General features: G+C 50.2%; 6 protein-coding genes and 2 long non-coding RNA genes across 19 annotated transcripts; 4 read left to right on the top strand and 4 right to left on the bottom strand.

The window, feature by feature from the left end:
• Nucleotides 1-16470: 16470 nt before the first annotated feature.
• Nucleotides 16471-20416, bottom strand: LOC121136615. Its single transcript, XR_005873652.1, has 2 exons — nt 19948-20416; nt 16471-16748 (listed from the first exon to the last, which is right to left on the bottom strand). It is a non-coding gene; the product is annotated as an uncharacterized LOC121136615 (long non-coding RNA).
• An 8795-nt stretch (nt 20417-29211) lies between these two features.
• Tmem9 (transmembrane protein 9) lies at nt 29212-46350 on the top strand. Of its 4 annotated transcripts, none has more exons than XM_005073425.4 (6): nt 29212-29261; nt 29678-29779; nt 30733-30824; nt 35407-35515; nt 38565-38696; nt 45352-46350. In XM_005073425.4, exons 2-6 carry the CDS (start codon nt 29714-29716, stop codon nt 45502-45504), a joined length of 552 nt encoding a protein of 183 aa, XP_005073482.1. In that variant the 5' UTR covers nt 29212-29261; nt 29678-29713; the 3' UTR covers nt 45505-46350. The 4 variants fall into 4 exon arrangements, with proteins under 4 accessions (XP_005073482.1, XP_012971345.1, XP_012971346.1 ...); XM_013115891.3 differs by having other exon boundaries at nt 29678-29788; XM_013115892.3 differs by lacking the exon at nt 29212-29261 and adding an exon at nt 29297-29407 and having other exon boundaries at nt 29678-29788.
• Nucleotides 46351-60579: 14229 nt separating this feature from the next.
• Ascl5 (achaete-scute family bHLH transcription factor 5) lies at nt 60580-62039 on the top strand. The gene has a single exon (XM_005073426.2). It carries the CDS (start codon nt 61066-61068, stop codon nt 61633-61635), a length of 570 nt encoding a protein of 189 aa, XP_005073483.1. The 5' UTR covers nt 60580-61065; the 3' UTR covers nt 61636-62039.
• A 1085-nt stretch (nt 62040-63124) lies between these two features.
• Nucleotides 63125-126155, top strand: Cacna1s (calcium voltage-gated channel subunit alpha1 S). Of its 2 annotated transcripts, XM_005073428.4 has the most exons (44): nt 63126-63315; nt 64749-64854; nt 78688-78827; nt 80325-80467; nt 80594-80746; nt 82084-82289; nt 83527-83630; nt 85116-85261; nt 86005-86086; nt 87505-87665; nt 90294-90519; nt 91467-91674; nt 92716-92836; nt 94016-94130; nt 95183-95276; nt 95951-96020; nt 97982-98114; nt 98864-98993; nt 99611-99670; nt 101118-101224; nt 101590-101677; nt 101909-102016; nt 103541-103593; nt 103854-104000; nt 104407-104608; nt 105016-105174; nt 106918-107028; nt 107565-107648; nt 110636-110692; nt 112856-112984; nt 113193-113258; nt 113784-113875; nt 114357-114516; nt 115426-115553; nt 118033-118129; nt 118273-118375; nt 119148-119249; nt 119522-119646; nt 121373-121501; nt 122152-122402; nt 123523-123605; nt 124072-124163; nt 124415-124567; nt 124686-126155. In XM_005073428.4, the coding sequence occupies exons 1-44, from the start codon at nt 63164-63166 to the stop codon at nt 124857-124859; spliced, it is 5550 nt and encodes a 1849-aa protein (XP_005073485.1). In that variant the 5' UTR covers nt 63126-63163; the 3' UTR covers nt 124860-126155. The 2 variants fall into 2 exon arrangements, with proteins under 2 accessions (XP_005073486.1, XP_005073485.1); XM_005073429.4 differs by lacking the exon at nt 110636-110692 and having other exon boundaries at nt 63125-63315.
• A 10881-nt stretch (nt 126156-137036) lies between these two features.
• On the top strand, nt 137037-185599 carry Kif21b (kinesin family member 21B). Of its 4 annotated transcripts, XM_013115879.3 has the most exons (36): nt 137037-137395; nt 150757-150979; nt 151279-151461; nt 153432-153581; nt 153672-153806; nt 154140-154310; nt 154577-154692; nt 155188-155383; nt 157313-157502; nt 158233-158296; nt 158394-158612; nt 158964-159045; nt 159416-159533; nt 160279-160470; nt 162227-162426; nt 164729-164836; nt 165324-165392; nt 166296-166528; nt 166787-166934; nt 167131-167325; nt 167422-167523; nt 168591-168756; nt 168913-168964; nt 169176-169233; nt 170060-170265; nt 170345-170422; nt 172233-172346; nt 174443-174481; nt 176438-176574; nt 177463-177643; nt 178677-178841; nt 179108-179225; nt 179736-179906; nt 180383-180582; nt 181034-181225; nt 181692-185599. In XM_013115879.3, exons 1-35 carry the CDS (start codon nt 137355-137357, stop codon nt 181131-181133), a joined length of 4920 nt encoding a protein of 1639 aa, XP_012971333.3. In that variant the 5' UTR covers nt 137037-137354; the 3' UTR covers nt 181134-181225; nt 181692-185599. The 4 variants fall into 4 exon arrangements, with proteins under 4 accessions (XP_012971333.3, XP_040593279.1, XP_040593280.1 ...); XM_040737345.1 differs by lacking the exon at nt 174443-174481; XM_040737346.1 differs by lacking the exon at nt 181034-181225.
• A 3295-nt stretch (nt 185600-188894) lies between these two features.
• LOC101828187 (maestro heat-like repeat-containing protein family member 7) lies at nt 188895-225703 on the bottom strand. 2 transcript variants are annotated; one of them, XM_040739085.1, is made up of 22 exons: nt 225342-225703; nt 222560-222624; nt 222096-222218; nt 221904-221983; nt 221408-221537; nt 220651-220737; nt 213223-213330; nt 212580-212715; nt 211911-211999; nt 210494-210643; nt 206914-207068; nt 199617-199761; nt 199032-199204; nt 198475-198612; nt 198258-198372; nt 194259-194399; nt 193515-193691; nt 193013-193171; nt 191869-191970; nt 190786-190888; nt 190210-190269; nt 188895-189511 (listed from the first exon to the last, which is right to left on the bottom strand). In XM_040739085.1, the coding sequence occupies exons 1-22, from the start codon at nt 225424-225426 to the stop codon at nt 189360-189362; spliced, it is 2673 nt and encodes an 890-aa protein (XP_040595019.1). In that variant the 5' UTR covers nt 225427-225703; the 3' UTR covers nt 188895-189359. The 2 variants fall into 2 exon arrangements, with proteins under 2 accessions (XP_040595019.1, XP_040595020.1); XM_040739086.1 differs by having other exon boundaries at nt 193515-193598.
• A 1694-nt stretch (nt 225704-227397) lies between these two features.
• On the bottom strand, nt 227398-247998 carry Inava (innate immunity activator). 4 transcript variants are annotated; one of them, XM_040738312.1, is made up of 10 exons: nt 247727-247998; nt 241042-241190; nt 240286-240410; nt 239910-240026; nt 239051-239273; nt 235050-235103; nt 234051-234261; nt 233401-233574; nt 230402-231086; nt 227398-229116 (listed from the first exon to the last, which is right to left on the bottom strand). In XM_040738312.1, the coding sequence occupies exons 2-10, from the start codon at nt 241094-241096 to the stop codon at nt 229024-229026; spliced, it is 1737 nt and encodes a 578-aa protein (XP_040594246.1). In that variant the 5' UTR covers nt 241097-241190; nt 247727-247998; the 3' UTR covers nt 227398-229023. The 4 variants fall into 4 exon arrangements, with proteins under 4 accessions (XP_040594246.1, XP_040594245.1, XP_040594247.1 ...); XM_040738311.1 differs by lacking the exon at nt 247727-247998 and adding an exon at nt 247369-247586; XM_040738313.1 differs by lacking the exon at nt 247727-247998 and adding an exon at nt 246083-246616.
• A 126-nt stretch (nt 247999-248124) lies between these two features.
• On the bottom strand, nt 248125-257096 carry LOC121136860. Its single transcript, XR_005874024.1, has 3 exons — nt 256705-257096; nt 250126-250255; nt 248125-248303 (listed from the first exon to the last, which is right to left on the bottom strand). It is a non-coding gene; the product is annotated as an uncharacterized LOC121136860 (long non-coding RNA).
• Between the last annotated feature and the right edge of the window lie 2025 nt (nt 257097-259121).

Here is a 259121-nt window from a genome sequence, read left to right as displayed (position 1 = left end):
TTCTTTTTCGAGGCAGGGTTTCTCTGTATTGTTTTGGAGCTTGTCCTGGAACTTGCTCAGTAGACCAGGATGGTCTCGAACTCACAGAGATCCACCTGCCTCTGCCTCCTGAGTGCTGGGATTAAAGGCATGCACCACCAATGCCCGGCTCTCCCATGTTTTAAGGGGAGTCATGTGAAGAGTGTTTCTGCTCCATGTCCTGTGTCACACTGAGATTTATCTCATTGCAGTAAGAAGGGAAGTTTGGGTTTCCAAGAAATAACAGGAGTCATTTCCCTAACCTCACAGCCTATTCTCAAATATGATACTAAGTAATATTTAGTAAGCCATTTGAAAGTGAGAACCTCCAGCTGTCAGGAGGCCCTGTGCAAGACATTGATAGTTTTTCCTGTTGCTGGCAGCCAGGAAGGAAAGGATGTGGTACCCAGCCCCTCCAAGGACTCTCCCAGTTATCATTCAAGCCAACAGATCTAGTGTTATGACCTTCTCTTTCCCAGTGACTTTTCTATACACAGATGTATAGAAAACCTAACCCCTAACCCTAACCCTAACCTAACCCTAACCCTAACCCTAACATTGCCCCACTACCTTTGCTGGTGGCACACTGTCTGCTAGACTTTCCTTTTTTGTTTTTTGGTGTAAAACCCAGTCTTTGCCTTCATTGACTAGAGTAAGAGGCAGATGGGTTGTATGTGCTCTCCACTGGTCCTCCATGATAAAGCTCTCCTGTCTCCACAAGAGAGAAACTCATTATATAGCAAGTAGCAAGAGGCCCAGGCGCCATGAAGGCTCCCCTCTGGGTCTCTCTAACATCCACACAGCATAGAATTGATGATAGGGTCTCTCACATGCCAGTGGTAACACCCAATAGTCCAGTGATTTGTTGGGTGAATCCCACAGACTTGAAAAACAGGTAACTCCATGTAACTTGATTCATGGGTTACCGTTGCTCCATGCTGTGGGGTAAAATATGTTTGTTCAGCTGAATGAGCCAACCAAGGATGCTCCACATCTTCCTCTCAGTCCCATGGGTCCAAGGAGATGGGTTTTAAAAGCAAAGATCTAATTATAGGCCTGGATGCACATGCTGCATGTCCCAATCAGACACACACACACACACACACACCGAGGTAAGTGGGAGAGGCTGAGTTCTCATGAGAAGTAGAAAACCATGTGTGTTCCCTGTGCATATGACATCAGGAGATGGGTCCACTGTGGGGCCTGAGCTCATACACAAGACTCCACTGACCACAGTCTTCACCCAACAAGATATATAACACATAAACACATAAATGCACATAAAGTCTTAAAAATCATATTAACTAACTTAATCTTTCACAAAATAATTTCTAGCCCCATTTCACAGAAGGGGGAACTAAGACACAAAGATCACACAGCTAGTGAGTGGATCTAGACCTGAGCCAGTCTGCACTCTTGAGTGGTATTCTGCAGATCCAATGCAACTCCCTCCTTTCCTGAGGCAGGTACCAGGACCTGGCAGGGAGAAGTGCTAAACAGCCAGGTTCAAGTTCCTGGTTGGGGAGAAGCACCAAGCATCAAGTCACTCTGGAAACCTGCTCCCTCCATCTCCAGCAGGTTGACAAGGTAGCCAGTGCCCTCCTGGTGCTCAGGACACTAGCCAATTCTGCTGATATTATTGCTGATGTTGCATGGTTGGTCAGTTTATGAGACCCTGGCTTTCACTATAAAACCACATATACTGCAGTGCTTGCTATTACCTGAGCACATAGTGCTTACTATTACCTGAGCACATATGTGACATTCACTACATTGGTTACTTCATGTAGCTCACATGAAATAGAAATGTATTATCTCCAGTCTACAGAGAAGGGAGCATTGAGGGTGAGTGACTAAACAATGTCCCTACTGTCACACAGCTAGGAACATGAGTTAGGCAACTAGATTCCTCTACTTTTGAAAAGTTGATAAAAAGATAAAGGGCCTCCATTTTGTTGCCCCCGTGGGTGTATTTGTCTGTGGTAGTGAACCTGTCATGAAAGAAGCCTACTAAACTAGACTAGAAATGCAGATCCATGGTGAAGAGTTTGCCTACCATGTATAGGGCCCTGGGTTCCATCCTCAGGAACAAAGGTGTGGAGACTACACCATGAATTATCAGTACTCAGGAGGACCTGGTTACTGTGATTTCTAAGCCTTCTTTACAAGTGGACAGTAACCATAAGTATTTCTATTTAACCAACTGATACTTTTAACTCACAAGTGAAGAACACCTTACCGCGTAATTGTGCTATTTGTGGATTGTGACAGCATTTATCTGGTGGTTAATTCTTGGTTCCCATTTGGTGGGGTGACACAGGGATGCTGGTGACAGATGGAAGTGAACGGCCTCTCCTTCCACTTCTGTCGGCGGCTTCTCAGAAGCTATGGGAATAACTCACTGAAGTTGGTGTAGGGAGGGGGGTGTCCTGTGGGACACACCCACTCCAGAACCAAAAGAGGCTTCACCTGGACAGAAGGCAGGTGGGCAGGTCTCCAGGGGTCCTAGGCAGAAGGCATATTTCCTTTTCTATGCCCAAACTATCAGCATAGTCCAGTTCACTATGACCATCATGCAAGAGCAACAAGCCCATGGGGTAGATGCCCTTGAACCATCTTTCCCCAGAACTGTAACAAGGGTGGAACCCACTCTGACCTCATGGCAACCATACAATGTGCTCATGACTACTACATAACTGGCACTTGTGGCAGCATCCGCCCCCAGCAAGAGACTTTGGGGGACAAGAGATGGAGAAGGAGACTACCTAGAGACACAGGTAGAGAGGCTCCCAAAATCCTTGCCCAAGTTTTAACTAAATCACACCCTAACCAACACCAAAAACCCAAACCACTTTTCCTGGTGTGGAGACTATATCTCTCCAATGAACTTGGGATGCTGTGTAAGAAGCTGTGTAAGAAGAATGGGATGCTGAGCCCATTTGGAGGAACTGGGAGAACCTAAAGTGAACCCTGAGGCAGTGATGTGGATTTGAGAAGCTATCTACCCACACCCCTTCCCACTCTGTGCAGAGGACCTCCCTTTATGAAGAGAATCCTGGTCAAACGCTCGCTTAGCAGATACCGTAAAGGGGCCTCAAGTCCTGTGTTTTGACAAAGTGCCCAGCAAAGGCACCCATCCTGGACTCCATGAGTAAGGCTGTGAAGTGTCCTCTGCGCTTGGATGTGGCATTTGGTATTCACTTGAGAGTGCCTGGGGAGCCGTGGGAGGTGCATAACCGGAGAGATAAAAGATAAAAGATGCTGTCTTAGAAAGAGCTCCCAGGTGTTGTCCTGTCTCCATCCGTTAGCTTGACAACTCCTGAAGGCAGAGGCAGTGTCTTCCATATCAGACTGGAGGCACCAAGGGACAGGACAAGGACTCTCAACCCCTGTGCGAAAGCCTGGACACACACTGGGATGGTCTGAAGCTTGTGGCCTGATGGGCCCGATATGGAAGTTGAGGCTAGAGGGGAGAATGAGTTGTCCTTGGGATTCTTCACTCCTGCTGACCAGGTGGGACCCAGGATCATGGGGGAGAGACTCTGTGACTCAGTGTTCCTGCCTTTAGCATGGCTTCCTCCTTAGCGTCAGCTGTCCCCTCTCTGGCACCAACTTCCCAGATTCCCAGCCTGGTAGTAAAGATCAGGTTGAAACTCTATCCCTGATCAGTGGCTTGGCTCTGGCGCTCTGGCTAGTGTTGGGTACCAGAGACACAGCTAGGCTGAGGACTCAGCAGGGAGCTGGCTAGGAAAGACTGAGCCTCTTAAATTCTTGGGAAGCTTCACCATTGGGAGGGAAATCTTCAGGGATAAGACTCTCCCCCTAGAGCTGGAAGGCAGGGGGACCCTGCTCTGATAGGGGACATAGGCCCTAATTCCCACGTGTGATGGCAGAGGCAGACAGCTGCCCACTGAGGAGACTCAATCCCACTGTGAGGTCACCAGGGGACAGCATCTGTTACTGCTGTGGTCGACTCCAGCAGCTACTCTCTGAAGCCAAGACGGAAACTAGCATGCACAGTATGTAACTGGTATTGTGTTCTTTTGTTAGTGCCTCCTTTAACTGTTCTCTTTCACCATGGGTTAGAGGGATGATGCTTGCACAACGTTGACTCTGCTTAGCCCAGCCATTTTCAGATCTTCAGTGTGGACTAGATAGTCAATGGAAAGCAACAGTGCTCTTGCCATTCAAATGATCTTATCCAAGTAAGATAGTTACTTGAGGGCTCATGCTGATTGGTTCTCTCTCACTTTAAAGTAAAGCCTAGGAAAGGGGGATCTGCTCTTGTTGAGTTGAAAATAGTTCTTGGTATTCATTTTTTGTTTGTTTTTGGTTTTTTTTCGAATGATTGGTACCTAAGAACATTTCTGTCTTAGTTAGGTTTCTCTTGCTGTGTTAAAATTCCAATCAAAAACAACATGGAGAAACAATGGGTTTATTTGGTTTAAAGATCACAGTCTGTTATGAAGGGAAGCCAGGGCAGGAGTTCAATACAGGAACCAGGAGGCAGGAACTCAAACAGAAGCCATGAAGGGTGCTGCATACTGGCTTGTTCTCCATGGCCTGCTCAGCCTGCTTTATTACAGAACCCAGGACCACCAGCCCAAGAATGGCAACACCTTAGTGAATAAAGCACCCCACAGATATACCCACAGGCCAATCCAATGGAGACAATTCCTCTTACTAGATGACTTTGGCTTGTGTTGAGTTAGAAGAAGAAGAAAAAAAAGGAAACGAGTAAGTTCACAAACATAGTCTCCATGTGACATGCCTGATTCTGTCTTGGCATGAAAGAATAACCTCTGCATGGCAACTCTATGATTGTTATGTCTGGAAACACTTAGAAACTTGCCTGTAACTGCAATGTTCAAGGGAAGAAGGTGCCTGTTGTGCATAACAAGACTGCAGTGTGTGTGTGTGTATGTGTGTGTGTGTGAGAGAGAGAGAGAGAGAGAGAGAGAGAGAGAGAGAGAGAGAGAGAGAGAGAGAGAGAGAGAGAGAGAGAGACTAGGATCTATCAGGTATTGGGAAAGAATAGGATTCAATGAAATTACACCACTATTGGAAACAGTTTACAAACAGGGTTGGTCAAATCTTCAAAGTATTAACAGAGCTGCTCTTTCCTGACTCTACCCAAATGCAGTACTACCAAGTAGTCACAGGGTCTCCGAGTGGCTTGCCAAGCCACCCCTCCCAGTTCCTGAGTAGAATGAGAACTGACTGACAATGGGAGAATCAAAGAGAGGCACAGCACAGCACAGCAGAAGGCGAACTCTTCATTGGTGGTAGTTTAGAAAAAGAAAAGACTCAAAATGGGTGTTAGGTCTCTTTTACAAGAGTCAAACCCAACGTTCTAGAAAGTTTGCCCTGTTTTCAGATGGCTCAGGGGGTAAAGGAGCTTACTGCCACAATCCTGGTGTCTCAAGTTCAATCTATAGGACCCACATGATGAAAGGAGAGAAGCAACTCCTGCAGCACACCTCCCAAAGTAACAGATAAGTAAACGAATGTGTGATTTTAAGTGCCCTGAGTGCCCGTGTCACATGATTGTAGCACCCCACCCCATGAGGTGGGATTCTCATTCCCATTTTGCAGGTAAGAAATTGAGAATGAGGAGAGGTGAAGGTAGGGTGATCTCCAACTGGTGATGTAGGACCACTGGGAGTAGAGCCAAGCCACAACCCTCTGACCTTGACCAAGTACGAAACAAGACAGACAGACAGACAGACACACACACACACACACACACACACAGAGAGAGAAAGAGAGAGAGAGAGAGAGAGAGAGAGAGAGAGAGAGAGAGAGAGAGAGAGAGAGAGAGAGAGAGAGAGAGAGAGAGAGAGAGAGAATCTTTCATAAGCAGAGGGTTACTGCTAGTACCAGCTGTAAAGGCAGGGTCCTTATTTAGCCCTGACACCCCTCCCTCACTGCTGCACAGTCCAGCTGCCCAGGGCTGATTCAGACCCCACAGTGTGCTCCTCTCTCAGTTACTCTTTCCTGAAACTCTCCTGCCTCCTACTTCCTAGCATTTAATTCTTGAAAGTGTACAGGGAGTTCCCCAACTAACTTAGGGCGGGTCTCGGAGACCAACTGTCAGCCTTCTTTGTTAGATGCCTGTCCCTAGAGAACTGACAGGAGCCAGCTGAGTCTCATTAATGCCCACGGTGGTAAAGGACTTCGGTGCCTGGTGACTGATGTGTGCCCCTGATCAGGACTCACTTGACAATGTGCCAGCATGGGGGCTTCACAGAACTGAGAGTTTGAAGAACTGAAGAACATTCTTGAAGAACCAAGAATGTTTATTCTTGGTGCAGCCTTGTGTCCCTCCTGGGGTTGATATTCTGGTCTCATTTCCCATGCTAGAGAAAGTTCTCCAGGACCCTCATCCCCATTTCATCACGTTGCGCAGTGTGGCCTGACCCACAGGACTGAGGAATGGTTCCCTGAGTCTTGTGGCTCCCTCCAGGAGTTCTTTCATGTGGTGTCTCTTCCTCTGTCTCCTCATGGCGAGTCTACTGATGACAGGGTGAAGGCTTTCACCACTTCTCCTCATCCTGGCCCTGGTTCCTTCATTGTAAGAAGGAGGAATAGCTTGACCCTCAGCACAGAAAAAAGCAAAACTAACAAGGAAACCCATACATTTTCAAGTGTTTATTTCTGAATCAGGCCCACCTGCCAAGCCATATTCATGGAGATAGTGAATGTGAGGCCAAACTGAGCTACCTAGTGAGTTCCAGGCTAGCCCGAGCTACATAGTAAATAAGCTGGCCTTTGTATCACAGGTTAGATGAGAATTTAAAGAAAGGAATTTTGACTTCCTGGCAGACTTTCTGAGATCTAAGCCAACTTTTGGCTGAAACAGACCAAGACCACAAGTAAGTAGAAATTAAGACAACAGAGAGCTTGTTATGATGGAAGTGCCTTGAACCAGCAGCAGCAGGCTTCCTGACCTACACTGTGGCCATCCAGGATCCTCCAGAAGTGGCAAGGGGCTTACACTTGTGTGGATCTGGGATCAAGACTTGTCTCTGATCTTTCCCAGTCACGTGGGTTAAACACATGGATAAAGCCCCAAGTGAGAAAGAGACAATATCAGCGGAAGGACCATGGGTGTGGACTTGAGGACCAGACAGACCTCAGGTTCGAATTCCACTTTACTGCCTACAGGCTACAAATGGAGGAGTAGGAAGGAACTAAGCAGAGAGGGAATGAGCAGGCTTCTGGGCAAGCGATGGCAGTCATGCTGCTATAGGTGTGGTATGAAGTAACTTGGGCTTTGACCCTGAATGGGAAGCCACTGCGGTGTTTTGAGCAGGAAGCTGATGAGACACAACTCAGCACTGAAGGAGCGCTCTGGCTTCTGGATGGAAATCAGACTGAAGGGAAGTAAGGCAGAGGGAGACAGGGCAGGTGGGCGGAAGCGGTGAGCAGGCCAGTGCTAGCTGTGCATGTATGAGGGCCACAGGCTCTGCTGCCATGCCAAGCTTATTCTATAGCTAAGTGATCGTTGGTAAGGTTTGTCTAACCCATTGATTAAGAGGTCTCTGGGCCAAGGATCACATGCTTACATATCTGACAATGGATTTCCCACACAGCCTAACCCAGCCTAACCCCGCGCTGCGGCGATGGAAGGTGCATCTGAGTGTCTTGTCAAGCTGTGCCAATTGACTCACGCACACTGATGACTCCTCGCCACCCTCCCCTTCTGCCCAGTTGGCCTGACTCCACAGCAGGTACGGGCCAGTTATCGTCAGCTGGACGGGGCTGCAGCCACTGGACAAAAAGAACAGAGAATGAGATAAAAGTAGAGACAGAAGCAGAAGGAAAGGAGAGGTGAGAACCGTCTTGGTTAGGTTTCTATTGCTGCAATAAGCACCATGACCAAACAGGCTTGGGAAGGAGAGGGTTTATTTGGCTTACTCCCCAATCACAGTTCATCATGAAGAAGAGTAAGGCAAAAGCCCAAGCCATCAGCCTGGAAGGAAACACTAAAGCAGAACCCACGAAGGGGATGCTGCTTACTGCCTGCTCCACATGGCCTGCTCAGCCAGCTTTCCTCTGCAAGCCCGGAGCGCCTGCTCAGGGTAGCACCGCCCACAGTGGGCTGGGCCTTCCCACAACAAACGCTAATCAAGAGAATGCACCACAGACCTGCTTCTATTCCAGTTGGATGTAGGTATTTTCTCACTTGAAATGACCTCTTCCTAAACGCCCCTGTCCTGTGTTAAGCTGACATAAAACTTAGCCAGTGGCCTGAGAAATCATGCGCTAATGGCGGGGCAGTAAGTCACAAGGTTGAGGCCCAACAATGAGGAAAGCGGAGCCTGGGCTCTTCTGCCCGACGACCCACGGCTGGCGCTGGTGCCGGTGCTCTACTGAGATGAGCCGCGTGGGCTCACTGGCACAGTGGGGACACACTGCATCAGAGACCCTGAAAGTGGCGCGGCTGGGGTCCCGGGTCCTCCACAGGCATGAAACGTTCCACACCAGCTTTCCGTCTGTAGCCTGGTAGTTCTTGGACTGGGAAGAAAGGAATGTGTGAGGGTAGTGATACCAGGGCAGGAGGGGCGTGGGTGAGAGCGAAGGCGAAGGAAAGTGGTGTGGGCGAGACATCTTCAGAGAGAAGGGGAGGGGACTGCGGCTGGGGCCTGCGGGAGAAGTAAGAGAGTCACAGAAAAGGGGAAGGGGTGAAAGACATGCCATGAATTCCTTTCTAAACCAGCGATCCTCCAGCACTTAGCCCTAATCATCACTTTAAATCCCCAGGTGCTCAAGGTGTCACAGCTGTGGTCACTCGTGACACACCTATGACGTACGTTGCTACTAGTGGCACACTCGCATGATCCTGCTTCTTCTGCCCACGGCGGGGGGGGGGGGGAAGGGGGACACTTTGTTTAATATGTGTGGATGTGAACGCACACACACACACACACACCTGGGACCCTTTGGCTTCATGGAGATTTAGTTTTAAGTGTGTAAATCCTAGGCAGGCATGGTGGTATCCAAATACCATTCAAGCGCTTGTGAGGCAGAGGCAGTAGGGTCAGGAGCAGCCCCTACTACCACAGAGTTCAAGGCCAGTCTGTGCTACATGAGACACTATCTAAAATAGTAATAATAACAACAACCTCCTTTTATTTTTTATTGGGGGGGGGTTGAGACAGGGTTTCTCTGTATTGCTTTGGAGGTTATCCTGGAATTCACTTTGTAGAGCAGGCTGGCCTTGAACTCACAGAGATCCGCCTGCCTCTGCCTCCTGAGTGCTGGGATTAAAGGCGTGCGCCACCAACGCCCGGCCAAACCCTTTTTAAAAGGGGATTGTAAGTCCTTTCCTAGATCCTCCTTCCTCATCACTCTTTTTCAGTACCTGAGCTAAAGAGAAAAGATGTTGGGTTTTACTCCAACCTAACCACAGCCTCTCTGACAGACGACCCCTTGCTACCACGGATCTGTGTGTGAGCCCTGAATTTGTATCTCCCTTTCTGTCAGGCACCACTTTTCAAAGCCTGCTAAAGGTCCGTCTTTGTTAGAGACATTTGGGTCAGCTTCCCCTGGCTTTGTTCCCTCTCCAGCCATCTCCAGGCACCCTAGGGTCACGAGCACTGGCCAAGCACCAGGCTGCACATCTTACCACCCACATATAGTCATCGAAGTCCCTGTGAGAGCCTCAAGGAAAGGAGGGGGTCTCCTTCTCCCTATGTCCCCCACAGTGCCCCAGCCTGGGTGCTGCCCAGGGATTACCCTGCCTGGAGAATCGTGCCAGGGGTGGGATCCCTAGGGCAGAGATCAGAGCACACTAAGCATATGACGTGTTTAACCAATGACAGCACTGGGAAGTAGTGGGGGAGGGGAGGGCAGGGTAGTGGGCCTGGACACCTCAGGATTACTGGTGCTGGGGCTAAGTCCACTGCCCAGCACAGCTGATCTCAGAAGTTGAGGCAGACCTTGCCTACGGACCGGCCTGCAGCAGTTGCCATTGACCGGCTACAGATTTAGCACCTCTTGCTCTGCCATGAATGAGCCGTCTGGGTGCTGAGCTGATTGCTCAGCATTTCTGCTAGGGATAACCTGTAAGGAGAGGAGAAAGAAGAAGCTGGAATCATCAGGGACTGGGCATGTAGGGTGGTGGTGTCTTCCATGGCAGGGAGTTGTGGAGACTCTGGGGATAAAGGAAACCTGGGAAAATCAAAATCAAGATGCAGTCCCAAGGGCCTCTCAAAGGAGGCAGAGGTCTGGGGAGAAAGAAGATGATGTGCTTGTTTGTGATCTATTTTAATGCCTCATAAACATGCTTTGTCTGTGACGGAGACTGGCTTTGCTTATAACCATAGTCTGGCTGGGCTGCTGGGATGGTTCTGGCTGTCCCCAAGAATACCTCATACGTCATTTCATCAAAGGCCGTAACTCCTAACAACAAGCCTGGTGCTGCACAAGCACAGCACTTCTGGGCATTTATGGTGGGTCTCAAAAAAGGGGGTATAAAGAGATCAGAGCTGGTTTCCAAAGGGATGAGAGATGGACCTGGTGAGTCACTCTGGAGAAGTGACCAGAGAAGACTAGAGACATGTCTCTCCTTCTCGCCCCCCCCACTTCCCCTATAGGTGCCTCATCAAGCAGAGACTTGATGGGGCACCAAGCCCTCAATGTCACCTTCAACCTCTGTCCCCGGCATTACAATAGTCACCTCTGTCCCCCCTCATTCTGGGGGCACTGGAAAGTTCTGTATCTGGAAAGTTCTTCCTTCCCTATGGGAGGCAATTTTTATATCCCAGGGACATCGCCAGAACTTCTAGACCACAAGCTTGACCCATGTAGTGAGTGGTAAAGCTGAAGGCTTTTTTTTTAAAGTCACTGCAGCGTGAAACTTTAAACCCTAACTACTACCTGAAGGACACAGAAGTTCTAATCCACCTCATTCAGAGAAAACAATGCTTTCCAATGCTAAAAGGGAAAGTTTGGCTCCACAACAAGGAAGGACCTCTGTGCCTTCACACGTCTTAGAGAGGTTGTAGGGAACATAATGGATTCGTACATTGCTATGATAGTCATGGAGACAGGTATTCACCCAGTGTCATTGGTTTACCAAACATTTGCAGAGCAACTCCCATATGCTCTGTGTTGTGCTAAGTACTTATGTCCTTGTCTTCACATGGGTTTGGGGTCTAACTTACTCTTGTGAAGAGTATTTGGAGGACACAGTGACTCCAAGGGAGGGTAACAATGGCAGTGGTGGAGGACTAGGAAGATATGATGGGAGCAGATACAGTGACCCAAGTCAAGACTTCAGAAAGGGAGCAATCTGGGAAAGCTTCCTGGAGGAGCTGGAAGGTAAAGAGGGACGAGATGGGAGGTAGATGCTTTGCAGTAGAAGAGAGAAGACGTCCCAAAGGAATCAACGTAAGTCCAGCACATTTGAGATGATCCCTCAAAGCTCCTCTCCAGCAAGGACTTCCTAAATGCTACTGAGCACCAGGCTCCAGACAACAAGGCCCTCAGCAGCCTCTAACAACCTAGTGAGGCCTAACTTTGGTTTTTCTGAGTGGATCACAACAGGGTGTAGTGAGGCCATGGCTCCGACACGGAACATAAGGTGTTTGGCAGCTGTCTGAGCAGGTCAGGGTGAACATAGTAGCCTAAACACCTACAGGGATCCTTACTCTTAAGACAGAATCCAATCCATCAGTTTTTTGCCCATCATGGTCTCTGGTGGGTAGGAGAAGCAATGTCCCCTGTTGGCACAAGTCCAGGATGCACGTTATCCAATTAGCATCATGCACAGAAATTTCTGGCACACCACTTCTGTTGTTGGAGAGCCCACAATAGTCCCCAGCCCTAATTAGTTTCTTGCAGGGGCCAGCTAACTATGGCTCACAGACCAGCTGGGCCATTTTCATGTCATCCATATCATCTTGTGTGATGTGCATTATATTCATAAATGGTTGTTTTATCTCACTGAGAAGCTGATTCTGGAAGCAGAAACATCCTCATCCCCCCTACTTCAGACTCAAGTCTGGGGATGCCCCTCAAACTGTGACAGGGAGGGAAGAGGACAATGACACAGTCCAAGAAAACACGGTGCCCTTGGAGAGCAGCTGGAAGGTCAACTATTTCCAGCACAGTTTTCTATTGTTTATCCCGTAACATAAAAGTGCCTGCAGGCAGGAGAGAAGCGGGTGCAGCCCCATGAAGTTCATCTGTGGAGAGAAAGCTCAAACAGGAACTCCGGCTGACTACCTAGGCTTCCCCAGTCGGCTCTGCTGGATATCACAAGTGCGGAATTTGATGATGTTATCTCTATCTGCTACTATTTGTTCTTTTCTTTGGACACTTCATCCCAGAGGATGTGGTACTGGCTGGGAATTCCAGCCAGGTGCCTTAGAGGGATTTCCCCTGTTGATTTCAACTGGATGGTTTGAGTGTTGTTTTGATGAAGTTTTGTTATCTATCTACCTACCTATCTATCTATCTATCTACTTACCTATCATCCATCTATCATATATTCATACATTTATTCCATCTATCATTTATTCTTTTATTTTTGTTTGCTATACACTTACTAAACTTGCTCATTGAAAACTAGAAGCATAGCTATCAGAGCTCACTCTCCAATCATACAAAACACTCCACTACAATTGCACAACCCAGTGTACTCTGCATACAACATTCACTTCATGGGAGAAGTTTGCAGAACTCTGGGCTAGATAAACTGGGTACTTTAAATCCTTGTATGCACTCCCAACAAATCCCTGAAAACCTGCTTCAGAAACTCCATCCTACCAAATGTGCTGGCCTCATAAATTGTCCACCCTGCAATACACAGACAAGAAACCTGAGGATCCTTCTGTGGAGATTTACAATGTGTGCCCACGAATGTGCCAGAGGCTGGTGTTAGGCGTTTTCTTCAGTTGGTACCCACATCAGCTTTTGAAACAGGATCTCTCACTGAACCTGAAGCTCACCGATTCAGCTAGCCTGGGACCAACAAGCCCCAGCAGTCCTCTTGCCTCCCTGCTTCTCCATCACTGGGATTATAGGTGTGAGGGATATACTTGGGTCCTGTACACAGCTACTGGGGATCAAACTCACATGATCATAATAGCGCAGCAAGCACCTTACAGCCTGGGCCATATCCTCTTTATAGAGGAAAGCTGTCAACCAGCACGCAAGAGGACATTCTGAAGAGCAGTGAGAATTGGATTCCTAACTCCTGGGCTCTCTGTGAGCTGACACTGGATGATTCAAGGGTAAATGTAAAAGTCTGACAAAAGATTTTGAACTTGTAACAGCCAAGCAGGAAGAGTCAGGTGACAACAAGAAGGGCTGGGCTACAGGGAGGCCAGCAAAGGACTCCGCCTTCTGTGACCTGTGAAGCAGAGAGGCCCTGCCAAATGATGCTTTTATTTTTCCTGGTAGCTACCTTGTCAGCATCCCTAATTCTACAGGGTTGGTACAACAGCCAAATTCAATCAGGAAGCAAGGGCCAGACTGTTCGATGCTACAGAAAGAGAAACAAGTGGAGTCTGGGAAGGTGGAATCCTCTAAGAGACGGTGTGTGTGTGTGTGTGTGTGTGTGTGTGTGTGTGTGTGTGTGTGTGTGTGTGTGTGTGTGATCAATTGCAAGGGCCTCTCTCTGCAGGAGGGCTGAATGCACCTAGAGTACAAAGTTCCCGGCCCATTCTCTCTAGGTGGCTCAGGGAACAGACTCTGGGGTCTAGACTGGAATCTCAGCTATGACACCTGCTTGCTCTATGACTTTTGCCAAGTAGTTTTAACTTCTCAGCACATCTCTTTCCATATTTGTTTGTTAATACTGCTTATGAACTTGACAAGGGGTAGAACTGCCAAGGAGGCTGTCTCTAGGTGTGTCTGTGAGAACTGAGCTTGACTGGGCTAACTGAAGTGGGAAGGCATGAGAGGCACCATTCCCCAGGCTTGAGTCTTAGACTGCACAGAAAGGGGAATACTAGCTGAGAACTCATTGCTCTCTCCCTAACGACTACACAGGCACAACGTGACCACCTATGTCACACTGCTGTCGTGATTTCCCCACCATCATGGACTGAATCCTTGAAGTCTGAACCAAAATAAACCCTTCCTACCTTAAGCTGTTTTTGTTATTTTGTCACAGTGATGGGAAAAGTAACTAATACAGCACATATAAAATGGGGGATAAAAGTGTTTATCTCTTGGGGCTTGGGGGATTCTAAATGAGTGAATAATTTTATAATCCATAAAGGACTTACTGGGAGCTGGTAAGTTCTACACAGTGACTACTACACATCCAAGTGATTAGTCCTTTCTCCTGAGTTATACTTGCTCTTGCTCTAGGGCCAATGCTCAGTGACAGAATGCTTGTCTAGTGGGCCCAGGTTCAAGCCCCAGCACTACAAAACCAAACTGAAAAGAAAGATAACTGGTTATCAGAAACAATGCTATTCCCTGTGACTTCCAATAAGTGGGAGATCCTGATAGCTCAGTGTTCTGCAAAAGAGTCCAACCCAACTGTAGATGGTAGAATACCCTGGGATCATGGGGCTTCTTCTACCATCTCCTTAACACTAGGCTATTGTGTTACTTTTCTCCTTGCTGTGGCAGAGGAAATTTAAGGAAGGAAATGTTTACTTTTGTCTCATAGTATGAGGGTATAGTCTGTCATGGCAGGGAAATCGTGGCAGCTGAAGTGTGACACAGCTGGTCATATTACATGTGCAGTCAGAAAGCAGAGTGATGAACATTGACATTAAGCTTGCTTTTTCCTTTTTGTATAGTCAAGAATCCAAATTCATGAAATGAGTCACTGGCATCAAGTATGGCTCTGCAAACCTCATTTAACCCAATCTAGACACTCTCATAGTCATGCCCAAGGATGATTCTAGATCCTGTCAAGTTGGTAATCAATATTAATCACAGATTCACTCCTTGTCAACTTGACATCAAAATATCACTTTCCACCCCTTGTCTCCATAGGCTCATGGCCATCTTATCATGGAAAGTATACTCAGTCCAACTTAATAAACACTCACAGTCCTTTTGTGAGATTTATTTTTTAAATGTGCTTGTACATATCTGTGTGAATGTCTGCCATTCGTTTTAGATGCCTGCAGAGGCCAGAAGAGGGTGTTGGATCTCCAGAGTTAGAGTTACAGATAGTCATGAGCCACCCAGCATGGTTCTGGGACCCAAACTTAGATCCTCTGAAACAGCAGCAAGTGCTCTTACAGGCTACACCATCTCTCCAGCCCTATTCATCCCCAATGTCTTTAACAGTTCTAATATTGTTCAAATGAGTAAGTGAAGAATCTTTTGTAAAACTCAGGAAATCTCTTAATTATGATCCTCTATAAAATCAAAAACAAGTTACACACTTCTAACATATAATATATAATGACACACGTTATTCCTAAAGGGAGGAATGGACAATAACAAGAAATATCAGAGCCGGGCGTTGGTGGCACACGCCTTTAATCCCAGCACTCGGGAGGCAGAGTCAGGCGGATCTCTGTGAGTTCGAGACCAGCCTGGTCTACAGAGCGAGTTCCAGGACAGCCTCCAAAGCCACAGAGAAACCCTGTGTTGAAAAACCAAAAAAAAAAATCAGAACAAAGGATAAAACAAAACTCAGCAAGGTGAACATGAAATTCTGTCCATTATCTGGGACTCCTGGTGGAATACTTGTTGTGTGATATTTGATCACATTCTGACAACAAAGCTTAATTTGAATCAGAGGGCAGAGCTAATCACTAGCTGACCAAAATTAACCATAGAGGTTTTGGAGGACTGAGGAAATAGAGGATCCTTAGAGAGGATTTCAGCCCCTTTGGATAGAGGAACAGAAGAGATAGGAGGTCACTGGTCACTTCTCCACTGTTTCTCTGATCATTTAGGTTCTTACACAAACATTTGACTTCCGAATTTTTGATCAATAAAGAATAAATAGATAAACATATCAAAAAATCAAAAGGCATATTGGCACATGCCTTTAATCCCGGCACTCAGGAGGCAGAGGCAGGTGGAGCTCTGTGAGTTCAAGGCCAGCCTAGTCTCCATAGTAAGTTCTAGAACAGCCAGGGCTACAAAGTGAGACCTTGGATACCCCTACTCTTTCAACTCTCTTGCCTACACACACATATCCTCTTTCTTAGGCCTGCCCTGCTTCATGCCTACAGCTTTCTTTGGCAGACATCCCGAGGTTCTGTCATCTCCAACATGCCGGCATCTCCATTCCAACTTAAGCCTCATATAATGGCTCCTCAGAGCCTTCTATGGAACCTTGGCGTAAGCCTCCATGACCCCCTCACTCTTGTATCCCTCATCATGCTTACAAACCTAGCACCACATGGACACACCTAGCTTTGCTGCCAGCCCAGGGTGCAGCCTGACCCCTTAAACCTTAGTAGCATTGGCCTCTGTGTTCCTTCCAGACTGGCTGTGAGCAAAGAATCACCAGGAGGGTGTTTTTGAGTCAGTAGTATTCAGTTCAGGTTCTCTCCTTTCAAATAAATTTGGCTTTTCAAGAGTCTTCAACACATGGGGTTTTGCCTCTTGAGGGACACTTCCTGTTGTCTCCATGCAGCTCAGAAAGTGTCTCAGTACTGATGCTGGTCTCTTTCACAAGTACAGCTCCTTCCTCAGCATCAGCCCTCTCTGCAATGTTAAACTCCACCCTCTCACCTCCAAAGGGTGCATGCTTCATGTCCTCCTGCTGTCCTTACTGCTTTCTCACCGTGGACCTGTGTAAGCACAGTGAACAAAAACCATGGCATGGCTCGGATACTATCCTCTCTTGAGAGTTCCTCTGCCAAACAAACTGGCTGATTACCTTAAAACTCTGCCTCAGTCAAATTCTCAGGACACAGGCAGGGTGTAGCCAGATTCTTTCCCACACAGATGACCTGTGGCCCAGCTCTTAACAGTCCCATTCCCTTCTGAAACCCCATGAGCATAGCCCCCACATTTCTCCCAACCTTCTGCCTTTAAAACTCCCATCAGAATGACCGTTAAGTTCAGCTTGTGGCATCCTAGGGCTTTTCTAGCTCCAAGTTCCAAACGTTTTCACATTCTTCCCATAAACCTGTTCAAACATGGTCAGATTTATCCCAGCAACAACACTGATTCTTTTAGTAGCTACTTTTCTTGCTGCTCCAGCAGAACATCTGACAGAAGCAACTCAAGGGAGGAAGGGCTGGCTCACAGTTTGAGGGTACACATCCATCATGGCAGGGAGTTGGGGCATTAGGAGTGACACAACTAGTCACATTGCATCTACAGCCTGGAAGCAGAAAAGCTGAAGGCCCATGATCAGCTTGCCTTCTCCTGGACCCCACCCAGGCCACAGAATAGTGACACCCACAGTTACTATTGGTTTCCCTTCCTCAATTAATTTGAAAAATGCCTTACAGACATGTTGAAGGTCTATTTCCTGTGATTTCAGATCCTGTTAAATTAACAATCGGTATTAATCACCACAGCTCTTTAAAAGCCTTTGGAGTACTAGAAACCTAGTCCATCAGAGTCCTGGTCTGGACCCTAGTAGATCCAAGAGGGGCCTAGGATCTCCAGTGGCAGGTGTTATGAATGTGCAAGACTTGGAGAAATAAAGGCACCAACAGAAGCCACAGAAAGAGAAGCTTCATGCTCTTGGACATGAAACTGACATCCTGAGATCAGGGACCTGGATGTTTATCCCACTACTGTCCCTTCACCCAGAAAAACCTGAGTGCCCAGTGACAGCTTGTACTGATACGGGAGACTAATCATTAGGCTTCCTCCACGTACCTAGTAACTAAGACTAGTGAACTCTCCCCTTGATATTTAGGGTAGAGCCCTCCAAATTCCAGGCTCTATTTATTTATTTATTTATTTATTTATTTATTTATTTATTTATTTATTTATTTATTTTGGTTTTTCAAGACAGGGTTTCTCTGTGTAACTTTGGAGCCTGTTCTAGAACTAGCTCTTGTAGACCAGGTTGGCCTCAAACTCACAGGGATCTGCCTGCCTCTGCCTCCCGAGTGCTGGGATTAAAGGCGCATGACACCACTGCCCGGTTTATTTTATTTTTAGGAAGAATTCCATTCTTATTTTTTAACTATATATATAAGAAGGCATCTGTGCACACGAGACCAGAAGTGCTGGATGTCCTGGAGCTTAATTATAGATGGTTGTATGCAACCTGTTATGGATGCTGGAAACCAAACTTGAGTCCTCAGCAAGAGCAGTGTGCAATTTTAACTGTTGTGCCATCCCTCCAGCCCCCAGGCTCTATTTGTTTATTTGCAGTGATAGGGGCCAAGCCTAGGCCTCACTCATATAAATTAAGCTTTGTAAAGGATGCTGCCTTGTAGCCCAGTCTCTTCTTAGACGTATTCATTAATAAATAAATATCTTTTTAAAAACAAAGAAAAATAAAGGTATCCATTAAGCACCTGATGTCTACCAGGCTGTGTAGGTACCTCACTCATGTTGGGACATTTAGGGGAGGACTTTACTGGACTAAATGAGACACCAAGTGTAAGTCCATGTGTCATGTGTCTTCTAGGGCTGATTTTCATGTGTCAGGATAACTGTAGGAACCCTTCCCTCCATGTTCCCTCCTGTCTGTCCATCCCAGGCTGAGCCAGCTGCAGTTAGCTATGATTAATGGCCTCTATTAGTAGCAAGTTATAAACAGATCGGGTACACAGTGCCCATGAAAATCTCACCTCCCCAAATCCCTTACTACCTAGTGACTGCTTCTTAACTCCCGGGGCCCCTGCCTGTCCCGGCTTGAGAACATGGTCTAGGGAATGGCTTTACTAGAGGAATTCAAAATGTTTTGGAAGTAGGAAACAAATCTATTCAGGAAAGTCCAAAATTCTAAAATTGGTTTCAGTGGGGGTGGCACTTTAGGGAGCCAGGATGCAGGTCCAGGTCAGGGAAACCCACTTGTAAGACTCAAGGGAAAAAAAGTCAGGGTACTTGGGCAAATCACCTCCCATCTCTGGGCCTCATTTTCCCTGTTTAGTGAGTGATTGGCTCGAGACAGTTCCCAAGCTCCTGCTGTAATCAGCAGAGTCACCCTGCTCCTTATGAAAATTCCTATTCAGGCCTCAGTCCCTGCATTCGAGCAGGGACTCCACTCACTCACTCTACCCTCCCCAACCTGCCCCCAGCATCTGCCTGAACAATTCATTAGTCCGGCTTCCTTCTGGCCAATTATAAATGATTTTCAAACCTAATACAATTTCTTGAGGGTGCATCCAGAGGAGGGTGTGAGACCCTCAGTCCAGAGAAACCCATAATTTTCTAACACCCCCCCACACACACACATCCCACAGACTAAGGTGGGCATCACTTAACACATTTGAACAGACGAGAAAACAACCCCACAAAGACACCTTGGAGGGAGAGTGGCGGCTCGGAGAGATTAGAATCAGTGAGTCTGAATCTGCCTCTGGTCTCCCAATGCTTCCAGAAACGGCTGAAAGCCAGGAGACCTAGCCAGCTATGAATACAATCTGAAGTAGGTAATCTCTGAGTGTGATGTAACTATGTGTTAAAAACAGCGGATTAGTGTGTCCGTGCTGCTGTCTCCTGGGATTAGCAGGACCCAGCCTCCTACCCCGTCGTCCCAGAACACTGAGCAGTGACCTCCAGTGCAGTGCTAGGCCACCAGCTCAGGTGCCTGGAGCAAGCCAGTGCACCCGGCTGTGGGCCTCCAGCCGGCTTTCCGCTGCGACCACAGCCCTTTGCCTTCTGCGCTGGGACACTGTGGCTGAAGTCCTGACCTGGGGGCTCTCCCATCCCCACAGCAGGAAAACACAAAGGTTCTGCGCCAGGATCCCTTCTCAGAAATCCTTCCAGGCTCTGGGAAAGGCCAGGGCCAGTGGGCAGCCGGCTGCAGGGCAGCCGCCCCGGGAGATGTGTCACATTTTTCTCCGGGTTAATTACCTCAGCCTGGGAATCTGAGCTGTATCTGTCTCGGGCACCACAAGCCTTGTCGCCTGGTGGGAGAATCTTAATCTTTCTCAGGTGACAGCTGCTGGCCTGCAACAGAAATGTCCTTATTCTGGGGGCGCCACCTGTCCCACAAGGCTGCAAAAATCTAGATCTGAGGTGGGGCAACACGGAATATGGTGAGCGGGATTGGACAGATGGAATGTTAGGTCACCTGTAGGCGGGGCTAGGGTGGGACTTGGCCTAACCGGAATTACCCCCAGCAGAGCCCCACCCTCTGTAGCCCTGAAGCACACGCAGCTCTTGTCCTTTGCGTCTACATGGGCAAATATTTAACCTTTCCATTTTTGCAGTGGCTTGTGAATCTGGGTGTCTAGTAGAGTTTGACACATAAATAGGTACCCGATACCTGTTTGTTGAATGTGTAATTCTGTCAGCTTGTCTGTCTCCTAGGGAAGTGCTGTTCCCAGACTAGTAGATATTTCATCACAGTTATGACATGTCATGTGTGCGGCTAAGCAGCCAGCTGGGAGTGTTTATCACTTTTAAAGATAACTTTGAAGAGACCGACATTATTTCTAACCAACATAACAAGTTGAGCTGGTATAGTGGTGGAGTCTCTTTGGAATTTTGAGATAGTAAGATTGCTTGAACCCAGAATTTTGGAGCTAGCCTGGGCAACATAGTGAAACTCATCTCCTAAAAACAAACGCAAATACAACTGTCTTCCAAGTGGCAGAGAAAAGGAGGGAGACTGTGGGGGACACTGTTTTTTGTTTCTTCTTCCGCTAATAACAGTCTCTGATGTCAGCTTGGAAGATGACCTTGGACCTGTCAGGGTGCCCTGACCATTCTGCTAACCAACAGGCTTGAGACCAAGCCCACTGCATGCAAATGCCTCTCTTCTGGACTCTGCATTCTAACCAGGGGTGGGAGGAGGCAACCATCACTGGGGATAGATGCCTGTGGAATGCCACGAGAGTGTGCTTGAGTCTACGCTTTTCATGCCTAGCTCCTTGGCCATTTCTTAGATTATCTGAATCTCACACTTCTTTTCTGAGTAGTTACTATTGCATAGAACTGAAGCATCCTGATTGTGGGAGTCACAGCCCCTCATCCCTGCTTTGGACAGCCTGGTAAGCATTCTTCCTGGCACTGAAAGAATTCTGTGTCTCCTTTGGGCACCATGGACTACAAATGCTATCCCTCTTCCACAAGACATCCCTTCAAATGGCCCAAGATGGTTGTCATTCCCCCAGGTCTCATGTAGGATTCAAGGCTCTCATTACACTGGCCGTTTTGTCTAAGTGCATTCTTGTATGTGTTCTTCATGGCATGTGTCCCTAACTGGAGCACGGCACTCATCTATATGGGTGAATTACCTAATCCAGAGCAGTGGTTCTCCACCTGTGGGTTGAGACCCCTGTGCAGAGGGGGTCAAACAACTCTTTCACAGGGGTCGCACAAGGCCATCGGAAAACACAGATGTCTACATTGCAGCTCACAATAGTAGCAAAATTACATACAGTTAGGAAGTAGCAATGGAAATAATTTTGTGGTTGCATGTCACCACAATATGAGGACCTATATTAAGGGGTCACAGCATTAGGAAGGTTGAGAACCACTAATCTAGATAGAATTTACTTTAATTTAAAACAGAGTTATTAGGCTCTAAGCTTTGTTAAGTAACCCTGAGGTCAAATGAACTTGTTTGCTGTCCAAGTACATCATCAATTACTCATCCCGCATCGCTTATATTCGTATAAGTGAGAAACACACTCATTTCAATCACCAAAGAACTTTTTTGGATCCAGTGTTCCTTTTTCCTGTATTCTTATCTCTCCTTATTATGGTTTAGATCAGAAATGTCCCCTGCAGGCTTATGTGTTAAATGCTTCAGTTCCCAGCTGGTAGCAGGGAGGTGGTTTAAAATCAGGAGATGGGCAGGGTGGAGGTCAGTAGCAGCAGACCAGGGAAGTCATAGCTAGCCTCCAGCCCCCACTCCCCCACCCTTCTACACACCCCTCTGCTGTGACATTTCACTTCACCATGGGCCGCACTTGGTGGAACTCAGGATTGCGGCATTGAAACCTCTGAAATCATGGTCTAAAACTGACCTTTCCCACTGTCATGTGTTTATGTGGCATGTTCCTTGCAGCAATGTACAGTCTGGGTAGCACAGCATGCTGGTACGGTGGTCATTGCCGCGGCTTTGCTTGGGAATGTAGTTCACGAACCTTTTGAACTTGCTTGGGAAAGTTCAGAAATGCAGGCTAGAGAAGTCCTCGGATGCTCTTGAGCACAATTTCATTGGTGGTTCCAATGGAAGCCCAGAAGACAAAATTAAGCAAGATTGTGGACAGTGAAGGCTGTGCTCATGGGGCTGGAGAGATGGCTCAGCAGTCAAGAGCACTGGCTGCTCTTCCAGAGGACCTGGGTTCGACTCCCAGCACCTGAGAGAGGTTCACAGCCATCTGTAACTCCAGTTCCAAAGAACCCAGTGCCTCCAAGGGCACTACACACACATGGTGGTGCATAGGCATATGTGCAGGCAACACACACACATAAAATAAAAATGAATAAAATGTCTAGAAATGGGGCCTTTGGGATGGATTTACTTCACGAGGGTTTGAACCACATGAATTAATTAACCCAATTCATGTATTAATGAATCTGAAGCAGGGCTTTGTTAGAAGAGTTAGCTCATGTGTTCCCTCCCTCCCTCTCTCACTCTTTCCTGGCCAACTGTTTCGTTCATATATGTGCTGACATGGCTTTCAGTGTCATCACAGTTCCCAAAATGATGGAATCAAGTGTTCACACACTTAAACCTTTGAAACTGTGAGCCCGTCAATATCTCCTTAAGTTCTTCTCCTCTCTGAGGCTTCGTCACTGAAAAGGACATGTACTTCGTTGCACATTTGTTAGGTCTCCAGGAGGAAAGGTTAAAGAAAAATCGAAATATGTGGCGTGACTTAGTTTTCTGTGAAGTTTTCAAAGACTAAGGAGAAAAGAGTCAGGCTTGCATTACTCCCTAAGGTGTGTGGAGAATATGTACACTTGCATATCGATTCCACACCCATTTGAAATTTAAATCGGATGTTCACACACCTGAAGCTGGGCTCAGTGAGTGACCTCGGACAGCTTCTAATTACCTTCAAACCCCAGTTCCTCAGGGTTCCATCCAGATACCTGCCTTGTCCCACCATCTACTGGAAACCACTTCCGAATGGGGCACCTCCATATGGTCTCCTGGTTTACTCTGATGACCCTCAGACCCTACGTGGATTATGCAAACACACCGCAGTGACTGCCACCCAACCACTGGATGTCCTTTTAGAACTCCTGTCTGCCCCCACTGTTAAAACTCTGTGGGAAACATGTTTGGAGTATGGACTATAGGTGCTGAGCACGGCACACTTGTAACCACCCCCACACAGCCCTGCTTGCCTATGCTTCCCAGGTTCCATGTGTGTATAAGTTGTGTCTCTAGAAACATTATCTCCTATTCCCTTCATTCTTTAAGAAGTAAAAAGTCTGAAAACTGTGTCTGGCCTCTGACAGTGGGTAGCACTGAGGTCGACCCCTCCTGGGAATCTTTGTTTAAGCCTTTGGTGTTTGCTATCAGCTAAGTTAGAAAAATTCAAAGAATGTTGTTCAAAACAAGACATAGCTAATATAAGAGACATTAGTCATCTGCCCATACAAATTGTATTTTTATATGACATGCTGGTGGCCCACAGCTGTCCGAACAGCCAATCCCCCTATTAAATCATGCAGTAGTTGATCCCTGTTGACACTGTGCACCTGTGATTTCCCAACAGCAAGAATCCAGTTAGAGTTCACACGTAAACACACCAAGCCTAAGTTAAAATAAAAATAAAAATAGAAGCCAAGCATAGTGGCACACACCACAGGAGTAGGCGGATCTCTGCTAGTCCCAGAGCAGCCTAATTTACATATGGAGTTCCAGGAGACCCTGTCTCAAAAACAAAAACAAACAAAAAACTTGAAAATAAATATATGCATACATGCATACATACATACAGGTAATGAAAAAAACTGCAGGCAAACACTATTATGTAATAATACAGCCTTAAAAATTTATAATGTATTCATCACTCTGAAGTATCTAAAAAGTCTTAAAGCAAAATATGCGTATTAAGTTTACATTAAGGGTTCTCACACTAATTTATTCATAGGATGCACATTTCTCCACACAGGTTGCATCCAACCTACAGTAACTCCTTGATAACATCCCTAGGAACGTGTTTTCTAAAATGTAGTTTGAAAACTACTATCGTGTAGTAGTCTCAGCAAGGCCATAGGTCGTCATCTCCCATAGAAAACTGAACAGCCGTCTGAGCCAGCAGCCTGGGGACCTCTGTGAGTCTCCAGAGACCTTCAGGGAAATCACAGATAGAAAACGTTTTTCCCCTAGAAGCACTAAGAAGAGATTTGCCCTTTTCTGTCTGATTTTCCTCCAAGCACGCAATGGAGCTTTTCTAAGGATTGATGCTTCACACATTCAACCGGATGTTAAAAGGGTAACAACAACAGAAGAATGTAAATCAATCCTATTCTTGTCCCTCAGGTTATCAAAAGGTGTCTATATGTTCAATTTGAAGGAAATATTTATGGTTTTTCTGTTTTCATTTTGATAGTGAAAATATAGCTAGAACCCTCACAAACAGTCTTTGGAGTTCTAAATAATTCTCATAGTGCAAGAGAATGTGAGACTGAGATGTTTAAAAGCTGCCGTTCCAAACAACTCTCCACAGAGGGAAACCGAGGGCTTGTGGGTAGTGCTCCAGCCGGAGTCCCTTCAAGTAGAAACAGACCTTATGAATTTGACTCCATGGACTTAGCATAGCAGCAAAATATTTGACTTGGGTAAGAAACTTAGAACCCCAAAGTAAGCTGTTATCTCACACTTATGTACTGCATACCCAGAAGGAAATATGCAGAGAAAAGAGCTGAGTCAAGAAAAATAGGACAGTGGACAAAGAAATATTGACCTAAGGCCGTGAGTATCATGATGCCTGGTGAGTGATTGCTAGGAACGCCCACAGCTGAAATGTAAGTGTGTGTGTGTGTGTGTGTGTGTGTGTGTGTGTGTGTTATGTTTGACTCTCTGTATGCACACACAACAGACTGGAGGGTCCACATCATTTATTAAACTTTGGGCAGACTTTATTCAAGATTTGCATAATTAGGATGATTATTTCTTCGGTAAGATCACATTAGTGAGATGCTGTTGAGAGTGAAGTATGTCTGAGACACTGAGAGAGAATACCTGCATAACAGGTGTAGGCAGACCTTTCTGCCCCACCAGCCCGCTCCCAAATAACCACATGGAGACTTACTATTAAATATAAATGATTGGCCAATAGCTTGGGCTTGTTGCTAACAAGTTCTTACATCATAAATAAACCCATATTTCTCATCTATGTTTTACCATGTGGAAGTACCTTTTTTCAGCATGGCATATGCATCTCCTGCTTCCTCTGCATCTGGCTGGTGACTCCACCCTTCTCCCCTGTGCTCTCTTTTTGTCTGCTAGTCCTGCCTAATCTCTACCTGCCCAGCTATTGGCCATTTAACCCTTCATTAAGCCTATCTGTGTGACAAATCTTCACAATGTGCAAAAGGGTTATTCCACAGAATTTCTCCCTTTTGTGTCTAATTAAAAAGGAAGGTTTTAACATTAAACACAATATATCTATATACAACAAAAACAATTATTAAGTAAGAATTACAATATCCAGTCCATTTGTATTTAACAAAGTTGGAGAAAATAGTCTATTATCTATTTATCTTTATGAGTCTAAAGTTTTATACCTAATTTACCTTTTATCATAATTAAGGAAAACTTTAAATCTATCTAGTCTTTAACTCCATCAAAGGTCCCAGAAGGGTATATTATTACCTAATGACAGGAACATCTATAATGGTGCCCCATGTTGGGCAGCAGATGTTGTATTTACCTAATTATTCTTTATCAATAAAAAATTTGTAGTCATATATTGGTGTAAGAACCTGAATAATCAGAGAAGTGACCAGTGACTTCCTATCTCTTCCATTCTTCCATACAAAAGGACTGAGATCTTCTTTAAGCCCTGCCTTACTACTTCCTGTCTCACTATCTATCCTTAGTCCTCTAAAACCTCTATGGTTAATTTTGGTCAGCTAGTAAGTTCTGCCCTCTGATTCAAAGCAAATTTATTGTCAGAATGTGATCAAAGTATCACAGAAGCAGGACACTGTTATGGCTAAAGAACCTCCATTTATGCTAGGAATCCACTATGGTACCCACCAGCCATTTGTTTCTGGAAGATAAGTTCTCTGCAACCCTGACTCAGTGGTCCCCACCCAAAAATATATAGCCATGACATGACTACCTACTTGTTATGATATGACTAACTACTATTTTTGTTCTGTAACTTACTACTTAGTACCCAAAAATTATTTTAGTTTCCTTAACCACTAAACTTGGTAGAGCAGAAGAGTTTTTACTTGCTTACATCGATATTGAAGGTCTTCATGTGGTTTTCCCCTTCAAAAGTCCTTCCTCATATCCCTCTTGCAGACCAAATTCAAATTTGGGCCAGAGATTGTTCATCCTGCTAGCAGTAAATCAATATTTTTTAATTATAATTGGAATGAGTCTATGGTCTTTTCCCAGGGGTCACAAATTCCATAATAACACTTCTGCTCTTATGCCAGTACCCCAGTTTCTCTGATCTTGATAAATTCTGCTTTGGTTAAAAACAATATATTTGTTTAGAATGGTACATCATCCATTTCAAGGATGGCCCCTATACACTTGACCTGTGATCCGTGGACACAATGGCAACTTCATATAATAGGTGGATCAAAATAGGTGTCCCCAGTTATTGACCTTTTGCACATCACACAAATGACTGACATCCATTTGTTGGGCTTTATTTTCTATTTAGGTTGGATGACTTTGCAGTGGCTCGGGTATGGTTGTTAATGCCGTGTGAGGAAAGTCATCTCCTAGCAGCCAGAGGCTATGGGACTCTGGACAGATAAGCTTTGCTGAGTATTAGAGGGAAAGAAAGGGCATGTAGCTGATCCCTTTGAGGAATGTACAGTTTAGGGGTGATGACAGCCGTCAGGTTCCTACCTAGGAATACAATAGTAGGGACAGGGCTGAGGAGGAACACAGACCCTCAGCTCCAGCATGGATTCCAAACCTAGCTTATACAGGCAAACTCGTGATAAGATTGTTGGGATAAAATCAGGTACAAGTAAACCCATGCTAAGCCATTTACTCTTTTCCTACGAGCATTCCTGTGTGTTTGCATCACCCTGCACCTTATCTCCTCCGCCTTTATCTGCTGCTATTGTAACAAAATGCCATGAACTTTGTGACTTAAAACAATACAACTATATTTCATCTCTGTAGGTCTTAAGTCTGACATGAGTGACAGTGAACTAAAATCGAGGTATGGACCTAGGGGACTTCTAGATGGTCTAGAGAAGGCTACTTCTTTGATTTTTGTTAGTCACCAACATCCCTTTTCTCAAAACTCTTTCCTCTGCCTTCAAAGTCAGCAACAGACCACCAGACACATGACCACACTTTTCTCTACTACAGTCAGAAAAAAAATTCCCCCCTTAAGGCCTCACCTGATTAGATTGGACCTGCCTGAATAATCCAATATTCTCTCTCGACCCTAACGGCCTTAATAAAATGTGTCACTATCACATCTGCAAAGCCCTTTTGCTAGATAATGTTGCAGAATATTTTACAGTATGTGAAGATGTGTGGCTGTGATTGGTTTAATAAGGAGCTGGATGGCCAATAGCTAGGCAGGAAGAGGTTAGACAGAACTTCCGGGGACAGGGAGGACTCTGGGAAGAAGAAAAGTGGAGTTTCCAGCCAGATATGGAGGAAGCAGTGCAGACGGTACAGAGGTGAAGAGTCACGCCACAGAACACAGATGGAAATAGATGGGTCAATTTAAGTCATAAGAGCCAGGGGGACAAGCCTGAGCTAAGGCCAAGCTTTCCTAATTAACAGTAAGTCTCTGTGTTGTTATGCTTTTATGAGCTGGCGGCCAAAGAAAAGTCCGCTACAAGATAAGATAGCACAGTCAGGGTTCTGGCAGTAGCACAAGGGCCTTTGATAGCCATGCTGGTTTTCTTATCACTGTCTGCCAGCTCAGAGAGCCCCTTGCTACCTTACCATCAAAGCTCTGCCGCCAGCCTGGGCTCTCCTGGCTAGTGGTCTAAGTTTCCCACTAGCTTTTGCATTCCTTTTTTTTCCCCCCAAGAAAGCTCTTCCTATCCTAAATTGTAACAGCTGGTTGACCATTGTTTTCTTTGTGATATTTATCAGGTTCTACTAGAGGAGAGTCAAGGCTTTCCTCCCCCCTCCCCTAAACAACCTGTGTCTAGCATAGTACCTGACACAAATAATATACCAGGGGAGGAAAACTCTTCTGTGACTCTATCCTAAGTCACATTCTGGTCATACGACTATTCCTCCCTCTAGGAACCCCAATCCGTTAAAGCTGAAGGGACTCTTAGCTAAAGAAACTGGTACCCAGAGAGGGAAGGTGTGGTCTCTGGGGTAATACAGGTGCTTATTTCCTTGAAGGGCTGAAGCCAAAGCGATTGTTCTCACTGTAGAGGCCCTGGGCTCCGATGACTCCACTGTCCTTCACTGATGGTAAGAAGTTCACATCTGTCCCTCTGCAGCCTACAACCTACCCCTACTCTCAGGTCCGCCTTGTACACCTAGTCTCAATTTGCCAGATCGTTAGAGCCAGTGAGGCACAGCTCCCTCCAGACCCACACCTACTGCTAATCCGGTTTTATTCTCCTCAGATTGTGTCTTAGTGTGGGGGAACAGAAAGTGGGCCCTTTAGTTCCCTGTAAAACATGTGGCGCTTTAAATATTTTCAGACTTGAATAAGCACAATCATCCTTGATCTTGTTTTTAAATCGTTATTGTTGTTACTAGTTTCATTTCCAAATGCTTTCCCTGAAACAGGAAGATAGTGTAACGCGAGGAAGAACAAAGCACTCTGGGAGGAGTTGGCAGGACCCACCGAGATAGATCTTCGTTTCTTTGTAGGAAAGGCAGACATTCCCTTTTCTGGCTAGGTCCTTGGTGGAGAAATGCCTTCCTCTCCCTAGAGAGGGAGCCTCCCGGACCAGGCGAAGGTGGGTCTTGTTGTCTTGACGACTAGGGGACTGAGCGGCGGCTCTGGCAGCCAATAGAAACTGGAGGGGTGGGGCTTGCTGGTCTGTGGCGGCTGCGGAGGAGCTTGCAGGTTGGTGGACCGGGCATTGGGGGAGGGGTGCATGGGGTCGCAGCGACACTGGGGGTTCCCGGCCGCCCCAAATCTTTAGGCAGGGTGTGCAGTGCCCTTGGCAGTCGGAATCGGGGCTTTTCGTTGGTTCCGAGCGGCGCTACGGGGTCAGTGGAGGCAGAGAGGTGGAAGGAGAGGCGAGGGTCGGAGCGGGGCCTGGTGACAGGAACTGGGGGCTCCGGGAGGCTGTAACCCCAGAAGACTCCCGCTGCTAGTGCACGGGAAGAACCTGAGAGCTGGACTTGGGACAGAGAAAGGTTTAGAGGGCCCAGGAATCCTGGAACTCAGCCCTCTTGGTCGTTCGGCAAAGCTGTAATGGGGCCGAGCTGTGTTGTGACCACCACCTTCCGACTCCATGTTTCTTTTTATCCCCCCAGGCGTCTAGTCTTGCTGCCTCAGCAAGCCTGATAAGCATGAAGCTGCTGTGTTTGGTGGCTGTGGTAGGGAGCTTGCTGGTGCCCCCAGCTCAAGCCAACAAGGTGAGGGAGGTGAGCCAGCAGCACCTTGTTGCTCTAGCACCGGGCCCGCGGGGCTTCCACAGAGGCAGCGGCACCACCACCTCGCCCCTCACCCACCCGAGGACCACACTTGGAGGACCTGACCTGGGGCACGCTGCAGGCCCGCCCTAAGGGTGTGGGGAACACAGGGTTTGGAGCATACCGCATAGGTTTCAGGGCAGACTGGCCCTCGGCGGAATTCCCCACAAGCAAGAAAGTTTGTTTAGAGGAGTTACCCAAGTTCTCCATGTCTTCCTTTGCCCTAAGTAAAAACAGCTGTGTTCAGATCTGCTGCTCAGTTTGGTATAATCAGCTTGCAGAATGCTCTGAGTGTAAAGGCATGCACAAATGGGGCTTCTGCTCCCGGCTGACCCAGCTTCGTGGTGCACTCCTGAGATTGCTCCCATTCCTTAGGGCTGGGGGACCGGCAGCTGGGTTTGGATGCTGTGTGATGGAGGCCCTATGGCCTTTTTCTGAGGGTCACTAAGACAGAGAGTAGCAGGCCTTGCTTCTTTGCCCTTAAGGAATTCCTGGAGGGAGCCTGCCCTTGGTAACACCCACTTTTCTCTATTCATCCCTTCCTCCAGTCTAAGGTGGGGAGTTAAGACAGAATTGGGGGGAATTCTGGCCCACCCACCCCACCAGACAGAAAACACACAAGTGTGGGCCCGGGGCTGAGGCCTGTACTTTGCTTGCTGTATGTCCTGCCTCAGGCATCTTCTGTTTCTTTTGATACCAGAGAGGTTCCTGTCTTGAGGACCCTGTGATGTGACAGCCTTCCTATAGAGCAGTCCCTGGTGAATTGGGGATGGGAGAATTCAAAAGCATGCATTCATACCTCGCAGAGCAGGACACAAAGCTGAAATGTGCTAGCCTGCCTAGAATCTGAACCCAGGCAGGGCCTTCCCTGTATTTACTCTTTGTCTTTCTTCCAGAGCTCCGAAGATATCCGGTGCAAATGCATCTGTCCACCTTATAGAAACATCAGTGGGCACATTTACAACCAGAATGTGTCTCAGAAGGATTGGTAAGACAGTGTAAATGACTGGCCCTTGGCCACATTACCTGGTTGAAATGATCAGAGCTTCCTATTCTAGAGATAAATTACCCATTTCTGTGGATAGCCTACAAAAGAATATTTTGCCCTTAACCATTTGATAACAAAACCCAGGGATCTTGAATTATAGCTTGGGGGGGGGGCTTGGATTTTGTTTTGAATGTAAATTGATGTGAAGAATGGCGGTAGAGAGGAGGGAGGGCCAGGTGTATGTGGTAGACTCCATTTGGTACTTTTGCAAAGCTGTTACCTGTGGTCTGTGCTAGTTCATAGCAACCTTCTAATGTAAATGGCATAGATATTGTTCCCATTTTATAATTGCATAGACTCAGGTCCAAACAAAGATCTTACAGTGTGCTCCTTGTGTCTCTGGTATTGAATTCATTTCTTAGCCCCTTACTTAAAAAAAGCACAGATGACCGAGAATTCATTCAGGTAAAAAAAGACAGTGAAAGGAAGAATAGTTTAAGGAGCTACAATCTCCCTGAAAAGGGAGAGACCTGGGAACATTCTATGGATGTTCAAGATCGGGAAAACAGCTGCTGAGGGGAAGGGGCATTTGGGATTGGAACCAGGAAGACTTGGGATGTTCTCATAGTGTAGACTTAAGGCCACTGGAAGAGATGACAGCTTCAGGGAGATAGTCTCAGTGTGAGTGATGGAAACCTTGCCAGTACCGGTAGGATGGGAAGCTTCATCCTTGAAGATATCAGACACATGGGGTAAGGTCAAGGTGTATGCATTGAATGTGGGAGGGGGTGTCAAGGTTGATGCTACTTGTACATCAAGGATCACTAGGTGAGCTTTGAGAAAATGCACAGTCCCCACAGTCTTCTGCCAAGATTTTGATTCAGCAAGTATGGTAGTGTCTGTTGGAAGAGTAATCTTTGCTTGGAGTCCTTGGGGTGCTCATGATGCCATTGATCCAGAGACATTTGAGAGTTTTCAGATTAGTAGCAGTTGAATTTTCTGAAACCTGGTCTTTGTGCATGCATAGACTCTGGATCCAAGCTTTCTGGACCTGAGTCTAGCTTGTCATTTGTTAATCGTGGTTTAGATTACTTAATCTCCACTGCACTTTGATTTACTTTCTTAATTTTTATTTATACATTTTATGTATTGGTGAATATGTTTGCCTACTTGTCTGGTCACTGTGTGCACGCAGTACCTGTGGGGGCCAAAAGAGGGCATCAGACCCCTTGGAAGGGGAAGTTTTGAACAGTGGTGCTAGGATCAAACCCAGGTCCTCTGGGAGAGCCAGGACTCTCAACCACTGAGCCATCTCTCCAGGCCCACATTGATTTCCTTATGAGTAAAGTATGGTAATACTTTGAGTGTGAAGTGTGTGTGTGTGTTTATGTAAATTTATATAGCACTTAGAGTGTTACCTGTGCATGCTAAGTGCTATCTATATAAATGTTAGCTAATAATAATAATAATATATTATTATTCCTTCCTAGAGGTTATATAGTCAAATTTATGCTATAGCCCTGGAAAACATGGCCTTCTTCTAAAACACTAGTCTAATTCTTGTGCTTCTATTGACCTGATGATGCTAAAATAGTGGAGGTCTGGGAGGGACCCTAATGGCTTCCTGTCATCAGCAGGGACACTACACTGACTCCACTTCCTTCACACAGGCAGATTCTGCTACTGGCAAATTTTAGCAACAGTCTTGGGGGTTATAAGATGTTCTGGAAACCCAGTGCTTGCCTAGAGGATGGAGTTTAGCCTAAGCCTTTCAAGCTGTAGTTTGTCCCTTCCCTTTGGCGGCAGACTGGGGGCTGCTTGGTGAGCAGTCTTACATGGAGAATCTTATGTCACAGCAGTTCCATGACAGATGTTAGGTAGACACTGATGCTTGGAGGTGAGACCCCAGGATTTTAGGGCCCAACAGCACCGACCTGTGTGAGAGTCATCACACATTAACTAGGTACCCCTTGGTAGAGTGGGGATTGGCATTGTTCCTAACATCTTAGTGGTAGGGCTAGAGTTAGAGATCTCTGAGTCTTTAGGTCCTGTGTCCCATGGGTGCCCTCCTGGTGTTCAGACTGAGGCCAGCACCGGTGTCATAGCTATGTGTATTCCGGTGTTGCTGGCATTCTGCTGTCGAGTATTGAAAGTACATAGTCACAGGCACGTAAAAAGGTTCTCTTGGTATTTGTTAAATGTTGCACAGACAAGTCCCAAGGCTGACTTGTTAAAGTAGGATCCTTCTACAAACATAGTCTGTGAAATCAGAACTTTACTGCCTGAGTGGTCCTGCAAACCCTTCCTTACTCACTGCCTGCCTCCTACACAGCATTTCTAGTGCTACCCAAAAGGGCACAGTTTGAAAGACACCAGCCAAGCTTAGCTTTCATTTTCAATGAAGAAACTGAGGCCAAGGAGGTTAAGTAAGTCACCTGACGTCGCAGTTAAGTAGAAGGGTGGAGAACTGTACCCAGCTTGTCTTTCTCCTTCACTTTCCTACTGCAATGTTCCCTGCCTGGTCCCTGTCGTAGGAAGGAAGCCTCTCTTAGGAAAACAAGAAAGTATGTAGGGTTTCAGTGACTCCCTAGAGGACCAAAACGGACAGAAGTATTTCACATTACTGTTCCCCATGCCCCCTTGCTGCCTGTTTCCCTCAGTTCCAGGGTCCCAAATTGAAGAACTAAAGATGGCGTTCTAACACTACACATTGGACTTACAGCATCATTCACAGTGTCCATTGAAGCCATGGAATAGCCTATCTGATCCAGAGCCCCATGTGGCTCAGGAAAGGGAGTATTGTGCCCCCAAGAGGCTTACTGTGCTGGAGAAGGGAAGGTAGCATTCGCTCTGTGCAGGAAAGATGACAGATTAATGTTTGTTTTAGTTTCTAGAGACAGTCTCACATAACTCAGGACAGCCTTGAACTCAAGATCCCCTGGCCTTAGTTTCCTGAGCACTGGGATTACAGGTGTGCACCATGGTGTTTTGCTCATGATGAACAATGGAAACTAGCCTTGTCTGACTTCTGCAGAACTTTCATTAGTACTGGAAGAACGTTTTTTAAAGTAACTTGGGTCTTCATATGTCAACCACAGAATCTCATACTAGGGGACAGGGGACACACAGTGACAGGCAGGCTAGCTACCCACTGTAACAGGATGCCTGGGTCACCTTTTTGAACCTCTGAGGGGTTTATTTTCTTCCCAGTGAGAGTAGTTTTCCTTTGGGGTCTTTTGGTTAGAAACCTGCTGCTCCGAGGAAGTCCGGGAATGAGGCCCAACTGTACAGACAGGCCCAAGCCTGGCTGAGACTGAGTCAACCACAGGTGGTGGCCAAAGCCTCCCAAGAATGGTGGGGCTGCCACATTTGCTGTCCTGGACTTGTTTCCCTCATTTCAATGCAAAACCTGCCCACATTGCCTCGAGAGCTCTGCTGGTGACCGCGGGCAATGGGGACTCACTCACTGAGCCTTGGCCAGTACCGTGCTCAACACAAGGGATATGGAGACATGTAAGATATAACTTCTGTTTTCCTGGGACTTTACACCCACTGAGGGATTAGGAGCTGTGTGGTGGGGATGAGGCAGGAGAGCTGACAGCGTGGATGGAGGTCAGGGTTAGGGTTGAATCATCTGTGTGGAGGATGATATGCAGGGAGCCACGCGGTCCAAGCTTCATGTGACTCCTTTGAGAATAGCCCACAGGTCAGTCTGGCTCTAAGATGGGGTAGGGACATGGCAGTTTAGGCTGTGGATGGGGCCTGAGAGAGGCTGAGAAGACCTGATGGGACAGGTGGTTTGCCTGGGCCTTGGATGAGCTATGGAGGCACCAGTTGGTCTTAAGTTAAAGACTGATGCGACAGGAGTTTCACTTCGGTATGGTCACTCGGTACTGTCACTTGGCCACCATGGGAAGGCAGTTCTAGGCGGGGCCAAAGAGGGGACTTTGCCAGGGAAAGATCGTGAGAGCTTCAGCTGAGATGTGCCAGTGGGAGGGGACAGGGAAGGTGGACTTTAGACACGTTTAGGATGTAAAATCCTGGGTATTTGGTAGATTTGAGGTGAAGAAAAAGTATTGTTAAAGACAACTCCCGGGTTTGACTTGACTGACAGAAAAGGTACTGCAAGTTTCTTCTCTGCTACTCCCATCTCGGAAGTACAGATCCCACAGCCAGTGTGCAGGACTGAGGACCAGGGCCTGAGTGCACAGATGTGGCATTTATGGCTCCACGGGGCAGCCAGGTATGATTACAGTCGTCAGTGGACCGAAAGAGTCCAGTCATCATAGGACAGAAGGCCCGATGCGAGGTTCAGATTGGAGACCCGTGAGTTGGGTGCAGCCTTCTGGGACAGATGGAGCCACCGGGGAAACGGCGCGAAAGGAGAAGGCAGCTGAGGATGGCTTTAGGACCATCGATGAGTGTGGTGTTAGCACCAAGACACCGTGGACAGATGTCGGCTGGGACAGGGCTCTACCCTTCCTGGGAGTGCCTATCTGTGGCCTGTCCTGCCCCTTCAGCACCCTGCCTCCTGCTTGTGGGACCTCAAGGCCCTTGTCAGCCCTGTCTATTTGTGTTGCAGCAACTGCCTGCACGTGGTGGAGCCCATGCCTGTGCCTGGCCACGATGTGGAAGCCTACTGCCTGCTTTGCGAGTGCAGGTATGAGGAGCGGAGCACTACCACCATCAAGGTACTGCTGGCTTCGGAGGCCGCAAACATGTGCCCACCCCGCGAATTCTCTTTTTTTTTTAAAGATTTATTTATTACATATACAATAGTCTGCCTACATACCAGAAGAGGGCACCAGATTGAATTGTAGATGATTGTGAGCTACCGTGTGGTTTCTGGGAATTGAACCTGGGGCCTCTGGAAGAGCAGTCAGTGCTCTTAACCTCTGAGCCATCTCTCCAGCCCTGATTTTTGTTCTTTTGTTAACATTCCTAAGCCAATATGCAGAGATGGGACATGATTCCTACACCTTTGTGTGCTTGAGGGGGAAGTGAGGAGGTGGGGGGGGGAGATGGGAGGGGGTGAGCTCTCTGACATCTCTGCAGTGGCCCCTGTGCAGTGAGAATTAAGAACTTACAGCTGCTTGAGACCCCATATTCCTTCTAGAGAGATGGTACTGTACTGAGTATATCTCAGGGTTCTTTGAGTATGATACGCAGTGCTGGGTGCTGGGGGTGGAAATGGACTCCTAGGTTATCTAAGATCACGTCACCGTCTTGGAGAAAGTCTCATGACCATATGAGGTACTGGACATCAGACCCCAGGCTACTTTTTCCTGAACCTCGTCCTTGTTAACTCTCTGGGTGACCTGAAGACAGAAGTGAAAATATGGCCACCACACAGGGAATGAGGAAGGGCGCCACTAAGCCCTTGTCCGTCCTTCTGCCGCTAGGCAGGCAGGACTCATCAGACCTTGTCTAGGGGCCATGAAGCCAACCCTCCTAAGCTTGTTCTCTGACAAGTTGAGAAACCGCATCAGAAATAACTCACCTGAGTTCAAAGATACCAAACCCTCCCTTGGGCTCTTGCTTTGAGGTGTGTTTAAGAGGAAGGCAGTCTTCACACGGTGTCTCCTTCCTGCCTTTTCTGGACTGTAACTCCCTGTATCCCTCCCCCTTAGATAAAACAGCTGTCTGCCCTCCCTAGGCCTGTCAGCCTGTGCAGGCTGCATTCTGCCCACCCTCCTGCCTCAGGCAGCCTCTCCTGAGCCAGCGCCCTTCCTGGTTCTGAACTTCCTTTATAGGTCCCACCCTCTAGAGACCATCTAGATGCTCAAGTTCAGAGCCTGGTGTTGCTGCCTCCCTGTGTAGAAGAGAAGGCGCTTCCAGCACGGAGCATATGAGCACAAACTGGCAATCCCTCACGTTTTGTTCTGCCTAGGAGCCCCAAGCACATGTGTGGCCTACCTTCTCCTTGCCCCATTTTGGCTGTAGGCAACAGTTCTGAGTGTTCACCCTGTTAAAGGGGCCTGAACACTGTTACTGCTGCCTCAGTTCAGGAGGAAATGAATCCACCTGCCCTTGGCTTTTGATGAAGCTAGAGATCAAGCTAAAAGGTCTAAGGTTCTCTGTGTTCTGTGTGTCTCCATGTATGTGTGGAGGCGGGGGTAAGTTTCAGGTGTCTTCCTCAGTTGCTTTCTGCCTTGTCTTTTGAGACAGAACCTGGAGCTTACCAATTCAGCTGATGAGCTGGCCAGCAAGCCCTATCTCTACTCTCCAGGACTGAGTGTATAGACATATACCATCATGCTTGGGTTGTTGTTGTTTTAATGTGGGTGACTTGTGTCATCATGCTTGCACAGCAAGAACTTTACTGACCCAGCCATCTTCCCAGCCACCATAGTTAGTTGGTTTGTTTTTAAACCCCTTTTATACAGTCAGGGCTATCACTGGGATCAGAAACCAGCAATGACTAGGCATTTTCGGGGGTAGAAAAAGCATTTGAGGTGGACTCAGCAAAGTTGGGCCTAGTGTCCAGGCTTTGCGGTCCTGAGTGAATTCTTTGGCCTTGTGGTTCCCATATGGTGATCACAGCTACTTGGGCTGAGTGAAGGTGCTTCCATGGTCCTAACAATTGAGGGATTAGTGACAGGGTAGAGAGACTGTGAGTACTGAATGTCATGTAGGGGCCCCACTAAAAGTCATGGAGTGTCCATACTTCACACTGAATTATTAGTCTTACTGAATCTGCCTTTTAATTTTATCTATTTATTTATGTTTTTGAGACAGGGTTTCTCTGTGTAGCTTTGAAGCCTGTCTTGGAACTCACTCTGTAGACCAGGCTGGCCTCAGAGATCTGCCTGCCTCTGCCTCCAAAGTACTGGGATTAAAGGTGTGCTTAATTCAGTTTTCATGTCTTTAAGTCTGACGGTGATGGCACTCAGGAAGTAGAGACAGGCAGATATCTGTGAGTTTGGCACCAGCCTGGTCTACAGAGTGAGTTCCAGGACAGACAGTGCTATACAGAGAAACCTGTCTTAAAAAACAAAAATAAACAAAATTATGTCTTTATTTGATAGGTGTACATGTGTCATAGCACACATGTCGAGGTCATAGAGCAACTTACAAGAGTAGGTTCTCTACACCACATAGGTCCCAGAGATCAAACTCAGCCATCAAGCTTGGTGGCAGGTATCTTTATCAGCTGAGCCATCTTGCTGGCCTGGATCTGTCCTAGCTTAGGAGGCTCCATATGTGGGAGGTGGGCGAAGACGTCATCTTGACATGCCCTCCCTACCCTCAGCCCTCAGGGTATGACCTCTTGCTCGTCTCGCATCCCTGCATAGTGATGGAGTATGCATGGACCAGCACAGCCTCTCAGGACACGAGCTGACCCGCTCCCTCCTTGCACCCACAGTGAACCCAGCCTGAGACCCCAGGCTCACAGCTCTTGGTCTCCGCTCTGGCTTTCTGGGCTGGTCCTTGCTCCAATCTCTGCTCCTTGATACAGGCTCTTGTGTAGCCAGCTGACCCTTGCCTCTCACTCCACTTTAGAGCCTCTTGGGTGTCCAGCAGTAGGCTTCTTCTCCTGTCATCTTGGTGCCTGCGGGAATGTCCCTCGTCATAGATCTGTGGTGTGGGCCGTTTGTTTCCCCTTCCTTCCAGGCCCAGGCCACTTCCTGGTATCAGTGTCTAACTTGATGGCCACTCGCAGCCAACACGAATGTAAGACGAGAAACGGGGTCCTGGCCTGGATGCTGGATCACAGAATAAGGCTGATGTCTTCCTTAGGTCATCATTGTCATCTACCTGTCTGTGGTAGGGGCCCTCCTCCTCTACATGGCCTTCCTTATGCTGGTGGACCCCTTGATTCGAAAGCCGGATGCTTATACTGAGCAGCTGCACAATGAAGAGGAAAACGAGGTAACCATGGCCCTGGGCTCCCAGCACGTGGGTCTCTAGGCGAAGCCGTAGAGTAGGGGCGCCCCTCCTTCCTGCCCCTGTCATCTTCAGGTTGTTGCTTTCCGCTGTCCATTTTCCCATGCTTCACCAGGATACAGCAGCAAAATGCCCTTTGCCCCTCCAGGTACGGTCAGTGTTGGCCCTGAACTTCCCAGGCACCTGGTCAATATATGGTGTTACTACGCAAAGAAGGGGGTGGAGGGTGGTCCCCTCGGAGCCTTTTGCCTCTTGCATGTAGGTACGCATGATGCGATGCCTGCTGGATTTGATGACAAGCACATGGAAGACTTGGAGGCTGTGGGTTTATTCTTTTGTTCGGGGATTCTACAAACATCTGTCAAGTGCTTGCTCACTTCAAAGCTTGGCCCTGGGGGCTGAAGGCAGAGGCAGGATCTCAGAAACTAGAGGGGCCAGGTGGGTGGTGCACCACCATGTACAAATGCAGAATTTGGATTTCTTAGGATAGGATAGGTGCTGGAAGTGGTGGCCAGTAGAGCTGGCCCGGAAGTTCAGCCTGATTAATGAAGACGGTAGTAATAAGGAAAAGGGAACCACTGTACTAGGCTGCCTACATTCCTGTCCCAGGGACAAGGGCCCTGGGCTCTGTCCCTGGGGCCTCCTTCCTGGAAGATACTACTTGGTACAGGAACCTAGGCATGTCCAAATGAGCGCACAGTGGGAATGAGCCTCAGTCTTGTCAGCTGATACCTGGGAGAGTTCATTGAAGAACCCGAAGATGGCTAGCTAGCTTAAAGACAAAAGACAGAACATGCCTGCTCCCTTCAGTTTTTGGTAGAGAAGACCTTGACCCAGGGGACAGAAGGGCCTACAGGTTGGAGTAGGAGATATAAGAGGACAATGTCAGGCGTGTTCTTACACAGTTGAATGATAGAGAGGAGGCTCCCTTTTAATAGAGTGAGTTGTGGGTCACTGGCGGTGACCAGACCTAGGCAAAGCTGCGCTAGGCAATCACAGTTTTAGAGCTTTCAACATTCTGGATTGGAGACAAGAAAAGGCAAGTTCAAATCCAAAGCGAGGACACCGAGACTCAGGTCTGTGTGAAGCTTCCCGTGTGGTAGGATCTAGGCCAGCCCAGACGGCGAGGATAAGGGCAGTCCCACCAGCCTCCTGCTGGCATGGATTTGGCCAAAGGTGGAGCAGAGTTGAGGAGCTCACCCCCCTGGAGGTGGGGCTAGGGAGGTGGTGGCCCTGACAGTTGGGTGGTCTGTGCTTGAGAGGAAAGCTTGCTTGCCTACCCAGTTATTAATGTGGAGTAATAGCAGCTCTGATAGGAGAGAGCATCACTAATAAACATGGGGCGATTAGGGGTAATGTGGTAATTGCAGTCCCGGCCGGGGAATAATTGAGAGATGCAGCCGATGATTACACAGCTTGCGCCATGATTCCCTAGGAATGCATGGCTCTTGGGCATGGCCTTGCCGTGTCTCCTGTCATCCTAGATATGGAGCCAGGGGAAGAGGTGGTTTGCCGTCTCTGTGTCTGCACCTAGGCCTCTCTTCTCCTCACTTGGAGCCTATGTGTGGAGAGCCTTGAGGATATGGTCAGGTCCCAGGAACAGGACCTGAATCAGAGTAGCTTCTTCAGCCCGCACCTTTGGCCTGGTGGGAAGAGTTCTCTAAGAAAGATTGCTGTCTAGCTGTATAAGGGGCTGCAGCAGGCTGTCACTTAAGGCAGAGCTTATGAGCTCATGTTCTATCTGTAGAGGATAGGCAGGAGGATACCCCTCACCTCCTACCCAAGGCTACTAAGGGTCACAGAGCATTGTATTGAGTTTCTTGGAGGCTCTGACCTGAAGTCAGCTTGCTCTGGTTGGTCCCACACACGGGGGCTGGGGTGGGGATGGACAAGCACCCTCAAAGTGAGCCGGAAAATACGATGTTCTCATTACATGGCATCCCTGTTCCATCTGCTGACTTCCTGTTACTCTGCGAAGTGTCCCAGCATAGGTGCCTGTGGCTCAGCAGCTCCCACCCTCTCCCACTGAGTTCTGAAATCCCGCAGGCGGTACTGTGGGGAGATTTACTAAGACCTTTGGCGCTTCAGCCCCAAGACAGCCAGAACCAGTTGGCTGGGCCAGTGCCACACAGGCAGGCAGTTAAGATGACTTTGTGGGATGACAGTCTTTCTGAAGCTGGGTGCTTTGGGAACATCCTCTTTAAGGTTTGGTAAAAGAGGGCATCTTTAGTAAAAGAGGTCTCTGTGTTAGGAGGGCAGGCTTCCTAGCAGAGAGGGACTTTAAATGCAGCTCAGAGAGTTGGTGGGAGATGGAGTTCTGTACCTTGTCGGGGAGGATGAAGGCCCTGAGCTGGAAATGACTTAAGGGTACCTTCTTACGGGGGCCTTTGACAACTCTAGTCCGGGATGGTGAGACTCTCTTCTGCCCCCACAATCTGCACATGAAGGAGGTCCTCATGGCCTTGGCCGTGTCTCTGGGCTGACTAGTGACAGGAGGAGGCCTCCCCTGACCCAGAGGAACTTGTAACTTTCAACTCAAAAAAGAGAGAGTTGGAGTGAGCCCCCAGGTGGGGAGTCCATGAAAGGTCACGTGAGCTTTGCAGCCAATGACCTCAGAAAGAACAGTGTCCAGACCTCAGGGGTTCCTTTCTCCTCTCCCAGGAGCCTGGCGCCTAGGCAGAGGTGAGATTTGATAGCCAGAGTCTTTGTCAGGATTAGGGGCTCCTTGGCTCCCTCATCCCTATTCTCATCTACTAGGGGCTGGAAGCCTGGCAAAGAAAGGGAGGCAGCCCCCCCCACCCCAACACAGCCTGGTCCGCAGAGGAGATGAAAGCCCGCTGTGTTCCCTTTGAAAGCACTGGCAGAGCCTCAGTGGGCCTGGCTGCTGGGCGCTGCCTCCCCGGATTCCAGTGGCATTAAGCCTAATCCCTGGGCTCAGACGCCCTTTGAAAAGAGGAAGCCAGAATGTTTGTGGGGACAGAAACAGCAACAGAGCTGTTTTAGATGTACAGAGCTGGCCCCCTTTGAAGAGGGAGAAGTGAGGGTCTCTCTGTGGCTCTAGCTGTCTCCGCCGCTCGCCCCTGAGCTCTGACAGGGTCTTCAAAGTTCTCACCCCAGTGGGGGCCTTGGAGAGAGTTAGTTCTGAGATCTGTGGGAGGGGTGTGCTAGGAAATCGAAAACCAAGGATAAGGATGGTGAGAACTACGGACATGGAGGGCTGGGTGAAGAGGAAGCCAGGGCTTCTGAAGAAGGGCCTGTCTGTCTTCTGTTCACGGATGGTTGCATGGCGTGTGCTGAGAACCCTGGGCCCCCAGGGTCTGGAAAACATTGGTGCGAGCTGTTCTGATGGCCTGCACCCTGATGACAGAGTAGAATAGAAGGTGTGCCGTTCAAACAGATGCTTCTAGAACATCTTGGGGCTGCACTGCACAGCACTTGAGGGTAGCCCTAGTTGGGGTCCCAGGTCTGCCACTCACAGGGTGTCGTTTTCTAAACCTGGAGTAGACACAGTAGCTCTTACTCAGTGTCAGTGTTGGGATCAGGCTTTTGCAGGCACTGGAGTGTTCTTGCCTGGAGAGGTGGGCCTCTGGCCACAAGTTGCCTGCCGCCATTTATCTTTGATCTGACTGGAGTGAGTGCTCCTGCTCTTTTGTCTGTCCATAGACCTCCTCTTGGGAAAAACCAGCCAAAGACAGATGCTACTGAGTCCCAAGACAGGAAATAGGGTGTGTGCAAGTTTCAACATGGTCCCAGGCAGCCCTGTGACCTTGGGTTGCAAGATGATTCCTCCTTCAGAGCCTAAGCTGCTTTGTTTACAATGGAGGTGACATTAACTGTTTGCCAGTAGATGACCCCACAAGTAAAGCCCTGTGGCGTGCCTGGGAAAGAGCGTGGTATATGGTGGTGTATGCCTGCCAGGGTCACATTGGTCTGGTTACCTAGGAACCCTAGGGAATCATGCCTTGTGTGTGTGGGGGGTCCATCCATCCCCCCTCCTACCCTAACTGTCCCCTGCATTCCTCACACCCAGCCCTGCAGGGAGAAGGGTTAGAGATGATGACTTCCTTGTCCCACACCCACCCACCACAGTTACCTGTCAGCCCTACTGCTGAGCAGGCAGGAGTGAGGCCCTCCATGGGTCTTCTTGGTAACAGATATGGGTGCTCTGATACCTTCTAGTCAGACTGTTAGCCATGGGAACATGGAGCCTCTTGACAGTAGCTTTCCCCCATTTGGAAGCTGAGACTTCGTATGGGCACTCACAATTGGAAATGTGGTCATGTGGTGAGCTGTAACCCACTCCCTTAATGCCCTGCTCTGGCCCTGTCCTGGCTCCCATTTCCCAGACAACCCAAGAGTAGAGCTGCTGCCCTCCTACCCTCTCCGCTCTGTCCCAGGTGAGCCTGGTCCTGCCCTCCCGGCTTTACATCCAGAGCAACACTGGGGCTAGAATGGACAAGAGTAGAAGTGGGGAGGAGAGCAGCCCCTCAGACCCCACAGCTGGTTTGGGGTCCGGGTAGGCCAGCTGTTTCCTAGGCTGGTTGCCCTTGGTGCCCACCCCAACCCCACATCCGTGCTAAGACCTATTTGAGCCAAGTTGTGTTCTTATGGCCACAGGCAACCTGAGGAGGAGCAGAGTTAGGCGTTGGCCATGGTGACTCTTCAGAGGCAGCTGTTCTGACAGAAGTCTGCCTGCTGTAACCCCTTCCCCTGCCCCATTTGCTGGTGGGACCTTGACCAGTGTTTGAGAGTTCCTCGCGCTGAACTTGAATGTTTACTGTGTCCAGATGCTGACAGAGTTTCTGCATTGGTTGTGTCCTTGAGACTGCCTCAGTGTCCACCTTGTGTAGAGGCATTGGTTCCGAGAGGTGACTCACCTAAGGCCATGTATCTGGTAGGGTCAGAGCCAGATTTGTCTTGAGTCGGCAGCACTGTGCTGAACTCCCAGAGAGGCCGCTTGTGCCCCCGTTCTGTGCTTGCCAGTTGATTTGACATGGGGGTCTCCCTGTGACATGCACACCCCTAGTCGTGCTGTGGTGTCCAAGCACATTAGGTCACTAAAGGGATTTTGTGAGGCATGACTAGGATTTTTGTTTGGGTTTGCTTTCTGGTTGTGGCATGCTGCTACAACCTTACGCATGCTAGGCAAGTGCTTTATTTATTCCTCAGACCCATCCCCGGCTCTTTAAACATGGGTTATCCTGGGACAGCATCTCACTAAGTTGTCCCTGCCGGCCTTAAACTTGCTATCCTCCTGCTTCCACTCCCTAGGTAGCTGGGATTACAGGCCTGGGCCTCACCTGGCCTGACAGTGATGCCTCACTCAGGGTCTTGGGCAGGGGTTCCCAGGGGACTATCTCTGAGTCACCTTAGAAACAAAGAGCTCAAGACAAACTGCCCAGCACTGTGCTTCACGGATCAGACTACTCCATCCCTTTTCAGGCCAGCCACCTCTCCCTTGCACTGCCAGCTCTGCTGTACCTTCCTGCTCCACCCTGCTCTCCAGCCTGGCAGCCATGTGGCGACAGAAGCTATGCCAGCTCGGGGCATTAGAAGCAAAGTTGCATTTACTGGGCGGCTCTGGGCTTAGAGGGGTGCACTAATCCTTTAAGAGACGTGTGGCAGGAGATGAGAGGCAGAGAGAGCTGGAGAGGAAATCCCCATGGGCTGTGGGCCTGGCCCTCGGCTCTGATTCTCCCCCAAAGATCAGCTTTGGGTCCTGCAGGAAATGCATGGGCTCCGGGGCTTCAGAGGCAGCGGGTAATAATTAAGGGAGACTGACGACAGAAGTGAAGAGGATCCGAGAGCAAAGGGGAAGGGGGAACAGGGAGACAGGCTAAGGGGAGCAGAGTGGCCACCATGCCACGGTCACAGCAGTCCTGGAATGGGGATGCTGGCCTTGAGCCCCAGATCCACCCCTGCCAGACTAGATGGTGACCCATCTTCTCTTTTCCAGGAGGAGCAAGCTTGGGGGGTGGGGTGTGTGTGTGTGTGTGTGTGTGTGTGTGTGTGTGTGTGTGTGTGTGTGTGTGTGTCTGTGTCTGTGTCTGTGTGTGTGTGCCTGTGTATATGAGTGTGTCTGTCCATCCGCCCGCCTGTCCATCCAGCTGCCCTCTCCAAGAGATCCTGAAGCTCCTTAAAACAGGCCCCTCTCCCGCCTGAAAAAGAGGGAGCGATCTCAGGGTAGCCAGGCCCTGGTCCCTGACTTTCCTGTTGTCCCCTGGGCAGGAGGACAGGAAGGCGAGGTACACATCTAAGTACCAGCCCTGTGCATTGGGTACATAGCCTTGAAGCCTTGGCCTATGTAAGTGAGGTCTTGAGGCCAATACTGGTACTTCTCCTAAGACTTAGAAGTGAGCCTGTGGGGTTAGGATGGGACCTAGACCTGAGCCAGCTTTGCTGGAATAACTAGAGCCCCAGAAACTGCTCCCTCTGACTCTTGAAGATGCTAAAGCTTTTCTGTCCAGGCACACCGTTGAGGTCTGCGAATGACAAGGCAAGGCCCTCAAGAAGCCCACAACACTTGGGGAATTCAGACTTTAGAAGTGTTCATGGGACACTTGGTTCTACACCAGACTTTAAAGATCCTCTGACCCATCCATCCTCACGCCAGATCACTTCCTTTCTCTTTCCAACGCAGGACGCACGCTCCATGGCGGCGGCGGCTGCATCCATCGGAGGGCCCCGAGCAAACACTGTCCTGGAGCGCGTGGAAGGTGCTCAGCAGCGGTGGAAGCTGCAGGTGCAGGAGCAGCGGAAGACAGTCTTTGATCGACACAAGATGCTCAGCTAGATGGCTGGCACGGTTGCACCAGGGACCCAGGCCATGGCTGGCAGCTTCTGGGGCTGGACAGAGCCAGTGGCCGGTTCCCTTCCCTCATGGCAGTCTTCCCTCAAAAGCCCATGGCATCCATCCTCCCTCTCTAGAAGTGGACTCGACTGTTATGACTAGGGGGTGTGATTGGGTCTCTGGTCACTAGTATCTCTGTAGGTCTCTGGGGTGGTAGGGGAGGGAAGGCAAGGCAGAAGGGAACAGAGACATTTGAGGTGGCCACAAGGCTGGGTGCAAGCTATCCCTTCTTGTCCTTCTCCGCTCCTCCAAGCTCCAAATCTTGGGGAATCTTTCTGCCCCTTAGGAGATGGAGCTGTGTCATCCAGAACCCTGTGGGTACCCAGCACTGAACCTGTGCTCCAGGATGCTGTGGTCCTCATTCCCATTTCCTGCAGGGCCAGTACCTTAGCTCCTACTTGGCCTGGCCCCAGCCTCAGGAATTGTTCTGGTGCCACTGAGCCCAGGGTGGTCTCCAAAACCCACCTGGAAGCCTCCTTCCCCCTCCTCGGCTCCTGGTCCACCTATGCACGGCAGAGCCCAGTCACACCAGCATACTCAGTAGCTGTCAGCATACTCCCGTCTCAGGAGGTCACGCAGCCTCCCACCACTCCTCGGTGACTGCAACTGCTGAGCCATCAAGTTGGACCATAGGATAGGGAGCTGAGCAGCAGGGGACTTGAATTCCATGCCTCCTGTCCTTGGATGGCTGTTTGTCCCTGAATTTCATTGTACCATGCATGGAGAGAAATGTTTGTCTTTCTGTTGTCTGTAAATCAAGGAAGCCATTAAATTGTTTTATTTCTCAAATGTTCTAGATTTCAAGGGAGATGGAATCATAAGAAGGTGTATTGCAAGTGATCTGGTTAGGTGTGCTGTCCCATATAGGGGACAGAGCATTGTCCTAGGTGGATTCAGGCAGAGGCAGAGCTTTCAAAGCCAGGGTAGCGTCTGTCAGTCACCTGCTAGGTGCATGTACACACCACACGGAGACATACTGAACTGGCCTCTGGGAGATGTGTTTTCCTTTGAAACTTCACAGTGCCTGCCTGATGACACTCATACTGTACTGGCACATAAACTGTGTTCCTTGCTACATGTCTCCAGGCAAAACCCAGATAGGGGAAGGACCAAGAGGGTGGTCAAGAGAAGTGTGCCCTGGCAGGAAGAGTCCTTGGCTGCCAGGGTGGCCACTCAGCAGAGCCCAGCGCTGGGTCTGTTCAGCCCAGGATGCACGTGGTGGGAGGTGTCAACGGCTCAAGCACAGAGGCGGCACCTGAAAGTCACCTGAAAGGACAAGTCGGGTGGACTGGAGCCGCTGCCCTTCAGGGCTGTCCCTGTACATGGAAGACGCGGTGGAGCCTTTGGTTCTGGTGAAGGGCTGAGGTGGGAGTTTCAGTTTGCAGAGATTGCTGAAGTGGGATGGGAAGGGGTGTGGCTTGCAGATGGGACTTCTAGAAGGTACAGAGAGTGGATATGGAATTAATAAGCTGATCATGGGAACCTGGGCAGGCGTCCTTAACTGGCATGAAGTCCTAGGTTGGGCTAACAGGAGGCACGTGCTCATCAATGAACAACCAGCACAGACCCCATGCTGATTACATCCTCTGCTAGTTAGCCTAGTGTTTCCTCAGCCCCTCCTAGGACTCATCATTCATTGGGAATCTTGAGATTTTTGCATGCTCATTTCATAAAAGAAGCAATGAGTGCATTTATTTGCCAATAACTCATCTGGAGTCTGGAATTGCTAGACCTCCCCTTTGCAGCCCCTCTGCCAGGAAGAGACCTTGAGCACTGTTTACAGGTTCCCTGTAAGTCCTGCAGAGATCTGCCCCAACTCTGGTAGTTTTAAGGATTTGATGTGAAGCAAGCTTCTGATGCTAACTAGAAATCAGCTTAAGTCCAATATAGGAAAATTTATAAGATTAGCAATGTGTCCACTGCATTAGGTTTTAACGTAACCAAACATCTAATTGTGTCAGAATTTCACATTTCAAAACAAAGCTGATTCTCAGGCATGGATTCCAGAGTGCATGTCATTGGCAGCACGCTGTACCTCCAGAGGAGAGATTGTGTAGCCAAGAATGGAAAACACGGGAAGTAGCATTCTCCCTTGTATCTCATATGATGGGAAATGCACACAACTTTAATGTCCTGTGCAGAAATGAACTCACCAAGCCCACCAGCATGCTGCTGTGCAGTGCCTGGTCCCACCCGGAAGAACAGCTGAATGGGTTCCACCTTGCAAACTGGAGCCTTAACTGGCCATCCATGGGTAGAGGCCAGTCAAAGGCAAGGGAATAAAAGGGAGGCTAGTGCTTCCTATGGCCTGTCACTGCGGTCCTCCCGTGGCCAACAGCATCATCCTTGTGCTCCCGTTTCCTGGCATCCTCCCTCCCTCCTACACCTGCCAGCAAAACCAAAGTAGCCCGGCCCAATTGCTCTGATCCCTTCCTGAGTTACTCAGTGCTTTGCTGTGAGAGGTTGTTACACGGGAGCATTTCAGGCTCACCGTGTCCCCTGCTAACCCTTTCATCTTGTCTTGAGACCTGTATTTTCCCTCCACTCCACAACCAGGTCATCTGGTGTGATCTGCAAAACACCTTTTCCCCGTACTCCTCTTGGCCAGCTTAGCTGTGGTCAGCTCAAAGCCAGCCCTTCTTCCCACCGTGGTTCCTGGAGCCCTCACTGTTTATCATCACCCTCTTTCCCGCCCTCTCATTAGTGCATCAACCTTCATGGGACCCAGCCCAGCTATGGCCAAAGTGGAGTCTCCTCCCTGTAACTGTGCCTGCTGTCATCCCTTTCCAGTCACCCACTCTGCCTTCTGTAGGCTGACCTCACCCTCCCTGGAAACAGTTGCCCTTGCAGCGGACGTCCTGGTCATAGATAGCCTTTCTGCCCGTCTGCTCCATTTGACACCCTTGATCATCTCTGCCCCTCACAAAGTTCGCTGCCTGGCCTCAGCGACAGTGTCCCTAAGTGGTGCCCTCTCTCACTGTCCCTTCACGTCTCCCTGGGTACTGCTATCTCCCAGGTTTCTATCTTTGGCTCAATAAACAACTTAAGTCAGAAGTCCTCTGCTCAGAAGTTTCTTCTCTTGGGGTTTCCTCGTGTTTGTCACAGAATCTGGCCCTGAGACCTGCCAGACCCCAGTCTCCTGACTAGTCTTTCTGGCTATCAGATGGGGCAGTCCTCTGGGCATCCCAGTCTGTTCAAAACCAGCTTGCTTATGGTTAAACTTACCTTTACCCAAAATACTCCTTCACATTATCTTAACTGGCAGTGGGCGGTGCCACCATCCACCAAGTAGTAACCTGGGGGGTTGGCAATCTTTTTTGTTTTTGATTTTTTTCTTTGTTTTTTGTTTTCAAGACAGGGTTTCTCTGTGTAGCTTTGGAGCCTTTCCTGGAACTCACTCTGTAGACCACACTGGCCTTGAACTCACAGAGATCCACCTGCCTCTGCCTCCCAAGTGCTGGGATTAATGGTGTGTGCCACCACTGCCTGGCTGGGTTGTCAGTTCTTAATGAAACTCTGATATCTAAACAATTCAAACCAACTTTATCACCAAATTCTTCTAGTGTCTGTCCCTCCCCTCCATGCCTGCTGTCACTGGCCTAGTCCAAGCTTCTCATTCACTGGCCATTCTTGTTAGGAACCATCAATGAATTCACTCATAGTCCAATTATATTACTTCCCTGCTTCAAAACTTCCAGGGCAACAGGGTAGGTACATGAGTTCTTTATGGAGGTCACTGCTCTCCCTCTGGCCTATCATCCAGACAGTTGGCATGAGCTATTGGGTTGGGTCCATGCAAGCCTTTGGCAAAGGGAGCACTAGACAGGCCCTACAGAGAGACACCTATGGGTGTCAGGGTTAGGTCCCAGCAGGCCACTGATCCTGAACTGCTCTCTGGGATATAAGAACACCCAAGCCTGAGCTTGCTGCCTAAGCAAGCCTAAAACCATGCATCTGCTTCACACAGTACTTTAAAGTGCTGGAAGGCAGTAGGCAGAGAGGGCAACGGACCCCAGCTGAGCCCTTGGGCAGTCCCCAATCCCTGGAAGCCAGTCACCATGTCTGTGATAGTGCCACAGCCAGGGTCCAGCCTGGCTTATTAAAGGTTACCTGTCAGATGAGCCAGGCAGAAGTCTCCCTGTGAGATCATTCCTTCACTTGCAAAGCAAGAGGGGAGATTAGAGCATAAATACAACCCCCTCTGCCACTCACTAGCCAAGCAGCATTGAGCTGGGTTCAAGTCTACATGCTGGACCAGTAAGATGGCTCACTACTTTCTGCCAAGCCAGACAGCCTGAGTTCAATGCTCAGGTCCCATGTAGTGAAAGGAGAGAACTTGCTTCCACAGATTGTCTTCTGACCTCCACACATGTTCCATGGTACACATATATACAAACATGCATACACAGATGAAACTTTAAAAGCTCTACATCCACTGATCTATGGGTATATGCATGAAATTATTAAACAATAAAAAAATAGCATCACATTGTATCCCATGAATACCCATAAATATTATTTGATGTGGATAGTGAATAATAAAAATGCAGTATATATTAATATTTTTAGAACACACTGTTTCAGGGCTTTTTGTCCCAGAGCAAACACCTTTAAAAAAAATCAAAACTCTACCTGCCTCACTTTCTTCACTGGGGTGGACGTAGCAAGTGCCTCCACCCTGGTTGTAAGAACTCAGTTGCTGACACAAAGACAGTTAGACCAACCCTCCAACACCCCGTATAGGCTCACGGTGAGTGTGGGTGGCTCCTGTTCACATTACTGCATAGACTGCTCAGTATGACCGCCTGTCACTGTTACCAGAGACTCTCAGCCATAGGCCATCCCAACCAACCTTCAGCTACCTAGGCTACCCCGCCCCCACTGTGGCTTGATTCAGTTTCCCAAGGCTGGTGTCCTCTCCCAGACATTAAATCTGGGGGCGGGCAGGCCCAAGGATGCTAAGATCCTCTGATAACTAACTGCACATGGGGACTCAGAGGGTCAACTCTGGTCCTATCACTGTGTGACCTCAGGCAAGGCCAACCTCCTCACTGACCCCCACTTTTCTAGATTGCTCCAGAGCCTACTAAACTCTCCTGGGGCTTCCCAAAAGGTCAGTTCACATGAGGGAGGTGATTTGACACATGCCTGAAGTCCTGCATTTTCCTCAGTTCCTTACACATTTATGTCCCAAAGAAATACTTAGTACCCACACTTGATGGATCCATAGATGCTGATACAGAGAGAAGGGGGATGGGAGCATGGACGTGAGCACATGTTGTGTTGTGACACAAAGGATGCTGGGAATGAGTAGCAGACATGGTGGAAGCAGCCTTCGCTAGCAACTCAAGTCTGAAACTGCTGGTGTCCGGTCCCTTTGGAGCTGACACCTATCAGTGACTCGCTTTCTCTGGACCTCTGTCTCCTAATTAAGGAAATATGGGGTGAAAACCACCAACAGATGGCTTCCCGGTGTTGGGCTTCTGGTGTGGTACAAGGGCTGCTCAGGCTAGGCCTGGATGGACTTATATTGGACCCTAGACCTTCCCCGGCACCACTGGGCTCTGTGGAGTGAATGCTGTACCCATGGATGCAGAGCCAGGCTCCAAAGTCCAGTGTGGACTTTCCCAGCATGCAGTCTTGGGCTGCCTTCCTCTCTTCGACTGAGAACAGGTAGTGGCATTTCACTGGGTACTGTAAGAGGAAAATGAGTGTTGTGTGCACAGGCACACATGCACACATGAGCACACACATGCGACAGGCCTGGGGTGTGCTTGTCATGTATTATTCTCAGCGTGTGTCTATGCGGTGGGAAGCAGGGTTTCCATTACGGGTGGGAAGGGTCCTTGCTGGCTCTGCAGCCCCTGCCTAGGCTCTCATCTTAGAGAAGCAGCATGGAGTGAGGGTGAAGAGGCTACTACTAGAACATGGGTCCCCCAGATACCAACCTAAGTCTCCTCTCTGGTTCAGCCGCCTTCCTCAGACAGATCTGAGCAACATGAATGTCCACAGGCAATCCCCTTCACTCTCTTTGGGACACTTTGGGAGTCCTGAGCATAGTAGAGTAGGTAACCTTCATGGGCTCTGCTGCGCTGGCTTTGGGTAGTTCTACAAATGTGCCACCCACTCCGCGCTCTGCAGGCCTTGGCAGTTCCAGCTGTGCAAAGTCAAAGCCAACCCCAGTGCCACTTGGAACTGTCCTGGAGAGTCACTGCAGCTCTATAACCCTCCAATCACCAAACAGCCCGTCCCTAACAGGTACCATGGAAACCACTAGAGAATCATCTCTATTAAGCAAAGATACACCCCCTCCCTCCCCAAGACCCCAGGTGTTCCCTCTGCAGTGTTCTTCCTAAGACCTGACCTCTGGGCCACACATGCGGTGTCCCCTTGCCCCTCAGATGGGCAGTGCTTGGAAGACTACACAGGGTTCTCCCTAGTCTCTCCCCCAGGCTCAGGGCAGCCAATCGCAGCAGGCCAGGAGTGGCCCATCCCCTCCTCAGGAGCCCCCTCCTCTCCTCCCTCCCTTTCTGGGTGTGTCGCACACACTGAAGCTTAATCAGGTGAAGTGTACCTGGTTCCTAGTGCTGTAGCAGTCAGTGCAGCTGGGCCAGAGGCCAAGGGAGATGCAGAGAGGCACACACGCAGCTTGGAGATCCTGCAGCCACCTGGAGACCCAGGAGCCCCGGGCCAGGAACAGCAGTGTGCGAAGATCAAACCCCAGGCAAGTGGCTGATAACTGGGAGAAGGAGACTGAGGGATGTGTTTCATCCTGAAATAGAGTTGGAGGAGGGAAGCCGCTGTGTACTTAGGGCTTAGTCACCCCCTCACAGCTCGCCTACCCGAAGGAGAAGAAATAGAGCCAGGCCACCTACTGGTGGGGTTGCAGCACCCACCCCCTGGGGGGAAAGGTGAGACTAACTGTGCTGCCAGGGACAGTGTCATCAGCCGGTGTCTGTCCATGGACCTGCCCTCTAGAGAGCCTGCTGGCTTTGGTTCAATGTCTGGAGGTACCTAGAGATCATCATGGGACTTCTGGATAGAGAGGCTTTCCTGGACAGAAGTTAGAATGGGAAAGGATAAAATAGAGCCTTGACCTGGATCTGAACTTGAGAGCTGGCCCCACGAGGTGTGGGGCAGCAGGTGGGGGCAGGGCTTTTTGAGCAGATTTGTGAGAACTGCGATCCCCGCTCCATCCCTCAGCAGCTCTGCAGCCATGGGCCATTTGCATCTCCACATCTCTTGTAGCACCTGTCAACCGGGTCAGCAGCCGCTGTCTCCCACCGCTGCTGCGACATGAAATGAGTGTTTAGCACTCAGCATGGTGGGGGCATGGGTAGGGGAATCTTTGCATCTTCTAACCCTGAGGCTTACTAGACCTTTAGGGTCTCCGTGAAGCTCACTTCAGCTTTCAGACCCTTGGCACCCAATCTGCAAAGGGGAGTAAAAAGCTACTCATTAGGGAACTTGAGGGGATTAAATAAGTTGCTAGCACAAGGTAGGTGCCCAATAAGTAGCCACCCTTCTCTGTGGTTAGCATACAGGTTTCCTCCCCGGGCACCTGTGTCTTTATCCAGAGGCAGGGACTGCATGGTGAGCTGCATCTCTGCAGGGCCCTGAACATCTGCATCTCTGACCCACCGCAGACATTAGACACAGATGTGGCTCTCAAGCACGCCTGCTTGCCACAGCCACATTCACCTCAGTACCATGTACTCAGGAAGAACACATCGCCGTCTGTCTTTGGCCACTTTCTGGGCACCTGCAACCTGTGGTGGGCCCTGCAGGGTGGAGCAGTTCATGGGGCAGCATCCTGCCTTCTCTAGAGAGAGCAATATGCAAGAATGTGCAGCTAGGTCGGAGGACATGCAAGAGGTCCCCACCAGTGTCCCAAACAGATTGTGACTAAGGAGAGACCAATAGACAGGAAGAGAATAAGAACAGCAGAGGGCAGAGAAGGCTCTGTGGACAAAGAGATACTCAAACAGGTCCCAGCAGCAGGAGGAGGGGTGGGTAGAGAAGGGAGTGGCTGATGTCCCCGGAAGGGAGCGTCCCATGAACACAGGCTTGCAAGAGAGGACCCAAGGCTGATAGGGCAGCATGCAGTGTAGCTGATGGCGGCTGTGGTGAGGGCCAGGTGAGGGAGGAAAGTGATAGCAGCCCATGTGCCAAGTAAGGGAATCGGGACCACAGGAGGTATCAGCTGTCTCTCTGGGGGGGCACCATGACCAAAGCAGTATTTTAGACAGATGAATATGGGGCATCCAGAGCCTGGGCACCAGTTACTGCCCCCATCAACAGCAGCAGCTGTTTACTGAGCGTTCATCCGGGCAACTCTCAGAGGCCTGGTCCTAGCCAGTCCTGGAACTAACCCCATATGGAAGAAGAGGCAAGGAAGAGAACTGTTCACACTCCCAAAGCTGGGAACTGGCAGAATCAGGGTTCTCAGCCACATCCAGCTGGTTCCAGAATCCCCAGTCCTAAGTAAGGTAAAGAGAGATGAGAGAGTGAAGGAGGCAGGTTAGAGAATCCGGCGGCAGCCTGGATGAATCCTGGTAAGGACCTCAACCACCGTGAAGGGGCCAAAGTGGTGGCAGCTGGGAAAAAAGGATAGCAATCCAACCTGACTTCAGGTCCTGCTTTGACTGACCCATCTCCCTCCCGCAGAGGGCCTGGAGATGTCACCGGTCTACCCTGACACAAGGACAGACACCAGCAGGGAGTGTCCCAAGGGCTCAGTCACGTTTGTCTGGTCCCTCCTGTCAGGCACTATGCCCATTTAGGCCCGGGGCATGGAGTGACTTTCTACCTGTACGTTCTGAGTCTGTTAACTTCCCTGGGAATCCTCGAACATTTTCTCCATGGTTCCCAAAGGGGTTTCCCTGGTGAAACCTTACAGGGGAACCCTTTGTGGAAATGGACATGGGGACTCCTGTTTCCTCTGTCCCCTGGGTTGGCAATGAGGTGGACCCCACAGTACTTCTCTCTGTGTGAGCTCAGCCTGGGATCTGAGCAGGACTCTCAAGGAAGCAGACAGACGCGGTGGTGGACAGCTCCCCCAGGGAACGTTCGCTCTCATTGCCTCAGCCCGTGACTCCAGCCTGCAGGCCAGGCCTACTGTTCTAACCCAGGGTCACAGTGCATTTCCTCAGCAGAACTGCCTGCTTCACCCTGACTGACCTTCACTGCCCACAGAAAGGATTCCCCTCCGTGCGGCCTTCCTTTGAGATTGGTGTGATGGAGCCCAAAGCTTTCGTGAACACCAGGGGTGGCGGGGTCATAGCTACATAGCACCGGAACAGCAGTAGGTATCCCTGAAAGCCAGATCCCAGACTCCTGGCCACATTTTACCATCCCTACCCCACACCCATTCTTCAGTGCTCTGACACCCACCCCATTGGGCTCACTGGAGTCCTCAGAAGGGATTTCCATCTCCTACAGGAAAGAAGGAGACAGTTTTGTCTTAGAATAAGAGTTAGCTTTGGAACAGGAGTCCAGATATCCTGGTTCCTAAGTCATAGCCTCTTCCTCCCTGTTTGGGGTACAGCAGGAAGCAGCGGGCTGGGTTGGCAGGGTGAGTATTGTGTATGAAATACCCTCCAGTCTTCCAGATCACAGACTTTCTTGCTCTCCTGAACTGTAAAGATTCAGCCCTGGAGTGGCTAATGACTGGCTGTTCCAGTGCACACACCAGGATCCCTTGACTCAAGATGCAATCGTAACAATGACCTTGGGAGAGTCACTTCCTCTCTATGTCTGCTCTCCTACTTGATAAGGCTCTACCTGCTCTGTAGTGAGAATTAGCAGTGTTTACATACATTTGTGAATATGTGTTGTTTAGAATAGGTATTGGCATGGAACATCCTGGGCTCCCAGGCTTAGCTGTTATTGTCCGCTCTGGACATGCTCTAAATTCTAAGTTGCTGCTGGCTCCTGAGCCAGCAGGTCATGGCTTCTTTGGATCAGTCTATCAGGTCTCCTGATGATAAATCTAAACCCAAAGGTTTCCCAAAGCTCATTGCAGGCTTGAACGGACATTTGAAAAATGGTCCCAATCTAAAGATAGGATGCTGCCTGATTGACAGCTGCTGTGACAGTTGGCAATCATAAATGCTGACAATGGTCTCCCTTTGATATTAGTTCAGAACTTCAGTTCATAAAACGGCTTAGCTAACTTACTCGATGGATTGTCAGTTCCCGGGTACATCAGACACACAATACTGTCCCCATGCCCCAGAAGCTAGGAGCAGGGTTGGGATGTGTGTATAGGACACTTCCCTTTTTACCATGTGAGACAGTTCATTCTCATTTTACAGATGAGAACACTGAGGCTTGTAAAAATTAGGGCTAAGACTGCTTGACCAGAGACAGGAGCTGCCAAGTGGACACTCAACACCAGGCTGCCTTTCTCAAGAGCATCCTGGGTAACAGGCTCTCCTCCCCAGTCCTGTGGCTGAGAAGACAGGAGCCCAACACCCTTCCTGTAGAGTGGGAGATGCTCTCAGATCATCCTCCTGTGACTTCTCAACAATATGAATTCTGAGGGTTTAGGAACAACTAGGCTCCTCACCCAACTCCAGCTGCTAACAGTTCCCTTAATAAAACAGCTCTTATTAAAACTTAGGGACCCCTACCCAGTCAAGAAGACCCTTACACATTAACCAGTTAGACCCTGGTGTATTGCAACCAAGCTTTGGGACCACGAGCAAGGCTCTCAGCCTCAGTCAGTTCCCCTTCCTCAAGCAAATGATGCCCTAGGTCTTCTCAGATGCAGGCTGCTAGGCAAAGCAGCAGACACCAGAGGGCGCGTCTGTGATGAGTCCTCAGTGACCCAGGCTGAAGAAATGATGCTGGACAGCAGTCAGGGATCCCCAAGCCTGAGCAGGAGGAAGGAATGTGGGCGCTTGCAGGGGACTCACTTCTCCCTGGGCAAACCAAAGCAAGTGGGACTGATCCAGGCTGCTGAGTCACGTTAATCTAGAGGACACAGCACTGTTTTCCAGCCCAACTAAGGTACAAGTGAGCTCACAGTCACAGAACATGACTGCTGGTCTCCTAGGCTTGGTCCCATAGACGAGTTACCATACCTCATGGAGCATGAAGTGTTCCAACATGGCTGCTTGAGTTGATGCATATTTGGAGGCATTTAGTACATACATGTGAGAGTGGCCAGGTTATCTTTCTAAACTATTTATAGGCTATTAGACATACCCCTTAAGGGGAGCTGTGACATTTCCTCCTCTTCCTCCTCCTCCTCCTCCTCTTCTTCTTCTTTTTCCTTTTTCTGTGTGATAGTATGTATTTTGGATATTTTAGGCAGAATTCCCCAAAGTGTATTTAAGGCTTAAAAACTTCTTAAAGTGATTTGTAGTTCATTTTGAATTTCCAGGTTCAACACAAACAAGATTTTTTTTTTACTTTGAACCCTGTGGATCACCAAGGAGGAGAATGTGGGCTGTGTTTATCAAACTGATGGAGTGTAGAGCACCTTGGAGAAAGGCCTTAGTGACCACCTTCCAGGGACGGGGGATACAATGCGGAAAGCCAGTGCCTTCGTCCATCAAGTCCGCCTGGTTTAGGGCAGCTGAATGGAGGGGTGGCTCCGGAAGTAGTTTTTTTTGCTGCCGGGAAGCACCGTTGTTCACTGAGCACCATCCAGGGATCTCTCAGAGCCTTAGGAAAAGCAGCGGAGTTGTGAAGAGCTTGCATTCCTCAAACCCTCTTCCAGAGCGTGTCTTGCCTGTGGAAAGGGTTGTTCGGCCGTCTTCTGACCTCAGACCCTAACTCCAGCCCCAGTGAAGACAGTGAGAAAAGCAAGACAGCTGTGGGTGATATGTGCAGAGAAGGCTTATGCAGTGCTTCAGAACCACCCACTATCTAGCAAAGTGCCTAATATTAGCATCGTGCACTATTTATTTTTATTCAAATCAGATAACAAATCATAGATAACTGCACTTATATGTGCAATGAAAGTTTATGTGGTGTTTCTGCTGAACAGACTCAAGTAAAAATAGTAGAGTTAACAGAAATCCATACAGCTCTTCCTTGCTGGTCCTGGAACCCTCAGTCTCCAGGAGGAGCTGTGAGAGGAACAGAATCAGGATCTGAATTTTATTCATCTACCACTTGCATTTCTTCTCATCACCACACCGTGGCGCTGTTGACAGTCACTTCTACCGGGTCTGATCCTCATGAATCTTAGAGGGTTGGAAGGGGTGACTAACTAACTACTCCTGTTTGTGGGGGTTGTTATTGCTTTCTTTTTCTTTTTCTTTTCCCTAATCTCTGGCAAAGGGGTTTCTTATGTTCTTAGGGGTGAGCTCATGATGTTTGGCTCCAAGAATCCCACGCCCCACCCCTAGCAAAACATCTTCCTTAAGGTGACCAACGTGACCTTTCTCAGCAGAAGCTGAATACTAGCACTATAACTTTAATGTACAGTGGGGCACCCCTCCAACAGAAGATCTAACTTAATAATACCCTTTGTTAGGTCAGTTTGAACCCTGATGGGGTGTCAATCACCAAGAGAACTGCCACATTGGAGCAGGAAGCTGAGTTTGACTGATTAGCACGTATTAGTTCATGATTCTTTACCACAGGGCTTGGACAAGTGACTTAATCTTTATGCACCCTGTTTTCTCACCTGAGAAAATAGGTAATATTAACTTCCTCACAAGAATGGTGTGAGAACATGGAAACATTTAAGAATAGCACTTAGGACAGCGTCTTACACATCGTAAGTGATAACAGTAGAAACTGTCATTATTTCACAGCAAGTCTGCCGACTGGAGAGGGCCTTGTGCAGAGGCTCTTAGTAACATCGGTGACTATGCACAGGCCATGCTGGGTCTCAGTTTCTAAGATGGAGCAAGAATTGCTATTCGAGGATGCAGTCCACTCCAGGTATCTCCTCCCTTGCTCCTGGCAGCTTGTCATCTTTTCCCAACAGTGGAGAGAAAACTGGCCTAGAACTACACAGGCCCATGTGAGGCTTCTTATGTGAGCCATTTTTCTGAATAGTTTTATGAAAAACAAATGTTGATGCATGGACTGTTTATTTTAAAAATAACTTCTGAAATGCTAAATCAGCATGAGACATTGTCTTCTTAAAATTATCATTAATATAAAATAAACTTCTGGCCTCTAGCAGATCAAATGTAAACAATCAAGTCTAGATCCCAAATTTTTTAAAGAAACAGAACAATACTGGCAAGTATCTTCAACATGTACCCAGCACTGAGTGAGGGACTTTACTTTCAAAAGAAAAAGCCTAGCCTTGCCTGCTGAGGTTCACGACCTACTCGAGTAGTCTCAGATACTCAACCCTGACAGCCCAGGCTGGAATATGGAAAGCTCAGGCAGTGTGGGCAGAAGCGGTATTTGAACTCTCTCATGGGTGCAAGCTTAGCAAAGCAGAGAGGTGCTCAGGGCCCCCTGATTGCAGTGAGTCAGGAATGAGCAGAGGACACCAGGAGATTACCCTAAGGGAGCCAAGGGTCCATCAGAGCAGAAATGCTTTCTAGAGTGTGCCTCTACAATCAGTGGGGAGCTCTGGTCAGAGGGCTGTTCGTAAGAGTGGGGAGACATGAATTTTGGTCCTGATGTCTTATACACCAGCTTCCACTCCAGTGATGTCCCAGTCTCCGTGAGACTTCGGGTCCTGGTTGGTTTGTTCTTCTGGGTCAGCATGGAGGGAGACACTAACTGGGCACAGACCGGGGCCTGCAAAAAGGACAGAAGTGGGTGTCACAGAAGACACCAGGTAACCTGAGGTCGCCACCAGTTCTCAGGCAGGGAGAGGACGGGCTCTTTTCTGCCACGTAGAGAAGACTTGACCACTGCCAAGGCCTGGGGATGCCCCGTTACTCTCCATACTAGCTGCTTGCTCGCCCGTTCAGTAGACTCTGAGCAGCCTCCTCGAAAGGAGGATGAACAATAGAGGGACGAGTGCTACAAGGCCATCGGGAGCACTGTGGTCACACAGGAGGGTGGGGACAGGATCAGAGAGGCTTGCTTCGGGGGAGGGGGGCATACAACTTGAATCTGATAAGCATAGCTGATGAGACCCGGTGGAACTTAAACTCAACACACACCAATTATTTCCAAAATAACAGCTTTCTAAAACCTGGGAAGGGCTACGTGTAATTATGCCCCACCCTGACAAACCCAGTTTTTGGCCTAATCCTCTTTCTCGGTTATTCAGCCAGGATTTATGAAGCATCTATTACATGCCAGGGATGGGGCTCGGCGTGGGCAGACATAAAAGAAAGAAGACAGGCTCTTAAGTGCCGTAGAGGAGAAAGCCGAGAGGATGGGAGACGGTACAACCTGGACCCAGTGTGGCTTGGGACAGGGAAGGAGCAAGTGGCAGTGTGTCTGCCAAGCAACTTTGAAAGAGCTAACCACACTTGAGCGCTGGTAACCAGAGCTGTCTGTCATTCACCAGGGAGACTCTGTGAAAACTTGAGATGGCTCTGCAACTCCTCCTGCTAGTTCAATAGACTTCTTTAAAGTATGTTTTATTGTTAATCCTGTCTCCGTGCGTGGGTGTCTACACATGAGCACAGGTGCCCACAGAGGCAAAGGGTAGTGACTAGAGTTACAGACACGGGTGCGGGGGCGCTGATGTGGCCGCGGGAAACCCAGTCTTCTGCAGGAGCAATGCCTGCTCTTATCAAGCAAGCGTTGCCATCTCTCTAGCAAACCCCGCCCTCCTACCCCCCCCCCGCCTCCGTAGGCTTTTCATCTGCCATTTTTTAGATGCAAGGCCCTGGGAGGTATCAGTGATGAGATGATCCGCATTCTCAAAGGAAATGGCATCGATGGCCTCTGATAATCAGCCAGGCCAGATACAGGGTGCTCCGGGGTATGTTTTTTTTCTACGGAAATCTGACTCAAGGGTGTCACTTGACAAAATCTGAGCTCTGTATAGCACCTCCCCGAAGCCGCACTCTCTTCCCTCCTGATCATGTCTGGAGTAGGAGCGCCACAAGGGCCTTTCCTTAGTGATATGTCCACTCTTCTCTACTTTCAGCAAAATTCTGGGACCTCTTCGGCAGAGCTGGAGCACTGGCTGCCCTCACAGCTTCCCCGCAGCTTGGGGATCCTGCAACAAGAACCAATGAAGAACAAGAGCTAAGCCCTGGAGGATCTGGTCATGGAGGCTCGCAGCTAGCGCCAGCAGCAGGTGCCAGTGTTGGGCTGCAGGAAGAGGCAAGACTCGCCGAGGGCCAGGGAAGAAGACAACAGTGCTCAGTTTACTCAGCACATGGCAGCACAAACAAGATCGCAGGTGCCTGCTGAGCCTCTACAAGGCGCTGCACTTGTCCAGAGCTATGACTCACTTTAAGAAATCCAGGCCAATCCAAAAAAGCAAAATGAAGCCTTAGCCACTTGCTACGGGCTGCTAGCAATGTGACTTGTACTCGTGGTCAGGACCACACAGAACCCGAGCAGAGGCCATTCGGTGAGGGTCTCACTCTGGGTCCAGCTCCACGGGAGGCAATGAACAGTAACTTCTGCCGGGCCCTGGTGGACCGCGGGGCTCCCAGCGGCACGCAGTTGGGTGTCGTGGCCCCTGAAGGACAGACGTCGCTGTCAGCCACTGAGCCCCTGGGCAACATGCCCTTCCTGCTGTACCCGGGCCACGCCGAGCCGCCTTACTACGACGCCTACGCTGGGGTGTTCCCCTACGTGCGGTTTCCGGGCGCCTTCGGGGTCTACGACTACCCGTTCGAGCCCGCCTTCATCCAGAAGCGCAACGAGCGCGAGCGGCAACGCGTCAAGTGCGTGAACGAGGGCTACGCGCGCCTCCGCGGCCACCTTCCTGGAGCCCTGGCCGAGAAGCGGCTCAGCAAGGTGGAGACCCTGCGCGCTGCCATCCGCTACATCAAGTACCTGCAGGAGCTGCTGAGCGCCACCCCAGACGGCAAGCCACCCGCGGCCAGGTCCCAGTCGCCAGTCCGTGCGGGCCAAGGCAACGCGCCGCAGGCCCCCTTCCTGGTGCCCGAGTCCAGGGGGTCCTCCTCCTTCTCCTCCTCACCTTTCTTGGAGTCAGAGGAACCCAGCCTTTGATCGGTGTCCCTCTAGGGAACAGTAATGGGGGCGGCTGGATCTGGTGTCCTGTGCTGGGCAGGACAGTGATGTTCAAGGGCTGTGCTCCTACCTCCGCCCTTTGGGCCAAATGTGCGGACCTGGAGTAGAAAGGGCGAGATGGGGATCCCAGGAGGTGCTGAGGGCAGTGAGGAGCGGAGCTTTGGACAGCTCCTGAACCTGACTGCTGTTTGGCCACTGGGCGGCTCTGTTGTCCACCACAGCAACAGGTCCCCAGGAAGCAGCCGCACTTTGACTAAGTCAGTGTCATGCCTGGGTCTTCCACAAGATGGCCTCAAATACTAGCGGGGAGCTTGATTACTCTAGAGAGCAGGAATTCCAGACGGAGGAAGACCGTGCAGCTGCGTGAATTCAGCACCCTGGAACTGACAGACTTAAGAGAGGTGTGTGTGTGTGTGTGTGTGTGTGTGTGTGTGTGTGTGTGTGTGTGTGTGCGCGCGCGCGCGCTTCTGTCGCTGGTGCTGGTTGACTTCCTTGACAGCAAGTGATCACCTCCCTTTTCCTACCCTTTGAAATAGTCTTCTGGTCTTTTCCCAGGTTAAGGACTTTCATCCCTCCCCGGCCCCCAAGACTTGTAAGCTTCTAGGGCCTTTCGACACCGCGTTTACATCCAGGGCTAAATAAAAGGACTGTTGAATGTCGTGATTCCCGAACTCCGCCTATCACCTACCTTGTTCCGCTTCCTCATTCGCTTTCCCAGCCCGGAATACTTGCTGCAAAGGTGTGTGGGGGTGTTTGCTAGCTACTCCATCAACTATCATTTCCAGAGAGCTTAATGCATGCCAAGACTGCATGCCAGAGGGGTCTTGGTTCTAGAGAGAAAGCACGCAGACCTTGTATAACGAGGGATGTGAGGGGCGGGGACCCATTGGAAGCCATGCACATCCAAGGTGGCCTGGCAGGGTTTCACCTCAGTGGCTCCATTTCTGACAGGAGAAGGCATGGCAGTCCTGGGATGATCCTCACAGATACTGAGACTGGAGTTGGGGGGCATATGCTGAGCTAGGTCACCGCCCAGCACCTTCTCTGGACAGAGCCATGGAGCTAGGGTTGGGGGAAACTTAATCTCTGCGTGAGAGACCTGTCTGGTTTGTGGCTCCACTCGGCAGGCTCCTCTTCCTGAACCCCATTACCGGACTCTAAAGACTTCCTGTCTCCCACTGCCCCTGCTCCATCTCAGGCCTGGGTGTAACTCAGTCCTTTACATCCAGCCCTTGCCCTCCTTGGGGGCAGTTTGGGATGTCACTGGCTGGACTGGAAGGAATGACAGCTGCCTGGCCTCAGGCGCTTGGGCTGGGCAGCACGGGCTAATTTTACTCGCTGGGAGCAGAGAGAGTAATCCACCCACCCCCCACGCCTGCCCTATCTGATTGCCTCAGCAGGACAGGCTCAGTCAGGCCCAGTCCCCAAGGTGGGGGCATTGGGGACACAGGGAGGAGAGGGCCGTGGGCTGGGGGAGCAAGGGAAAGGAGGGGGTGTCAAGGAAGCCATGGAGCCGTCCTCACCCCAGGACGAGGGCCTGAGGAAGAAACAGCCCAAGAAACCTGTTCCTGAGATTCTGCCGAGACCTCCCCGAGCCTTGTTCTGCTTGACTCTTGAGAACCCCCTGAGAAAGGCCTGCATCAGCATCGTGGAGTGGAAGTATCCTTAGTACCTGAGCAAGAGGAAGTGGGAGGGTGTGGTAGGTGGGGGGGGGATGGGGTAGTCACAGAGCTTAGACGTTTAGCATCAAGGTGACTGGGCTCTTGGAAGGGGGTCAGCCTACTACCTCTGACCAGAGTAAGGAATCTTGGTGAAAGCAGGAAGGCAGGTCTCCACCACAATGGAAAGAGATCTTCCTGGGGCCTGAGGAGACCACTCTGGTCATAGGTGACAGCTAGAGATAGCAACTGGTCATCTTGGGAAGGGCCTGTGCTCACGGGAGCTGTTTCTAAGTGTGCCCAAGTCTCTGCCATCATGGGGAACCACTCTATGGTTTTTAATAAGATGAAAAAGTAGAAGCTCCGAGGAAATCCTCCATGGTGGGGGGGGGGTGGGAGAGGGTGACAGTCCAGGGACAACTTCCACTGGCTCAGGTCTCAGTTACAAATGGAGCTGGTGAAATGGATTTGAGGGAAGGCCTACTCTTAGTGGTTCCTGGATGCTGGCAAGCAAACTTGGGTATTTTAGCTCAGTTGTGCCCTGGGGACAGGGGTCTTGACATCTTTCTGGGTTTGCATGAGTCCTGGAAGAAGAATGAGGAAAATATCTGGGTTATTTGGGGGAAAGGAGGGCTGCAGACTGTGCAGAGTGGGTGCTGAGAGTCAGGAATATTTGAAATATTTTTGACATGCCCTGGAAGAGTGGGATTCCATCAGCTGTTCCTTGGGGGGGATAGGAGAACCGGGGATAACGGAAGGGTAAGAGAGAAACAGAGTCATGCAGAGACAGTGATTTCCATAGACTGATTGCCATAGCTGCACTGTGCCAGACCGCATCCCCTCCAGACCCCGCCCTCCTTGTCTGTGTCCTGTGAGAGCAGCTTCCTGTGTTCCATTCCTCCATTCTCTACTCCACTAAGCCCACTCCACCCACAGATCTATTCTGTGCCACCCCACCTCTCTCCTCAAACACTGAAATTGCTGGGAAGAGTCTGGGTTTTTTCCAAACCTATTTACATAGCACACCTTCTATTCCCTGTCCCAAATGGCACACCAAGGACCGAGCATTTCCCTTCCTCACATTAGCTTTCTAAATGACCAGTAAGTTCAGAAGGGTGGGTTTCAGAGCACCCTTTGGAAATGGTTGCTTGGGGGCAGGTGTATCTGGGAAGGGGATGTGTGAGCACCACCTTCTACACACGAGTGTGTGCACATAGCTCTGAAAGCCTGACTTTCTCCCCCATTTTCCAACTTTCCCAGTCCTATTGAACATATATCAAACCCCAGCCTTCCTGGCCAAGCCCCTCAGATCATTGTGTGGCCTGACTGTCTCTCAGCATTGTAGTGATTTCCAGACTGGCCTTTAGTAGTCTCTTTCCCTCAACCCCACACCTCCTGCAGATGACTCGGGGTTCTCCTTAACCCCGACACCAGACCCTTCGAGACCATCATCTTGCTCACCATCTTTGCCAACTGTGTGGCCTTGGCAGTGTACCTGCCCATGCCTGAAGATGACAACAACACTCTGAACCTTGGCCTGGTAAGAAAGTCTTCCCTCCTCTTGCATTCCTCAGCCCTTGCTGGGAGTCACCCTTGGGCTTTGCTCTGGTGGGAGAAGCAGGTGCCTTGGCTCCCTGACCACCCAGAGCGATGTCCTCACACCAGCGAGCTGCTCAGACTGAGCCTGTTCAGCTCAGTTCCATGATATCCATCAGTCAGCATTCGACATGCCAAGCACCCAACAGGCGCAAACTCATGGAGCTTTCCCAAGAACTCCCCACAGTAGTACAGTTGACAGATGTGGAAGCTGGGCCACAGCAGGGTGAACCAGGGAGCTGGACACTCACCTCCTCCCGTGGACAGAATCCAGAATGGGGCTCCCACCGAGCTCACCTACTAGAGGAATGTGATTTAGAAATCTCCAGAAAGAGCATTACAGAAAGAGCAGTATCTCTCTCTCCCACCCTGTCGCCAGCAACACAGCAAGTTCTCCTAAGTAGTTTTCATTATTGAATTATAGAATCTACACAGCAATCTCCACGGTATAATATTAGATTATCTGAAAGTAAATAACTGAATAAATAAAACAAAAACCTACTCTTCATAACCCCGACGATTGGCATTTAGCTACATCATGTAGGATAACTCCCATATAAGATTCTAACAGGCCTCATACCCTGGTCTTAGTGACTTTGGAACTTGCTCTTATATTTATTTTTAAAACATTTTTATTTTCAAATTATGTGTATGCATGTGTGACTCTGTATGGGCACTTACAGTGTCCTCGGAAACCAGAAGACGAAATTGGATTCCCCTGGAACTAGAGTTAATGTAGCTATAAGGTGACCAACATGGGTGCTGGGAACTGAACTCGGGTCCCCTGAAAAAGCAGTACTCATTCTTAACCACAGAGCTATCTCTCCAGCCCTTCTGTTGGCTGTATCCCCAAGGTGGTAAACAGAAGGAGGCCTCCTAGAGAAGTCAGCTTCCACTGAGAAACAAAGGGCTGAGGGGGATATGGCTCAATGATGAGACACTTGCTCAGCATCCAGAAGGCCTGGGGTTCCTCTCTAGTGACACAAAAAACAAACAAACAAACTAACTAACTAACTAACTGACTGACTAACTAACTAACTAACTAACTGACTAACAGGACAGGACTATGGAGTCCATTCTCTGGGACTTTCCCCTGTACTGAAACTACAGGGCTTGGAGACAGAAGGCCCATCTGCGTGCTTCCAGGGCCAAAAAGAAAGAAAATTGTGTGACGCTCCTCAGGCTGGTTTCCATGGTAATCTATTCTGAACTGGGGAGAAGCTGGATGCTAAATGTGTGTTTGCTGGGAGTGGAAATAACCGAGTTCCTAGAATGGAGAGAGAGGGGTACTAAATGAGGACAGGGCCAGTGCAGCCTCTGCTGTTAGGGAAGCTGCTGTGCGCAGCCTGGGCCTTCTACAAAAGAAGTTCAATTTTCCATGTCCATGCATTTAGGAAGAGTTACTTCGTGACTTTGGCATTCGGTGCCATGTGCACTTTTCGGAGTTGAATGCTTTTGGTGCTGTGTTCTTATGCTCCTACCACCGGGAAGGTGGAGAGGAAAGGATCCCTGGCACTCACTGGCCAGCTTTCCTAGCTGAATCAGTGAGCCCTAGTTCCTAGTGAGAGGCTCTGCCTCAAAAAACAAGGTGGCCAGCTCCTGGGAAATGATACCTTAGGTTGTCCTTTGGTCTCCAAATGCATGGACACACATGCACACACACACACACACACACACACACATACACACACACACACACACACACACAAGTTGACTCTTTTTGCAAGAAACTGCCTTCTTTTAAGGATATTAAACCATACCTTAGGGATTACACGATCTTCCATCTTGAAAACAAAATGGTTTGAGGAATAGTCCTGTGGTCTGTGGGCTACAGATGTAGCTCTTCAGTCAAGTCTGGAGCTCAGAGACTTTCCAGTGAGTGTGCTGGAAGAGGGCCATCTGGCCAGTGTCACCTGTGGGACAAGTTAGCATACCCTGGGATATTGACCACCTGGGAATAACTCCAATCTGAACCCTCTGTTGTGCAGTCCAAAGAGAACAGGCCACACCCAGTGTCAAAGGCAACTTCTGCCTGAGGTCTCCTCACCACTGCTTGTCCCCAACACCCAGCAGAGGACAGTGAGAGGGGACAGAGCAGATTAAGCATGTATCTCTCTCTTATCATTTTGGCTACCTGGGAGCCTACAGAAAGCTGACAATATTCCAATTGCCTACAATATTTAGCTTTTAAGAAGGGAGACTCTAGGATGAAATCTGAATTGATTTTTCTTGTTCATTTTATGACTGTATATTTAGTGCCCGTGATAGGCCTGGAAATACTCCAGAGATATCATTGTGAACCAAGAGGACATTCCCATCTTCACAGAGCTCAACTAATTTAGTCAATTAAGCAAATAATTACAATGTAACCCCTTAAACATGTGCTTAAAAATGAATCGAGGAACATGCGAGGCCTGAGGAAGAGAATATAAACTAGTCTTGGGGTCAGAGAGGCTGCCCAAAAGCTCGAATATCTAACCCAAGGCCTGGAGGATGTGGGCAGGGCCAGCCTTGTGGCTGTGATCGGTTCCGAGCTCCATCCCCCTTGGAATACATGCTCTTGGTCATGGCACTGAAGTTTTAATTTCACCTTTGAATTTAAGTTTTGTAAGTAGTGTTCACTGGACAGTGACCCGTACTCTGGGAGCTTGGAGACTCAGCTCCCACATACTCATTCAAATTCTGCCACCTTCTGGCTCCCAGCACAGGCTCTTAGAGTCTTCCCTCCCTGGGGCCCTAGAGTGGGGAAAGCCTGATTAGAATACAAATCCTTTGATGTCTCAGATATGGGCATTGGTTGTAGATGCCCCTACCTTGGGCTGGTCATGCCATAGCCCATGCAGTGGGCTGCTCTGCAGAGCTGAAGTCCAGGGCCCAGCCCCCACCTAGGGGCACAATGCCTCCTGGAGTGGAGGTCTAGATGCCCTTAGGTTTTGTCTGTTCCCCATGGACTGCAGTAGCAGGTTTATGTGATGGGGAGGGGCCTGGTTCCCCTTCTTCATGTCTGGTTGGGTCACAGGATAGCAACTGTTGGAAGGTGAGGATAGCAGAAGAGGGATTAGCAGGTGTTTGCAAAGGTCTGACCTTACTCATACAGTGGTCGGTTGGCAGTTAATACTGTGGCAATTTGAGAAAGATGACGTGGAAAAGGCAAATAGCTTTTTTGTTTGTTTGTGTGTTTTGGCACCTTTATGAGCAGGGATCTCCTACTTTCTGAATGAGAAATCTTCCATTTTCATATGAGCAGAGCCCCTCCCCTCCCCGGTGATACAGTGGTACTTGGTCAAGAGTGGGGTGGGGGTACGCCTTCATGTGCTACAGGAGGGGCTCAGCAGAAACAGAGTTTGGGTTGGAGCTACAAAGGCAAAGGGATAAATGCAAAGCTAGAGAGCCCAGGGTAGCATTTTAAAAAATTAGTTTATTTTTCCAGGTGGTGGTGGTGCACGCGTTTAATTGTCCAGGGTGGAGGCAGAGGCAGGCAGATCTCAGTGAGTTTGAGGCCAGCCTGGTCTACAGAGCTAGTTCCAGGACAGTCAGAGCTATTACACAGAGAAACCCTGACTCAGAAAAACCAGTTCCTCTTTATTTTATGCGCATTGGTATTTTGCCTGCATTTATGTGTGTGTGAGGGTGTGGGATCCCCTAGAACTGGAGTTACACAGTTGTGGGCTGCCATGTGGTGCTGAGGATTGAACCCGGGTCCTCTGGAAGAGCAGCCAGTGCTCTTAACCACAGAGTTACCTCTGCAACCCAACAGGTAGCATCTTTAAAAGCTTTACAGGCCACCACATGAGGCATGGACTGGGGTGAGGCAAGAGCTAGGGAAGGTACACAGAGCTGTCCCGGCAGAAACTAAAGCAGACACTGGAGATGGGGATGAAGACAGTAACCTCGAGAAAGATGTGTGAAGACAGGACTCGGTGACTGAAAAAGGGTTTAGAGACAGGGCTTGGAGAAACCGAGAATGGCACTGGGGTTTCGGAATGGGGACACCTTGGGGAGTAAGGTAAGTTCAGACTCAACCATGTGGGATACAAGTACCTCTGCCACACCCTGGACAATTGATTCTGCAAGCCTCTGTATTTGGTGACAGGGCTCTCCTGTGGTGGCATGTGCCAAACCAGCTAGGATGTGGAACAGGCAAAAATGGAATTGGAGCCATGATTACAGCTGGGTGCCCTGGCACTTGTCTGAGGGGATGGACTGTCCCTTACAAATCCCATTAGAATTCCATGAGAGTATCACACCTGCATTTGGGTCTGGGGTACCCTTCTGATTATGCCTGTTCTATATCAGTGAGGAAACCGCAGGTGTTCTCTGAACAGAAGAAGAAACTGAGGCCCATATAGGAACAGGAGTTATGACCATACACAGTAGTAGCAATACAAAGGGTATCAAGATAAGGATCAGGCTGTCAATACAGCCTCATGACCCGGAGGTGAATGGGGATGTGGGCTCTAAAATCAGCCCCATTGGAGGAGTGGTGTAGCATGGTGGTTAGGGCAATGGGTCTGGACCAGAATGGATGCTCTTGAGTCCTAGCCCATTCATGGAGATGTGCTCTTGGACATGTGTAATCTCCATGTTCCTTCAGCATCCTTGTTTGTGGTAGAATAACCTGGTATACTAGGGAGGAGCTTCTATGTGAATGAGGGTCCTCTAGACTGTACTGCCTTGTACATCAACCTTAGGAACTTCATGGTGAGGGTCCACCTAGTCTTCAGAGTGGGTGGCCCAGCCAGGCAGCCCCTGTTCACTAGATCCCAAGGTTGTTCCAGAATCCAAGGATATAATCCTCAAACTGTGCCAAATGATTGTGTCAGACAAAGGAAAGCCCTTCCTTCTGTTGGGGAAATGTAGTTCAGTGACAATATGCTTGACCAGCATGCCTAAGATTTAGGTTTGATCTCCAGTAGTGGGGGGGAAATCCCTCTTCACCCAACCTGCCCTCTGTCCTTGCTCTCTTTAGCCCCTCGTCTCTCTTTGAGGCCCCAGTGTGTCTGACCAGCCTTCCTAGTTCCCTATCATGGTCATGGGCAACAGCAACACTGAGTTTTTGCCAAGGACTCACACTCTGTCCAGCATGGTTCAGAGACAAATCACTGCCCGGCACAACTGACTCACGGACAGGCCTGTGTCCTTTGCAAACCACTCAGCACGAGAAGAGAGAAGTTGGGGAGGAAACAATCAGAGCTCTGGCTCCTCTGTGTATTCCTGCTTCTCCTGACTCCTGGAACTGCTGCCCAGGGTAGAAAAGATGCTCACAGTGTCCACTCTTCCCTCCGGGACTGACTTGCCCAGGAGAGACTGACTGTGACTTGGCCCAGGGTGGAGGTGGGGGTTCTGACTGATGCACCCCTGCTCAGCAGTCTCTCAGGACAATGGAGGCTGAGGGAGAGATCCCAAAGGGATGCCATTATCAGAGAAGTAAGCAGATGGGCAAACACATCCACACACAGCTGGGAAGCAAGACTGGAGCCCAGGGCCTGCATCCCAGCCCAGCCCCAGTGTCTCCTGTCCTGCCCAAACCCAAGCTTCAAAAGGGGTCGGCTCCTGCCCTGACTTCAATTGAGCTAAAAGGGACCTTTGGGGGGCCCTTAGGGGACCCATGAGAATCTCAATGATCATCTGAGTCCCTGATTACTGATTCTGGTTCACAGAGCACGGGAGGAAGGGGAGTTAGTGACAGTGGAGAGAGGGTACAGCAGGAATGATTAGTGGGGTGTACACAGCCTACAGGCAAGAAAACTCACCCCGGGGCTGTTTCTCCACTGGGAAGAGCCTGTCTCTACAGGACCCAGGAGTGAGAACACGCCTCAAGGCAGTGGTATTCAAAGGAGGGACAGGAGGAGACGTCTACCTATCACCGGACATTTGCAATGTCTAAAATCATGGAGGTAGGGGCGGGGACACATGGTGATCTGGCACAGGATAACCAGAATGTCTAACCCCAATGCTAGTTAGGGTTGAGGTTGGAGACCCTGTCTTAGACCATTAAATGACTTTTACAATATTCTGTTGTGGGGCTGGCCAGATGGCTCAGTGGGTAAGGATGTCTGCTGCCTAGCCTGATGACCTGAATAAGATTCGTCAGGACCCACATGGGGAAAGGAGAGAACCAATTCCCACCGGCTGTCCCCTGGCTTCTACACTCAGACAATGGCACACTCACCCTCCTCCAATAAACAAACAAATGTTTAAAAAATAATATAATTACATCTGGACATTCCAAGAGTCCTGGCAGCCTGCTTCCAAACTCTGGATGATTTTTCCTAACAGTCATAGGAGACATTGCCTACTGCGTGGGACACTGTGAGTTGTTCCCCAGACTGCCGCCGGTTCAGCCCCTCCTCGGCTCCAGAGCAGCCAGCCCTAAGCCATCATAGGACACTCTAGGCCTCTGCCACATTCCTGGGGTTCGGGTTGCCACCCAGCGTCCTCCGCAAGGCTGCAGACTAAGCCTCTGGCAGCCAGGGTATTTGTCTTTTTATAGGGTCCAGAATGTCCTGCTGATGCCTGCGGCCAGTGGCCCACTCTGCCTCACCATCTGGGGAAGCCGGGCCTTCGGCAGGGCCCCACTCTGGCCTTAGCTTTCAGAGCATAGAAACCAGGTTGTTCTAGAACTACCAGGGGTTTAGTGACCAGGGTATGCCTTGCTGGGTCACCCACTCTAAGGAATAGGGGGACTTTCAATAGGAAGCTCCTAATATTGATGTATAAGAGCCCTTCCTGTAAGGATCTGAGAAACTAAAACAGATTCCTGGCTTTTGCCCCACCCCAAAATTTACCCTCTCCCCACTGTACGTGCTCATCTCCCTTTCTGGCCACTCTGTTTCTTGCTCAATCTGCCTCCCTGACCGATGAACCAAATGGGGCTGAACAACAAAAGCCTTGGGAGAGTCTTTGGAATGTGGCATGCTCTGCAGCCCTTCGGGGACTCTAGGGGGAAAGCCAGGGGCATTCAAGTCAGACACGCCTACACCTTTGTCGGCATCTCCCTAAACTCAGTCTCCATTGCCCCGCCTGTGAGCAGGGGCCAGCAATTCCCCTTTCAGAACTGTTAGCTCTCTGTGAAGTGACCTTACACACAGCCTGGTACAAAGGCATTACACAACCAGAGTTCATTCCTTTTGTCCTCTGCCCTCCCAGAACCCAATGCCCACAGCCAAAGTCATAGTGTCCCAGGACTGCAGAGGCAGTGTGGGGTTATGGGCAGGATCCAACAAAGGCCTCTCCCTCTCCAGTGTGGACTGGTGGTGGTTCAGATCGTGGAGTTTTAGACTCTGGCCTTGGCTGTGTACTTGCAGAAAGATGCTCATCCCTCTCTGTGGGTCGGCTCACTTACCCATGAGTGGGTGTGAGAGTGCTTCGTGTGCAAGGGTTCCATTAATGTGCGTGGCTGAGCAGGCCCTGGCATGTAAGTGGCTGCTTAATAAGGCTTAGTTGTTATTCTTGTTATGAGCCAAGGCAGTTCCACACCCAGCCCTCCTAGGTTAGGCCCTCTGCTTTCCCCCAAACTTCTGTCATCCAGTCCCATCTCCAGAGCTAGACAGTCCCCGTACGTCTACCCACTTAAGACACTAGTGTGGAGGAGGAGCAGGGGGATAGAGATGCCCCCCCCAGAGATGTAGGATGGCATGAGTGATCCACCCAGACCACGCCCATCTGAGCAAGGTTTCATCGCACTAAATATAGCAACTTCGCTCACTCCTCAACTGGTCATTTTCCAAAGCCTCTGGTACGAGTGGTCAGGGAGATTCCAGGCCCAGAGAGTGGACAGAGGCTGAGCAGGGGCTCAGCAGGGTGGCTCACCAGAGAAGCGTTGACAAGGACTGGGGGTGGGGCCAGGGTTCCCATCAGGACCTCCCTCTTCTCCCTGGAATTCTTGCTTCTCTCATACAGGAAACATGGTGCCTGCATTAGGACTCAGCCCCGGCCACCTTGTCTTGGCTGCCTGTGAGCTTGTTTGAGAACCTTCACTTGAGTTCTGAACCCACGCCTTGCTTCTCTTGAGCCCGGCACACAGAAAGGTCTGGCTACAATTGTTCTTGGTGATTGCCGTTTCCTGGCCTCCTTCCTGTCTGTCCTGAGTTGCGCCTTGTCCTGTGCTAGTCACAGGGGCTACAGGGCCTTCTGTACTCTTATTCGGACAGGCACCTGAGCACAGATCAGTGGATCCCACTTTCAGGGGGCCATTATGAACCCCACCCTGTGGACTTCTCACCTTGGGGTGAATCTCCAGCCTTAAGAACCAAAAGCAGGGGTCATGCCACAGACTTATCCAGTAATAAGTGGCCAGTCCTGATGTCTCCTCCCAGAAACAAAAAGATGGTGAAGTCAGGAGGAGACAGGCAGCCACTACTACTACAAAGGGTCTTGTGTTGTGCCTGTCAGGTGACCCCCAAGCACCTGCTAGGAGGACCCAGGTGGGAGGGATGTGTGGGGACATCCAGCTGACCCCTGCTGCACCCAAGTTCACGTTCCCATCAAATTCACCATCAACTCTCTCCACCTCTTTGAAACAAACAGGCCCCAGCAAGTGAACCCCACAAGTCTAGCACCTCTGGCTCCTGTATGCTTCATGTCTATACAGATCACATGCCTGGACCCTAAGGAAGGAGCCCTCCTCTACCTCATCTTTGCTTCTCCCAGGAAGCTCCGCTGGAATTCTTCCAGAGAACTCTGTAGACTCTAGGGGACATGGAAGGCTCTCAGACAGGAGCACAGACCAGGCCACAGTGCTTGGGGCAGGGCAGAGGGAAGAGGGATGGGGACAGCTGGCCCTGTGGCCCAGACAGGGAGACTGTACTGGGCAAGTCCCTTTACAGACGAGTCTGGCTGACTGCCACCATCTTCTGTCAAAGCACGGCACGCCTGGGTGGGAGTCACCGGGAGATGGGGATAGAGGCCACGCAAGCGATGTGCATTGTGGGCCGGGTTCTTTTCAGCCTAGGACTGTGGGAATGCCTGGCTCCCATGTAACAGGGCACAGATGCGGGGCCTGTACTCAGACTTACACACCAGGTGCAGCCGTGAAGCTCCTTTAGAAGCCTGTGGGTGGGAGGACCTCTTGCATTGGATACCTTGTGATGAAGGCTTTTCTGAGTGGAGCTGTTGGAGCTTTTACCTCACAGGCAGGCAGCTTCCTAGCCTTCCCATGCGTTCGGGAGGGCAGGAGGTCCAGGGTCAAAGACTGTCTTCCCTAGTCTGGCATCAGGGTCTGCTTGTTGCTTATAACTTCCCGATCCGCTCTGCGTGGGTCACTTCGCTTGGGCCACATGGGCCTCACTAGGTGACTGACAAGCCCATGTTTGTCATCTGGTCACACTTAGAAGCTAAGCATTGCTGTGGGTTTTTCATAGAGCTTCGTTGATCTCATCTTGCCCCTGTGGTAGCAGCCGTCTGCAGGCCCATCCAAGCCCATAGTTTGTCCCTTCGGCAGAAGGGCCCGACACTGTCCACAAACACACACGGCAGCACCTATCCAGACGCAGGTGACACAGCAGGAAACTGAGCAAACAGCCCTATGTTCATATCAGGGGACAGTTAAGTGAATAAGCAGGTAGCTGGCAATTAAGTCTTGAAGTCTGCTAAAACAACCAACAAACAAAGTGATGTGTCAGCAGGAAGGAGCTAGAGGTAGGGAGGCTAGCACAGGAAGCTAGCACAGGAGGCTAGCAAACACAGAAGTGATTAGTCATAATCTGGGGCCAGAGAGAAAGAATACAGTAAGGGAATAGCACTCCAGGCAGAAGAGACAGCAAGTGTCCAAACCTGAGCCACAATTTTTTTCACCTGCGTATGAGGGAAAAACTAGCCCCCAGCAAGGGGTAGGAGTATGCAGTCTTCAAACCCTGCCTTTCCCTGTTTCTAGTACTTACCCTGAGATGACCTCTTATGAGGGATCCTAGCACCTTACCCAAATCCTGCTCCTAAGGGGGAATTTCCACTTCACTTGTTCTTGGGGCCAAAACTATTGGGACCCCTACAGTCGGTACACACAGGAAGATGACATTGGCTCTAAGAGGCTGCAGTCCAGCAGAGGCGATGGAGAACAAACGGGTTCCAGTCAATACAGAGGAAACGCAGGCAGATTCGCCTGGGAGACAGTCATAGAAGTCATATGAGCCTAGGTGAACAAGGCTCAGTGGCTGTGTCACCTGGAGAGTCTGAAAGTCATCCCACTGGACAGACCAGTGTCCTGTAGGACAATGGCGAGTCCAGCAGTCAAGGTCAGCAGGGGTCATTTCTTAAGAGGTCACCTACTCTACGGGTTTACCTGACAAACCACACGGCCATGGGAGACTAGACGTGATGAAGTAGCCAAAGTCGAAGGGGACTGGAGAGACGGGACCATCAAAGGCAGCAAGTGACTATAGAGAGCATGAGGCAGGCCAGGGGCAGGAGCAGTTCCAGCGGAGATAAAATGGATGAATCGAGCATTCTAATGTCTGGATCGGGTAGGATCCAAGCCCAGAAAGACCCAATGAACACTATTGGCCAAGGCAGGGCCTTGCAAGGAAAAACGGGTTCAAGGGGAAAAGGGTTCAGGCTCAATCGTGTTGAGTTCTGGCTGGATAGAGATGTGCCTTGGTTTGCCACTCACTGGTGTTTCTCCACCCAGCAGCTCTGTGAAGACCAAGAGAGCACCATGGATGCCATGGTACAAGTAGCAAAACCCCTCCACAAAGAGTCAGGTGTGTAGAAGACCTGTGACCCACTGAGCAGTGGGACACCACCTCTCACAGGATGCCATTTCATCCTCAGGGCAACTCTTTGGAGATGGGAGTCAATTATCTTAGTTTTAACAGAAAAATTATTTATTTTATTTTACATGTATGGGGGCTTAGCCTGCATGTATATATGTGTACTATGTGTGGACAGTGGCCATGGAGGCCAGAAGAGGGCATTCGATCCCCTGGAACTGGAACTATAGATGATTGTATGCCACCAAGTGAGTACTGGGTGTTAAACCGGGGTCCTCTGGAAGAGCAGCCAGTGCTCTTAACCATTGAATTAGCTCTTAGCCACCACAAGGAAACTGAGGTTCACAGAGGGGCCTGAGTGAAGACATAACCAGGGAGAATGTGAACCCTATGTCTCCTACCTCCCAACATTGACAGCAGAATCCCCACAATGGTGGAAATGTGGTAGGAAAGCATGATTATAGCACAGCAGTCAGGCTGGCCAAGCCTGGGGGTTAGTCTCAAGCTTAATAAATGCCTGGGGAGTGTATAGCACTTGCTCCTCTGTGGATGACACACAGGCTAGTGAGGCGTGGTGCCAGCACAGTGTAACACTGACAACCCTGTCCCTATAGTACAAAAATGGACACATCCCTGGTCCATGTCTACACAATAAGGGGCATGCTGTGTCCTCTCCAGCATTAGGCTGCAGAGTGGTAAACGGAGAGAGTTGGATCTTGGAGCTCGTGGTCTATGAACCCTAAGTGACCCCCACCTGAGGCCCACAGCCCTTACAAGCTTGCTCTGTGGCCAAGAGACAGACAGACAGCAGCAGGTGCAAGCTGCTCTCTGGTATACGTGGCCAGCCGCCCAGCTGTGAGCACGGCAACTATTTTGGGTCCTGTTTTCCTTTCCCTCAACAGAACTTCTGTTTGTCCCGTGGGAGTTGAGTCAACCTGAAAATTTACGTGCTGAGTTAATGTCCCTCTCCATACATGTGCCTTTCCCTGAGAGATAGGCCTGACTTTGGACACTTGCCACACAGAAAGAAGGTCATCCAGAGGATTTCCAGGAGACCCTCCAAGTGATTTCACCCCATTCCTCTCAGATATACCCAGATTGCCCCTGGCAGCTCTCTTGTATGGAGGCAAGATTTGTCCCACAAATCTTGTTGCTCAACCTGGGCCCATGATGCTGGACCCAGTAACAGCCCCGATAATGGGATAGTATGGAGGTGCCTTTCAATTGAGCACTCTATTTTTGGAGGGAGAAAGCTTTGAGATTACAAACTGAGGGGGAGTTGGAGGAAAGGTTAAAAAGAATAGGTCTAAGGAGATGGTGGCACACACCTTTAAACACAGCCCTTAGGAGGCAGAGACAGGCGAATCTCTGAGTTCAAACTCAGTCTGCTCTATAGAGCAAGTTCCAGGGCAGCCAGGGCTACACAGAAAAACCCTGCCTTGAAAAATCAGACAACAAAAACAAAACAAAGAAGAATAGATCTAGTTCTTACATGCCTCTGTTTCTCCTTCCACATCTTCCAAGTCATTTCTGGGGTGGCCAGTTTCCCTGTCTGTCTCTGTCCACAATAAAGGAACATGAGTTGTAATAAAAGAGAGCCTTGAAGGGTTCTTGGAGAGACCCTAGCACTGGGAGGCTTTGCTGGGAATGGGCACTACTCAGTGGTGGTAATAGGGGAACTGGGCTGTGGGCACAAACTCTGTCTTGCTAAAACAGCTTTGAATGCACCAGTGAAGTTACCTACATCCTTGATCCCCGACAGAAGGCTAGGGTTGTCAGGGAGCCTGGAGGAGCTGCTACTGGAAACCACGGAGCCACGGCTCAGATATCTGCAAGAGGAGCAGTTTCAGCCTGGAGTCAGGCCAGGAGGGAACTGATTCTCAGTTAGAAATAGCTCTTGCCTGGGTCCTGAGTAGAGAAAGGGTGACCTGGATAAGCTCAGGGTGACCCAGAGGATCGGGCTACAGGACAAGGTACGGAGGAGTCAGCAAGGCCATCTTCAGGGTGAGGCTGAGCTGAAACCCTGGCCACTCACCAACAGAGCATCCTCTTACAGAGGGCACTCCATTTTCTCATCCCCCGCCTGATGGAAGCCGCCTGTAGACAGCTGTAGTGGATGCCAGAAAATAAAAAAGAACAAGGGACCCTGGTCAGCATGAGACGGCCACTGGGGAACTAAGGCCACCCCACTTCCTACCTTTAGTCCACTGAGTGGTAGGAGAGGGAAAGCGCCCACACTGGAAGCCACTTGGGGATCTGTCGTGGGGTTTCTGTTGCCAGGACAAAACACACAACCACCAAAAGTAACTTGGAGAAGAAGGTGTGTCTTTCATCTTACAGGGGTCAGATCACCCTCCATCACCACGGGAAGCCAAATGAAGGCCCGTAGGGTGGGAACACGGAGGCAGGGACGGAAGGAGAAGTCCTGGGGGGACACTCTCTTGCCCCCCATGGCTCGCTCAGGCCCACCTGTGAGCAGGCGGCACACCCACGGTGGACCAGGTCCTCCCACACCAATCATTAGTCCAGACAAAGCCTGACAAGTTTGCCATAGGCCAAACCTATGAGGCATTTTCTCAACTGAGAGTCCTGGTCCTTTTCCCCAAGTGATTTCTAGTTTGTGTCACGTTGACAAAAACAAACACAAACAAACAAACAAAAAAACTAGGTAGTGTTGAGTCATTGCTTTATTCATCCAACTCTAGGTCCTGGAAGTAAGGTAGGAAATGGGCAGAAATTCTACCGTGTTGTGGAGTTTATTTCCGGGTGAGGAAAGAGCTAACGAATGCCTTAAAAGCACACACATGGCAGGCTCTTTAGGCAGTGTTAAGAAGGCAACGTGAAACTCGGAAGATCTGAAAAGTGGCAAGTGGCTTAAATTGCACCTGCTGAGGGGACAGCTTTTGAATGAAGAGTTGAAGGGGGTGGGGGCTGTGGCGGGTGGGGGGAGGGGAGCATCTAGGAGCTGCTGAAGCTGGTGGCTGGAGGACAGTTGGAGCTAGAGGGAGGGGGCACTGGGAGTGTGCAGCAGGAAGGTGTGAGCGTGTTTACCACCACCTCCTCCCTTCCAGGAGAAACTGGAATACTTCTTCCTCATTGTCTTCTCCATTGAGGCTGCCATGAAGATTATAGCCTACGGCTTCCTATTCCATCAGGATGCGTACCTACGCAGTGGCTGGAACGTGCTAGACTTCATCATTGTCTTTCTGGGGTAAGAGCCGGCTGCGGGCTGGGGGCTGGAGACTCTGCCTGACTACACTGCCAGCAGCCCAGAGGCAAGGTGGGACCCCAGCATTGTGCTGACCACTCCAGGGGCGAGGTCAGGGTTGGTGAGAAATGAACCAGTGACCCCAGCACCTGCCTGCAGGTCACAAACTACTTCACCAGCTCTAAGTTCCCTTCTCTTCCCTCAACCACATGCAAGAGGACACGTGAGTGGATCCAGTGGCCACCTTTGCCATTTGTACATTGGTTCACAAACCTACACTGTGATGTTATTGGGGTATACAAACATGGATGTCTGGCAGCCTGCATTAGTGTGCTCTGCAGCTCTGGTACAGTTGGTTCTGGAGAGAGAAGTCTAAAGTCCAGTGTGGGCAGATCTGGTGCCTCTGTCCTTAGCTATAAGTGGCCACCTTCTCACCATGTCTTTATGTGATCTGTCCTCGAGCATGCACCCTGGATGCCTTTTTGTATGTCCAGATTTTCCCTTTATAAGTATACCCATTAAACTGGATTACAGCCCACCCAGATGACCTCATTTTAATAGCCCTATTCCATAGTTACATTTTGAGTGACTGGACATCAGAATTTCAACAAATGTGCTTTTTGCTATGACATCACTTCTATTAACCATTGCCTAATTCTAACAGCTGCATTTACTGAGGACTTACCATGTCTTTTAACATGTAACATTCAGCAGCTTTTCCATTTCCTCCATGTCGTGGGTGAAGAGACTAAGATACAGAGAGCTGAGCAACTTGACCAAGGTCCCACTGTGAGCAGGACACCAGGGAGGCATCCTTGGCTCTGGAGGCTGCAGTTAGTCACTTGCTATCCCGTGGTCCGACATTATTAAGTTGGTTATCTGCTGGTCTCTCGGTGCTCCTCTCACCACAAGGAAGACTGAAGCATCCTCATAGCTCCTGAGAGGTGCTCTGATTGGAAGCCAAGTCAGATGAACAGAGAATCAGAGAGCATCCCGTTGTTCCACACAGAGCCGTTGTTTCAAGTGAACTCAGGGGCCCCTGTCAGACAGTGCCCTTAAGAGGAGAGCTGAATGGGCTTCAGAGCTCTGAAGCGAGAGGAGGGGAGAAGGAATGCCCAGCAGAGGCTGGAGGGCCATCCCAGGGAGATGAGGAGAGAACCCCCTCTGGGGCTTTTCCTATGCATCACCGATGAGTGAGGGGCGAATCTACAGCTCACTGTGGATGCTGTCAGCCTCAGGACCAGGGCTGTGCCCATGGTGCATTTGTATTTCCATCTGAAGCCTCCCTTTCTGTGCCAGCATCGTTCATCACCAATAGATCAAAGGTGAACTTGGCATCAGATTCCTTGAAAATAAATTCTCCAGTGCTTACAATTGAGACCTGCCCCCTAACATCCCCCCACTGAAGGTCCTTCACATGGCAGGATACGGGGTCCCAGGGCACTGGGACTCTGGCTCCTCTGATTGCTGACTGCCTTCTCTCCATCTTTCCCCCTCCAGTGTCTTCACTGCGATTCTGGAACAAGTTAACATTATTCAAACCAACACGGCCCCCATGAGCAACAAAGGAGCCGGCTTGGATGTGAAGGCCCTGCGAGCTTTCCGCGTGCTCAGACCCCTTCGGCTGGTGTCAGGGGTGCCCAGTGGGTGACAATATCTCTTCTCCCTAGCCCTCCTTTGCCCCTTCTGACCTGGGTAGCCCTCTGTTTCTAGGGGGAAAGGCATGAGACTATGAAGGGGGCGACTTACCCCCTTGTTGTTTGCGACAGGCCTTCAGGTAGTCCTCAACTCCATCTTCAAGGCCATGCTCCCCCTGTTCCACATTGCCCTGCTCGTCCTCTTCATGGTCATCATCTACGCCATCATTGGTCTGGAGCTCTTCAAGGGCAAGATGCACAAGACTTGCTACTTCATCGGGACGGGTGAGCGATGTAGGACTGTGGAGGGGTAGAGGCCCCGTTCAACTCTGAATGGGGCCATCACAGCTAGTAAAGAAGCTCTGTGTCCAAGCCAAGACCCCTCCCCACTTTCCACCTGGAAAGAGGCATCTCTTGCCTGGACTCATGGGAGTGGGAGTAAGGACAGCTCCACCAGGATCAGAGATCAGAGGCCGGCCTTGGCCACAGCTTGCTCTGCCCCACCATAGCAGGGACTGTCTAGAATGAGTTCTGAGACAAATTTGGAGGAGCCAAGTCTTTAATGAGTGTGCTGAGTAGCAATATTCAAATGCTCCTCTCAGATCAGAGCCACCAGCTTCATAGAGTCATCTGTGTCCTCCCGACCCAGCTACAGAGCTCTGAGCTTACATTGTAAGTGTGGTAAGGCAGGGCACTGTGTTCCAAGGATAACTTAATCTCAGAAGGCAGCAGGATGCTGTAAAACATCCTAAGACAAAAGTGTTCCAGCATATTACAAAATTGCTAGATTTCATTGGCTGAGGACATAGTCCAATGGGTAAAGTGTTTACTATGCAAGCATGTGGACCTAAGTTTGGGTCTCCAGAACTCATGTAAAAAGCCAGGAGGGTGGAGACAAACAGAGCCTAGAGGCTTGCTGGACAGCCAGCATAGACAGAACAGTGAACTCCATGTTCAGCCAGAGACCCTGTCTCAAGAAATAAAGTGGATAGCAACTGAAGAAGAAACCTGATGTTGACCTTTGGCCTTCACATGCACACGCAGTAGTGCACATGTACACACATGCTCACACACACACATGCTCTCATACATACACGTGCTCACACACAGGCACACACACACACATACAGAGAGAGAGAGAGTTAGAGAGAGAGAGAGAGAGAGGAAATAAAAGACTCTCTACAGAGGGTGTGATCTGAAGCCTGATAGCATCCTCCCTAGATGGACCTGGCCCTGTGTGTGCTGTGACTTGCACAGCTCAGCCCAGTGTCATTGGAACAGCTCTGCTTTGACTCCCCAGACTGAATCTCAGGTCAGAGCATTGAAACCCCTGCTCCCAGCCCATCCCAACTGGACAGTGGCCCCCTCTTTAAATCTCAGACGGTCCAAAGACCCCTCTGGCCACTCCTCAGCATGAGTTGAGCTTCAAGGGACAGTTCATCTTAGGCGTGGTCCTTCCAAAGTTCTTGTAGTTCGTCTAAAACGTAACTGCTGTAGGCACCAACTGTCAGTTTTTGGTCCTGCCCCTCCTCATCTCTGTTACTCTGTTCTTTCAAATGGTCCTTGAGCAGCCTGCCTCCAGCACTGCCCACTTGCCTAATGCTCCTGCCTTCTGCCTCCAGACATTGTGGCCACAGTGGAGAACGAGAAGCCATCACCCTGTGCTAGAACTGGCTCTGGGCGCCCCTGCACCATCAATGGCAGCGAGTGCCGAGGAGGCTGGCCAGGACCCAACCATGGCATCACCCACTTTGACAACTTTGGCTTCTCGATGCTCACCGTGTACCAATGCATCTCCATGGAAGGCTGGACCGATGTCTTATACTGGGTGGGTCTGAGCCTCCCAACCGTCCCTACCTTTTAAAGACTTACTAGATGAGCAAGAAGGAAGGGCAGCTACTGCTCGGTGCCACCCCTGGGCACCCATGCAGGTGTATGACCTCTTTCTCATGCCTCGAGATGGTCTAGTATCCCCAGGGCAGGTCTCACAGTGCAAGGTCTGCAAGACCAACGAAGGAGGTAAGGGACGGGTACTAGCAGCTCTGTGAGTTCTAGTTTCAGTGCTTGAATTTTCTCAGAATGTCAGTGACTCGTCCATGGTGTTCTGTGTCTTGGTCACTTGAGGGATGAGGGGCCCTTTGGGTCTTTCTCCTTGCCATTGGGTGAGATGGCTTTCTTATGTCAATATCACTATGTATCAGTCTTCTCATCTATAAAGATAATATACCACTCACATTGTAGAGCTGGGGAGAAAACTTACAGAATTGTTAACATTGCCTGGTATATAATCATCATTGCAGACTCTCACTAGGGAAAACTATTTGTTAGGTATTTTTTTAGCCCTGTTATATTTCTTATTTAATGTGCTGTAGCACAACAACAGGCAGCATCATTCCCATTTTACAGATATGGAAATTAAGGTTCAGGGAGGTTATGTAACTGTATCCATGAATCTAATGAGCAACTGAGCCAAAAATTGTGTTCTCACCCATCTGGCTGTAATCCAGAATTCTCAAGCGCAATGTAGTTCTGACTGTAGGGTTGGAATTGTAAAACTGTCAAATGCTTTGCAAATATAAAGGATTAGTATGAACATTTCTCGCAGGCTCACACTAGGGAAGCCGATGATTAAACATGTCAAAGGAATGTCACACATGCTATTTCACCTCCGCTACACGTCTAGGAGGAGAGCACGTACTATATATCCTTATGAGATAGATGAGAAAATGCTTAGAGATGTGGGGACACTTGGTTAAGGGTCACAGAGGATTGTCACTTTGAAAAGTTTTGTCTGTAAAGAAATGGAATGCACATGGAGTCTAAGAGGCAGGAGAGAGGCTCTCGTGACTAGGTGGATAACGGATCAGTCTAGCCTGGGCCAGGTGCACAGTCATCAAGGGCTCCTTGGGAAGACCTTTCGCCCGGGATCTTGTGTCCCCAGGCTGGAAAAGGTCTTCTCATCAGACACAGATGACTACTCCCTTATGGTGTCTGAGCAGACAAAATTGGAGACAGGGGTTATTCTTCAGGTTAGAGAACTGAACTCACACTTTTGTCTGGACCAGGTCAACGACGCCATCGGGAATGAGTGGCCCTGGATCTATTTTGTCACCCTCATTCTGCTGGGCTCCTTCTTCATCCTCAACCTCGTGCTGGGTGTCCTGAGTGGGTAAGAAAGTAATGGCAGCGGGTTGAGGGGAGAAAGGAGCAGACCCAGACCCTCAGCCACCTCAGCTCATCTCTGAGCCCTGGCGGGCCAGGCACACTTCTTCCTTCTGAGCTAGGAAGGCAGAAGACGCACCCTTCAAGCTTGCACATTTCTCCCATTTTTGCTGCCTCTTGTCCTCCCCCACCCTCCTCAGCGGCGACCTGTAAACAGAACTCAGCAGTCTGAGAAGCTGGGTAGAGAAAACCCATCTTGGCTTTCTGTTGCATTAACTGAAATGTGGGTTTCCTTTAATAATGAATGCAGGCAACTAACCGCAGTGGCATTAGCAGAGGCTGTGGATTTCCCTAATGGAAATCATGTCACGAGTCTGTCTCTGCACTCCCTTTTACATGCATTATCGCTTGTGAAATGGCGGTGGTCATTAGAACCGCAACAGGATCCTTGTAGCTAGTGAAGAAGCACCTGCACCCCTCTGTTGGCATTTGCTATATTTCTGTGATTATATTTCACTTTGATCTGTTCCTTTGTAATTCTATGCTCTTTATGTGCAGTTTGAGACATTGTTCTGAGGGCTGATCTGTGGGTGGGCTTCACTGGGTGGGCTACCCAAAGCTTCATGCATACAGTGGTCATGGATGCCCAGCTGGACACCACGCTGCCAGGGTGAGGTGACTGTCCTACAGGCAGACTCCTTCTGCCCCTGGGTTTAGATCAGAGCTAACTGAGCTGGTGTCTCTTCGGAAGCTCATTGAGTTCCCAGGGTGGCTAGTGCTGCCCTCTACTGGTCATAAGTGCCTTGCACTCCCTTCAGGTTCTTTGCTTCCTGGTGACTGCCAGTTCCTCCTTGTGTCCAAGGAGATTTTCTCAGGCCTTAAGTCTGTAAGCAGAAATCATTTTAGGATAGCTTAAAAGACAAGGAGTATGTCAAATTTGAGGCTTGCTGACTCGTTCTGTTGGAATAATGGAACCTCCCGTCAACCCCTGACATCCAAGAATAAACCGAAGGAGAAAATCAGATAGTCTGGGAAGGAATTGGAGGCCTGTAACAGTTTGGAAGTGTGCCTGGAGGTGGGGCTGGGCGAATGAGAGACAGGGTCCCTCGCTCACAGGCAGTGCCCCAGACCAGGGAGGACAGGTATAGCTCAGATATGCCCTGTGTTAAGGAAGCTCAGTGGGCACCGCCCCCTTTCCTCTGTCCCCGCCCCTTTCCCCTCCCCCCGCCCCCTTCCCTCTCTCTCCGCCCCCTTTCCTCTCTTCCCGCCCCCTTCCCTCTCTCCCCGCCCCCTTCCCTCTCTCCCCGCCCCCTTCCCTCTCTCTCCGCCCCCTTTCCTCTCTTCCCGCCCCCTTCCCTCTCTCTCCGCCCCCTTTCCTCTCTTCCCGCCCCCTTCCCTATCTCTCCGCCCCCTTTCCTCTCTTCCCGCCCCCTTCCCTCTCTCCCTGCCTCCTTGCCTCTTTCCCACTCCTATCTCCCTGGTTTTGTTTTAGGGAATTCACCAAGGAACGGGAGAAGGCCAAGTCCAGGGGAACCTTCCAAAAGCTCCGGGAGAAGCAGCAGCTGGAGGAGGACCTTCGTGGCTACATGAGCTGGATCACACAGGGCGAGGTCATGGACGTGGAGGACCTGAGAGAAGGTTCAGGCCCAGAGCCATGGCCAACATCCTCCTGCTTGCTACTGATCAGCACCCCTTACCCAGTCACTCCCTGGAGAGTGCAACCCTATGTAGGCCCCAAAAGCAGGGTGTCTGAGGTTATTATTGCTGTGATGAAACACCATGACCAAAAGCAACTTGGGGAGGAAAGGGTTAATTTCACTCACAGTTCCAAGATGCAGAGGCCATTGAGGGGTGCTGCTTACTGACTTGCTCAGACGCTTTCTTATAGAACCCAGGACCACCACCAGCCCAGGGATGGTCCCACCTACAAAGGGCTGGGCCCTCCCACATCAATCACTAATTAAGAAAGTGCTCTACAAGCTTGCCCACTGCCCCATCTTGTGGAGGCGCTTTCTCAGGTGGGGCTCCCTCCTCTCAGATGACTCTAGCTTGTGTCAAGTTTGTGTAAAATTAGCCAGCACACCCGGACACCCACTGAAAGGTACAGTGTTTGCTTTCAGAGGGTCATCAATGCCCTGTGTAAAGCCTTGCACCTCAAGATGATAGACTCCAAGTGCCCCCTGGGCTCTCCTCAAATCACCCTGGTGGCCTGCCTATGGTGGCCACATGCTCTGCAACAGGTCTCTCCAGTTCATAGGAAGTTACAGCAGTGGGCCCACTGAGAGTCCACCTCGTAGGTGTCCTATCCAACAACGCCTAATGAAGTGTAGCTGTTCCCAAGGCTCCCTGAAGGCTGCTAACTATATCTGTCCTGTCCTCAGGCAAGCTGTCTTTGGATGAGGGGGGTTCAGACACAGAGAGCTTGTATGAAATCGAAGGCTTGAACAAAATCATCCAGTTCATGTGAGTACCTGACAGGGGGCATGGGGCTAGAACCCAGCTACCTCTCCTCGTGGCACGTTCCTGAGCCCTTAGAAAGGTCTGTCTGAGAAAACAGGGCCAGTTCTTGCTCTGAGGACTCAGCAGTGGCTAGATGCCCGGGAATGAGCAGTCAGGGAGGACCCGGAGCCGATGACCTATCTATACACCGCTGAAGGTAAAACAGGAGCCCCTGGAGACAGCCAGCACGTTTGACCTTCTGAGCAGAGGATGCTGGGTGTTGGGAGCTTGCAAGAGAAAAGAGGGAAGGTGTGGGGGTGGCAAGCAGGAAGGAGATGGCCCTAGCTAAGAAGTCAGTGACAAAGGGACACTCAAAGCTCTAATCTTTGTTTTGAGAAGCTTGTGTCCTTTTCCAAATTCATACATAATTATTATAACCTTTGAAAATCCCAACAATAGAGAAAAACAGCAAAGAAAAAAAAAACCAAGATCCCTGCTGCCCTTCAAAGAAGTAACCATGGTAACAGATGTGTATTCTACTAAGATCCTTTCTGTGCTTTCATCTACACACACACACACACACATACACACACACACACACCAGGATATTTTGTTCTTGATTTGCTTTTTATATAATAAAGTTATTCTTGTTAATTATTGTCACCATAGAGACTAAAACAGTGACCAGTATATAGGAGATATTGGAGAATATTTGCTGAGTAAATGTATACACACTATCTTGTGGCACACTTTTTTTCCTTAAACTTTTCTGCTGAGGTCAATTTTCACACTTGTGTGTATGCATGCATATATGAAGACATACATTTTAAGTGTATTTATTTATCTATTTTATATGGAGAGGATTTGCCTGCATGCATGTCTGTGCACCGTGTGCACACCTAGTGTCCACAGAGGCCGGATCTTCTGGAACTGGAGTTACAGATGGCTGTGAGACACCACGTGGGTTCTGGGAATTAAACCAGAGGAGCAGCCAGATCTCTCAATTGCTGAGCCATTTCTCCAGCACCACACCCAACATACACACATGAGCATGCGCGTGCACACACACACACACCTTTATCAGTACACCTTTCCTCCATGCCCATCTGGAAATCCTCTTTGAGTTAGTAAAACTTCCTTTAAAAATGCATTGAATTGGCACCGCAGTATTCTTTAGTGGGAATTAAAATGCATGGTGCTCCTGGTCTATATCTGTGTCTGGTGCCAGGCATTTTGCTTGTGTTGTCTCACTTAATTCCCTGGGAGATCCTTGTTGTTATCATTCTCACTTGAAAGGCAAAACTTTGCTAATAAGAAGCCAGGTTTAAGTTGGCCCAGCTCTATGGCTCATGCCCTTCATTTCTCTTGCATACCCAGAGGAGAGTAAGCGTGGTTGGAGTGTGGCTAAAAATAATGGATCCCAATTCTCCTTTCTCCTGCAGTCGGCACTGGAGGCAGTGGAACCGTGTCTTCCGCTGGAAGTGTCATGACCTAGTGAAATCCAGGGTCTTCTATTGGCTGGTGATCCTGATCGTTGCCCTCAACACCCTGTCTATTGCCTCAGAGCACCATAACCAGCCACTCTGGCTGACTCATTTGCAAGGTGAGTCAGACGGAATGCAGCCAGGAATGAGCACTCAGCTTAAACCTGCCAAGGGTGCTGCAGGGTGTGCTGAAGTCAATGAGACTGACAACACCTTCTGGAAATTATGTACTGCTGATTGGCCCAACTCCCTCCTTTCACAGTGGGAGAATAGAGACATCAAAAGGCAGGGTGGCATGCCCACCTCCCCCTGCCCTGGCATCATTCTGCTCTGGGGCAGTGCCATTGACACATAGAGACAATTTTCAGATGCTTCCTCAGATATCTATGCAAATTATTCAGTTATATACCATTGTACATAAGACTGTCAATAATTGAGAGTTCTAAGTATCCAAGTTCAAATACTGTTACACTATAGTAACCAACTATGCAGTAAGTGAGATTGTATGTACGTGTCTATCTGCATGGATGCCTAGGGGAGGCAAGACAGAACCAGTGGCACCGAGCAGTAGCTGCCCCCGGTTCACCTTGTGCTAGAACTGGCTCTGGGCACCCCTGCACCATCAATGGCAGTATATATACTACATATATATAGTAAACAATTAATTCATTGCTCACGACTTCAAGGAGCATACTTAGTTATAAGACAAGTCAGATGTTAATTGTTTCCAGCCCATCCAGGGAAGACAAGGAAGTCTCTGAGTGGCACAGGCAGGGAGCTCATGAACTCACCTGCAGAGATATTTTAGACCTAGGTGTAAACCCTCAGGGGTGGTAACTGGGTTCTTCACGCCTATACAGGGACCAGAGACAGGACCCTGGACCTGTGTAAGGCAGGGAGCAAAAGCCAGTACATCTGCTTAGAGATAGGTACTAGAAAGGGATTCTAAAACCTTATTGACCACTGAGACAAACAAGGAGTCTGGAAGTTCCCTCAGCCGGGGGTCCTGGGAAGGAAGAAGCATGTCACAGGAAAAAATTAAACTCCATCCTATGGCCCGTGTGGGTATGGGGTCCAGCTGACAGCATCTTTCACAGTGCAGGGATAATAAACTAAGACAAACCCATCAGCTAATCAAAGACAAATGAGAACCCTGGAGGAGTTCTTTTAGGAGTGTCCTCAAGCCAGGGCATATGAATGCCCGGAGGAAAGCATCTCCAGTGATGAGCTCCCAAGGGAGAAAGATCACAACTCAAATAAAGAACAGAGTTGCTCTGAGGAAGAGCGCCGGTCTGATGCGTGCGAGAGAGCTGAGCAGGAACATGGCATGCTGGAACACTACAAAAGAGACTAAGTTTAAAATGGATGAACTAGGACTACAGTTTTAAGGAGCAGAACACAAACGGGCCATTCCGATGCGTGCCTACCCCATCTCATCATCCATTCATTGCTGCCAGTTCTCTAGAGAGCTGCTTGGCTGTGCTACACATTGTCAGGCAGTGTGAGTAAACCCACGGGAAGATGGAACGCTACCCATCAAGAGGGGAACGTGGGACTCCTGAACTGAGCCGACAGATGGGTGGTGGTGGCCCTGCTGCTTTCTAAGATGGCAAAGACAGCCAATCACCATGTTGTTGTGACAAGTGTGGGATAATAGGCATCATCTGCCCTTGTGGTGCATACTGAGCTGGAGGTACCTCTGAGAAGCTGATGGAAAAAATGGGTCTGGGTCGCATGGAGATGCTTGTCTTTGAAGAATTAAAGGTGGGAGTCTTTGGTAGGAACAGCGGTGGATCTTTGATCATAGGGCATCACCAGATTGTCAGGGGAGAGTGCATATCTCAAGTCCAACAGCCAGTCCCTTGGTAAAGAATGCGGGACAGAGGGGACTAGGAGAAGACAGAGGAAGCCGGCCGGTGGTGGTGCATGCCTTTAATCCCAGCACTCGGGAGGCAGAGGCAGGCGGATCTCTGTGAGTTCGAGGCCAGGCTGGACCGACAGCCTCCAAAACAGAGAAACCCTGTCTTGTAAAACCAAAAAAAAAAAAAAAAAAAAAAAGAAGAAGACAGAGGAATGCAATTTGGGAACACCTAAAAATGTGGTGTCACAGAAGCCAGGGTAGTGATGGAGAGAGTATTTGAAAGAGCAAGCAGATGGTGAATGGAATTGTGGGAAAGCAAGTACATGAAAATCCGTGTCTGCTGGATTTGGCAACATGGAATTGACCCTAGAGCTGGATAAGAGAGCACAAAGAGACCATTCGAAAGGGAGAAGTAAAGTAACTGAGAAAGACAGTTACTGACGGTGGGCTTCCTGATGGGGCCAGGCAGAGCACACAGGGACAGATTGCCTAGTGAAGCCCACCCTCTCGGTACTAGGAAAACGGACTATGTTTAATGAGGAAGGATTTAGGTCCTTTTGATGGGCAAAATTCACCAGGTTTTACTAGGAGGTTGGGTTGTTTGGTGTGATTGATTGATTGATTGATCAATTAGCTTTGTGGAGGGAACTCTGTTCTCTCCTTCCACCATATGGCTTCTGGAGATCAGTCTCAGGTCATCAGGCTTAGCAGCAAGCACCTTTACCTACTGAGCCATCTTGCTGACCCTTTCCTAGGTCCTGAAAATTAGAAAGGCTTAAGTGCCCTGGAAGGTAGGACTTGTGTGCTGGTAGAGGCTCACCTGGGGCAGAGGCTGGGAGGAGGAAGAGGGAAGGGAGCAATGCTCAGGCCCTGCTACCCTCTGCAGATGTCGCCAACCGCGTGCTGCTGGCTCTCTTCACCATTGAGATGTTGCTGAAGATGTATGGGCTGGGCCTGCGCCAGTATTTCATGTCCATCTTCAACCGCTTTGACTGCTTTGTGGTGTGCAGTGGTATCCTGGAGATCCTGTTGGTGGAGTCAGGGGCCATGACGCCGCTGGGCATCTCTGTGCTCCGCTGCATCCGTCTCCTGAGGCTCTTCAAGATCACCAAGTGAGTGCAGGCAGCTGGGCCCCTCGACAGGCTGATGCTGCAGGGGCTGACAAAGTCCCGTCTTGGCCTGGCCTAGGCCTCCCTTTTCTCCTTCTGGGTAAGAGAAATCCCACTCACACCGCTTGATGCTCATTTCCCCCTTTGTCACTATTATCTGTGTGAGGATAGGAGAAAGGGAGGAGTCGGGAAGAAGAAGAAAGGAGAAAAGGAAAGCCCTGGAAGATGGAAGGAAGAGACAGACAGAGGAGAGAGAGGCAGAGAGAGAGGGAGAGAGGGAGACAGAGGAAGAATGAGAGAGAGACAGAAAGAGAGAGGGGGTGGGAGGGGGAGAAAGGAGACACGGGGCTGAAGGGGGGACCAAACATAGATGGGAAAGGACATGATTTCATGATTTCATGCTTCTTCCCTCTATGGGGACTTGTCAAGCCCCCTCCCGCCCCTGTGGGTGCTTGAATCTGTAAATAGTGTTGGACCTTAAATACACCATGAATTTTCCTGAACAATTAACACCAACACAAAATTACAGTTATAGTATCTTGTATCCAATTCTGTGACTGTGGTCTTTCTCTGAAAATATATCCTAGCACTGCATTTATAGGATTTGATGCTGTCCTCCACAGGCTCCAGGCAACTGAAAGCACAGATGCAGGGCTCTATGGTCGTCTTAGCGTTTGCCCAGCGCTGGCATGAGCACAGGTCTTTCCTGTCCCAGCGGTGTGTAAATAGTGAGGACAGAAGTTCATTCTTAGCCCTGCTGAGGAGTGTGCAATAGTGGGAACTCAGGCAGATGATTAGCAAGAGACATGCACCATGCGACCAGGGATTCAGCCACAGGAAGCCCTCTTCTGTTATGTCCTCGGTATTGGGCCATTGCCTCCAGCCCCCCAAGCTTGAGAGCCAGTGAGAAGGTCCTGAGCAGTCCCTACCCTGTTGCTCCTGTTCCTCAGGTACTGGACATCACTGAGCAATCTGGTGGCGTCGCTGCTCAACTCCATCCGCTCCATCGCCTCTCTGTTGCTGCTGCTCTTTCTTTTCATCATAATCTTTGCCCTGCTGGGCATGCAGCTCTTTGGAGGCAGATATGACTTCGAAGACACAGAAGTGCGGCGTAGCAACTTTGACAACTTCCCCCAGGCCCTCATCAGTGTCTTCCAGGTAGGTGTTCTGCCCTGGAAGCCCTCGTTCTGGGAGGTTGCAGAATCCTGCTTCAGTATCCGGGAAGCTTTTCTCTGACCTGTCGGCTGAATTCAGCATCCTTCACACTTTCTATTGCCTGTACCTGGAGCCTTTGCCATACTGTGGTATGTGTCTCTTTCCCTGGAGCTGTGCCTAGTGATGACCACTCTGTCGGTTTCTTTCGGTTCCTGGTGCCTGACAGTGCTACAGCAGCTGATGTCAATACTTCTGGTAGCCTGGAAGCCGGAGGTGTGCTGCCCACATCTCTGGGGCAAAGTCAGACAAGCTTGTCGCTCTCTCTACAAGCTGCGAAAGCCAGGCTTCTGAGCCCCATTCTCACAAGAGAAGCATAGGGGCTACCTGTTTATGAGAAGCCATTCAAGGGATCATGGCTGTGGTTCAGTGACCTTCAGGGCCACAGGCTCCCAGAGGCGCTTTCTTAATCTTGAGCATGAAAATGTTCCTTTTCATGTCACCAGTATCTCACAAGCCACTCTACCATTCCATATCAGCAGGAGTGGTAGGGGACAGTCAGTCCTGTAGATGACTTCATTCACTGCCTCACTGGCTGGCCAGGGATGGTGCTTTTCAAGGGACTTGACGTTGGTCCTATTTTTGGAGGCCAGGATAACAGAGGCCTGGCTGAGTGTCGTCCACTTCAGCCTGGAGATTAAGAACAGAGTGGTGGCCTCATGATCAAACTTGACTATGGAGAGGTTTGATAAGACTTTTTCCAACCACTCCAGGCAGCCCTTCAGTCCTGAGCTCCTCCCCTGAGCTCACTCGCTCCTCCCCCAGCCCACTCACTCCTCCTCCATGCCCACTGGCTCCTCCCTTGAGCCCGCCCACTCCTCCTCTAAGCCCACTCTCACCTTGATAACATTGATAACATTGTAGATAAGGAAGAGGAACATGAGGACAATAGGGAGTGGCCGCCTGGACCGTGGGGACTGGGAGAATTGACGGTGACCAAGGCCTTTGGGGTGATGGGTCCTCTTACCTCATGCGCTCTCCACCTAGGTCCTGACAGGAGAAGACTGGAACTCTGTGATGTACAATGGGATCATGGCCTACGGAGGCCCGTCCTACCCTGGCGTGCTCGTGTGCATTTACTTCATCATCCTTTTTGTCTGTGGCAACTGTATCCCCTCGGGGCCATGGTGCAGAGAAGAACTTGGGGAAGTTGTCTTAACAGGGAGGATCAGGGGTCCCCAGGTGTCAGGAAGTCAGGCCCTCTGGTTCCCAGGTTCGCGGACTGGTGGAATGGGACACAGTAAAGGTAATGGCAGCAACGGTATAATCCTTTCCACCAGAAGTGTTGGAGAGTCTGGGAGTGACTGGCTGTGAGGTTGGTGAGAGCCTGAACAAGTGGGAAGAACCCAGGGAGCTTAGCAGAGAAGCAGTGGAGATGGTGGGGCAGCCTGGTCCAGAAGCTCAGGGGCAGCCTAGCCTGGTCCAGAAGCTCAGGAGCAGCCTGGTCCAGAAGCTCAGGGGCAGCCTGGTCCAGAAGCTCAGGGGCAGCCTGGTCCAGAAGCTCAGGGGCAGCCTGGTCCAGAAGCTCAGGGGCAGCCTGGTCCAGAAGCTCAGGGGCAGCCTGGTCCAGAAGCTCAGAGGCAGCCTGGTCCAGAAGCTCAGGGGCAGCCTGGTCCAGAAGCTCAGGGGCAGCCTGGTCCAGAAGCTCAGAGGCAGCCTAGCCTGGTCCAGAAGCTCAGGGGCAGCCTGGTCCAGAAGCTCAGGGGCAGCCTGGTCCAGAAGCTCAGAGGCAGCCTGGTCCAGAAGCTCGGGAGCAGCCTGGTCTAGAAGCTCAGGGGCAGCCTGGTCCAGAAGCTCGGGAGCAGCCTGGTCCAGAAGTTCGGGGGCAGACAGGTATCCGCTTGAAGGAGAAAAAAATATTTGGATAGGCCAAAAGGCAAGGTAAGCAGAGAGGCGAGTAGAGTGAAGCAGAGGGACAGAGAGATGCTGATGGCACCTGAGGGGTCCTGATGCTGTGCTTTGAAATCTGACTCCATGGTAAGTGGACAGGGATGAAGTCAATGGCCCTTGCTTTGCCTGGTTCCCAGGGATCCCTATCGGGCAGCCTGGATCTGTTCCGGCAGGCCAAGAATAAGACTCAAAAGCTATGACAGATTCGTGCCCCATCTGCAGGCAAGCTTCCCTGAGGACTTGTCAACACTCCTGGGCCTGTACCCTCCCATGGGGTGTAGCTCTGGCAAGAAACTGCCCTCTCAGGGATTAAGGTCTTGAAACACACAGGAGGGCAAAACTCCTGTCCCAGAAACTGCCCTCCACCACAACTCAAGGCTCCTTAGCTGACCTTTAGACATCCTGCTCAACGTTTTCCTGGCTATCGCTGTGGACAACCTGGCGGAGGCGGAGAGTCTAACTTCCGCCCAGAAGGCCAAGGCCGAGGAGAGAAAGCGCAGGAAGATGTCTAAGTGAGTGCTGCACCCTCTAGGTGAGAGCTGGGGTGCTGAACCAGCTGTGGCTGTGGCCTCAAGGCTCCACATGAGGTCTCCACACCCTCGAGCTGCATGAGCAGGGGCCACCTGGCGCCCACTCTTGTGGGCGGACTTCTCCAAGCAGGACATTCAGGCCTTCTGAAGTTACACCATATGTTCTTTGGGCCAAACTGGAGACAAGTTGGTCTTCTAAACAGGCCTCAAGAAATACGATGATCAGGCCTAGTGTGTTCTGAGATTTCCTTCCTCCCTCACAGCCCAGCTATTGAGTCACTGTTCCTCTTGGAAAGAGTCGTTTACTTGTGGAGCCTTGGGCTTCGGTGAAGTAGGGGCTGACTTCTCAGTTCTCTGCAGATCTGTCCATCTGTGATTGGTCATGTCGTTCTGCTGGTGCCCCTGGGAGTAGATGTGAGACGGGTTTTCTGGATAATGTTTTTCAAATTCAAGCTGCAAATGAGCCATCTGGAGGTTTTGTGAAATGTAGAGTCCATGTCAACTGGCCTGAACCAGATGGGATGGACGAAGGCTTGAATTTCTAGCCAGTTCCCAGGCTGTGCTAATGCATCTGGGGTTTGGAGGATCATAGTTTGTTTAACTGAACTTCATTCTGGAGCCTGCTTCTTTTAACATACGTGCTTGCAGGAATGGGATGCCCATTTCTTGGATGCAAGATGGAACCAGCTAGGGAGGACAGACTGGCAAAGGCCCCAGACATTTCCAGGCTTGCAACTTAGACAGACCATAATTCCATCTTGAATCTTACATAAAATAGGTGCAAAGCCACTCCCCACTCATCCGCTAGAACAGACGAAGGATGTCCATTGAAAGTCTAGCTTGAGCAGAGGGTCACACCTTCTACCACAGAGAAAAAGCTCACCTAGGCCTACTGTCCTTCCCATTTGTGGCCAATGCTGCTCCTTCCCCCATAAATCCCCCTGAGGTATTGGTGTGAAATCTTCTTGAGGGTGTTGTCAGCCCAAAACCATTCTTATGGCTTCCACCTTGATCTCCTTGGTTTTTCACTTCAGGGGGCTCCCAGACAAGTCGGAAGAAGAGAAGTCCACCATAGCTAAGAAGCTGGAGCAGAAGTTCAAGGGTGAAGGCATCCCTACCACCGCCAAGGTGAGCCCTTACACGGGGAATTTTACAGGCTGGCTGGAGAGCCTCTGAGAGTCCACTGACTCCCCATGTCACGTGGGGGGGCACTTTGGAGATAGGAAGGAGACATAGGGTAGTGGAGACAACATCCCCTTGCTTCTGTAGGAGGGAAAGCCCACATCTATGTCTCTTCCGGGGACTCCTGTTTGGAGAGGCACAGGCCCTTCATCCTGGGAACCAGACTTCCTTGGAGTCCTGTGCAGAACAAGAAGGCAGCCCACCTGCCCACCCACTGTTCTACTAAGAGCCTAGCTTTCCTCTCTGCTGGCCCTGCCTTGCACGTTCCAGCCTGGGCCTGCTCACCATTGTGGAGCATGAGGAGAGTCGTGAGCCAGGGTCCTGGGCTGCAGAAAGGCTGGATAGCTTGGCCTGGGGAGCTCAGTTCTCCTGCAGGAAGCCAAGGGAACACACAGTGAAATGACTGCTAAATCCTTGCTTTTGCCCAACACAGATTTGGACAAGTTGTATACCTCGCTAGGCCTGACTTCTTATTTGTAAGACATAACTACCCGGCTGCCACCTGCCTCTCAGGTTACAGGGAACATTCAGGAAGCTGAACAGTGTCCCCGCAGAACATGTCTGATAAATTAAAGCATCAGTTTTTGCTTCCTCACCACCTTCACTGTTCCTTTCTACAGCTGAAAATCGATGAGTTCGAATCTAACGTCAATGAGGTGAAAGACCCCTACCCTTCTGCTGACTTCCCAGGTAAGGGTCCCAAAGCCTAGGCTGGAGCAGGATACTGTCGAAGGGGTAACACGCTGATGCTGAGTTCTCTGTTTGGGTGTCTCCTTGCGTCTACTACTTGGACCTCTCCATGTTGAGACCAAGACCCTGGAGATGTCCCTTCTGCACCTAGCCTTGCAAAGAAGCAACCCGCAAGCCTGCCTCTCCCTGCAATAGACACAACAAAATATAATACTCCACATATGCTTTAATTTACTTTTACTGAGTTCCAGTTATCTGCTTCAGTACTGGACACCCAGTTTTCAAAGAGCGCAGGGCTGGTGGGCACACAAGTCTTCCCTGACCATTCACTGGGTTCCAGCCAAAGAAGGGCGTTTTCATTTATGTGACGATGCAGACCACCGCCTACCCTGTATCTGGGGTAAAGCCACGACTGCTAGACTGCCGCTGTGTGAAAATGCCCAGGAGTGGCGTGGGAAGGAAAGTGGCTAAAGCAGAGCCGCAGCTTCCAACGGCAGCATCCCGAGTGCATGTAGCCACGGGCTGCTGTGTGAGCCTGCTCATCTGGACCAAGGGCATAATGCATGGTAGAAGCAGAGCCAAGCTGCATTAGCACCGCGTGGCCTCTTGGAAAAACCTGGGCACAAGTACTCGCAGGCTCTGTCAGCTCCCCCATGGGTCCTTCTGAACATTTCACTTCTTACCGTGGAATCGGCTGGTTAGCTTCAGTGTCTCTCAGCTCCGACTGGACTTTCTGTGCTCGGGAATGGCGGCATTTGGCACACAGTAGGCCTCCCACAAATCAAAGAAATGATAGCATGAAATGATTTTCCAAAGTGAAGTGTGAGGAGCAAGGCTGGCAAAACTCCTTCAAATGTCTAGCAGGGGGAAATACTGAGAACACCTCACGTGGAGTTGTCACCTAATGGTTACCCTCTGTTGAGTGCACGTGACTAGCATGAAGCTGGGAGGGTGACAGGCATAGGAATCTTATGTGGTGAGGAAAAGGGGAGGGGCTAGAGAGAAATGAGAGCAGGCAGCAGAGAACACAGAGGTTGGAGAGCGCTCTTTCCAAGGCCCCTGAATATATCTGACCCCTTTCCAAAAATAAGTTGAAGTGCCTTTTGACAAAAGTTGTGTGCAATCTGGGTCTCATGCACAGTCCTAGAATCCCAGTTCCTCTAGAGGCCAAGGCAGGGAACCATATAGGTCAGTGGTTTGAGTGCTTTCCTATCATGCATGAGACCTTGGGTTCAAGTCCCAGTACCGGAAAAAAAAAGAGTATGTGCAATAAAATTAACAAAACAAGCACAGACAAAGGAATAAAGGTTTAAGGGGAGCTGCAAAGATGCAAACCCTAAGGATGAACCCTCTCTGCAATTAAACAGCCATGGCAGGTCAGGCAGATGGGAGTGTCCCGTTGGGGAAGGGGTGGGGCTGTGATTTGGGTGGGTTGAGGAACCCACAGGTCTCTGCCATGGAGAGAGCACTGTTGGCGCTGTTGGCATGCCTAAGGTCTTGGCGGGGTTGACGAGGTGGGGAGGAGTGCTGTCGGTGGGGGGACCCACGCAGTGCACAACTTTAGGCATATACCTGAAGTATCTTTTTCCTCCTCTCTGCCTTCCGCTTCACCTCAGTGGCCATGATCCTTGCCAAAGCTCAAGAGATGTTGGCTCCATTCTGCCCATGCTAGAAATTCTTGTTTTTAAGAATCCTAACCCTGGATTAGAGACATGTGCCACCATGCCCAGCCAGACTCCTTAATCTTGCTCCCGGCCCTCTTTGCAGAAGGTTTGGGGGACTTCTGAGCTAGACTGCACTATGCACCAAAGGAAGGCCCAGGCTGTATCCTGCTATTGCCTTGTATCCCAAACTGGCCTTTGCCTAGCAGCTTCAGAGGCTCCTAGGAGAACTCTGAGCACAGAAGCCAAGGGCCTGGCAAGGTTTGGAAACACCTCTTATTTCTTCCCCTTGCTCCACAGGGGATGATGAAGAAGATGAGCCTGAGATCCCAATAAGCCCCCGACCACGCCCTCTGGCCGAGCTGCAGCTAAAAGAGAAAGCAGTGCCCATTCCGGAGGCCAGCTCCTTCTTCATCTTCAGCCCCACCAATAAGTAGGTAGTGCCTTGGCAGCCCTGTGGGGTAGCTGACGAGGCTCTCAGAGACGGTGGCTTCCCTCCCCGAAGAGATTTACTCTTGATTCTCTCCATCTTTGGTTACCATATGCACAGCTCACTCCTTTAGGTTATAGTCTTGTGCTCTGCCTAAAATGCTAGCAGTAAGCTGGGGTGTAGCTTCATAACAGAGAGTTTGCTTAACATGCATGAGGCACTGGTCTCAATGCCCAGCACATAACAAAAGTGAAACTCCTTTAAAATGAATAAAATGCTAGCATTTCTGGGAGAAATCGTACTCTATCATTGCTTACACCTAAGAGGGAATGTCATTGCTAGTTCCTTTCTAAGGGCGTTTTAGGCAGGGCGAGAAGATGAGGTCTAGGGAGAGCTGGAGTTTTTATTAGCATTATAATCTTCAGTTTTGGAACAAACAGACTTCATGGAGTTTCTTCTGCCCCAGGGAGGATCGGCCTGTCCCATTCTTGGCTGGGGAATCTTCATGGTGGTGGGTAGAGGGGACTAGTGATGAAGGGGCTCAGTTGGGAGATGTGACGAGGACTAAAGGAACAAAGTGAGCGCCAAGTCCTGCGTATCCGGTCGGGGGATCATGTGGCTGTGAGGGTGTACTTACTCCCTGACTGTGAGGGAGCAGCAGGTGGATCGAGTGTCCCGTTATGGGACCGAAGTTAATGAAGCCTGAACTTCCAGCATCTCACAGTTCCCATCCCCCAACCTGCCCCCACCAGGATCCGTGTCCTTTGTCACCGCATTGTCAATGCCACCTGGTTCACCAACTTTATCCTGCTCTTCATCCTGCTCAGTAGTGCTGCGCTGGCCGCCGAGGACCCCATCCGGGCTGACTCCATGAGGAACCAGGTGATGGCAGCCCCCTCAGCTGGCTCAGCGCCCTCCTCCTCCGCTCCAGGCCTCAGCTACCCCCAGCCCACTCTGGGGCCCACGTTCAATAATACCCTCTATGTGGCCATAGCCATCTGAGGTTCTGGAGGGCTGGGACTTGCCACTGCAGCTTCTGAACAGTGCTCCCACGGCAGGAGTAAGTTAGGCCATGCCTGCCTGTCCTGAATAGTGCTGGTGCTGGCAATTATGATGGCGGTCAAGAGGGTAATGATGGTGGTATCAATAGTGTCGATGATAGTGGTGGTGATGACCGCAGTGATGTTAGTGGCGGCGGTAAAGGTAATGATAGAGATGGTGGCGATCGCAGCGATGACGGTGGTGGTGGTGGATGTTGTTGATAATGGTGGTGGTATTGATGTGATGAGGTAATGATGTCAATGGTAATGGTGATGAAAATGGTGGTGGTAGTTATGGTAATGATTGTGGTAGCAGTAATGGTAGTGGTGGTGGTGGTAACGATAAGGGTGACAATGATTGGTGGTCGTGGTGATAGCGACGGTGGTGATGATGGTTGTAGTGGAGTCATTGCGCTGCCAATTCTCTTACTGGCTGCCTCTCCTCTGTCCCACCTCCAGATCCTTGAGTATTTTGATTATGTGTTCACCGCTGTTTTCACCGTGGAGATTGTCCTTAAGGTGAGTGAAAACTGCCGGACGGACATTGCTGGGGACGGGCATGGCTGGGCACCAAGGGTCAGGGATGTGTGGCTCCCACTTACATACAGTGACTCACTTGGGGACACTACAAAGGAACAGGAGAGAAATAAAATAGAGAAGAACAATGGTAGGAAAGACTTGTCAGAACCAGAAAACCACACAGGGCTTCAGCTCCTAAGCAAAGAGGACTCAGGTGAGGGAGCAGGTGGCTGAGAATGGAAGACTGGAGACAAGAAATATGATCCGCCTGTGGCTACCACCTCTCAGAAAAGCTCGGATTTGCCACATGGAAGACACAATTAACCTAAACGTGGACCTGGAGTTGAGATTTGCCCTTCTCTCCAAGTACCAGGCAAGTGCTTGTCCTCCTAGTGGCCATAGGGGAGTGTCCTAGGAGAGTTCAGTAGCCTTGAAGACTGCCTTTGCTGCATCTTGGTCGCATGCTATGGAGTCTAACTGTTTGAAGAAGGAACCTGCAGGTCTGGAAATGCCCTCTAACTTTGGTGGAGGACAGGGGGTGTCCTCCAATGCCACATCTTGTTCTGTCCCATAAGGAAATAGCTTTTGTAAATCAGAAATTCCCAGATTTTTAAAATGTGTTAAAAGTTTACCCTCACATGGGCTGGAGATATGGCTTCACTGCGAGTACTTGCCTAATACTCATAAAGAGCTGGCTTGGATTCCCAGCACTGTGTGACAGCAGGCCAGTAGTATATGCCTGTAATCTGCTCAGCCAAGAGGCGGAGGCAGGAAGAGCTGAAGCTTAAGGTCATCGTGGGCGCATAGTGAATAAAGGAGTCCAGGGCTATCCACTAAGACAGAAAGCAGTTCTCTTGTTTAAAGAGGACCATTGTCCTGGTTTGGGTTTCCACAACACAGCCCTGTGTGCCTGTTCCTGTATCTGGTCCTGTCGAGCAGGGAGAGGCTCCATCAGGCTTTTATCTCTCCCAATAGCAGAGGAGAAGGTGACTGTGTTTAAGGACCAGAGCAGAGCAGAGAGGAGTACTCCCTTTTCAGCGCTTCCACCATTGAGCGGAGGGAGAAGGCAGCTTCCTAGAGCCCAAGGAGGACTTTGGAAGTGGGGTGTCAGAATTAGACCTTGAAATGAAGTTACACCAGCAAGGCAGAGGAGATGAGTCCCCAGGAGAGGGCCAGCCAGGCTTCCCACCCCAAGACACATGAAGACATCTGGAGGAAAGGACTCCCCCTCTGAGGACAGAGACCGGCACAGGCGTTGTGGAAGTGCCCAGGGTTTATCTGAAGCATATAGCAGAGAGAGCACCCTTGGAGGGAGCACTTCCCCGCACAGAGTTGAGCACTCCCTGACACAGTGGGCACTGTCCCCGCAGACAGTGATAGGAAACCCTTCTCTTGAGGGGCAAGCCTGCTCCTCCAGATGCTTGCTCCAGATGTTGCCTCTCTCTAGATGACCACCTATGGGGCCTTCCTGCACAAAGGCTCCTTCTGCCGCAACTACTTCAACATCCTGGACCTGCTGGTGGTGGCCGTGTCACTCATCTCCATGGGGCTCGAGTAAGCAGTGACAGGGCCCAGCCCCGTCACATGGGTGCTCTATGCCTGTGCCTCAGAGCAGGAGACGCCAGCTCTGCACATGCCTGGGTTCCTGGCTGAAACATGAGGGTGGCTAAATGTTCAGAGCCTTGTCTTTGAGATCCGGGTGGGGCGGGGAGGTGAGCAAAGAGAAGGTAGCCATGCCCCTAGAGTGGGGAGTACGGGCCCAGCTGTGGGCCGTTTCTAATCTGGTGGAAGAGACAGGCTATATCCACAGAGAAGTGAGCCAATGAGCAGCTTTCTGGGGGTGGGCGCATGTGGAAAGCTCCAGGTAAGAGACAACAAAGCCTGTGGCTCTAGGCCTCACAGCAACTTGTGTCCTGCAGGTCCAGCGCCATCTCCGTGGTGAAGATCCTGAGAGTTCTGAGAGTGCTGCGACCACTCCGAGCCATCAACAGAGCCAAAGGCTTGAAGGTTAGAGAGGCCCCAGATAGGGGAGGGGTCTGCAGTCCTGACTCCAGATCCTCAACTCAGATGCTCATCTGGACCAGCTATGGGGGTGAGACTGGGGCAGGCCAGCCAGCTTGCCTCAGGGGCCTAGCTGTGCTAGGAGGCAGAGTCTTGAATTGCTAGGGTTCCCTGAGCAGGGTGGTGGGGTGCAGTGGGGTAGCAGGCCCCGTTCCCACCAACTACCCCTGCCTCTAGCACGTGGTACAGTGCGTGTTCGTCGCCATCCGCACCATCGGGAACATCGTGCTGGTCACCACCCTCCTGCAGTTCATATTTGCCTGCATCGGAGTCCAGCTTTTCAAGGTGAGGCCCTGCCTGGCCGGCAGCCCTTCCCTGGCCAAGTTGAAGGTCATGACAAAGGCCGGTCACTTCTTCTCAAGCAAAAGAACTCCAAATCATGGAAGCAAATGACCCTGAATCCATGGTGTGGGAACTAGGAAACATCCAGAGCTTGTTGGCTAGGCGATGCCTGATGCTAGCCTTTGGTTCTCTGGCCACCCTGCCATTCCTGCCATTGCATCTACTGCTACCCACAGGCCCTGTCATTACCTTTCCTCTCACCAGCTCTCCAGACATCTTCTTTGCTGCCGCCAGGCTCTGCTATCCGTGGTCCTGGCTGGGATGCCTGGCATCATCCACCCCACCCAGGAGCCTCTGCAGAAGCCATCTTCATTTCTCATCCACAGCTGACCTAATTAATCCTACTAACCTTCCCTGGGAGATCACAGCTCTCCAGTTTCTCTTCAGGGATGGCTTCCCCACTGAATTTTGATTTCTAGATGCCTATGACTCTTAAACTTTCTGTAGGATGCAGAAATTGATAGTAGAGTGCGCTACTTCCTAGCGTGACTCCATTCATGACTGTATAACCTCGGGCAGCCTTAGACATGCAGTAGTCTATTCACTCAACCAACATGGAAGAATCACTCTCTCTGTAGCTGGACCAGGGCCTTGGCTAGGGTTGAGCAACTCAAAGGCAAAGCCCTGATCCTCCTGAGGACATGGTACAGGCTTTGAGGAAAGTGGTCAGTATCTGGTCTTTCAAGGTTCCTCAGGAGGAGGGGTCCTGTTGGCCACTGCCCTGAAGGAGCCACAGCCCCTCTTCCGTCATGCCTGTGTCCTCTACCCTGTGCTCTGGCAACTTTAAAGAAGGAGTGCCCTGAAGAAATGACAGAGCCCTGAAGGGAGGCAGGGCAGCTGGGCCCCTTGACTGAGGCGTTCCTCTCTCAGGGCCTTCCAAGGGGCTGGACCAGAATCCATGGATGTCTTAGGATGACTTGTATCCAACTCTTTGTTCAAAGAGAACCTTTTTCAGGTGTTCAGTATGTGATAAAGACAACGGAGAATGTGCTCTTGCTGAAGTCAGATTGGGGGAGATCTGGCCTTACCTGGAATGTGCTGGGGATCCTTACTTAATTCTGAGGACATGTTTAAATTTGTCAGAGCCCTACTGGGAGTGTCCATCTGTATGTCTCTTGCTTCCTGAGCAGCCTTGGACTGCCCACAAGCAGGAGAAGAGAGATGAGGGTGAGGCAAGCCCTTCCCTTGTTCAGTGTAGACTGTGAGGGAGGTTTCTTCAGAGGGAGGAAGATGGGAGCCTCAGGTCCAATCTTGTCTATTCCACAAACGCCCATCTAAGGCAGCAGCCAGGCTGGGTGGGAGACAGTAGAGGAATGTGAAAATGGATGATGGTGGCCTTGCCCTCAGAGTAAGAGAAGAAATGTCTCTTCTTTCCCTTCTCCCTCCCGTCAAGCTCCCACAGAGCCCACTTCCCTACCCTATTTTCCTAACCATGTCTCCATCCCTCCATTTCCCTCCTGGGTGCAGGGCAAGTTCTACAGCTGCAATGACTTATCCAAGATGACTGAAGAGGAGTGCAGGTATACAGGCCTTGACAGCTGAGGGCTACGGGGGGGGCTCATATGAGGAGCATGATGTCCTTCAGGGTGGGAACCCGGGTACCAACTTACAGAGGCCCCGGCCTTCGGTGGCTGTGGAGAGGGAATGCCCAACGGTGCCCTTTCTTCCTGTCCCTTCTCCAGCATTTCTCTCACGTACTTACTCCCCAGGGCCCAGGGGATGTGGGTGGGTTTGAGGTTTCCTAGCCACACTGTGGAGTGACTGGGTCTCCCTGTGTCAGGGGCTACTACTACATATACAAGGATGGAGACCCCACACAGATTGAGCTGCGTCCCCGACAGTGGATACACAATGACTTCCACTTCGACAATGTGCTCTCAGCTATGATGTCCCTCTTCACGGTCTCCACCTTTGAGGGCTGGCCTCAGTGAGTAAGACTTGGGATCTGGGGCCATTATGGACTCAGTTACGGTGGCGCCAAGGAACCAGCAGCCCCCGCTTACCCGGCCAGCAAGTGGCTAGTCTCAGCAAACCCACTGACTCGAGCCACTCCTAAATAAGCCTGACCAGAGGACTCTGGAAAAATATGCCCAATCCTCCCACAAATGCATGCCTCTCTCCCCACAGGGGAGTCTTAGTGGTTGACTGATGATAGCTAAGATGCCCTGTGGAGTGGCAGGACCGTGACAGGGAGGCTAGCTTTCCCTTCTCTACCATTCCTTGGCTGCTCAGAAAGTTTCCTTGGTTCCTGTGGCCAATCAGATATTTCCTGGGCTGGATCTCAGCCTCATTATCCCAACCCTAGTTATCCTCTCTTCTCTGCCCACCCCAAGGCTGCTGTACAAGGCCATAGACTCCAATGAGGAGGACACAGGCCCCATCTACAACAACCGAGTGGAGATGGCTATCTTCTTCATCATCTACATCATCCTCATTGCCTTCTTCATGATGAACATCTTTGTGGGCTTTGTCATCGTCACCTTCCAGGAACAGGGGGAGACTGAGTATAAGAACTGTGAGCTCGACAAGAACCAGGTACTGAGCCACCTGCTAGGGATAGAAAGCTGAGTCCCACAGGCCTGTGAAGAGAGCCCCCACTAAGGCCCAGTCCTAGTCTGTGTACCCCATTTGCCTCCAACCTGAAGCAGTTCACACTGTGGAGGGAAGGCTTTCTGGAACTTTCCTGTTGTCCTGAGAGAGGGCTTTTCAGAATCTCTGCACTGGGGTGCAGCTGTGATCAGAATGGGCCGTGATCACTCGAGGGGAACCCCAGATGCCCAGTGGATTTATCTTGTTAAGTCACTCAGAGTTCCTCAGCCAGTACTCCTGTCACAGCTGTTCCTGCACTGCACACCAAGCTTCCTGCAACCCTGTGATCATAGGTACAGAGATGGAGGTAGCAGCCTGTTGGTGCTGACCTGTCCTGTTTTGCTGTGTCCTAGCGCCAATGTGTACAGTATGCCCTGAAGGCCCGACCACTGAGATGTTACATCCCCAAAAACCCATACCAGTACCAGGTGTGGTACGTCGTGACTTCCTCCTACTTTGAATACCTGATGTTTGCCCTCATCATGCTCAACACTATCTGCCTAGGCATGCAGGTAAGGAGACAAGGGACAGACCAGACTAAGACCTGGGGCCTGGGCAGGGCAGGGATATAGTGAAGTCCCCAGCTTATCCCAACAAGTATCTCTAGAGCATCTGCTGTGTGCCAGCTGCAGGACACAGGAGTCAACTGATTCCAGCCTTGTCCCCCATCATTTGTTTGTAAAGGAGCTAATTCCAGCTTCCAGCTAAATTGGACAGCAATTCTGCAACCGGAGATTGATGGGAAAGGGGTGTCTAGGGTACTTTATTAAAGAGAGAGATCATTTACAGGGGAAGCTGCTAAGCACTCTGCTCTCCGAAACACGGCCAGCATCCAAGAGAGAGCTTTTACTTCCTTCTCCCTTATATCTCTCGCCCATCCCACGTCCTCTGTCCACGCCCCAAAGGGGCATGGCCAGCATCTCGGGTACCTGAGCTCTCCCCTACAGGAGATGGATGCTGCAAGCAAGGAGGACCACAGGGAGCAGAGCCCATGTTCTCTGTTTTCCCTTTAGTGTTGCAAATCTGGGTGGCTGGGTTGTTTGGAAACTCGATTCTGACCCCAAGAAAAATAGGTTTAGGACTCACAAGGCAGGCAGCCCTCTTAGGAGGGGGCCACTACTCGTGGGTCATATCGTAGTCAGTAGAATTGCTATTTAATTAAACCTCTGGTCCCTAAGCCCACATAATACAACTTCATAGCCAGGCTCCTAGGAGCCCAAGACATGCTTAATATGCATGAGTTGCTTTTATCCTAACTGGAACCAAACCCCTTACGTGAAACACTTTAGGAGGATGAGGTTACTTTGGTTTGTGATTGGGGGTGGTGGTGACAGAATACAGTCAATGATGGAGGAAAGATATGATGATACGCTGCTGCGTGGTGGTGGGAACATGTGGCAGCTGCTTCCATCTCAGCAGAACAGGAAACAGAGACAGAGACCCCAGAGACCTACTTCCTCCCACAGCACCACAGTCCGGGGGCCGTGTTCAAACGCACAAGCATTTGGGAGATATTTCACGTCGAAACAATAACACCACATAGGACCATAGACTGTAGGTCCATAGGGTCCTGGGAGGAGATACACTGAGCTGCAGGCCCTGGTCATGTAGAGGAATATAAGCAATAGTTCTGGGGGGCTGAGTCAGGCAGCAGCTATAGGCACCACCGCTGAGGGTGGGGGCAATCAGCAGACCCTTCTCACCTACCTGGGACGTTGGAATTTCATCAACTTTCAAAAAAAGAAGGAGAGTCTCATGTGGTCCATACAGGTGGTCACAGAAGCCAAGGCTGTTGAAGGGTCTCTCCATCACCATCACTGGGGCAGCTGGTGTACAGGATACAGGAAACTTGGCTAGCTTTGCGTCCCACTAAACAGTGGTGACGTCAACCTCTTTAGTCCTCTATCATAATGACAATGCAAAGCCCTGCCTAGGAGGTTGCCATTCTGGTCACCCAGGACCAATGTGTAAACGATGTCTGGCCTTGCAGCCCCGAGCCATACTTGGTCGGACTTGTGCCTGTTGAATTTCTCCTCTCTCCTCTCCCATTGCCTATTATGGAGTGGAAGAGACATGAAAGTATCCCTAAGATCTGGTAGAAGTCAGGGGATTACTAACCTCTCAGCCTGCTGAGATAAAACAGGTGAGAAGTGGGCCTGAGGACAGGGTCTGCTCATGGAGAGGAGGGGTCTGGGATTCCGATCTGTAGTTGCTAAGTCTGGCTCTCCTGACCCACCTCCATGCTGCCTCTTCAGCATTACAACCAGTCGGAACAGATGAATCACATCTCAGACATCCTCAACGTGGCCTTCACCATCATCTTCACCCTGGAGATGGTCCTCAAGCTCATAGCATTCAAGCCCAGGGTGAGTGGCTGGGCCATGGGGATGGAGGAACAGCTGTGGCCTGAGGAGAGACTTTGATCTCTTCCTACTGAAGGAAGGTCCTTCAACCTAGACTCCTGCTCCCAGGCTGGTCACAGATGCTGGGTACAACCTCTGTGGATCTGTTCACATTCCCCGCCTCCCTTTCTGCTTCTGAGGCATAGGCCTCGAACTAGGATCTTGCTTTGTTTCTTTGGCTCTCAAATCCATCCCCACAGTCTCATTGAAGTCCAATACAGTTCTGTGCCGTTGAGCCCTGTCAGGAGTTTTAAGTGGGCTCTGGAGGTGAAAGAGATTCCCACCTAAATTAAGCTCCTAACAACACTCCCCTACTGCTGACACTCTTGGGGAAGAAAATTAGAAATTAGGAGCCAGGAAGAGCGGAGAGCCGGGATGCTGGAAGCCTGGCCTGCCCAGCACCCAATGGGTACCTCCCTCCTCGCCACCACCCCTGTTAGCTGCCAGATCTGCTTCCAGCCACAGCTAACCCCCTGCTCCTCCATGACCTTCCTTCCCAGGGCTATTTTGGAGATCCTTGGAACGTGTTTGACTTCCTGATCGTCATTGGCAGCATCATTGATGTCATCCTGAGTGAGATTGATGTGAGTATGGGGTGGGCAGAGCCCTCACTGGGGTAGGACTCTTGTTCACTCTGCAGATGTTTATGGAGTACCCATGGCAAGTGCAACTCTGGAGGTTTGAACGGCAGGAAGACAAGTCTGCCTTCGAGGAGCCATATCCTCCAGAGAAGAGTGCTGCCGGGGTGCCAGTGTAGTCCAACACAGCAGACATCAAGAGCTATAGGGGCAAGCAGAGGTCATCTGCGGCTGAGTTGGGGAAGGTGTAGGAGGGGGAAGTAGAGTTGAAGAGGGTAGCAAGCCCAAGAAGGGGAACTTGTGCAAATACACGGGAGAGGGAACAAAATTATAGGGGACAGTGGACAATAACTAAATCTGTAACATGATAGAACACACAAAGATAAATAAAGGTAGATGAGGGTGGAGCATGAAAGGGGACTAGAAGGTGGAATCAAGAACATATTGGAACCTAAGATTTGAATAGTTCAAGGGAGTAAGCCGTGCAGCTATGGGAGACACTGTTATAGAGCCAAAGGAGAATATGTACTGGACCTGTAGGAGGAGTGTGTCTGCTGAATGCAGAGAATAGCAGAAGGCCCTTGTGGCTGGAATGGGGAAGAACAGAGATCAAAAGCTCTGGTCAGGTCTCTGAGGCCATCAGTACGTCTTGGCTTCTATTCTGAGGGTTAAGAGCTCTTTGGAAGGCACATACATGGTCAGACATTAGATCTGATGGAATCACTGTGACTGCCATGTTGAACTTGTCCTAGGAGGGACCAGGGCTGACCCAGGGACAGCAGCCAGGAGGGGCTTGCGGTAGTCCACATGACAGAGGACGGGGTAGGGTTTTGTCTGTAAGGATGGTTAGAGGTGATCAACTTGGGTTGTATTTTGAAGGCTGAGCAAAAGGAGAGAGGAGGTTGAGAGAGGAGATCCAAAGATTGGAGGCAGAAAGCAAAAGACGGTGTCCTCCTGGGTCATCATGGTGCCACACCCTGGAGCTAGGCAAGGGCAGGGAAACCAGGAGAGGAAGAGAAAGAGAAAGGTGTTCATCTGCCTAAGCCTTCTAGCTGGGGAGCGGGGGATTCTACCCAAGGGATAGCTCACTCGAGGCAGGACACTCATCATAGACAGGGCCTCCTTCTGAATTTCCTATATCCTGGCCCAAAGCACCAAGTTGATGGGAGAGACAGATATCAACCCTAGAGATACCTGAAAGAGGAGTCCAGATGAGAACATCCTGAGTCTGTGAGGAAGGAGCCCTGGGCTGAGGCTTCAAAAGTTCAAACCTGGGGGAAGTGGCACCTTCTGGGGCTTGGCTATCACACCAACTGTCTGTTGTAAAAGGGGAGAATCCTAGGAACCCTGTTCACCTCATCACACATGGTACAGACAGCTTCATCTGCTCAGGGCTGATAGCGGGTGTGCTCTGGGCAAAAGGAGAGAGAGAGAGAGAGAGAGAGAGAGAGAGAGAGAGAGAGAGAGAGAGAGAGAGAGAGAGAGAGAGAGAGATGGGGGGAAGGAGGGAGAGAGAGAGAAACGTGTATATGTGCTGTTTCACGCATGCTGTTGGCCAGGAAAACATTGTTCTGTGTTCTGAGAGCCACACTTGTCACAAGCAGCCTGAAGAGGGAACTCTGAAGGCCCCAATTCCAGTAGTTACTTCTCAAAGCCTGAGGCCCACATGCTGGAGACCGTTCTCTTGGCTGTGGGGGTGTCATGGTCATGCTTTGGTTTTTCGGAAGTGGGAAGTTTCCCTGACCAGGAATATGTGTTTGAACCGTGTTAAGACAGATTTGCATTCCTGACACAAACTAGGGAAGGGCCTCGCCTGTCAGTCATAACTGCGGGCCAGCCTCACCCTGCCCTGTTCACATGCACTCCCTGATGGTCAGGCAGCGATGGCTCAAGCCTTTAATCCCAGCACCAGGGAGGCGGAGGCAGGTGGATCTCTATGAGTTCAAGGCCAGCCTGGTCTACAGAGCTAGTTCCAGGCAGGCTCCAAATCTACAGAGAAACCCTGTCTCAACAAAACTAAAATAAACAAAGCGCGTAGCTGGTGGCATTGAGCTAGTTTCTAGTTTTATTTGATTTTCATTGTAATAATTCAAATGGCCACACATAGTGAGTGACTGCTGGTCAGACTATACAATAAAAAGCAGAGTTGTCATCCGGCTACACATGAGACTCCCCTGATGTGCCCTGAAACCTCTGAAACCAGGCCTGTTCCATAGTCGCTGGTGTCGTTGTCCTGGTGGGCCCCAGCAGTGGCATAAATCTAGTATAATTCTCTAGATGAATCCTCATGCAGCCAGGATTGAGGCCAGAGATGCAGGGAGCCTGGGTGCTAGGACCAGGCTACCTGTAAACACATGAAAGCTCGGGGATTACTTCTTTCATTAATCCAGCTCTAAAGATGGGCATCTCATGAAATGTGGCCAGGGAAAAGATAGCAAAGATAGCTGGTCTCATATACCCAACCACTGAGGAGCCAGGCCACCGAGATGTGAGCCTTGATCCTGGTCCCAGTCCTGAGCTGAGGGACACCTGGTGGGAGGAGGGGTCTCCAGTTTCCCCCAATCCCATCCGCTTTGCCCCTGGAAGCTGGATTACAGGGGGTGGGGGGAATCTACTTATAACTATGAACAGGTATTTCCCAGCATGTCCTTAGCAAGGATGTTCTCTGTACCACATAACCCAGGCCCAGGAAGAACGCAAGCCCTTGCCACCCATAGATGCATCTCAAAGATGAGATGGGACCTGTCTGTCCAGTCTCCCCTCCCCTCTTATTTCCTTGCCCGGGCCTCTTGCCTCATGGTTCCCGTAGAGCTCTGTCCTGGCTCCCACCCACTCACTGCCCCAACCGCAGCCATGTGAGGTCTCCGTCCCCTGCCTGTCTCTTTCTCTCTTTTAACTCTGCTTGTGTCTGTCCTTTCTGACAACTCTCTTCACCTCCCTCCCATGTGTTTCTCTCCCCTTTCCTTCCCTCCCCTCGTCTCTTTTCTCCACAGACTTTCCTGGCCTCCAGCGGGGGACTGTATTGCCTGGGTGGAGGCTGCGGGAACGTTGTAATTTCAGGCCGCATGAGCCTGTTCTCCCTGCCCTGCAGCTTGCATGCTGAGCTGGCTGCATGGATCGCATGGGGTGCCCGCAGAAACCAGGGTTCCTCTCCCTAGAGCAGGGGTGCCCGCAGAAACCAGGGTTCCTCTCCCTAGAGCAGGGGTGCCCGCAGAAACCAGGGTTCCTCTCCCTAGAGCAGGGGTGCCTGCAGAAACCAGGGTTCCTCTCCCTAGAGCAGGGGTGCCTGCAGAAACCAGGGTTCCTCTCCCTAGAGCAGGGGTGCCTGCAGAAACCAGGGTTCCTCTCCCTAGAGCAGGGGTGCCCGCAGAAACCAGGGTTCCTCTCCCTAGAGCAGGGGTGCCTGCAGAAACCAGGGTTCCTCTCCCTAGAGCAGGGGTGCCCGCAGAAACCAGGGTTCCTCTCCCTAGAGCAGGGGTGCCTGCAGAAACCAGGGTTCCTCTCCCTAGAGCAGGGGTGCCTGCAGAAACCAGGGTTCCTCTCCCTAGAGCAGGGGTGCCTGCAGAAACCAGGGTTCCTCTCCCTAGAGCAGGCCCAGCAAGGGTTGGGGTTTGGGCAGAGGTGGGGGCTCTGTGGTAGAATACGCATGGATGTAGTGCCTACCTTGAGCCCTGAGCAGTGGACTGAGGAATTTCCACATACCTTCCCTATAGATGAGAGCACAGGACCTCCATGACAGTCTAGCAGGCACAGGGAACAGGACTAAGGCTGGCTCAAGGGCAGGAGCCTGCCCAGCTTATAACACTCCAGAGTAGGGTGGGGCAGGTGGGGATGACCACACTGAGTGTATGGCAAAAAGCTCGGTAAGGCTATTTATTGGACACTTCTGGAAGACATTATGGGCCGCCAGATACTTAGCTTAGTGCGGTTTACAGAGAAGGAGAGACGAACAGGAAGCCAGCAGTGCGCCTCCCTGCAGCCTCCCCCCATGAAGAATCCCTGCTCTGCTCCCAAGCACGGGCTTACTGCATAGCTTGGACTCTACATCCAATTCTCTTGAGACACGTGGCCTCAGAGCCTGCATCCCAGGATGCCAAGACTACGAGACAATAGGGACTGTGAAGTGGACTGAAACCCTCCTACTATGACTATCACACACACCCTCACTCACACACACACACACACACACACACACACTCACACACACTCTCTCACACACACTCTCTCACACACTCACTCACACACTCACACACACTCACTCACTCACACACACTCACACCCTCACTCACACACACTCACTCACACACTCTCTCACACACTCTCTCATACACACTCACACACTCACACACACTCTCTCACACACACTCTCTCACACACTCACTCACACACTCACACACACTCACTCACTCACACACACTCACACCCTCACTCACACACACTCACTCACACACTCTCTCACACACTCTCTCATACACACTCACACACTCACACACACTCACTCACACACACACATACACACACTCACACACACCCTCACTCACATACTCACACATACACTCACACACACTCACACCCTCACTCACACACTCACACTCGCATGCACACACTCTCACACACACTCGCATGCACACACTCTCACACACATACACACACTCTCACACACACACTCGCATACACACTCTCACACACACTCTCTCACACACACACTCACACACACTCTCTCACACACACACTCGCATACACACACACCCTCACTCACACATACTCACATACACACACTCACACACACTCTCACACACACACTCGCATACACATACTTTCACACACATACACACACTCACACACATACACACACTCTCACACACACACTCTCTCACACACACACTCTCTCACACACACACACTCACATACACACACTCACACACACTCTCTCACAACATACACTCTCTCTCACTCTCTCACACACACACACTCTCACACACACTCTCTCACACACACACTCTCTCACACACACACTCGCATACACACACTCACACACACTCTCTCTCACACACACACTCTCACACACACATACATACACACACACTCGCATACACACACTCTCACACACAAAACACATGCGTGCGTGCACTGCATTTCCTGCCTGTCCTGCCCCTTACCTCCCTCCCCCGAGAGCCACCCCAAGACTGACCTCTGGGGCTGCTGCCCCACAGGACCCAGATGAGAGCGCCCGCATCTCCAGCGCCTTCTTCCGCCTGTTCCGGGTCATGAGACTGATCAAGCTGCTGAGTCGGGCAGAGGGTGTGCGTACCCTGCTGTGGACATTCATCAAATCCTTCCAGGTGCGAGTGCCCAGCCCAAAGGGCCAAGACCAGAGATCCAGGAAACTGACCCAGGGATAGCCCAAGGTGGGGTTCCGGGGTTCCAGAGCCAGGCAAGGTCCCCGGTGAGCCAACGGAGGGCAGGCTTCAGGACTCAGGGCTGTGGCTCTGAGGACCACAGAGCAGGCAAACGGAACTCTTAGCTGATGCTCCATGCTCTTCCTCACAGGCCCTGCCGTACGTGGCTTTGCTCATCGTCATGCTCTTCTTCATCTACGCAGTCATCGGCATGCAGGTGAGAGGCAGGCTGGCCCGGGCCAAAGGATGAGTGTTAGCCAAGCTAGAGGGTGTATCCGTGCACCCAGAAAGGCCTACCAAACATGCAGCTGGATCCTGACCTTTCCCAGGCTCCCACATCCCAGCAGCCAGGGGCGCAGCTCCCTGGAGGTAGATCTGAGCCCCAGATGCTCCGGTGTTACGAGCCGGGGTGTAACCCAGGAGAGACCAGCGTGTGGTGCACCTCCAGAACCAGATCTGGTCTCTAAAACTTAGCTGGGGGCCTTGCCCCAGAAACCCTCTCCATATCTTGACTAACAGTGCTTGCTGAGAGAAATTGTCTACCCCCACCCCCTTGTTTGGTTTGATAGGAAGAATGTCACATGACCCAGAAAAGAATCCCGTGTATCTGGGTTCAGATCTGACGTGGCCTGAAGGGAAAGCCCTGGGGAGACATAAGGGTGAGGGCAAGAAGCCGGTGAAACAGAAACAGTGGGAGATGAGGTGAGAAGACGCTTGTGCCCTGGTTCTCTGTGCTTTGCAGATGTTCGGGAAGATAGCCATGGTGGACGGGACGCAAATAAACCGGAACAACAACTTCCAGACCTTCCCTCAAGCCGTGCTGCTGCTCTTCAGGCACGAGTCCCCGACTTCGCTGGGTTCCCCTCTGCACCCCAGGCAGCGCTGGTCCCACACAGGCCCTGCACCACAGGGGTCCCCGCATGCCCTGTGGTCACTGTTATGAAAACCTTGCGTTGAAGCGTGGCACTGAATTCCTCCTGAGAGGAACGCTGCCCATTTCGACACTCTGAAGCAGAGTTCAGAGGTCAAATGTCTCTCTCGAAAAGTGATGAGGTCTCAGTGACCCTTGACATTGATCTATGACACACACTTTTGCTGTGGATATAGTCAGATGTAAAAGGCACCCCCACTCCAAGAAAGGCCTTTTCTACTCTAGCTCTGTAAAAAGGTGGAGCCGAGGGGCTGCAGGAAGAGAGGACACGTGGCCCAGCCTCATAGGGATGGTGCCTCTGGGAAGCAGCCCAGGTCTGCTCATGCTGCCGTCCCCAAGGACCAAGCAGACGCACACAGGCCAGCAGTGTCCCTCTCTGCTCAGGTGTGCCACGGGGGAAGCTTGGCAAGAGATCCTGCTGGCCTGCAGCTACGGGAAGCTGTGTGACCCAGAGTCCGACTATGCGCCGGGGGAGGAGTATACGTGCGGCACCAACTTCGCCTACTACTACTTCATCAGCTTCTACATGCTCTGCGCCTTCCTGGTGAGAAAGAAGTCCGCAGGCTCCGGCCAGGGCAGGGCTTGAGGGGCGAGGTGGAGTGGCACCTACCACCTCCTACATGGGGCATTGTAGGGACTCTGGGAACTCTTGTTAGGCTGTCCCTTGTTCTGATCCTTTGGGGTTTCTTTGTTTTGTAAGATCTTCCTTGCTCCAAGCAGACTGCAAGACGTTTTCACCGTGTGTATGGTGTGCTTACTGTGCACATTATATACATAGTTTGCCATCTAGGGGACTGTGATGAGTCCGGTTCTCAATAGGTAGAGACATTAACCCTAACGATTCCTCAGCCCAGAAAGGTGCTGTGTTACAAGACAACTCTGGAAATAAGAGGTCCTGGCTAGGGTCAGAGACAGCGTGAAGTCACTTGGGGGTGGCAGGGCAGTCACTTGGGGGTGGCATCCACTTGCCCACCTCATACTCCTGCTCCTTTTCCTTCCCTATATTCACCCCAAACCTTTGAATGTCTTATGTTTACCAGGCACAGGGCCAGGTGAGGAGTAGAAACATGAACAAGACCGAACCCTGGCCCTGATGCAGTGAGTCTGTGTGAGCAAGCCTGGCAACTCAAAGGACGCCCAGTGTAGACAGGAAAAGGCTGGCTAGGGAGAGGGGCTTGGGCCAGGCCCATAAGAGGCAGAATAGCTCTCAGACATGAGACTAAGTCCCCAAAGAGGTGCCCTACCATGGCTTTAGTGAATGGTTGGTCACCAGTCCCCAGGCAGAGCACATTCTGGGCAAGAGCAGAAGTTCAGCCTCACTTGCGCGTGGAATGTGGAGGGGGCTGGGGGCTGGAGTGAGGAAGGAGCCCCATGCCTGGTCTGCCCCTGCCCCCAACCGACGCCAGTCACTGCATCACCTGCCTGTGCTGTGGGAGCCCTCGTCCTTTTGCAGATCATCAACCTCTTTGTGGCCGTCATCATGGACAACTTTGACTACCTCACACGGGACTGGTCCATTCTGGGCCCTCACCACCTGGATGAGTTCAAGGCCATCTGGGCAGAGTACGACCCGGAGGCTAAGTGAGTCTTTGTGGACAGTGCTGGGTGCTTTACCAACCTGCCCACCCTTCCATCCTAGTGCTCCCTCGGGAGTCTCTGCTCTCCCCTAACCCACCCAAGGCTCCATGGGGGGTCAGCACGTCTCAGAGTTGGAGGGGATCCCTCAGAGGAAACTCCTTGACTCTAAGGAAGCATTCACCAAGCTTCTAGTCGGACACTTAGTACTCGGGAGTGAGAAGTGGGGTCTCAGTATCTCGCCAGGCATTCTAGGCCTGGCTGCTCACTGTGGGCTCTGCTCACTGGCTGTATTGGAAACTGATCACAATGCAGAGTCCCAGGCCCCACTCAGACTGTCTGAGTTAGAATCCTCACTGCCAATAGCCTGGTGTTCAGGCCACCTGCCTGCACTTTAAAACGTGGTGAGGGGGCTTCTCTCTTACTTCTCTTGATAGAAGATCAAGATCACATTTGCTAAACGTTTCCCAGTTATCAGGTTTAAATGCCACATGTATTGGCTCATCTGATCCTTCCAGCAACCTAAGGCACAGCTCCTCTGGTAATTTAGCCTCACAAATGAGCAAATTGAGATGCAGAGAAATTAAGTGGGGGCACCAAAATCCAAGGCAAGTCTGTCCAGAGTCCTTGGCAACTGTACTCTAAAATGGGAAAATTAAAAACTAGTGGGGGGGAAGGGGGCTGGAGAGATGTTTCAGCAGTTAGGAGCACTGGCTGCTTTTCCAGAGGACCCACGTTTGGGTCCCAGCACTTTTGTCAAATGATCACAATTACCTGTAACTCTAGCTCCAAGAGATCAGTCACCCTCTTCTGACTGTGTGTGGGTACCTGCACACACATAGTATTCACTCAGACAGATAGACACACAAATAATTTTTAAAATCTACTTGCTTTATCACTACCCTACAGTACTAACTTGGGTCTGGGAGCTGGGATATGGTTCAGTGATAGATACTGGCCTGTCATGTAAGAGACCCTGGGCTCAATCCCAAGTACCAATTACCAATATCAGTGTGTGTGTGTGTGTGTACACGTTTGTGTGCTTGGTGTGTTTGTGTGTGTGTTTGTCTGCATGTATACTAGGGTATGTGTATGTTTATGTGCTTGTGTGTGTTTGTGTGTTTGTCTGCGTGTATACTCAGCATCTAGGATACAGATAGTGTGGGGGTCTCTGTAGATGCCACAGCCAGTAGAGTAATTATCTGTGTGAGACAAAAAGGAAATCCAGTTCAACACAACTCAGTAGCTGGTATTGGTTCTAACTTTAGAGTCTGACACAGTTTATTTTAGCCATATTTAAATACAGTACAATTTTGGGGGGAAAAGTTTCCTAGTATAACATAATCCCATGTGCACTGGGAGGCATAATTACCTCAAACACTCTTCTCAAAGTGCATGTCACTTCTTTCACAAAGATGGGTTCCATAGACAGGCTGCCAGTGTTATCTTAAGGGCCTAAGGGGGATCTGTGTAGGTAATACAGATAGCCCAGAGGTCATCTAGGTTATTGCCTACCTCTGGTCCTGCTTGTAGGAGTTTCGGGGAGCCCCTAGCCATACAGAGTGCAAAGGTCATCTAGACTGTTAGCTGCCTTCTTCAGTCTTAGTTGTGGGAGTTCGGGGGAGCCAGGTATGGCCTGGCCCTACAGGTAGCTCAAGGATTACCTAGGCTATTAGCCCCCTCCATTCCCAGCCTCCTGGGCAGAAAACAGGCCATGTATCTTTTTCCTTGAAAAGAAAAACATTCCTGGTTTTCTTGGTGCTTATCTGTGAGCCCAAGGACCTCTGAGCTCCCTACAAGATAGAAATGTCTCATTTCTTTCACAACCAGCCTCAGGGTGAGGTAGTCAGTCCATAAAACACCCCAAATGAACACTGTCAGGGCAGCACTGCTCTGTTGCCCGTGCCTTGATGACATAGTCACCTGACCTTCCCGGTTGCTCTGTTTGGGTCTATTCCGGAGGTCACGGTTGCACTGCCATTGTGTTCCCAGCTCTGGAGAAGTCTCTGAAGTGGGCTGCCACTCCCTTGATTTATTAATAAGCCCCAGAGCCCCCCCTTGCAGCTTGACCAAAACCTAAGGAAGGTCTTAGCACGAAGGAGATGAAATCCAGATCCTCTGTGCTAGAGGATAACTCCCTGAAAAAAAGCATGCATCTGCTCCACATGGAGAGCCCCATTCTGTGGTGGGCACCCACGAACCCAAACTCCCCTCTTCTTCTGAAAGGCTTTGGGGGACATCGGAGAAGAGTTGGGGGAGGCCCGGGCAGGGGTGAATATGATCAAAATGCATTGTATGCAATTTACAAAGAATTACTAAAATATATTTAAAATAATATACTAGGCTACTAGGCCTTTTAAATAAGGTTTAAAAGAAATATCCCTGGCCCCCTGGCTTCCTTCCCTCTTCTTCCCCTCTCTGAGTAGAGAGCAGGGGTGCCGTGGGTGACATTCCTGGATATACTAGTCTATGTGTCCTTCCACAGGGGCAGAATCAAGCACCTGGATGTGGTGACCCTGCTAAGGAGGATCCAACCCCCTCTGGGCTTCGGGAAGTTCTGCCCACACCGGGTAGCATGTAAGGTAACGAACCTGCGAGGCTAAGCAGCTGTGGCTTGGGAAGGGAGATCAGCCTCCCTTTCCATCCCACACCGGGTGTGGGCAACCTGATGTGCTGGGCCTGGTCCCGGGGCATAGGCAAGTGCCACCTCTCCCTGCACACACAGAGGCTGGTGGGCATGAACATGCCCCTCAACAGCGACGGCACCGTCACCTTCAATGCCACACTCTTCGCCCTGGTGCGCACAGCCCTCAAGATCAAGACGGAAGGTGAGGGACTTCTCCTGGATGCCCCCTCTCTCACCGAGCTACTGACACAGACTCCCAGGAATGTGGTCAGAAGCAGAAGGAAGCCGGGCCACAGTCACCAACTCCTCATGCCCTGCAGATTCTTTAGGAGTCTGAGGATGCGCTGCATGGCAAGATCACTAACGTTCTTCCCTGTATCCCTCGGTTGTGTCAGGGCCAGAGACACGACGGTGCTCACTCAGGGCTGGGGTCCCCCTGAGTGGCTCTGAGTGGGACAGGGGTAGGACTCAGTACTAGGCAGGTATGAGAACCCACACTTGACTCCACTAACCCCGTAGGCCCCTAAACCAGGATTACAGACACGGTGGGAGCAGGGGAAGAAATGAGGTTGAGGCAGGGTTCCAGTACCTATCTGGGCCAATGACATCTGAGGCAGCCATGGGCAGACGAGAAGAGGGAAGCCAGGAATCAAGAAGAAGCAAGTTAGAGCAACAAGAGGACTGTGTGGGGACCGCGGGACAGACTGGAGTATGTAAGGACTTGACGTTTTAATAGAGAGACAGGGAGATGATGGCCCACGATTAACCAGCCTGATCACTGTTAGCCAAGACCTCTGGGGAGTAAGTACAGGACCCAAGGGTTGGGCTGCCCCTGCCCTCGTCCCATTGCCGGGGTAGAGTACAGCAGCTGGGGCAAAAGAACACTGAGCCAGTGTGTGCTGGACAGATAGCAGCTCACCAAGCTCCGTCAATTCAGTCACTTTAGGGTCACTCGTACCTTTCTCATGCCCCAGGCAACTTCGAACAAGCCAACGAGGAGCTGAGAGCCATCATCAAAAAGATCTGGAAGAGAACCAGCATGAAGCTCCTGGACCAAGTCATCCCTCCAATAGGAGGTGGGTGCTGCTTGGGGAGACCTGAGTCTAGGTTGGGAAGGGTTGAGACACTTCCTCAGGAAGTCCCTTAGCGACCTGACATCTAGACACTATTGATACCATGGGCAGATGCCACGAGCATCTGTCAGGGCACCAACTCAGGGCGACAGGCACCCGTTCACCACCTCAGCAGGATGGACTGAGCGCCTGAGCCTGCTGCCCCCCCAGCCTCCCCTTCCCAATCCAGTGAGACTCCCACCGGCCTTCAGCACCTCCCTTTTGACCGTCTACAGATGATGAGGTGACCGTGGGGAAGTTCTATGCCACATTCCTCATCCAGGAACACTTCAGGAAGTTCATGAAACGCCAGGAGGAATATTATGGGTATCGACCCAAAAAGGACACAGTTCAGATACAGGTAAGGCCAACCTAGGTGGGTTCCAAGGGACGCCCCTCCTGAACCAAGTCCCTCATCCACAGTCAGAGATGGAAGCAAAGTGAAGGGACCCGGGACGAACAGAATGAGAAGGTAGTTCAAGTTGGTCCATGGTGGAAGGTGTTTAGGCCTCAGGAGAGGATCCAGGAGCTCCTCATCTCTGACTGTCGAGACGAGAGAAAATTTCATTTCTTCAAAGGAAAGACCTACAGTAAGAGCAGTGGTCTCGCAGGGTGGTTGTGGTGGCGCACGCCTTTAATCCCAGCACTTGGGAGGGAGAGGCAGAAGGATCTCTATGAGTTCGAGACCAGCCTGGTCTGCAGAGCGAGTGCCAGGACAGTCTCCAAAGATATACAGAGAAACCCTGTCTTGAAAGGGACAGAGGGAGGGAGGATGGGAAGGAGGGAGGGAGGGAAGGGAGGGAGGAAGGAGGGAGGGAGAAAGGAAGGAAAGAAGGAAGGAAGGAAGGAAGGAAGGAAGGAAGGAAGGAAGGAAGGAAGGAAGGAAGGAAAGAGCAGTGGCAGGCCTCTCTTCCACCCAGGGGTCTGCTCCACTGAGTATGTTTTATCTCTTTTGCTATTTCTGTGTACACTGTAATGCACATGATTCAAAAATTCAAAAGTAGACATGTAAGGCTGGAGAGGTGGCTCAGTGGTTGACAGCACTTGCTGCTCCAACACAGGACCCAGTTCAGTTCTCTGCACCCACATGGCCACCAACAACCACTTGTAACTCCAGTTCCAGAAGATCTGGTGCCCTCTTCTGGCCTCTTCAGGCACTGCACACACATGTGCACAGATAATAACATGCAGGCAAACACACATACACTTACAAAGTTAAAATAATTGAATCTTTAAAAATGAAATGCATACAGATTTGGGTTATATGTTGAATTGCCCCTGTGGTTTTGAACTAACTTTATACTTTATACAATTACAACTTTTATGTGAACCATTTGAGAATAACTCACATCCTACATGGCACTCTGTCTGCTCAGAATCCTTTTTGTGTGAATTTCCAGAAAATGTGGCATTGCCCTACATAATTCTCCTACACAGCCACAATATGACCACTGAAATCCGGAAGTTAGTGTTGAAACAGAGCTGCACTCTACCCCTCGCCTCATTCAAGTTTTGCCTGCTGCCCCAATGATCTCTTATACAGGAAAAAGAGCCAACTCACAGTCATACACCTTGCATGCACGCCATCTTGCCTTGACATCTTGCTTTCTGGAATCACTCGGCAGTCTGTCCTTAATGTGGCCTTGATCCTTGAGAACACAAGCCATGCTGTCCCTCTGGTTGGGTTGGCCTGATGTTTCCTCACACTAGATAGAAAATGTACATTTTGAGTAAGAATGTCCCAGACATGATGCTGTGTCCTCTTTGAAATTGTCAGGTAATGCTCATTTTCATGTGTTATATTAATTATGATATGGAGTTTCATTGGCTAAAAAACACGTACCACTAAAGAGAGGCTCCGGTGGGAGGGGCACAAAGTCCCTGCCCACAGGATTACAGATAACCCCTTAGAGACTTTTCAAAATGCAGACTGTCTCCCCTGGGCCAGAGCAGGACCATGGGGTCCTCAGAGTCCTGTGGTATCGATCCAGGATGGAGAAGCTTCAGGAAACGTGTAGGTGCAGGTATTCAAAATAAGTGGGGCCACTCCTGGACTGCAGGGTCACCCACCACTTTACCATCTCCAGGCTGGATTGCGGACCATAGAGGAAGAGGCAGCTCCTGAGATCCACCGCACCATCTCAGGAGACCTGACAGCAGAGGAGGAACTGGAGAGAGCCATGGTGGAGGCTGCCATGGAGGAGGGGATATTCCGGGTGAGTGAGGGCCACTTCTGAGGGACCGGACACAGTAAGTAGCAATAGAGAGAAGATCTGGAAGCCAGGCTGCATTGATTGTGAGGGCTGAAGATAGCCATCCATATCTTCTGGGACTTGGAATCCATGACCCAAATTATTAAATATGATACACCCTTTTCTATATTATCCACAAATTCTCATCTAATTCTATCTCCTGAGGATCTGTTTCCACTCAGGCGAGTCCCCGATTCTAAGTTGTAACCTATTGAATCTTGAAGATTCTTCCTGGACACCCCATTAAACTCTATTGGTTTTTTACGAATGGTGTCCCAAAGAGATAGCAATACCCCATATCACTTGATTAGAGGAGAGCTGGAACACAGTTCTGCAGACTCCCAATTAAGTGTGCCATGTTTCCATGTATGTGTTACTTGTGTGGTTCCTTAGGTGTGTCCTGTCTATCCATCCAGTTTAGACCTTGCTGTGGGTGGGGACTATGTTCCAGCATCACCTTTTGGTCTATTCTCTTGTGGTCTTATAGTTTCATCTTCCAATCCTATTGCTTTCTCCTAGCACCATCATCCCAGGGTGACAGCCCACCCCCAGGCACTCCGTATCCTCATGCCCAGTCACTGCTTTCAGTATTTCCACTTTCCCCTTGATTCTAGAGGACTGGAGGCTTGTTTGGTCAAGTGGACAACTTCCTGGAAAGGACCAACTCTCTGCCCCCTGTCATGGCTAACCAAAGACCCCTCCAGTTTGCCGAGATAGAGATGGAAGAGCTGGAGTCACCTGTCTTCTTGGAGGATTTCCCTCATAACCCAGGCACCCATCCTCTTGCTCGTGCCAATGCCAACAATGCCAATGCCAATGTTGCCTATGGCAACAGCAACCATAGAAACAGCCCGGTGTTTTCCAGGTAACCGTGCTAGCTTCCAACTGTGGGTGTATGAATTCTGAGATGGCTTGGCAGGGAAGGAGGCACCATGAAATTTGTAGGACGTCTTTTGTTTGCTGGGTGCCCTTGGGGACTGGCTCTGCACCCCTAGCACAAGAGGCAAACCTGGACTGAAGGGTGTCTTTGGCCAGCAGGGGGCAGCCTCTTGTTGGCGTTGGCCATAAGCCTGAGCCAGCCTTTCTGTGGTTCTCAGTAGGGAGGTGCAGAATGTTTTGGTCGCATAGTAATGTTTAAGAAAGGGCTTCAGCAGCAGCACACACTGTGGGAAACTCTGGATGAGGTCGGTTGCTGGATTTGGGTAGTTCCCATTTCACTAATCCAAGGCTGTGATTTAAGTGTCATAAAGTACAATCAGATGGGAGCAGAGTCCCTTAGCCATCACAACACAGGGACTGGGTTCCCAGTGGGGCTTCTGCTCTGGACAGGTCAGCTGAGTGGTGGTCTCTCTGGGTAGGACAGGGCAGACGTCAACTGAACAGCTACTTCCCCTGCTCAGGACTGCCCACACTTCACTCCAGTCCAAAGAGACCTCTCGAATGCAGCCCTGAATGCTCGAAGGGTACCCATGTCTTTGGGTCACCATGGTGCTAGGCAGTGTGGGAACACAGAAGCATCCGACCTGGGCTCTGCTGTTGGGGTGTGTGTCGTATGGTATGATTGGGACCAACTAGGACCAGCTAGGTGTTCCGGGGAATACAGAAGGGTTACCGATGACCATGGATTGGCCCAGAACAAGTCTTGGCTTCAGTTGCACATGAGAGATATCGGGGAGCTTTCAGAACGGCCAGTGTCTATGGCGGCTCACAGACAATGGTCTCCATGGCTTGCCAGGTGAGCCCACGTGTAGCCAGGCTTGAGGACTAGCGTCCTAAGAGTGCTGAAGCAACGCAGATGTGAGAAGGGCAGGGAGCAGTGAGCAAGAGTGGAGGCAGCCATGAGTTTGGCTTCCTCTCCCGGAGTCAAGGATGGGAAGAGTCGAGCGCTGGCAGAATCAGCCCTGGCGTAAAGGCCACTGGAGTCTGCCGGGATGCGCACTGGTGCTTCAGTGAATGGACTCCAACCTGCTCTGCTTCTGTTTCAGCATCTGCTACGAAAGGGAGTTCCTGGAAGAGGCAGACACACCTGCTGCCAGAGGACCCTTTAGTCAGCCCTGCGGGGGCTCTGGTCAGTCTCTCCTGTGACTAAGAAGCTGGGTCTTCTCCTGGGGTGGGCGTTGATGGTGCCCCTACTTTCCTTAGAGGGTGGGAGAGCCACTTAGAGCCCTTGTGATGAAATGGGTGCTAGCGGAGCTCCGGGAGTGGGAGCGTCATTGCCAGTCTGAGGAAGGCTCCAGAATGCTGGGGTGTAGTAGCAATAAGGGTGCTTCCTCTCTCTCCAGCATGAGTTAGCACGCACGCACATAGCCACGCTGAAGAGGGGCTTGCTGGCGAGTCTGGCCCTCAGCCTCTCCCAGACCGTAAGGAAAGTGCTGGGCAAGGGTAGCCGGGCCGGTTCTGCCCGACCTGGAGTTGGCAGGCTTCAACATGTGTCTGCCCTCTACACCACCTTCTGAAACTGGCCAAGAAAGGCTCTGATGATGTGGCCAACAGGGGTCAGCAGCCTCATTGACCCTGCCTGGCCTTGCCCACAGGACCGCGAGGCAAATCCCATGTGAGCAAACCGAAAGGGCTGATGATGCAGAGAGAGGTGCCTGGAGGCCAGGTGCCTCCTACCCCATGCCAGGTAACAAAGGCAAAGGCCTGGGAGGAGGTGCCGTGTACACCCCACCTGGTCACGTGCTAGGAGTGGGGCTCTGCAGGGGAGGGCCTTGCAGGTAGCCATCCTTCCATCACAGAAGGATCCTGTGCTCCTGCATCCTCCCCAGTCTGTGGGTCTTGGTCAAGACTCCCTTGGATGAGCTGTGGTTCCTCTGTGTCTGTTGGCTCTAATGTATCTGTTGGGGGGGGGTGTTTGCTTTTGTGTGTTTGGAACAGCTGCTCCAGGCAGAACCTCCTGTGCAGAAGGAGACTACAGGTTCCGTGCCAAGGTCTCTGGGAACACCCCACAGCGGGAACTTTGAGGAGAGTGTTTCCAGGAACTCAGCTCACAGGTGCACGGCTCCAGCTACTGCCTTCCTGATCCAGGAGGTGAGGTGGAGCTGGGCAGCAGGCCACACCAAGGGGGTGGCCTCTGTGACAATCTGTCATGGGGAGAGGGTGGGACCAACAGTGGGAAGACCCACCCAACCTCCTCTCCTCCCTGCAGGCTCTGGTTCGAGGAGGACTAGACTCCTTAGCAGCAGATGCTACTTTCGTCATGGCAACAGGCCGGGCCCTGGCGGATGCCTGCCAGATGGAACCAGAGGAAGTAGAGGTGGCAGCAACAGAGCTACTGAAGCAAGAGTCCCCAGAGGGCAGGGCCACGCCCTGGGAGGCTTGAGCCTCAGGTCCCCCTTGGGCAGCCTGAACCAGCATCGGGGCTCCCGGAAGATACCTATTCCTCCCAGGTGTGAGGCCTACACAGAATGACATGAGCTTAGAACTGCCTTGACCAATGGTCAGAAAGTGCTGGAATGGAGAAGGGCTAGCCCAGCCCAGCAGCCTCCCCTCCCTCAGTAGCCAGCTGGGTGAATTGGGTAGCAGTGGTCAGGAACCACCTCAACCAGGCAGGAGGCCACAGATGGACAGGATGGGCCCTTCTCACCAGCAAGAAGCAGGATTTGGCAGAGCTTCTGATGTCATTCACACAGCCTGATTGGTGCCAGGGTCCGTCTGTCACAAAGTCACTCCAACCAGTTGGACATTAAAGTCTCCGGGCCTGACACTGGCACCTGGCTTGTCTTTTTTTTTTTTTTTAAGAACATTTTGGACTCCCTCTACCTTTTTCCTTAGAGAGCCTGGGCCTTGCAGAAGAGTTCCAGGCCCTCTTCACTTTACCTCTGATGGCATCAGAAACAATGCCACACCCTGGTTTCACCATGGCCAGCCTTTTAGAAGCTGTGACCCTGTGACCTGGGCCAGAGTCCACTTCCAACGCCAAGGCCAGTCTCAGTGGCAGTGGTTTATGGCTGTGGTTGTCACGGATCTGTGTTTCCATGGCTCCTCTTCCATGCTACCCAACAGTAACTGACCCTGCTGTCTGCCAACCAGATGGGCACCCTTTTCAGCTACCGTCTCCTGCCAAGGGCTTTACCTCCACACAACAGCCGCTCGATTCTCACCGCAGTCACGCTCAGGATGAGGAAACGGAGGTGCGGCAAGATGACCAGACACACCTGTAGTGTGTCGCTAGAGCAAGGCGAGGCTGGGATTGCCTCTCGGTGCCTTCCCCCTTCCCAGGACACTCTCGAAGTGTGGGCCAAGTGCCTGCTCCGTGGCTATTGCTGTGGTAATAAGGCCGGCCTGCTGTGTAGCCTCCTGGTGAACACCCCCAGTGGGCTTCTGAGTATCTGGGGCCTGCCTGAGGACACGCATAGCACAGGGCAGAGGTGACCCTTGGTGACCTGTGCATCCCGGCCCTAGCCCCAACTAGGCCCCAAAGCGTCCCGATGCCCCGTCAGTCCACAGTTTCAACTCTCCCCCCCTGCTCCCACTTTCCTCAAAGCTCAGCACCAACAGCTAGCCTTGTCCACCTCACTGATGAACAGAAGCCACCGGAAGGCCCTCCCCTCACTTACTCTAACCAAACTATCTACCTGCCCCATTCTTCTTGACCTAATAAAAGCTGGGTCCTTGCTCCAGGCAAATCCTTTTTCCACCCCAGCCATCCCCCCCCCTCTCTGCTCTGGGTCCTGTTTGCTCCATCTCCTCAAGTGTGGCTCGGTTGTACCAGGCACCACCCTCTTGCGGGTGACGCTCCCGCTCACCCAAAAGGGGCCATGCTTACCTCTGGGATTCAGAGTGCCTCTCTCTAGAATCTTCCTGAGCACTCTGCCTCACTGACCTTTAACCATCCTTCAAACCCCTGTTTTGCTGTCATTTCCCTGGACTCTGCCAAGCTGTTTAGAACCTGGCTCCCAAGTGTAGACAAACATCTTCCCATTCCAGAAGGGACTGCAGCCATGCTGTAACTGCGTTTTACCCCAGCCAGATGCTAAGTTCTCTGAAAGCTGGAGCTGTACCCACCTTGTTCACAGCTACCCCTCTAGGGCCTGGCACTCTTTACCAGAAGCTGCTTGTTAAACCGGTGTTACAAAGAGCCTGCTCAGTGTCACCGGGTCAGCCACCTTGGCTATCCATCCAAGCAAGGGGCCGGTAAGAGGGAAAAAAAAAAACCTCAGTCTTACCAGGTGTAGTAACTCACGGCTTTAATCCCAGCACTTGGGGAGGCAGAAGCAGGTATCTCTCCATGAGTTCAAGCCTAGCCTAGAGTGAGTTTCAGAACAGCCAGGGCCACACAGTGAGATTCTGTCTCAAAACAAAAAATAAAAACCAAAAACAAAAAGTTCTGTCTCCCAAATGTGTCAGGCTGGATTCTACACCGCAGCCTCCAGGATGGAGGAAGTTCCTAACCCACCCACAGGTGCTTACGCTGTCTCCCATTCACCTGACTCATATCCAGTGAGATAAGATGCAACCTACTAAAGTGCTCCTTTCGCCATAGAATACTACCAAAGCTGCTGCACTCAGATGAAGCAGCTGGGCATTTTATACAGCACATACGATGCACAGAACGCTAACTACATAGCAGGTCATGTCTCAATAGTTTCTGCTTATGTGTTAATGTAGTCTTCTTAGCAATGAGAAAAGATATCATTACCTTCATTTTGCAACTCTGACCCAGCGAGATACCTTATCTAAGCCTGTGCACCTAACAAGAAGGCCACAAAGGAAGCTAAACCTAGGCAGTTTGGTATCGTATTCTGCTTTCTTAGCTGATACACTCTTTGTCAGACTGATGCTGTCCTCCCGGCCTGACTGCCAGGTACAAATGCATGCATGGGCTCTGAGAAACTAATTGTGCGCGCCTTTGAAAAGTTCGAGCAACTTCCTACACAATACATACAACGTTCCAATTCATCATGTGCAGGTCCCATCCTCTACCCCGTTTCAGTTATTTCCAACAGGGCAGCCAGACTGCTCAAATAAAGCCCATAAGGGAAGGTTGGTGGTGGAAGGGAGCTGAGGAGTGGGCGGGTTGCAGAGGGGACAGATGTCCCCTCAGAAGGACCACCTAATAGCACTGTGGGGGCAGGTGGGTGCCCCTTCTGTCACGGGGAGGCACCAGTATCTGCCAGGCCCTTCTCGGCTCCTGACTATTCTCTGCAGATTTGGGCCCCAGCTGCTGGGTGGGGCTGTGCCAGAAGGGGCAGGAGTGCCACTGGAAGAAGGGGTGGGCACAAGATGAACACAAAAACTGTAGAGAGGAGGGGGCCTCTTCCATCTGGAAGATGCAACGCTCAGATAGAGCTTCCCTGGAAAGGCCAGAAAGAGTGGTCCCAGCCCATCAAAGCCAGGAGAATGCTCGGCTCTGGTCCTGCGGCTTCATAGGGCCTGCTGGACAGCGCTGCCCTTTCAGGATTTATTTATCGTGGTGCTAAGGGTTGAATCCAGGGCCTGGTACATGCTAAGAAAGTGTTCTACCACTGAGCCACATGCCACATTACCTGGTATTTTTAAGAGAGAAGTTGTTAGAGCAACCTTGGGATCCAGATTACTTGGGAACTGAGTTCTAATACCTGACTGCTGTGTCACACGAGGGCCTGGGATTCTACATTGCCCTTTAGGTTTATTCTTGCTCAGTCTTAGAGTATAGATGTAACTATGTAAGGGCCCATGTTCTAGTTAGGGTTTCTATGGCTGTGATGAAACACCATCACCAGAGCACCTGGGGAGGATAGGGTTTGTTTGGTTTATGTTTTCAAATCACTTCCAAACATCATTAATGGCAGTCAGGACAGGAACTCAGACGGGGCAGGAACCTGGAGGCAGGAGCTGATGCTACTTGGTAATAAGTACTCATTATTGGTTCCATCAGATGCTGTGTGTGAGGTCCACATCTCTAAGGCAGGAGGAAGCTGACTTGAAGGGGACAATCCTGAGCTTTTAAGGAGAGCTGAGCCGTGATGGCCGTCTTCAGCACCAGGCTAGCTCTCTTACAGATCCTCACAGCTCTCAGGAACATCTTGGATGTGTGCTGAGCTACTTCCTGCTTCAGACCAGAGTAGAAGATCTTGAATTCTCCACCTGGTGTATCAGAGACTGGTCCCTGCTCTCCTGACATCTCTTATCCCAGGCATATGCTACTCTTGCCTTGGGGCTGACAGCTCAAAAATGCTGGGTGAAACCCTTTCCACACTGTACTCCTGCTCTGGCCTTTGTCTTAAAGCTGTTCACACCTGAGCACTCAAAATGGCCTGGGTGAGAGCTCACCAAGATGGGTATTCTCTGCAAAGCATTCTGGTTGTTTTGTTTTGATTTGATTTTTGAGACAAGGTCTGGCTATGTGGCACTTCCCAGCTTCAAACTCAGTCTCCTGAGAGCTGGGATTACAGGCTTGTTCCTGGCTCTCAGGCTCTTCTATGTGGGGGAAGGGCAAAGACACACTCAAACTGACCACAGGGGATTTAGTGTTAGAAAGGCCTGCCCCCAGCATCCGCCTGTCCTCTTGATGAGCACAAGGGACCCACATCAGCTCAGGAGTGGGGAGCTGGGGCACAGGGGACGGGCCTCTTCCTCCAGGCCTCTTCTATTTAATTTTTAGAGACAGGGCTTCTCTATGTAGCCCTGGCTGTCCTGGAACTCACTCTGTAGACCAGGCTGATCTTGAACTCACAGATCTGCCTGCCTATGCCTTCTGGGTGCTGGGATTAAAGGCTTGTGCCGCCGCCACCACCACCTGGCCCTCTGGGCTTTTTCTAATTTGGATTTTGACTTAAACTCTTTGCTCCACCCAGTCTGAGCCTTCCATTTGGGTCCTCCAACTTACTTTGGAGATTGCAGAGAGGAGGGAAGAAAGAAAAAAGGCTTTTCATACTTCTCTGCACCCTCCCTTGACCTTGCTGACAGCATGCTTATGGCAACGCATCTCTCTGTCTACTGGGCCAAGTTTCAGAAAACACAGAGCTAAGGAAGGACACAGGCAAACTTTTAAAGAGTGATGTCACTTCAGTCCAACTGACTGTCAGTCAAAAGGGCCTTTGAACTGTTCACAAAACGGCCCATGAGATCCAGTGTATACTCTAGGGACTGGCATCCACCACCGTCCAGTAACATCCTCTGGCTGGCTGCGTTTCTGGAGAACTGGCACCTTCAAGGTTAACCTAGAGTGTAAAGTGTTAAGTACTGGCCATTTGCTGGGTGGGGCCTGGCCTAGACACATGTCTACTAGAGCCAAGGAAATGATGTGTCCAGGGAGACGGACAATCAATAACTCACAGACAGGAGTAGTAAGTGCTGTCAACAGAGGAGGGGCTAGATCCTCTGGAGAGGCTCGCTGCTCTTCCCCGGGTCTGGGGGTCCACCTAGCTTTCTTTCCCTCACTTGACTTGTCCTGACTGACCTCCTGAAGCTCTTCTCACCCCAATCTCCTGTTTTAGGCCCATTCTCTGCATTTTCTACTTCCCTGTTACTGCCCCTAACCCACTGTGGGGGGTTGGGGGTGGGGTGGGGTTCGGGAGTTCTCTTTGCGTTCCTATACCATGTGATACAGGGGAGAGGGGGCCTCAGGGGTTGAGGTCCTCTATGCAAAGAGGAAATTGGGGTAAGTCACCTTTGAAAAACAGCTATATTGGGCTGGAGAGACGGCTCCATTGGTAAAGTGCTTGGATAAGCATGAAGACTTGAGGTTAGATTCCCAGGACCCGTGTAAAAAGCCCAGTACTGTGGCACGTGTAAGTAATCCCAGCTAGGGGGATGGGATAGGAAGGGGGGACTGTAGAGTGTAGTCTTCCTGGGCCCTGCCACGCTGTCTGAGCCCCCAAATAACACACAAGACACTATATTGATTATAAAGCTGTTGGCTGTTTGCTTGGTTTCTTACTGGCTATCTCTGACTTTAGTATTTAACCCATAATTGTTAATCTAAGTATTTCTCTTACCGGAGAAAAGGGTCCAGACCTTTTACTCTGGCGCCTACATGGTGTCTCTCTGTGTCTCTTTCCCAGAATCCTCCCCAACTCCTAGTCCCACCTATCTTGCTTCCCTATTTGGCCAACAGTGCTTTATTCAAACCAATCAGACACATTTTTACAGAATGACATCTCCCAACAGGAGACGGTGGAAACAGGTGGGTTCCCTGTGGCTCATGGTGATCTCAGCTCCGTGAGAGACTGTCTCAGAAAGGGTGGCGAACAATTAAGGAAGCCACCAGATGATGATCCTTGGCCTCCACATACAAAGCAGCTTTGTTGAGATAAAATTAGCCGAGTAAATTGCACATATCCAGCACATACAACAGTTTGCTTTGCCTTGAGAAATGCACATACCCGTCTCCTCTTTACCATACATACCTACCACCCAAAAGACTTCCTTTGTGCCCCCTTGAGGCTCTCTTGACCTTTTCACGACACCTACTGTCCCTATATGCCTCCTTCTGCCAGGTAAGCACTACCTGTTTTCTGATGCTTTAGGTTCACTACATTTTCTAGGATGTTCCTATCAGTGGGATTACACAGCATGTGGTGTTTGGTCTGCTTCTTTCACTGAGTGCCACTGAGATTCATCTATTCTGCATCAATAGCATGTTAGTAGCTCATCCCTTTTCATTGCTGAATAGGATTCCATCATGCAAATGCCTGTTTCTGTGCCCATTCTTTGCTGGTGGGCATTTGTGGCTATAGAAAAAGCTGTTGTGATCACTCCCATACACACCCAAAGCTGGTGAGTTCCTAGGGGGCTTTGCTCATTAGCTGTCAAGGGTGGGTCCAACCTTTGCCTTCATGGCAGTTCAACACAAGATGAAATCACCATCATCATCTTGCTTGGGTTTGAACCCTGTCTGTGAGTTACATCATGACCTTACTGGTTTGTTTTGTGGGGATAATTATTCCTCCTTCCTAGGGTGTGAGCATTACATTACTGCATGAAGCTAAAACTTTTACCACATGCTAGGCACAGAAGTCAGAAATGGGAGTTGTTATTATCTTGCTTTTGCTTCTGAGATCTTTATGCTCTAGAATGGATTTGCCCTATATTTCTGAGCAGCTACGTAGCACCTTCATCTCACTGAGGAGTAACAAAGTCCCAAAGGAATGAGTGACCTGAACAGGCCAATCTTTGAGCTAGAGATGAATACAGATATGTCCTGAGACCAGTCCTGGGGACTGTTCCTATTGACATGACAGGCAGAGGCAGAGGAAGACCCTTGGAGTTTTCCAGCGGCTTCTCGGGGTGGTTCCTGAGCTCCTGGGGAGCAGAACAGCACAGCCAATGTAGCTATGGGACCTCAGGGGGTTAATACATAGCCACATATTTCTTTAGTAACCACAACCCAGTGACCAAGAAACCTAGTCAAATCTTAGGTAAATCAGAATGAATGGAGGTAGATGGTAAAAGACTTCTGTCTTCGTCCATCTGCCTCTAAGTAGCCCAAAAGAGGTTTCTACCTGTGTGAGGGCCAGGGCCCTGGAAATCACTTAGGCTCTTTGGCCTCTTTACAGGCGGGAGATCTCCAGCCTCTGGATCTGCTTTTACAACAGCATCAGGGCAGGTTAGGCTCTGCCAGGACCACACACAACTCACAAGTTCAGCAGTTGAACACAATAAAAGTTTATTTCTCGTGTATGGTCTGTGAACAACACAGGTGTGACAGTGACTGTGGCTCTTAAAGCTTCGTTTTTTTATTGGTTAAAGTCACATGGCCACTTACTATCAAAGGACTAAGGACTTGTAGTCCTGCCCTGCACTGGAAGGCAGAGTGCAGGAAATATGTGAACAGCACTAATGACTACTCCCCTAGCCAAGTGACCTTTGAGCCCATTTCCTCTTTTGCAAAACAGGCATAACTGTATACCTCATAGATGATTCTGAGGGTAGATGAAAGCATGTATGTAACACAGTCCAATGTGGTTACGGGGTAAGTACAAACTCCCCCCTTTCAGAAGGCCAGCCCCCAGGGAGGTGGTCCAGGATTACCATATGGCTAAAGTTTCTTCCTGGAAAGCACCCTGGCTCCCATGGTGCTGCCATGTAGTAAGCAGAGGGTGGGTTAGTTCCTGCAGATTCCCTTCTCCACCCAGCAGATCTTATACTGACTGCTTAGATGAACCTAGGTAAAACTCCCAGCATGCAGGGCAAGCATTGAATTTCATCCCTGCACCCACACTAAATACACCTCAACCTCATAACCTGTCCCCTCTCAGCCCTGTTCACACTCACCCCTGAGAGTGCTCTCCCTCTCTGAATTATTCTTTGTAATAACCCAGTCCCTCTGTCCAGACAGAGGTGGAGTCTACTGGAGAAAAAAAAATGGAGAATCCAAGGACAATATCAAGGTTTGACACCTGTTTTGAGGCAAGCACTGAATGTTTGTGCAGGTAACCTCATAATGGTCCTGAAACCATGGTCCTCCTCGTTTTGAGATGTGGTAGCTGATGCTGGGCATGGTTACGTCACTGGCCCAGGGTTACATAGCTCATAAGGAAAGAACTGGCTGGGAGCCCAGATCTCTGTGACTCAGAAGATCACAACTCAACCTCTGGGCTGTCTTTCGTTATTTCACTCAGACCAAAGTTTTGTCAGGACTGTAAACTCACGGCAGTCTAATGTCAGATGTTTAGCCTTAGGGTCCTTATCATGCTGCCATGGAGCCTGCCCTGGGACAGCACAGCAACCAAACTGCCAGTCTTTCAGCACAGTCCCTGATCACTGTACCATGCGACTTCTGACAAGTCTCTTTACCTCCCCTCAGTCTCTTCACTTGAAAATAAAATGGCAGGAAAATGTGACCTGGGGTTCTTTTTGAGTCTAGGACTTGGTGACATTGAGAATTGCCACATCGATACTGTTAGAAGGTATAGCAAAGCAGAGAGGTAGGTAATGTCATCATGTTTAATTAAGAACCATGTACAGCAGGGTGGTGGTGGTGCACACCCTTAGTCCCAGCACTCCAAGGCAGAGGCAGATAGATCTCTGAGTTTGAGGCCAGCCTGGTCTACAAAGTGAGTTTAGAACAGCCAGGGCTACACAAAGAAACTGTGTCTCAAAAAGAGAAGAGAGAGAGAGAGAGCCGTGTACAATGAGGTATGCCTGGAGTGCTCTGGAGACTGAGGCAGGAGGACCATGAGTTTCAGTGCTAGCCTGTGCTTCGTGGAAAGACCCTAATTAAAAAAAATAGACATGTGTTTGAGGTTACATAGAGCATTAATTAAATCCTAATTATTATTTGAAACCAAAAATAGAGTTTGTTTAAGACTGATGGATGTTTGAAACCCACAGATCTCTGCCTTCCTTGCTATTTATAACAGACTCTGGTTTCCTCTGTGGCTCAGTCTGTCTCCTCCTAAACACAGGAAGTGAGGCTCAGATCTCCTGAGTCTGCAGCTCCGAGGACCTTTACTGGGGTTCTGAACTTCCTGGTGGTGGGAAGAAGGGGCCCTGCCTCTGGCTGGACATTGCAGGTTGTAGCTGGACATCTGCTAAGGACACTGTTGGAGGATAGGTTAAGGCCTCTGCTGCCATGGACCCACACACGGCTGCTGGGAAAGGCCTGAGATTAGAACTCAAGTTCCCAGGCTCCGAATCCACAACCACCATTTATACCTGTATCATCCACCGACACCATTTATACCTGGGCTTATTTAGATTTTGTAATGCTGTCGCCCAGTGCCACCCTTGAAAGGGGGCAGGGAGAGGAAGGAAGAAGACACAAGTTCAGACCACCTTTGGGAACATTCCTGGTACCTAAGGGTATCCCTTCCGTGTCTGTATTTGTTCCCACGGCATTGCTGTTAAAAAATGGAATGTGTCTGAGAGAGCTCTGGGCCAGATGGCTGCCCTAAGTCACTGCTGGAGTATTTTAACTACAGTTGCGTGGGAGCTTCCTGACTTGGAGGGGGCTTCCCACACCTCCCCTAGGTTCCCATCTGCCCAGACGCCCACAGCTCCTGTCAGGAGAAATGATGGAGGACCCAAGATGCCTGGGGGAAGGGACTCAGCTCAGAATAGGAGTCAAGGCTTATACTCTAGTCCAGTTAGGGGCTGGGGGCCAACTCTCTCTTTCTCTCTCTTTTTGTATGAGTGTGTGTGTGTGTGAAGCATTAAGGGTTGCATATGCATACAGTAGCTGATTCTGAGAGACATCATGGGTGTGTGCCAGGTGCATGTGTGTGCGCGCGAGAGTGTGTGCATGAGTGTGTGTGCGTGTAAGTGTGCACGTGTGCGCACGCATGTGTAGCATTGTGGACTGCATACGGTAGCTGATCCTGAGAAACATCATTCAGGGTGTAGGAGGAGGGAAGGAAAGAAGAGCAGCTGGGAAGAGGCAGGACGTGGGAACGCGGCAAAGAAGAGTGGTTATTGAAGCTGGGTAGAGCTCAAAACGGGCAGAGATTGTCTTAGGCTTTCCCTGACCTAATCTAAATCTCTCCAAACTGCAAAGCATAAGCCTCTTTCCCACCTTGGATCCCCACATGACCTCAGCCCAGTTGGTCCCTCACTTCTGAACAGCAGAGCCTAGGAGGCAGGGTCTGGGCCTCTACCGCCCAGCTGCTGCTCCTTGAAGGCTCAGGAGGTAGCTGTCTGAAACTGGTCTAGGAAGCCTGAATCTGCAGCCCCTGTACCTTCTTGCTCACCCTAACTGGACACCCTGGACGTCAGAGGATGCAGGAGGGGACAGCCCTGGTGGCATTTCCCAGCAGTGGAACTATGAGTCAGAAGGGTCACCTACTGTTGGAAGTCTGAGAAGACTATGGCAAACAGGAAACCAGAATTAAGTACCAAAGATGTCCAGAGATAGATGGGAGGGAGAACATTTTGGTGAAAACACAATGTTATTATCCAGGAGTGCTAAGCCTGTAGCTTTGTGGCACCTTCAGGGAGAGCTGGGCCAGTCCTGCCCCCTTCCCCACAGGCACTCCCTGATGGTGATGGGAAGCCTAGATCCACATGTGTGCTTGAGACTCTATTTCTCCACTTGCAACACTGAAGAAGAATACTAGAACCTAGCTCATGAGGTTAGGGGGATGAACAAGAACATAAACAAGGTACCCGCCTGTGTGGGCGGCTCATAAGCATCACTCTCCTCCCTCCTGCCGTTTTGGCTGGAAGACAGGGAGGATCTCAATTCTGCAGCACCCTGCTGGCCTCTTGCTCCAAGAGATGTGATTTGCAGGCTTTGGGTTTCAGATACTAATATTAATATGTTGGATTCCACCAGGACCCCTTATACAGACCACTGCCACCATTCTGGGTTCCTGGGCAGAGCAGCCACAGATGGGGTGGGGGATGGGGAAGTGGTAGGGGGTGATGGCACCAAGAACTGGGTCCTTGAGACCTTAACCCATACATGCCCTTGCCAAAATCTCTGACAAGGTTTCATCATCAGAGGCTGATGCAAGAGGCCTGGGAGTCAGGCTCCCCTGCCTCCCCTCCCCCAGAGGTCTCCACATCTTGAGCTGCAGCTGGGTCCTCCTCTTGGGCCTTTTCCAGAGGAGGGAGCTGGATGAAGCCAGGGAGGGCAGCTGGTTAAGAGGCCCTGTGAATGGCCCTAATGTTGGGAGTTGGGGGGCAGGGAGAAGAGGTGGGGGCTCGGAGGGAGGGGAGGGGAGCCGGAGAGGGAACCGTGACGTCCCAGCGCCTGGCTCCTCGTGTTGAAGTCTCCAGGGCTGCCCCCTGTCCTTTGTATAATTACTTGTGACAGTAGCTGCTGGCCTCCATCTTTCCTTGCCACAGGCAGCCTCTCTCAGGTATCTGGAGTTAAAGTGCCCCTTTGTTCCTACCACTTCCCAGGCTGCTCTGGCCTCCCACATTGACCCTTTGCCCCCACTGTCACAAAGCAGAGTGTGAACCTAGCCCGGTGGGTCATCTGAGGGTCACAAAGGTCAATGGGACCCTAGTCTAGTAGAGAGAGTCTGAGCTGGCCAGCAATCAAAGCAAAAGATGGGCTTTAAGACGTTGCAGGGTGGAGGTGGGGAAATTTACTTAGACATTAACAGGAATTCCCTTCAATAAAGGTTGGCGAATTTACGGGAATAAATGCAGAAGGGACGCTTTTTTCAAACACCGAGTTGCTAATCGCTATGGGATGCTCTGAGGTGCAGCATTCTATCCAGAGGTCAGGGTTCTTACCCATGTCTAGCCACAGTTTCGCTGTGTGACCTTGGGCTGTTCCTCTTTGAATCCTGTTCCCCGTTTAGGAAAGGAAGGTTACACTGAGGCTGAAGTACCAAGACTTCAAGGACCCAGGTTCCCGAACGGTCAAGTTCCTAGCGAAAAGTCCTTCAAGCCACTCCCGCTTTCACACTCCCCCCGGCCCCCAGCCCTCCAATCCTACCAACCCCTCCCAGCAACCCGATGGACGCGAGCCAAGAGGTCCCTTTAAAGGCTCAAGTCCCGCCTCTGCTGCTCGTTGGGGCCTTCTATTGGCGGCTCCAGGGAGGGGCGGAGCCCTGTGGTGCTCTTAGGGGCTGGGGGTGGGTCCTGGGGCGGCTCGGCCCCCGCCCCCTTTGTTCGCGCTGCGGCGGGAGGTGGCGGCCAGGGTGGGAGGTGTGTGCGCGCGTGTGTCGCGCCGTAGGGAGCTGCGGGTCTCACCGCCCGCTGTCAGCTAGCTCAGCATCGCCACGCGATGGCTGGAGGAGACGCGCGGGACCAGCCCCGTGGGGCCGGTCGCGGGTGAGCCCCTCTGCCGCCTCCTGCGAGCATGTCACCTCCAGCCTGCGAGGTCCCTTTCGCTAGCTGTGTCCGCGCCTCCGCCTCCTGCAGCCGCAGCCGCTGCTTGGAGCTGTGGCCCCCGGACCCCCGCCCCTCATCCGCGCCCAGACCCTAGTGCCAGAGGACCATGGCTGGCCAGGGCGACTGCTGCGTCAAAGTGGCGGTCAGGTGAGCTCCGATGGCGGGGAAGGGACGTGCTAAAAGGGGGCTTTGTCTCGCGTGGACTCGGGGAGGGGGGCGCGGGCACCGCTCGATCGGGAGCCCGCAGTTCAGGAGGAGGGGCCGACGCGCGCTGGCCCGACTGCCGCAGGGGAGCGGCGGCCCGGCGGACTGATGGAAGGTGGCTTTGTTTGGGTGGTAATTTCTGGCCCCTCTTGGGAGCCCTTAATGATCAGAAAATCGAATAAACAAGGAAATCCGGTATTTCACACTCAGCCCTGGCCCAGGCCGGAGCGTCTGTGTGTTTCCTCTTCGCCTCCCCACGAGGCTGCTGTCTCATTCTGGGGTATAGGAGGGAATCCCCCCTTCCCCCCATCTACCCTGGTTAGCTAGTTCTGTGTTCTTGATCCAGTTCACTATCCTGGGAGCGGGTACTGCAGACAAAGATCGGTTGTGGGACTCATGAAAGGGTTGGAATGGTGCCTCGGCCTTCCACAGGGTGCCAATGGATTTTGGAGAGAACCCTGCTGGTCCTGCCCCAAAAGGAGATGGAACTAGAGGAGGGAGGGAAAGGTGTATCTGAGGGAGGGACTAACCCAGGAAGGGTGAAAGGGGATGGCATGCCCCAATGCTATGTTCACAGGTACGTACATAGGTGAAACTGAGCAGGGAGGTCCCTAGATTTATCTGGAGTCCCGTTCCCAGTATCTGTAGGTACTAGGAGTGATCTGGCAGACATTAGGAGGATGCAACTGAATGAGTTCTTTTGCAAGGGGCACACAGGTGCAGGAGGGACAGGAAGTGCTGCAAAGTTGAACCATCTGTGTTCTTTGTGCTGGGTGGAGATGCTATTCGCCAGCTCCGTTGACTGGGTTCTGGGGCCTTCTCTTTGAGGACATATTGGGAGAGTACCAATGTAGGAGCTGGTCGCCAACTCTGGCATGTACAGAGGAGCATCCATCTCTGTTCCAGCCTTGTAGAATGGGGGAGGGGAGAAGTCAAAGTCGAGGGTGGGTCTCTGAAACAGATCTCCAGATCCCCTGAGTCAGAGATGACCCAGATTCCAGGGATCCTGGAAGTTGCTTCTAGACAAGATCAGAGAAAGCAATGGAATGAATAGGTTCCCTCTTCCTACCTCAGAGAAGATACCCCTGCTCTGTGCAACCTGGAGAGAAGACACTGGGACAGTACATAGCTCAGGTAATGAGCTGACCTACTCTGTGCAACCCAGAGGGAAGGCACTGAGACAGCATATCGCTCAGCAGCTGAGGGAGGGAGGTTGAGGGCCTCCCAGCCTAGTAGCTCCTACAGCACTTAGAACATCTCTTGTGAGCACTCTTCCTGGCACTGAACAGAGAGCACAGACAAAGAGAAGCCCTGCAGGTGCCTACTGGGCCGGTGGGGCGGAGCCAGGCTGCTCCTGAGGCTGACATTGCAGTAGGAACCCTTGGAGGTCGAGGGAAGCGCTCGGTGGGGGTGGGGGTGGGGGTGGGACGTGTAAATATGGCACCTCCAACAGATGGGGAGAGGCGAGCTACCTACCGTAAAAAGAAAACAGAGTCCTAATCCCCAACCAGTGTGAACCAGAACTGACCGAGCAGGAGGTGGGGTGCCCTAACCATGGGGGCCTTCCTTTAGACTCCATTTTGCAGGAGAGAGGCAAACAAAGGCCTTCCCCCTAGGTTCAGGCTCCCCAGTGTGGGCCTGGCATGGTAAAATAGGGGCGTCCCCACTTCAAGAGCCTAGGGGCATGGGGTAGAGAGTCGGGAAAAAGCTAATGTTCCCTTGCCACAACCACCACCATCAGGAGGTTTCTGGGGCCTTGCCCACAGAGAAGGGGTGGTGTCTGCCCTCTGCACCCGGGTCTTCAGGATCCTCTTCCCAACTAGAGTCACCTGTGTAGATGAAGTAGCGGAAACGGAACAGCTGAAGAGCCGGCCTTTGCCATTGCTGTGCCTCCAGGAAGGTGAGAGCCCCGCCCACTCACCCCCTCCTGCTCTCCATCAGCCAGCCCGGCACACGCCAGACCTCAATGGGCAGCAGGCTGTGCAAGGCAGACAATGCCTGGACAGAACCCAGGTTCTAATCAGAGAGCTGAGGGTGGGACTGGGCTGGCAAAGGGAGCAGATGGCGCCAGTGAGGTGCTTTGGGGGAATTCTCCCTGGTTTAGAATCTCTTTTTGCATCCCACCTCCAGAAGTCACTTGTGTCACTGAGGGACTGGGCTTGGGGCTACAGTCCAGTGGCAGGCACAAGGAGCAAGGATTGCCTAGACCTACCCACTATCGTAGGTTTCCTAGCTGCTGGCAAATCCAGCTGTCTTCTGACTTCCTGGAAGTCCTTCCTGACGGAAGTGCTTTCTGAATTCCCATGAGCATCACTTATGGTGAAATCTGGGATCTGGGTCTGATCATTGGTGTGTGTGGGAAGACAGGCCCTGGAATGTTACAAAGGGGACCCTGGGGCTCTTGTAACTGGGATGAAGCTGCCTGCCTGTGTACAAAGCGCTGCTTGGAGACCTGAACTCCTACAGTCAGAAAGAGTGAACTTTCACGATGTAGGGAAGAGGGCCAGAGGTGAGCAGGCCCCCAGATCCTCACACTGTGGTCTCCCCTGCTAGGTGGAGTGAGACCCACGTGCCCCTGAATCCAGGCCAGCCAACCTCACACTAGGGATTCCCAGCCAGTCCCTGCCTGAGATCCTTTTAGCCAATGATCCCTGTTCTCTAAAGGCTGGACTGGCCTTTACCTGGGGTGGGGGAGAAGGGTGAACAGAAGCCGGAGAGGGAGGAGGCGGAGCTGTAAGCACCATGCTGCAGATACAGAGGCCTGACAAATGGGGGCACGAGTGGGGAACGAGGAAGCAAGTCAGCAAAGCTAAAATTGGGGAAGGAAGCCAAGCCACACGGTGAGTTCAGTTGGGACCCTCTCAAGGCCCCAGTTCTGGGCCACGCCGTAAGGAGAGTTCTTGGTGGTGTTCAGCCCCTTCCCCTTATCTTTGTTCAGCTTCCTTCCTTTAGTGCAGGGGAGGGGGAGGTGCCTTGGCTAGTCCACAACCACACTGGGACTACCCCTGACCTCTCCAAGCTGGGCTATCTCACTGCAGCCACTTCCCAAGTATTAACCTTCTCTGAAATCTTGGCCAATGGCTGCCTAAATTTTTAATCAAGACTTTGTTGGGGGAGTCAAGGAGAGTAAAGACAGAGGAAACTGTGGGTGTTATGTGGGGTGTTTTCAGGGTCCCCAAGCTAAGCAGTGCCATTCAATGCCGGCGTCCCATGCTGTCCCATTTATAGATCTGGGAAACTGGGCCCTCTATGGGCTGTGTGGGGACCTGAGAATCTTGGTGGTGGCCTCCTGTTTCAGAAACAGGGCTTCTGTCATCACTAGGAAGTGGAGTGTAGCAACCACAGGCCCCGGAAACTGGCCCCCTCCACTACCCAGCCAGCCTGCTTGATTGGATCTTAGCATTTGAAAACGTCAGAGCAGGGGCAGGGTGGAGCTGGGACCAGGGAACCAACAGAGACAACACAAGTGTGACACTCTCTTGCTCACCGGCTCACTCGTACAGCTCCGGGGGCAAAGGGCAGGGCTAAGCCTGTGTCTGAGGCCCCTTCCTCTTTGTCTTTCTGGACCTCATTTTGCCCATTGGAGAATGGGAACATTTGGCTGATTCTGGTCTGCTCCTTGCGCAGAAACATGCTTAGGGTGAGGAGGGGAGGGGTGTGGTGTCCTTGCAGGGAAGAAAATACAGAAGACTCCTGGGGCATTGAAGATGAGCTAAATGTTTAAACAAAAATCCCTAAGTGTCCTTAAGGGGTGTCTCTCTAGTTGAAGTCATAATGAACTACTTAGTAAAAGTGAATTCATTTGCGACTTTTTTTTAAGCAGAAGTATGCTGTAGTGGACAGGAAGCTGTGACTAAACACCCGCTTAAAATTTTTGCTTGGTGCTGGGCACTGTGCCTGGTGCTGTCCTGCTCCGCTGACCAAAGAGTCTCAGGAGCACACATGGGAGGAGCAAGGATAGGAAAGGCAGGATCCGAACTCAGGGCACTCTCCTTTGCAAGCACAGGTTTAGCAGATGTCCCTAATCTGCCCCAACTCGCTCCTCAGTGCAGCTGCGAATTGAATGCTGAGGTCTCTGAGCTTCAGTTTCCTCAGAGGCTTCATGGCCCTGCCTTGTGTGGCAAAAGGGGATGTGGGAAATACAGACCATGTTGAGCAGATGTGTGGTAAGGGTGAAGCTCTCCAAATGTGCCTTAGTGGTTGCTGGGCATAGCTGCCTATCACCACCGTGGCCTGAGCTCCCAAATCCCTGCTGTTTTCTTTTGTGTTCCAGAAGCTTCTATTCTCCCATCCTTAGGTTCCTGAAGCCATCTCTTGCCTGAGCTGTACCTTGTCCACTCTCTAGACAAGGACGTCGTAGCAGTGGCTCTCACCTTTCCTAATGCTGCAACCTAATGAAGCTCCTCATGTTCCCTTGACCACGCCCCCAACCATCAAATCATTTTCATTGCTACTTCACAACTGTAATCTTGCTACGTTTGTGAATCGGCATATAAATATCTGTGTTTTCCGATGGTCTTTCTGGAGTCGTGACCCACAGGTTGGAAGCCACTGTAGGGTAACCACCCCAGTCAAAGGCAGAGCCCTCGGTGTCTTGGGTCCCCAGGCCTCTCATGTGATCCTCCAGATGTCAGTGCCTTGAGGGCATCGAGGAGAGTAGTGCCCTGCCCCTCCACTTTGGAACAGCTGGAGCTAACTCTGCCAGTTATCTGCCTCAACTGACAAGATTGGGGGGAGGGCACTCTGAGGGACCCGGAAGCATAGAGCAGGTGGTGGCCTACTGGCTGCACTATCTGGGTTTCTGGAGGATTCTTCTTTGACCTCATCTTCTCTAGGGTACGGAAAGGAGGACATGCTATGGTCCCTGTCCCCGAATGCCTGTTTACCTTGCTAGAATGGCAGTAAGGCAAGCTGCTCGTCCTTTATCTAGGCTGAGCTGCCCTACTTCAGTGAGGTGCAGCCTATCAGAGACCCAGCTGCCTACAGCTTTGTAATTGGGAATGGCAACAGGGCCAGTAAGGTGCGGGGAGGCTCACAGCCCTCTATCCCAGCCAGCCAGCCAGCCAGCCAGCCAGCTGCCTGTTGCTTGGCATTCCTCAGCTGGGGAGTGTCCCCTGGGCCCAGCCCCTACTGAGCTGCCCCCCACCAGATGCAGATGCCTGCACTGCTCTGGGATCTGGGCTAAGCCTGATGCTGCCTTGTCTCCTGTCTCTCGGGAGGTCATGGAAAACCCCTACCAGATGCCCAAAGAGGGGGGTGGGACAGAGAAAGCACAGCCGAGTGACACTTCCCTGAGCTGGGCTTGCCCTTTTCACAGGCTCCAAAGGCTGAGGAGTCTGACCCAGACTGGTCTCAGGGAGTGCCTGGTGCTGCTCATAGTCTGGTAGCTTGACTGGCCAATCACAGACTGGGGTGCCTCCCCCAGACAGGGGCTAGCCTTCTCCCAGCCTCCTGCTCTTTGGCTTCTGACATCTCACTCATCTGCCTGCCTGCTTTCAGTTCTCCTGGGGTGTGCCCCTGAGGCTGAGATCATGGGCAAGGCTCTCCCCAGGTGTCTCAGAGCCGGTGCCCTCCCCTGATCGCCTCTGGGCGTGACTCAGAACTCAGTGGCCAGGACTCTAGGGTGAACTGAAAGGGTAAAGTTGAGGACACTCCCCTCAGGGGGAGGGGGTGAAGTTGTAGACACCCCAGTGCTCCTAAGGATTTTGTGGAGCCTCATCTCCCCTCCCCATGGTCTCAGAGGCAGAAGTCAGGCAGAGTGTGTTGACTAACCCTTTTCACCAGGTCTGCCAACGCCTCATAAACCCAAGCCCTTTGACCCCACAATATAAAGCCTTCTTGTCTGGGGGTGCAGAGACAGTCCAGTCTGTCACCCGAGGGCTGCCATGGGAAGACCGGGCTCCAGTTGAGTATGACAAGCCAGGGAAGGTTCCAATAGTCAAACAGTGGTATCTACTGACTCTCACAGGGGCCTGGTGGCTCTGCCCCTAACAGTGCTGGCTTTCCCTCACTCTGCTGAAGAGTCAGCACCCTGAATTAGATGTTGCTACCCGACAGAGAGAAGACTAGCCTCGGTGGGAAGATGTCCTGTCTAGGCTAAGTCAGCTAAAAGCCCCTAGGCGTCTGGAAGCCAGACTCCCCTGAGAGAGCAAGGATTTTGCTTCTAGCAGTCTTCCCCAGAGCTGGCAGGTTGCCAGGCTGCCTAGGAGGGTGTGTGTGTGTGTGTGTGTGTGTGTGTGTGTGTGTGTGTGTGTGTGTGTGTGTGTGTGTGTGTGTGTGTTGGGGCTGCTACAAAGGGCAAAGGAGACCTACTTTCTACAAATGGCCCAGCTCAGCCTCCTTAGCTAAAAAGTGGTGAAAATGCTTTCCCTGCAGGCAGGTAGGCAGGCAGGCTGGCAGCTGCTGGTGGGATCAGCAGGGATTCTAAAGGCATCATTTTCCTCCAGCCTGACCCCGCTGGCCCTGTCTATGTGTAGCCTGGTGACTGCAGCAGGATTGGGCTGCTTTGAAATTCCTCTGCATCTTACAAATTGTGGGACTCTGGGCTTGTGAAACGTCACCTTTGGAGTTTCAGTAAAATGGGACATGTGTCCCCTGCTTCACAGCGTTATCACAACACCTTTCAATTACCTGTGTTCGTGTGCATGAGTGAACCTGCACCCAGGTTCTGGGTAGGTGTTAAGGACAGTCCTCAGAGGAGACTAGGGAGTAGGAGAAGGCAGGGAAGACAGTCAACCTGCCCTCCCAAAGGAATGACTTCCTACTCCCTCAGGCTTGCCTTTCCATGATTTAACAAATACAGGCAGGAAGTTCTTTTTGCTAGCTTATCTAAATCCCTCTGGCTGTAGCTAAGTTCCCCTTTGATCTTGCCCGGTCACTGAAGAGGAAGAGCTGCCCCTTGGCAAGTCACATAGGATAGCAAAGGGACTCTGTTTCAAGGGCAGACTGGAGACCATGGGGTTCCTCTGTGTCCCTTCCCTTCCCTTTCCTTTGCATACATGAGCCAAACACACACCACGAAGAGCACAGCAGCTGGGCCATCTCTCTGCCCTGCCACCTGGGGTTGGAGTTGGGCGTGAGGATTCAGTGAGCCCCTGGGTCTACGCTGCCTTTGGTTTCTATCAAGCTTGGACAGCACAGCCAGAGACTGGGTGATGATAAACTCCTTTATAGTCCCTCATGAGCTCTCTACCAGCCCCCAAGGACTCCTTTCAGACGCCTAGGGGCTTTTAGCTGACTTAGCTTAGACAGGATATCTTCCCACCGAGGCTAGTCTTCTCTCTGTCAGGGTAGCAACATCTAATTCAGGGTGCTGGGTGATGGATGATAAGCTCCTTTTAGTCCCTCTGGAGCTCTCCCACCAGCCCCCAAGGACTCCTTTTCAAGATTCTAGGAAGGACTCGTTATTTAAAAACAAACAAAACCAAACAGATGTGTTTTTAGCCCCATGAAACTTCAGAAGGATCCTTCAGAAGGTTCTAGCATGTTGATTATTTTGGTCCAGGTTTCTGATTCTGAATGCCTTGGGGTAGAGAGTATCTCTCAGCCCAGAAGTCCCTCAGGTGTAAATCTTACACAAGTGAGTGTGTGTGTGTGTGCAAACTAACTTGCCCAAGTTCTGTGGAAAGGCAACCTTGTTCCTTACTAGCCAAATGACCTTGAGCTAGTGGACAGGATAGAGATGGACAGAATAGCCCATCATAAACTGAGTGATATACTGTGATGACCTACCATGTGCCAAGGGGCTAATGGCTGATGGCATCTAGTTGTCCTTAACTGAAGTTTAGTATTTGGTGAAATAGTTTCCAAGTAGTGCCCCAACAAAGAAAGGAATCAGATTCATCGTCATCTTTTAAATTTATGTACCTTGGTATGAGGGTATCAGGTACCCTGGAGCTGGAGTTACAAACAGTTGTGAGTTACTATGTGGTTGTCAGGAATTGAACTCAGGACCTCTGGAAGAGCAGTCAGTGCTCTTAACCCCTGAGCCATCTCTCCAGCCCCTCATCATTATCTTTAAGAAGCTTCTGAGGACCAGAGAAGATGGCTCAGCCTGTAAAAGTGCTTGCTGCCAAGCCTAATAACAAGGTCAATCCCCAGGACCCACACAGGGGAAGAAATAAAGACTGCAGTGGTCATCCTCTGGCCTTCACATGTGTACTCTGCCGTATATGCACCTGCGTACATGCTTACATGCATGCACACACACATGCATGCACACATACAAACATAAATGTTAATTTTTTAAAAACTAAAGCTTCTAAACCTGGAACAATTCTTGGTTATTTTAATGTTACTGACTGCAATTTCTCATCAGTGAAAATCCTTTTTAAGGGCAAAAAACTGCACCCTTGGAAACCTTAGCTGAAGAGAGTAGGTTAAGAACTCTGGGAGGCACCTAGCCACTAGCTGAGTGGGTGGGACTAGTTTCACCAAAAAAAAAAAAAAAAAAAAAAAAAAGCACAACCAACCTCTAGGAGCCCAAGGTCACCCAGATCTTCTAGAAGGGGTGATTGGCTGGCGTTGTATGATGTCACTAGAGGCTGTAAGGTGAGGCTCCCTCTAAACTTTGGGATTGGGTGTGGGGTCCCAGGCACGTGCCCGGATACACTCAGTTATTACCCTCTGCAGAGAGTGTGTTTTGCCCGTGGCAGCCTCTCAGCATCCTCCGGCCTCCCCCTCACCGTGTCCTCTGCCCTTCGCTTCCGTCCTGTCCTGCTCCCTAAGAGCCAAGGAACCGCTGAGCTCAGCTCTTCCCGTGTCCCCGGCTCCGGCTGGCCGCCTTTGTCCCGGCCTTTAAGTCTCTCTGCTGCCGCTCAGCGCTGCAGGGGTGGGGGCAGCCGCCCACATCACGCCAGCCACTGCTCGTTTGTGAGCAGAGGAAGCCCGGCGACCTCAACCACCGTGCCAGATCCTGCCTCTGAAAAGCCTTGACTGCGCCGCCCTGCCTGCCATTTGTTTGCCAAATGGCGAATAGGCAGGCTCTGTTCTGGGAGATTCCGGGGATGGGTGGAAGGGGAGGGGGTTTTCAAAGAGGGCCTCAAGGCCCTCCCTTCCAACAGGGCAAAGAAAAAGGATAGAGGGATGGTCTGTAGTGAGATTCACACTGTCCCTGTGCAGAAATGTCACAGGATCTTTTAGGCTGAGAACCTTCATTGATAATAATAGGCAACTGGCCTGAAGCCACAGGATGCCAACTTAATTGTTTCAAATGTTGCGTTTTTATTCTAATCATGCCTTTCTCATGCATTTTGATCTTGGACCTGCTCTTTTACACTAATGCTTCCTCCTGACTTCTGCTTGTTTTTCCCTTTTCAAGTCTTTTTTTTTTTTCCTTTAAGTGGTTAGGGTTTCCTGGGCCCTATTTAAGCAAGAGGATCTCCAGTCTGTTCTTTGCAAATAACAATTTCACTCTTCGTAATGGCTGAATAGTATTTCGTTGTATATATGTACGTTTTCTTTGGCAGTTGATCTGCTGACAAGCACCTAGGCTGATTCCATAACTTGGCCGTTCTGAAAAGATCCCCAGTAAACATGGACGTGCAGGCTTGTTGCTCACCTGCATTTGATTCCTTCTGAAATATGTCTAGGTGTGGCACATCTGGATCATCAGATAGTCTGTCCTGATCAGCTGAGACTGTCCTTCTCATGTCTGTCTTGAGATGTGTGCCTCTTCCTAGTCCCGGCCTGGTTGGTAGATCCCAGGGACCACCATTCAGTTGAGAGAACCTGGCAGCTGACCCCTGACCCTTCCTGCCACGCCCCTGGGAAGAATGTAGCTTTGAGTGGTTGCCCTCTGTGCCTCCTCCCACAGCTATAGAGTAACTTCTCCTCCTATAGGTCACTACCTCTCTGAGCGCCACCCACAGAAGTGACGTCATCCAGGGCGGGGCCAGTGGATGGAGGTGAGGGTGATGCAGTTCTTAAAAAGCTCAAACTGAGAGGTGCGCGTAATCCAAGTGCAGGCGGAGGCTTAGGCAAGGAGAGGGCAGAGGCATGACAAAGTCTCCTGTCTCTGGCCTGTTGGGCTGAGGGTTCAAAATCTCCACCAGGCACCAGAGATGAGCTCAGCTGTCACAGCCCAGCGTGCCCTCAAGGGCAGGGCAGCCCGTTCCCTGGTTGGCGCTGTCTGAATAGACATGTAGTGCTTAATCCAGCCCCGACAGTGGCAGGAGGGGGGACGTTTCTAGCAAGGTGGGGGTGGAGTTTTTAGGGAGAGGTAGGAGAATGCCTGTGGTCTTAGCCTGGGCAGAGGCTGAATGCCGGCCGGCCTTCTTGTTTTACTACCTGAGTGACTTAGCCATGGTTCCTGCTGGGAAGTGGGGATTGACACCCTAACTCATAAAGCAGCAAGGTGAAGTACTAGTGGGTGCTGGCTGGCCCACTACCCACACATGGGAAGGCATCTGTGAGATCTTCATTCTTTGCTGGCTTCCACAGCCGCTCACTAGCCACAAGACTGACACACTCTCCCTCTTCTAGATCATTTGTTCTGAGAATTAGTGACTCACCCAAGGCCTATGTCCTCTGTCTCCTATCCCCCCCCTAGGAGAACTGCTTCACAGATTGCATCCTGGTGTTTTGAATAGGCTAGCAAGAGGCTAGATGGCTCTCTGGTACAGAACCCCTTATATCAGGATGCTTTAGACTGAAAGTAGAATCCCAGGGAGAGCTCACAACTCTTGGTACCTAAAGCCCAGGTTGACCCTGTGTACACTCCCAGACTGCTCTCCTCCACTCTCTTTTTACTGGCCCCGTGGATGCTCTGGGGGCTGGCCACTGAAGACCTTGGGAGGCCTCTGACAGCAGGCCTGCTCCCCCTGTCTCCAGGGATGTTGATTCAATCTTCTCCAATCGCCGGCATTGCCATCTGCCTGCAGTAATTAAATGGTATTTGAACTGGATCCAGAAATCCCATCACAGGCTGCCACGTGGTGGGGAGGGTGTCTTCAGGAGCTCATGCTGGTCTACACAGTCGGAGGGTCCTCCCAGGCTGCCCCGTCAGTTCACCAGAGAGCACCCATGTGCTTGGGAGGAGGCATCCACAGGCCCAGGGCAGAGCCAAAGCTCCAATGTCTATGCTATACCATGCCTCATTCTCTACAGCTGCCCATGCGCTCCCAGGGTGTCTGAGGCTTCCCTCCACTCTCCCGAGCCCTACCACAGGGCTGTGGAAGGGCTAGTTCATTCAGCCTGCCTGGTCTTGGAATGGTTCCTCACTGTCTGTGACTCTGAATGACAGCGCCCTGGTTTCCTCATCTGTCAGTAGGGCACTAGTAATGACCCCCAGGGGTTGCTGTAAGGACAAGAGTTAAGATGTGTCAGTTCATAGGCATTGATTGCCTGGAGTGCAGTGAGCTCTGAGTATCGGCTGCAGTGGTTCAGGCAGAAGTAGAAGTTAAGGAAGGAGCCTGCTGGCCCTGAGGTCTTGGGGGCGGTGTGTGATGGGGTTCTGATCTGGAAGTTCAGAGTGAATGTAAGAGAATCAATTTTGCCCTTTCTGTCAGGAACCAGTTCAGGTGAGCAGGTAAGAGGCTTGGAAGCTGGGCTCCTATCTTAGTATGGCTCTTGACAGTTATGTAAGAGCGGGGACTCCTTTGGGCTTCCATTTCTGGAGAGAGCCATTCACTAAAGTGACTGTTTATACCTCACAGAAAACACTTCTGAAGAAAGCCAGACTCCTACGTATGGGTAGAGACTTGTCTGAGTGCTCACCACACACACACACACACACACAGACACACAGACACACAGACATACAGACACACACAAACATGCACACGCGCACGCTCACACACACACAGACACGCACACGCACGCACGCACGCACACACACACACACACCTATGCCTGCCCTTTCCCAGTCCTCTCATCCACAGCAGAGTGCAGCTTGGGAACTCCTCACCCAGTTGAAAGCTCTGAGTGGGTCTCTGGGGGTTGTGGCTACTGGGAAAAGAGCAAGATGGTGACTTGGAGACACAGGGCTCTGCAGCTAGGGCCTCTGGGCCTTGAGTGGGTGCTGGCTTAGCCCCTCTTGTTTGTTTGTTCTCTTGGTAAACGTTGGCTTAGGGAGAGGGACCTGACAAGCAGTTTATTGTAAGTGCACAGTCCATGGGGCCGCTTGTGTGAGCCCACGGCAGTCGAGTCTACCCCCACCCTTGCCTTAGGATATCCGAAGGGTGCTTTCTGCCAGTCCTTGCACGCATGCTTACTGACTCATGCTTGGTTGCCATGGGGACCTCATCATGGTGATGCAGCTTAGAAAAGGATGTGAGGGGTGGCTGGATGGAGACATTCTGCCTGTGGCTAGCTCCCCACAAGGTACCGGTGCCACCTCTCCCTCTAATAGGGGTTCCTCCTCTGAGGCAGGATCTGGGACATGGGCCCACCCTGCAGCTGGCTCAGCACCCCTTTTCATTGCCCTGACAGGGTGTTTTTCACCTGACCTAGGCTGCCCTCAGCTCCTGGAAAGAACCAGAACTTGTGTCTGAGAGTGCCACTAGGCCTTGGCACCTGGAGGTGGCTGCTGCACTGAAGACCCTTGCAGCCTCTCTAGGTGCTGGACTCTTCTCCCAAACGGCCTCTGGCACAGAGGAATGTGATCCAGAGTTGTGTGGAGTCACCTAGCCCGTCCCTCTCTCCCCAACCTTGCCCTAAGCTGTGTCTCTCCAGAATGGGCTATTATCTCCTTGTAAGAGGATACTGACGCCTCTGAGGGGCAGGGGCGCCTTCACCCAGGTCTGGCCCCTTCACTCTCCATTGTACAACCTTGGGCCAGTCATTGAGTTGCTGTCAGCCTCTGTCTCAATGACTGACCTAAGGTTGTACAGCGGACAATCAGGCAAATAAATAGATCCCTTGTGGGTTTACAATGTAGAACCTATGAGTTCATTTATATAGAACATACTTAACAGACAGTCAGCGCTCCAAGCGTTCAATCAATGTTAGTAACCACGGCTTTGGGTGACTCTCTCTCTCTCTCTCTCTCTCTCTCTCTCTCATATATATATATATATATATATATATATATATATATATATATATATGTATCAGTCAGGGTTCCAAGCATTCAATCAATGTTAGTAACCACGGCTTTGGGTGACTCTTCTCTCCATACATATATATATGTGTATACACACACACACACACACACACACACATATATATATATATGTTACTGGAGTGTTCCCTGGGGCTTCCTACCTTACTTCCTTTCCTGGCTTGTGGGGTAAATAGAAATGTGTCTGGTAAAGCAAGAGGAGGACCTGTCACCTCCACCCAGCAGCTCTTTCCACCCTGCACAGGATCAGGCCCCAGCTGTCAAAGGAGAAGATTGAAGGCTGTCACATCTGTACCTCTGTCACCCCTGGGGAGCCCCAGGTTCTGCTGGGGAAGGACAAGGCCTTCACCTATGACTTTGTCTTTGACCTGGACACCTGGCAGGAGCAGATCTATTCGACTTGTGTGAGCAAGCTCATAGAAGGTTGCTTTGAGGGCTATAACGCCACGGTGCTAGCCTATGGACAGGTAAGCCACCCCTGCCCCAACCAGTGGCCATTTCAACCTGCCTCCCCCACCCAGTGAGGGGGAGAGGCCCACCAGAGAGCAGTCAGTCTAGGCCCAATTGTGCAGCTTTGCCTGGCATTTGAGTTATGGCTGCATGGCTGTTTAGGTTTCTGTCAGAGAATTCTGTAGGGTATGGCTCTTGGATTGAAACGGGGACAGCTTGGCTGGGGGTAATGGGTAAGAGGTTTGGCCCAAGCCAAGGCTTGCTGGTTCCCCAGAGAGTACTGGTCACCACCTGCGTTCTGTCTTTGCCGACGCAGACAGGGGCTGGGAAGACATACACTATGGGCACCGGCTTCGACACAGTGACATCAGAAGAGGAGCAGGGCATCATCCCAAGGGCCATCGCACACCTCTTCAGGGGCATCGACGAACGCAAGCGGCGGGCACAAGAGCAGGGCGTGACTGGGCCTGAGTTCAAAGTCAGCGCCCAGTTCCTGGAGGTACCATGGCCTTGGAGGGTGGCTGGAAAGAAGCTGTGTCGGAGCCTAAGGCCATGGAAGCAGGAGCTTGAGGCCATGCAGAGAAATGAGCATAGGGAACATGAAGACATCCACAGAGGCTGCTAAGCAAGGGCTAGGAAACTCTTGTGGGTAACTGATGTAGCTTAGGATCTCCTCTGATCCTGACTGATTCTGGCCCCGCCCTAGGCAGGCAGCCCACAAGACCACTCAGAACTATTTCTGCAAAGTTGGTTTGACCTCTTTCTATAGGGGTTAGTGAGTCTGGTACGTGGTGAGAGCCCTGCTTCTGTCAATGTGTTCTGCCCCACCAAGCCTGTCCTCTGCCTCCAAGCACCTGCCTGTATCTTTTGGACTGAGATACATCCTGGCCTCTCACGACAGAAGGGTCTCCAGCAGGGCCTTTCCTTTATTCTGGCCCTGCAGCTTTGGGAGGTATCAGCCTGGACTGTGCAGCCATGAGCTTTGGGGAGCACATGAGGGTTCTCCGGGCTCTTTCACGTTTGGGCCGTGCTGACAACTCAGTAGGTGCTCTGTCCAGAAGATGGCCTTCTTGGGGTTAAAAGTCCAGGAAGGTGATCCACCTTGATATTTCCTACAGGAACCTGGCCGGTTCCTCTGAAATGTGCTGTTGGGCATTCTGATTCTCAACATCTAGTTTCCCCTCCCAACGAACCCTGCTCTGATGTGTTTAATGGGTTTGGAACCACCCTGGTCTCTCACCTCCCAACCCTGAGGCTTTAACTGAGCTTTGTTTGCCCTCAGAGGGATGGACAGGGCTGAGATTTGCCCCTGTACACTGCCCCAGTGTCTCATTCCTTTGCACCCATGGTTGCTACCTTCCCCATAAGGGACCTGTATTTTAGTCCTTTGGCTTACACACACACACACACACACACACACACACACACACACACACACACACATGCACGCACACACGCACATACGCGTGTTCATGTGTGGTTGCATAAGTGTGAGTATGCATGTATGTACGTGTGTGTTTGTGTGCTTTGTGTGTGCATGTTTGTTTACATGAATGTGTGTTTCTTGCTGTCTGTATGTCATTGAGCTTTTCTGTTTTCTTCCCTTTGCCATTCTGTTGCCATGGAGAACTTCAAAGAGCACACCAGCAAATTCAGGCCAAAGGGTGAACCACAAGGGGTTAACTGATGCAGTGTGTTTACCCTAATACAAGATAGACAGACCCCATGGCACTCTGTCTCCACCATCTCTTCCTTCTGTTTCCTCTTCCCCTTCCTGCGGGATATTTTTGCCCTTTAAGGCCAACAAAGCCTCAGACGTTCGAGGGCTGCAGTGCCCCCTCTCTCTGACTCCATCGGACTCGATTGGGTAATGCCCCCCCCCGCCACCTTTGACAACATAGCATTTCATTCCCACAGCTCCAATCACAGGAATTACCTCAGCAGACATCTGAAATGAGCTGGCCATTCTGACCACCTGGCACAGTATTCTTCCGGAAGGCTGGCCCACAGTGCCCATTCTAGCTCCCTCTGCTCCTGAGCCTTGGGCAAGACACACAGCCATTCTTCCCCCATCCAAAGATGCTTCAGTCTCTGTGGACTCTTAGAGCTTTGTCTTCCTTCATCTGGAACCACAGCCTCGTGCCTTCTCTGCCAGACAGGCAATATGATGAGATCCTCCCAACGCAGGCTCATGTCTTCCCCATGCCTCATCCCTAGGACCCGCATCCCTCTGTCCTTGTCCTCAGTCTCCCTCTGGAGCTGACAGCTGCTGGATACTGTTCCTCAGGGAGGAGAGCAGCACGTGCAGCCTCAGGATAGCACTGTCTAGGAGGATCAGGGTTCAGCAAGTTAAACTCCAGAGCTTGTTTCCACTTTAGCAAATTGAGATGGTATATAAATGCGAGGACGCCCTTGGGTCTCTGGACCATGTACCATACGAATGCAGCCATGGCTCCCTTCCCATCACAGCTCTACAACGAGGAGATCCTTGACCTGTTTGATAGTACGCGTGACCCTGATGCACGCCACCGCAGGTCCAACATCAAGATCCACGAGGACGCCAACGGTGGCATCTACACCACAGGTGTCACTTCTCGGCTCATCAACTCCCAGGAGGAGGTGAGCACTCTTATGCATGGGCATCTTTGAAGGTCCCAGCCCTATAGCACACGGGTCCTGAGTGCTCGCTCTCTTTGCATCTGTCCCCAGCTGATCCAGTGCCTGAAGCAGGGCGCCCTGTCACGAACCACAGCCAGCACCCAGATGAATGTTCAGAGCTCCCGGTCCCATGCCATCTTCACCATCCACCTGTGCCAGATGCGAGTGTGTGCCCAGCCTGACCTGGTGAGGTGCTCTTGGGGACCCAGGAGCTACATGCTCTTACATGCTCTAAGTGTGTCCCAGGGACTGGATGAACAAACATGGGGCTAAGCTAGACCTCCGGAAATGGAGCGTGCCTCTGCCACTCGCAGTTGCTTCTTCCTCAGCCTCTCACCCCATTATGCAGTGGGGTCGTTGATAGTGTGTGCAAATACAGTGTTTGCTCTCAGGTGCTCTGCACAGGGGGGCTTGGTGCTGTGCAGCCTACTCTTGCCGATGGAGATGCTGTGGGGTGGAAGGCTAGTAGAGGAACAGGAGGTAGGGCTGGGGTGAGCCAGTTGTCACATTCCGCTGCAGGTGAACGAGACTGTGACGGGGATTCCTGATGGAGCAGCCCCCACGGGCACCGAGTATGAGACACTCACTGCCAAGTTTCACTTTGTGGACTTGGCCGGCTCCGAGCGGCTGAAGCGGACCGGGGCCACCGGTGAACGGGCCAAGGAGGGCATCTCCATCAACTGTGGTCTGGTAGGCATATGGAGAGTCACCAGCCCCAGGAGCCAGAGGGCACAGGCTCAAGCAGGCTGTATACTTCAATGGCTGCCCAGTCCTCTTTGAGCTGCTAACTGGGGCACCCATAGTCACTCCTGTTGGGTTTTCCTTCCTGCACCCCCAGGCCTCAGTTTATCATATCAGAGGCCTGAGTGCTGCTGGTGCTGGAGGGTACAGATGTTTGGGACTGTGCTCACTGCCCTCCTAGTATGACTCTTGAGCCTAGGCACTTTCTCCCGCAGCTGGCCTTGGGCAATGTGATCAGCGCCTTGGGGGACCAGAGCAAGAAGGTAGTGCACGTGCCCTACAGGGACTCCAAGCTTACTCGCCTGCTCCAGGACTCTCTGGGGGGCAACAGGTACATGATGGCCAATGTCTAGGAAGGGTGGGAAAGTTCCTGGATGGAGAATACTGATGTGGACTTGATCTAGGGGGCCTTCTCAGCTTAGACTGCAGACTCGGAGGCAGGAACCCTGAGGGACTGGGTGACTTGTGGCTAGGTAGACTCAGTTTCATTACTTCACAGCAGCAAGAGACAATTCTAAAGAAAACCATATAGTCCAATGAGACAAGAAATGGGAAACACCAGTCCATAGAGAGGCCCTGCCATATGTGCTTCACCGAGCAGAGAATTCTACAGTTAGACATCGCCCTTGTTAACGGCTTTCAAGGATTTTCCTCTCTTGCTGTAGAAGATCTCGGTCAGGTGGTCCAGGGTCCCACATCTCAGGTTCAGGATCCTTTAAGCATTAAATTGGGGAGGGATCAGTGTGACACAGAGACTCCGCTCTGGAGCAGTGCTTCTGGGTCTGCCTCTGCCCTCTGTCCTCACCCAGCCTGGTTGCCCTCTTAGCCAGACCATCATGATCGCCTGTGTGAGCCCCTCGGATCGGGACTTCATGGAGACGCTTAACACTCTCAAATATGCCAACCGGGCTCGCAACATCAAAAACAAAGTGGTGGTGAACCAGGACAAGACCAGCCAGCAGATCAGTGCGCTGCGAGCTGAGATTGCACGCCTGCAGATGGAACTGATGGAGTACAAAGCGGTGAGCACACCCAGGCTCCCCCGGGCACTCCCAGGAGGAGACGGTGCCCTGCTTCACACCCTGCCCTATAGCATCCCACGACAAGGTCGGGCGTGTGCCTCCCACTTCTCATCACCCATCCATCATGTCTGGTAGACATCGCTGTGCATCAGATGTGGCTCCTAGTACTGGGTTCAGACTGAGCCATCCAGGCTTAGAACACAAAGCCTAAGAATTAGAGCACCTCGGTTTTGTAGTGTGGGTGTTTTGTTCAGGGAAGGTACTTCCCAGGTGCTTTCACGTCCACTGAATGTACTGCATTGGAATAGATGAGACCACTTCACCATGGTGGAGTCATTGACAGCGGGGACACAGGAGTGTCCAACAGAGGCAGAAGAGTCAGCCTGCTTGCAGTCAGGGAGGGCTTTGTGAAAGGAATTCTTCTTGTAGATTTTGAAAAAAGAATAGAGTATCAGCAGGAGGAGGCCAGCAGGCACTCTGGGTAGGGAGTAAGCCATATAAAATACAATAGGAAGGAGAAAAACAGGTGCTCTGAGGGGCATGTCTAATTCCACATATCCAAGGCTGACGTCACCCGCTGGTGGCCCCTAGTCTGAATCTGGCACACAGATGGGTGGGTTTGGACATGGTTTCAGATGACTGCAACTTGTCTGACTACTTTTTTGGAAGTCAAGGAGGAAGTCTCAACTTCTGCAGAAAAATTTGTCTCCACCAACAACTGGCACTAAGTTGTCTGGAGTGAGTAGCAATGTTTGTTATATGAAGAAATTTCATAATTCAAATACAAACAAACTGTACAATCATATCCTGTCTGTGAGCTGTTAAGAGCCACTGACCTCCTTTGCAACCCAGGACACAGATGGTTAGAGTCAAGGCAATGAAAAGTGATGGCAAACTCTGCACTGCTAAAATTTTGCCCTGATAGGGTAAATAGTAGTTCTTTGACTGAGTGACATTCGTGGGGGGGGGTCCTTTTCTTCTTCTTCTTCTTCTTCTTCTTCTTCTTCTTCTTCTTCTTCTTCTTCTTCTTCTTCTTCTTCTTCTTCTTCTTCTTCTTCTTTTTTGGTTTTTCAATACAGGTTTCCTCTGTATTGCTTTGGAGGCTGTTGTCCTGGAACTCACTCTGTAGACCATGCTCCATGCTGGCTTCGAACTCACAGAGATCCATCAATTCCCGGCTCAGAGAGGGGTTTAAAAAGGCCAAATTCATTAGTTTACAACACTTAACTTTTTATTTATACAGCAGACAATTCTGTAAGCCCAGTGTCTTGGTGACAGTATGCATGGTTTCTGATTTGCTGATTCTAGCTTTAAGGCAGACCGTTAAACGTTAGGGAGCAAAGATATCAAGAGAGTGACGGCCTCTCTGTGACTTTTCTCCACCCCAGTCCCCACCACTCCCTGTGGTCTTACGCCAGACTGACTCAGAGAGAGAACTATGTCTTTGGTTTTTCGAGACAATGTTTCTCTATGTAGCCCTGGCTGTCTTGGAACTGTCTCTGTAGGCCAGGCTGGCCTCTGCCTCCTAAGTACTTGAATTAAAGCTGGTACCACCACCACCAAGCTGTTTGTTTGTTTGTTTGTTTGTTTGTTTGTTTGTTTGTTTTATAAGAGGAGTCTCATTATGTAGTCCAGGTTGGCCTGGGACTCATTTTGCCCAGGCTGGCCTTGAGATTGTGACCCTCATGCCTCAGACTCCCAGGCAATGAGGTTATAAGCAGTGAAGCCCCATATCCAGTGCTGTGTGAGCAAGCATTGTAAGCTTTTGAGCCTTGGGAGACAGGAGCTAAGCTAGGAAAACCAGAGAAAGGGAGAGACCACAAGTGCCACTCTGCCCTGGGGAAGGCTGAGGACAGGTGGAAGAGGACTGTCACTGTACCCTCCCATGACCTTTAGCACCTGAGTGCTCCCTACCTGTCTCCAACCCAGGGCAAGCGGGTGATTGGGGAGGACGGTGCAGAGGGCTACAGTGACCTGTTCCGGGAGAATGCCATGCTACAGAAGGAGAATGGGGCTCTGCGGCTTCGCGTGAAGGCCATGCAGGAGGCCATCGATGCCATCAACAACCGGGTCACACAGCTCATGAGCCAGGAGGCCAACCTGCTTCTAGCCAAGGCTGGTAAGTTGGGGCACAGTGGACCAGCTTGAAGCAATAACATGCCTCCTACCACTTCAGCCTCTTGGTATCAAGCAGGCTGCGATGGCCAGCCAGTGCCCAGATTAGTACATTTATGCACGCCCCGCTAATGTAGCATGATACACGCATAGCTGTAAGAGACACGTGGTACATTAAGAAAAAGATGAAAATCGCCACAGCAGGCTCTCCACCCACGTCTCTGCTTTCAGAAGGCTCATTCCTGTGCAGCTAAGTCCGTGTTTTCCCACACTTTCTCAGTACATTTGTTTTGAGTGTAAGTGCATTTGAATGTATCATTTGTATGTATGTGAAGAATATGCATTGCATTTTCTGTAGATGAGGTCATACTTTCTATTTTATGACTTCCTTTTTTTCATTTAGCATCATGTCTTATAAATCTGCACGTTAAAAGCCACTTAATTTTTAAACGACTGCATGATGCTCCATATGTGATGTTGAATAATTTATTGAACAGCCATTATTGATGGACGTTTAGATTGTTTCCAATTTCATGCTATTACCCAACAGTGCTTGGTTACAACTGTGATCATGTTCAGGCATTTCCTTCACATAGATTCCCTTATGGAAAAGCCTGCGTGACGTAGCATGCTGGAAGCGCATACAAGGCCGCCACCAGTCTTAGAGCCACGGCCTCCGCCCTTATTGTTGTCCCCTGTTTTCTTTATTGTGCCTGTCTGTCTTCTCCATTCAGGTGATGGCAATGAGGCCATTGGCGCTCTGATCCAGAACTACATCCGGGAGATTGAGGAGCTCCGGTGAGTACGCTTATGCACTGTGAGCAGGCTGGAGGGCCTTGGCCAGGCCAATTTTGTGTGGCTTGCCTGGCCCCACCCACTCACTCTGTCCACACAGAACAAAGCTGCTGGAGAGTGAGGCCATGAATGAGTCCCTCCGCCGAAGCCTGTCACGGGCCTCTGCTCGCAATCCCTACTCCCTGGGAGCATCTCCAGCAGGCCCAGCGTTTGGGGGCAGCCCGGCCAGCTCCATGGAAGATGCTTCTGAAGTGATCCGAAGGGCCAAGCAAGACCTGGAGCGGCTGAAAAAGAAAGAGGTTAGGCAGCGGAGGAAGAGGTGAGTGGAATGTCTCTACCTCCCCTGCAGCCAGAACTTTGGAGTGGACCGCCCCCACGCACCCTCCAGGAGGACTGCTTCCTACCCCACGTACAGGGACGACTACCCCTACGCAGCCTCACCCCACTCCTAGGGGCACACCAGTAATGGGCTTGCTCAGTTTGGAGCAAAGATACCTCCTCAACCTTCCCTTGTGTGCTTTTTCACAAGGTTAATTCCAGGAGATAGAGCAGGGTTGGGGGTAGGTACTGGAGAAGTACATCTGGCTCCCTACAAAGCAGGAACCTAGTCCTACTACCACCAGCCTGTGGTGTTAGTCTCTTATCTGGCTTCATTTCATTCCATAAACAGCCCAGAGAAAGAGGCCTTCAAAAAGAGGGCAAAACTCCATCAGGAAAATAGTGAGGAGACCGACGAGAATGAGGCTGAGGAGGTGAGGACCCCCCTCTCCCCGTCTTCCTCACCATGGGCTTACCACCACGCCCCTGTTGGGGTAGAGATTCCATCAGTGTTGTGTGGGGTGGAACAGGGAGTTGCCTTTAGTTCACCCTTGAGTTTCTTGATAATGCTGACTTGTTGCCATGGTGATCTCCATCCCTCTGGTCTTTGCTTCATCTTAAATGGATGATGCTAGACTGAGCATCTACCACAAAGGCTGCTAGGAGTGGATGGTCTTCCCAGAGGAGGGTGTGGCAGGGTCCCACCCCTGCTGATATCCCTGAAGTCTTGTATCTGGCCCGGTCTCTGCTTTGGGGCTCCCATCTCATGAGATAAGTACAACCCTAATGGTGTATTGTGCCTAGGAGGAGGAGGAGCGAGACGAGAGCGGCTGTGAGGAGGAGGAAGGGCGTGAGGATGAGGATGAAGACACGGGCAGCGAAGAGAGCCTGGTAGACTCAGACTCCGACCCCGAAGAAAAGGGTGCGTGGGTTGGGGCAGGGGAGATGAGACACTTGTAGCCAGTCCCCATGGTGGGACTGTCAGTTAGAACTTGGCTCCCAAGAAAAATTTCGGATGGATCAGGGTGGGGTCGGGCCTGCTAATGTTGTCAGAGACTGCTTGTCTAGACAGGGCTTGGAGTCCTGCACGTGAAGCCAACAAAATAGTAATAACAAATGATGGGTGGCACTTAGCTCTCGGTATATGCCCACCACTGTGCTTAGGTCGACCCTTCACAAGACTTGATGAGTCCAGTGCTTATCACTGCCTTGTGCAAAGGTACTGGCCTTCCCTGAGTTACCACTGAGCATGATCAGAGAGGTCTCTGACCCACTTTGGTGGATTCTGATGAATGACTTTGGCTAGTGCCAACACCCTCCTCTTCATGTGCAGACATCTGCCCTTCAGCTCTGTCCTGTTGTCATTTCCTACCTACAGCCCTACAGGGTGCTCTGGGTCACTTTATCCTCCCCCACCCAAGCGTGGTCCTATGGTGATGCAGGCTCGTGGGCCCATCAGGGTGGGGAAGGTGTTAGACTCCCTCCAAGCTCCTGAGATCAGACATGCGTTTCTAAAGTGGCTCATTGAACGTGTTGGCCCATGTGGCAGCACTCTGCCTACCTTTCCAGTCACTGATAAAGGATGGTCCCTGACCCCCGACTGCCACATCTGCTCCCTTGCCCCAGCCCCTGGCACGGGGCTAAGTCTGCCTCTGTCCGGCCTGCAGAAGTCAACTTCCAGGCAGACCTGGCGGACCTGACGTGCGAGATTGAGATCAAGCAGAAGCTGATTGACGAGCTGGAGAACAGCCAGCGGCGGCTGCAGACGCTCAAGCACCAGTACGAGGAGAAGCTGATCCTGCTGCAGAACAAGATCCGAGACACACAGCTGGAGCGCGACCGCGTGCTGCAGAACCTCAGTGAGGCCAGCACCACGCTCCTCTTACCCATTCCCTGCTCTGTCAAGAAACCCAGCATCATTCTGATAGCACCTGGCCTTCTGCACAAGGGACCTCTGGCCAACACTGCGACCTTTGACCCATAGTTAAAACGTTCTTGTATCTAACCCAGTTTCTCTGCTACTTTTGTTTTGCTTTCAAATTACTTGCGTGGTGTGTGTGTGTGAGAGAGAGAGAGAGAGAGAGAGAGACAGAGAGAGAGAGAGAGAGAGAGAGAGAGAGAGAGAGAGAAAGAGGTCAGAGGGCAACTTGCAGAAGCCTGTTCTCTCCCGCCACCATCTGGGTCCCAGGGATTGAACTTTGGTCATCAGGCTTGGCAGCAAGTGCCTTTATCTGCTGAGCCATTTTGATGGTCCCCTCTTTTTGAGACAGAGTCTTGCCATGTAGCCCAGGCTGGCTTCAAAACTTGTGGCAATCTTTCTGCCTCAGTCTCCCTGTGGTAGAACCATGCACGGGTGCTACTATGCCTAGCTCTTTTTTCCTTTTTCCATCTTAAATATTAGGAATCTTTAATCCTCTATCTCCCTAGGCACGTGACTAAGATACCTCCCAACCCCACCCCTCCCACCCCTCCCACCCACACTATATCCAGATTATAAGGCTTCTCAAGTTGTGCCCCCCCCCCCTTCTGCTGTTTTGCAGCCTACTCATTCGGTGATTCATTTCCTTGTCCCCTTATTCAGCAAATGTTAGTTGAATTGCTTATCGAGCAGGTGTTATCCGGGGGCTGGAGTTGCTTTAGTGTGTAAAATCCTTCTCATGGAATGTACACTCTAGCAGAGTAGCAGCATAAAGTGAGCAGAACTGCTATCCAGGCCGGCACAACCGAGTCGGGCTTTCGTTTTGTTTTTTAATACGGAAAGGAAAGGGGATGGCGAGCTTAGGGGTGGGCAGCTGGGGCATGGAAGGCTACCCGGAGAGGGTGACCTTGGAATCAGCTCAAAAGAGATGAGGCAGCACAAGAGCAGAACTAGAAATGGAAAGAACATTCCAGAGAGTGGGAACAGAAGACCCAGAGGCAGCCGTGAGCCCGGCATATTGGTGGAATGGCGGTCTAGACCAGTCAGAGAATGGGTTGTGTCTGTCGTTAGACGTTTCTTTGACTCAAGAGTATTGAGAGGGTAAGGAGTTTTGGGGGAGAGGTATTACAGACTTAAAGGCATTTCTAAACCACAATGCTTGCTGTAATATAGGAGGATGAAAGCAGAAGCTAGACCACTTAGGAGGCAGATTGGACAGGTGGTTAAGATGTGGTCAGATTCAAGGATTTCGAAGGTTGAGCTCAAGGCTTGGTTGTGTGGACAGGAGGCTTGGTTGATAAGGGAGCCAGGTCGGGATTTGAGCCACCGGGCAAGAAGCAGTAAGATTTTCTGAGATGGAGTGATATGTGGAAGTCGGCTTGCTCTTAGACATGCAGTTGGGGATGTCGGTTCCCAGTCCTGGTGGGAGTGTCTGGCCAGTGTATTCTTTCTTGTTAACACCACCTTTCCAGAGACCAGAGTCTTGGTCTGAAAACACTGCTGAGCAATGGAGTGTCAGAGCAGGAAAGGGACTAGGGCGGCTGCTGAACCCACATCCTCGCTGTTCAAACGAAGAAGCAGGCTCAGGGAAAGGGTCAACTGTAAATTTAGAACTCGGGGCCCGTCTCCCCATCAAGCCCACATGTAGTGGGAACCGTGGAGCCTGCAGCTCTGACACCACTTCCCCCTGTTCCCAGGCACCATGGAGTGCTACACGGAGGAGAAGGCCAACAAGATAAAGGCGGATTATGAAAAGAGGCTGCGGGAGATGAACCGGGACCTGCAGAAGCTCCAGGCTGCCCAAAAGGAGCACGCCAGGCTGCTCAAGAACCAGTCCCGCTACGAAAGGGAGCTGAAGAAGCTGCAAGCGGAGGTAGCGGAGATGAAGAAGGCCAAGGTAGGCAACGGACACGAGGAGCGGGGTCTGGGGACCTATGTCGTGTCTTAGGATCCGTGTTCCACATTAAATATTATCACTGCTGTCAAGTGTGGCTCTTCCACTGAACACACATCACCTGATTTGGTCCTGCCCCAAGCATGCGCACTCCCTCCTAGTAACCTGGCTTCATTGCGGGCACCTTGCTCAATGCTGCCCTCGTATTGGGAAGCTGTACTAATAGTTGCACTATTAGTATAATATATATATGTTAGTATAATATATATATTATATATAGTGATATATATATCACTATAGCTGTACTAATATTTTCTGTCTGCACAAGGAAGCCTTAAAGCCTCATTTGGTACAAGCCTCTAGTCATAGTAATAGTTGGCACTGTTAGGCATCTTGCATGCTCAGTCACGTTCCATCCTTAGGAAAGGAGGCTAGCATTCCCATTGTGTTCAAGGAGATCTGAAGCTCAGGGAAGGTAATTCCTGCTACCAGGACATAGTGCTGGGATGCAACTTCTGCCCTTGATGTTCTGAACTGGTGTGTGTTCTTGGTGGCTCTGGGCCGCAGTCCACAGGGTACAGTCTGCAGGGTCTGCTCTTTTGATGGCATTGGCTTGGGTCTTGAACTTCTGGTATCTGGGTGGTTTTAGCTCCTGCCTGAGCTTGCAGATCCTTGCTCTGTGTATATCCTCCATCACCCTCGGACCTTCCTGTCCTGGCCCATAGCTTCTGGTATCTCTCAGCTCTCCATACAGCCCTGAGCTAAGCTCTGGGACTAGACCCCTAACAAAGCTTGGCAAAGGTGCTAGCCCCAGCAAGCTGAGTCCCTTGGGGACTCATGGGACAGGAGTCACTAGGAAGTGTGTCTTGACTGCTGACCTGACTGATTCTGGCCAGTGGACACGGGAAAGACAAAGCTAATTGATTTTAGAGGAAATGGATCTGTACCTGGACAGGCTGTCCTTGGGGAGGTCCAGGTCCTCTATTTGCAGATGAAAAAGTCCCTCCCTGCCTTGCTGTGATCAAACCAGCATGGCCCCAAAGAGCCCCAAACTCACTTTCTACTTCAATATTTCCACCCTGTAGACATGATGCCATTGATGGTAAAAGGACTTGCGATTCAAACACCCACAGAATCCCCTGGGCCCCTGGAGCCCTTTAGTAATGCAGAGGGGGCCCAGTGAGCTCTAGTCCCAGGCTGTCTGCAGTCAGCTGTGACCTGGGTACTACTACATGTACTTCTGAGCCAACTCTGGCATGCTTGTCTGTTGATGCACTTCCCCCCCACCCCCCCACCTCCCCCCCCCCCCACACTCCCTGATTTCTTACTGGTGCCTGTTCAGGATAGTCCCAACCTCCCCCAACTAGCTCCCATCTTGAGTGGAAATGACCCCAGACGCCTCACAAGGGCTCACTCTCATGGGGTTTCTGAATCTTGGAAAAATGACCAAATGCCCAAGACGTGGTACAAAGACAGGAGAATCCACCCGTGTTCATGTTCTCAGTTCTTAGACCTCTGAGGCCCTTCATCCAGGACCTAGCTCTGGTCACCTGACTATGCCCTTGTGATCCCAGGGCTGTGAGTGGAAAAGAAGGGCCTAGGGTTGTCTCACAGTGCCCGAGCAGGGCCCCAGTTCTTCCTTTGAAGGGTAGGAAGAAGAGCAGCCAATGACTAAGCAGAGCCTGTGTCTGCAGATCTTGACGGGGTGAGACCCAGAGCTACAGGGTCTCCTGATAGGAACCCTGCAGAGCAATGCTGCCTCAGTCCTGAGCCCATTTCAACCCTGTCCTGTACCAGGCGTGCACTCATCTCCCTGCAGTGAGGAACGCAGACGCACATGCAGGTGACTTAGAGGAGCCTGGGTTTGGGAAGTGAGATGACCCAGGCTCCAAGTCGAGCCAGCTCTTCCTAGCTCTGTGTCTCTCAGTCACTTTGTCTGGAAGACTCATTTCTTTCTTTGTAAAACAGGAGAGATGCGCATCATAAGGCTGGGGCCTGCCACGTAGCAAGTTATTATGTTGCTGTCACTATGAGACTGGCCCTGGAATCTCAGCCAAGCTGAGGATGGTGGCTTTTAGTGGGGACTGGGATAGACTGTAAGCGGTAAGGCCACTTCTTTAACGGCTAGTCAGATTATCTTAGCCCCTCAGGACGAGCGGGGAGGAAATCTTACATTTCGGACCCCCAAGTCAGTGATGTCTAGAGGGCTACCTCCCTGACCAGTGTCCTCAAAACCAGCTGTGACTGGGCATATCAGCCGCTCTTGCCCACTCCTGCCTCACCTCCAGTGTCTCTGCCATCCCAGGTGGCCCTCATGAAGCAGATGCGTGAGGAGCAGCAGCGGCGACGGCTGGTGGAGACCAAGAGGAACCGGGAGATTGCTCAGCTCAAGAAAGAACAACGGAGGCAGGAGGTAAGAGCTCCCTGGAGCCTTCAGCCACCCTTCCCTACCAGGACCCTTCACCCCCCAGTTCCTACTGTTCCAAGTGACAACACCCATGCTTGGAGCACATACAGCCTATTAGAAGGGTGGCGCCACGGTTGGCTTTGGTCCCATCCAGAGAAAGGCATGAAGTTTTCAAGGCCACTAGCAAAATCGGACACATGGAGCTTCGGGCACAGAAGAGCTAGCCTAGGAAGACTGGCTAGTTCAGATTCGTGTTCATAGTAGGAGACAAGACCAAGAGAATTGCCCTGGTGAGCGGGGATTCCTCATGGCCACTCCTGGTAGAAAGGCGCAACTCTGTGTGTCATCTTATCTACAGTTTGGCAGTGTAAGAATCACCCAACACAAGAAAATCTTGAGCTTTTGGCTGTAGAGCGCCCAGCCTGTCCCCAACCCTGTCTGGACAGCAAGAGTGTGGTTGGCGGCTGAATGTGGCCCAAACCTTTCCTTTCAGTTTCAGATACGGGCCTTGGAGTCTCAGAAGAGGCAGCAGGAAATAGTCCTGAGGAGGAAAACCCAGGAGGTGAGGACTCTCATCAGGCTGGGATGTACAGGGCTGGCTCCCAAGTTACCCTCTAAAGCAATGTGGGGGGGAAGGGGGACGGAAAAGCATGCTGCTTGGGGCCTGGATCTCCTTTCATTCAGTGAACATAGCCTGCCAAATTGTAGGTAGCCCATGAGAAATGACTTCTCAACCAGTGAGCCGAACCTAGAGGGCAGAAGACACACACCCCACCCCCAGGGCCTGACCGGTCATTTAAAAGCCACGTAGTGGTGACACACTTGAATCCCACTTGGAAGGTAGAGACAGGCAGATCTGTGAATTCGAGGCCAGCCTGGTACAAAGTGAGTTCCAGGAGAGCCAGAGCTGTTATACAGAGAAACCTGTCTCAAGAAACAAAAGCAAAATAAACAAAAACAACAAAGAGAAAAAGGGGCTAGGAAGATGACCCCATCAGTAAATGACTTACCACATAAGCTTGAGGACCTGGGCGTTAATCCCCAGCACCCTCATTAAAAACCCGGCATGGTGGAGACAGATGAATCTCAGAGCTTGCTGGCCAGCTGGTCTAGCTAACTGGAGAGCTCTGGGTTAACTGAGAGACACTGAGTAATAGAGAAATAAAGCAAGACACTCGGTGTCCACCTCTGGAGTCCACACAGGAAACATGTGTACATGCACACCCAGATGTGCACACGCATACACACCCATAAAACACATATCCTTCAAGGAAATACGAGTAAGGAGAGAGAGAGAGAGAACATCTCTTGTGTTTATTTTACATTGAAGGCTTCTTATCCCTTTGCAGCCCCAAGCTCAGGCCTGCACAGTGCCTCTGTTCTCCCAACCCTCAAGTCAGGCTTTCCTGAAGCTCCAGTCTTCCTTGCTCACTGGGTCCCCTCTTCTTGTCCTCACTTTGCCCAGGTTTCTGCACTAAGGCGCTTGGCAAAGCCCATGTCTGAGCGAGTGGCTGGGCGTGTAGGATCGAAGCCCCACAATTTGGATTCTGGGGCTGAGGTATCTGCCAGCACTACCTCGTCTGAGGCTGAATCAGGAGCGCGCTCTGTCTCCAGCATAGTGCGCCAGTGGAACCGGAAGATCAACCACTTCCTGGGAGACCATCCTGCAGCCACTGTCAATGGCACCCGCCCAGCCAGGTGAGGAGTGAGAGCAGGGCCTGTGGGCAGGATGGAAGTGTGAGCAGGCCTGTGGGCCCAGCCAGGTGAGGAGAGTGAGCATGGCCTGTGGGCCCAGCCAGGTGAGGCGTGTGAGCAGGGCCTGAGGACAGGATGGGACTGTGAAGCTCTGGAAAGTGCTCTGGTGCCTGGGCTGTCTGTCAGGCTCTGTGCAGGAGCTCAGTCGATCTTCGGAGGTTCAGAGCAGTCAGCCAAAGCCCGTTTGCCTCCCTCTCCCAGGAAGAAGTTCCAGAAGAAAGGGGCCAGCCAAAGCTTCAGTAAGGCTGCAAGACTCAAATGGCAGTCCCTGGAACGGAGGATCATCGACATTGTCATGCAGAGGATGACCATTGTCAACCTGGAGGCTGACATGGAGCGACTCATTAAGGTGGGGCCCCCCTCATCCCTCCCACCCCACTTTCCACCTGCACAGTCACTCCCCACTTCTCCGGCTCCTCGTGCCTGTTCTGACCTCTGCGTGACCCCGACAGGCGGGTGTCTTGGTGAACGATCTGAAAGCAGAGCTTGCTTAGGCCGAGGTGTCCCCTCCATCACTATCCTCCCTCTCTCCAAACCCCCCACAGAAAAGGGAGGAGCTATTCCTCCTACAGGAGGCCCTGCGGAGGAAGCGGGAGCGTCTGCAGGCTGAGAGCCCCGAGGAGGAGAAGGGGCTGCAGGAGCTGGCTGAGGAGATGGAAGTGTTGGCAGCCAATATTGATTACATCAATGACAGCATCACTGACTGCCAAGCCACCATCATGCAGCTGGAGGAAACCAAGGTACCCACAGGACCCAGCCTGGCTGGGTGGGGTAGTAGCAATGAGCGGGCTCGGCAGCCCTGTGTGACAAGGTTTCTGCGTTTTGGTCTCAAATAGGAGGAGCTGGACTCAACAGATACGTCAGTGGTCATTAGCTCCTGCTCACTAGCTGAAGCCCGCCTACTGCTAGACAACTTCCTCAAGGCGTCCATTGACAAGGTGAGCTGCATCTTCCCGCGAACTGGGCATGCAACACATACCCTGGTGGTGAAGCCCACGGGTTTGGCTCCTTCCCACCTGCGTCATTCACAGGCTGGGACAAGCTACTGAACCTGCAAGCCTCCACTTCTGTGGCTATAAAACCGGAGCATTGACAATACAGAGCTTGTAGTTGGTTGTACAGAACGCTGCACGTAAGGGCCTTGGCATACCACACGGCTTCAGTTAAAGGTGCCCAGGCCCATCCTCAGCAGGACTGGACTTGGGTCTGTTGGAGCAGAGGGAGAAGTGTGTGCATATTGGGAATCGGGGAGCAGGAAACAAAAATTACATTCCACACCCCCCTCACGCCCCCACCCCCTGCCTACTAGAACACCAGGAGTCATTAGACTGAAGAAGGTTTCTTCCTATCCTAGGGCCTGAGTCTTGGGGACAGACACCAGCTAGTCTGGAAAGAAGTGGGGAAGCCATCCTGCCCAAGTCTTAGCCAGACCCCCAGGGGCTCCTCAGTGCTGCTTTTTGTCTTAGGGGGCTGTAAGGGTGTGCTAGGGCTGCCATGACAAAATGTCACAGGCTGGGTGGCTGGTGCATCAGGGATGTCCTTAGTCTAAGATCCCAGTGTCAGCAGGGCGTTTTTTCCGAGGCTTCTCTCCATGGCCATGGTTTCTTCTCATGTCTTCACATGAACTTTCCTGCATAGCCTATCATGGTCTATTATTATAAGGACACCAGTCACACTGTATTAGGGACTACCCCTATGACCTCATATTATCCTAGTTCCCGCTCTAAAGGACCTGTCTCCAAGTACAGTCACATTTTATGGTAACAGGGGTTGGGACTTCTGCACTGAACGAGGGGTTGTAAGTTTACCCATAACAGAGTATATACTAGGGTGACCTTCATGTGTGTGTGTGTGTGTGTGTGTATGTATGTATGTGTGTGTATGCGTGTGTGTGTGTCTGTCTGTGTGTCTGTGTGTGTCTGTGTCTGTGTCTGTGTATGTGCCTAAGGGCTACATCAGCCACAGACTAGGAAGAGTAAGCCCAAGCCTTGTTCTTTGTCCCCAGGGACTACAGGTAGCACAGAAGGAAGCCCAGATCCGGCTGCTGGAAGGACGACTAAGACAAACAGACATGACAGGCTCTTCCCAGAACCACCTCCTCCTAGATGCTTTGCGTGAGAAGGCCGAGGCACACCCTGAGCTGCAGGCCCTCATCTACAATGTGCAGCAGGGTATGCTTCAGTGTGGGGAAGGCTTTCCAGCTCCCAAAACCCCCTGTGTGAGAACTCCCCCCAAGCCTTGGTCCGAGAGAAAGGCTGTGTCCCCTTTCCACATATTCTGAAGGGGTCTCTCAACCATCTTCTTCCTTCCTTCCCCCACTCCCTCAGAGAATGGCTATGCGAGCACAGACGAGGAAGTCTCAGAGTTCTCTGAGGGAAGGTGAGTTTTCAAGCAGGGAGTCACTGGCTGCCTCATTGCATGCACCTGGGCGTGGAGGGGGGTCGGGGTGCACCGGGTTCACCATAGGCCCCAGGGCTAAGCTTGGATTCGCCGGTTCTCTGGGGCCCACATGACTAAGTCCTAGAGAGACTTAGATAGTTAGTTACAGTAGAACTATCATGGTCCTAAGCTCTCTTGCTTTCTTCCTCAGCTTTTCCCAGTCATTCACCATGAAAGGCTCCACCAGCCATGACGACTTCAAGTTCAAGGTAAGCCCTGCTGGAAATCAGGCTGTAGGTTTAGTGGGGCCCGCCTCTCTTCTCACAGCCTATCCCTATGAATGCAGTTCCATGCCCCCAGCCCCCATTCAATTTTGTCCGCAGCAGGAATACAGATGCCAAGAAGGATGTGGCCTGGAACAAGGGGTGGCATGGTGGGAGACCAACCTAGAATTTGCTATGTAGGCTAGGCACCCACTCTTTCTCACGATGGGAGAAATGACAAGAACTCTTTCTACCCCATGACATCACTATATCCAGAGACCCTACTTTACAGAACGCCTCCCTCTCAGCCTGAGACTCAGAGTTAAAGCTGACTCTGGAACTCTAGGTTACATTTCCTGCAACTATTTGTTGGACCGCATGAAAGTCAACAGTAAGAGAGTTTTCTTAACAATGAGAGATCGGTGATGAGAACGAACCAGCACTCAGGTCTTATTAAAGTCAGATGTGGGAAACTGCAGGCTGTGAGCAATGCGTTATGCCTAGTCCTGGAGCTATCTGATTAGATCAGTTTGGATGGACACTCTGGTTTGCACATCAGCAACTCTCCCTCAGGCCAGGCAGTATCATTTTCCTCAAAATTTACCCACTTCTCATGGGTTTTGGTTTTGTTTTTTCCCCACCAATACTGGAGTTTGAACCCACACTGAGCTAGACCTTCTGCTCTCTGCTTTTTTTTTTTTTTTTTTTTGAGTTAGACTCTCGGTCTCCTATGTACCTGGGATAGCAGGTCTGTGTCATCAGGCCCAGTTCTTACTTCCCCTTTATGGTTCATCAGTTGGTCAAGTTGGTCCGCTCATTCCTCCTCTCCTAGGGTGAGCCTAAGCTATCTGCCCAAATGAAGGCTGTGTCTGCAGAATGCCTGGGACCCCCACTGGACAGTTCCACCAAGAACATTACCAAGTCCCTGGCCTCCCTCGTTGAGATCAAAGAGGATGGAGTGGGCTTCTCTATCCGGGACCCCTATTACCGGGACAAGGTCTCACGCACGGTCAGCCTGCCCACCCGGGGCAGCACTTTGTAAGGAAGGGGATCCAGGTACGTGGGTCAAGGTGGGAAGAAAGTTAGGTCTCGGATTCATTGGGCCCTTCTTTCCTAGCCCTCGACAGTCTCGAGGTGGCACGGACACATCCCCTCTGACCCGAAGAAAGTCCTATGACCGGGGGCAGCCTATCAGGTGAGAATACGTTCTAGAATTTGCTCAAGTCCCTGTCCAGTCCTTAGGTGCATGAATGGCTTTGGGATTCTTCTCAGTTAATCATCATACACACTTGCTGATACGGCCCTTTATGGCCCCATGGTCATATACTTAGTCTTAAGAGGTTTGGTGGTCTTCACAGCTAGATGATGAGGCATCTGGACTCAGAGTGATCATTGTGTGTGAAAGGCAGAGAAAGAACCTGCCCCAGACCCCAGCCTTTACCAAAACAGACGCACATAGCACTGACTTGCAAGTGGCCTTGGTAGTCAGGAGTTGAAAGGACATCTGTATGCTTGTAGCCACACAGACTTCATCTGTGAGCTCAGAGAGCACCCGGAAGTTGCTGTCTGAGGACTGAGATGAACTCAGGATGCCGATCCAAAGGGAGGGCAACGTAATGACAGCTTTCCACTGAGGGGAGTCAGCAGGCCATCAAGGTGGTAGACTCTTCGTTGAAGGAACTGTCAGTTCTCATGGTCCACAGTTCAGCTCTTTGAGATGTTCTGAACACCGAGCCGGTGAATCAGAGCCAGAACTGTTCTTGGGGAGGATGGAGGGCCCGGTTCCTGCGAGGAGCTGACCACGTTTTCAGTGGTGTCTGCATCACCTTGTTTAAACAAAGACACCTTAGTTACTGTGTACCATGGACTGACGGTGCTAAGCTCAGCAATGACACTGTAGCTTGGGCTCCAGTGAAGCTTGTCAAGCCTTTCTCAGCTTTCTAATGCTTAACAATATCAGAGAGGACTGTTTCAGAAATCAAAAATCACCATATAATTGGGATTGATACTTGAACTCTTAGCACCCAGGAGGCAGAGGCAGGCCAGTCAAAGCCACCCTGGTCTATATAATTTGTTCCAGACCAGACAGGGCTACATAGTGAGATCATGTGTCAAAAGAGACAAATAAAAATCAAAATCATCATTAAGAAACACAAAAATGTGATAATAAATAAAGGCAGTAACTTGAACATCCACAGGACATGTGTTTGCGGGATCACGGTGGACACAGCCTCAGCTGGAAGCACACACAGCACACACACATACACACACACACACACTTGAGTTACCTAAAACTTCCATTGCTGGAGAGATAGATAATCCATAGTTAAGAGCACTGGCTGCTCTTCCAGAGGACCCTAATTCAATTCCCAGCACTCACATGGCAGCTCACAACTGTCAGTAACTTCAGTTCCAGGGGATCCAGAATCCTCACACAGATATATATGCAGGTAAAACACCAATACACATAAGATAAAAATAAATTATATATATATATATATATATATATATATATATATATATCCACTACTCAGTGTAAATCAGACAGAAAATCACCAGGAACACTGTGGGATTACAAACAAATTTCAAAGAGTAGGTGAAACTCCAAATACACCATGGGTGTGCTTTTAAGAATAGCATCTGGGTGCTGGAGAGATGATGACTCTGTGATTAAGAGCACTGGCTGTTCTTCCAGAAGACCTGGGTTCAACCCCCAGCTCCCACAGGGGCTCACAACCACCTGTAATTAACTCCAGTTCTAGGGTGTTTGGTGCCCTCTTTTGGCCTCCACAGGCATTGTGCTCTGATACAAATGTGGGCAGAACACCCGCACACATGAAATAAAATAGATATTTTAAAGCATCATCTAGGATTTTGACCGGGGTCACTACAAAACAAGCCCTGTCTTCCTGGGGCTTTATGGTGGGGCAGAAGCTGGAAACCCAATGCTGGGTAGACTTGTGGATAAGGGCGTGGTCACTGATGACTCTGTTCTCATTTACCAGATCCGCAGACATGGGATTCACACCTCCATCGTCACCTCCTACTCGGCCCCGCAATGACCGCAATGTCTTCTCTCGTCTCACCAGCAACCAGAGCCAGGGATCAGCACTGGACAAGTAAGAGCAGGCCCGTGGAGAGCCAATCAGGGCTTTGAGGCTGGGAGGGAGTCTGTGGGAACTGGTCAGCTGGGGAGAACTCAGCCAGTCTATTTCAGCTCCTCTGAGCCATGAGGCCCTTGAAAGTCTCATCTTCTCTGTACTGACCAAGGGTCTCTCCTTTCCCCAGAGCATGCTGGGATGCCAGGAAAGGAACAGACGGAAGTTAGCTTGCTAGGGTGAGACAGTCAGGAGTGTGGGCAAGCATACCAGAGGGTACTCTAAAGTGCTCCTTTCATCTGCCTCTGCTGTCTCTGCTGTTCTCTGAAGCCCTTTCTTAAACTCCCTGACTGCAAAGACTTTACACAAGGCCCCAGGAATCCTTGAGCACTGCCCCATGGACAGCGACCTCTGGGTTATACCTGTGTGGCAAGCTCAGCTCCCTGTATTCACAGCTCCTGCTGGTGTGCTGTGGTTGCTATGAGGTCATTCTGTTTGCAGCCATCCTGTATTCAGAAGGTGCTCAACCTTGCTTTACAGTCTACTGAACACGCATGACTCACAGACACATCCCCTTCTGTCAATCAACCCAAGAATCGGCTGTCTTCCCTGATTTGCATAAGAATGTGATCCATCCAGGTGGGGGTGGCGCCTTTAATCCCAGCACTTGGGAGGCAGAGGCAGGCAGTTCTCTGTAAACTCGAGACCAGCCTGGTCTACAAGAGCTGGTTCCAGGAGAGTCTCCAAAGCCACAGAGAAATCCTGTCTTGAACCCCCCCCCCCCCAAAAAAAGACTGTGGTCCAAAGCTTTTGCCTAGAAAGTGGCCCAGAATCTGGGGCTGCTGACTCTAGCCAACCCTGACACTCTGACAATGGACTTTGCCTTAGAGAGGACCTCATCATTCATGGTTTCATTTCTGTGCTCCCCCCAAGCACACTGTGACCATCTTGAGTTCTATGGTTACCCAAAGGACTCCTTTCTTTTCCCTGAAAGATTTCTTGCCATGAGGAGCAATGATGCTGTGACCTTCAGGGGAGCCCCAGGTTATAGACTGCGTGCCCTTTGTACGTGATACATGCTCTGCCCACGCTCTCACAGAAACATCCCTTCTGGCTCAAAGGGCTGCTCCCTAGATGCTAAACTCATGAGGGGCAGACCCCACAGGTCAGCGTCCTTCATCTCAGCTCCTGCTACAGAAGCTGTGGGTGTGCCTGACCCTCCCTCCCCATCATGACACACCCCTCCCCAGTGTCATGTGGCTGGCTTGACTGGTCACTTTGTTTATTATCCCCCCACCCCCAATTCAGGGTTTCTCTGTAGTTTTGGAGTATGTCACTTTATAGACCAGGCTGGACTTGGACTCACAAAGATCCACCTGTCTCTGCCTCCCGAGTACTGGGATTAAAGGCGTGCGCCACCACCACTTGGATATTATTTGTTTCTTCATTTCGTTTTTTGAAACAGGGTCTTAATACTTTACTCTTGTCCTTCTGTTTTACCCTCCTAAGCACTAGGACTACAGGCATGTGCCACTACATCCATCCTAGACTTGTCCTCCCTGACCCCCACAAACTGGGGTAGGACTCTGTCCCTTCTAGCCTGGTCTACAGGTTTTGGTCCTATCCATTGGTCCAGTCTTGGGACCCACATGCAGCACAGAGTTAACTTCCAGACATGATCTCAGGGAGGGAAAGAGCAGCGGGGCCGTCTTGTGTCCTTGGGCAGGCTTGAGCATTGCTGGAGTGCTGCAGCTGGTCCCGGCTTACACAGTGGGCCAACCAGAGAGCCTGGAACTAGCAAAGAGCCCTGGAACCCCCAAGAGTGGGCTGGCCTCCCACAGCTCCTATGGCCCTCCCCCTCCCCCTCCCCTGCTAGCTGAGAGACCCCCTGGTTGTCCGCTGGTGGGGGGCTCTCCCAGCTCCCAGGCCAGTCTGTTCCCACCCCGACCCCACCACCTTCCTCGAAGGCCCTCTTCCCCTCCCCTGCCTCTCTCTGCCTTCCCTGAGGAGAATAACCACCCTCTGACCTCCCTGTGCTGTTGCTGCTGCTGCTGCTACCGCCATTCCTATGTGTTTTCCTCTCTCCCCTAATCCAGCTAATTTTCTGCCCTTCCCAGGTCTGATGACAGCGACTCCTCTTTGTCGGAGGTCCTGAGGTACACACAGAATGTCTCTCATGTTTGAGCCCCTTCTTGCTCTCTCTCTTTTTTTTCCTCTCTGCCTCATGCTACACCAGCCCCTCCCTCCTGTACCCCTGTCCTCAGCATGCTGCCCCTCCTCTCCTAGCCCCTGCCTCTTCCACATCCATGGCTCCCCTGAGACCTCTTCTCGCCCCATGGTTCCTTCCTCTCGTGGTGGCCCCGTGGCCTCAGACTATGCCATGCCTGGCTAGAGCTAAGGGCCTGTGATGGGGTTGCTTGTGGCTAGCCCTGCTCTCTTCTCCCTCCTGCCCTGGGCAAGGTGGGGAGGGACATGGAAGCCTGGGTTGGACTGGAGTTGAAGCAAAGCTTCACTGCTCAAGAGGTGACATGAGGACCTTGTCAGCGCTAGTCTTTATTGAGCGTCGTTGGCTATGGTGGCTGTGCTTGCGGTTCTCTTAACTTAGCTTGGGTTGGTGGGTGAGTCTTGCAAGCTTCAGCTCTGAGGGGCACCAAGGGAGACAGTGCCCTGCTTGTATCTCTTAGCACACAGCTTGTGGGGGTCTATTCCACTTAGGATCCCAGCATCAGAAGGCTCCCATATAAAGGCCAAGAGCTCCCTCTAGCTCTCCAGGCACACTCTCTGGTTCCCAAACTCTGCCTGACTGTGGTTAACACCACTGATTTATCCTGTGCAGTGAGGCCTTGCCAATAGATGTTACCAGTAATACGCCAGCTTCTTTCAACTCCTTTGATATATACATTCTCATGGCAATCTTGGCCTAACTCAGCCCAAACCAGAGTCACAAGCTGGAAGCAAAAGCAGGGAGTTATTTATGCATGTGCTTATCTGGCATGTGGGCATGTCTGACTAGTGTCCTGGTGTCGCACCTGACCAAGGCAAGTCTGCAGGATCGTGCAAGAGTGCTCCATGCAGGATGTGGGTCATCTCGGTAATCCCTACAACCATTGTGTCCACAATAGCCTTCTCTATTGAAGAGCTAGAATGTGGTTTTGATGTAACGTAGCTGGGTCTCATCCTTAAAGACCTTCCTGAGAAAGGCAAAACCATCCTCAGAACCCCAAGAGGTATATTAAAACTCTCATGCTTATTTGACTTGGCCTTATTCCTGCTCCCAGGCTGTGCAGAACCAGCGGGTACCATTCCAGGTCCAGGCAGGCCCAGGCAGGCTTGCTCCAGAAAGGCCCAGCATCCCAGCCCCCCAGCTGGGCTGCAGTCCCCTGATCTATCTATCCCTTTGGAGGTTTTAGGGGATTTTTGTTTGTTTGTTGGCTGGTTTGCTTGTGTTTGACACGTTTTCCTATGTGTGCCAGGCTGGCCTTACGTTCCTTATATAGATTAGTCTGGCCTTAAATTCACAACAATCCTCCTGCCTGAGCCTACCAAATGTTGGGATAACAGGTGTGTGCCCAGCCCTGATTTATCCCTTTGTAAGTGACAGGCACAGATCTGACCATGCTGGTCCAACTCGAGGCTCTGTGTAGGTGTCCATCTGCCTCACTGCTGGAAGGTGCCGGCCCTAGAACACTGACTTCCAAATGAAGTATGGGGAGGATGACAGCCTGGACATCCTTCCTCTCTCCTGTCCTCCCCACATTTTTGACCGCCAAAGAAGTGTGTAGACTGATGGAAGCTCCAGAGGTCACTGTTAGCACTTGGTCCTCAGCCCGACCCCACCAGGGCTGGCTGCATGCCCGTCTCTGACTTCTAGTTAGGTAGCCTTCCCATTCCTTCCCGTGTGCCTGGCACGGGCTTCTCCAGCAGGGCTGAGGATGGCAACTGCAGCTCCTTCTGGCTTCCAGACCCTGGTGGAGTTCTGCTAGCAGTCCTGGAATCTCTCATTGTTCACTGTCCCCTCTCAGCCCAGACCCCTCTCTTATGTGTGCTTCAGTCAGCCTGGCCACGGTCTCCTTGGCTGACTGGCGCATCCTCTTTCCCTCTCTCCTGGGAAGGGGCATCATCACCCCCATCGGCGGAGCAAAGGGAGCACGGACAGCCCCATTGCAGTGTGTCTCCATGGCCGAGGGCCACACCAAGCCTATCCTCTGCCTGGATGCCACCGATGAGTTGCTTTTCACGGGCTCCAAAGGTGCGTGGAGACTTGAGGGGCCGTGGGGTTAGGGTCTCTCACCCACCCCACATTCCTTTCCCAGCTTGGGCTGTGAAGGCAACGGCATACAGAGCCCAAACGAGAGTTGAGGCTGCGTGGAGAACTTGCTGGACTCTTGTCTTTTGCCTTGGCTCAGGGCTCTCAGTCAACTCACTCCTGGCTGAGCCTTCCCTCCCATGATCCTGCTGGCTCTACCACTACCCCCACGCCCCTCTTTAGACATTTTGGGAAGCTTCCCAGAAGTCCAACATCCCCCGCTTTCTAATACCACCACTTCCTCCCCAATATTACCGGGCACCCACGTCATCCCTGCAGCTGCATCTGTCAGTCTGCTCCTCTGGTCTCAGCTGCAGGACTTCACAGTCCTACAGCCAGTCACAGCAAAGAAGTTAAAGACGTGACCAGAAGAAAGAACCAATTTGTAGCATGCATGCATAATAGGGACCCGGATATCCACATATGAATAGATGCATGTGTACGTATGACACATACATTTATACACACAGGAGAGGGGATAGCTGTCAGCTGAGGTGTGATTGATTGGTTCCAAGTTTTCCCATGTGTGTGTGCTACTTTGTCATTTAATAAGCAGTGGATATGTATTGGATTAATTCGGCAGCATTTACAATCAAATGTCTGTTAGCAGCTGTTGTAAAGACAACACAATAACACATCCTTGAGATAATGTAGGAATTTTCTTTCAGCCAAGGACACCTCAGCCCCTTAAAGTTCTCAGCCCCTTCTCTGCCTCATGAAGTTTTATTTTTTGTTGGTTTGTTTGTTTTATGAGACTGCACCCAGTGGGACCTTGTACCGTCCTTTGGGGGAGCTTCCTCCTCTTCATGGTCTTTTCCCTGTCTCTGGCAGACCGTAGTTGCAAGATGTGGAACCTGGTAACGGGGCAGGAGATCGCGGCTCTCAAGGGCCACCCCAACAACGTGGTTTCTATCAAATACTGCAGCCACTCCGGGCTGGTCTTCTCTGTGTCCAGCTCCTACATCAAAGTGTGGGACATCCGGGACTCGGCCAAGTGCATCCGGACCCTCACGTAAGTATTTCACTACCGGCCTGCTTTACCAGGCCAGATTTGAGAAAACTGCTTCCCTACTTGGATGTCCACTGATCACAGCACAGCCTGATTAGGTGGGCACAAAGGTCCTTACTGGCCCATAGGGGAACAAGGTGGTTTCTGAACAGCAGGGTGCTGAGCCTTTGACCTACACGGGCCGCTCCTACCTTTGTCTCAATCCTCCAGGAGCTACCATTTGAGATGGAATCCAAAACACCAGCAGGGGGCAGCAGCCTCGAGCCACCCACCATAGTCCTGAGCAGGGACACAAACTCAACAGAAGTCGGGTTCTGTCCTTGTTTGTGCATTATAAGCCACGAATTGCTAAGTTTGATACTTGAAAGGCAAACACAAGAAATTTAGGGCTGCAAACACAGGATATTTAGGGCTGCGAACGTATCCTGCATGATGTAGTAATCACAGATAATGTCACACATTTGGCTGAGCCTATAGAATGTAGACTGCCTGGAAGAGCCCTGCTGTATGTAATGAGCTTGGAGATGATGTGTCCACCATAGGTTCAACTGTTGTAGCAAAGGCTGTGGTGTGGGTTGTTGGTAATGGGGGAAGCTGTGCATGTTGGGAAGGAAAGAGCTGTATGGGAAAGCTGCCTTCCACTCAGTTTTGCTGTGAACCTAAAGCTATTTTTTTAATGAAGTCTGGGGAAGGGTAGTACACAAATAATATTATCACCTCTTTGAACAGATGAGGAAACTGGGGCTCAGAGAAGTTAAGTGATTTCTACATGAACCAGCTTCAGAGCCTGCCCCTGAGTCTTACAGTCTGTTTAGACCTGCCAGTGCATACCAACAGGTCATAGAGACATGTTGGGTAGTGTGTAGCTCCCTCTCCCTTTGGTCCTGCTTCCAGGGGAAGTCATTCTGCCCGCATAGGAAAGGCATCATGGAAGAGGCGGCTTTTCCAAAGTGGTCTGAGTGAAGCTTGTTCGTTTCCCTGGCCCGTGTGGATAGGCTCTTCTGACCTCTGGCTTTGCTTTCTTCTCTCTGAGTAGATCCTCGGGCCAGGTGATCTCAGGAGACGCTTGCCTAGCCACATCTACACGAGCCATCACCAGTGCCCAGGGAGAGCATCAGATCAACCAGATGGCCCTCAGCCCCTCAGGCACCATGCTGTATGTGGCCTCTGGCAATGCGGTCCGCATCTGGGAGCTTAACAGGTCAGTGAGAAGTCAGGAGAATAGGCCGAGGGAAGGTCCACAGACCTCAGCACGGTGTGGCCCACCGCAGGAAGTCCTGTACCTCCCGTCCCTCTCACCCTATGAACCTGTCTCCTGCCTCTGAAAACCTTGGTCCTTGATCTGCTTTGAAGGGAGAAAGAGTAGACTGGCCTGTCTGTTCCAGGTCATATTCCCTCCAACCCCTGTCCTCTTATCTAGGTGCCACTCCAACCAGCTCTCCCTGTTTGGGCCTCTCCCCTCTGTAGGTTCCAGCCTATTGGCAAGCTGACAGGCCACATTGGCCCGGTGATGTGCCTGACAGTCACCCAGACTTCAAACCAGCATGACCTCGTAGTGACTGGCTCCAAGGACCACTACGTGAAGGTACCTGTAACTGCCCTGACACCAGCTGGGGTCTGACTAGAGCCACCTCTGCCCTGAGGCCTGAAAGATGCTGCTCTCACTATCTCCGCCCATTCTGCCTTTACCCCGTTACCCAGGGAACACATAAAAAACAAGGAGACTTCTGGGAATTGCTGCTGGGCATCTCAGAGAAGACAGGAAGATGTGTGTGACAGTTAAGGGCATAGAATTATTCTGTACATGGTGAAAAATTAACCACCTAAATGTGTGAGGCTTGTAGGTAGAGCCTCTGAATGGGGTATGATGCAACCGTTAAAACAATAAATAGGGAAAAGATACAAAATATGTAAAAACCCACTAATTTGGCTTCCTCTCTATGGATATAGCTGGACACTTCGCATGGCCAGAAAAGTGGAGAAAAGTGGATAAAGGGGAGATGGGGGAGGTGGGACTGGCAGTGTTCTTCCAACAGTGCTCAAGGCCTGCCCCCAAACATGCTCCTCTCTGGGCTCTGCCCCTCCTCCTCTGCAGATGTTCCAGCTGGGTGACTGTGTGATGGGCACCATTGGTCCAACCCACAACTTCGAGCCCCCTCACTATGATGGTATCGAATGCCTGGCCATCCAAGGAGACATACTGTTCAGTGGCTCCAGGGACAATGGCATCAAGAAGTGGGATCTGGAACAGCAGGAGCTCATTCAGGTTCGGGGAGGGGAAGGGTGGAATGGTTCAGGGCAAGGCCCCACGCAGACCTTAGCAGAGCCCCTCCAAGACTGCCTGCTGTCTGCCATCTCCCTGCTGTCCCCACCCTCCTCTCCCTGCAGCCTGTGGTGTGGTTCCATTGAGGCCCTCTGTTCTATGCTCTCCACAAAGCCCTTGCTTCCCGTTTGAATGTACAGCATCCACTCTTGTGTGGAGCCCTTGGCTTAAACTTAGCTTTTCTGGAGGTACTTTTCCAGCAGTACAGAAGTTTGAACATGGGAATGCGCAGAAGGACCCTTCTGGGCTTTTGAGTCCCCTGACAGCGTAGCTCAGCCTGGCTCCTGGGAATGCTCGGGTGTCTTCTTGATAGCTGTAGACACCAGGAGCCAGGTAGCATCCACCAACTAGCAAGAGTGATGCTCTTGGGGCAAGCCCCCTCCCTTCCTTACTCCTTATCAGCCCTGACCCTCCCACAGCAAATCCCCAATGCTCACAAGGACTGGGTATGTGCCCTGGCCTTCGTTCCTGGCCGGCCCATGCTGCTAAGCGCCTGCCGGGCAGGCTTCATCAAGGTCTGGAATGTGGACAACTTCACACCCATTGGTGAGATCAAGGGCCATGACAGCCCCATCAATGCCATCTGCACCAACAGCAAGCACATCTTTACGGCCTCCAGGTGGGTGCTGGGCAGAAGGACCTCTTTGCTCCCCTCCCTCTTCCTAGAGTCAGTAGATTGACAATTGGCTCAGGGTCGAGCAGCTGTCCCCCGCAGATCCGATTCACAGAGCAGAACCCCACAGAGCCCTCCTCTCTATACCTCCTGTTCATCTGCACTGAGCACTAAGCACCCAGTGTCCTGGGTGCTCCACTAGGCAGGGGATCAGGGAGCCACTGACCCTCAGGCCAAGACTGGTCCTCCCAGCAATCCCGTGCAGGAGCTAAGGCCTGCCCTGCCACTCCCAAACCTCTGCTCCTCCAGCTGTGGGTGTGGCCCCCTGTGCAGGCAGTGCCAGGCCCCCAGTCCCAGGGGCCCTACTCAGCCGGGTTTCTTCTTCTCTCTCCTTGTTCCCACCATGTCCCATCTCTTCCCACCTCTCCTTTCTGCCTCTCTGCCTCTCCCCCCATAGTGACTGCCGGGTAAAGCTGTGGAATTACGTCCCTGGACTCACCCCCTGCCTTCCTCGACGAGTCCTGGCCATAAAGGGCCGCGCCACCACCCTGCCCTGACCCCCTCCCCAACCCACCCCCTTTCCTCTCTCATTCTTCCCTCTTGCCTTTTCCTGTCTTTCCCCCACCTCGATCTGAGCTGCTTCTTCACGGTATGAGATTGTTTTACTCTTGACCTTCTTATTCTCCCTTCGTGCCCTGCCTGGCCCAACACATTCCCCACCAAACTGTCTTGCAAGCATGAGCAGTGGGACGGAACCCTGGGCAGCAGAGAGCCGAGGGGGAGGCATTGAGGCCTGGAGAAAACAACGAGAAAGCCCAGGACACAGGTCCTGCGGTCCTGCGGGGTCCTGCGGTCCTGCGGGGTCCTGTGGGGTCCTGCGGGGTCCTGCGGGGTCCTGCGGGGTCCTGCGGGGTCCTGCGGGGTCCTGGAGACCATGGCCCGGCCCCCAGCTTTGCCCAGTGTCCTTCCCTGTGCCGTCCCCACTGGCCCTGAGCAGTATTTGCCTCTGCCCAGCCGTCTGTGAGGGAGGTGGGGAATCTGCCCAGCCTTTACTTTCGGGGGCAGCCAGCTGGGCTCACATCAAGGGCTGAGCATCCTTATTCTGTCCTCCGCAGTGACCTGACAGTGAAGTTCTGGAGCATGCGGCGGCTACCAGCAGCCCACCCTTGAAGTTAAGGCTGAGGGTGGCCAGACCCTCAGACCCAGCGGCCTCCACAGCTCGGGAAGGAAGCTGTGCCCCCACCTGACCAGACCAACCAGGTGTACTGAGGACAGAGGGTGTGGCCCTGCTCTGGCTCTGCTTCCTTTCACTGTCCCCTCTGTCCCTCCCCTGCCTCCTGTGAAAGGAGAGGCTGGGGAGGGAGTAAGCTGTGAAGTCAAGGGCATGGCCCCTCCTCCCCGGTTCCTTGCCCTCCCCACAACTGGTCACACTGTCTCCCGCTGAGGCAGCCCTGCCCTTCCTCTGGGCTGCCAGCCCAGGGTGACACTGTGAGGGAGCAGCCGTTCTAAGCCCTCCCCCACCTATCTTCCAGTGAGCCAGCCTCTTCCATGCCTCCCCCACCACCTACCTATCTTCCTGTGAGCTAGCCTCTTCCATGCCTCCTAGCCCCACCTCAGGAGCCACTGCACCTGCCTCTGAGCCCACCAACGTAGTTCTCAGGTAACCATGGAAACCATATGTAAGCCGCTGAGTCCTGCAGCTGACCCTATGGCCGCCAACACCCAACACCAGTGGGGCCCAGTCATTCCTTGGGGTCCCCTTCTGCTGAGGCCTCAGTGGAGCTGCTCTTACAATTCCTTTTGGGGGAGAAGGTCAGCAATATCACAGTTATTTATTTTTTATTTTTATGTTTTGCTGTTGCCTCCTGGAAACTGACTTGAAGTTTCTTCCCGTCTTCTTCCCTCCGCCCTTGGTGGGGGTCTTCTCTCTGGAGCTCCAGCCCCTGCCCTCCACCTCCACCTCCACCCTCCTTTGCTTGGTGTGCACAGGAGGGCGGGGCTTCTTCCATCCTTTGCAGCTCTGGCCACTGCTCCGGCTCTGCCCCGCCCCGGCATGCCTTCTAGTATAGCCCAGGTCTCTAGGCCGCCTGATGCCGCAGTGCCTTCCTCCATCCTGAGGCCTGGCATCATGCTGGGCAGCCTTGTGTCCGCAGCCCACATGTGTCTTCTACCTATGGGTGCCCACAGACTCTGAAGGTCAGAGACCACCCAAGACCATCAGTCCGCGACCAGGGAACTCAGGCTCCCTTGAGTCCTGTGTGGCCCAGTGGGATGCAGCTTGGTGGACTGTCCACTAGGTAGCGGCTTCGGTAGTAAGACTACCAACCTAACCCCCAGCTAATTATATCTCCGCCCCCAAGGGGACAGGGAGCCTCCTCAGCTTCTTTTCCACTAGTTGTTCTAGAAACAGATTTTCAAGCCTTAAAACCAGCCTGAGCCGAAGGCCCTCCCTCTTAGATTAGCACAAGGAGGTTCACACTCCTTCCTTGCTTCTCCTGCGGGGCTGTGGACTCAGCTGCAGGGATGAGGTGGAATGAGTGTCTGGCACCCCCTATCGGGACAGGCCTTGAGAAGGGGTCAACTCCATTCCTCACCCCTGGCTTCCCCTGCCCCAAAACTGGTCCATACTTACTCTACTGCTCCGCCAGCTCTCACATTCTGGGAGCGGTGAATGCCAGCTCCATTCAGAGGACATGGTGACGTGTGGACTTTGAAGAGTTAGCGTAGTGTGTCTGTACTTGTCTCTTCTCCCTTTGTGGCCAGGTACCTCGGTGCCTGTCTGTGTGGCCCTAGAATGGGAGGGTCCCTGCTGAGGATAGACCCTCTCTGAGCCAACCCAGAGCTGTGTCTGAGGCTGCAACTAAGAAGATGTCCCGCTTATTGTGGCCCCTGCTGGACATGGTGTTAAGTCTGGGTGTGTGGATACTCAGAACGATGCTCCTGGAAAGCGGGTCACCTGGAACCTAGACAGTCTGCTGCAGTGACCAGAAATCCTCCTTCCTCTGCTCATCCTGGGAGTGCTAAGAAACTGCCTTAGCACTCAGAAGTGACCGCGTCTTCTCCTCTATCCTCTCTCCCTGAATGGAAACCCTGCACCTCACATCCTGTAAGAAAACCCAGAACCCATCTGCATGACTGTTTACAAATTAGAGAAACACACGCGACTTATCCTGACCCCATGGGCTGGGCTGCCCAGCCTGGGGTGCCTGTACTGTATAGCTGCAAGGCCAGTTCTTGTACAAAGTGTGGTCTTACAGCCCCGCGAGAGGTGCTCACCGTCATTGCCCCTTCTGCCGTTTCTGATGGGCCACTACCTCATGGCGGGGCTGCTATGCTGTCCCAGCAAGTGTCATTGACTAAACTTGAAATACTTCAGAGCTCTGAGCGCATCGTCCCCCAGCCATTCTGAGCTGTGTTGTGGGAATGTTGGAGTCCCTGCCCACGCTGTCAGGGGTGTCCAAGGTACATAGTCGGGGCAGGCCTCTAGCTTTACTCATTGCACAAGAGTCCTACGTGTTGGAAGCACAAAATAGCTGTGATTTGAGCACAATAGTAGGTCTCTGGGTAGACAGTATGGGCAAACTTAGGCCCAGGAGGTTTTATGATTTGAGCACAATAGCAGGTCTCTGGGTAGACAGTATGGGCTCAGTCGTTAGTTAGACTAGGGATGCCCCTGACTCACCCATGTGCCCATCCTAAGACTTGAGACCCAGGCCACATCTGTATGCTGTGGGGCCCTCCCTAGACACCCATACCCCAGGCCTCTAAAAACCCGCCTATAGCTGTATCCCACCATACTGAGCCTGAAGAGCCTGGACCCAGGCTCGCATCTTCTGAGCTAACCTCCATGTTCATGCTCCCGGAGCTGATCGGCTTCCATCTAGATGGAAGCTGTCTACTGCCCCCACTCTTAGGCCGTCTCTGCACAGTCCTGGGCCAGGAACCATTCCAGTATTAACCAGCTCAGTGTTTGCTCTTGTTGGAGAGACTTGACTCTACAGCGGCCAGATCCTGGAAGGCTGTGCCTGGAGCCCGCTTTAGAGACTGCCAAGGAGGGAGAGAAGGCAAAGAACGAGAAGCTGACCCTGCCCAGCCCTTGATGTGGTCAGAGCGCCACCACCAGCTACTTAAAAAGGGACAGCTGTGGATCTATAGCCTCCCCACCTTTGCCCCAGCTGCGGGCTTGGAATTGTCTGAGGCTGTGTGGCTTGGGCAAAGGGCAGTTTAAAGCACAAAACCATGTGTGGAGGTTGCTGCCTCACTGGGACATTCTCGTGCTGCCCATTGTGGTGGTAGCACGGGCAGGAAGCTGTAAGGGCATTATCCCCTGCCCCGCCCTCTCCCCATTCCTGAAGGCCTCCCCTGGAGTCTGACGGACTGGGTGCAGCCACACGCCCTTGGCTGACCCTGGTTTGTTTGTGTGGGCAAGACCTGCCCTGCAGGAGCAATGAATCCCTTCCCACCATGTGGCCTGAACCTGTGGCATCTGATCCTCTGTCCTTTCAAACAAGAGACTGCTCGATGTGTCCTTTCTTGGAGCAATGGTGGGTGACCCCACTGAGCCCAGCTGTCCCCTCCTGGGGCCCAGGTCTTCACAGCTCCTCAAGTGCAAGAACAGAAAGCCCAGATTCTTTGACACCTTTTTCTCTCCCTGTGCCCACCCCTCTTCATCTCCAGCACCCAGCTTCCGCCTCTCCACCTTCGATTGTGTGTCCCAAAGGCTTTCTCGGAAAGTGGGAAATCGGTACTGCTGAAAGTCATAAAAGACCACCGATGTCTTAGTGCCCTGCCCTGCCCTCCCGACAGCTCCTACAGCTGTTGCCCCTGCCCGGGGCTGCGGGGCCTCCTTTGGCTCATGCGCTCTCCTGTGCCATGGTAGCACAAGGTGTGTATATGTTTTGTACCTCTGCTGATGACTGTACATAGTGTATGAAAGTTATTTAAACCTCACGCTGTACATTTCTGTTATGGAATTGGATGTGTGTGCTCTGAGGATTTGTCATAAATAAAGCTCGAATGACCATTGTCTGTGTGGAAGTGTGTCTTGTGGGCTGTTGACCTGTGACTGGGAAGTTGTTTAGGGGTTGGTGTATGAGACTGGCCTTTGTGTCTGGGCCCCATGGGAGAACAGTGCTCTATGATGAGTTTAGGGTTCCTTGGAGTATGTTACCTTCTCCCCACCCTCCATGTGGCCTGCAAGGCCTGTGACAAGTACAGTCGTTGAAGAGCAGGCACTAGCATTGACTGAGTACACAGTACCAAGGTACTGTTCAGGACATTTGCTGGACTATCCCTATTTCTGGTAATAGATGAAGGCCTCTTTATGCAGTGAGAACAGCCACAGAATGGGAGTGACTCATCAGGACAGGGCTGGGATTTGATCAGCCTGTACCACCAAAGCATCCACTCGTCACTCCCAGAATGCATGCCTTCTCTAGGACTTGGGACGGCCTGTGTGGGGTACACACGGACATGTTTCATTTCTTTGCCACTCACAGAGAGATGACAGAAGTGTAAATATATTGAAAACTCATACAAAACCAACTCTGTGATGGTTGTGATTGTTATTACTGGGTCAGTGTTTTTCAGTCTTTTGAAAGCTGTGTTCTCCACCACCCTTTTTCATTTTTCGGGCTGGGAATGGAACCAAGGGCCTCATGCATGCTAAGTGCATGGCCTATTAACTGATTTTCCCTTCCAGTCCCAACTACATTCTGCTTTGCCATCTCTCTAGATGTACTCTGGTGTGTCTGGCCCTCTCCTTAATACCATCTAAGGTTAGAAGATTCTATGCCTTCTATATAGCCAGGGGGCCAGGAGCATCTTTTGTTGCTTTATTTCCCAAATGTAAAGCCAAGTGGCTTCTGAGCCCTCATGCGTCCCTGCTGTTTATACTGAACAAGCCAGAGTGATTCTGAAAGAGACTTCTGCTCCTCCTGCAGAAGAGCAAGTGGGAGGGTCCTTAGCCACAAAGGGAGACACAGTGGGCAGTCCTGCCCTGTGTCCCAGGCTCTTGGACAGACACAGAACCTCCTGCCCAGGAGAGTGGTATGGCTTCCTGAAGATCATTGATTCTGGCTGGCCCGCTGAGCCCCACCCCGTGCCAGTCTCCTGCCCCACCCCTGCTCCCCAAAGCTCATGTTTTATGTAAGATCCTACTCTATTCCGTGGACAGATGCAGCCCACTGTGAACTGTGCCACGTGACAGTTAGATGTAGGTGAAACTGGGAGGGGGAGCTTCTGTAGTCTCCCCTTTCCTCTGTCCCCTCCCTTCATCCCCCAGAAGGTTGGTAGCAACAGTTTTCCCATATTCAGGTCAGCCTGTGGGGACATCAGCACCTTTGGCCATGCGCCCAGAATTAAGAGATTCTTAAATATGGGGGCTACAAAGATGGCCCAGTGGTCAAGAACACTGGCTGTTCTTTCTAAAAGTTTGTTTAGCTGGGCAGGAGTGGTGCATACTTTTAATCCCAGCACTCAGAAGACAGTGGCAGGTGGATCTCTTGAGTTTGAGGCCAGCCTGGTCTACAGAGTGAGTTCTAGGACAGTTAGGACTACATGGAGAAATCTGTCTCAAAAAAATTTTTTTTAATTTTAAGTGTGTATGTGTATATGCCAATATCTTCCTCAGTCATACTCCACCTTGCATATTTATTTATTTGTATTTTATTTATTTTTGATTTCTTGGAACAGGGTCTCAACTATGCAGTCCTGGCTGGCCTTGAACTCACTGTGTAGACCAGGCTGGCCTCGAACTCACAGAACTGTGCCTGCCTCTCCCTCCCGAATGTCTTCAGGCCTTGGCTCCACCTTATTTTTGAGATAGGTATCACTGAATTGAGAGCTTTCTAGTTCGGTCTGGCCAGCCAGTCCTGGGGATCCTCCAGTCTCTGGTTCCACAGAGCGTGGGTTACATGTGTGCACCCCCACACCCTGCTGCCTTCTGTAGGTTCCAAGAGGATAGACTCACCGTGCTTGTGCCGCAGTCACGAGCGACTAAGCCCCTCACAAGAATTTGATGCCGTTCATTGTCTAAGTCCGGTGGGACCTCAAAAGACACATTTTTCCAAATCCCTCATTTTATACACAAAGGGAATTGAGGCCGGGCAAGGCAGACAGAGCTAGCAGAAGTGATAGCAGGATAGAACAGGCCCTTGAATCCATTCTTGCATGCCTATTTCTTGGTTTAACTAAAGTGAATGCAGTGACATGTGGGGACACCCAGTCTTGGAGGAGGTTTTAGTTCAAAACCCACTTACTGGTTGTTCTGTTTGATTTTATTTTTAAGATATAGTATTTATCCTGGCACATTTGTCCTTTGGGGAGAGGGAAGGAGCTATAAGGTATTAGTGAGTCTTGGCTATTTCCATTTACTCCCATGTATAAAATGTTTAGCCCAGAAAGCTTCCTAGTAGTCACTGAGGGCAGCCTATGATGAGCCAGGAAACAGGCCAAGGGGAAAATGTGAGAAAAACCTCCTGGCTGATGACCTCTAATGCCACCCTGGAGTTTGTTTGCAAGCAGGTGAGCTTAGGATAATGCAAGAAAGATGTAGGCCTAGGGGGACCAGCAAAGAGAGGGGGCAGGTCTTTTTTTTTTTCCAAGACAGGGTTTCTCTGTGTAGCACTGGAGCCTGTCCTGGAACTCACTCTGTAGACCAGGCTGGCCTCTAACAGAGAACTGCCTGCCTCTGCCCTCTGAGTGCTGAGCACCTCAGGTGCCTGAAGGCTTGTGTGCCGGAGACACCTGGGAACTTCAAGGCATGGGCCTATGAAGCCAGACTTCACAGTTGACAGGGCTCCAGCCAAGTCCAAGCATGCTTGCCCACTGAAGAAGCTTGCATTTTTTTAAGGAAATGAGATTGTTTCCTATAAGCTTTGCCGACTGACTGAAGGTTTTGGTAACAGGAAACAAGAAGGTAAGGGGAGAGGGGCTATAGGAGTCACAGATGACCCTGTATAGACACAGAACACCCCAAGGACTCATTGTCAGGCAGATCCCAGTAAGACTGATTCCAATAGGGGCACGAGAAAGAGCAAGTCCCCTTAGTGTGCCAGGGGAAGGATGCTTTGGGGCTGTGGTTTGGGTGGTACCCAGGGGCAGCCAGCCATATTGCTGCTTTTTTATAGAGTGGTCCTACCTACAGAGTTAACCATGATCTCTGAACACACACACACACACACACACACACACTAATCACTTTCCTGCTTCAACTAGCCAGGGGAACACTGCTGTTTACCAATAAGAACACTGCCCAGCCACTAGGAGAGTTCAAAAGCAGCCTGGGCTAAGTAGCAGGACAGTATCTCAAATAAAATAAAGGCTGCTATGGTGACACGCATCCATAATCCCAGCACTCAGGATGCAGAGGCAGGAGAATGTGAGTTTGAGTCCAGCCTGGAAGCATGGCAAGACCCTGTATAAAAACAAAACAAACATCTGCTAGTACAAATAAATTCTAGATACCGCATGTGTCTAACGCCCAGTCTGTAATTCAAGTTAGTTCAAAGAAAAGTGCTTACTGTGACCTTAGATCACGTGGTTGCACAGGAGTGGGCACAAGGCAGCAGAGCCAGAGAAGCCAGCCCGACCCAGAGGATTTCTACACACCAGGCAGCTCATGACCACAGACTGACATCCAACTCCACAAAAAACTCATGCTTTCTCTTCTTATTAGCAAGGTTCTACAGGGACACATCAATTCTAGTAGAGGACTGAGGAGGTGGCCTGATGTCACAGTGTTATTGGTGGCAAGCCTTGGTCTTGGACCCTAGCATGCGGGCTCAGTAGTATCTCCTTCGGAGCCTCCTCATGCAGAGGCAGGAGGAAAGGGTCTTAGCTGGCGTCTCGGGGCCCTTGGCTTCTAGGATGTAGAAAGTCTGTACAGTGAGGCAGCTGACTATGGGGTCAGGGTCTCTCTGCATGTACTTGAAGGCTGTAACAGAACACAGGGAATGGTACAGTGAACAGAAGGGACCAGGTGGGGCAGCAGGGCCCTGGCACTGCTTGGAGGAAACCCAGTAACTTCTACAATGTAAGCAGAGATGTCTTCTACAAATCCACACTGCCCAAATTGCCCCTGGCTCAGGGCGACACAGGACAGGCTGTTCTTTTGGTCCTCCCACTTGTCCCTCCCTAGGGCTGCCTTTCTCTCCCATTCTGTGTGAAGTCCTCTGATCCTCTAGGAGAACTGCAGCCCAGGACAGAGCCACACCTGGGGGTCTCTGCCATGAATGCAATGGAAGGGTAAGAGAGAAGAGATAATGGCGCAGTGTACAGGGGACATGTCCCAGGGACAGTGAGAACACAAAGGTCCCCACACTATAACATGAGCAGGGATGAAGTCCCTGAGAGGGTGGGCTGGGGACACTGTGGTACCCCTGGGGAGAAGGTAGCTCTTTCCTAAGGAGAATTTAAGGGACCAGCCTGGCAGACAAACAGCCTCAACAGCAGTGAGAGTGAATGGGTGTGGGGAGCTCTGACCAGAACCCCAGACCCACGTGACTTGGAGATGCAGCTTTTGCCCTCCTGGATGATGATCTTTAGGAACCCTCCTGCCCTCATTTCCAAGCCACCCCTTTGATGCTAGTACTCCTAAAGATACAAGCAGCAAGCAATAGGATGGCCACTTACCCATATATTCCTCCTCCATTTCCTCTTTCTCAGTCATGGTGAGGTCCCGGATGATCTGACCTACAGGGGCACACAGGCACTCGGTGGGCTCACAAGGGGCCAGTGGGCCCTAACTGTAAGTTCCCCAGTAAAAGTCATCACCCGTCCTTTTGTCTGTCTTTCCCATCCTTGGTGACCAGCCTTAGGGCTGGACTTGCTCCAAGAAAACGAACTGCTTTTCCAATTCTGCAAAGAACTCGTAAGTAATTGGGCCAGGTGAAGATGTAGATAAACTCTGCCACAAAAGAGGCTTGTCTATGGGGTGGCAGGAGGTAGCGTCTACCTGTCACTGAACTTCCCCCACTCGGGACTACACACAGGCCTGATGCTCCACCCACCCTTTGGGAGCTGTGCTGCCTTGGTTTCTTAAGAGTTGGCCCATTCTACTACAGACAGGGCTCCCTGTGTTGGTCATTGCCAAGGACTCTATAATTGCCGTGGTTCCTGTAATTTTAGAACCTCGCACACCTAGCCTTCGATCTGAACAACCCAACTTCAAGGAGACAGTAGCTCTAAGAAGACAGAGAGCCATCATACCTGCAAACCACACAGCCACCTGGCGGATGGGGCCCTGCGGACTCTTGAAGAGAGTCACGCTCTGCTTCAAAAACCAGAGCGCCTTGCTCTTTTCCTGCTGCAACTGGAAGAAGCATCGTTAGAAGGCACAACTAAAGTGGTACCTGCCAACTCTCTTGCCTCTCACAGTCTAAATGGGGGGGGGGAGGTCAAGGGAAATTGTCCCAACTGCAAAACAAAACAAAACCAAAACCAAAACAGGCTTCAAAATCTCTTATAAATTCATGCATCCCAGCTTCTAGAACCTTATTTCTTCCACGAAGCCTTCCTAGACTGACCAAGCCACAGTCCTTGACATAATGAGTAGTCTTCAGTTCTATTGGTGTGTAGATTTACTTGTTCCCCGTAGTCTCAGGCATTTGAATATTAGGTCCACAATTGATGGCATTGTTGGGAAGGTTTAGGAGTTGTGGCCTTGTTGGAAGTGTGTCACTGGGGACAGGCTTTGAGAGTTTAAAGACTTGTGCCATTTTGAGTTTGCTCTCTCTGCTTCATGCTTGTGGTTCAAGATATGAGCCCTTAGATCCCTGCTCCTGCTACCATGCCTTACCATCATGGACTCTCATCCTCTGGAGCTGAAAACCCAAAGTCTTCATGATGTTTAACCACAGTGTTTAATAGACAAGGAACGAATTGGCTAAGCATTACCCCTCCTCCATTCCTACCCCATGAAGATGACCCTTCTGCTGGGGTCAAGCCTGTCTTCGAGCAGGAGCTGGGTGGAGTGCCTGCCCTGCCTTTTATTAGAAAGCATATTTCTCTCCCTTACCCTTTCCCAAAGACTCAAAATTACCAAGTCATGTAGCTAGCTCTCCAGGGCAGACAGGAAGTACCGAGCTGGCAGAAAGCACCACTCGGTGGCCAGCACAAAGGAGACACACTGTTCAATGAGCTATTCTCCGTTGCTGCTAACCCAGGCTGCAGGGGGAAGACTGACAGATGGCTTGTTGGGGGTGACGGGGTAGTGGCATGGGGGTGGAGGGATGGAGGTGGTGGTGGGGCAACTCCCATCAGGGCAGAATGATGAGTCAGCAGCTGGCTTACCAGGGCACTGAGGATGGTGAATGCATCATTCTTGGCGAAGATCACTTTGAGTTTGGACCAGCCCATGATGGTAGCTACATTGCAGAGGCCGAGCCTACAGATCTGAGGAGATAGGAGGCTCAGTATGAGGATCATGGGAGTGAGGTTGGACAAAGATGCAGAGGGGTCCAGGAGGGAGACAGGTGGCAGCCCATTTGACCTTGGTGGATTGACCCTGCAGGGATCCAGGCTTAGGAGAAATGGAGAGCCTGTCTAGACATCTGGCTCTATGATAACCTCTTTTTTCCCCATGAACAAGAGGAAGTGACAGTTCCAATGCCTTTTCCAGTTGCTGTGATAGTAACACTGAGTCCCACAGCAGCATGACTCTACAGCACAGCCGTTGGCACCATGGCTTTCCAACCCCAAAGCAGTCTCTCTGAAAACAAATATCAGACTTTTGCTATATAACCCAGGCTAGCTTCAAATTTGCACATTAAGACTCTTGAGTGCTAGGCTCATGGAAGTATACCACCTCACTCAGGTTCCTTAAGGTCTTGGCACCCCACCTGAGTAGTCTCTGCTCTACATCAAGGTTGACTTGGTCAGGAAGATCACTTTGTTCATCAGGAGGGACCCATCCCTTTTTGTCAGATGCTCAGCAGCATCCTTGGATGTAGTGGTCTAAGTGGCCTTCTGTTACAAATCAAGTCAGCAGTTTCCTAGTGTCTGCTATGGTACATGCTTCTGGTTTTCTGGGCCCAGGGCTTGGCCTGTCATAGTCTGGGCCTGTCTGCTCTGCCCAGCATACAACCCACACCAGGAGCTCTCCATCTCCCCTCATTGGTAAGGCAAGGGCAGAAAACAGTCTGGACAAAGTCCACAAGAGCCAAGGCAAGGCAGCAGGGAGAAAGCTAGTGCCACCATGAGACTTCCGGCATCTGGGTTTGCATGACAGTGAGCTTCTACTGGGTCAGGCTGCAGCTGGAGGAGAGTCAGTCCAACAGCCCGGCACCTCTGCTCACTGAACCTCTCCAACTTCAAAAGCCTAGTGGGTCCTCTCAGTGTTACACAACACTGTCACAGCCCTGCCCAAGGGCTTGCCATGCTCTGCATTAACTTCCAGAGAGAACCGAATGCCAGGCTCCAGGCTCCAGCTTCTCACCTCCATCACGTTGACATTTGCATCCTTCAGGTGTGACACAAGGAGGACCAGCAAGTTGAGGATATGGTGCCTCAAGGGAAAGACAAGGGTCATCCTGGAGACCTTAGTTAGGATGCTTCCGTAGATCTCGAAGGCTATCAGGCGCAGCTGCTCTGACTCCTGGAGAAGAGGAGACCCTCTCAGGAAGACAGCGGCACCCCTGCACCTGCACTGGTCACCCAGGTCAGAAGGATTCTGAACCCTGCTCCCACCAACCAAGTTCCCGTGCATACCCCCCATCCACTTACTCAACAACACAGCTCTCCTGTGCTGCTCTCATCTGCCCTCTTTTGACTATTACAAAACAAGGTACGGATGCCGTCGGATTCCCAAGGACATTAAGGAGCCAAAGAAATTGGGGGTTAAGAAAGGGCTTTTTGTAAGATAGAACCACCCTTCTCTATTGGTCCACAGCGCCCCCTAGGGGAAGAGAGCAACTTCTCCATCCCTCCCGGGGCTTTACCTCCTCAAAAAAGTGTGCCAAAGTGAAGGTCAGCTCGATGATGAAGGAAGAGGTGTGATGCAAGCTAAAGTCCATGATGATGCGCTGTAGCATAAGGAAGGTCTCCATCACCAGCTCGCAGCTGCAGGAGTAGCAGCAGCTCAGCACGTACGGCTGCAGGATGTAGAAGTGCCTCATCTACAGAGTGACAGCCGCTCAAAAGCAGAGTCAGGAAACTCTGACCCCACGGACATTTCCCATCAATCCCACCCCACACACAGACCAGTGGGCACAAGCTCTCTTGATTTTCACTCTGGAAGTAGGAATGGCACCAACACTGGATGGTGGTCAAACTGGACTATCAAAAGGGTACCTAGCCAGGAACCTTCTGCCCTCCACAGGCAGAGGTGAGAAGACAGAAATGTTCCATCAACTGCACCATAAAATCCTCTCTTTGTTCCTCCTCACTCCTGATGATACCCATCTCCAGAGACCTGGGTGGAACATCTGGGGTCCTGGAATTGACTGGGCCTGTTCTCTGAAGTGACCTACAGGGCAACTTCCTCCAGGACCATTCCTAGACCAGAGGAAGCGTGAATGGCTCCAGCCCACCTGGATTCTGTGCTTGCACAACTGGCCTCAAGAGGACCCATACTCTGATTCCAAGAGTGTGTCCCGCCCTGTCTGTAACTGGACACGCTAGCTCTCCAGATCCACCCGATCCTTCTCTGGGTGCCGTGTCCTTGGCCCCTATCCCAGTTTCACCGTGTTTTTGTGCTTTGTGAAGATTTCCGCGATCTGCAGGAATAGATGCTCTATGGCTGACTCCTCACACTTGAACCAGTCTACCAGAACCTTGGTGGAGACTTCATCCACAGCACCGGCCACATCTGGACAGCGGAGCAGCTGGCAAAAGGAAACCAAGAATGACAGAAAGGTAGGCAAGGGAACAACTGAATCTAGATTCTGGCTTGTTAGCAAAATCATGTTCTTAGAGCCTTGGTCAGAGCTTAAAGTTCACATCCTGTCATTCGTCTATGGTGCAAGTCTTCCTCAGGCGTCTTTGAGAAGGGATGATGGGAGACAGTAATGAGAAATGAGTGTAGCCGTCACAGATCCCAGCACTGGAGAACGTTAAAGACACGGCCATGAACTGACAACATGCCACAGGTTGAAAACAGCTACAAAGCATCATGAATGGGAGCTTACAAAGGAGCCAGATATTGATTGAACTATACTTGAAGATAAAGAAAACTTCATGAAGCCTACGTCTTTAGACTAGAAGACAATTAGATAAGATAATAGGAAGGGACTCCAGCAGACAGAGGAATGTGTGTGTCATTAAAATGGAAAGGATTCCCAGAGGACAGACAAGTGAGTGTGTGTGTGTGTGTGTGTGTATGTATGTCTGTGGGCATGTGTGTACATCTCTGTGTCATATGCATGTGTGCGTCTGTCTGTATATATGTGTGTGTGTGTCTGTGCGTGTGCATATGTGTGCCTATGTCTGTGTGCATGTGTGTGCCTATGTCTGTGTGCACACATGTGCCTGTGTGTGTGCATGTACATGCCTATGTCTGTGTATGTACATGTGTGTCTGTCTGTGTATATGTGCACATGTTGGTGTGTGTGTGCATGTGTATGTCTGTGAGTGTATGTATGTGTCCTTGTCTCTGTGTCTGTGTGACTGTGTGTCTGCCCTTAAGGCAAATATGTCTTTCTGTTCTCATCAAGCCACTAAACAGATCTACCATAATTTACTCATTAGCTAAGCAAATTTCTTAAATTCTATGAGCCTGAATTCTGCCTTCTACAAAGTGAGAATTAAGGTGCCTGGGCTCAGTTCTTAAGTACCCTGGTTTAAACTGCACAGCCCTGTCTGTTTTAAATTCTTCTGTCTGTGACTGCCTGTGGATGGAGGTAACAGTGAGCAAGAAGGTTTCCTCTTATTTTATGTGCATTGGTGTTTTGCCTGCATGTCTCTGTGAGGGTGCAGGTCCTCTGGATTGGAGTTACAGACAGGTGTGAGCTGTCATGTAAATGCTGGGAATTGAGCCCAGGTCCTCTGGAAGAGCAGCCAGTGCTCTTAATCTCTGAGTCATCTCTCCAGCCCTGAACAAGAAGTTTTAAGGGACTGGAAAATATTGCCGAGTGTTCATAGCATGGCCTCTCACATACGGGTATGGACCCACTTTCTTAACTGGTACCTAAACCCCACTGGTTCCCCACTTTAAAACTGTCAGAGCTCCCCCTCCTGCTGCTGAAAATGGGCTTCACCCATCTCCCTACCTGAATGCCCTAACTTACACATGCTAACTCCACTCCAGCCTGAAATTCCAATAAGAGTGGCAGCTGAGCAACTGCTTATGTGGGTGTCTACTCTTTTCAGCTGGGCATTAGCATTTGAGGGAACTTCTAGAGTGTTCCGTAGTACCAGCTGTGCCTAGATCACAACTGTAAACTCCAGAGCTTAGAGCACACTAGTTCCTGCACCCTACCTGGAGCGATTCTGAAGAACCAGGCACCCAGGAGCAGTTTTTAAAAAGGTGGTGTAAGGCTTAGCATCTCCTAGAGCAGTGGTTCTCAACCTTCCTAATGCTGCAACCCTTTAATACAGTTCCTCATGCTATGGTGACCTCCAACCACAACATTATTTCGTTGCCACTTCATAACTGTAACTTTGCTACTGTTATAAATCATAATATAAATATCTGATATGCAGGATTTTCAACCCCTGTTGGAGTTTGCAACCCCCAGGTTGAGAACAGCTGTCCTAGAGGCTTCTAGTATGCAGCAAGGGTTCAAAACCACTGCTCTAATAAGGTGGCCCTCCTACATGTAGGCTAGTCTCCTGTGCTGTTTCTCTAAGCTAAGCCCAAGGAGCACCTGCCCACAACAGCTAGCAGAGTGTTTTTAGAAGATGAAGGCTTAACCCAGGTCAGCTGGCTCAAGCCTCTTGGGGAAGGACCCAGGAGTCTGCCTTTTGAACAGCATCCCCAGTGATTTGATTCCACCAAGGCCTGAGACCCGCTGCATGAATGCACCCCCAGCTAGTCAGACCCCTACATCCTCCAAGAGAATCCTTAGCATACTTAGCAAGTGTCTGCTAGCATCTTAGAATGAAGATCATGTTTGCATCCTGGTATTGTGGCTACTGTATTATCTTCTGCTGGTATTCAAAAGTAATCCACTTTTTACTTATCTTTTAATTAGGTAGGTTGGTGTTAGTGAGATGGTTCAGTGGGTAAAGGCACTCACTGTCAAGTCTGAGACCTGAGTTCGATCCCCGGGACCCACCTGGTGGAAGGAGAGAACTGACTTGTGCATGTTGCCCTCTGACCTCCACGTGCGTGTGCACTGAGTTTGAAGCTAGCCTGATCTATCTAGGAAGTTCCAGGTCAGCCAGGGCTACCCAGTGAGGACCTGTCTCAAAAAGGGGTGGGAGAATAGAGAGAGATAGTGGAGGGAGTGAATAAGAACAAAATTGCAGTGTTGTATGTGTATGAAAATGTCACAGTGGAACTCATTTCCTTGTGTACCAACTAAAAAGTTAATTCAAAAATAAAAATGCAATGAAAAGAACAGGACATAGAATATTAGAGAATAATTTAACCTTATACACACACACACACATTCACACAGTCATACACATACTCACATACATACCCACCTCCCCCACACTCTCACACACTCATACACTCACACACACTCATTCTCACGCACTCAGATATTCACACTTTCACACACTCTCATACTCACACGCACTCACAAATACAGTCACATACTCATACACACTCACATACATGCATACACACTCATACATTCACACACACTCACACACATTCACACACTCACATACTCACACACACTCTCACACACTAACATACTCACACACACTCTCGCACACTCACATACTCACACACACACTCACACACACTCACACACGCACACACACTCATACACACACTCACCCCACACACATGATCACACACTCACATACTCATACACACTCATACACACTCACATACTCATACACACTCACATACTCACACCCATACTCATACACACTCTCACACACTCACATACTCATACACACTCATACACACACTCTCACACACTCACATACTCATACACACACTCTCACACACTCATACATACTCACAAACACTCTCACACTCACATACTCATACACACTTATACACACACTCACCACACACACTCTCACACACTCATACACACTCACAAACACTCTCACACATTCACATACTCATACACACTCATACACACATACATACTCATACACTCACACACACTCATACACTCACACACACTCATACACTCACACACACTCTCACACACTCACCCTCCACACACATCTTCATACAAGCAAAGGCATGCAAGTGACTCTCTTTAGGTGCTGTAAAGATGAATGGCTTTATAAAATTTATATATATTAATTTTCTACACATTTCCCCCTGTCTGGTGACTGAATTATAGAGTGGATCAGGTGGCTAGTCAAAGCTGAAGTAACTGCAAGAGAGAGAACTAGTGTACTACAAGCTCAGCGCAGTCAAAGCCTTGAGATTTGAGGAGGATAGAGATGTATGACTCAAAGAAACCTTACCCACATTCCCTAGCCCGTCGCTGGGCATGGGTAAACGAGGCCACTTTTCTTCCCCAGGAGCCTTCTAGAGGAGTCCCCTGGGTCCACTTGCTTCCCAGGAAGCTGTCCCCACCACCCTCTGCCCACTCTTCTCCAGTCACCTCTGTCAGGAACACCAGGGCTGTGAAGTAATGGGCACAGTTTGGGTTCTCCAGGGTTCTGATGAGGAAGCTGAAGACAGGACGATTGTGCCAACAATTCTTGTCAACCAGGGACCTGAGATAACATTAGGGTGCTCAGAATAAGACCGTCTTCTCAACCACAGGAGAGGACCAAAAGCACAGAAGGCCCTCCACCCAGGGACTGGATGCAGCTTACCTGGCCAGCAGAGTGACTCCATCATAGTGCTTTTCAGGGCTGACAAGCAATTCCCAGCCCCCAAGTGTCTGAATGTAAGACATGTGGTCTATGTACCCCGAGCTCCGCAGTAAGGTCTTCAAGGCCTCTACAGAAGAACTGAGGACAGAGCCAGAGGCAGGGAGTCACTGTCAGCCACGCCCTTGACCTCCTAAACCCATGTGGGATACCCACCCATCATATGAATTATGAACCTGGCCGTGGAATGGCAACTGAAGCAAGCAAGGGCTGTGGGGAAGGGGTCTCCCAGGTGGCACGGGAAGCCTGCAGAGGCTGGGGAAATGCCACACTGGGTCTGTGGCACAGCAGTCTTGTTTTGATTTTATCCTGATACAGAACCCACATCCACCTGGGCAGCCACTTTAAAGTCTTTTCAAGGAAGTCGAAGAAGGTTTCTTGAGACAATATGTGAGTAATAAAGTCAGTGTGGAGGGTGAGAGCTGGCCAAGTCAGCGGGGTGCCAAGATGCCGGCACGTGGGTCATAGTCCATAGCACACTGACCCAGAGCCCAAGGTACCTCACGGGGTCCACACATTCCATTTCAAGCAGCTCGTCCTGGGTCACAGTGCTCCCTCTAGTCACCAGGAAAGAGATTTGGAAAAGTAGTGCCACAAACATAGAGGCGAAGAAGGTTTGCACCTCTGACCGCTGACTCGGTATCATCAGCAGCTCATGGATGGCCCTGGTGACCTGGAGTGAAGAGAGCAGGATGTTATCATCGTTATTGTCCTTTACAGGTCCTATCACCCAGATAGGCCTGCCCAGTGCAGTCATCGATGTTACCAGCAAGTGAAGACCGGGCGTGGTTATCCCAGGCTGCTTCTGGAATGCACTTATGTGCTCTTGTGACTATGGGTCTTGCTTCAGCCTCTCAGAGTCCTTGAGTATTCAGGCACCCCTCGCTGCACCCCCATATTCAAAACTAGAAACGGATTCTTCTGTTCTAGGCAAGTCAATTGTCTGGAAATCCTCCTTCCAGCCCAACCTGGAGACTCTGCCACTAGAATGGCCCCTTAATGGTTCTAGTTCATAGCGCCCAAGCTAGCCCAGCAGAAATCCCAGTGTGTTTCCCTCCCAGCCCGCTCCACTTGCCCCTCCATACAATTGGTGTTGAGAGCACTGTTCCATGGCTGGTCTCCTGGTCCTTGGGTGTCTGGGGTGAAATCAGCCTCTGCAGCAGATATTCCATGATCATTTGGTAGCCTTTCGGGAAGGAAGCCAGGATTTCCCAGGACTTATGTGTCCCTCTGTGGAGTCAGAAGCCACCAACAGTTACAGGCAACACATTTTCCGCTGTTGCTCAGTTTCCCAAAGGGCTCTCAGCTCCTTAGCCCAGGTCTAGCTCCCTGCTTTCATCCTGTCCTATTGCTTCTCTTCGCTCTTTCCCATTTCATCACCTCCAGACTCCCCTGTTCTATTGTACAAACGGGCAGATGTTCACTTAACCTGTGGGCCTGGAAACATCGAAGACCAACGCTTATCCGGTGCCCTTGAGAGCATCAGATCAAGTCCTTCCTTGTGGCCATATCTAAGTTCTCCTTACTCTCACAAACACTGCATTTGGGGCTGGGGAGACAGCTCAGTATACAGGATCTTAGGTTCAGTCCCTAATTTGGTATGGTTGTTCATGTATCTATAACAACACCTATGATACCAGCACTTGGAAGGTGGTGGAGGCAGGAAGATCATGGCCATCCTTAACCAAATAGGTAGTCTGAAGTCAACTTGGGCTGCACAAGACACCATCCCCCCCACCAGAAAAAAAGAAAAAGAAAGAGAGAGAGAGAGAGAGAGAGAGAGAGAGAGAGAGAGAGAGAGAGAGAGAGAGAGAGAATCTTTCAGACGCCTCCTGGACCGCCCAGTGCAAGACAGAGAGAGAGACAGAGAGAGAGAGAGAGAGAGAGAGAGAGAGAGAGAGAGAGAGAGAGAGAGAGAGAGAGAGAGAGAGAGAGAGAGAGAGAGAGAATCTTCCAGACTCCTCCTGGACCGCCCAGTGCAATCATGTCCCTCTGAGGCCAGGGCTGAGGGCTTCCCTTCACACAGCCCCATTCAGGCTCACACCTCACACTGTCTTCTGTAGAGGGACACTTTCACAGATGTCTCTGTTCTTTACACATCTGGATATGTCAAAACCACATGTAAAACAAAAGTAAATCTCTGAAAAAATGTTTTCTAAAATAATAAAGTGGTTTTGTTTTGTCGTTGTTGGTATTGTTTTGGGTTTTTTATTGTTGGTTTTGGTTTTGTTGTTGTGGTTGGTTGTTTTGTTTTTTGGTGGGGTTGTTTCTTGTTTTTTGTTGTTGTTGTTGTTTTTGGGGGGTTTGTTTGTTTGTTTTTTGTTTTTCCAAGACAGGATTTCTCTGTTCTGAATATCCTGGAGCTCACTATGTAGACCAGGCTGGCCTTAATCCCAGCCTTTAGGAGACAGATCAGGTGGATCTCTGTGAGTTCAAGAAAGAAAGAAAGAAAGAAAGAAAGAAAGAAAGAAAGAAAGAAAGAAAGAAAGAAAGAAAGAAAGAAAGGAGAGAGGGGGGAGAGAGGGAGGGAGGAAGAGAGAGAGAAGGGAGGGGGAGGGGAGGGAAGAAAGAGAGGAAAAAAAGACCAGAAGAGAGTAACAAGTAAACTAAGAAAAGATAATAAGAGGCAAAGAAAGAATTTATTTCAGGCTGGTGGGATGGCTCAGCTGGTAAAGGTGTTTGGCACCAAACCTGACAAACTGATTTCCATCCCTAAGACCCCAGTGTGAAAGGTGAACACCAGCTCCTGCAATCCTGAAAGTAATCCTCTGGCCTACACACACCACATACCACACACAAACATGCACACCACTCCCCACACACTCATACACACACACATGCTCACACACTACATAATAATATTTTTCAAAAAGAGGAGAATTTCACTTCTGGCCACATGGCACACATGTGCTCTAGGGACAAGTAGAGAACAGCCGTTCACTGATGGATGGCAGTTGGGCTGACTGCCACTTCCTAACAGCACCAGTGGATAGCAGGAGATGAGGAGTCAGGCCTTCCAAGGTTAGACAACAGCAAAATGTTGGCATTCAAGCTTCACAGAAAGTCTCTTGTTTAAGGGAAGCTTCCTGCATGAGCAAATGGGCGGGCTGATGGGCAGACCCTTATTAGAGGGTAAACGAAAGGACAGGCTGAGGGAGAAGAAAAGCTGTTTCACCAGGAAAGCCTGGGACGCAGAGAAGGCAAGGAAAACCAACAAGTCTGAGCCTGGGGTCAGCGTGAGGATGCTACAAAGGCACCATAGTAACAGCAAAGACACTGGTGACAAATGACTGTCAGCAAAAGACTAGTTAAAAGATAAGGTGAGGGACAATCGAATAATGAAATATTATAAATAATCTAACAAATATTATAAATAATCTAACAAACTGGGCAAAACCTAGCAAAACAATATCAAGAATTTAACAGATTAAATAAATATAAATACATTCACATGTAGAGGATTTACTAGCACATTTTTACCAGTCTTGTATAATAATTTTGCATAATAATTTTTATTTCAAATATCCATTCAACATACAACAAAATTGACGTCCATATCTTACTAGTCCATATGCATTAAAAATCTAAATCTAAAAAGAAGGTTTTAAGATCATGTTCCCCAATAATTATTTGAAAAGAAGAAATTGATCAAAATATCTAACACTTGGACACTAAATTGTTGAAGATCTGTACTGGTATGTCATTAGATATTTTGTGAAATTTAAAGGTTGATTTTGGTTTTTGCTTGTTGTAATTTGCAGTCTAAAATAGAAGCTTCCTTATCATGATAAGAACATTTACTAGAAATTAATAATAAGCAATTTTAGTTTCTGTTGTCCAAGAATGAGCAAGCCCACCCTAGCCCACCTCTCCCACTGATTAGAACTTCAAACACTTGAAAACACAAAAGGCTTTGTCAGTGATTGGCAGACACACAGAGATCAATGAAGACACAGAAGCCTTGAATAATACTATCAACTATCTTAATCTAATTTACAAAACTTGAATTGGATTAGATCCCGAAAGACTAATAAAAACAGTCAGTTTGGAGACAGAAGCCAAAATGCAGAAAACTAATCTATTGAGTGAGCATTCCAGATTTTGTTTTTTTCCTCCTTTATCTCCCAACTTTGACTTGCACATGACCCCAGAGCAAAACTGTGCACCAGACACAGGCACCAGAACCTCTGGGTGAAATTCTGTCTCCCTGGAGCGGTGGGAAAACGGAGCCCTGTGAGTCAGACAGTGTGAGTAGGTCTTTGTCCCTTTGTTCTTTCCAAACCCTGTCTGGGTGACTCCGGCAGAGCTGCAGAGCGGAAGCTGTCTGGCTGGAAAGATGTGATGTGGTGGGTAGGGGAAGGGAGGCATGTCTTCTGTTGTTGAGGGCTTGTTTTATTGTCTTAACTTGTGTCTGTGGTGCTCGCGATCAGCTGCCAGGGCCTTGTACAAACCCTGTAAGTCTCCAGCTCTGGACCACAGCCTGGTGCCTCCCTGTTTTTCCTCTTGTTGTTCTCTGACCCACGTTTTTCACTTTATCCCCCGATAACTATGCTATGCATCAACAGAGACAGCTTACAGGATCAGGGAAGGGATCCTTCGGAAGCAGCAAGCGAAGGATTCCCCCAGTTCTGTTTTCAAGCCGGCACAAACACCACAGTTGCCCTCAAGTGCTCAGGTAGAGAGAACGGGCTCAAAGAACCCTGAGACAAAGGCATCTGTGTGGGGAGGGACAGACCTGCCAGCCCAGAATTCTCTATTCAGTGGAAACAATCTTTCAAGAAGAAGGCAAAGTATTAATCAGCCTCATATGAAAGAAAGTTAAGGGAAGTTACCAAAAGATAAGCTCTCAGTGAATTTGAATAAAAAGTTCTTAGCTGAGGAGAAATTTTGCTACAGGGAGGTAGAAACGTCAATAATAAAAAGCAACAGAAACAGCAAATACATGAGTAACTGTAATGGGTCATTTTCTCCACTTAGTTTAAATATATACATGCCTGTTGGAGAGTAAAACAATAACTTTTGGCAAGTTTTTCAGTGTATGTGAATGTAAGGTGAACGGCAGCTATCATGTGAAGCAAGGAAGGCAAAGGAAGCCTTACCCTAAAATTATAGATGTTAGTTATCAGTAGACTGTGGCGTAGCCATAGTTATAGATGTTAGTTATCAGTAGACTGTGGCGTAGCCATAGTTATAGATGTTAGTTACCAGTAGACTGTGGTGTAGCCATAGTTATAGATGTTAGTTATCAGTAGACTGTGGCATAGCCATAGTTATAGATGTTAGTTACCAGTAGACTGTGGTGTAGCCATAGTTATAGATGTTAGTTATCAGTAGACTGTGGCATAGCCATAGTTATAGATGTTAGTTACCAGTAGACTGTGGTGTAGCCATAGTTATAGATGTTAGTTATCAGTAGACTGTGGTGTAGCCATAGTTATAGATGTTAGTTATCAGTAGACTGTGGTGTAGCCATATAAATACTTAATTGCCTAATAAGTTATAGATACTAGTTATTAGTAGACCGTGGTGTAGCCATATAAATCCTTAATTGCCTAATAAGTTAAACTAAGATCTAATCTAATGTAGGTAAAGAAAAATGGAAGACATGTATAGGTGAAAAAATGGTTGTATGGGTAAAGAAAATTGGAAGACATGAAAAAATTCAAATAATTTAAAAAGATGCAGAAAAGAAGACTAATATATACAACAGAGAGACAGACAGAAAAAATGCATAAAATGATGCATAAATCTAAACAAACCTTTAATTACATTAATTGTAAATGATCTAAACATGCAAATTAAAAGGCATGGATTTTCAGATTGGATAAAAATGCATAGTCTAGTTTTGTGGTTAAATGTTTGCCTAACACACATGAGGATCTCAGGTCAATCCCCACTACCACAAAGCAAAACAAAAACCAATACAAGCAACAACAGCCAAATAACCCAAAGATATAGCTATATTCTATATAAAAAACTTATTCTAGATATATTAGTTACAATAAAAGAACAGAAGAACTAATGGGCTTTAGTCTGAAAGGTATAATTCACTATATTAACAGCATGAAAAAGAAAATCACAATATCACTTCAATAGATGCAATTAAAATTTTAACTAAATTTAATTTCCATTTGTGATAAACACTCTCAACAAACTACAAATATAATAAAACTTTCTTTTTTACTTTTAAAATATTTAATTTTTTTTATTTTGTTGGGGGTTGTAGAGATAGGTCCTCTAGAAGAGGACCCAAGCTCAGTTCCCTCACATAAGACAGCTTCACAACCGCCTACAATCCACTTTCAGGGATCTGATGCCCTTCTGGCTCCTGTGGTCATTATAGTCATGTACACAGACTCACATACAGACATGTACATATAACTAAAACTTGAAAATAAAATGGGGGGGTTAAAAGACAATTTGCTGTGCTCCAGAGGGGACTCAGCAGTTAAAAGCATTGGTTGCTCTTCCAGAATATCTGGGTTCCATCCCCAGCACCCACATGGCAGCTCACAAACCATCTGAACTCCATTTCCAGGGAATTCAACAGCTTCTTCGGAACTTTGCTGGTACCAGGCATGCATATGGTGCCTAGACATGCATGTAGTCACAAACACCATACACAAAAAGTTAAATAAAAAAAAAAAGACAACATGGAGCCGGGCGTTGGTGGCACATGCCTTTAATCCCAGCACTCGGGAGGTAGAGGCAGGCGGATCTCTGTGAGTTCCAGGCCAGCCTGGTCTACAGAGTGAGTTCCAGGACAGCCTCCAAAGCCACAGAGAAACCCTGTCTCGAAACGCCCCCCCCCAAAAAAAGACAACATGGCTGCCGGCAACGGAGGGTATAGGAAGGGACAGGCCCTAGAAAGATAGTGTGGGGAATTGGGGAGGGGTGGTCATGGTCATGCCATCGTGGTTGTAGTGATGGTTACTGTGACCATATTTTCAGAGAATTCATATAACTATATGTTGAAAAGGTGAATTTGCTACACATATATTAACTTTTTGTTTGTTAGTCTTCGAAACAGGGTTTCTTTGTGTAGACCTGGCTGCCCTGGAACTCCCTCTGTAGACCAGGCTGGCCTCGAACTCACAGAGATCTGCCTGCCTCTGCTGGGATTAAAAATTTGTGCCACCGCCGGGCAGTGGTGGCGCACGCCTTTAATCCCAGCACTCGGGAGGCAGAGGCAGGCGGATCTCTGTGAGTTCGAGGCTGACCGACAGCCTCAAAAACAATACAGAGAAATCCTGTCTCATAAAAACCAAAAAAAAAAAAAAAACCAAACAAACAAAAAGCAAAAAAAAAAACTTGTGCCACCAACTTTAACTTTTTATTTAAAAAAATTATAATATAGTATAGCCTTACAATGTAAGATAAAGAAGCCATGAAATTTTTACTTATTAGAGGGTAATAACTTAGGAAATTCTGTAACGAAAAAACACATGGATTTGTACATATAGTATGGGTTTAACCATACATATATCATATATAATGAATACATATATGCAACATATTATATACAATATAACACATGATATACAACATATAGCATATGTATATTATATAATGTTTTTAAAAACACTGCTTTCAGAAAGTAGACAAAACATAAATTATACCCAAATGATAAATACATATATTATATACAATATAACATATATAGCATATAGCATACATACATTATATATGGCTTTGGGTTTGTTTTGATATTTTGTTTGTTTGTTTTTGATTTTTTTTTTTTTTGAGACAGAGTTTCTCTGTGTAACAGCCCTGCCTGTTCTAGAACTCACTCTGTAGACCAGGCTGGCCTTGAACTCACAGAGTGCCTCTGCCTCTGGGATTAAAGGCATGCGCCACTAACACCGGGCTATAATGTTTTCTAAAAACTGCTTTCAGAAGATGAATTATACTCAAATGGTAACTGAAGGTTATCATTCAGCTAGTGGCTGAAATTTAACACATTTTTTTACTTTGTCTTTTCTGTATTTTACATGCTTCCAAGATTTCCTGCAGTAAGGCAGAAAGAATCACTCTGCTCCAAACAAATAAAGTATCCACTATTGAATACATTTTAAGAATAAGCTAGGGAGTGGGGAGATGCATGCAGAGCCCCAACAGCCACATAGAGGGGCGTGCAGCAACACTGGGGAGGTGGAGAGTCGGGTCCCAGGCTGAACTGGTGAGCTCCAAGCTCAGTGAGAAACCTTGCCACAGAAAGGTGAAATGTGGCTAAGGGAGATGCCTGACATCCTCTCAGTCTCCACACATGTGTACAAATATGCACGCACATGCAGACACTCTTGAACATGTACACACGCACGCAGATATGCTATTAAAAGGACGACTAGTGGCCTGCAGATTTGTAGCTGATGGGACGGTAACCTTTGTGACTGGTCCTGTATCTTGAACAGTGTCAGGATAACTTCATCCGTATGATACTGGACCAGCAATTGGAAGGTCTTCTTTATGGTACTTTGAACAGTTGTGTCGGTGACTCTGTCTATGTGGTAGTAAATTAACTGGATGATTTCTGGCACCTAAAAGAACAAGGAGGGAGAGTTGCTTGTTTGTTTTGCTTTGCTTTGTTTGGACAGCAACACTAGCTGAGTGGAAGTCACCACTTAAAGTGTGGGCTGCAAACAATACAGCTTCAGGACCGAGCACAGCTCTGTCCTGCTGTACTCTGCCCTGGCCAGTCGCTCCCAGAGGACTGTGAGACTATAACCTTCAGGCCTTCAGAGGGGCAGAGAGAAGGCAGCCATGGAGGGCCACACCATGTCTGGAACACATGGCATGAAGAATGACTTGGGAAATAGGTATATGATTGTTGCATCAGAAGGGCACTGTGGACAGAGGAAATGGCTAGTTCTGATTACTGGTATATGAAGCAGAGAAACTACTTCCAAAGTTACCTTTGAGACTTAGAGGATAATTTTCATCTTCCCTGTATATTGTGTCCTCACTTAGAAAACAAGAGAAATAATTTCATCCTCCTTAGCATCTGAGTTAGCACATCTGCATTGGCTACAACAGCGCTTCTCAGCCTGTGGGGTGTGACCCCTTTGGTGGTTGAATGACCCTTTCACAAGGGTCACATATGCAATATCTTGCGTAACAGGATATTTACATTACTATTTGTGACAGTAGCAAAATCACAGTTATGAAGTAGCAATGAAAATAATGTTATAGCTGGGGGTCTACACAACATGAGCAGCGTGTATTAAAGGGTCACAGCATTACAGCATTAGGAAGGTTGAGAACCACTGGGTTAGAACGCTACCAATCTCCACGACTTTTGGCCTCTTTGAGCTTTTCCTCATTATTTTATTATTAACTGTATGTGTGTGTGTGCACACACATGTTTGGGCATGTACATGCATGTGTGCAGTGACAATGGAGGCTAAAAACAGAGGATACCCTGAAGCTGGAATTACAGGTAAGATCTGTCCAATACAAGTGCTGGGAACTTAACTTGGGTCCTTTGGAAGAGCAATACATGCTCTTAACCCACTGAACCGTATGTCCGGTCTGATCTTAATTCTTTTTAAGTAAGCAGTTTGCAAATAAAAAGATATGTTTAAAGGAAAAAAAACTGTCTAGGTTGAAGTTTGGGTATAACATGGTATATTCTCATCACTGGTTTACGCCATGAACCAAGGAAACGATGACTGGGTTTAATGGGAGAAAAATAACAAAAGATGGAGAGCTGCTTCTTTGCAGGATGCCAAGAATTGAACACAAGCCAGGGGCAAATATGGAATTACATTTTTAGGATTGTTATTAAGATAGGGTGACAAGTGTCTTTACCCTCTCTCCCCGCATAGCTCTAAGGCACATTGTTCACATTTGACTATGCAATGAACATGCTGCTTACAGCGGAGTCTATCACCAGGTTCACTAGCATACAATCTGAACACCGGGCTGAGTAGCTGGCTCCAGAGGCCCCTTCATCTCTAAAGGCCCATCAGTGGTCTGCTTTGAGGCACATGACCAGATGGCTCTGCAGGCAAGAACCACAAAGGGCTGAATCCAGGAAAGCTGACAGAAGATGTGGTGAGCAAGAGAGAGGGCAGATAGAATGGGTCTTTTAAAATGATTTAATAACCAGAACAGCTAAAGCCAGACTGTCCCATCTTAATTATACTGAGACTGGTTCTCCTTCTGATGAAGGAGTCTGCACGACCCATTTCAATTTAGTGCCCACATCTCCTAAGTGTTTATCCCACACTAACATAGCTCCTGCTGTTGTGATTTTCCAACTTTACAATGGCTTTAAAGCGATACATTGTTGTGGAATATTATTTTAGCTAGGCAAAGATGTGATATATTTGCTTATGCTGCCTTTGTTAACAAAGATGTGTTGTATTTGTTTATGCTGCCTTTGTTAACAATGTAAATATGTGTTACATTTGTTTTTGTTGCATTCGCTTATTTTAAAAAAATGTGTTGCTGTTTCACCTTGCCTGCCTAAAGCACCTGATTGGTTTAATAAAAAGCTGAATGGCCAATGGCTGGCACGAGAGGAATTAGTGAGCTGGCAGGCAGAGAGAATAAGTAGGAGGAGAATTCTAAGCATGAGGAAGAAGAAGAAGAAGAAGAAGAAGAAGAAGAAGAAGAAGAAGAAGAAGAAGAAGAAGAAGAAGAAGAGAGAGAGAGAGAGAGAGAGAGAGAGAGAGAGAGAGAGAGAGAGAGAGAGAGAGAGAGAGAGAGAGAGAGAGAATGAGAGAGAGACTAGGAAGAAAGAGAGGTAGATGCCCAGGACCAGTCAGGTAGCTGCCAACCAGCAGGCACAGAGTAGGACATGTGGAAAGAAAGGTAAAAGAGACCTGTGGTAAACAGTAGATGAAGAGAAACAGGTAAAGTTATAAGAGCTAGTGGACAAGCATAAGATAAGGCCGAGCATTCATAACTAATAAGAAGTCTCCATGTCATGATTTGGGAGCTGGTTGGTGGCCCAAAAGAAAAAGGGTGGTACAACACATATTCCTTAAAAACAATACTTTGAAGTTCCATCCTCTCTGGGGAGAGTGATATGTGGGACGATATTCCTAGTTGGGTGGTGGCCGTGAGCTGCAACTTTGTTAGTAACCAGATGACAAGAGGAGAGACGGCCGGCACTACAGTGTGCTGTTAAGGCAGGCTGTTTGGTGAGTGAGGTGTGTTCTCAGCTTTCAACCATTTCAGTTTATTAGTATACCTCACATTCAGTCAAGACATACTCGAGTATATCTTTGTTGTTAATGTATGAGTCGGAAATGCCTCCACAGCTTCACGCTTTGAACAATTGTTTCTCCGTGGGCAGCACTATTTTGGGAGGCTGTGGATTAGGGGGACCTAGCTAGTGAAAATCCCGTTGCTAGAGGTAAGCCTCTGAAGGCAACAGCCTGGCCCCTGGCTCCAGTACCCGGCCCTGCTTCCTAGTCTACTGCCATGGGGACAGGCTCCTGCACACACTCCTGCTGCCATGTACAGAGATTCTCTGCCATGTCATTCTTGTCATGGTAGACTGAAACCCTCCGAAGCTGTGAACCAGGAGAAACCTTCCCTTCCTAAAGCTGTTTCTGTCAGGCATTTGGTTGGTCACTAATATCTATACCTCTGCCTACCATTGTTCTTGACCATGCATTCTCCCACCTACTTGAAGGAGCAGCTACAACATAATATATACACAATTTCTGGAAATGGGAGAGATGACCAAGGTCCTGGGAACCCATGGTACCCTCCCACTCCATCTTTGACACAATTCTTGCCTTCCTAATACAGATGGGAGCCTGGTCATCACTACTTCATTCTTTCCCACAAAAGTACCTTCTGCACTTTTGTTAAAAGAACTCTCCATATAGGTTTTTTCTCCCCAGAGTTAAGGGACTTGGGATTCCTTAAGCTCAAGTTGATAGGAAATAGAACAAGATCCCCAAACAGAACAGAGAGATTTTAAAGCCATGTGCCCTCCAACGCCTACCTTGGCGACTTCCGTAAGAGGGCACTTCAGAATCACCTTTAACATCTTGGTGGCTGCCAAGATATTATTTGTGCTGCCACTGGTCATGGCATCCATGGCCACCATGATCACATCGGCTCTCTCTACAGGGGTCAGGTACTTCCTGAAGAACTGAAAGAAGAGTGAAGCTCTCCATCCCAGCATCCCACTTGAAGACAGCCCCCAGAGCATCAGGCACCCACAGAGACCCATCAGACGGGGTTCAATTAGGAGGCAGCCTGGGAAACATCTGTGATTTGAGGTCAACTCCAAAGTGCTACCAACTCTGATGTCCCCAAGAAGGAGCAACAGTCCAGACAATGTATCACATTGGCCTTTTCATTTCTAAACTTGAAATGCAATTAGGTGAGCCCATTGGAAACATATTCTATGCCTAGTGGCTTTACAGCATTCCAAAGCAAGTAGAAAATGTGACATGCCCCACATGGGAGTGTGCAAATGTGAAGCTCAGTGAGGTCAAGCAGCATTGGTACCAGCTCTGTATGTGGCTCTATTGCTGGGATCTAGGGAGGACTGTGAATAAGACAACTCTTGGTACCTTTGCCCTTTGGTACCTGGCTTGGGAAGCAGCGAAGATAGTGTGGGCGAAAATGCTAAGAGTGTCTGTGGCAGGGTGCTGAAACTAGCTGGGAAAACGAAAAAGTCTCCCTGGGGTCCAGTCCTGAGGAAAATGGGGTCAAAGTTCCATCAATGAGGTAGAATTGTGAAGGTGGGGAATGGGAAGGCCCCTAGTGTGACTCCAGTATCCTGCATGGACGATGGGGGTGGGGGGCCAGCAGGAAGAGGAGACTGAGTAAGGACAAGGCAGGGGCAGGCAAGGGCAAGAACCAGACCCTTAAGGTCCTGGTAGACCAACTGAGGAGGCTCAGACCGTAGAGGAAGACGACAGAGAGTTTGCATGGAGTCTGAAGGAAATGTTATGAGGTTTGTATTTTAGAAATGTTTTTCTGGCTGCACGTGGAAAAGGTAGAGCAGAAAGATGGCTGAAACGGAGTATTTAGGAAGAGGCTGCTGTATTGACCAGGCGAGAGGTGATGGGGGACTCGGGAGGCAGAGCAGTTAAGTGTGGTATGGCTTTGGATATGGGGAGAGAGAGAGGGGAAGGAGCATAGGACAAATCCTGGATGTTTAGCTGAGGTGATCTGGGTTGACTGAGCTTGGAGACATCAGCACTTCTTTCTAAAATGGCCTTGGTGACCTCTCACTTCACACAGCTCAAGTGCCACTAGGAGAATTATCCACCTGTCCTGAGAACTTGAACTTTGTAAACACTCCTGTCTGTGGGATTATTACTCCTACAATCTACTGCCTAGCCTCCTGTCTCCCCCGCTAACCCAACCGCTCTGGGCATCCCATGCACAGTGGGCATCTGGGTTACCAGTGTGAGATTCTGCATGTTGGCCATCCAGTTTCCACGGAAATGCTTCTGCAAGTCCTTCAGGATGGCCTCTGTCTTCGGTCTGATACCTCCGATCCAAAAACAGCAAGTAAAGGGCTAGGCCTTATTAGAGGAAAGGAACCCACGCTCCCACCTCTTCTCCAGGCCTCTGAGAGCAATAGAGACGAACAGATTAAACAGCACTAGCCCCAAAGTATAGAGGGAATTCCCTAGCGTTCAAATGAAAGGTGAAGGAAGGGTATGGACTGGGACTCAGGCTGGCCCCTGTTCCTGTACCATGACAAAATGTGGACTTGAGCCATCCCTGTGTGCTTAGCAGATTGTACCCACACTGAACCACAAGAAGCCAAGGTCTCTGAAACTGCCTTGGGTGGGGTGGGGAGGGAGTTTCCAAATGCCTTTGGTGTCTCTGTGACCATGATTGTTTGAAACAGAAGGGCTTGGTCAAAAATCCCCACATTTGTTCCCCAAGAAAAATATGCTTACTTCCCTAGTGTTGTGGGACATCTAGGAAATGTTGAAGATCCAAGTGGACCCCTGTAAGTGGCTACAAGCTTAGATGCCCCCTCGCAAGAACATCATTGAAAAGGACATACTATCGGAGATGGGGCAACTGGAGGGCAGGTAGTCAGGGTTCGTCCCACTTACTTCTCTGCAGCACAAGGACGGTGAACACGTAATACAGTGCCTCCAGTGCTCCCGAACTGACCTCCTGGCTGGGATTCAGGCAGAAGACGCTGAAGGTTCCAATCAGCCTCCCCATTATGGAGAACGATACTATGTGCTGACAGGAAGCAGACATGGTTACCTCCCCTCATCCCGAGGGAGCTTCTCCCCGCTAAGATCCCCCACCCCATATTTATCCTCCTTCTATATTGCTTTACCATTGCCTCGATGAGTCCCATCCCTTCCTACCCCACACTGTCCTGGCCAAGGAAAGCAACGCCAGCTAACGGCAAGGAAAGGAACAGCTAAAGCCCTGAAACACATTCATTACCCAGTGGGCACTGGGTCTCCATCAGCTGTCCAGGCCAAGGACTTCAACCAGGCTCCTTGGAGCTTATTAGGTCCAGAACAGACAAAAGAACATATCAAGCCTCTTGAGCCTCAGGGACAGAAATAAACACTGATGCAGAAAAGTGGGGTGCATGTACTCTGACTACCTGCCCTCCAGTTGCCCCTGCAGAACCCAGGCTCAACCAGCATCCCTCCTCCATAGAGAAGCAAAGCCTGCTGGGTCTGCCTTGCAGCAACCACAAATACTCACCAACAGTTCACCACAAATACTCACCAACAGTTCCGAGAAATTGCAAACAAACCTCAGCAATCGGGAAATAGTGCCCAAGGCTCGGGTCTGTTGGTGCACTTTGTCAGACAGCATTAACCAAGGCAAGATGATCTGCAGACAGGACAGAGGGACTCATCAACAGGGCCGTGGAGCAGCGCTCTCTTCTTGGCTTGTCCTGTGTCTACAGCTGACAGCCAAAAAAGACCAACAGAAGGAAGCTAGAGTGGTCACTAGAGGAGCTAAGTTATCATTCACTCCATAGGTTCCATCTGTGTCCCTTCACATGAGAGATGGTACAGGGAGAGCAAGGCAGACCTTCAAGGACAAGGGGGAAATGAAAGACACATCACCCCCACCTGCTAGGCCAGGCTCGGGAGTGAAGTGTCTCTGAAGGGTAAATTCAGAGCCAGTGGTTGCTAGGGCTTGGTGATAATGTGCTTCCAGTAAGGGTTCTGTGGACAAGGACTCTTGTCATCCTTCTGCAGTCTTGCGGGGCAGTATTTTTATTGCTGTTTAGGTTGAGGTCCCACCTGTGGGGACCTGTTTGGTGCTCACTTTTGGAAAGTGGGTCTGGGGTCAGAGTTGAGGAATAGGAATCTTTCTCCTTATCATGGACATTCATGCTTTGGTGGTGCACACCTTTAATCCAACCACACATTTTCTGTGTGTAATTGGGAGACAGGAGCAGGTGGATCTCTGAGTTGAAGGCCAGCCTGGTCTACAGAGTGTGTTTAGGGTAGCCAAGACTACACAGAGAAACCTCGTCTCAAAAAATAAATAAGTAAATAAATAAGTTAATTAAATAAATTAAAAATAAAAATAAATTAAAGGGGAAAAAGAAGGGGTGTAAGAAATGAACTGGATTTGTGGCTCAGTGATACAATGTTTGCCTGAGGAGCTGGGTTCAATCCATTGCATTAGGGAGAATGGGAGGAGAGAGAGAGAGAGAGGGAGAGAGAGAGAGACAGAGAGAGAGAGACAGAGACAGAGACAGAGAGAGAAAACGACCCATACATGGCATCCAATACAAACTCAGACTTTTCATAGATGTATACTGAAAATCTACAATTAAGCTGGAGTCGGTAGCTCACATCTGTAACCCTAGCATTCAGGAGACAGAGGCAGGAAGTCTGCTGTGAGTGTAAGGCAAGCCTGAGCTATGAAATCTAGCCAATAGGAAGGAAGCTCTCAGATCAGTGCCAGCTTTATTTCTTCACATCCAGTGACTCCAGTATGAGGTGCTTTTTTAACAACAGTGTCTTACCATCAAGTCCTGCTGAGTAACCATGGGCAACAAAAGTATTGTTTGAGGGGCTATGGAAATAACATTGGCCAACATCTTAAAGGAAGGTAATTCATACTAGTGTTAGGTTTTTTGTTTGACAGTCTATGGTGTCTGGTAAAGGCATTATCCCTCTATATAGAGGAACTCCATTTAAACTTTTTTTTGTAGACCTATTTATTATGTATACAGTGTTCTGCTTGCAGGCCAGAAGAGGACACCAGATTTCATTATAGGTGCTTGTGAGCCACCATGTTGTTGCTGGGAATTGAACTCAGGACCACTGGAAAAATAGCCACTGTTCTTAACCTCTGAGCCATCTCTCTAGCCTCCCATTTAAACTCTTTACATATCGTTTTTATGTAGCTTTCCCCCAAGCATCTTTGGTTACAGCCTACTATTCAAAGTTAAATTAAAACAAATTATGACACATTATGTTACAATTATTTTATACAAATTTTTTCTAAATGAGGTGGTAAATATAATACAAATTTTGTCTCATATAAAATAACTCATTTTCTGGCCATCCTAACAAAAGCAACCTACAAACTCAATGCAATTCTTATCAAAATTCCAACAGAATTCTTACAGACTTTGAAAAGTCAATTCTCCCCTTCTTATAGAAAAACAAATATCCAAGCTAAAACAATCCTAACAATAAAGAAACTGCTGGAGGTATTCATCCTAAATTCAAGTTATACTATAGAGTTATAGTAATAAAAACTGCATGGTGCTGACATAAAAATAGACATGTTGATCAATGGAATCAAATTGAAGACCCAGATATAAATCCTATACCTATGGACACCTATTTTTTGATAAAGAACCCAGAAATACACACTGGAAAAAAGAAAGCATCTTCAAGAAATGTCACCAGTCAAACTTGATGTCTGCATGTAGAAAAATTCAAATAGACCCATATTTGTCATCCTGCACAAAACTGATGTCCAAGTGGCTCAAAGACGTCACCATAAAACCAGATACACTGAACCTGATAGAAGAGAAAGGAGGGATTAACCTTGAATGCATTGGCAGGGAGACTGCTTCCTGAATAGAACAGCAGTAGCACAGACACTAAGACCAACAATTAATAAATGGGACCTCATGAAACTGAGAAGCTTCTGTAAGGCAAAGGACGCCATCAATAGGACAAAATAGCAGCATACAAAATGGGAGGAGATTTTTACCAACTGCACGTCTAACAGAGGACTAATATCCAAAATATGTAAAGAACTCAAGAAACTAGGTATCAAAAAACTAAATAATCCAATTAAAATGGGGGTATGGATCTAAAAGAACTCTTAGTAGAGGAATTTCAAGTGACTGAGAAACATTAAAAGAAATGTTCAACATCCTTAGCCATCAGGGAAATACAAGTCAAAACTACTTTGAGATTCCATCTTTCCCCTGTCAGAATGGCTAAGATCAATAACACAAGTTACAGCTCATGCTGATGAGGATGTGGAGCAAGTGGAGCACTCTCCATTGATGGAGACTAGTACAGTCCCTATGGAAATCAACATGACAGTTCCTCAGAAAATTGGGAATCAATCTACCCCAAGATCCAGCTATACCACTCTTGTGCATATACCCAAAGGATACTCTATCCTACCACAAGGACACTTGTTCAGCCATGTTCATTACAACTCTATAATAGTCAGAACTTGGAAACAACCTAAGTGTCCCTCAACAGAAGGATAAACATAATGTAGTGCATTCACTCAATAGAATATTACTCAGCTGTTAAAATAAAATGATATCCTGAAATTGGCAGGCAAATGGATGGAACTAGAAAAGAAGAATCATCCTGAGTGAGTTAACACAGACCCAGAAAGACAAAATGGTATGTATTCACATATAAGTGCCTATTAGCTATAAAATAAATGATAAGCTAGGTGTGGAAACCTAGTACAGTGGAAACTTACTGGAATCTATGAAGCAATAAAATCCTGACCAAGACAGAAGTTGGTACCAGGAAGTGAGGTAGTGCTGCGATAGGCCTGGCCATGATTTTATTTGGAGGAATGTGGACTTTGGAACTTTGGATTAGAAAAGCAGTTGACAACTTTAAGTGGGGCTTAAAGGGCCATACCAGTATAAGCACAGAAGACAGTGGTGCTGAGGGCGATTTGAACTGTGAGGGCCTGGTTCAATAGGTTCCAGAGAAGAAGAAGGTTAGTATGTGGCCTAGAGACTATTCATGTGATACTTTGGTGAAGAGTGAGGCTGCTTTCTGCCCTTGTCCAAATATTTGCCTGAGGCTAAGTTTAAGAGTTTTGGATTTGCAGAAGAGATTTCAAAACAACCTAGTGTGGATTGTGTTGTATGGTTATTAGTGACCACACTTACGCAGATCTATAGTGAAAAAGAGCATGCTGAATAAGGAAAGTTACAAAATGTACAATTTGAGGAAAAGGGGGCCACCAGGGAGTGGAATGGAGACACATGGAATAAATAAAAGCCAGATATTAAGTAGCATAAAGGGAGTGGTGACTTCAGGGGAAGCCCTCACCCAGCTAAGCTTTCCACTTGTGAAAAGGAATTAAAGACGAGATTAGGTTCAGATATGATGGTACATCCCTTTAATCCCAGCACTCAGGTGACTGAGCCGAGAAGGCTTCAGAGTTCAAGTCCATCTTGGTCCACAAAGCAAGTTCAGGACAGCAAAGTACAGGAAATGAAGGAGACCATCAAAAACAGAGAGTTGGTGAAGATGTAATTGAATGAGGGGGGCAGGTTCCAGCCCCAGAACGCAGCAGAACTTGACTGCTTAGGCCAGGAGGTTCTGGCTGTAGAGTCAAGGATAGCAGGAAGGGGTTATAGAATCTCCCTCTGAGACTAAGGAAAGCTGTTGAGTCCAGGCATAGATCAGGGATGTCTCTGAGTGAAGGCCTAGAGAGGCCAATGTGTAAAGCTGTGAAGGTGAAACCTGGATTGCCTTAGAGAACCCAAAATGCTGAAGATGCCAAAGCCACGGGATACCTGCCGAGGAAGCTGCTAACAGGGAGTGGGTCAGCCCAAGAGAGAGAAGTGTGTTGCAGTCAACAATACGGAAAAGAGTTGGAAATCTGTAGAGCATTTATCATCAGACATGGAGACAAACAGCCTGGAGTTTGCCCAGCTGGTTTTCGGTCTTTGTTTAGGACAGGATTTCCTCACTATGCTCCCTTTTGGAATTGTAATTTAAGTCCTTTGCCATTATATGTGGGAAGTATGTGATCTGCTTTTTCATTTTGATTTGACAGGAGTTACAATTAAGAGAATTCATGAGTCTCAGAAGAGACTTTGTACTTTTAAACAAGTTTGAGACTGTTATAGACCATGGGGACTTTTGAAGTTGAACTAAATGAATTTTGTTTTATATTATGGCTATAAGCCTATGGGGGCCAGGGAGTGGAAAGTGGTAGTTTGAATAGTAATGGCTGCCATAGACTCGTGTATTTGAATGCTTAGTCCATAGGGAGAGGCACTATGTTGTTTTGTTGGAGGAAGTGGGGGCAAGCTTTGAGGTCTCAGAAGCTCAAGCCTACCTAGTGGCTCACAGTCTCCTTCTACTGCCTGTAGATGGAGATGTAGAACTCTCAGCTCCTTCTCCAGAACTATGTCTGCCTGCATGCTGCCATGCTTCCCACCATGGCAGTTATGGACTAAACCAATGAAATTGTAAGCTAGTACCAATTAAATGTTTTCCTTTTAAGACTTACCATGGTCTTGCTGACTTTTCACAGCAATAGAAACCCTAACTAAGACAGTGATCCCTATGAGGACTCCTAGTAATGCAGGATATATAGTCTCAAATGACCAGTGGGTTGCATTCAATTGAGTTGTTGCCCAAGGGAGTCCCGTGGAAATCCTCGAAACAACCCAGGCTGATGCTAAGACAAAATGTTGCTCCCCACAAACTGATGGTGGGGCCCCTTTGCTAAGGATAACATCTACACAACTCACTGAACATAGAGAAGCTGAGCTGACACCTACTTGGAGCCTTTACCCCTATAATCTAGTGTCTTTGGTGCAGAAAGTACTCTGAAGGCTACTGAAAGAGAAATATGGACACCAACCCAGCCACAAAACCTTTGATTTACAACCTGATCTTCCTACAAAATATGCTAGGGCATTGGTGGCACAGAACTTGTGGGAGCAGCCAACCTATGTCTGATTTTACCTAAGGCCAACTCCCCGAAGAGGAACCCACCAACACTGCTAGCGTAAACAAGAACCAGAAACTAGACATCCCAGAGACCTAGTAAGACTAAACACTACTGGTCAAAAAAAGTATTAATAAAATAGCTCCTAATGATATTCTGCTACACTCATAAATCAGTGACTTATACAATCATCATCAGAGAGGCTTCCCCAGGCAGCAGATAGGAACAGATGCAGAGACCCATAACCAGACATTATACAGAGAGAGTCTAAATTGGAGACCTCCATCAAACTCCTCCCTCAGAGCTCAGGGAATCCCAAGGAAGAGGAGGAAGAAAACTTCTAAGAGGGGATGGAGGACACCAGGAGAACAAGATCCTTTGAGTCAACTGAGCAAGGTGCAAAAGAGCTCACAGAGACTGAAGCAGCAAGCGCAGGACCTACACAGGTCTCACCAGGTCCTCTGTGTATGTATTATAGCTAATAGTGTTATTATTATTATAGCTAATAGTGTTATTATGGGACTCCTGACTATAAGAAAGTGGATCTCTGACTCTTTTTCTCCTGTTGGGTTGCTAACTTTGATATGAAAGGTTTTTTGCTTGGTTGGTGGTTGGGTGGTTGGTTTTCCAGTCAGGAATTCTCTGTGTAACAAGCCTGGCTGTCCTAGAACTCACTTTGTAAACCAGGCTGGCCTCGATCTCACAGAGATCCACCTGCCTCTGCCTCCTGAGTGCTGTATTAAAGGCATGCAACACCACCACCCAGCCTGATATAAAAGTTTTTACTTCACCTTAACATATTATATTTTCGTTATGCTTCATTGTTATCTCTTAGAAGGCCTTTTTTTTCTAATGAGAGACAGAAAGGAAATGGATCTGGAGGGGAGGGGGTGTGGGGAGGAAATTAAAGTAGTGAAAACAATAATCAGGATATATTGTATGAGAAAAAAATCTATTTTCCTTAAGAGAAAGAGAAAATTGCAGACAGTTACTTTGAAAAAATAATAAAAAATAAAAATAGAACAAAATAATCCATTTTTATGAAAGGTTGAAACTTTTGCATGGTGCTGTTTTATGTAGTTAAGACAAAGTCACACTATATAGCCCAGGTTGGCCTCAAACTCATTGCAATCCTCCTGCTTCTGCATTTTAGTGCTATATTTATAGACATATACACTATGCTTGGCACCATTTTCCTTTGGAGAACAAGGAGCCTTGTAATGAACGCTGAGGACTAGAGCTCAGTGCCTCCCTTCCCCCCCCATGAACTCCAAGAATAACAGGGGTTTGTTATTGCACCCACAATGAGGTGTCTATAAAGCACAGAAACGCCTCTCAGCAAGCACACCAGCAGCAGTACATTCCAGAGCACTATGTCACTCTCCCAAATACAAACAAGTGCCTCATCTGGATGCAGCCCTCATCAAGACCATCTTATGAGATAACCAGACAGTCTTATCTCTATTTGTAATCATACACTATTTTAGGCAAAATGTCTTAGTCCAGTCAATAGCCATTTTGCTCGTGAGCGTTATTTTCAATGGACTCTTGGCTATTTCCCTAATTCAAACTCATTCTCAGGTAGTGAAAATTTGCCAAAACTAAGAATATCTTAAGTCAACTAAAGAAAAACAAAAGCACTTGATAATGCTTTCAAGTTAGCCTAAGGGTGAACACTGATCTCTGTCACAGAGCAGTGACAGCAAGGGAAAACACACTCAGATGATTCAAATCTAGCCCAAACTTAAAGGACATAAATATGATCACTGCTAATGCCCCAGCATGCCCAAGTTCTAGATGGAAAAGGCTTCTCAGCCTGACGACTGTGGTCCCCAAATGTCACCCTCAGAGTATCTTGGGGGAGACACAGGACTGCATCCTCTAATGAAGCTTGAGAATCCTGGAACTAGAGGAGCACCTGACTGTTGTCATACTCCTTTCTTGCCTTAGCCAGCATACAATACAAGAGTAGTATGGGGTTCTGGTACTACAGCCACCTACCTCCACGAAGTTTTGCAGAATAAGCATGTTGGGGCTCCTATCTTCCATCACAAGAGCTTGTAGCATTTCATCCAAGGCCTGGTTTGTCTGAGAATCAAGGAGACATGGGGTGTGCGATAGGATGACTGTCACGTGGCTTGCTTAGCTTCCTGGGAACACTCCCGCCATCTCCTCTATAGGATAAAGGAGCAGGGAGCCAGTGTGGTCCTGTTGTCCTTGCATCTGCTCACATATCAGCTACATTATAGTTTTCCTTAGTGTTGAACTTGCTCAGCCTTACTAAAGGTGGGTTCAGGCTCCTCTCTCTTTTTTCTTTTTTTTTATATATTTTCTTTTTTATTTTTAAATTTAAATTAGAAACAAGGTTGCTTCACATGTCAATTCCAGGTCCTTCTCCCTTTCCCTCCCCTCCTCCAGAGCTCTCCCACCAACTCCCCCAATATCCCCTCATTTCCCCAGGGAGGGTGAGGCCCTCCATGGGGGTATCCATAGTCTGTCATTTCATCCAGGGCAAGGCCTAGACCCTCCCCCAAGAGTTCAGGGTGAGAGTGCATCTCTCATTGTTGGATGGGAGCCCAAAGTCCATTTGTATACCCGGGATAAATACTGACCTACTACCCAAGGCTCAATAGATTACCTAGACCTCCTCACTGACACCCACATTCAGGGGGTCTTGATCAGTCCCACCCAGGAGGTGGTCCTCAAAACAAAGTCATCCCCATGGAGATCTTCAGCAAGAGACAACAACAGTGGTTACCTGGAGGTAGAGACTAGCACTCTCCTTTCGGTCTAGACTGGGCTGGATGAGGGGCAGGGCAAATATGCTGGTGATGCTAACATTAACCAGGTCCAGCTTCTGGCATAAGTGGAAAGGCGGCTTCACCTGGCTTGGAGGAGAATCGATGAAAAACAAGGGACTTAGGGGGTCCTGTGTGAGACTGAGGTATATTTTCAGAACCCTCTAGGGAAAACTGCTCTGCTACTCCCTGAGCTACAGAAAACTGTGGACCACTTTACAGTGATTCCTTGTCAGGACAGGAGAACATCGAGTAAGGAGGCTTCCTATACTAGATGTCTTAATAGATTTCCAAAAGGTGCCCCTGGTCCCAGGATGCAGGCAGATGAAGTGGCAACCATAGGCCTTGCCATTTCTAGCCTCCAGTCAAGTTCCCAAACCTTGCCTGTCTTCCCAACCCAACTGTTCTTAGGACCAGAATTCCTGGGGGCAGGGAGAGGGTCCATGGGGAAAGAACCTCAGAGCCACAATGCAGAGCATAGCTTGCTGGCGCACACTACTGTCCAAGATATCCATGGGTTCTTCCACGATTAATGTCTAGAAGGATCAGAAAAAGTGAGAATTTACCTCAAAGAGGTTACCAGCCCTCAATTTTAGGGCTGTCACCTTCAACCCGGAGCAACCAACTAAGAGTTATGTTATTTCTCACCTCAATTTTCCTGGCTAGAAGGGTTTTAGGATAGTAGTTATTCATGTTGCCATTTGCCTGGTCACGCACAACACCGCTCAAAATTGACACGGCATGCAGGAAATTCAGCTTGTCTGTCAGGGACTAAGGCAGAAGACAAAACCAGTCTCAGGGCAGAACCTGAGACCTGTACTATACACACTATGCCCAGTCTCAACCGGACCAAAGTATAGATTATGTCTCAGTGCTAGACATCACTGATATTTCCAGCCTTTGTAGGCTTCTGGGGACAGTAGGGCAGAGTCTAAAGGAATGTCCTTTAGAGAAGAGGGGTACTGTTACCCTGCCTAGTGGCCTGGGCTCCAAATTTCCCCAGATCAAGAGCCACGAATGAGCTGACATTTGGGTGGCTTCAGGCTAGGGCTAGAAAAAGATGGACCTTAGATTCCCCACCTTGCTCTTCAGCTCTCAGAGAATCTCCTTACCATCTCGCCTGGTTCCATGAAGTCCAGAACCAGCTTGTAGGCTTCCTTTTCTGATTGGCACAATCCTGAAGAGGGTGTCATTGAAGGAGATTAGCTGATTTTATCAGGCGGGAAAGGAAGGGACAGCCACTCCTCCCCTCCCGTCCATTGAGGAGACTAGAAAACCACCGAGGTGCAGCATGGGTGTGCACAGCGCCCGTCACAGGGACTTCAGGAGTCAGCACGGAAAGCATTCAAGTGTGGACTTAAGACCTTCTGCATCAGGTGTGGCCACTGATTCAAGAATGGTTGGGAAGGGAGAAGGCTTTAAGCCACTCTCAGCATCCCACAGATATCTAGGACTGTCCCACACTGCCTTTGAAATTCCTGATTCAAGTCAGCCTTGGGAGTCTGTCTTGTCAGCTGGGGGGGGGATGAGCATAGACTTAAGGGCTTGCTCCAATGAGAAGTGAAGACAGAGTTTAGGAGGGAGGCTAGGAAAAAAGAGTCCAGAAGGGCTAAGGCAAAAGAATGAAGGTGGGGCTGGAGAGATGGCTCAGAGGTTGAGAGCATTGACCGCTCTTCCAGAGGTCCTGAGTTCAATTCCCAGCAACCACATGGTGGCTCACAACCATCTACAATTCAATCTGGTGCCCTCTTCTGGCAGAACACTGTATGTATAATAAATAAATAAATAAATCTTTAAAAAAAAAAGAATGAAGGCTATGACAGTGTGCAGGGTGCATTTTCCTCCTAAGTGCTGGTATTAAAGGTGTGGGCCACTACCACCTGGCTGGAAAAAAAATCCTTCCGAGGGATCCGTTGGGAGTCTGAAACAATAGCCCAGAGAGACAAATGGAAGCATACAGCGAGGGAGGTGGGAGCACTAAATTGTCAGACCTGCAATCTATTTTGATGATTAGTTGAAAAAGATGACGGACAAGATGTGTGAGAGCTAAAAGGAAGTCAAGGTGGTTTAGGGTTAGGAGTGTGCCTCAGGGGTAGAGCTCAACATGCTGAAGTTGCTGGGTTTGATTCCCCGGTACAACTATTAAACAAAAATTAATTAGGCATAGCGTTACACACCTGTAATCCAAGCACTTGGGAGATAGACGTAGGAGGATCTTGGATTTGAGAGCACGCTGGGCTATATAAGTTTGAGTTCCCAGCCTGCCTGGACTTCAGAGTAAAATTGTGTCTCAGAAAGTAAAAATGGATACAAAAGCAAACAAAACCAAAACAGATGGTGTAGCAGCACGCACTTGTGACTCTAGTACTTAAGAGGCTGAGGCAAAAGAACCAGGGCAAATGCGATGCCAGCTTCATCTACAAAATGGACTCCAAGCCAGCCAGTGCCATGGTACCACACAGCAAGATTCTGCCTGGAGAAAACAGGCAACAAACAAACAAAACAAAAAAACAACAGATTACATTTTTGGCCCCGAGAAACTAGAAGGACTGGGTGGCCGTTTGTTGACCTGAGGAGATCTGAAAGTGGTAGCAAAGTCAGGGTTCAGTTGGAGCGTGGAGCATGCTGGTTTTGAGATGTCTACCAGGCATCGAAGTGCCCTGTCCACAAGACAGACTTGTGGATAGGACATGGTGATACTTCCCTGAACTCCTAATCATGAGGTTGAGGCAGGCCAATCACAAGCTTGAGGAATGTAGCAAGACTGTCTAGAAGAAGAAAAGGAGGAAGAGGAAGAGGAGGGGGAGGGAGAAGAGGAAGAGGGAAAGGAAAAAGGAAAAGGCCAACAGAGTAACGGCAGGTAAAGGTGCTAGCCACCAAGGCTGGCAGCCTGAATTCCATCTTCTCGACCCACATGGTGGAGAAAACCTGGCCCTGTAAGTTGTCCTTTGACCTCGACACATATGCCATAGCAAGCATGCACACTGTACACATGCATGCACACACACACTAACAAAATAAAGGACACTTAAATTTAAAAAGACTGATTGGGCAGTGGTGGCGCACGTCTTTAATCCCAGCACTCAGGAGGCAGAGGCAGGCAGATCTCTGTGAGTTCAAAGTCAGCCTGGTCTACAGAGCGAGTTCCAGGACAGGTTCCATAGCTACTGAGAAACCCTGTCTCGAAAAACAAAAGCAAAATCAAAACAAAAATGAAAAAGACTGGGGGTGCGTTGACTGGGAAAGAAAACTGTTTTTCCTTTGAACCATGGAAAGACCCTATTTTGTGAAGACTTTAGGAAAAGGAAGGAAGGACATCTGCAGAACTTGGTTCTTTTTTCTGCTACACAATGTGAATAGCTCGAACTGCAACCCTCTGTGACGTTCGCTGCCTCAGGAATAAGCTAGGTCTCCAATGTTTGGGAATCCTTGGAATCTCCAAGTTGATAATCAGAAGAGTTTTATTTCTTTGTTAAATGTATCTGTTGTGTTTTCAGTTAAACTCCAAATTTTATTTAAAAAAAAGACTGGGGGTGTAAGAACTTGGAATTTGAACCCCACTGGTCTGAAGCAGGTGTCTGTTAGGAGGTTGCTGGCCTGGAGGTGACAAGGAAAGGCCTGCTCCGCTTCCCCTGAACATCTAGTTGTCTCTAGGTGAGCTATGGCCAAGATCTTAGACAATGTCAGTGCCCAGCTGAGCTCAGGATTCTCAGGGAGGCAAGCTTGCAAGAGGGACAGGCCTGTAGAGACTAGAGCTATGGAAGGGGTAGCCAGAAGTAAGCAGACACGTGCCCTTTGAGTGACATCTCCAGCAAGGACCAGGCAATCATGCTCGTCCTCACTTCCAAGCAACAGTGAGATGAGAGATACCCCTGCCTGGGGAAAACTGCTTACCTGACAAGCTTGGCTTCAAGAAGAAATCATAAGCTGACCGAAGAGATGTTGTTCTGCTCTGGCTTCTGTCGAGGTGTGGATTCATCTGCACAACCAGTATAGGACCCAACAACTTGTGATGAGACCAGCAGCCAGGCTTGGTAAGAGATGGGTCTTCCTAGGGATTCAGAGTTAGTATAGGGGGAGGCTGCAGGAGACAGCCTGACCATTTACAAGAAAAGGATGGGGTTGGAGGTGTGGTCCAATAGCAGAGCACTGCTGTTAGCCTTTGCTTGTACCGAGGCTCTAAATTTACCCACAGTCCTGGAGCAGAGTGCAGAAAACAACAGAGCAACTACAGGAAAGGAATTGACCCAACAGTGCTGCCCATGCTGGGCTCCCTTTGTAACCTTCCTACTTTATCTGCTCCCTCAGGGGAAGGTGCACTGACCGACCCCCCTCCCCCAAGGACCCTGATTCTTTACGGCCTGTGTAGGCATCGTTCATCCAAGGATCTCCCCTGGGGAAATCTCAGAATCAAGCTGGCTCCCAGGAAGTTTCCATCTATGGTTCTGGGCATCCTCAGGTCAAACCCTGAAGCTGCTCTGAGCAGAGAGGCTTCATTCTGCTTCCCTGGGATTCACCATCCCATTTCTGCCCTCTGGTAGGGGAGTTCAGCGCCCCTCCCAAACATGGCCCAGCAAAGCCAGCCTGTGGACTGGAAGGTTGCTGCCCAACCAGGTCCTCACACTGGCACACTCCATGGCTAGCTGCATAGAAGAACTTCAATATTCCCTATTTGCTTGTTTTTTTTTGCCCCTCCCCCTTCAACCCGTCTTGTCTCCCAGATAGATTATCACAGATTATTAAAACCTGATATTGGGTCAGGTTTTTCCTGGTGTTGGGCGTGGGGGCTGGAGATATGGCTCAACAGTTAAGAGTGTTGGCTGCTCGTCTGGAAAACCTAGGTTCTATTACCAACTCCCTCATGGTAGCTCACAGTAACTCCAGCTCCAGGGAATCTGACGCTGTCTTCGAGCCGAAGGGCACTGCACACACATAGTGGACATACTGACCAAACACCCATTTACATTAAAAAAAGAAAGTCTAAAAACATGTTTCCTTGGCCTAACAGATAACAAGTAGCCAAAATACAAAATCGATACTTGACTACCATGTGTGAAAAACCGGCTTCCTTCCCTAACACAGCAAAATAAAGTTCAGACTCACCACAAGGTAAGTTAAATCCAAACTTAAGTCCCTGCTGCCCGCAGCTAACAGTTAAATTGATGACCAGGTCTGAGGTAAGGATTCCCACAACTTCTCTCTGGAGTCCGTGGAACAACATCCAACATGGAATGTCACCTCCAGGCCTAATGAAGCAGGCCCTTGAAGGTCAGATTCCCACAGTCCCTAGGGCCGGGCACCCAGGGCAGGGCTGGAGTCACCCCTGCAGAGCCATCTCCCTGACCCTTTGTGACCTACCTCTTCCCTGACTGTGGAGAGGGACAGGCAAAACAGAGACCCCTTTACCTGACACATGTTACCTCAGACTCAGGCCATACACTTCTCTAGAGGCTGCAGCCATAGGGGGCACTCTGCTGCCAGGTCCTGAGCACCCCCTACAGGGTAGCAGTGAAAGCCACAGTCTCTCCCCACCCCTGCCCCATGGTGGAGGGACCCGCCGTGGGCTCTCTGCAGAAACACAGGAGTTATGGACAACCCTCCCTCACACAAGGAAAGCCTGTTTTTCCAGCCACAAGGAACAGTTTCTCAGAAACCTCTAACCACTGCTTGGCTGGGGCCATTTGAAACCAGAGGTAAGGCTGTCACAAATTCTGATCTCTCTGGAAGAGGTGACGTCCAAAGCAGAGCTCTCAGGCCCTGGAGAACACAAGGGGCTGTGGGGGATTCCCTTTGGTCAGGGGAGCAGCTTGGGTCTCCCTCTGCCACCCCCCCGCCTGCTCCCTAGGGACATGGCCAGACCAGATGGAAAGGTCAGGCAGACACCTCAGGGAGTCGTGTACGCACACACACCACACACACACACACACACACACAATCCTTCATCCTCAGCTGGGCCAATCAGACTTTATTGAAGTATTCGGCACAATGTTGAGCAGTTTCAGCCCCGCAGCTTCCGGCACAGCCGCTGTGCAAACACACGTAATAGCTGTTAGGTAAGACCAATAAGTTAATGTGATGGATGCTCAGGTGGAGTCAGGGGTGGACGCTCAAAGTCTCCCAGCTCTGTGACTTAGGATCCAAGGCTCTTGGGGATCCAGAGGACACACTGAGAGGGGACATCTACACTAGGGGAGCGGCTCAGAAGCCAGACAAACCAAAACGGGGCTTTCCCACACACTGTGGAGGGTGGAGCTGTGGGATGTAGTGAGAATAGTGACAGAAATGCCCTGTGCATCCCCTCAAGCTCCTCTTAGCTCCCTAATCCCTAAGCCTGCCCCTCCCCCAGTCCCAGTGCAATGGACCACACTGTTTTCTCTCCAGCAGGAGAAATAGACCGTTAGAGTCAGGCATCAGCGTTTGTCCAAGGGAGGACTGGAGAAGTGCTCCAGTGAGGAAGGCCACACAAAGTCACAATCGCTACCTTCCTAGCTGCTCCTATGCAAGATGGCTACCTGGGCATCTGACCTGGCAGCAAAGGAGGCGTAAGGATCAAAGCGTGCCACTGGTCTAAGCACAGGCAGCTTCCTGACTTGCCTGGTCTGCTGGGACAACTCCTTCGTGTTGTCTAAGACAATCCAGTACCCCAACAGGAGTCATTACAGAGCTTCCTTCTCCGGGTGTGGACAAACAAGAGTTTTTCTCAGAGCAGAAACCGGCTGGGCAGAAAGTGGAAGGGACAGTTGCTGCCTCTTCTCACCTCACACACACCACAGAAGTAGCACTTAAGTATGTATATATATGTATTTTTTTCCCAAGATGCTGGTGTCTAGGACTATGAAGATTTTAGAGGGCATAGTTGGCAGCCAGCCGTGGCTGTGGAGGATGAGGTGTTCCCCACCAACCAGCCCCCTAGGCCAGGCCCCTGACTGGACAGTTTAATGTAGCCTCAAACTCCAGGTTCAGTGGTCTGGGAGCTCGAGGGTGTGGAGACAGAACAGTGGCGAGGGCTCCTAATGGAGACCTGTGGAGTCAGGACAATACAGGAAGGCCGGGCCCCACCAGACATGAAGACCTCTCCTCCCACAGTGTGTGCATCACAGAGCACATAAATGGGACAGGAGAGTCCTGCCCAGCGTATGGCACCCAGAGATCTGGAAACAAGGGAGGAGTCCTTGTCCAGTGTGTACCACACCCCCGCCTCCAGCAGTAAGAACCAGCAGCTACCTCAGAGGGAAGGCACAGAGCACCAGGGACTCCCGAGGGGCCCTCCATGCCACTTGGCCTGCCTAAGGAGACAAATGCTGTCAATTAGCCCAGCAAGACCTTAAGTCCAAAAGGCCAGACTCTGGGGGCATAAAGTATGATCATATTACAGGAACCTTGAAGACAAATTACAGATATAAATCCTCAGGTAGGGGCTTGGGAAAACAATCGTAAAAAACGGAGGTTTCAGCGCTGAGTCATCGGCCGGCGATGAGCGTAGGAGAGACGAAAGGCGCACTTCAGGGTGAGGGGGTCTCAACCTCAGCCCCAGTATAAAAGTCTTTTCCAGCCATGGCCACGGCTTTCAGAGTAGTTACACCTGGCTGATGATCTCCCCATTCTCAGGCACAAAGACTTGCACAGGAGCCCCATCGGGCGACCTCCGGAGTACACACACTTGGGGCACCTGTCACAGGCAGGAGAAAAGAGAGGCGGATGAGCAAACCGGACAGAAATGTCAGCACTGCCAGCCCACTCACACCATTCTTTTTGCTTAAAGGCATAGACCATCAGTAGCGAACCCCGGGGGATCTGCTCCTGCCCTCCCCAGGAAGGACGCTCCCCGGTACCATCCCCCTCATCTGTTTACCACTCCAGGTTCTTTGGGGTGTGACAGACACTCTGACCTTCTTCCCCACCTTTCCAGGACTCGTGTCTCATCACCGTCCCTGTCTGACAGGTTGGGATGGGCCAAGCCTAGACCAAAGACAGGTCCGAGCTCGAAGGAAGGGGAGAGCTGGGTGTGCAACCTGGGACTGGGCCAGGGTGCTGCCCCGCCAGGGATGGCAGCTGCAACAGCCCGCAGAACCTGGGGGAGGGGAGGATGATGCAGCTGGGCTGCTGGGAATCTGGGGTCTCAAAGAAGCAGCCTGTTGGTAACTTCTAGAGCGTGTCCCCCACTTAGCCTTCTGAATCAGGAAGGGAGAATAAAGAAAGGATTCATGCCTGCTACGCCCTCTCTCAGAATGAAGAAACGGGGCTCACAGGAACCAAGGCGTCGCCCCTACCCGAAGCCAGAGTGGTCTTAATCCTAATCACTACAATACAACCTCCCCCGACCTCTGGGAGCCTGGTGACAACATTATCACTTAGCTAGCACTCTTGTGCTAGCTCTAATCATTTTAGCTTCTTATCCACTTACTGTGCCCATCTTTTAGAGGGGGGAAATAGTAGCCTACTAGTTAAACAACTCACAGGAGCATGTAATTTGTAAGAAGTGGGGCTGGGATTAGAACCTGGTACTCTAGATGTTAACTATGAGACCATCTGCTTCTCTGCTTGGCTGCCCTGAGTTGCTTTCTGCAAACCCATTTTCCAGATCCTCCCTTTGTCCTGGGCCCTGGAGTCAGGAAATTCCAGGGGTTAATTTGGGTTACACATTTGGTTATGAGGAAGTTTATCTGTTGTGTAGATCATGTGTGAAGCCAGAAGGGGAAAAAACCTCCCCAGTTATCTGTGTGGATGATCTCTGCGGGGCACATTGGTATGTGCTCTCGCTCACACTAGGCACTAGACAGCAAACACAAGTAAGAGGCACCCCCAGGGGGATCGGAAGTGCCTCCTAAAGACAAGAGGAAATACTCTTTTTTTTTTTTTTTTGGCCTGATTTTCCTAAGTGGGGATTACTCGGCCAGTAGTCTGCTGATCTAATGTCTTCCCCCGGGGGCAGGGGGCAGGGGTGGGGGCTATACCTGTGTCCGGGGTCCCGAGACCCGCCCAAAGCTCTCCCTCCCGGGAGGCAGGCTCCTGACACGGAAAGCCCCTTGGCGGTCCAGTGAGTGGGGGCGGCTGCTCCGGAGACGTGCCCGCTCATGCCACCACTTGAGTTCCTCGGAGACGGCTGCCTTGCTGAGTGCCCTGCCCGCAGGACTGTCCTTCAGCGAGGGAGTGCGCACGATGCGGCTGTGGGAGGGCACCAGCCGCTGGTAGCGCAGGGGAACGCCCTCCTCGTCGTAGGCAGCACTCAGGGCTGCACGACACAGCTCCCACTCACCAGGTGGCAGGTGGCCCTCGGCCACCATCACATAGCGCCCCGTTGGGAAATATCCAGCGGGCAGCAGAAGTTTAGGGTAGTGAGTGGCCAGTTCTCTGCCACAGGCTGGGCCCCAGGCCCCACGATGACGAGGTGGCTCAGGAGGGCAGAGGGGCCGCAGAAAAGAGATGTCTGGGCTGCTGCTGCCGGGTGAGGTGGGGTGGGAGATGCTGGAGACATCAGAGCCGCTGTCTTCAGAGCAAGAGTGGCAGGCAGGGTGTGGCAGCGGGGGCTTGCTGGGTGTGAAGCAGGAGTCTGGCACGGTCACCGTGTAATGGGTGGGGCGGCGGCGGGGGAAGGCGCTGCGACCTCGGCCCTCCGCACCTGTTCGGAAGGAGTCCACCCTGAAGAGGAAAGCGGGAGAGCATTGAGCTGGGGAGGAGCCACACCGGAGTGATGAGTTATGACTTTGGAGGCCAGCGCTCTGTCCCAAAGCCAACGCAATGAGCATGTGCTAGGTCTTACTCTGGTCAGACCTCTCCAGGTTTGCCCTAATAGGCACAGGTAACACAGTCCCTCCCTGCACGCTATACTGCTATACTGCTCCTACTCCATTCACACACGAGTGCTTTCTTCTAGCCTTTCCCGCATCAGGATAAACTGATTCCACAAGTGCTGGCCTGGGACACAAAATCCAGGTCGCAATGCATAAACTAGGTAAGCATTACATCCTGTGGACTTTAAATAATCTCGGAGTACTCATAATTCCTAATACAGTGTAAATGCCATGTAACTAGTCCACACATTGTACTATTTAGGAATAGTGGCAAGAATCTGACAGACAGGGAATGTGGCTCAGAGGTAAGAAGACTTGCTTAGCATGCATGAGATCCTAGGTTCAGTCCCCGGCCTGCAAAGAGAATTTGTACATGTCCTATACATCTGTGATTTTTAAAAGCATTTTGGTTTCTCAGCGATTCAATTCACAGAAAGGAAGGGCCAACATTCTGTGATATCCATGTCACATTTTTGAGCCAGCTAGGGTACACTCTGTTCGGTAGTGTTTCATTCAGACCCTCTTAGGTTAGACATTGTCAAGCATTTAACTTAATGAGAAAAGTGGGCTGAAGAGATGGCTCAGAAGTTAAGAGCACTAACTGCTCTTCCAGAGGTCCTGAGTTCAATTCCCAGCAACCACACGGTGGATTACAACCATGTAGAGTAAGGTCTGATGCTTTATTCTGGCATGCAGACAGAACACTATATACATCATAAATAAAATCTTTAAAAATGTGAAAAGTTTTCGTGTGTTCCAAAGGGCGGATACATGCAGTACGGGATCACAGAGGGCTAAAATCTAGCTCCCCCTCTGTTCATATACTGGGCATAGGGCTGGGTTGCCTTTTAAAAACTTTGCACAAAGACATTGTTTATAAAATGACCTCGCTTACTGAAGCTATTACCAGGTAGTAGGGGCTTGGAAAGAAACATGCAGTTGATTTTCATTATTTGTAGGTTTAGTATTTGCCAATTCACCTACTTTCTAAAATTAATCTGCTAATTCCAAAGTCAATATACACAGCATTTTCGAAATGGCTAATCTTGTCAACTTGACAGGGTCTAGAATCACCTACAAGACAAACCTCTGGATATGTCTGCGAGGGAGTTTCTATACTGGGTTAGTTGAAGTGAGAAGACCCACCCTAAATATGGGTGGCATCTTTCCATGGGCTACGGTCCTGGGCTGAATTGAAGGACTGAGAGTTGCTGAGCAGTGGTGGTGTCTCCTTTAATCCCATCCTCAGCATCACTTCTGGGGCCGTTTTAAATATAAAGTAGTCTGCTGTGGTGCCTCCCAGCACTCGGGAGGCAGAGGCAGGAGGATCTCTGAGTTCAAGGCCAGCCTGGCAAGTTCCAGGACAGTCAGGTTAGTCACACAGAGAAACTCTGTCTTCAAAGGGACTGAGAGTGAGCTGGGAACCAGCATTCCTCTCTCCCTGCTTCCTGATGGCAGGTGCGCTGTGACAGCTACCTCTCCTTCCCCACACAATGGACAGCATCTCAGACTGGGAGCCAAGACAAAATCTCCTCCCTCGAGTTGCTTTTGCCAAGCATTTTGTCCCAGCATTGAAGGAGAAAAGTAGCTACAATGTGTTGGTGGGCACTTGGCCAAGTGCTGAGTTTGGTGTGGTGGCACAGAGGTACAGCCCCAAGGAGGCTGAGGCAGGAGGATGGTGAATTCCAGGCCAGGCTAGACTACATAGGGAAATCTTATCTACAAACAAACAACAATAACAAAATAGCTGGAGACATATAGAAAGCTTCTCCACTACCTGTGAGGCTCCGGGTTCCTTCCCCAGCTCCGCCCCACACTGAAGTAGAACTAGATAGACATTCATGTGCTGCTATCTTATGTCAGCCTTTGGACTTCCTGTGGTGTTCCTTAGGGTACCCGGGGAGGAGGGATTGACTGTATTATTTTTGTTTGCTTGTTTTGAGGGTATTTCTATGTAGCCCTGGCTGTCTTGACCTAGTTTTGTAGACCAGACTGGCCTGGAACTCACAGAGATCCCAAGTGCTGGGAGGCACCACAGCTGGCTTCTTGATATTTAAAATGACCCCACAAATGATGTTTTGTGTCACCCAGGGCGTGTATCTCAGCTACACCTGCATAGCTTGGGATGGAAATGGGCTGTTCCTCTAGAGTAGCCTTCTTACCTCAGAGACTGTGACTGGCCTCTCCTTCCCTGCATCTCAGGGGTAGCTGGGGCACTGGTGCGGCCCTGCCGCTGGCCAGGAACATTTCGGATGGGGACCACATGGTAGGAGGCAGGATCCAGCAGCCACAAGCTGGAGGTGCTGGGCTGGTCCTGAGGCGTGGTGGCTGGGCTGCTGCAGAGGGATTGGAGATGAGTCAGTGACAGCAGTGTCTTTATTTGGAACGGTGGTTCTCAACCTTCCTAATGCCTCGACCCTTTAATACAGCTCTTCATGCTGTGGTGACCCCCAACCATAACATTATTTTCTTTGCTACTTTATAACTGTGAGTTTGCTACTGTTATGAACTGTAATGTAAAATGTCTGTGTTTTCTGATGGTTTTAGGTGACCCTTGTGAAGGGTCTTTTTTACTGCCTAAGGGGTGGGGACCCACAGGTTGAGAACCACTCGTTTAAAGGCTCAAGCAGCAAGTGGCCCCAATGGGAGTGGTACAAGGTGTCAGCACCCCAAAGAGCTACCAATTCTCACACCTCTGGCATCACACAGGTAAGGAGAGTGACCACCTGCACATTTCCCCATCCACATCCCCAGTCTGGCCACCCTGGCACTTTCTGCCTGTTCTGGGCTCTCCCTTCCTCCCCAGCCTGACCTGGACTCGCTACTGAGTTCAGAAGACTTCCTGGGCTTCTCATAGGGGCGGTCCAGGCTGGTCTCCTTCCAAGGACTGTTTTGGATTGGGGCCCGTTCCAGGCCGCCAGACTCAGGTCCTGTTTGCTGCAGGCCCTCAAGGCTCTGGGGTGGGTGAGGCCGTGAAGGTGGTGCAGGGGACTCTGGGGGAGGTTTTGGCGCCTTGGAATCTTCTGCAGGGGTAGAAAAGGCAGAGGCTGGCTGGGGAAAACCGGCTCGGCAAGAACCTCCCCGGCCCTGCCTGGCTCTCTCTCCTCAATGCCTTGACCTACTGCTCCAGGCCATAGCCCCAGTCCCAGATAAGGAAAGCTGTTTTCTTCTTTGGGGGGGATGGACTCCCCTCCCTCCTACCCTCCTTCCTTCCCTCCCTCCCCCCCTCCCTCCCTGTCTGCCCCTGTTTCCTTGCTGATTCGTTCTACTTCACTTTTTTAGCGTTTGCTCACGGTGCCTGTCTGCAGCTAGCCAGCTTTCTTGTTCCTGCCTCACCTAGGTGCCCTGTTTCCTTATTGGTCTGGACACACCCTGGGTGTGTCCACTTTGACCCTCAATACTCTCAGTGTTTTTAAACAAGGTCCTTAATCCACAGATTTGCACTTCCTCTCCAGTGCTACCTTCTCTTCAACCACGGCAATGGTTTTGAGTAGACCATACATTGGCTCTAACTGGCTCCGGAATACAGCCCGAGTGAAGCAGGGATGCCAGGGTTAATGGACCAGGCTAGAGCTCATCTTTCCCTTCCTCATCAAAAGGACCCATTGAAAGAGGAGCTCAGCACATCCCCCACCCTCAACGGGGCATGTGCCTGGACACACAGGAACTGACGTCAGATCTGAGACAGACCCTTGGCTGGTACGCCTGCCTTCAGCAGCACCCTAAACTTTCCAGTCCCACTGGGAGTCCTCGCTAGCAAACGCTGCAAATCCCCACAGTCTTGACTGTGTCCCCAAACTGACCACCTCACCTTCCTCCAGGAGCAGCCCATCAGACAGGGAGCTGTCATCGGAGGCACTGAGCTCTGCAACAGTCAAAGGGGAAGAAAGAGGAGTGAGGCAATGAGCCCAGAGTTACACAGCCTGATTCCTCTGCCAGGACAGCAGCTGAATTCCCCCAGGAAACACCCACTACTCCATAAACCATGTACTCGGAACTTATTACTTAGAGGTAAAAAAGAGGTTCACAAGTTAGGGACTGGAAGACAGGGAAGGTGATTTTAACCCTGCTCTATCCTGAACCACGCAACCTTGAATAAGCCAATTCAAGGCTCTGGACCATAGATTTCCCCTCGGCCAACAGGAGTATGACTTCCTGGTAATAAAGGGAAAGACTGAGAGCCACTTTAGAAGGCTCTAGGATGAAAAGCATTTTGCCAGGGGTCTATAATCTTCAAACATCACAAATGCAACCCTACTCCAGGGTCTCAAACATAACAATTCCTGCAGGACCCACAAGAGCAGGGGGGATGGGAGGGGCTGTGGGGACTATGAGGCCAGCTTGTGACAGGGTCTGGCCAGCTGGCCCTAAGAGGAGTCTGCTAGTGCTGTGCAAGCTGCCTGAGGGAAACTGTGAGGGAGGCTGTGAAGCAGGAAACTGGGGGGACCTTACTTATGCTTTTGTCCCTGAACAGGTGTAGTGCCCTGGGGTTTGTGGTAGCTCTGAGTGACCCAGATGGAACCAAGAAAGCATTTCCAACTGTTTGAGAATGAAGATGAGGAAACATTAACAATGGTTAATATTTCTACTGTACCAATACTTTCCTAAATATGTACACTAATTCATGTAAAATCCATAACGAATAAGGTAGTTACTATCATCTCCAGGTAACGGAGGAAACCAGTCTCAGCCCAGCCAGGAGGATTGGGCCAAAAAGACTACTGATGAAGAATTCACACCTGGACAGTCTGGCTAGAGCCTGCGCTCTAAGTAAGCCACACTCCTTGATTAGCTCTCCTGTCAGTCAGCACAGGTCATTACCAGAAAGTTCTACGAAGGGTGAACAGTCTCAACCATCTTGAAATCTTTTGTTAAGAAAGGTTGGTAAACCTTGGCCCACAGACCGAATCCTGGTCATGGGCCGACTTCACCAATGAAGTTGCAGTTGTATTCAGACCCAACTACACATTCATGATGTCTGGCTGCTTCAGGACTAGCATGGCAGAGTTAGTTGTGATAAGGGACTGTACAATCCATAAAATCTTTATGGAGAAAATTGCCACTCTCTGATCTGTAACTAAAACCAAACGTCAACTTCACTATTGTCTGTGGCTGTGTGACTAAGCTGCTGAGTAGCTAGCCAAGGCTTTGCATAGCTAACAGCTAACCTTTGCTTTGGGGTTCAGTGAAGAGACCCCCCCTTGTTGAATGCTGGTTCTCTGTCTTGCATCCTTTACAAAAACTTTGAAAGCAAAGTGTTTTGCAAATGTCAAGTTGAAGAAATTACCAAGTGTTACTCTCACAGCCCACTAGTGCAATGTGGATTCACAGCATAGGCTTGGGTCAGGATGCAAGGGTCTGGGAAGAAAGACATCACTCCCTCACCTCTAACCCTCATATGAACAAGACTATCAAGGCTATGAGGAAAGCCTGGAGACTCGTTCGCAGGGGTGGATGCGGGGAGGACAAGCTGTCAAACACAAGTGGTTCCTGAGATGCTCACGATCCCCACCCCGTCCCAACTGGGTCATGGTTTACCCTTGTCCTCTCTCTACCATGACTGTCCCCCAACAGCCATGGCAGAGATGTAACGATGAAACCAAACTTACAAAGCTATACTGCCCAACGAATCAAACCACACAATACGAGGCTACACTAGCTCAAATTAAGATTCAGTTCTTCAGTCACACAGGGCACAGTTCAAGTGTTCAGTAGCTACATGCGGCTAGTGCCGGACAGCACAGTTCCTGTAGACAGTGTTGCTGTCACTGTCCATCAACAAACACATACTCAGCATCCATTACAGTAGGAGATCGCGGGGGGGGTCTCGGGCTCGCACATAGTAAAAAATAACTCAACACCTGACCACTCCTTGCCACCTCCAGAGAACTGACTAATTACCCTCACCTGACAAATTAACTTTCTCAAATTGAATAACCCTTGTGTGCAAAGGGGGTGGGTGGGTTTCGTTTCGTTTTTTGTTTTTTTGTTTTTTTGGTTTGTTTGCTTATTTTTCCCTTTTAATTGAAAACACCCTCTAGCCTCAAACTAATTACTAACCTCTCTCTACTTCCTCCTTTCCAGGTGGGCACAAGTGACCGAGGAGCCACAAAACAGGAATGACTAGTCCAGAACGACCTCCTTTTGAGCTCCCAAGTGAGGACACTAGAACCCAGAACCTCAGGTCCGTCTGGAAGGCAGGGTCTGTGCGGGAGCCAAGCAAGTCGCTCTGTGCCAGCTGGTTCCTGTGCTACACCTCTATCTTCTCTGGGCTAAAGGCCCTGAGAACCTCAGCTTCTTGCCTCCTACACAGGGTTAAGCCAGAGCCCTAGGCACGTCCTGGCCTGCTTCCCCACTTCCAACAAGGAGTGTCATCAGTAGTGACAGTCCTCCCAAAGCCCTACTCTGAGCAGAAGCTCCTGGCAATGGCAGCAGCTATGGGCAAAGGAGCTTCCAAACAGTGCGTGCTGGCGAGGGACCAGGGGCCGAGACCAACTGGGACAGGACACATCTCATTATTAACGGCTCCTTCACATACAGAGGCGGGCCCTGGTGATGACTATACCTCTGTCAGCAGCTATCTTTCCCATACCCAGGGGTTGTGGGAAATGGAGGGCAGACAGAGAATGCCTTTTTGCTTAGAAACTTGGAGAGTGAGGGTGATGTCCTGTATCGGGGCCAGAGCCACTGAAAGCAGTGTAGGGTCTGACCCCTAGGCCCTGGGTCAGTCTCATGCTCTTCTTGGTTTCCCAGTCAGCCATGCCATCTACTCCAGACTTCCAAGGGTGACCTGGCTGGTGTCTGTTCAAACTCTTCCTAGTCTGAACTAGTCACAGGTACTGAAAGTCATGCCTGCCTGAGGCATGGAGCATGCGGACCAGGAAGGACCTGTAGGTTTCCATTGTGTGTCCATTAAGGGACGAGAACAGCTGGGCAAGAGCCCAGATGCTGTGTGGCGATGGACACATGGGCATGAGAGAGGCTATTGCTCCCCGGGCTGAGCCTGAGGCTCCGATTCAAGGCTACAGTGAATAGCTGGTCCCTAGTACCACCTCCTTCAGACGAGGCCAGGGCAAGAGACTTCTGGGAGCAGGGCTGAGCGGGAGTGGAAGAGTGGAGACTACAAGTCCTGACCTGACAAGCCAGATCTGGGTCAGGGCAAAGGGAAACAGTACCTCCTCAGGGTTAAAAGCTCACCAGACTGGACACACTGCTGTCATTTGGCTGGCTCTGGTTCTGAGGTGCCCCACAGCCTCATCTCTGGGCCGGGGCTCGGGCACTAAGCTACAAGCACGATTCAGCAAAGCAGAGACGTGAAAACCAGCACTCCTGACCACGGCAGTTGCACACACTGAAAGGGCTATGAGGGTACAAATGGATTTCAGCCTAAACACCCACGAGTAGGTGGCGCTGAACCCATCAGTGATTGGCTACCGATAGCAACAGTCAATCCCTAACTCGAGCTAGAGGTGAGCGAGAGCATCACCGCAGAACCTTTGGTTTGCTGAACTTTACCCTGGAGATAGTATTCCAGGTTGAATAAACCCTCGGGTTATGATCAAGCAGAGAAACGACTCCTCTCTATAAAGTCTTGTAAAAGTGAGGTACTCCACGGGAGATGCAGAAGAAGGAAATGGGATGGAGAAGGTCCCCCAGGTGGAGATGCTTTGGTGGGGTACATGGGGTAAGGACGGAGTACCCTGATGGCGCTAACGTGAAACATTAACACAGGCAATAGCCAAAAGCACAATGCAAAACGGAGTACAGGGCCCCGCTGCATGAGGCCGGCACTGCTCAGGACAGCGGGCTCACCTCTGCCCATGGAGGGCACAGTGGTGGGAGGGGGTTCGCTGTTCCGCCGTCGGTCACCCAGGCAGCGCTCCAGCTCCCTGAGCTTCTTCTCCTCCTGTAGTGCGGCATGCTTCCGCTGCCTGCGCACCTGTCGGCTGAGGTTCTCCTCCGCGCACAATCTGTGAGCCGCCTCCGTGATCTGAAGCTGCAGAGCCAACTGGCGCTCCAGGCTGCTCAGGGGGTCCTGAGGGAGGGGTTGGGAATGAGAGCCAAGAAGAGTCCTTGGCGCTTAGGGAACAGGAGACTCCAGGCAGCTCTGACCCGGTGGTGAGCAGGCAGCAGTGTCCAGGGGCACACAGCAAAGGGTGGAGCAGTGGGAGGGGCTCCAAGCCAACTTGTCATTATGAAAAGTTAGCATGAGAGTCCCACCCCAGCTACCTGCTGTGCAGGGCTGGGAGAGGACTTCAGTGAGACACTTTTCCTCCCTGACTCCAAAGAACCAAACATATCGACCCATGGGAATCTCTCCAAGGTGAAGGCCACCAAGGGCCAGAGCTACCCACCTCCTTCCACCTAGGCTAAGAAAGGACCGGCTTCCCTGGCCACCGCTTCTTTGTGGTGGTTATTTGTATTCTTAATCCTCTGCCCCCTAGGCCAAGCCCAGTGTTTTCCCTTGAGCTCCCAGCTCTCCAGCTGCTGAGGTGGCAGGCTCACTTAGAGCTATCTGGGCTCCCCATGAGGAGAAGCCCCGGATTAACACGGTCATCAGCACCCACACCGGGGATTGCGGAGATGGTAGAGATTGTCAGGGCATGGGACTGCTTCTGTAGCTGGCCTCTGGGGATGAGGCACAGTGACTATCACCTCTGACACTCCTCACCTCTCTGTGCAGGGCCCACTCATCCAGCTTGTATGCTGCTCCAATCCTGCGCCGGACCTTGGGCGCTTTCTCACCTGGCTTAAGGGGATACTCTGCAGGCAAAGTGCCAGTCAGCTCCTGTGGGGAGGGAAGGCAGAGTCCAGTCAGGGCCCTTTCCACTTGCTCAACTGTCATCCAACCATTTAAACTTGCCAGGTCTAATTTCCCTCTACCCAGTGTCCAGGCCAAACCCACATGAGGGAGACTCTAGGTCCAGACCTCAATCTGATTTCCAATCCCCTCAAAAATGTAGCTTTCCCCTTGGTCTCAAGATCCCAAAACATAGTTCCTCAGATGAAGACTAAATTTGTAGGGACAGGGGCTCCAGGGGCCTCACCGCCTCCCTCAGGCAGAGCCTGCGCAGTTCCTCCAAGCAGGCCTCCAACCTCGCTTCCAGGGCCCTTTGCTGCTTGCGGACCGCATTGGTCAGCTCCTTCATTGGTGAAACAGGGCTGTCCGGGCCTGCAGGAAGACAAGGGACACTTGCTCATGAACACTGAAGCAAGGCATCCCTAGGACACTGTTGGCCACCTCTAGGAATGTACACACCCCTACAATCTCATGTTTGCCCACAAATTACAGACTAGCTGCTATGGTCTGTGTCACAAACCCAAAACATCATATCTCCTGGCTGCCCAAAGGTTGGCAACATTATAGTGCAAAGGGAGATGTGTCAGTCCTACCAGGTGACCTGTGGGGGGGAGGGACTCATGGTCAGAACGGTGTCTTCCTCCTCCTCTCCTGTCCTCTCTCAAAGCTAGGACAGACTAGACCCACAGGCTCAGGTTTAGTAGAGACAGAACACTAGCTGGGTAAGAGTTTTCAACTTCTTAGTAATTGCTGCAGCTAAAGTTGGACCCAGCAGATCCCCACTCCAGATAGGACAGAAATGTCTGGCTAGTGCCTTCCAGCAAGGAAAACTGCAGTTCCTTGAGGTGCCAGACCTTCCAGTCCCCCCACTTTCCCAACAGAAGCCTCTCTCTCCACCCTCTCCTTCCTGGCCCTTTTGGGAGTTTTAGCATAACTAGCCCAGGGCCTAGGGACTCAGTCTGGAGTCAGGGACCAGGGCAGGGGAATTTCCTAGATCACTCACCAGACTGAAGGATGATGCCACTGTCGGTGTCACTGACCTCATCCTTACTCTCCATGATGAACTTCTGGGGGGAGGGGGTACAGAGGAAGAAGGGGCTGCGCTGCTCCCAGCCTGGGCCAGGATGTGCAGGAAGCCTGGAGTTTTCCCAGCTTTGAAGAGAAAACAACAACAAAAACACTCTGAAGCCTCCTGTGGTTCGATGCCTGGGGGTGGGGGAATGGAAGTGAGGATTGTGTTTCCGGATGATCTGGGGTGAGAGGTTTTCTGAGGGTACAGCCCAGCTCCCCACACTAGGTCTCCACCACAGCCTTCTCTAGGTCTGAAAGGGCTGACTGAACTGGTGGCTGCATAAGAACAGGGAGAAGACGAAAAGGCGGGAAGATGGGACAGGATGGCAAAGGAAGGAAACGACGAGATGTCTTCATGAGGGACAGCCATCCCCACCTTGAGAGCACAGGAGGCGTGAGGCATGGCCTACTGTCCCACTGACCAAAGGCACCGCAAGAAATGACTGGGCAGTGAGCACAAAGCCAAGACCGGTCTAGGACCCAGGGACCAGGGGACATTGCTGTCTGGATCTGGTCCTTCACTTAAAGGTCAAGGAAGCAACTCCATGCCAGAGAGTTGTCCTGAACCCCAAGCCACCAGTATACCTAGGAGACGTCCTAAGGAGGAGTTAGCCTGCAGACTATATACCCCACAGCTAGGAGGGAGGGGTCTTTGAGCTGTTGGGAGCTGATTGAGGCAATAACAGACTAGAAGTTAGAAGGATAGAAAGGAAAACGCCAGCTTCTCTGCCTCCCTATGACTGCATGGCACTTTGGTGGTGTGGGTACGGCCCAGCACACCACCAGCCCAAACACCTGTGACCACCCCTTATCTCTTTCCCAAACCCACACCCTCAGTGGGATCCCAGCTGGCCAGGGCTGGCAGCTGTTGGCTAGAGCAGGGGTGGGGAGGGGTGGGTGGAGCCCAGGCGGAGGTCTGGAAGCAGAGGCCACCAGCCACCTCCTCACTGAGTCAGCCCATTGAGCAAGAGTCCAAAAGTCCTTCAGAGTTTCTGTCTGGAACTTATCCTGCTGCCTCCACAGAGCACAAGGGCTGCAGGGGTGTGGTAGGAAGGGGAGGAGAGGGGGGGCTGCATCCCTGCAGAGCAGAATGGTGTTCCTTGGAAGGGCTGACTGCTAAGCAAGGCAGAGGGTGGGGGGGATTGCTACTGTCGGCTAAGCTCCCCCCAGGCCTGCTGACTGAACCTGAAAGAAAGGGGTGTAGGGAGAGCTGCGTCAACAGCACAGCTTATCGATGCACCATGGACAGCAATAGCTAAAGCAAGGCCCGGAAATCGACATGAACTTTGCACCCCAGAATTTCAATCTTCCAAGCAAGTCTGGAGAATGGAGGCAAGAATAAAAGGAATAAAACCTGACGTGGTACCTTCATAGACACATGGGAAGGACTGGCCAGGTACCCGCCTGGGACTTCCAGGAAGCTAGGGTGACTGCTAGTTCACACTGCCCAGATCCTTACTCTTTCTAGCCCACAGAAGCTGGCAGCTGGGCCTTCTTTGGGGCATCCTCCCACCCTCCCCAGAAGAGAGCAAGCTCAGCTCCATCTAGGAAGCAGGGCTGGCAGCCGGCACCTGGAGCTTTTTGCTTTTGGACAGAGGGAGGGGATGAGTGGGAGGGGAAGCCATCAATTAGTCACACTTGCTAATTAATTATTAACCACTAAGAAGGTGCTTTGAAAGGTTGAAACAACTCAAGCCCTGCCTCTCAGGTGGACTCAGGCTGTTACAGACAAGAGGGGTGGTCATGGATAGACTAAGGGATTCCTTAGCGTGTCTTCTCCAGCTTCTCTCTCCTCAAGGCTCTGGAATTTATGGTGCACCCCATAGGATGCAGGGTCAGCTCTGTTGCTCCAAGGAGGGCAAAGTGCATAGGTCCAGAGCCCTGGAGTCAGCGCTCAGTTGTGCTGCTTCCTGAGACAGCTGAGGGGGTTCTCTGGTCTCCTCAGACCCACTTTTCCTCACAAGGACAATGAAAATCAGACAGGCCTGAGGCCCTTCCCAGCCCCTATGTCTGAATTAGGACCTTCTGGACAATACCAGCCTGAGAATGATGCCCTTGCAGACACAGACTCTCCTGTGTGAGGAACCTTCCCCAGAATCTTCCCACAGGGGCAGCCCAGACCAACCCAGGAGAGCTGGGATCTAGGCATGGAAGGTCTTGCTTTAGATAAAGGCAGTTCAGGTAACATCCCCACCCCCAACTCAGGAGTCTCTCTGCCCCACTGACCCTCCCAGCCAACACAGCAGCGGCCCACCTGCTCAAAACCACCCTAGACAAAGCCAGAGGCAGAAAGACAGTCTTAGAAGGTGGGAGGGAAAGTCCAGCATACTTTCTCTCAGGGAGGCTACTGAGGATCCTCCGCGTCACAAATGTGTCCCCAAAGCCAGGTCCTCTCTGTCCCAGTTCATCTCTGTTGGAAATTTAGGCCTGCTCACAGAGACAGGGTCCCCGTTTCCAAAGCCACTAGCAGTCCCCTATTACCCCTGAGCCCAGATATGACCTTAGGTGTAGGGGAATGATAGCCATGTCCGGCCGCCAGGGCTCCTTCCATTTCCTGGTCTGCATACAGCTCAAACACACAGACTTACCCCCCCACACACACACACCCCACTCTCACCTGCTCCAGAGCTCAGTCCAGATCAGGGAAGACTCCTGCTCCCAGTTCAGGGATTTGGGGTGCCTCTCATGCCACCTCAGGGTCTCCCAGGACACAAGCAGGCCACCTAATGCTCTTGCTTCCAGCAAGTTCTCCACAGGCTGATGGCCGCCCCCTGGCTCTCCCTCTCATCAGGTCCCGCCTGCCTGCTGTCCCTCCCAGGCTGCCGGGCCAGGGGAACCAGGTTACTTGTTAGGACTTGAGTCAGAGGGGAGGAGCAGGTGAGCAAGTCCTTCCCTGAACTAATCCTGCTGCTGGCAGTCGCCGGCAGGCAGCTCCTAGGCCTCTGCACTTCCGGGCCAAGGGGAGCAGGGAGAAGGGGCTCCCCATGAAAGAGAACCAGAAGGCAGCAGATCAGGTTTCCATAGCTACAAGGAACCCTAATACAGTGTGCTGAGATACGAAATACTTCGGTGCCCTTCTGTCCTGCATGATTCTTCTGGCCTCCCTTCTACCCCACTTTCTCTTTCTAGAAATTAAGGAATGTTAAAGCCCCCCCCCCAGAAAAAGAGTAAAAAATTCACTGTCCATAGGAAGCATCATCAGCAAATCTACAGACACACTGGGTCACTGCTCTCCCTGTACACAGGTGACGACCACAGCCTCAGTTTTCCAAGATTAGGAGTTGGGGGGTTGTGGCAGGCACCTGTAGCAACTTGCAGTCCCAACTACTTGTGATCTGAGGCAGGGGGTTCACATGAACCCGTAGACTGAGGACCCAGCCTGGGCAACAGAGCAAGGTACTACATTTAAAAAGAAGGAAGAGGAGGGGGAGGCAGCTGTGAGTGTATGTAAGTCACTGGTAGAGTCCAAGTCGGAGGTCCCGGGTTTAAAACCCAGCACCTAAGAAAGAAACAAAACCAATGGACAACAAAAACAGGCCAGGATTGCTATTGCAGAGACTCTAGGATGCTAGAGTTGGAGAACCAAGCTGTTTCCTTTTTATCCCAGCAACATCAAGAGCATCCCATCTCATCTGTAACGGACATCCATCCACAGCAATGCTCTGTGGTCACTGACCTGAACAGTCTAGTCATCGCTTATTCCTCCGGAGAGCTACAGCGGCCTCCAATCCTTAGCCTGCTCTCCAAATGCAAGGAACCGTCGCTAAACTGGAATTGGTTCCCTGCAAAACCTCGACTTCCTCTGACCGGCAAGCAAACGAAAACTTGCTTAGAATACAAGAGCTGAGGCTGACGGTTGCCTCTTCCCAGAGGTTTGAGATACACTGCAGACTGGCCTGCATCTCCCAAGCCTTGGTCCCATCACCTCCCGCCTCTGGGACCCAGGTCCCAGTACTAAGTTGCTTCCTTCTCTCAACCCCTAAGGTGCCCTGTCCTCACTGTCCATGCCCTGGCATCTGAACGCCAGAGAAGCTGGCTGCTTAAGCATCTCATGAGCAGAACTGTGACAGTCTGCCACCACCCTTCACCACAACCCCATTGCTTCTATACACAAATCCCCCTCCCGTACCTCCACATTCCTGTACACACCCTCTTTCCAAACAATGCTCGCCCAGGAGTCCTACAGACTGACCACCTCCTCCTCTCCCTAAGCAGAAGCTGAGGGGCCCTCACAGGGGACAGACCCTCCCCACTGTGGGGAGCATGCTCTCTGAACCTTCCAAAGAACCCACAACCCTTCCCATCCCCCCCATCCTCCACAATACTGCAGTCCCTTCCCATCCCCCAACAGGTTTCCAGTGTCTGCGAGGGGTTGACTCTGGGCTTGAGCTGTCTTGGCCCATCCCCCCAGCTCCAACTGGGGACAGTGGTAAAGTTTCTAGAATCAATTCAGCTCATTTTTTTAATGTATAAAATAAAAAGACCAATTATGTAGTCGAATGCTGAAGTACAGTTCTAAAACCACAAAAACATCACAACTTGTATGCTTCATTATTAACATTACACAGAACCCAGCAAACAGGTCATTTCAAGCAACCGATGAATGAAACTATTTACATGTAACTTCAGTGGGAAAGTCACAGGTACTGACGCTGCCCCTACAGCCTGAGGTGTAAGATTTGGACCCAATTAAGAACCATGACCTCGGGTAACACCATCTGTATTCAAGTACAGAAATCAAAATCGGGTTAAGGCCTGTACACACCAGGACATAAATTCCCTAAACTGTCTTCCAGGAAAAGCCTCCAGGCCTTCACTAATGATTCTTGCTGCTCGAAACCAGCTTTTCGAGAATGGACTTGAGCAGAAGAAGCCAGGACGGTGATACACAAACTCTAACCCCCTCAAGCAGAACATAGTCCCCCACCTCCCAGAACTATGCAACCTGCAAAGAGGCAAGCCCGGCAACCAACCTGAAGCTTCCTCACTTCGGTCTCCACTATTGGGGAGGAAGATCTTCCCTTACCGCTCTCAGCCTTCTTGCAGGACAGCTGTGCAACGGAACTTTTTCTTTTTCTCTTTTTGCAGAAACCCCTTGCTGTAGTACAGACTTCTATTGAGAATGGGTAGCAGGCCCTTGCTCAGTAATGGACCTACAAGACCAACCTGCTTGCATGGATCCTTAATTTGTAAATACTCCAAATCCACACTCAGCATTTGTCAGCCCAACAATCTCAGGTTTGGAATGCGGCTGACAAACCAGCGGGTTGGGAAGGGGCAACACCAAGGGATAGGTGGGCACTCCAGAGGTAACTTGGAACTTGGAACTCAGCGCCCGACTCTTGGAACCAGGAAGCTGACACTTGGAATCCCGAGTCCGAGCACTGGCAACAAGAAAGACCACCGACAGGCGAGGAAGCGAGGTTTCTTTGCCCAGCACTAGAATCCTATTTTGGTGGAAGACAACTCTTCCCGGAACCTCCTGCTCAAAACCTTTCGAGTCCAAATTCTTCCACAGACCTGTAACCAACCGTACGCCACTCCCGCCACCCCCTCGACCCCGCTGCCCCGAAGTTCCTTCTTTAGATTTCTGTGATACGCTAGAAGTCAAAGTTTTTAAAACTACTCTTTCATCCTTACTATCTCACATCCCCAACAGTGCCCAGCAAAGTACAGGCATCAGCATTCCCACAACTTTACTTAATGAATTAACAAATCAATGGCCAGCCGTGGGAGCTCACAGCCGGGAAAGGAAGGGAAATTGTCGGGGACTCTCTGGGCAAGAGGGATGGAAGACCATCCCCTGTTACTGTTTCCTTTTTTCATTCTTCTCTCTGGACACTGGGAAAGGTGTTCACCCCAACTAAGCCAGGGAGAGGAACTCGGGCTGGCCCGGGATGCACCCCGAAATCAAACCTCTAGGCTCTCGGCAAAAAGCCCCTTTGTCCTGCCCCCCAACCCCTCCCCCACCGCGCCCTCCCCTTCCAGTCCGGCCTGGGACTTGGTCTCCTTTTGTTTGCCTGCTTTCTGACTTCCCGGAACCTGGCCAGGAGATCCACCGGCCTAAGGAGAGGGTCGAAGGAGAAAGGTTGAGCCGTTGGAAACGGCTTTGGGGTAGGAATTCGGGAATTCTCGATCTCTTCGTAAAATTACCCCCGGTTCCCTGCAAGACCCCCCTCTACTGAGGATGAAGACCGGGGTTCAGGGGCTCGATCTCCCGCAGTTCTCCCGCGTCCCGTTTACTAAGTTTCCGCCTTACCTGTCCCACGGAGCTCTGGCGCCCCGCGCCTGCCCCCGCGCCCCCCGCGCCCTCCGCGCAGCTTCAGGACCTGTTGGTCCCGCCCACCTTCCCTCTCCCCAAGGATCCCCCGGGCCTCCCCTCCCCGGAGGTATTTCATTTAACTTCGGCATTTGCAGCATCCCAAATGTTAAAGATCCCAAGACATCTGTCCCCTGGGGCATACCAAAGGCCCAGCGGAAAGAGGGGAAGATGCTAGAAGCGACCTGAGGTTCTGATCCCAAGACACGGGGCGGGGCGTCACGATGGGATGGGACAGTGCCAGCCCGGGTGTGCGTCCTGCGGGAGCAACAGCGAGAGGGGTGACGCTGCCCCTTACCTCCCCGCATTGGGACGGCCGCGTGGCGGGACACCCCTGGCCAGGGCCGGTTTCCGAAATCCGGGCGGGACGAGACTTGACTAGAGGTCTTAGGGCCGCCTTTCATCCCCTCGCTCTGGCCCGGCTAGGGGCAGTTTTCATTCCAGAGACCCCAGCGTGGAAGAATGCAAAGGGACAGCATGCCCCTCCCCCTCCTCGCCGATTCCTTTTTGAGGCCCGCATCGAACCGGGGTCGCCTCCCTTCTTGCGGCCCCAGCCGAGTCTCTTCAGGGGTGGCGGGCCGAACGCGCCGGCTCCGGAGAGGCAAGGCACACACTCCTGGGCAGCGCCTCCTGCTGCTAGCTGCGAGCCCGCCAAATCATCCTTTCATTCACTCAGACTTGCGCCTTCCTCTTTTCGCAAGTTTTATTTACATTTGTGCAGTCCTTTGCCAGCAGCAAGCATGGTGGTTGTTTAAGTTCAGACTCCATCGCTAGACGGCTGTTCAGTCTAGATCAAGCAAGTATAATTTTGAAGAACGAGAGTAGTGGAGGCCAACCCAGGCCGAGGGTCCCCAAAGCCTGGCCAGAGGAGTGTGCTGTTCAGGGAGAATGTACAAGATATATTGGGCAAAGGAGCACAGCAGGTCTAGGAGCTGTAGGGAGTTTAGGATAGGGATGGGGAAGAGGGATGAGGCTGCCACAGCAGGGACCCATCCCGGGGCAGAGCAGTTGTGTGGTTAGTCTAGAAAGTCCTCGTCAACTATCGGTAATCAGATCTCTGTTCCTTTAGAGCCCGAGCTTTTTTCTTATCGAGTAGATGCTTTTTTTCCTAATGAATATATGAGCTAAGTTGACTGAAGAAATTGAAGCGAAACTACACTGAGAAATCGAACTAGGAAGGGGTGAGGTGGGGAGTGGGGCCGTCACGAGACTGAACTCTGACAAGTGCAGAACCCACAGGGCATGGCTTATGGAAGCCCACACGAACCCACTGAATGAGTCCTGCACAACACGGGGGAAATCTGCTCTACTCACAGTCCATTGATCTCAACATTAATCTCATCAAAGGAAAAAAAAAGCCCTCATCGCAACACCCAGAATAATGCTTGACCACTTCTCCTGTGATCTGCAGACTAGCCAAGATAAAAATTAATCTTCATTTTCCCAAGGGCACGGATCCAGGAGATAGTGTGAACAAGTCAACACCATAATCAGGTAACTTTCTTTGGGTAAGCCTCTGGAGGAGAGACCCTGGCAATAAGGAAATCTGGGAAGGCGGTGATGTTTCTCTGAAACATTCAGTTCTTTGGAGAAGCAGGAAGGTAAATAAGCCAAAATAGCTTCAGGAAGTCCCTGAACCTGAAGATTCGATAGGCCCTCCTTGCCAGAGAAAGCAACGAAAGCCGAGAGTCCCTCCCAGACTGAAGGAAGTTAGGCTGTAAAGAACATTCTCAGACAAGCAAGGCCGCAAAGGAGACTGAGACCAGAGGGTTAGCCTGGGAGCAGCTGAAACCAGCCAGGCTGACTGGAAGAGGGTTAGACCAACTGAGGCACCTGGAAAGGACACTCTCCAACCTGTTAAACTGCCTGCAGGCTGTCCAGTGTGTACCAGGTTCCCTGCTTTGTGAGCTGCCACCCATGCTGGGATGGGTTTTGGTGATGCAGTTGTCTCCGAGACATTTCTGCTTCTGTAAGTAACCTCTTGCCCATACTCCTGCAAGTAACCCCAACGAAACCCATTGGTTCACCAAGTTGGATGTTAGTGATATCCTTATTTTGGTCTGTCATAGGTTTCCTATCTGGGATTAGTAGGTGTGCGTTTCATCTTCCCAGGAAAAGTTTGTCACACTGCTCCTCTGCAAGGGGCGAGTCAAGAGCTTTGCAGTAGGTGGAGCCAGCCTGAGTTGGTAATTGACCTCAGTGGGCAATGAGGAGGAAGGAGAACTAAGAATTCCCAGGTTCCTGTCTTGAGAGCTCAGTGCTTGTACTAGAATACTAATGATGCTGTCCTGTCTTTTAAGTGGTCTGGCTGGAGCTTCAAAGTCCAAGAAAAGTTGGAGAAAAGGGTTTGGGAACCCTTAACAAGATGGCCTGAGAAAATTGTATAAAATGGGGAAAGACCTGAAAGAAGAAATGTTGGGAACTTTTAGAGCTGGACAGAGGATACCTTTGGAGGAACCATTATCATTTGTGATTGTTAATATTGATTGCCAGAGACAAACTTCTGGGAATGGCTGCCAGGGAGTTCTAGCCTGGCTTAATTGGGTAGAAAGCTGTACCCTAAACGTAGGGTTCAAATAAAAAAGAGAGCCAGAGGAGCACCAGCATTCCTTGCTTTCCGCTTCCTGAGTGTGGATGCACTGTGACAACCACCTCACATTCCTGCTGCCCCATCTTCCCGTGAGAAGGGACTATTACCCTCCAACGCTGAGCCAAAGTAAATGCTTCCTTCTTGCTTCCCCATGAGAAGGGACTATTACCCTCCAACGCTGAGCCAAAGTAAGTGCTTCCTTCTTCCTTTCTTTCGTCGGGGATCTTGTCACAGGAGCTAGAAAAATAACAAGTACAGAAAGTTGGGACCAAGAAGTGGGGGCCATGGCGGTGATCAGCCTGACCATGTGACTTGTAGGCTTTTGGAACTGGTTTTTGAGAGGAATATGGAAGAGGCTGCAGCTGTGAACTCCAGAATAAGAATGAGATGTTGCCAATAGATGGAACCGGCCATTCTGGTGAGAGTTTAGAAGGCCAGAATGCTGAAAGAACTCTTGAGGTTTCATAAAGGAGCAAGGATTCTATCAGCCCCAAGGCTCCAGGCCATGGGGTTATATTCCAGCAAAGAATCTAGCTTCATTCTGCCCATGCCTTGAGAACTTGGATGAAGCTGAATTGAGAAGTAACAAACTAATTTGTCTGACGGGAGAATTCTCAAGACAAGACTGTGTATTCAGGCTGTGTCCTGCTTCTATTCAGGCCGCTCCCTGCTTTTGTTCAGATCTACAGTGAGGAAGAGTAGAAGGAAGCAAAATGTAAACTTTGCAAGGAAACGTGTACAAGTTTACAGTTACCAACAAGGAGTGTGAGAAGGGAGCAGTAACTGCTAAAGAGTTCTGCACCATTAAAAACAAATCTACCAAGTATGGCACTGCATACCTTCAATCTCAGCACTCCCAAAACAGAGGTAGGCAGCTCACTGGGAGTCCCACGGCCAGCTAGAGCTGTAAAATGAGACTCTGTTTCAAAAAAAAAATAAACAAAATAACATCCTGCACCATGTTGGGACAATAAAAAGGTGCTCAAGAAGCAAGACCCCACCCACTGAAGGCTGTAACTTGTGGAAATGCACCAAAAACAGAGAGCCTGACCAAAGAATGCCACCAAAGGGATTTCTTACTCGAAACAATTTGCCTAGGAAAGTGTCACACACAAAGGTCAATGATTTTTTGTTTTTGTTTTTTAAAGAGGGAGCCAGGCTGATTCTCAAGCTGGCAGCAGAACTCGGAAGCTTTATAAAATACTGAATTAACAGGCATGGACAACGCAAGAACGAGAGAAGTTCATGGAGGCTTGTACCAAGGTTCCTAAAAACCAGATATGCCAAGAATTGTGTAAAAGGGTCTGAGTGCCTGCAAGGAGGTCTTGAGATGCCGTTGCATGTAAAAACAAAGCTTAAATTGCCTATAGTGGAGTCCCTAGGATGTTGGAGATGCCAACACCATAAGACATCTGCTAAAAGTAGAGCCAGCCCAAGAGAGAGACTGTGTTTTATAGGCAGAAGAAATGGAGAGGCAGGGCTAGCCAAGATTCTATCAGGAGCCCAGATGTTGCTATAGGTCTTGGTATTTTCCATGCTAAGGTTTGCTCTTTAGTCCCATCATTCCTTCCTATGCTTCCATTCCTCCTAGTTAAATATTTATTCCATACAATTGTATACTGAAAGTATATACTTTATTTCTTATTTTAACGGAACTCAAGGGAGTGCCTTGGATCTCAGAAAAGGCTTGGACTTTTAAACTGTGTTGGAACTGCTAAAAATTATGGGGACTTTTGAAGTGAGACTAAATACACTTTTCGTTATAACATGACCCTGAGCCTATGGGGACAAGGAGTAAAATGTTATGGCTTTAAAATGATATGTGTGTGTCAAGTTGACAGATTTGTGATAGTTAATATTGTCAACTTGACAGGATCTAGAATCAGTCATGAGAAAAACCTTTGGGGGTTTCTGTAAGGGAGTTTCTAGATTAGCAAGACATACCCTACATGTGGGTGGCAGTGTTCCGTGAGCTGGGGTCTTGGGCTGAATTTAAAATGAGAAAGCTAAGCACCCGTATCTCAGTGTTTCTTTACAGTGGATGCACTGTGGCCAATTGCTTCACAATCCTGCCAGTATGTCTTCCTCTCCCTTATGGCCTGTACCCCCAACTGTGAGCTAACAAACCCTTCCTTAAGTAGCGGGGAACTACTATATTACTACTCACAGAATAGGGTGGTTTATGAAACACAGTTCTATGACCATATGCTCAGTGATACCTTGTCTCTGGATGAGAAGGAGGGTTTTCCTGAAGGTTCCAACTCTGCGCTCATTTAGAAAATGCCAGCACAGATGAAAGTCTTTGGGGGTCATGAAAGTGATGAGGTAAGACTGAGAATGGAAGGAAAATGCTGTGTGTCCTGGGCATATCACAGCGTATCCTTGGGAAGTGACAACCAAAGTGGGGATGACAGCAGGAAGTTTTATCCCCAGATCTCCTGCTTCTATAAATTCTGATATCCCATTTGTCTAGGAAGCAGGATCCTTCAGTCTGCAAGAGACCTCATTGTCCTAGAGCATGAAGATGAGGGTCCCTGACGTATCAGCCTTCCCTAAGCCTTTGGATTCTGATTAAGAATATGGATTTTTCCCCTGCCTATGTCAAAATCAAAGCAATTATATGTGCTGTAGTTTGAATTATGTTCCCCCAAAGTTCATGTATTGCAAAGTTAATATCCCAGTTTGTAAGTTGATAGCTTTGGAGCTGGAGTCTTGGGTAGTAATCCCGATTAGATCAGTATTAACACATTAAGGCAGAGAGGGCCTTAGGTGTGGTAATGGCTGGCTTTGAAGGCTGAAGAGCCCTAGATAGCCTGCCTGCTCTGTCTCACAGTCTGATGCCCTTATTACTCAGTAGCAAAAGCAGAGAGCCCTTCCCAGATAGCAGCACTATGCTCTTGGACTTCCCGACCTCTAGAAATAACTCTGGTTTTTAAGTTGTTTTTTATCTGTTGAATTTTTGTTTGTTTTATACATGATCTCACCATATAGCCTTGGCTGGCATAGAGTTTACAGTCTGGCTTCCAATTTACAGAGATCTGTCTGCCTCTGCCTCCCAAATTGTGCGTCACCACACCCCAAAGAACTGTTTTTGTTTTTGTTTCTTTAAATAATTACTCAGTCTCAGACATTTGGGTAGAGCAGCCAAAAATGGTCTAAGATGGTTATGTTAGTTGTTCTTCTCAATACCGGGACAAAATACCTGGCAGATGTAATTTATGGAAAGAAGGGTATATTTGGGTTCACAGTCTAAGGCAACACTGTCTATTGTAGCAGGGAAGGCATGGTGGTAGGACCAAGTCAGCTGTTCACATTGCACCCACAATGATGAAGCAGGCACTAGCTGATACTCAGCCTTTTCCACACTGCAGTCCAGGTGCCATTCACACTTCTGGTGAGGCTTCTCACCTCCGTTAACCCAATATAGATGTCTGTGAGGGCAAGAGGTTTGTTTCCATGGTGATCCTTAACCTCATCGGCTTGACAGCTGAGATTACCCCTACAGTGGTCTGTCTTGCAAGCCTGAGTTTGTAGGGTGGCACTCGTCGTGCTGCTGTTATTTGCATTTGGCAGATGAGGAAACCAAAGCCCAGAAGCATTCAACTCGGTGGATTTAGAATGTGAAGACGGAGCCTCTTTGGCCACAGCTTTGCACTAGTTGAACAACTTTAGATGCCAAAGGAACTGAATGGTTAAGTAATAAACTATGTCAGGTGTAAGAATTCTGGTCCTCAAACTCATTCTTAGCTTTGGTTTGAATTAGGGAAGGGAGATGAGATGAGCCCAAAAGAGGCTGGAGAGATGGCTCAGCTGTTAAGGGCGCTGGCTACTTTTCCAGATGACCCAGGTTCAATTCCCAGCATCCACATGCCAGCTCAGACCTTTCTGTACTCCAGTTTCAGGGGATCTGACACCTTCACACAGACATGCATGCAGGTAAAACATGAATGTACACGAAATAAAAACAAATGGTAACTTGTCGGTGGTTCGCACCTTTAATCCCAGCACTCGGGATGCAGAGACAGGTGGATCTCTGTGAATTTGCGACCAGCCTAGTCTACTGAGCAAGTTCTAGGACAGCCTCCAAAGATACAGAGAAACTCTGTCTTGAAAGAAAAAAGAAACAAGAAAAAAAAAGAAAATGAAGGTTGTGTTAAAGGGCAGTCACCACAAATGTTATCGCAAGAAAATGCATCTGTTTTAAAAATAAAATCTGGAAATACAAATTTTTTTGTTAAAAAATAGGCTGGACATATTCAATCATTTTGCTAAAAACTCAATCAGTTACTGGGTGGTGGTGGCACATGCTTTTAATCCCAGCAGTTTGGAGACAGAAGCAGGTGGATCTCTGAGTTCCAGGTCAGACTGGTCTACAGATCGAGTTCCTGGACAAAGAGAAATCCTGTCTTAAAAACCAACCAAAAAACCTCAAGCAGTTGGATAAATGTACGTCCCTTAGACGATGCCACTGTCCCATCACAGCAGAGGCCTGGGGAGCCTAGGTTGGAGCCTTGGCTATGCATACAAGTTGCAAAAGGCAGGCTGGAGAAGCAGGGATTCTGGCTGCACAAACCCAAGCCCTGAGCAACTGGAGGTTGATGGAAGCTGTAAATCAGGAGAGTCAGCTAAGTTCCGTTCATTTTCTCCTCTTTCCGAATTGGCTGAGAGGCAAAGGCCCTCTTCTAGCAGATGGACATTCTAGAAGATCAGAAACTGACTTCTTGTTCAGGGAGAGCGAGATCTCACAGCCCTCTGAAAGCTGCCTGGAAGCTGGACATGTCTGTACCCCAGCAGCCTCCTTCAGAGGGAGGGGCCCCAGGTCCTTCCTGTCCTGCCTTTTAGAAGCTGCTCTGCCCTGTCCTTCTGACCTCAGGCCTCGCAGAGGGGAGAAATCACCCCACACGGTCTCCCCCTGGACTCTAAGAACCAGGTGTGGGAAAAGAAGGTCATGGTTAGCCACCCAGACACTGTCTTATCAATGTCTTGGCAAGTAGCTCTCTGGAAACCCCAGAATGACTGGGCCAAGGCCTGCTTCCTCTCCTGACCGCATCCTGCAAGCTGGGGCAGGTGCCAACACTTACTGCCTGGAGGCTACTGCAACTATGGCTAGAACTCTTGATGTCCAGGCTGGACTCCGGGAGGGTGGGTAGCTCCCGGAATTGCACAGGATTGCCTTAGGGTGTCCTCGGTGCTCCGGGTAGAAGCTGACATGCTTCCTTCTGTCCCTACTTAAGCTCATTCGTCTAGGTGAGACCATTACAGGGTGGCAATTGCCGCTAGACCTGGTCACAATTGGTCTGGATCTGTGGTGTTCTGTGTGATAGGGGGAGGGCTGAGGGGCTACCCAGCCTGGGTCTCTTCCTCTCCCTATGGCCATGCTTGGATCACTTCTGACCCCTCTATCACTATGAGCCCAAGCTCTCACTAACTTCCAGCCTCTTGAGGACCACCAAGCCCTTCAGCTCTTATCCTACCATTTCTGGAAGCCTAAAGAAGATCTGAAATTTTAAGGTAGGAGTGACTTATGGGTTGTTTTTTGCTTTTTGGTGTTTGCTGTTGTTTTTGTTTTTTAAGATAAAATTAAATACAGTGGAGGAGAGATAGATGTTAATCTTGGGCTGCTGGGGCTGCATCCAACACAGGATACCCACACCTCAAGGATGATCTGCTCTGAAAAATCGTCCTGGTTCCTCGGGAAAGCTTTGCTTGAAGTCAGCTACAATGGGGTCTAGAGACTGATCTGTCTGGTCTTGTCTGTTTCCTCCCTGGTAGTGGGGTAAGACAGAATTCTTCTCCAAGCCAGGGGGCAAGCCTAGGGCCTTAGGTCCTGCCAGGGACTGCAGCCTGACGACTGGCCCTTAGCAGGTGTGTTGTGTGTGACGGTCCTTATGCTCACCACAGGCTGGCTTTATTGCTTGCAAGAAACTGAGCATAACACATTCAGTGTAGGTCCTGAGGATTTTTATGATGCATTGTGAATAGGGAAGATGTTCCTTCTAAACATGTAGATAAGACCCTGGTTGGCTGAGAGTGGGATCTCAGAGAAGGGCGAAGAAAGCAGACAGGGGCTGAGAAAGCAGCGGGCCGCTGTCAGGTCAGTCTGGTGAGAGTCTCTACGGGGCAGCTCTACAGCACTCGCTTACCTCGCCCAGCAAACGCATCCAGTTTGAGGATTTGGTTCCATGCTACTGAGCTTTAGTGAGTGACTCGATTGGTCTGATATGTGGGCCCAGTGTGGGAGCTCAGCCCAGACAATAGCCTTCCTAATAGTTTTTCTCATTTAATATCAGGAAGAACAATTAAACTAAAAAAGATCTGAAATGGCAGATGCTCCCTACGGTAGTGTCTTAACCACTCAGGGCTACCGTCTTTTAACATTTTATGATGTCAAGTGGCTCAGGTAGGTAATTTAGGAGACACATTAAAAGTGTGTGCTCGGGGCTGGGAGTGCAGCTCAGTGGTAGAGCACCTGCCTAGCTGCAGTAGGCTACAAGAAATTCTGTCAGAGTGCCTCAGTTTCTTCCTCTGTAAAGTAGGTGTGTTGGGACACCCCCACCCCTGTTCCCACCCCCACCCCCATGGCTGCGACAGTGACCCCGTGCAGATAAAACACTGTTTGGTATTATCCTTTGCCCATAGGAAACATCCAGTGAGAAGTAGCGATTTTTAAAGAGATATTTTCTTACATTTTCAGCCTGACGAAACACCCCATTTTCTTCTTCCTCGCTTCTAACCCTCAGGAAAGCAATGCTTAGATTTCTGTGTGGCTATATTTTTGAAGGTCCAGACCTGTTTGCCAGTGGCCATCCTCCACTTCCTGTGGCTTAGTGACTAGCTGCTTCAAAGAGCTAGATTCCCCCGGTGTTGAGGCTGAGCCGGAGCTGCGGCTGGGTCCGCCAGAGACAAATTAACACCTCACCTCTTTGGCTGCTCTTAGGATGTATTAAGCACGATGAGAAAAGAGGAAGGAGGGTTTTCACTGAGGTCGGATGATAGCTGTGTACTCAGTGGAAATGGACCAAGTGTGACTTCCTTCTCCTCCCTCCCTCGCTCTCCCAGCTCTGACCCCAACCCCTGGCCGTCCCCAGTCCTCTGTGAGGTCACTTAGGTCAAAGCACTGTGTCTATTTGCTCATAACCACATGGACTGAAGAGTTCTAGTGGGAAGTTGCTGGTGGAGAGATGGTCACAGAGGGGAGGGTCAGTCTAGCTAATGAATTCCCCTTTACCTATCATGTAGACTTAGGAAAAAATGTTTTTTTTTTCAACACAGGGTTTCTTTGTATAACAACCCTGGCTATCCTGGAACTTGCTTTGTAGACCAGGCTGGCCTCAAACTCACAGACATCCACCTGTCTCCAAAGTGCTGGGATTATAGGCATGTGCCACCACTGTTCAGATTAAAAAATATATTTTTTGAGAGAGACAGGGTCTTATGTAGCTCAGGTTGGCCTCAGACTTGCTATGTAGATGAGGGTGTCTTTGAACTTCTGATCCTTCTGCCTCTACCTCAGAAGTACTTGGGTTACAAGCATAAGCCATCATGCCTGGTCTTTATGGTACTGGGGCTCAAACCCAGGCCTATGTGGGTATTAAACAAGCACTGAGCCAGATGAACCACATCCCTAGACTTAGTAATTGTTAGCATGTCCCTAGGTCTCTATATTTCCTTGTTGATGCTTTGTTTTTTATTAAGACTAAAAAAGCAATGTGTCTGGAGAAGAGGCATGGATGGGTTTGCAATCTTTGAGGTTTGGGGTCCAAGAAGTCTCCTGACCTCTGACCTGTAGCAGTATTGGGACAGAAGGCAGCAGACGCTGCAGGGGTGTGGCTCTTCAATAAAGGTGTTGTTATGGGGAAGTTCATCTCATCTCGGGGTTCATTCTGAGCTCTGAAACGTATTTTTTAAATAAAAATTTTATTTTATATGCATGAGTGTTTATGTGCCTCATACCTGTGGAGGCCAGAAATGGGTGTTAGGTTCCCTGGCGCTACAGTTACAGATGGTTATGAGCTGCCATGTGGATGCTGGGAATTTAATCCAGGTCCTCTGCAAGAGCATGAGTGCTCTTAACTTCTAAGTGGCCTCTCTAGGCCCCGGAAGTGTTCATGGTCTACTCACAGGCTTCTATCCCTGGGACACACCAGTCACTCTCTAGAAACACAGAAACACAAAAGTCACAGCACAGAATTCATCACATAAGCTTTAGTTTCAATGGGCAAAAAAATTTTTTACCCTCAGCTTAAGGACAGCTGACTCTTATTTCCCTCTTTTATACCACTAACTCCACATTTGCTGTCTTTTTGTGAATAGGATGGAGACTCAAATTATTAACTGTTGTTTTGTAGAACTGGGAGTCTATGTCACCGCAGGAGTCCCGTGGCCTGCCTTACTGAAACAAGGAATTACAAATAACAGTTCTGTTCATTCAGTGCATTTGAGAGGCGATATCCTAAACCACAGCTGCATTCAATGCTACTTAGCAAATATCCTGTGGTTTATTCACTACTGGTAATTGCAGCACATACAATGCTTACTATGTTTGGGATAATCCTGAACACTCCACATACCAACACATTTAACCCTTCATCTACCCTGTAAGATAGAAGCATTATCCCAGATTTACAGATGAGGACTGTGACATGGAAGAGATTGGCTAACTTAGCTAAAGTCACAAAGACCGTGAGATGCAGAGCACGGGCTTGAGCCCAGGTGGCGGCGGCAGAAGCTGTGACTGTCACCTTTGCTTTCATTAGTGCGCTCTGCTGCTTGTTAACGTGCTTCCATGATGTGTTTTCATCAGTCCACGGCGCTGCTGTTGAGTTCTGGCTTCTAGACGATAGAGCCACAAAGGGGGAGAGCCCAGGCCAGGCGCAGGCAGCAGGTGTCTGTTCACTTTTGACCCAAATGTTCCAAGCAAGTCCCCAACTGTAGGGGAAAGATGCTCATGTCAGCATGGTGATAAGAGCAAAATCCCCCCAGCAGTTTCAACATCCAGAAAAGGAGGGATAGCTAATCATACTATGGCCTATCACCGTTCTGAAATCTACATTGAGATGTAGGAAGAACGCATGGAGTGCTGTGAGAAAGAAAAGGCTGAACC

The sequence above is a fragment of the Mesocricetus auratus genome, unplaced genomic scaffold (genome assembly GCF_017639785.1).
Source record: "Mesocricetus auratus isolate SY011 unplaced genomic scaffold, BCM_Maur_2.0 Super-Scaffold_100676, whole genome shotgun sequence".
In the NCBI taxonomy this organism is placed as follows: Eukaryota; Metazoa; Chordata; class Mammalia; order Rodentia; family Cricetidae; genus Mesocricetus; species Mesocricetus auratus.
Note: the sequence above shows the minus strand (reverse complement) of the source record. Positions and strands in the feature narration are given on the sequence as shown.

What these genes read in the sequence shown, in the direction of transcription:
- Tmem9 (XM_013115891.3), top strand. Translation starts at nt 29,714, where the DNA reads ATGAAGCTGCTGTGTTTGGTGGCTGTGGTAGGGAGCTTGCTGGTGCCC. An exon ending in GGAGCACTACCACCATCAAG is followed by an intron (nt 35,516 to 38,564) that starts GTACTGCTGGCT and finishes TGTCTTCCTTAG; the next exon opens with GTCATCATTGTCATCTACCT. An exon ending in ACAATGAAGAGGAAAACGAG is followed by an intron (nt 38,697 to 45,351) that starts GTAACCATGGCC and finishes TTTCCAACGCAG; the next exon opens with GACGCACGCTCCATGGCGGC.
- Ascl5 (XM_005073426.2), top strand. Translation starts at nt 61,066, where the DNA reads ATGAACAGTAACTTCTGCCGGGCCCTGGTGGACCGCGGGGCTCCCAGC.
- Cacna1s (XM_005073428.4), top strand. Translation starts at nt 63,164, where the DNA reads ATGGAGCCGTCCTCACCCCAGGACGAGGGCCTGAGGAAGAAACAGCCC. An exon ending in ATCTTCAGCCCCACCAATAA is followed by an intron (nt 98,115 to 98,863) that starts GTAGGTAGTGCC and finishes TGCCCCCACCAG; the next exon opens with GATCCGTGTCCTTTGTCACC. An exon ending in CACACCGGGTAGCATGTAAG is followed by an intron (nt 118,130 to 118,272) that starts GTAACGAACCTG and finishes CTGCACACACAG; the next exon opens with AGGCTGGTGGGCATGAACAT.
- Kif21b (XM_013115879.3), top strand. Translation starts at nt 137,355, where the DNA reads ATGGCTGGCCAGGGCGACTGCTGCGTCAAAGTGGCGGTCAG. An exon ending in GACTCTCTGGGGGGCAACAG is followed by an intron (nt 154,693 to 155,187) that starts GTACATGATGGC and finishes TTGCCCTCTTAG; the next exon opens with CCAGACCATCATGATCGCCT. An exon ending in TCTTTGTCGGAGGTCCTGAG is followed by an intron (nt 174,482 to 176,437) that starts GTACACACAGAA and finishes TCTCCTGGGAAG; the next exon opens with GGGCATCATCACCCCCATCG.
- LOC101828187 (XM_040739085.1), bottom strand. Translation starts at nt 225,426, where the DNA reads ATGAATCCACACCTCGACAGAAGCCAGAGCAGAACAACATCTCTTCGG. An exon ending in CTCTGCATTGTGGCTCTGAG is followed by an intron (nt 221,538 to 221,903) that starts GTTCTTTCCCCA and finishes TTCTCCTCCAAG; the next exon opens with CCAGGTGAAGCCGCCTTTCC. An exon ending in CCCTGGTGTTCCTGACAGAG is followed by an intron (nt 194,400 to 198,257) that starts GTGACTGGAGAA and finishes TCCTTTTGCCAG; the next exon opens with CTGCTCCGCTGTCCAGATGT.
- Inava (XM_040738311.1), bottom strand. Translation starts at nt 247,571, where the DNA reads ATGCCCCAGGGGACAGATGTCTTGGGATCTTTAACATTTGGGATGCTG. An exon ending in GCCAGAGCTCCGTGGGACAG is followed by an intron (nt 241,191 to 247,368) that starts GTAAGGCGGAAA and finishes TTCTCTTCAAAG; the next exon opens with CTGGGAAAACTCCAGGCTTC. An exon ending in TGGGCTGCTCCTGGAGGAAG is followed by an intron (nt 234,262 to 235,049) that starts GTGAGGTGGTCA and finishes CTACCCCTGCAG; the next exon opens with AAGATTCCAAGGCGCCAAAA.